This window comes from Scyliorhinus torazame, chromosome 3 (genome assembly GCF_047496885.1).
Source record: "Scyliorhinus torazame isolate Kashiwa2021f chromosome 3, sScyTor2.1, whole genome shotgun sequence".
Lineage (NCBI taxonomy): Eukaryota > Metazoa > Chordata > Chondrichthyes > Carcharhiniformes > Scyliorhinidae > Scyliorhinus > Scyliorhinus torazame.
In genome coordinates this window covers 5,567,724-5,784,991 of record NC_092709.1, presented here as the reverse complement: position 1 = coordinate 5,784,991, position 217,268 = coordinate 5,567,724, and the positions used below count along the sequence as shown (strand labels likewise).

The following is a 217,268-nucleotide window of genomic DNA, read 5'->3' as shown; positions in this document are numbered from 1 at the left end:
CATGCTCCGGAGCAAGGGTTTCCCGGCGACAAAGGGTGCCGTCAAGGGGAAATCTGTTGGGTTGTTCGGTTAATCCCACCCAAAGTGTGGGCTAAACCGGTGCGTCACTCCGCAGGGCCGGGAAAAGTGACTAAGTGGGGTTAGGTAGCGGTGGGGAATCCACCAACAGAGCCACGGGGAATCTCCCAAACAAACCCGCCACAAATTACACTTAGAGGGCGGGATTGTCCCGTCTGCCAGCCGTGTGTCCATCAGCGGAGCTGTGTACGCTCACGGGTGATTCTATCGTCCCGCTGGTTGTCATGGTAACCGCCCCACGCCAACATGATTTCCCATTGTAACCAACAAGTGTTATCATTTCTTGTGATTCCAGGGTTAAAAGGTTAATTGATTCAGCCCCTCATAAGTTTCAATATCTCCTAATTAAATTTTCCCTCCGAATGAGAACAATCCCATTTCTCTCATCCCTCAGCCTTTCAACCTGTACTTTTTGGATTCCACATATCCACAAATACACTCGTTGGGCAGGACTCTCCGGGTTGGTGCCGCAGAATCCACATTGGCGTCGAAATCGGGGACGGCGCTGCTTTTGCGATGCTCCACCCCCTCCACAACGGCGCAGGAGTGCTCCGCACGCCGTATGGGCAGCCACAGGACGTTACCCGAGGCCCCCGACTGGCCGGGTTCCCGACGCCGTGGGTCTTTCACGGCATGGCGGCTGCGGACTGCGTCCAGCGCGTCACAGTCGGGGGAGAGCTGATCCGCTGGGGGGGGGGCTTCGGCGGGGGCTGGGGGCACTGGTGGGGAGTGGTCTGGGGATGGCGAGCCTGGCCAAAGGGGTGGCACTATTTGGCATGCCGGGTCTGTGCGCGGCCACTGCAGGCCGCCGGCGAGCGTATGCGCGGCCACGGACCCGCCAATTCTCCGGCCGTATCGGCGGCTCGAGCCGGGTGCTCGACGCTGCCTGCCTGCTAGCCCCCCACCAGGCGGGGATCGGTGGCCGATTTGCGCCGAATTTTTCCACGTCGGCGTCAGGGCATAGTCTCCAAATCTGAGAATCCAGCCCGTTGTCTGGTCTACAATAGCCACTGCCGTGTGGTAACTCCACTGAATCCAAACCTCAGTGGCAGGGGGCAGCGGGTGATGGTGGAAGGTCGTTTTTTGTGACTGGAAGACTGTGTCCAGTGATGTTCCACAGGGATCGGTGCTGGCTCCCTTTGCTGTTTGGAGTCTACATTAATGACCTGCATGTGAATGGAGGAGGGTGTGATAAGTTAATTTGCAGATGGCACAAAAGTTGGTGGTGTAGTAAGGAGTAAGGCCTTAGATTACAGAACGATAAAGATGGGCTGGTTAGATTTTGCCAAAGAGCGGCAAGTGGAATTTAACCCTGAAAAGTGAGAGGTGATGCATTTTGGGAGGGCTAACAAGGAAAGGGAATAGACACTGAATGGTCGGACCCGAGGAAGTAGAGAGGATCAGAGGAACCTTGGTGTGCAGGTTCACAGATGTCAGAAGACAGCAGGAGAGGTTGATAAGTTGGTTAAGGAGGCCAATGGCGACTTCCGGTGACGGCGGGCGGGAGGCGGCCGCACAATGGAGGGCTCCCGTTCGGGAACGGCATTTTCGGGGCTTTAAGCCCGGTCCCAGGGTCCACGGAGGCGGCAGAAGCAGGGAGAAGGCACGGAGGAGGCACAGTGAAGACACAGGAAGCGAGGGTGAGCAAGAAAACGGCCGGAAAAAAAACAGCTGAAGGTCCGTCGGGGAGTGGAAAGGTCACCGCTGGGTCACCAAGGAAAATGGAGGCTGGAGCACCAGGGAAGGCCGCACTGCTTACGGCTGAAGAAATAACGAAGGTGATGGCTGCGGAATTTGAAAAGCAGTTGGCGCAGATTGCGAAATGCATGGAGACGGTGAGGAAGGAGATGAGGGAGGTTTTGAGTGCGCTGGTGGAGGAGGCGGTTTCCCCGGTGAGGACGGAGGTGGCGAGCGCAGTGGCGGAGGTGCGAGAGCAAGGGGAGGCGCTGAAGGAAGTGGAGGAGACGTTATTGCAGCACGGTGATCAACTTGCCTCGATGGGGAAGGAGATGCGGAAGGTGATGGACACTAACAAGGATCTGCGAGGAAAAATGGAAGACCTGGAAAACAGATCCAGCGACAGAATTTGAGGATTGTGGGGCTGCCCGAAGGAGTTGAAGGACCGAAGCCGACTGAGTATTTTGCCGCGATGCTGACGAAACTATTGGGGGAGGGGGAGGATCCTCCCGATATGAACTGGATCGGGCTCATCGGTCGTGGAGGCCTGTACCAAAGGCGAGTGAGTCGCCAAGGGCAGTGACTCTGTGCTTCCGTAGGTACAGTGTGAAGGAGAAGGTCCTGAGCTGGGCCAAGCAGAAGCGGGTGGTGCAGTGGGCTGGAGCTGGTATACGTGTATACCAGGACTTTACGGTGGAGCTGGCAAGGAGGCGGGCTGCCTTCAACCTGGTGAAGAGGGCACTGTACATTAGCAAGGTGCAGTGCGGCATTGTATATCCAGCAAAGCTGAGGGTGACTTACAAGTTCAGGGACTTTTATTTTGGAACGGTGGAAGCAGCGGAGGAGTTTGCGAAGGCAGAAGGACTGTGGCAGAACTGACAAATTGAGGAATGGCCATGTGCCAATGTAACCTCATGACTGTATTTTCTTCTTTTTTGTTTCACTGCGCGCGGGTGTAGAGACTAAAGGAGCCAAGGTGGTATATATTTGGACAAGGGAAGGGATGGGACTTTCACTCGAAATGAGAGTTCTTTGGGGTGTAGGTGGCTATGCGGGGTTTGTGTGCTAAAAGGGGATCTTTGGGCTTTCCTAGGGCCGGGCAAGTGGGAAAGGGACCCGGGCGGGGGCCTCCACGCTGGCCGGTTTGTGCCGGCCAGTGAACGGGAGTGAGGTGGGGGGAGGGGCTGCGGCCATCGGAGCCTGGCAGAACAGGGTCCGAGTGGTCTAGCCGGGGTGGAAAGTTGGGGGGAAGGAACTGAGGTTGGGAGGAGGAGTTTTACAAGAGGCAGTGGACGGGAGGAGCTGGAGACCGGGGGGAGGGGGGCTGTGTAAGATTAAGGGTGACTACGGGTAATCCCTGATTCCTTTTTGTCATTTGTTTATGTAAACATGCGGGTTTGGGGGTTGGTGGGTAGATGGGATCGTTGTTATGATGGGGGCTGACATATCTTGCTGATTATTGTTTATTGTTGATGGATGTAAATGTGGGAGAAAATGTGAAAAAGGAGGAGAATAAAAAAAAAATTTTTAAAAAGAAGGCCAATGGCATTCTGGGGTGAGATTCTCCGACCCCCCGCCGGGTTGGAGAATCGCCGGGGGCTGCCGTGAATCCCGCCCCCGCCGGTTGCCGAAGTCTCCGGCACCGGAGATTCGGCGGGGGCGGGAATCGCGCCGCGCCGGTTGGCGGGCCCCCCTGCTCGATTCTCCGGCCCGGATGGGCCGAAGTCCCGCCGCTAAAATGCCTGTCCCGCCGGCGTAGATTAAACCACCTACCTTACCGGCGGGACAAGGCGGCGTGGGCGTGCTCCGGGGTCCTGGGGGGGGGCGCGGGGTGATCTGACCCCGGGGGGTGCCCCCACGGTGGCCTGGCCCGCGATCGGGGCCCACCGATCCGCGGCGGACCTGTGCCGTGGGGGCACTCTTTCCCTTCCGCCTCCGCAACGGTCTCCACCATGGCGGAGGTGGAAGAGACTCCCTCCACTGCGCATGCGCGGGAATGCCGTCAGCAGCCGCTGACGCTCCCGTGCATGCGCCGCCCCGAGATGTCATTTCCGCGCCAGCTGGCGGGGCACCAAAGGCCGTTTCCGCCAGCTGGCGGGGCGGAAATCCCTCCGGCGTCGGCCTAGCCCCTCAATGTTGGGGCTCGGCCCCCAAAGATGCGGAGCATTCCGCACCTTTGGGGCGGCACGATGCCCGTCTGATTGGCGCCGATTTGGGAGCCAGTCGGCGGACATCGCGCCGTTTCGGGAGAATTTTGCCCCTTGTTTCACGACACTCAATTCTTTATCTCTCTGAGTCTGGCCGCAGCAGCATGTGTTTTGCCTGATGGTGTTCCTTGTTGGTGATGTGTTGTCAGATGTGTAGCACTTCTGGACAGTGCTCACTTGGTCTTCAAGCTTGCCTGCGTATTGGTCATTGTTGTTGAGCCAATCTTGGTGTTTTCATTCAGTCAATCCTGGGGCCTGAGATTCCGGGCTGGAAGCAACATCCTTTAACTTTTCCCAAGAATCTTTAATGGCAATATTGCCCTCCAGGATATCAGCAATTCCTGTGGCTAGTTTGTGTTCCAACTCTTGTCTCTTGGTCACGGCTTTAAGTATTACGTCAAGATTCCTTTGTGGCTTTACTCTGTGCTGAAGTATCAGAGAATTTATCTTCAAAGTTACTCATTTTAATCAAGGAACATCATCGCAGAAATGCATTGAGTGAAAGTCACCCACAGTCACTGAGATAAGCAACTGAACTCTGGCCCAGTTAGGTTTCCCTCACACGCTAGCTTTTCATTCTGGAGGGAAATCAACACATCTTCACTGCTGGAGTGAAAGTTATGAAAATGAAAATGAAATGAAATAAAAAATGAAAATCGCTTATTGTCACAAGTAGGCTTCAATTAAAGTTACTGTGAAAAGCCCCTAGTGGCCACATTCCGGCGCCTGTTCGGGGAGGCTGGTACGGGAATCGAACCGTGCTGCTGGCCTGCCTTGGTCTGCTTTAAAAGCCAGCGATTTAGCTAAACCAGCCCCTTAAATCACAGTATAAATCACAGTAGAAAAGCCTGCAATGCGTTGGGTGACACAGTGGTTAGCACAGTGGCTTCACAGCTCTAGGGTCCCAGGTTCGATTCCAGCTTGGGTCACTGTCTGTGCGGAGTCTGCACTTTCTCCCCGTGTTTGCGTGGCTTTCCTCCGGGTGCTCCGGTTTCCTCCCACAGTCCAAAGATGTGCGGGTTAGGTGGGGTTAAGGGTGGGGTCCGAGGCGGTGTGCTCTTTCAGAGGGTGGGTGCAGACTCGATGGGCCGAATGGCCAACTTCTGCACTGTAGGGATTCTATACTCCACATTCCTGCCTACCCCTGGTAACCGCTGGCGTCCGTGATATCTAACTGAGTTTTTAAAGTATTCATGATGCAGCCTCCACTGCTCTTTGGGAAGAGAATTTCTCAGATGGAAGACTCCTTAAGCAGGATTCTCTGTTGCACGATGCCGAAATCGGGAACGGCGATTGGGTGGAGACTGGCTCCCGATGCCGAAATCGGGGCAGGCGGCAGTTTGACGCTGGGTCGTGATGCTCCGCCCCTTCCAAATCGGCATCATCAGGACGCGGCCGTGCGCTGTCGCAACCCCTTGCAAAGTCCTTAGCCAGCCCATCTGTGATGCGCCGCCTCCGATGGGTCGAGATCCCGACGGCGCGGGCCACGTGTGGTCCCAGTGGTCGGTGGCCTGGCGTGGCGGCTGCGGGGAGAGAGAGAGAGGGCGTGGGGACAGTGTCCAGCACCGTCATACTCCGCCGAGATCCATGTCACTGGCCGGAGGGGCCTCTGCCAGGGCTGGGGGTGTGGTGGAGGTGGGCTGTGGGGTCGGGATGGGCGCCATCTTTTCCGGTGCGATTGGCACGTGTGTGGGGGTGTAGGCGTACGCGCGGCTGCAGCTTGTCCGCTCTGCGCATGTGCTGCCCGGGACCCGGCCATTCTCCAACCGTTTTCTGCACGGTGCTCGCCTCTCACCCGTACCAGGATCGGTGAGGGTTTCGCGCCGATTTTCCCGTTGTGAAACGCCACGCACCCTCCCTTGGCATCGGCACTTAGCCTCGGGATAGGAGAATGCCTGGTTCCAGTCTCTCCCACCAGGGGGAACATTTCCTCAGCATTCACCCTGTCAAACCCCCTCAGCATCCTGGATGTTTCAATAAAACCAACTCCAGAGGATACAGGCCCGGCCTGCCCAACCTTTCCTCATAAGATTACGTCCGCCCCATCCCCTATCCCAGTAATCAGCTGAGCGAACCTTCTCTGATCTGCTACCATTGCACTGTAGGGATGCAGCACGGTAGCATTGTGGATAGCACAATTGCTTCACAGCTTCAGGGTCCCAGGTTCGATTCCAGCTTGTGTCACTGTCTGTGCGGAGTCTGCACATCCTCCCCGTGTGTGCGTGGGTTTCCTCCGGGTGCTCCGGTTTCCTCCCACAGTCCAAAGATGTGCAGGTTAGGTGGATTGGCCATGATAAATTGCCCTTAGTGTCCAAAATTGCCCTTAGTGTTGGGTGGGGTTACTGGGTTATGGGGATAGGGTGGAGGTGTTGACCTTGGGTAGGGTGCTCTTTCCAAGAGCCAGTGCAGACTCGATGGGCCGAATGGCCTCCTTCTGCACTGTAAATTCTATGAAAACTGTACACAGGACTCTGGATGTGGCCTCACCAACGTGCTACACAATAAAACATCCCTCGGTTTACATTACATTAGCCTCGCAATAACCGACCAGTGAACTCCTTCCCAGCACAAACACTAACTAACGAGATTTTGAGTTGACCCCACAAATTGAATATCCCGCGAACAAAGAAAAATCTAATTTGTTACATGGAAGCTCGATACAAAAAGTAAAACAACTCAACAGAAAATAATCCAATGCAAAACAGTCTTGATCCAGAAATGGTAACGAAACAATGCAGGTCAGGTGATCGATGACCCGCTCACAATGCCCGACGTCACAAAGGCAGTTCCAGACTCTCAGCCAAAGAGAGGTGGGGGTGGGGGTGGGGGGTGAGAGGAGAAGCTCAGATACAAATAATTCATCTCAACTCAACTCCTGGCATCAGGTAAGTGCCTCTGGATTATTGTACCAGCTGGACGGCGGGAAGGCGAGGGTTAATAACCCTGACTCTCCATTCTCAGCTGGACTGAGCGGGGTCAATAGTCCTTCTGCTGCCAATGGGCCAGTACGAAATGTCATACAATCCCGTTTACCTTCAAAGACATTCACCCTCAGTCAGCTCACTAAAGAAACAAATGCTCCAGGCATGGTCAAGCTTTTGTTTCTGGGATCCTGCTTTGCACAACTTGGCTGGCGATTTTCTTTTATCAAATCAGTGACCACACGTCAGAACTATTTCATTGGTTGTTAAACACATTGGGGCCTATCTACTGGCCGCGTCCCACCCAAACGGGGACGCGGCACGGCCGAAAGATGCCGGGAAATGCCTCTTCTGGGATTTACCCGGCTTATCACGTTTCGTGAGATCTAACGGGGATCTCGCGAGATGTCGTGATCTGGATCCCGGCCATTGTGGGCGGGATCAGTATTTGGCAAATCTGCATATTAGAGTGAACAGCTAGCCTCACTCAGCTTACCTGATCTACCCGAGGTGTTGGGATCTAACCCCCCTTCGCCTCAGAGACCTTCGGTAAGTGCTGCCAGTACTGGCCCAACTGCCAAAGTGCCCCGGTGTCATTGCCAGACAGGCATTTTGCCCGTGTTGGGGATCGCGCCCTGGAGTGCCCTGCCCATGTCAGCTGCGGTGCGGGGCGGAGACCCTCTTATAGATGAATTAGGGCTTTGGGGGTAGTCTGGGGGGGTCCTGTGCTCTAGTCACCTCCACTCTATAAACATTTGAGATTTGGTAGCAAAACAGCTCTGTTTTTATGTTTACTTATTAATTCTCATGCAGTGGGAAAAATTATATCCATTCTAATTTTCTTCTTATTTCAAAGGGCTAATTTTCCTAGCTCCATGGATCAAAGGTTCAAATCCAATCCAGGGTGAAGGACGATGATTGGTGTTTCTGGAGCGGTTACAAAGTCCTATTTGAAGTGAGTTTGCACTTTCTCAACCCATTTGATCCAAACTCAGCATTTGGCATCACAATGTTATGATTGATTGAACTTGTTTGCCCACACGAACACGAGAATATATGAAATAGGAGTAGGAGAAGACCATTCGGCCCATCGAGCCTGCTCCACCATTCAATACGATTATGGCCAATCTTTGGTTTCAACTCCATTTCCCCGCCCACTCCCATATCCATTAATATCCTGAGAGACCAGTGAAATATGTCTATCCCAGCCTTAAATATATTTATCCACAACCCTCCCCTTAAATACATTCATACTATTCGCCTCAACGAATCTTTGCAGTAGTGAGTCCCACATTCTCACCACTCTCTTGGTAAAGGAGTTTCTCCTGAGTTCCTGACTGGACACATTAGCGAATGTCTTATATTTAAAGTCTCATGTTTTGAAATCCCAACACCTTCACCACATGTTCCCTTGCAAACCCCTTATAATTCAAAAGATCTCTATCTGCTCACTCCTCAGTCTTCTATTACGAAGAGAAAAGAGACCCGGATAGATACCTTTCTAAAGAATAAAGGGATTCGGGGATATGGTGTATGGGCCGGAGAGTGGAGCTGAGTCCACAAAGATCAGCCATGATCTCAGTGAATGGCGGAGCAGGCTCGAGGGGCCAGATGGCCTACTCCTGCCCCTAGTTCTTATGTAGTAGCAGCTTTGTCTTTAATTCCAGTGTATTGGTCTGTGGGGCAGTGTCCATGGAGCCTTGATGAACATGGAGCTTTGTTGATGGTACACACATTGCTGCCAATGTGTGTCGGTGGTGGAGGAACTTAATGTTCTTTTAAATGTTTTATTATAAAAATTGTCCAATTAAGGGGTAATTTAGCGTGGCCAATCCACCTGCCCTGCACATCTTTGGGTTGTGGGGGTGAGATCCACGCAGACACGGGGAGAAAGTGCAAACTCCACACGGACAGTGACCCGGGACTGGGAGCGAACCCGGGTCCTCGGTGCCGTGAGGCAAGGAATGTTTCAGGTGATGAATGGGGTATCCAATGAGCTTTGTCCTTGATGGTATCAAGTTTCTTGCGTGTTGTTGGAACTGCACTCATCCAGGCAAGTGGAGTTTCCCAGCGCAGCGCTGGTGGAAAGACTTTGCAAAGCTAGGAGGCAACCCACTCATCACAGAGTGCCCAACCTCAGCCTGGCCCGTTCCAGCAGGCAGGGCTTTTATTTGGCTGGTCCAGTTAAGTTTCCTATCAATGCTGACCCCAGGACGTTGATGTCTTTTGCACATTCTTTATACACACAGGTGGCAAATAGAAAGGTAAAGGTTCAATGGACAAGCACGATCTCACTGAAGAGGAAATATCCCAATCTGCCGCTGCAGAGATTGAGGAGAGCGTGAAGGCGGACGTGCCTGGAGAAGTAGATGTTGCAGCTGAACCAGCGGCAAACAAGGGCCGTGATGCAAGTGAGGCCGTGCCTGAGCTGACAGAGCGTGCACCTGTGGTGAATGCAGATGTACTGAGCTCAGCAAGCTCCACAACGGAAAGTTCCGAATCCAGCATAGAGATGCCTCGGGCTGCGGGAAGGCCGGTGGGCCCAGGCGAAGCATTGAGGAAAGAAGAGCCCGTTACCATAGAAACGGACAGTGTTCTGCTCATGTCTGACCCCGTTCAAAAGATAACCTTTGGGAAAGAATTGCGTGACGATTCAGAATTTCAGGCCTTCAGTACCATTGAACTCCTTAAAGAATCAGAACAGGAGCTTGGAATCGTGAAATATCCTCATGGATTGATAGTCAGCTTCTTAAATGTCTCCTACAAAGTGAACTTGAGTCATGGGAATTTCTTCCACCCTATTAAATACACAAAGGAGGTGTTATCTGGCGTCAGGTAACTTATTTTCTTAATTTCATTTATGTTAAAACTTCAGTTGCAAAGGGTGGAATGGCAATGGAGTCCGTGCTGAAGAGAAGAGTGAGAGGGGTTCTGATTGAGGTATTCAAAACCCCGAGAGGTCTGGACAGCGTAGATGGGGGGAAACCGTTCCCAGTGGTGGTAGCATTGAGAAGGAGAGGGAGCAGATCTAAGATGATTGGCAAAAGAACCAATGACGACTTGAGGGCAAACTCTGGGAACAGTGAGTGGTTCGGGTCTGGGATACGCTCCCTGAGGGTGTGCCGGAGGCACACTCCCATCAGGGCCTCAAAAAGGGAATCGGATCGTTAGCCAAAAGGGGGAAACCATTGCAGTCTGCAGGGAAAAGGCGGGAAAGTGGGACTCGCTGAGGGACTGCCGCAAAGAGCGAGTCTCACACAAACAGTGGGCGGAATGGCCTCCTGTGCTGTCAGCAATTCTGTAATTCGATGTTCCATGTGTAAAGGGGAAACACGAGGAGAGTTTGAGGCAAATGGGGAAGTTAGATTTGACAGGAAATTGGATAAATACATGGGAGAAAGGAACGGAAGGAGATGCAGGTTGGGTGAGGTGAAGTAGGGCCGGAGGAGACTCAAACTGACTCCAAATGGATCATTTGGGCCTAATGGCCAGATTCTGACTAATTCAGGGGACATGGTGGTAATGTCACAAGACTCAGAATCCTAAAAGGGAACGATATTCACACCGTTTTACCCTGCCTTATTAAATATGCATCAGCTGGAAACATGTCTTATCATAGGCGGGCGACCTCTGATTCACCCACCCCTCTGATTCACCCACCCCTCTGATTCACCCACCCCTCTGATTCACTCACCCCTCTGATTCACCCACCCCTCTGATTCACCCACCCCTCTGATTCACCCACCCCTCTGATTCACCCACCCCTCTGATTCACCCACCCCTCTGATTCACCCACCCCTCTGATTCACCCACCCCTCTGATTCACCCACCTCTCTGATTCACCCACCCCTCTGTGACCACAGCGGATCATCTCTCCGGGCACCATATTGAAACCGTGAGAGATGACACATGCCCCAAAGCCAAGAAACATCCTGCCCCCCCCCCCCCGGGTTCATGCTGAGCCAACCTCTCGAGACCCTGTCAGCTCCCTGTGAGGTGCTCGACCCCAGTGAAGGCTGGAGGAGGTCCACCAATCTCTGAGCCGTGGCCTGGGAGGCTGTGTCCATGGCGGTGATTGTGAACGCTGGACAGAAGGGGTCAGCCAGCCAATGTAGATGGAGGATGAATGATGTCTCCCACACAGCCAAGGCAACTCGTCCCCCTCAGCCCACACTCTCACAATCCATTCGCCATTCGCAGGGTGACAGTTAGCAAGGATCTTGCGCATTACCAGCTCAAGGGACATCATCACTTACTGTCCTCACACATCCTAACATCTCCACCTGCCATCACACCCTTTGTAGCTCATATTTCCGTCCCATGTATGGCTCCACTCACACATGGCAAACATCTTTATCCTCTACCCTGGCATCTGCCCTGCGCACACTCCCTCCACTTGTCTTTATGCACCACATGTTGACTCACAAATGGAGGGAGATGTCCCAGCCCAGCGGAGTAATGGCAGAGATCAAAACGCTCACTCTTTTTGAGGAGTACAGGTCCACAGGTCATTGAAAGGGGCAACACAGGTGGAGAAGGTAGTCAAGAAGGCATACGGCATGCTTGCCTTCATTGGCCGGGGCATTGAGTATAAGAATTGGCAAGTCATGTTGCAGCTGTATAGAACCTTAGTTAGGCCACACTTGGAGTATAGTGTTCAATTCTGGTCGCCACACTACCAGAAGGATGTGGAGGCTTTAGAGAGGGTGCAGAAGAGATTTACCAGAATGTTGCCTGGTATGGAGGGCATTAGCTATGAGGAGCGGTTGAATAAACTCAGTTTGTTCTCACTGGAACGAAGGAGGTTGAGGGGAGACCTGATAGAGGTATACAAAATTATGAGGGGCATAGACAGAGTGGATAGTCAGAGGCTTTTCCCCAGGGTAGAGGGGTCAATTACTAGGGGGCATAGGTTTAAGGTGAGAGGGGCAAGGTTTAGAGTAGATGTACGAGGCAAGTTTTTTGCACAGAGGGTAGTGGGTGCCTGGAACTCGCTACCAGAGGAGGTGGTGGAAGCAGGGACGATAGTGACATTTAAGGGGCATCTTGACAAATACATGAATAGGATGGGAATAGAGGGATACGGACCCAGGAAGTGTAGAAGGTTGTAGTTTAGTCGGGCAGCATGGTCGGCACGGGCTTGGAGGGCCAAAGGGCCTGTTCCTGTGCTGTACATTTCTTTGTTCTTTGTTGAGCAGATTATTGAGCTGGCCAGGGAGGACTGACCCCCTGGGGATTGCATTTAGCTGCATGTTTCCCAGCACTCACAGTGCAGAGAAACTCATGGCTATTCAAGCGATGCGTTGACCAAGGGGCCTGAATGGGGAACGTGCGGCCAGGCTACACATAGCCCATTTTGTACAGTGGGGAACTCCCCATAATGTTGCAACCACAGCCGGTGCCCACTATGCCGGGCACGGCTGGCAATGGACTAGCATGCACGCCCCCTCCATGGACTAAGTCGAGGACTGTCTTTACAATTGAAACGGAAGCAGTTCCTCATTGCGCAATACTCCCACTCTGGCCCTGACACACCTACGTCCTTCTGCAAGAGATTCTCTCCCCATTGTGGTCGAGAGGGCATTTCCCTCTGAAGCCTCCTTTGCCTGACCATTGGTCTGTTGCATAAAAACTTGTCTCTGTTCTCCCCCCAACCCCGGAAGTGAGGTGGTGCTGACGGTGAAGCAGATTCCGAGGTGCGTCGAGCGCTGCACGATGAGAGGTAGGCGAACAAATGTCAAATTCCCGAATGAGTGCAGGTCGGCAGGTACGCATCGCTTATATGTGGCTGTGAATCACAGCGGCCTAATTAGACATCAGCCTGGTCTTGTTATCCAGTATAGGGGCGTGACTCCAGCAAGCTGCCTTGATAATGAGCATTCAAGATATCCTAAGGTATTGAAATGGTGTCCCGGTCTGGTGCTGAGGACGGATTATAACATTGCTTAACATGAAACTGATTTGATTCCCTCCTGCTCGTCATGGCCCTCATTGCAGGAGAGACTGGAAGGTCCTGCCCCATGAAACTATCATCGATTGTCATAAAAACCCATCACTGAAACCCTTTAGGGAAGGAAATCTGCCGTCTTTACCTGGTCCGGCCTACATATGACTCCAGACCCACAGCGATGTGGTTAAATCTTAATTTTCCCCTGAAATGCTGAGCAAGTCATTCCGTTCAAGAGCAATTAGGGAATGTGTCTTCAATATACCATTGGACCAAAAGCTTTGTTAAAAAGTCTAAGGAGAAACTGATAAGAAACAAGAAAACGCCATTGTTTCTGTGAACCGTCTGGGGACATTGTTTCTGTGCTAAAGGCTGTATAGAAATGTAAATTGATGAATTGGTGCAGCAATGATCTGGCAATAGGTCGACTGACCTGCTCTTTGGTGTGACCAGGAGCTCTGGTTGTGATAAGACCGGGATTGTCCGCCGCACATTACAGCTGGTGTTTCCCGAGATCGGCGGCCGTTCAAGTCTTTGCGTGGAAATGGCCATTTGTGCGATATCGCTCATGTGTTTCTTTGCTTTGCAGCGGCATCATGAAGCCTGGAATGAACGCCATCATGGGCCCCTTGGGCAGTGGTAAAAGAACGTGAGTGCCTCGGGTATCTGTGTTGTCAATTACTTTGCAAATATAAAGACAGAAAGTCATTTTGCTGCTGATGAAGAACAGTCACTTTCTGTTTCTCTCTCCAGGCTGTTGGACATTCTGGCAGCCAGGAAGGATCCCTCAGGTTTAACCGGTGAGGTACTCATAGATGGAACCCAGCAACCACTAAATTTCAATCGCATCGCTGGATATGTCGTACATGTGAGAATTCTCCCCTCTGCACCTCAAACTGCTTTCGTTGCAGATCTCTGGGGTGAGATTCTCCGACCCCCCGCCGGGTCAGAGAATCGCAGGGGGCTGGCGTGAATCCCGCCCCCGCCGGTTACCGAATTCTCCGGCACCGGATATTCGGCGGGGGTGGGAATCGCGCCGCGCCGGTTGGCGGGCCCCCCCCCCGCGCGATTCTCCGGCCCGGATGGGCCGAAGTCCCGCCGCTAAAATACCTGTCCCGCCGGCGTAAATTAAACCACCTACCTTACCGGCGGGACAAGGTGGCGCGGGCGGGCTCCAGGGTCCTGGGGGGGGCGCGGGGCGATCTGGCCCCGGGGGTGCCCCCACGGTGGCCTGGCCCACGATCGGGGCCCACCGATCCGCGGGTGGACCTGTGCCGTGGGGGCACTCTTTTCCTTCCGCCTTCGCCACGGTCTCCACCATGGCGGAGGCGGAAGAGACCCCCTCCACTGCGCATGCGCGGGAATGCCGTCAGCGGCCGCTAACGCTCCCGCGCATGCGCCGCCCGGAGATGTCAGTTTCGCGCCAGCTGGCGGGGCACCAAAGGCCTTTCCCGCCAGCTGGCGGGGCGGAAATAAGTCTGGCTCTGGCCTAGCCCCTCAAGGTTAGGGCTCGACCCCTCAAGATGCGGAGGATTCTGCACCTTTGGGGCGGCGCGATGCCGGACTGATTTGCGCCATTTTTGGCGCCTGACGGCGGACATCGCGCCGATTACGGAGAATTTCACCCCTGGTCTTTAGTAATGACAAAGTTGGATTTTTCTCGTATGTGTAGCCTCTAATTCTTACAAGGATAGAATCATAGAATAGAATCACTACAGTGCAGAAGGAGGCCATTTGGTCCATTGAGTCTGCACCAACCATCTCCAAGAACACCCTACCTAGGCCCACGACCCCCCCCCTGTAACCCAATAATCTCACCTAACCTTTTGAACACTAAGGGGCAATTTAGCACGGTCAATCCACCTAACCTGCACATCTTTGGATGGAATGGGGCAATGGGACTGACTGGATTCCTCTGTAGAGAATGGGCAAGGAGCTTGCAGCCTCTTACTGTCCTGTAATGAATATATGGCTCTAACCCCAACCTACCTGATTTACAGTTCGAAGTCTCACAACACCAGGTTAGAGTCCAACAGGTTTATTTGAAATCCCTCGCCCTCGGAGCTTTAACCTGGTGATGTGAGACTTCTTACTGTGCCCACCCCATCCAGCGCCGGCATCTCCATATCATGGCTACCTGATTTAAAGCATGAATATTAGCTAGGAATCCTACAGTGAGTAACTCACCTCCTGTCACCTCTGGCAGTTCATTCTTTTGTTGAAACGGTTTTTAATCCAGATCATATATGTTAGGAAAGAGTTAATGGTCCCTGTTACTTAAGCTGGAATTGGGGTTTGAATTGTTTGATAGACTGCACCAAATACAAAGGCGATACAAGTGGCACTGTGATGTTGCAGGAGAAGTTATTGCCGAACACAATGAACTTGGAGTCGAAGCCAAGACCTGCTTTCTAGGTCTTAATATAGAGCTACCTTCAGAGCGTAACAATACACAAGAGAGACAAATATTTCATTCTTATCGCAATCTCTCTTTAAACAAATAAACTCTCGATTTAATTGTTCAGTCATTCACTTTACCCAAGGCATGCGATGTGTCAGTTGGTGATTCTGAATACACTGTCCTTTATATTGTAATAAGGACTTTGGTTTTCCAGGATTACATGATGACTGAGACACTAACTGTGAGAGAGAATTTGGAATTCTCAGCTGCACTGAGGTTGCCGAAGAACGTCAGCAAGTTGGAAAGAACCACAAGAGTCAACAGTCTCATTAAAGATCTCCGGCTCACTAAAATAGAAGATGCCAAGGTAGCGCTTTATCCTGAAATTTGGCACAAGTTCATGCCTAAACTCATTTGCCAGTTGCAGTTATTTTACAACTCTCTTTTATAATGCATAATTATTGTCTGTTCCCCTTCTCCACTCAATGTGCTGATTCCACGCTCAATCATTTCCTGCATGTTCCTCTGGCAGATATGCCATCACCATTAGCTCCCTTAGGAATCACATAAGTACCTTCACTAGGGTTATTCTCCAGCTTTGAATAATTATAAAATAATCTTTATTGTCACAAGTAGGCTTACATTAACACTGCAATGAAGTTACTGTGAAAAGCCCCGAGTCACCACACTCTGGCACCTGTTCGGGTACACAGAGGGAGAATTCAGAATGTCCAATTCACCTAACAGCACGTCTTTCGGAACCTGTGGGAGGAAACCGGAGCACCCGGAGGAAACCCACGCAGACACGGGGAGAACGTGCAGACTCCGCACAGACAGCGACCCAAACCGGGAATCGAACCTGGGACCCTGGAGCTGTGAAGCAACAGTGCTAACCACTGTGCTACCATGCCACCCATGGTGAACTCTTGGTGATAGAACTATGGCTGCATACATCGTACATCCAGACATTTTGGGGGGTATTGTGCCCCGATTTCCAACATGTGATGCTGGTGGGTGAGGTCGCCCGCTTTTCTGTCACACTGGTGGGCGTGTCTTCAGCTACCTGAGATCGAAATTCAGAAATGTCCTCCCTAAACCTCTCTCTTTCTCTCCATCCCCTCCACACTCCTTAAAATCTGCCTTGTTGAAGATTTTGGTCACCTGTTCCCATGTGACCTAATGTGAGCCGGTGTCAGATTCTTGTCTGAATAACTTCCCCATGAACCAGCCTGGGTTCCTTCACCAGTTGAAAGGTGCTGTATAAGATGCTGAAGGATGCTGTCTCCACATTCTGCCTTCTGCAGATCCACGAGAAACTCTACTCTCTATTGGGGGGAGCATTCAGGACACTTCCTAATCTTGGACCGTCGCAGCAGGTCTGACAGCAGCTGTGGAGAGAGAAGGGAGCTCGCGTTTCGAGTCTGCATGATTCCTTGTCAGAGCTTTGACAAAGAGTCATCCAGGCTCGAAACGTTAGCTTCCTTCTCTCTCCACAGACGCTGTCAGATCTGCTGCGATTGTCCAGGATTTTCTGCTTTTTGGTTGCAGATTCCAGCATCCGCAGTAATTTAGCTTCTTAATCTGATCTTGGTGGGGCTGGAATCCGGCTCGATGAGGGCTGGCTGAGCAATGGGAACCCCTTCCACCATCCCACACTGCAAATGACGCATTTCAGTTTCAATGATTGATAATGCTAAATTATGGGCTGGTTTAGCACAGTGGGCTAAAGAGCTGGCTTGCAATGCAGAACAAGGCCAGCAGCGCGGGTTCAATTCCCGTACCGGCCTCCCCGAACAGGCGCCGGAATGTGGCGACTAGGGGCTTTTCACAGTAACTTCAGTGAAGCCGACTTGTGACAATAAGCGATTATTATTATTATCCCCCCCCTCCCCCCCCGCCCCCCCCCCCCTCAACCGTCTAACTGTGTTTGAAACGATTTTCAGAGTAACATTTGTGGTCTGCTCTTAACCACAAGAAAACCATCACTTTCACTGCTTCAGCCAAAGAAAGACCTGACTTTTTATAGTGCCAGTCACAGCCTTGGTAAATTCCAAAATACTTTACAACCACTGGAATGCTTTTTGAAGTGTAGAATAGGAAACACAAGAGCCAGTCTGTCACAGCAAATGTCAAGAGCACAGATGATGGCAAATGCTGTTCTGTTCAAATCCCAGAAGAGAAACGCAAAATAATTGTCCTCACGTTTACAATTTGTAGTGTGAGGGGAGAGTTTAAAATCCAGAAATGATGTCCCCGACTACTTGTGATGATTTTACAATAATTTAAATGTTTATTAAGAAAGAGAAAAAGAATAGAATTACACCTATACACAACAATGGCTCCACCAGCACTTTGAAATAGTTCCAAACAATCTTAATTTAGTTCCTGCAGAGCGAACCTTTCCCATCTGTTCAACAACACCTTATATTTTTAAAAATCTATAAACATCCTGTAATTTTGACAACGCAATGCCTTTAATTCCTGCTGGGAGGCGCTCTGAGGTTAACAGCTATTGGCTTTTCAGATCTGGCTTTTCTGACAGTGCCTGCTGGGAGTTTGGCCAGCAATTTCAGCTGAGTTCTAAAACAGCCCCTTTCCTCGTTTTCAGTGTCTCGTTAATTACGTTCTTTTCCTTCGGTCTCTCCAGTCTCCCATCCAATTTCTTTAGAACAGCTCTCTCCCAGAATTGATTGACGTAATCTTTACTTTAGCTTTTAGAATTTACCAGGAAAGTAATCTCCCTCTGTGGTACTTTACTGATGATTCTTTGACCCCCTTGCACAACTTGCTCGGTGAACAACCAAATCAAATCTATTCCTGTTCTCGAATCATCCTTACTAAATGACCTTAGGTAAACATCTGTTTGCGCTCGAGCTACGTTTATTGCCAACAGTTTACATCCACACAGTCACTCTACCCCTTGCTTTAGTTACCATTCACATACTCTTAACAGTTTAAAAAATGACCAGAATGTTACCAACAGAAAAATATTACAATTTCTAGAGTTTTCCTGGCACAAGCTGCAACTAGTGGCACTGTGATAAGTGATCAGCCTGTCTGTCTATGTGATGCTGATTGAGGGTAAATATTGACCAGGACACCAGAGAGAACTCTCACGCTCTTCTTCGAAATAGTGCCATGGGATATTTTATGTCTAACTTAGGAGACATAATGGGGGTTAATTTAATGTTTCATCTGAAAAGGTGGTACCTCCAACACTACTGTACTCCCTCAGTACTGGCCCTCTGACAGTGCAGCACTCCTTCAGTACTGACCCTCTGACAGTGCAGCACTCCCGCAGTACTGACTCTCCGACAGTGCAACACTCCCTCAGTACTGACCCTCTGACAGTGCAGCACTCCCTCAGTACTGACCCTCTGACAGTGCAGCACTCCCTCAGTACTGATCCTCTGACAATGCAACACTCCCTCAGTACTGACCCTCTGACAGTGCAGCACTCCCTCAGTACTGACCCTCTGACAGTGCAGCACTCCCTCAGTACTGATCCTCTGACAATGCAACACTCCCTCAGTACTGACCCTCTGACAGTGCAGCACTCCCTCAGTCCTGACCTTTTAAAATGCAGCACTCCCTCAGTACTGACTCTCTGACAGTGCAGCACTCCCTCAGTACTGACCTTCTGACAGTGCAGCACTCCCTCAGTACTGACCCTGACAGTGCAGCACTCCCTCAGTCCTGACCTTTTAAAATGCAGCACTCCCTCAGTACTGACTCTCTGACAGTGCAGCACTCCCTCAGTACTGACCTTCTGACAGTGCGGCACTCCCTCAGTACTGACTCTCTGACAGTGCAGCACTCCCTCAGTACTGACCCTCTGACAGTGCGGCACTCCCTCAGTACTGACCCTCTGACCATGCAGCACTCCCTCAGTACTGACCCTCTGACCGTGCAGCTCTCCCTCACTGTTGCTCAAGATACTGGAATAGGATTTGCCCCTTCAACGTTCTGACTCTGAGTCAAGGGTGTTATTAACTTGTCATTGCTAATATGGTTGTAAAGCTTTTAAGATGGATAATCAAGGATAATTTAACAGAAACTTAAAGAAGGGAAACTGTTTTGAATTTGTTCAGGGCAAATACTGTGTTTAACTAATTTGAGTTTTTTTGCTGAGATTAAAAAGAGGGTTAATGAGGGTAATGCAGTTGATGTTGTGTACATAGACTTCCAAAAGCTGCTTGATAAAGGGTCACATATCATGCTTGTGAGCAAAGTTGAAATGCATGGAATAAAAGGGACAGTAATAACATGGATACAATATTTACTGAGAGAGGAGAAACAGAGGGATGTGGTGAACAGGGGTGTCTCACATTGGAGGAGAGTACGGTTCCCCAGGGATCAGGATCACTGCTTCTTGATCTACATTAATGACTTCGACTTGGGTGTCCAGCGCACAATTTCAAAATGTAAAAATGACAACAACTTTGAAGTATAATGGACTGTGAGGAGGATAGTGATAGACTTTGAGGAGTCATAGACAGGCTGGTGGAATAGATCAGCATGTGGCAGCTGAAACCTGACATGGAGGAGTGTGAAGTGACACATTTTGGTAGGAAGAATACGGGGAGACAATATAGAAAATAACGAGCACAATTCTGAAGAGGGTTCAGGAGGAGAGGGACCTGGATGTATATGTACACAAATCAATAAATGTGGCAGGAGTGGGTGAGAAAGTGGTTAATCAGGTGTATGGATTGTAGACTTCAAAACTGAGGAGGTTAATTGTTTATAAAACACTGCTCTTGTCTCAATTAGAGGACGGTGCCCCATTCCGGGTACGAAACTTGAGGAAGGATGTGTGAAGGCATTGAAGAAAGTGCCTTCAGAGAATCATTCCAGAGTTGAGGGACTTCAGTTCCATGAATGTATTGGAGAAAATCGAACTGTTTTCCTTGGAGCAGTGAAGGGGGAGAGGAGATTTGATAGTGATGTTCAAAATCATGGGAGGTCTGGATAGAGGAAGTAAGGGAGAAACTGTTCTCATTGATTAAAGGTTCGAGAAGAAGATGATTGACAGTTGAAGAAGCGGAGTCATGAGAAAATATTTTTATGAGTGGTTAGGATCAGGGATGGACGGCCTAGGGTGAGGTGGGAGCTGAATCAATGGTGTCTTTCAAAAGCCAATTGGGTAGCGATCCAAAGAGCAGAAAATTGCAATCGGGAAAAGGTGGGAAAGCGGGAACTGTGCTTTCCCAGCGGATCGGGAAAAGGTGAGAAAGCGGGAACTGTGCTTCCCCAGCGGACCCGCAGCGATACAAAGGACAAAAGAACCTCTTGCTGTGTAATTATTCTCTTGTCGTTAACATCTTGCTAATGATTGTCCTGATTATTACTGTTGCCAGATTGGAACTTATTTTACTCGAGGAATATCCGATGGTGAGAAAAAGAAAACGAGTATTGCCATGGAACTGGTCCGAGATCCGGGAGTTCTCTTTCTAGATGAACCAACGAGCGGTTTAGATACTAGTAATTCGAATGCTGTCCTGCATTTATTGAGACGGTAATGTCCTTTAATAATGGTGCAGATTCATTGAATTATTCTATATAGGATTTAATCTTCATTCCAATCCACCTGTTCTCTGAGAAAAAGGAGCTATAATTAATACTGTGGCTACTAGAGCAGGTCACAGGCTGAATATTCTGCAATGAGTAACTCACCTCCTGACCCCCCCCCCCCAAAGCCTGTCCACCATCTACAGGCACAAGTTAGGAGTGTAATGGAATAGTCTCCACTTGCCTGGATAAGTGTAGCTCCAACAACGCTCAAGAAGCTCGACACCATCCAGGACAAAGCAGCCCACTTGATTCCACAAACATTCAAACCCTCCAACACCGCCACACAGCAGCAGCCATGTGTACCATCTGCAAGATGCACTGCAGGAACTCGCCAAGATTCCTTTGACAGCGCCTTCCAAACCCACAACCACTACCATCTAGCAGGACAAGCGCAACAGATACCTGGGAACACCACCACCTGGAGGTTCCCCTCCAAGTCGCTCACCATCCTGACTTGGAAATATATCGCCGTTCCTTCACTGTTGCTGGGTCAACATCCTGGAACTCCCTTCCTATCAGCACGGTGGGTGTACCTACACCTCGGGGATTGCAGCGGTTCTGGAAGACAGCTCACCACCACCTTCTGAAGGGTGATTAGGGATGGGTAATAAATGCTGGCCTCGCCAGCGAAGTTCAGATCCTGTGAAAGAATTAAAAATGTCATAATGATCTGGAGTTGTTGAACTCAATGTTGTGGTTCGAAATCTGTGAAACCCCGAAATGGTTTGAATGATATTTGATGCAAATGCACATCAATATAATTCACACCCAGGCCTGGTTTTCTGTCCACTCATTAGATCCTCAAATAAGGAAAATACAGTTCTCTAGTGAATATTTTGGAGAAAATTTTCAATAACTTAAAAAGAGCAGAAGGAAAACTCTCGGAAAATGCTGGGAGTACTCCAAGGGTCAGGCATCATCCATGGAGCGGGAAACAGGGTTAAACTTTCAGCTCACTGACCTTCCATTGACCGTGGTGTAATTCATTGCTAATCCCACAAGGCAAAGTGGGATTTTTGTCAGGTAACAAAGTCCTCAGTTACTGAATGAAGCTTTTTTGTTTGGTTCAGTTAACCTTGCTTCACCTCATTATTCATAGCTGGTCACTAACACCCCGGAAAATGACCTGTTTACAGGTTGAAGAAAGGCTCAGGTTGTCCGAGGGAACAGAGACTACCTGACACATTTTGCAATGCTAGATAAATGGTGAACTCGCTAATAAAAGTGTCAGTAAGTTTAAGTATGAAAACAGCATCTGCTAACCTTTCATCAAAAAATAATCCAGCCTATTGAAATCCAACCACAATCTATGTGAGCAAAAGACTTTACAACGGGACAGAGTTGAGGTTTTATTTTAATTTAGAGTATCCAATTCATTTTTTCCACTTAAGGGGCAATTTAGGGTGGCCAATCCACCTACCCTGCACATCTTTGGGTTGTGGGAGTGAGACCCACGCAGACACGGGGAGAATGTGCAAACTCCACGCGGACAGTGACCCGGGGCCGGGATCGAACCCGGGTCCTCAGTGCCGTGAGGCAGCAGTGCCCGAGTGTTGTAATTCATTGTGTCCGAGTGTTGGAGCACATCGTGTCCGAGTGTTGGAGCTCATTGTGTCTGAGTGTTGTAGCTCATTGTGTCCGAGTGTTGTAGCTCATTGTGTCTGAGTGTTGTAGCTCATTGTGTCCGAGTGTTGTAGCTCATTGTGTCCGAGTGTTGGAGCTCATTGTGTCCCGAGTGTTGTAATTCATTGTGTCCGAGTGTTGTACCTCATTGTGTCCGAGTATTGTAGCTCTTTGTGTCTCAGTGTTGTAGCTCATTGTGTCCGAGTGTTGGAGCTCATTGTGTCTGAGTGTTGTAGCTCATTGTATCCGAGTGTTGTAGCTCATTGTGTCCGAGTGTTGGAGCTCATTGTGTCTGAGTGCTGTAGCTCATTGTGTCCGAGTGTTGGTACTCATTGTGTCCGAGTGTTGTAGCTCATTGTGTCTAAGTGTTGTAGCTCATTGTGTCCGGGTGTTGGAGCTCATTGTGTCCGAGTGTTGTAGCTCATTGTGTCTGAGTGTTGTAGCTCATTGTGTCCGGGTGTTGTAGCTCATTGTGTCTGAGTGCTGTAGCTCATTGTGTCTGAGTGCTGTAGCTCATTGTGTCCGAGTGTTGGTACTCATTGTGTCCGAGTGTTGTAGCTCATTGTGTCCGAGTGTTGGTACTCATTGTGTCTGAGTGTTGTAGCTCATTGTGTCCGAGTGTTGTAGCTCATTGTGTCCGAGTGTTGGAGCTCATTGTGTCTGAGTGTTGTAGCTCATTGTGTCCGAGTGTTGTAGCTCATTGTGTCCGAGTGTTGGAGCTCATTGTGTCTGAGTGTTGTAGCTCATTGTGTCCGAGTGTTGTAGCTCATTGTGTCTGAGTGCTGTAGCTCATTGTGTCCGAGTGTTGGTACTCATTGTGTCCGAGTGTTGTAGCTCATTGTGTCTGAGTGCTGTAGCTCATTGAGTCTGAGTGCTGTAGCTCATTGTGTCCGAGTGTTGGTACTCATTGTGTCCGAGTGTTGTAGCTCATTGTGTCTGAGTGTTGTAGCTCATTGTGTCCGGGTGTTGGAGCTCATTGTGTCAGAGTGTTGTAGCTCATTGTGTCTGAGTGTTGTGGCTCATTGTGTCCGGGTGTTGTAGCTCATTGTGTCTGAGTGCTGTAGCTCATTGTGTCTGAGTGCTGTAGCTCATTGAGTCCGAGTGTTGGTACTCATTGTGTCCGAGTGTTGTAGCTCATTGTGTCCGAGTGTTGTAGCTCATTGTGTCCGAGTGGAGGAGCTCATTGTGTTCGAGTGTTGTAGCTTATTGTGTCTGAGTGCTGTAGCTCATTGTGTCCGAGTGTTGGTACTCATTGTGTCCGAGTGTTGTAGCTCATTGTGTCCGGATGTTGTAGCTCATTGTGTCTGAGTGCTGTAGCTCATTGTGTCTGAGTGCTGTAGCACATTGTGTCCGAGTGTTGGTACTCATTGTGTCCTAGTGTTGTAGCTCATTGTGTCCGAGTGTTGTAGCTCATTGTGTCCGAGTGTTGGAGCTCATTGTGTCCGAGTGTTGTAGCTTATTGTGTCTGAGTGCTGTAGCTCATTGTGTCCGAGTGTTGGTACTCATTGTGTCCGAGTGTTGTAGCTCATTGTGTCTGAGTGTTGTAGCTCATTGTGTCCGGGTGTTGGAGCTCATTGTGTCCGAGTGTTGTAGCTCATTGTGTCTGAGTGTTGTAGCTCATTGTGTCCGTGTGTTGGAGCTCATTGTGTCCCGGGTGTTGTAGCTCATTGTGTCCGAGTGTTGTAGCTCATTGTGTCCGCGTGTTGGAGCTCATTGTGTCCGATTGTTGTAGCCCATTGTGTCCGAGTATTGGAGCTCATTGTGTCCGCGTGTTGGAGCACATTGTGTCCGAGTGTTGAAGCTCATTGTGTCCGAGTGTTGGAGCTCATTGTGTCCGAGTGTTGTAGCTCATTGTGTCTGAGTGCTGTAGCTCATTGTGTCCGAGTGTTGTAGTTCATTGTGTCCGAGTGTTGGAGCTCATTGTGTCCGAGTGTTGGAGCTCATTGTGTCCGAGTGTTGTAGCTCATTGTGTCTGAGTGCTGTAGCTCATTGTGTCCGAGTATTGTAGCTCTTTGTGTCTGAGTGTTGTAGCTCATTGTGTCCGAGTGTTGGAGCTCATTGTGTCCGGGTGTTGGAGCTCATTGTGTCCGAGTGTTGTAGCTCATTGTGTCTGAGTGTTGTAGCTCATTGTGTCCGGGTGTTGGAGCTCATTGTGTCCCGGGTGTTGTAGCTCATTGTGTCCGAGTGTTGTAGCTCATTGTGTCCGCGTGTTGGAGCTCATTGTGTCCGATTGTTGTAGCCCATTGTGTCCGAGTATTGGAGCTCATTGTGTCCGCGTGTTGGAGCACATTGTGTCCGAGTGTTGAAGCTCATTGTGTCCGGGTGTTGGAGCTCATTGTGTCCGAGTGTTGTAGCTCATTGTGTCTGAGTGTTGGAGCTCATTGTGTCCGAGTGTTGTAGCTCATTGTGTCCGGGTGTTGGAGCTCATTGTGTCCCGCGTGTTGTAATTCATTGTGTCCGAGTGTTGGTACTCATTGTGTCCGAGTGTTGTAATTCATTGTGTCCGAGTGTTGTAGCTCATTGTGTCCGAGTATTGTAGCTCTTTGTGTCTGAGTGTTGTAGCTCATTGTGTCTGAGTGTTGGAGCTCATTGTGTCTGAGTGTTGTAGCTCATTGTGTCCGAGTGTTGGAGCTCATTGTGTCTGAGTGTTGTAGCTCATTGTGTCCGAGTGTTGTAGCTCATTGTGTCCGAGTGTTGGAGCTCATTGTGTCTGAGTGTTGTAGCTCATTGTGTCCGAGTGTTGTAGCTCATTGTGTCCGAGTGTTGGTACTCATTGTGTCCGAGTGTTGTAGCTCATTGTGTCCGAGTAATGTAGCTCTTTGTGTCTGAGTGTTGTAGCTCATTGTGTCCGAGTGTTGGAGCTCATTGTGTCTGAGTGTTGTAGCTCATTGTGTCCGAGTGTTGTAGCTCATTGTGTCCGAGTGTTGGAGCTCATTGTGTCTGAGTGTTGTAGCTCATTGTGTCCGAATGTTGTAGCTCATTGTGTCTGAGTGCTGTAGCTCATTGTGTCCGAGTGTTGGTACTCATTGTGTCCGAGTGTTGTAGCTCATTGTGTCTGAGTGCTGTAGCTCATTGTGTCCGAGTGTTGTAGCTCATTGTGTCCGAGTGTTGGAGCTCATTGTGTCCGAGTGTTGTAGCTCATTGTGTCCGGGTGTTGGAGCTCATTGTGTCACGAGTGTTGTAATTTATTGTGTCCGAGTGTTGGAGCACATCGTGTCCGAGTGTTGTAATTCATTGTGTCCGAGTGTTGTAGCTCATTGTGTCCGAGTATTGTAGCTCTTTGTGTCTGAGTGTTGTAGCTCATTGTGTCCGAGTGTTGGAGCTCATTGTGTCTGAGTGTTGTAGCTCATTGTGTCCGAGTGTTGTAGCTCATTGTGTCCGAGTGTTGTAGCTCATTGTGTCTGAGTGCTGTAGCTCATTGTGTCCGAGTGTTGTAATTCATTGTGTCCGAGTGGTGTAGCTCATTGTGTCCGAGTATTGTAGCTCTTTGTGTCTGAGTGTTGTAGCTCATTGTGTCCGAGTGTTGGAGCTCATTGTGTCTGAGTGTTGTAGCTCATTGTGTCCGAGTGTTGTAGCTCATTGTGTCCGAGTGTTGGAGCTCATTGTGTCTGAGTGTTGTAGCTCATTGTGTCCGAGTGTTGTAGCTCATTGTGTCTGAGTGCTGTAGCTCATTGTGTCCGAGTGTTGGTACTCATTGTGTCCGAGTGTTGTAGCTCATTGTGTCTGAGTGCTGTAGCTCATTGTGTCTGAGTGCTGTAGCTCATTGTGTCCGAGTGTTGGTACTCATTGTGTCCGAGTGTTGTAGCTCATTGTGTCCGAGTGTTGTAGCTCATTGTGTCCGAGTGTTGGAGCTCATTTTGTGTCCGAGTATTGTAGCTTATTGTGTCCGAGTGTTGGTACTCATTGTGTCCGAGTGTTGTAGCTCATTGTGTCTGAGTGTTGTAGCTCATTGTGTCCGAGTGTTGTAGCTCATTGTGTCCGAGTGTTGTAGCTCATTGTGTCCGAGTGTTGGAGCTCATTTTGTGTCCGAGTGCTGTAGCTCATTGTGTCCGAGTGTTGGTACTCATTGTGTCCGAGTGTTGTAGCTCATTGTGTCTGAGTGTTGTAGCTCATTGTGTCTGGGTGTTGGAGCTCATTGTGTCCGAGTGTTGTAGCTCATTGTGTCTGAGTGTTGTAGCTCATTGTGTCAGGGTGTTGTAGCTCATTGTGTCTGAGTGCTGTAGCTCATTGTGTCTGAGTGCTGTAGCTCATTGTGTCCGAGTGTTGGTACTCATTGTGTCCGAGTGTTGTAGCTCATTGTGTCCGAGTGTTGTAGCTCATTGTGTCCGAGTGTTGGAGCTCATTGTGTCCGAGTGTTGTAGCTTATTGTGTCTGAGTGCTGTAGCTCATTGTGTCCGAGTGTTGGTACTCATTGTGTCCGAGTGTTGTAGCTCATTGTGTCCGAGTGTTGTAGCTCATTGTGTCTGAATGTTGTAGCTCATTGTGTCCGGGTGTTGGAGCTCATTGTGTCCGAGTGTTGTAGCTCATTGTGTCTGAGTGTTGTAGCTCATTGTGTCCGGGTGTTGGAGCTCATTGTGTCCCGAGTGTTGTAGCTCATTGTGTCCGCGTGTTGGAGCACATCGTGTCCGAGTGTTGTAATTCATTGTGTCCAAGTGTTGTAGCTCATTGTGTCCGAGTATTGTAGCTCTTTATGTCTGAGTGTTGTAGCTCATTGTGTCCGGGTTTTGGAGCTCATTGTGTCTGAGTGTTGTAGCTCAATGTGTCCGAGTGTTGTAGCTCATTGTGTCCGAGTGTTGGAGCTCATTGTGTCTGAGTGTTGTAGCTCATTGTGTCCGAGTGTTGTAGCTCATTGTGTCTGAGTGCTGTAGCTGATTTTGTCGAGTGTTGGTACTCATTGTGTCCGAGTGTTGTAGCTCATTGTGTCAGAGTGCTGTAGCTCATTGTGTCTGAGTGCTGTAGCTCATTGTGTCCGAGTGTTGGTACTCATTGTGTCCGAGTGTTGTAGCTCATTGTGTCTGAGTGCTGTAGCTCATTGTGTCCGAGTGTTGTAGCTCATTGTGTCCGAGTGTTGGAGCTCATTGTGTCTGAGTGTTGTAGCTCATTGTGTCCGAGTGTTGGAGCACATCGTGTCCGAGTGTTGTAATTCATTGTGTCCGAGTGTTGTAGCTCATTGTGACCGAGTATTGTAGCTCTTTGTGTCTGAGTGTTGTAGCTCATTGTGTCCGAGTGTTGGAGCTCATTGTGTCTGAGTGTTGTAGCTCATTGTGTCCGAGTGTTGTAGCTCATTGTGTCCGAGTGTTGGAGCTCATTGTGTTTGAGTGTTGTAGCTCATTGTGTCCGAGTGTTGTAGCTCATTGTGTCTGAGTGCTGTAGCTCATTGTGTCCGAGTGTTGGTACTCATTGTGTCCGAGTGTTGTAGCTCATTGTGTCTGAGTGCTGTAGCTCATTGTGTCTGAGTGCTGTAGCTCATTGTGTCCGAGTGTTGGTACTCATTGTGTCCGAGTGTTGTAGCTCATTGTGTCTGAGTGCTGTAGCTCATTGTGTCCGAGTGTTGTAGCTCATTGTGTCCGAGTGTTGGAGCTTATTTTGTCCGAGTGTTGTAGCTCATTGTGTCCGGGTGTTGGAGCTCATTGTGTCCCGAGTGTTGTAATTCATTGTGTCCGAGTGTTGGAGCACATCGTGTCCGAGTGTTGTAATTCATTGTGTCCGAGTGTTGTAGCTCATTGTGTCCGAGTATTGTAGCTCTTTGTGTCTGAGTGTTGTAGCTCATTGTGTCCGAGTGTTGGAGCTCATTGTGTCTGAGTGTTGTAGCTCATTGTGTCCGAGTGTTGTAGCTCATTGTGTCCGAGTGTTGGAGCTCATTGTGTCTGAGTGTTGTAGCTCATTGTGTCCGAGTGTTGTAGCTCATTGTGTCCGAGTGTTGGTACTCATTGTGTCCGAGTGTTGTAGCTCATTGTGTCTGAGTGCTGTAGCTCATTGTGTCTGAGTGCTGTAGCTCATTGTGTCCGATTGTTGTAGCCCATTGTGTCCGAGTGTTGGAGCTCATTGTGTCTGAGTGTTGTAGCTCATTGTGTCCGAGTTTTGTAGCTCATTGTGTCTGAGTGCTGTAGCTCATTGTGTCCGAGTGTTGGAGCTCATTGTGTCCGAGTGTTGTAGCTCATTGTGTCCGAGTGTTGGAGCTCATTGTGTTTGAGTGTTGTAGCTCATTGTGTCCGAGTGTTGTAGCTCATTGTGTCTGAGTGCTGTAGCTCATTGTGCCCGAGTGTTGGTACTCATTGTGTCCGAGTGTTGTAGCTCATTGTGTCTGAGTGCTGTAGCTCATTGTGTCTGAGTGCTGTAGCTCATTGTGTCCGAGTGTTGGTACTCATTGTGTCCGAGTGTTGTAGCTCATAGTGTCTGAGTGCTGTAGCTCATTGTGTCCGAGTGTTGTAGCTCATTGTGTCCGAGTGTTGGAGCTCATTGTGTCCGAGTGTTGTAGCTCATTGTGTCCGGGTGTTGGAGCTCATTGTGTCCCGAGTGTTGTAATTCATTGTGTCCGAGTGTTGGAGCACATCGTGTCCGAGTTTTGTAATTCATTGTGTCCTAGTGTTGTAGCTCATTGTGTCCGAGTATTGTAGCTCTTTGTGTCTGAGTGTTGTAGCTCATTGTGTCCGAGTGTTGGAGCTCATTGTGTCTGAGTGTTGTAGCTCATTGTGTCCGAGTGTTGTAGCTCATTGTGTCCGAGTGTTGGAGCTCATTGTGTCTGAATGTTGTAGCTCATTGTGTCCGAGTGTTGTAGCTCATTGTGTCCGAGTGTTGCTACTCATTGTGTCCGAGTGTTGTAGCTCATTGTGTCTGAGTGCTGTAGCTCATTGTGTCTGAGTGCTGTAGCTCATTGTGTCCGAGTGTTGGTACTCATTGTGTCCGAGTGTTGTAGCTCATTGTGTCCGAGTGTTGTAGCTCATTGTGTCCGAGTGTTGGAGCTCATTGTGTCCGAGTGTTGTAGCTTATTGTGTCTGAGTGCTGTAGCTCATTGTGTCCGAGTGTTGGTACTCATTGTGTCCGAGTGTTGTAGCTCATTGTGTCTGAGTGTTGTAGCTCATTGTGTCTGAGTGTTGTAGCTCATTGTGTCCGGGTTTTGGAGCTCATTGTGTCTGAGTGTTGTAGCTCATTGTGTCCGATTGTTGTAGCCCATTGTGTCCGAGTGTTGGAGCTCATTGTGTCTGAGTGTTGTAGCTCATTGTGTCCGAGTGTTGTAGCTCATTGTGTCTGAGTGCTGTAGCTCATTGTGTCCGAGTGTTGGTACTCATTCTGTCCGAGTGTTGTAGCTCATTGTGTCTGAGTGCTGTAGCTCATTGTGTCTGAGTGCTGTAGCTCATTGTGTCCGAGTGTTGGTACTCATTGTGTCCGAGTGTTGTAGCTCATTGTGTCCGAGTGTTGTAGCTCATTGTGTCCGAGTGTTGGAGCTCATTGTGTCCGAGTGTTGTAGCTTATTGTGTCTGAGTGCTGTAGCTCATTGTGTCCGAGTGTTGGTACTCATTGTGTCCGAGTGTTGTAGCTCATTGTGTCTGAGTGCTGTAGCTCATTGTGTCCGAGTGTTGTAGCTCATTGTGTCCGCGTGTTGTAGCTCATTGTGTCCGATTGTTGTAGCCCATTGTGTCCGAGTATTGGAGCTCATTGTGTCCGAGTGTTGGTACTCATTGTGTCTGAGTGTTGTAGCTCATTGTGTCTGAGTGTTGTAGCTCATTGTGTCTGAGTGTTGTAGCTCATTGTGTCCGGGTGTTGGAGCTCATTGTGTCCGAGTGTTGTAGCTCATTGTGTCTGAGTGTTGTAGCTCATTGTGTCCGGGTGTTGGAGCTCATTGTGTCCCGAGTGTTGTAGCTCTCCCCGTGTTTGCATGGGTTTCGCCCCCATAACCCAAAAGATGTGCAGTGTAGGTGGATTGGCCATGCTAAATTGCCCCTTAATTGGAAAAAAATGATTTGGGTACTCTAACTTTATTTTTAAGAAATAAAAACAAAGTTATGGTTGACAATGGAGTTCTAAGAGATAAGAGTAATTTTACTGCGCCATCTACTGGACAGAGTCTGTAACTCTGTTGTTGGGGCTGACTGTAAATTTGAATTGTGAATACTGAGGGGTGAATTTGCAATGGGAGATATACTAATAATCTTTTATAATCTTTATTAGTGTCACAAGCATGTTTACATTAACACTGCAATTAAGTTACTGTGAAAAGCCCCTAGTCGCCACATTCCGGCGCCTGTTCGGGTACACAGAGGGAGAATTCAGAATATCCAATTCACCTAACAGCACGTCTTTCGGGACTTGTGGGAGGAAACCGGAGCACCCGGAGGAAACTCACGCAGACGCGGGGAGAACGTGCAGACTCCGCACAGACAGAGATCCAAGCCGGGAATCGAACCTGGGACCCTGGCGCTGTGAAGCAACAGTGCTATCCACTGGCTAACGCACCCAAAGATGTGCTCAAATATTGTGCAAAAGGTTTCTCAATAGCAAATGTGTGTCTAATGGTAGGTTTATAATACGTAGAGATGGTTAGGTGTAGAAGGAGGCCATTCAGCCTGTCATGCTGGTGCTATCTCTATGAAAGAGCTGCCCAACATGAATCGTTTTTGGAGATAGATTTATAACCTGATAATTTCGTAATTTAAACCTGACTTCCTTGAGCCAACTTACTTGCACCCTGGAGAGGTTCCAGAAATTTTTGGCATTAATATTTACAAATGTTGGTTGTGTTTCCTCTCAGATTGGCAAGGCACGGAAAGACAATCATCTTCTCGGTTCACCACCCGCGATATTCAATGTTTAAGCAATTTGATTCCTTGACCCTGTTGACCAACGGCAAACTAATGTATCATGGCCCTGCCAAATATTCAATTGATTACTTTAAAGCAATTGGTAAGTGTTTTGAATGAGCAGCTCAGATCTGAATGGATATTTTGTGAGTTTAAGTGTTTCTCTACTTGGACTGCATTGATGACTCCATATAGAGATTAACCAGCCAGCTTAGAGAAAGGAAAATAATTATTTTATTTCATGAACAATTTGATTGTAGTGCATTTCTATAGTGCCTTTCAGAGCAACCCAAAGCACTTTACAACCAATAAGATACCTTTGAAGTGATGTAATGTAGGAACCGTGGCTGTCAATTAGTGCACAGCAAGATCTCACAGACCGCAATGTGATCATGACCAGATCATCAGCTTTATGTTGGTGGAGGAATTCACATTGGCCAGGACACTCGGAGAGACAGCTGGCATGTTCAGTGGGAAGGCAAATGGATTGTTGGCCTTTATTTCAAAGGGAATGGACTATAAAAATAGGGAAGTCGTGCTAAAACTATACAAGGCACTAGTTAGTCCACACTGAAATTCTCTGAACAGTACCGGCATTGGAGGCAGTCCAGAGAAGGTTCACTAGGCCGATCCCGGGTAGGGAGGGATTCTCTATGAGGAGAGGTTGAGTAGGTTGGGCCTGTACTCACTGGAGCTCAGAAGAATGAGAGGTGACCTTATTGAGACATATCGGATTCTCAGGAGGATTGACAGGTTGGATGCTGAGAGGTTGTTTCCCCTTGTGGGAGAGTCTAAGACCAGAGGGCGGAATCTCAGAGTGAGCGGTCGCCCATTAGAGACCGAGGTGAGGAGGAATTTCATCCCTCAGTGGGTAGTGAACCTGTGGAATTCTTTACCACAGAGAGCTGGAGAGGCTGGGTCGTTAAGTATGCTCAAGGCTGAGACAGACAGATTTTTAATCAGTGAGGGAATCAAGGGTTATGGGGATAAGGCGGGAAAGTGAAGTTGAGAATGATCACATCAGATCAGTCAAGATCTCACTGAATGGCGGAGCAGACTCGATGGGCCGAATGGTCTACTTCTGCTCCTGCATCTTACGGTCTTATGGATTCTGCTCTTCTTTAAACTAGGAGCTATGGATATTCATCCTTTATTTCTAATTAAGGGAGAGATGTGGCACACTTTGCCATAACATTACCCAACATTCCTGATTACTTCATCATTGAGCCGAGACTTCTACCCCCTCACTCCCACTTAGCCACTGGTGCAACAGCTCGTCCATCACTCAACAGTTACACTCAGATTTCGCACAGTCGTTAGTGATATTCATTTTGCAGGATGTCTACAAGCACATTTAGCAGTTAGTGAGTTTGTGGCTTATTTAATAATGGATTACAGAATAGTTGATAAGATAGAACGGATTTTTGGAAAGGTAAATATAGAACTATATAGAAATATAGGAAATATAGAAATATAGAACAATATAGAATAGGGACAGCACGGTAGCATTGTGGATAGCACAATTGCTTCACAGCTCCAGGGTCCCAGGTTCGATTCCGGCTTGGGTCACTGTCTGTGCGGAGTCTACACATCCTCCCCGTGTCTGCGTGGGTTTCCTCCGGGTGCTCCGGTTTCCTCCCACAGTCCAAAGATGTGCAGGTTAGGTGGATTGGCCGTGATAAATTGCCCTTAGTGTCCAAAATTGCCCTTAGTGTTGGGTGGGGTTACTGGGTTATGGGGATAGGGTGGAGGTGTTGACCTTGAGTAGGGTGCTCTTTCCAAGAGCCGGTGCAGACTCGATGGGCCAAATGGCCTCCTTCTGCACTGTAAATTCTATGAAACTCGCCGCTGGGAGTGTGCGGAAGTAAAACATATCATCTTGCAGGAACCTGATTGACCCGAATGCACAATGAGTTATGGAGCTTGTGGAGTCGCATTTTCAGCCAAAACGGTTTTTAATTATGCAGTGCTTCAAGTTCCAATCCAGAGTTTGTGCTCCAGGAGAATCCTTTGCTACCTTTGTGGTGAAGCTGAAACAGCTCACCGGGTACTGAGAGTTTGGGAATGACTTGAATGATACGCTGAGGGACAGGCTGGTATGCGGGCTGAATGACAACACCATGCAACACCGTTTGTTTGCTGAATCGAATATTGATTTCAAACCTGTTCTCGCTATGGAGAGTGCCACAAAAGGTTCTCCGGATTCTCAGCTGGAGCACGGCACCACATTATACAGAAGGCTGCCACTGAGCAAAGCATAAAGTGCTACACAGAGGATTTTCAGTGCGATTCCCTGTCTGCCAATGAGTAAGGAAGCTTACCTACCTGCTACAGGTGTGGAGTGAATCATGGAGCCGGCACATGCTGATTTAGAGAGGCAGAGTGCAACTATTGCCACAAGAGCAGACACATGGCCAGGCACTGCAGAGCAAAGAATTAACCAAAAGCCAAAAGCAGAGCAGAGAACAACTCTAATTGAATCAACCAAAACTGCTGGAGCTGCTGCTGCTGCACACTCTCTGTATCAGGCGACTGTGTCCATTGGAGTGACAGTGCAGGAGAGACACATGTCCAGTGGGCCCCGCCTATCATCCCAGTTTTCAAAGGAGACCTGGCCATATGTCTACGTCGTGGCAACAAACAGACAGTTAACAGAGCAGCAAAATTCGGCGAATACCCCATTCCCAAAATTGATAATCTGTACCCCAAGTTAGCAGTCAGTCACCAAGTGAGATAGGAGTCGAGAAGAGCAGCCGTTGGATTTGGATAGTACACCAAGAGAGTATGTGACAATCAATATTCATCGTTTGGTGCAGCGCGGGATGCCATTGTTCCTGCTCCGGAACCTTCCTCCATCGGGCTGCGGCACTCTGACCGTTCTGGCAGAACACCTCAGAGAGTTAATTTGGAAAAGAGAGAATGTCCCATCCTTTATTTACAAGAGAAGTTAGACTGGACAAATGTTTTGTTAGCTTTCAGACATGTTGTTGCTGTAAATATATCAGAAACTTTAAGAGGGAGGGAATTTAGTCATTGGAATGGTTGTCCTCCCTCCTGTCCATCAACCATGGGGTGATGCTTGGGCACGGGTTTCTGGTAGAAAGTTGGCGACAAGTGTGTAAGCATCGCAATGTGTGTTCTCAATAAAAGTTACGTTTATTGTCCGCACACCTGCTCCTCCCTCGTGTTATTGGGCGACGCTGGTAAATCTCGCAAGAGGCCTCTCGCAAGCTTTACCCAGCTCGCTACACCTGATGAGATCTAACGGGATCTTACGAGACGTCACGATCTAGATCCTTCCCATAAAGGGCGGGCCCTTAATCTGCATATTCAAGTGCGCAGTAAGGCACACCCGATTATGCAATCACTGGAGTTACCCAAGGTGCGAGATCTCACCGCCATGCCTCGGACACCCTGAATAAGCGCTGGTTAACATTGGTCTCCACAAACGGGCACTTGGGACGGTCTCCCATGTGATCGCGGGCACCTGGGTGGTTGGGCTCTGGGCAGGGTGGTACCCTGGCACCCCTGATGCAAGCTGGGCATGTGTCACTGTCTGTCTGGCAGGGGCAGTGCCAAGGTATCCGTGTGGCATCTTGCCTACGCTGGGGATCAGGCCTGGAGTGCCCTGCCCTTATGAGATGGGGTGTGGGGGACTCAAGGACCCCCTCAGTGGTAAGTTGGCATTGACAGTGCAGGAAATGGGACTGAGTGCAGCCTAGGCCGGGCGTTCTTCATTGAGGTCCCAGGGTGAAGCAGAGTCTTGTTCGATGGTGGGGCCGTTCTCTGTGCTGGGAAACACCTGGCTAAACGTACTTGACGCGGGACTTTGTTTAATTTCTGCTAAATCGTGCTCATTACAATATGGTAGCAATGTGGGTGACCCAGCATTGACTGAAATGTTCGTCTCACCCAGCTGGCTTTCACCGTGTTGATACTTTCTGTTTGGGGCTTTCTCCTGAAAATAATTTCAGTTTCTGGAGTACTTGACGTTGAACAAAAACCGTTACAGATTTGATAATATCTTGTTATCTGTTACGGAATTTAATCTGATTTCTTTCATAAATATAGGATACAAGTTTCAATCTCATGCCAACCCCGTGGATGTTCTCCTTGATATCTTGTGTAAAGTTGCAGAAAATCAAGTAGATTCTGGTAAGTAGCAGGTCACCATTCTGACATCGAGCAGAGCTCAATCCTGTTTTACTGCTTCACTGCATTACTGTCTATTCAGCAGAAAGATAATTCCCACTGCATCCACAATGCATCCCTGCCGCATTCCCCCACCGCATCCTCCCCACTGGATCCTCATCGCATTCCCCCACCGCATCCCCCCCACTGCATTCCTCCACCGCATCAACTCTACCACATTCTCCCCACTGCATCCCTCGCTGCATCCTCCCCACCGCATCAGCCCCACCGCATCCCTCACCGCACCCTCCCCACCGCATCCTCCCCATTGTATTCCCCCACCACATCAACCCCACCGCATCCCTCACCGCATCCACCCCATCGCATCCCCACTGCAACCCCCACCGCATCCTCCCCACCACACCCCCTACCGCATCCACCCCACCACACCCCCACCACACCCTCCCCACTGCACCTCTGACCGCATCCTCCCCACCACACCCCCACCACATCCTCACCACCACATTCCCCCACCGCATTTCCACCCCCCCTCCTTCCCTGTTGAATTTGTTTGTAAAATCTCTTTGTTCTCCCATGTATTTGCTGGTGATTAATGGGGAGGGAGCTGGAGTTTGTTCAATGGGGTTAGCATGTAACCTTTTACGTTTGAACCCAGGTTCAGATCTATCCAATGAAGTGTGCCCGCTGACCGTATGAGTTCAATTTGGAATGTGCTCTCTTCCGCTCCAAAGGCACCTCCATTTTAAATTTCTCATCGTTTTGAATCCTTCCATGACCTTTAGCCTCCCCATCTCTGTAACCTCCTTCAGCCCAACAAGCTTCTGGGATCCCTGTGTTCCTCCAATTCCAGCTTCGGGAGCATCTCTGACAATAATGGTTCCATCACACTGCACAAGGTGATGTATAAATGCAGGTTCTTCATTTGCAACAATCCCAGGCCTGCAACACAGCACTGCCCTTAGCCTGTACAACCTGGCAATGTTTGCTCCGAGGTTGTAGTATAGTCAATCAGGGTGGCGGATACAGTGCCGTATTGGTGCTGCATGGGGCTGGGGTGGATACAGTGCCGTATTGGTGCTGTATGGGTCTGGGAGGTGGATACAGTGCCGTATTGGTGCTGTATGGGTCTGGGGGTGGATACAGTGCCGTATTGGTGCTGTATGGGTCTGGGAGGTGGATACAGTGCCGTATTGGTGCTGTATGGGTCTGGTGGTGGATACAGTGCCGTATTGGTGCTGTATGGGTCTGGGGGTGGATACAGTGCCGTATTGATGCTGTATGGGTCTGGGTGGTGACAGTGCTATATTGGTGCTGTATGGGTCTGGGGGTGGATACAGTGCCGTATTGGTGCTGTATGGGTCTGGGGGTGGAGACAGTGCTGTATTGGTGCTGAATGGGTCTGCGGGTCGATACAGTGCCGTATTGATGCTGTATGAGTCTGGGTGGTGACAGTGCTGTATTGGTGCTGAATGGGTGTTCGGGTGCATACAGTGCTGTATTGGTGTTTTATGGGTGTTCGGGTGGATACAGTGCCGTATTGGTGCTGTACGGGTCTGGGGGTGGATACAGTGCCGTATTGGTGCTGTATGGGTCTGCGGGTGGATACAGTGCCGTATTGGTGCTGTATGGGTCTGGGGGTGGATACAGTGCTGTATTGGTGCTGTATGGGTCTGGGGGTGGATACAGTGCCGTATTGGTGCTGTATGGGTCTGGGGGTGGATACAGTGCCATATTGGTGCTGTATTGGTCTGCGGGTGGATACAGTGCCGTATTGGTGCTGTATGGGTCTGGGAGGTGGATACAGTGCCGTATTGGTGCTGTATGGGTCTGTGGGTGGATACAGTGCTGTATTGGGGCTGTCTGGGTCTGGGGGTGGATGCAATGCCGTATTGGTGCTGTATGGGTCTGGGGGTGGGTACAGTGCCATACTGGTGCTGTATGGGTCTGGGGGGTTGATACAGTGTGGTATTGGTGCTGTCTGGGTCTGGGGGTGTATACAGTGTCGTACAGGTGCTGTATGGGTCTGGGGGTGGGTACAGTGCCGTATTGGTGCTGTATGGGTCTGCGGGTGGATACAGTGCGGTATTGGTGCTGTATGGGTCTGGGGGTGGAGACAGTGCTGTATTGGTGCTGAATGGGTCTGCGGGTCGATACAGTGCCGTATTGATGCTGTATGAGTCTGGGTGGTGACAGTGCTGTATTGGTGCTGAATGGGTGTTCGGGTGCATACAGTGCTGTATTGGTGTTTTATGGGTGTTCGGGTGGATACAGTGCCGTATTGGTGCTGTACGGGTCTGGGGGTGGATACAGTGCCGTATTGGTGCTGTATGGGTCTGCGGGTGGATACAGTGCCGTATTGGTGCTGTATGGGTCTGGGGGTGGATACAGTGCTGTATTGGTGCTGTATGGGTCTGGGGGTGGATACAGTGCCGTATTGGTGCTGTATGGGTCTGGGGGTGGATACAGTGCCATATTGGTGCTGTATTGGTCTGCGGGTGGATACAGTGCCGTATTGGTGCTGTATGGGTCTGGGAGGTGGATACAGTGCCGTATTGGTGCTGTATGGGTCTGTTGGTGGATACAGTGCTGTATTGGGGCTGTCTGGGTCTGGGGGTGGATGCAATGCCGTATTGGTGCTGTATGGGTCTGGGGGTGGGTACAGTGCCATACTGGTGCTGTATGGGTCTGTGGGGTTGATACAGTGCGGTATTGGTGCTGTCTGGGTCTGGGGGTGTATACAGTGTCGTACAGGTGCTGTATGGGTCTGGGGGTGGGTACAGTGCCGTATTGGTGCTGTATGGGTCTGCGGGTGGATACAGTGCGGTATTGGTGCTGTATGGGTCTGCGGGTGGATACAGTGCTGTATTGGTGCTGAATGGGTGTTCGGGTGGATACAGTGCCGTATTGGTGCTGTACGGGTCTGGGGGTGGATACAGTGCCGTATTGGTGCTGTATGGGTCTGCGGGTGGATACAGTGCCGTATTGGTGCTGTATGGGTCTGGGGGTGGATACAGTGCTGTATTGATGCTGTATGAGTCTGGGGGTGGATACAGTGCCGTATTGGTGCTGTATGGGTCTGGGGGTGGAGACAGTGCTGTATTGGTGCTGAATGGGTCTGCGGGTCGATACAGTGCCGTATTGATGCTGTATGAGTCTGGGTGGTGACAGTGCTGTATTGGTGCTGAATGGGTGTTCGGGTGGATACAGTGCCGTATTGGTGCTGTACGGGTCTGGGGGTGGATACAGTGCCGTATTGGTGCTGTATGGGTCTGGGGGTGGATACAGTGCCGTATTGGTGCTGTCTGGGTCTGGGGGTGGATACAGTGCCGTATTGGTGCTGTATGGGTCTGGGGGTGGATACAGTGCTGTATTGGTGCTGTCTGGGTCTGGGGGTGGATAAGGTGCAGTATTGGTGCTGTATGGGTCTTCGGGTGGATACAGTGCCGTATTGGGGCTGTCTGGGTCTGGGTGGTGACAGTGCTGTATTGGTGCTGAATGGGTGTTCGGGTGGATACAGTGCCGTATTGGTGCTGTACGGGTCTGGGGGTGGATACAGTGCCGTATTGGTGCTGTATTGGTCTGCGGGTGGATACAGTGCCGTATTGGGGCTGTCTGGGTCTGGGGGTGGATGCAATGCCGTATTGGTGCTGTATGGGTCTGGGGGTGGGTACAGTGCCATACTGGTGCTGTATGGGTCTGGGGGGTTGATACAGTGCGGTATTGGTGCTGTCTGGGTCTGGGGGTGGATACAGTGTCGTACAGGTGCTGTATGGGTCTGGGGGTGGGTACAGTGCCGTATTGGTGCTGTATGGGTCTGCGGGTGGATACAGTGCGGTATTGGTGCTGTTTGGGTCTGGGGGTGGATACAGTGCCGTATTGGTGCTGTATGGGTCTGGGGGTGGATACAGTGCTGGATTGGTGCTGTATGGGTCTGGGGGTGGATACAGTGCCGTATTGGTGCTGTCTGGGTCTGGGGGTGGATACAGTGCCGTATTGGTGCTGTATGGGTCTGGGGGTGGATACAGTGCTGTATTGGTGCTGTCTGGGTCTGGGGGTGGATACAGTGCCGTATTGGTGCTGTATGGGTCTGGGGGTGGATACAGTGCCGTATTGGTGCTGTATGGGTCTGGGTGTGGATACAGTGCCGTATTGGTGCTGTATGGGTCTGGGGGTGGGTACAGTGCGGTATTGGTGCTGTCTGGGTCTGGGGGTGGATACAGTGTCGTACAGGTGCTGTATGGGTCTGGGGGTGGGTACAGTGCCGTATTGGTGCTGTATGGGTCTGCGGGTGGATACAGTGCGGTATTGGTGCTGTATGGGTCTGGGGGTGGATACAGTGCCGTATTGGTGCTGTATGGGTCTGGGGGTGGATACAGTGCTGGATTGGTGCTGTATGGGTCTGGGGGTGGATACAGTGCCGTATTGGTGCTGTCTGAGTCTGGGGGTGGATACAGTGCCGTATTGGTGCTGTATGGGTCTGGGGGTGGATACAGTGCTGTATTGGTGCTGTCTGGGTCTGGGGGTGGATACAGTGCCGTATTGGTGCTGTATGGGTCTGGGGGTGGATACAGTGCCGTATTGGTGCTGTATGGGTCTGGGTGTGGATACAGTGCCGTATTGGTGCTGTATGGGTCTGCGGGTGGATTCAGTGCCGTATTCGTGCTGTCTGGGTCTGGGGGTGGATACACTGCTGTATTGGTGCTCTATGGGTCAGCGGGTTGATACAGTGCCGTATTGGTGCTGTATGGGTCTAGGGGTGGATACAGTGCCGTATTCATGCTGTATGGGTCTGGGTGGTGGATACAGTGCTGTATTGGTCTGCGGGTGGATACAGTGCCGTATTGGTGCTGTATGGGTCTGGGGGTTGATACAGTGCGGTATTGGTGCTGTCTGGGTCTGGGGGTGGATACAGTGTCGTACTGGTGCTGTATGGGTCTGCGGCTGGATACAGTGCCGTATTGGTGCTGTATGGGTCTATGGGGTTGATACAGTGCGGTATTGGTGCTGTATGGGTCTGGGGGTGGATACAGTGCCGTATTGGTGCTGTATGGGTCTGGGGGTGGATACAGTGCTGGATTGGTGCTGTATGGGTCTGGGGGTGGATACAGTGCCGTATTGGTGCTGTCTGGGTCTGGGGGTGGATACAGTGCCGTATTGGTGCTGTATGGGTCTGGGGGTGGATACAGTGCTGTATTGGTGCTGTCTGGGTCTGGGGGTGGATAAGGTGCCGTATTGGTGCTGTATGGGTCTGGGGGTGGATACAGTGCCGTATTGGTGCTGTATGGGTCTTCGGGTGGATACAGTGCCGTATTGGGGCTGTCTGGGTCTGGGTGGTGACAGTGCTGTATTGGTGCTGAATGGGTGTTCGGGTGGATACAGTGCCGTATTGGTGCTGTATGAGTCTGGGTGGTGACAGTGCTGTATTGGTGCTGAATGGGTGTTCGGGTGGATACAGTGCCGTATTGGTGCTGTACGGGTCTGGGGGTGGATACAGTGCCGTATTGGGGCTGTCTGGGTCTGGGGGTGCATACAGTGCTTTATTCGTGCTCTATGGGTCTGCGGCTGGATACAATGCTGTATTGGGGCTGTCTGGGTCTGGGGGTGGATGCAATGCCGTATTGGTGCTGTATGGGTCTGGGGGTGGGTACAGTGCCATACTGGTGCTGTATGGGTCTGGGGGGTTGATACAGTGCGGTATTGGTGCTGTCTGGGTCTGGGGGTGGATACAGTGTCGTACAGGTGCTGTATGGGTCTGGGGGTGGGTACAGTGCCGTATTGGTGCTGTATGGGTCTGCGGGTGGATACAGTGCGGTATTGGTGCTGTATGGGTCTGGGGGTGGATACAGTGCCGTATTGGTGCTGTATGGGTCTGGGGGTGGATACAGTGCTGGATTGGTGCTGTATGGGTCTGGGGGTGGATACAGTGCCGTATTGGTGCTGTCTGGGTCTGGGGGTGGATACAGTGCCGTATTGGTGCTGTATGGGTCTGGGGGTGGATACAGTGCTGTATTGGTGCTGTCTGGGTCTGGGGGTGGATACAGTGCCGTATTGGTGCTGTATGGGTCTGGGGGTGGATACAGTGCCGTATTGGTGCTGTATGGGTCTGGGTGTGGATACAGTGCCGTATTGGTGCTGTCTGGGTCTGGGGGTGGATACACTGCTGTATTGGTGCTCTATGGGTCAGCGGGTTAATACAGTGCCGTATTGGTGCTGTATGGGTCTAGGGGTGGATACAGTGCCGTATTCATGCTGTATGGGTCTGGGTGGTGGATACAGTGCTGTATTGGTCTGCGGGTGGATACAGTGCCGTATTGGTGCTGTATGGGTCTGGGGGTTGATTCAGTGCGGTATTGGTGCTGTCTGGGTCTGGGGGTGGATACAGTGTCGTACTGGTGCTGTATGGGTCTGCGGCTGGATACAGTGCCGTATTGGTGCTGTATGGGTCTGGGGGTGGGTACAGTGCCATACTGGTGCTGTATGGGTCTGGGGGGTTGATACAGTGCGGTATTGGTGCTGTCTGGGTCTGGGGGTGGATACAGTGTCGTACAGGTGCTGTATGGGTCTGGGGGTGGGTACAGTGCCGTATTGGTGCTGTATGGGTCTGCGGGTGGATACAGTGCGGTATTGGTGCTGTATGGGTCTGGGGGTGGACACAGTGCTGTATTGGTGCTGTATGGGTCTGGGGGTGGGTACAGTGCCATACTGGTGCTGTATGGGTCTGGGGGGTTGATACAGTGCGGTATTGGTGCTGTGTGGGTCTGGGGGTGGATACAGTGTCGTACAGGTGCTGTATGGGTCTGGGGGTGGGTACAGTGCCGTATTGGTGCTGTCTGGGTCTGGGGGTGGTTACAGTGCCGTCTTGGTGCTGTATGGGTCTGGGGGTGGATACAATGCCGTATTGGTGCTGTATGGGTCTGGGGGTGGATACAGTGCCTTATTGGTGCTGTATGGGTCTGGGGGTGGATACAGTGCCATATTGGTGCTGTATTGGTCTGCGGGTGGATACAGTGCCGTATTGGTGCTGTATGGGTCTGGGAGGTGGATACAGTGCCGTATTGGTGCTGTATGGGTCTGTGGGTGGATACAGTGCTGTATTGGGGCTGTCTGGGTCTGGGGGTGGATGCAATGCCGTATTGGTGCTGTATGGGTCTGGGGGTGGGTACAGTGCCATACTGGTGCTGTATGGGTCTGGGGGGTTGATACAGTGTTTTATTGGTGCTGTATGGGTCTGGGAGGTGGATACAGTGCCTTATTGGTGCTGTATGGGTCTGCGGGTGGATACAGTGCCGTATTGGTGCGGTATGGGTCTGGGGGTGGATACAGTGCCGTATTGCTGCTGGATGGGTCTGGGGGTGGATACAATGCCGTATTGGTGCTGTATGGGTCTGCGGGTGGATACAGTGGCCTATTGGTGCTGTATGGGTCTGCGGGTGGATACAGTGCCGTATTGGTGCTGTATGGGTCTGGGAGGTGGATACAGTGCCTTATTGGTGCTGTATGGGTCTGCGGGTGGATACAGTGCTGTATTGGTGCTGTATGGGTCTGGGAGGTGGATACAGTGTTTTATTGGTGCTGTATGGGTCTGCGGGTGGATACAGTGCTGTATTGGTGCTGTATGGGTCTGCGGGTCGATACAGTGCTGTATTGGTGCTGTATGGGTCTGCGGGTGGATACAGTGCCGTATTGGTGCTGTACGGGTCTGGGGGTGGATACAGTGCCATATTGGTGCTGTATGGGTCTGGGGGTGGATACAGTGCCTATTGGTGCTGTATGGGTGTTCGGGTGGATACAGTGCTGTATTGGTGCTGTATGGGTCTGTGGGTGGATACAGTGCTTTATTCGTGCTCTATGGGTCTGCGGGTGGATACAGTGCTGTATTGGTGCTGTATGGGTGTTCGGGTGGATACAGTGCCGTATTGGTGCTGTATGGGTGTTCGGGTGGATACAGTGCCGTATTGGTGCTGTATGGGTCTGTGGGTGGATACAGTGCCGTATTGGTGCTGTATGGGTCTGTGGGTGGATACAGTGCTTTATTCATGCTCTATGGGTCTGTGGGTGGATACAGTGCTGTATTGGTGCTGTATGGGTCTTCGGGTGGATACAGTGCCGTATTGGTGCTGTATGGGTGTTCGGGTGGACACAGTGCCGTATTGGTGCTGTATGGGTCTGGGAGTGGATACAGTGCCGTATTGGTGCTGTATGGGTGTTCGGGTGGATACAGTGCTGTATTGGTGCTGTATGGGTCTGGGAGGTGGATACAGTGCTGTATTGGTGCTGTATGGGTCTGGGGGTGGATACAGTGCCGTATTGGTGCTGCATGGGTGTTCGGGTGGATACAGTGCCATATTGGTGCTGTATGGGTCTGGGGGTGGATACAGTGCCATATTGGTGCTGTATGGGTCTGGGGGTGGATACAGTGCCGTATTGGTGCTGCATGGGTTTGGGTGTGGATGCCGTGCCGTATTGGTGCTGTATGGGTCTGGGGGTGGATACAGTGCTGTATTGGTGCTGAATGGGTCTTCAGGTGGATACAGTGCTGTATTGGTGCTGTATGGGTTTTCGGGTGGTTAGAGTGCAGTATCGGTGTTATATGGGTCAGGGGGTGGATAAGGTGCAGTATTGGTGCTGTATGGGTCTGTGGGTGGATACAGTGCCGTATTCGTGTTGTATGGGTCGGTGGGTGGATACAGTGCTGTATTGGTGTTGTATGGGTCTGTGGATGGATACAGTGCCGTATTGGTGTTGTATGGGTCTGTGGGAGGATACAGTGCTGTACTGGTGCTGTATGGGTCTGGGGGTGGATACAGTGCTGTATTGGTGCTGTCTGGGTCTGGGGGTGGATACAGTGCTGTATTGGTGCTGTATGGGTCTGTGGGTGGATACAGTGCAGTATTGGTGCTGTATGGGTCTGGGGGTGGATACAGTGCCGTATTCGTGTTGTATGGGTCTGTGGATGGATACAGTGCCGTAAGGGTCTGGGGCTGGATACAGTGCCGTATTGGTGTTGTATGGGTCTGTGGGAGGATACAGTGCTGTACTGGTGCTGTATGGGTCTGGGGGTGGATACAGTGCCGTATTGGTGTTGTATGGGTCTGTGGGAGGATACAGTGCTGTACTGGTGCTGTATGGGTCTGGGGGTGGATACAGTGCCGTATTCGTGTTGTATGGGTCGGTGGGTGGATACAGTGCTGTATTGGTGCTGTATGGATCTGGGAGGTGGATACACTGCCGGATTGGTGCTGTATGGGTCGGCGGTGGATATATTGCAGTATTGGTGATGCATGGGTCTGGGTGTGGATACAGTGCTGTATTGGTGCTGTATGGGTCTGCGGTGGATATATTGCAGTATTGGTGCTGCATGGGTCTGGGTGTGGTTGCCGTGCTGTATTGGTCTGGGGGTGGATCCAATGCCTTATTGGTGCTGTATGGGTGCGGCTGCATACAGTGCCGTATTGGTGCTGTATGGGTCTGGGGGTGGATACAGTGCCGTATTGGTGCTGTATGGGTCTGGGGGGTGGATACAGTGCTGTATTGGTGCTGTCTGGGTCTGGGGGTGGATACAGTGCCGTATTGGTGCTGTCTGGGTCTGGGGGTGGATACAGTGTCGTACTGGTGCTGTATGGGTCTGGGGGTGGATACAGTGCTGTGTTGGTGCTGTCTGGGTCTGGGGGTGGATACAGTGCCGTATTGGTGCTGTATGGGTCTGGGGGTTGATACAGTGCGGTATTGATGCTGTCTGGGTCTGGGGGTGGATACAGTGTCGTACTGGTGCTGTATGGGTCTGGGGGTGGATACAGTTTCGTATTGGTGCTGTATGGGTCTGGGGGTGGATACAATGTCGTATTGGTGCTGTAAGGGTCTGGGGGTGGATACAGTGCTGTGTTGGTGCTGTCTGGGTCTGGGGGTGGATACAGTGCCGTATTGGTGCTGTATGGGTCTGGGGGTTGATACAGTGCGGTATTGGTGCTGTCTGGGTCTGGGGGTGGATACAGTGTCGTACTGGTGCTGTATGGGTCTGGGGGTGGATACAGTGCTGCGTTGGTGCTGTCTGGGTCTGGGGGTGGATACAGTGTCGTACTGGTGCTGTATGGGTCTGGGGGTGGATACAGTGCCTTATTGGTGCTGTATGGGTCTGGGGGTGGATACAGTGCCGTATTGGTGCTCTATGGGTTGATACAGTGCCGTATGGGTGCTGTATGGGTCTGCGGGTGGATTCAGTGCCATATTCGTGCTGTCTGGGTCTGGGAGGTGGATACAGTGCCATGCTGGTGCTGTCTGGGTCTGGGGGTGGATACAGTGCCGTATTGGTGCTGTATGGGTCTAGGGGTGGATACAGTGCCGTATTCGTGCTGTATGGGTCTGGGTGGTGCATACAGTGCCGTATTGGTGCTGTATGGGTTTGGGGGTGGATACAGTGCCGTATTGGTGCTGTATGGTTCTGGTGGTGGACACAGTGCCGTATTGGTGCTGTATGTGTCTGCGGGTGGATACAGTGCCGTATTGGTGCTGCATGGATCTGCGGGTGGATACAGTGCTGTATTGGTGCTGTATGGGTCTTCGGGTGGATACAGTGCTGTATTGGTGCTGTATGGGTGTTCGGGTGGATACAGTGTTGTATTGGTGCTGAATGAGTCTTCGGGTGGATACAGTGCTGTATTGGTGCTGTATGGGTTTTCGGGTGGTTAGAGTGCAGTATCGGTGTTATATGGGTCTGGGGGTTGATAAGGTGCAGTATTGGTGCTGTATGGGTCTGGGGGTAGATACAGGGCCGTATTGGTGTTGTATGGGTCTGTGGGAGGATACAGTGCTGTACTGGTGCTGTATGGGTCTGGGGGTGGATACAGTGCCGTATTCGTGTTGTATGGGTCGGTGGGTGGATACAGTGCTGTATTGGTGCTGTATGGATCTGGGAGGTGGATACACTGCCGGATTGGTGCTGTATGGGTCTGGGGGTGGATACAGTGCTGTATTGGTGCTGCATGGGTCTGGGTGTGGATGCCATGCCGTATTGGTGCTGTATGGGTCTGCGGTGGATATATTGCAGTATTGGTGCTGCATGGGTCTGGGTGTGGTTGCCGTGCTGTATTGGTCTGGGGGTGGATCCAATGCCTTATTGGTGCTGTATGGGTGCGGCTGCATACAGTGCCGTATTGGTGCTGTATGGGTCTGGGGGGTGGATACAGTGCTGTATTGGTGCTGTCTGGGTCTGGGGGTGGATACAGTGCCGTCTTGGTGCTGTATGGGTCTGGGGGTTGATACAGTGCGGTATTGGTGCTGTCTGGGTCTGGGGGTGGATACAGTGTCGTACTGGTGCTGTATGGGTCTGGGGGTGGATACAGTGTCGTATTGGTGCTGTATGTGTCTGGGGGTGGATACAATGTCGTATTGGTGCTGTAAGGGTCTGGGGGTGGATACAGTGCTGTGTTGGTGCTGTCTGGGTCTGGGGGTGGATACAGTGCCGTCTTGGTGCTGTATGGGTCTGGGGGTTGATACAGTGCGGTATTGGTGCTGTCTGGGTCTGGGGGTGGATACAGTGTCGTACTGGTGCTGTATGGGTCTGGGGGTGGATACAGTGCCGTATTGGTGCTGTATGGGTCTGTGGGTGGATACAGTGCTTTATTCGTGCTCTATGGGTCTGTGGGTGGATACAGTGCCGTATTGGTGCTGTATGGGTCTGGGGGTGGATACAGTGGCCTATTGGTGCTGTATGGGTCTGCGGGTGGATACAGTGCTGTATTGGTGCTCTATGGGTCTGCGGGTGGATACAGTGCCGTATTGGTGCTGTATGGGTGTTCGGGTGGATACAGTGCCGTATTGGTGCTGTATGGGTCTGCGGGTGGATACAGTGCCGTATTGGTGCTGTATGTGTCTGGAGGTGGATACAGTGCTGTATTGGTGCTGAATGGGTCTTCGGGTGGATACAGTGCCGTACTGGTGCTATATGGGTCTGGGGGTGGATACAGTGCTGTATTGGTGCTGTACGGGTCTGTGGGTGGATACAGTGCTGTATTGGTGCTATATGGGTGTTCGGGTGGATACAGTGCCGTATTGGTGCTATATGGGTCTGGGGGTGGATACAGTGCTGTATTGGTGCTGTATGGGTCTGGGGGTGGATACAGTGCCGCATTGGTGCTGCATGGGTGTTCGGGTGGATACAGTGCTGTATTGGTGCTGTATGGGTCTGGGAGGTGGATACAGTGCCGTATTGGTGCTGTATGGGTCTGGGGGTGGATACAGTGCCGTATTGGTGCTGTATGGGTCTTCGGGTGGATACAGTGCTGTATTGGTGCTGTATGGGTCTGGGAGGTGGATACAGTGCCGTATTGGTGCTGTATGGGTCTGGGGGTGGATACAGTGCTGTATTAGTGCTGAATGGGTCTTCGGGTGGATACAGTGCTGTATTGGTGCTATATGGGTGTTCGTGTGGATACCGTGCCATATTGGTGCTGTATGGGTCTGGGGGTGGATACAGTGCCGCATTGGTGCTGCATGGGTGTTCGGGTGGATACAGTGCCATATTGGTGCTGTATGGGTCTGGGGGTGGATACAGTGCCGTATTGGTGCTGCATGGGTTTGGGTGTGGATGCCGTGCCGTATTGGTGCTGTATGGGTCTTCGGGTGGATACAGTGCTGTATTGGATACAGTGGATACAGTGCTTTATTGGTGCTGTATGGGTTTTCGGGTGGATACAGTGTTGTATTGGTGCTGAATGAGTCTTCGGGTGGAGACAGTGCTGTATTGGTGCTGCATGGGTGTTCGGGTGGATACAGTGCCGTATTGGTGCTGTACGGGTCTGGGGGTGGATACAGTGCCGTATTGGTGCTGAATGGGTCTTCGGGTGGATACAGTGCTGTATTGGTGCTGTATGGGTTTTCGGGTGGATACAGTGTTGTATTGGTGCTGAATGAGTCTTCGGGTGGATACAGTGCTGAATTGGTGCTGTATGGGTTTTCGGGTGGTTAGAGTGCAGTATCGGTGTTATATGGGTCAGGGGGTGGATAAGGTGCAGTATTGGTGCTGTATGGGTCTGTGGGTGGATACAGTGCCGTATTCGTGTTGTATGGGTCGGTGGGTGGATACAGTGCTGTATTGGTGCTGTATGGATCTGGGAGGTGGATACACTGCCGGATTGGTGCTGTATGGGACTGCGGGTGGATACAGTGCTGTATTGGTGCTGCATGGGTCTGGGTGTGGATGCCATGCCGTATTGGTGCTGTATGGGTCTGCGGTGGATATATTGCAGTATTGGTGCTGCATGGGTCTGGGTGTGGTTGCCGTGCTGTATTGGTCTGGGGGTGGATCCAATGCCTTATTGGTGCTGTATGGGTGCGGCTGCATACAGTGCCGTATTGGTGCTGTATGGGTCTGGGGGGTGGATACAGTGCTGTATTGGTGCTGTCTGGGTCTGGGGGTGGATACAGTGCCGTATTGGTGCTGTCTGGGTCTGGGGGTGGATACAGTGTCGTACTGGTGCTGTATGGGTCTGGGGGTGGATAGGGTGCTGTGTTGGTGCTGTCTGGGTCTGGGGGTGGATACAGTGCCGTCTTGGTGCTGTATGGGTCTGGGGGTTGATACAGTGCGGTATTGGTGCTGTCTGGGTCTGGGGGTGGATACAGTGTCGTACTGGTGCTGTATGGGTCTGGGGGTGGATACAGTGTCGTATTGGTGCTGTATGTGTCTGGGGGTGGATACAATGTCGTATTGGTGCTGTAAGGGTCTGGGGGTGGATACAGTGCTGTGTTGGTGCTGTCTGGGTCTAGGGGTGGATACAGTGCCGTATTGGTGCTGTATGGGTCTGGGGGTGGATACAGTGCCGTATTGGTGCTGTATGGGTCTGGGGGTTGATACAGTGCGGTATTGGTGCTGTCTGGGTCTGGGGGTGGATACAGTGTCGTACTGGTGCTGTATGGGTCTGGGGGTGGATACAGTGCTGCGTTGGTGCTGTCAGGGTCTGGGGGTGGATACAGTGCCGTATTGGTGCTGTATGGGTCTGGGGGTTGATACAGTGCGGTATTGGTGCTGTCTGGGTCTGGGGGTGGATACAGTGTCGTACTGGTGCTGTATGGGTCTGGGGGTGGATACAGTGCCTTATTGGTGCTGTATGGGTCTGGGGGTGGATACAGTGCCGTATTGGTGCTGTATGGGTCTGCGGGTGGATTCAGTGCCATATTCGTGCTGTCTGGGTCTGGGAGGTGGATACAGTGCCATGCTTGTGCTGTCTGGGTCTGGGGGTGGATACAATGCCGTATTGGCGCTCTATGGGTCTGCGGGTTGATACAGTGCCGTATTGGTGCTGTATGGGTCTAGGGGTGGATACAGTGCCGTATTCGTGCTGTATGGGTCTGGTTGGTGCATACAGTGCCGTATTGGTGCTGTATGGGTTGCGGGTGGATACAGTGCCGTATTGGTGCTGTATGGGTTTGGGGGTGGATACAGTGCCGTATTGGTGCTGTATGGTTCTGGTGGTGGACACAGTGCCATATTGGTGCTGTATGTGTCTGCGGGTGGATACAGTGCCGTATTGGTGCTGCATGGGTCTGGGGGTTGTTACAGTGCCGTATTGGTGCTGTATGGGTCTGGGGGTGGATGCAATGCCGTATTGGTGCTGTATGGTTCTGCGGCTGCATACAGTGCCGTATTGGTGCTGTATGGGTCTGGGGGGTGGATACAGTGCCGTATTGGTGCTGTATGGGTCTGCGGGTGGATACAGTGCCGTATTGGTGCTGTATGGGTCTGGGGGTTGATACAGTGCGGTATTGGTGCTGTCTGGGTCTGGGGGTGGATACAGTGCCGTATTGGTGTTGTATGGGTCTGCGGGTGGATACAGTGCCTTATTGGTGCTGTATTGGTCTGCGGGTGGTTACAGCGCTGTATTGATGCTGTATGGGTCTGCGGGTGGATACAGTGCCGTATTGGTGCTGTATGGGTCTGGGGGTTGATACAGTGCGGTATTGGTGCTGTCTGGGTCTGGGGGTGGATACAGTGTCGTACTGGTGCTGTATGGGTCTGCGGGTGGATACAGTGCCGTATTGGTGCTGTCTGGGACTGGGGGTGGATACAGTGCCGTATTGGTGCTGTATGGGTCTGGGGGTGGATACAGTGCTGTATTGGTGCTGTCTGGGTCTGGGGGTGGATACAGTGCCGTATTGGTGCTGTATGGGTCTGGGGGTGGATACAGTGCCGTATTGGTGCTGTATGGGTCTGGGTGTGGATACAGTGCCGTATTGGTGCTGTATGGGTCTGGGGGTGGATACACTGCCGTATTGGTGCTCTATGGGTTGATACAGTGCCGTATTCGTGCTGTCTGGGTCTGCGGGTAGATACAGTTCCGTATTGGTGCTGTATGGGTCTGGGGGTGGATACAGTGCCGTATTGGTGCTGTCTGGGTCTGGGGGTGGATACAGTGCCGTATTGGTGCTGTATGGGTCTGTGGGTGGATACAGTGCTTTATTCGTGCTCTATGGGTCTGCGGGTGGATACAGTGGCCTATTGGTGCTGTATGGGTCTGGGAGGTGGATACAGTGCCTTATTGGTGCTGTATGGCTCTGCGGGTGGATACAGTGCCGTATTGGTGCGGTATGGGTCTGGGGGTGGATACAGTGCTGTATTGGTGCTGTATGGGTCTGGGAGGTGGATACAGTGCCTTATTGGTGCTGTATGGGTCTGCGGGTGGATACAGTGCCGTATTGGTGCGGTATGGGTCTGGGGGTGGATACAGTGGCCTATTGGTGCTGTATGGGTCTGTGGGTGGATACAGTGCTGTATTGGCGCTGTATGGGTCTGCGGGTGGATACAGTGCCGTATTGGCGCTGTATGGGTCTGCGGGTGGATACAGTGCCGTATTGGCGCTGTATGGGTCTGCGGGTGGATACAGTGCCGTATTGGCGCTGTATGGGTCTGCGGGTGGATACAGTGCCGTATTGGCGCTGTATGGGTCTGCGGGTGGATACAGTGCCGAATTGGTGCTGTACGGGTCTGTGGGTGGATACAGTGCCGTATTGGCGCTGTATGGGTCTGCGGGTGGATACAGTGCCGTATTGGTGCTGTACGGGTCTGTGGGTGGATACAGTGGCCTATTGGTGCTGCATGGGTCTGTGTGTGGATACAGTGCTTTATTCGTGCTCTATGGGTCTGCGGGTGGATACAGTGCTGTATTGGTGCTCTATGGGTGTTCGTGTGGATACAGTGCCGTATTGGTGCTGTATGGGTCTGGGGGTGGAGACAGTGCTGTATTGGTGCTCTATGGGTGTTCGTGTGGATACAGTGCCGTATTGGTGCTGTATGGGTCTGGGGTGGATACAGTGCCATATTGGTGCTGTATGGGTCTGTGGGTGGATACAGTGCTTTATTCGTGCTCTATGGGTCTGTGGGTGGATACAGTGCCGTATTGGTGCTGTATGGGTGTTCGGGTGGATACAGTGCCGTATTGGTGCTGTATGGGTCTGTGGGTGGATACAGTGCCGTATTGGTGCTGTATGGGTGTTCGGGTGGATACAGTGCCGTATTGGTGCTGTATGGGTGTTCGGGTGGATACAGTGCCGTATTGGTGCTGTATGGGTGTTCGGGTGGATACAGTGCTGTATTGGTGCTATATGGGTGTTCGTGTGGATACAGTGCCATATTGGTGCTGAATGGGTCTGGGGGTGGATACAGTGCCGTATTGGTGCTGCATGGGTGTTCGGGTGGATACAGTGCCATATTGGTGCTGTATGGGTCTGGGGGTGGATACAGTGGCCTATTGGTGCTGCATGGGTCTGTGTGTGGATACAGTGCTTTATTCGTGCTCTATGGGTCTGCGGGTGGATACAGTGCTGTATTGGTGCTCTATGGGTGTTCGTGTGGATACAGTGCCGTATTGGTGCTGTATGGGTCTGGGGGTGGAGACAGTGCTGTATTGGTGCTCTATGGGTGTTCGTGTGGATACAGTGCCGTATTGGTGCTGTATGGGTCTGGGGTGGATACAGTGCCATATTGGTGCTGTATGGGTCTGTGGGTGGATACAGTGCTTTATTCGTGCTCTATGGGTCTGTGGGTGGATACAGTGCCGTATTGGTGCTGTATGGGTGTTCGGGTGGATACAGTGCCGTATTGGTGCTGTATGGGTCTGTGGGTGGATACAGTGCCGTATTGGTGCTGTATGGGTGTTCGGGTGGATACAGTGCCGTATTGGTGCTGTATGGGTGTTCGGGTGGATACAGTGCCGTATTGGTGCTGTATGGGTGTTCGGGTGGATACAGTGCTGTATTGGTGCTATATGGGTGTTCGTGTGGATACAGTGCCATATTGGTGCTGAATGGGTCTGGGGGTGGATACAGTGCCGTATTGGTGCTGCATGGGTGTTCGGGTGGATACAGTGCCATATTGGTGCTGTATGGGTCTGGGGGTGGATAAAGTGCCGTATTGGTGCTGTCTGGGTCTGGGGGTGGATACAGTGCCGTATTGGTGCTGAAAGGGTCTTCGGGTGGATACAGTGCCGTATTGGTGCTGTATGGGTGTTCGGGTGGATACAGTGCCATATTGGTGCTGTATGGGTCTGGGGGTGGATACAGTGCCGTATTGGTGCTGCATGGGTTTGGGTGTGGATGCCGTGCCGTATTGGTGCAGTATGGGTCTGGGGGTGGATACAGTGCTGTATTGGTGCTGAATGGGTCTTCGGGTGGATACAGTGCTGTATTGGTGCTGCATGGGTCTGGGGGTGGATACAGTGCTGTATTGGTGCTGTATGGGTTTTCGGGTGGATACAGTGCTGTATTGGTGCTGTATGGGTTTTCGGGTGGTTAGAGTGCAGTATCGGTGTTATATGGGTCAGGGGGTGGATAAGGTGCAGTATTGGTGCTGTATGGGTCTGTGGGTGGATACAGTGCCGTATTCGTGTTGTATGGGTCTGGGGGTGGATACAGTGCTGTATTGGTGCTGAATGAGTCTTCGGGTGGATCCAGTGCTGTATTGGTGCTGTATGGGTTTTCGGGTGGTTAGAGTGCAGTATCGGTGTTATATGGGTCAGGGGGTGGATAAGGTGCAGTATTGGTGCTGTATGGGTCTGTGGGTGGATACAGTGCCGTATTCGTGTTGTATGGGTCGGTGGGTGGATACAGTGCTGTATTGGTGTTGTATGGGTCTGTGGATGGATACAGTGCCGTATTGGTGTTGTATGGGTCTGTGGGAGGATACAGTGCTGTACTGGTGCTGTATGGGTCTGGGGGTGGATACAGTGCTGTATTGGTGCTGTCTGGGTCTGGGGGTGGATACAGTGCTGTATTGGTGCTGTATGGGTCTGTGGGTGGATACAGTGCAGTATTGGTGCTGTATGGGTCTGGGGGTGGATACATATAGAACATAGAACATAGAACATAGAAAATACAGCACAGAACAGGCCCTTCAGCCCACGATGTTGTGCCGAACCTTTGTCCTAGATTAATCATAGATTATCATTGAATCTACAGTGCAGAAGGAGGCCATTCGGCCCCCTGAGTCTGCACCAGCTCTTGGAAAGAGCACCCTACCCAAACTCAACACCTCCACCCAACACCAAGGGCAATTTGGACATTAAGGGCAATTTATCATTGGCCAATTCACCTAACCCGCACATCTTTGGACTGTGGGAGGAAACCGGAGCACCCGGAGGAAACCCACGCAGACACGGGGAGGACGTGCAGACTCCGCACAGACAATGACCCAAGCCGGAATCGAACCTGGGACCATGGATCTGTGAAGCAATTGTGCTATCCACAATGCTACCGTGCTGCCCTTAAGAACAAATAAATCTACACTATAACATTTTCCCGTAATCCATGTACCTATCCAACAGCTGCTTGAAGGTCACTAATGTTTCCGACTCAACTACTTCCACAGGCAGTGCATTCCATGCCCCCACTACTCTCTGGGTAAAGAACCTACCTCTGATATCCCTCCTATATCTTCCACCTTTCACCTTAAATTTATGTCCCCTTGTAATGGTGTGTTCCACCTGGGGAAAAAGTCTCTGACTGTCTACTCTATCTATTCCCCTGATCATCTTATAAACCTCTATCAAGTCGCCCCTCATCCTTCTCCGCTCTAATGAGAAAAGGCCTAGCACCCTCAACCTTTCCTCGTAAGACCTACTCTCCATTCCAGGCAACATCCTGGTAAATCTTCTTTGCACCTTTTCCAGAGCTTCCACATCCTTCCTAAAATGAGGCGACCAGAACTGTACACAGTACTCCAAATGTGGCCTTACCAAAGTTTTGTACAGCTGCATCATCACCTCACGGCTCTTAAATTCAATCCCTCTGTTAATGAACGCGAGCACACCATAGGCCTTCTTCACAGCTCTATCCACTTGAGTGGCAACTTTCAAAGATGTATGAACATAGACCCCAAGGTCTCTCTGCTCCTCCACAATGCCAAGAACTCTACCGTTAACCCTGTATTCCGCATTCATATTTGTCCTTCCAAAATGGACAACCTCACACTTTTCAGGGTTAAACTCCATCTGCCACTTCTCAGCCCAGCTCTGCATCCTATCTATGTCTCTTTGCAGCCGACAACAGCCCTCCTTACTATCCACAACTCCACCAATCTTCGTATCATCTGCAAATTTACTGACCCACCCTTCAACTCCTTCATCCAAGTCATTAATGAAAATCACAAACAGCAGAGGACCCAGAACTGATCCCTGCGGTACACCACTGGTAACTGGGATCCAGGCTGAATATTTGCCATCCACCACCACTCTCTGACTTCTATCGGTTAGCCAGTTCGTTATCCAACTGGCCAAATTTCCCACTATCCCATGCCTCCTTACTTTGTGCAGAAGCCTACCATGGGGAACTTTATCAAATGCCTTACTAAAATCCATGTACACTACATCCACTGCTTTACCTTCATCCACATGCTTGGTCACCTCCTCAAAGAATTCAATAAGATTTGTAAGGCAAGATCTACCCCTCACAAATCCGTGCTGACTATCCCTAATCAAGCAGTGTCTTTCCAGATGCTCAGAAATCCTATCCTTCAGTACCCTTTCCATTACTTTGCCTACCACCGAAGTAAGACTAACTGGCCTGTAATTCCCAGGGTTATCCCTAGTTCCTTTTTTGAACAGGGGCACGACATTCGCCACTCTCCAATCCCCTGGTACCACCCCTGTTGACAGTGAGGACGAAAAGATAATTGCCAACGGCTCTGCAATTTCATCTCTTGCTTCCCATAGAATCCTTGGATATATCCCGTCAGGCCCGGGGGACTTGTCTATCCTCAAGTTTTTCAAAATGCCCAACACATCTTCCTTCCTAACAAGTATTTCCTCGAGCTTACCAATCTGTTTCACACTGTCCTCTCCAACAATATTGCCCCTCTCATTTGTAAATACAGAAGAAAAGTACTCATTCAAGACCTCGCCTATCTCTTCAGACTCAATACACAATCTCCCGCTACTGTCCTTGATCGGACCTACCCTCGCTCTAGTCATTCTCATATTTCTCACATATGTGTAAAAGGCCTTGGGGTTTTCCTTGATCCTACCCGCCAAAGATTGTTCATGCCCTCTCTTAGCTCTCCTAATCCCTTTCTTCAGTTCCCTCCTGGCTATCTTGTATCCCTCCAATGCCCTGTCTGAACCTTGTTTCCTCAGCCTTACATAAGTCACCTTTTTCCTCTTAACAAGACATTCAACCTCTCTTGTCAACCATGGTTCCCTCACTCGACCATCTCTTCCCTGCCTGACAGGGACATACATATCAAGGACACGTAGCACCTGTTCCTTGAACAAGTTCCACATTTCACTTGTGTCCTTCCCTGCCAGCCTATGTTCCCAACTTATGCACTTCAATTCTTGTCTGACAACATCGTATTTACCCTTCCCCCAATTGTAAACCTTGCCCTGTTGCACGTACCTATCCCTCTCCATTACTAAAGTGAAAGTCACAGAATTGTGGTCACTATCTCCAAAATGCTCCCCCACTAACAAATCTATTACTTGCCCTGGTTCATTACCCAGTACTAAATCCAATATTGCCCCTCCTCTGGTTGGACAATCTACATACTGTGTTAGAAAAGCTTCCTGGACACACTGCACAAACACCACCCCATCCAAACTATTTGATCTAAAGAGTTTCCACTCAATATTTGGGAAGTTAAAGTCGCCCATGACTACTACCCTATGACTTCTGCACTGATACAGTGCCGTATTCGTGTTGTATGGGTCTGTGGATGGATACAGTGCCGTAAGGGTCTGGGGGTGGATACAGTGCCGTATTGGTGTTGTATGGGTCTGTGGGAGGATACAGTGCTGTACTGGTGCTGTATGGGTCTGGGGGTGGATACAGTGCCGTATTGGTGTTGTATGGGTCTGTGGGAGGATACAGTGCTGTACTGGTGCTGTATGGGTCTGGGGGTGGATACAGTGCCGTATTCGTGTTGTATGGGTCGGTGGGTGGATACAGTGCTGTATTGGTGCTGTATGGATCTGGGAGGTGGATACACTGCCGGATTGGTGCTGTATGGGTCTGCGGTGGATATATTGCAGTATTGGTGCTGCATGGGTCTGGGTGTGGATACAGTGCTGTATTGGTGCTGTATGGGTCTGCGGTGGATATATTGCAGTATTGGTGCTGCATGGGTCTGGGTGTGGTTGCCGTGCTGTATTGGTCTGGGGGTGGATCCAATGCCTTATTGGAGCTGTATGGGTGCGGCTGCATACAGTGCCGTATTGGTGCTGTATGGGTCTGGGGGTGGATACAGTGCCGTATTGGTGCTGTATGGGTCTGGGGGGTGGATACAGTGCTGTATTGGTGCTGTCTGGGTCTGGGGGTGGATACAGTGCCGTATTGGTGCTGTCTGGGTCTGGGGGTGGATACAGTGTCGTACTGGTGCTGTATGGGTCTGGGGGTGGATACAGTGCTGTGTTGGTGCTGTCTGGGTCTGGGGGTGGATACAGTGCCGTATTGGTGCTGTATGGGTCTGGGGGTTGATACAGTGCGGTATTGATGCTGTCTGGGTCTGGGGGTGGATACAGTGTCGTACTGGTGCTGTATGGGTCTGGGGGTGGATACAGTTTCGTATTGGTGCTGTATGGGTCTGGGGGTGGATACAATGTCGTATTGGTGCTGTAAGGGTCTGGGGGTGGATATAGTGCTGTGTTGGTGCTGTTTGGGTCTGGGGGTGGATACAGTGCCGTATTGGTGCTGTATGGGTCTGGGGGTTGATACAGTGCGGTATTGGTGCTGTCTGGGTCTGGGGGTGGATACAGTGTCGTACTGGTGCTGTATGGGTCTGGGGGTGGATACAGTGCTGCGTTGGTGCTGTCAGGGTCTGGGGGTGGATACAGTGCCGTATTGGTGCTGTATGGGTCTGGGGGTTGATACAGTGCGGTATTGGTGCTGTCTGGGTCTGGGGGTGGATACAGTGTCGTACTGGTGCTGTATGGGTCTGGGGGTGGATACAGTGCCTTATTGGTGCTGTATGGGTCTGGGGGTGGATACAGTGCCGTATTGGTGCTCTATGGGTTGATACAGTGCCGTATGGGTGCTGTATGGGTCTGCGGGTGGATTCAGTGCCATATTCGTGCTGTCTGGGTCTGGGAGGTGGATACAGTGCCATGCTGGTGCTGTCTGGGTCTGGGGGTGGATACAATGCCGTATTGGCGCTCTATGGGTCTGCGGGTTGATACAGTGCCGTATTGGTGCTGTATGGGTCTAGGGGTGGATACAGTGCCGTATTCGTGCTGTATGGGTCTGGGTGGTGCATACAGTGCCGTATTGGTGCTGTATGGGTTTGGGGGTGGATACAGTGCCGTATTGGTGCTGTATGGTTCTGGTGGTGGACACAGTGCCGTATTGGTGCTGTATGTGTCTGCGGGTGGATACAGTGCCGTATTGGTGCTGCATGGATCTGCGGGTGGATACAGTGCTGTATTGGTGCTGTATGGGTCTGGGGGTGGATACAGTGCTGTATTGGTGCTGAATGGGTCTTCGGGTGGATACAGTGCTGTATTGGTGCTGTATGGGTTTTCGGGTGGATACAGTGTTGTATTGGTGCTGAATGAGTCTTCGGGTGGATACAGTGCTGAATTGGTGCTGTATGGGTTTTCGGGTGGTTAGAGTGCAGTATCGGTGTTATATGGGTCTGGGGTTGATAAGGTGCAGTATTGGTGCTGTATGGGTCTGGGGGTGGATACAGTGCCGTATTGGTGTTGTATGGGTCTGTGGGAGGATACAGTGCTGTACTGGTGCTGTATGGGTCTGGGGGTGGATACAGTGCCGTATTCGTGTTGTATGGGTCGGTGGGTGGAAACAGTGCTGTATTGGTGCTGTATGGATCTGGGAGGTGGATACACTGCCGGATTGGTGCTGTATGGGTCTGGGGGTGGATACAGTGCTGTATTGGTGCTGCATGGGTCTGGGTGTGGATGCCATGCCGTATTGGTGCTGTATGGGTCTGCGGTGGATATATTGCAGTATTGGTGCTGCATGGGTCTGGGTGTGGTTGCCGTGCTGTATTGGTCTGGGGGTGGATCCAATGCCTTATTGGTGCTGTATGGGTGCGGCTGCATACAGTGCCGTATTGGTGCTGTATGGGTCTGGGGGGTGGATACAGTGCTGTATTGGTGCTGTCTGGGTCTGGGGGTGGATACAGTGCCGTCTTGGTGCTGTATGGGTCTGGGGGTTGATACAGTGCGGTATTGGTGCTGTCTGGGTCTGGGGGTGGATACAGTGTCGTACTGGTGCTGTATGGGTCTGGGGGTGGATACAGTGTCGTATTGGTGCTGTATGTGTCTGGGGGTGGATACAATGTCGTATTGGTGCTGTAAGGGTCTGGGGGTGGATACAGTGCTGTGTTGGTGCTGTCTGGGTCTGGGGTGGATACAGTGCCGTCTTGGTGCTGTATGGGTCTGGGGGTTGATACAGTGCGGTATTGGTGCTGTCTGGGTCTGGGGGTGGATACAGTGTCGTACTGGTGCTGTATGGGTCTGGGGGTGGATACAGTGCCGTATTGGTGCTGTATGGGTCTGTGGGTGGATACAGTGCTTTATTCGTGCTCTATGGGTCTGTGGGTGGATACAGTGCTGTATTGGTGCTGTATGGGTCTGGGGGTGGATACAGTGCCGTATTGGTGCTGTATGGGTCTGGGGGTGGATACAGTGCCGTATTGGTGCTGTATGGGTCTGGGGGTGGATACAGTGCCGTATTGGTGCTGTATGGGTCTGGGGGTGGATACAGTGCCGTATTGGTGCTGTATGGGTCTTCGGGTGGATACAGTGCCGTATTGGTGCTGTATGGGTGTTCGGGTGGATACAGTGCTGTATTGGTGCTGAATGGGTCTTCGGGTGGATACAGTGCTGTATTGGTGCTGTATGGGTCTGGGGGTGGATACAGTGCTGTATTGGTGCTGAATGGGTCTTCGGGTGGATACAGTGCTGTATTGGTGCTGAATGGGTCTGGGGGTGGATACAATGCTGTATTGGTGCTGTATGGGTCTGGGGTTGGATACAATACTGTATTGGTGCTGTATGGGTCTGGGGTTGGATACAGTGCCGTATTGGTGCTGTATGGGTGTTCGGGTGGATACAGTGCTGTATTGGTGCTGAATGGGTCTGGGGGTGGATACAATGCTGTATTGGTGCTGTATGGGTCTGGGGTTGGATACAGTGCCGTATTGGTGCTGTATGGGTCTTCGGGTGGATACAGTGCCGTATTGGTGCTGTATGGGTGTTCGGGTGGATACAGTGCCGTATTGGTGCTGTATGGGTCTTCGGGTGGATACAGTGCCGTATTGGTGCTGTATGGGTCTGGGGGTGGATACAGTGCTGTATTGGTGCTGAATGGGTCTTCGGGTGGATACAGTGCCGTATTGGTGCTGTATGGGTGTTCGGGTGGATACAGTGCCGTATTGGTTCTGTATGGGTCTTCGGGTGGATACAGTGCTGTATTGGTGCTGTATGGGTCTGGGGGTGGATACAGTGCTGTATTGGTGCTGAATGAGTCTTCGGGTGGATACAGTGCTGTATTGGTGCTGTATGGGTTTTCGGGTGGTTAGAGTGCAGTATCGGTGTTATATGGGTCAGGGGGTGGATAAGGTGCAGTATTGGTGCTGTATGGGTCTGTGGGTGGATACAGTGCCGTATTCGTGTTGTATGGGTCGGTGGGTGGATACAGTGCTGTATTGGTGTTGTATGGGTCTGTGGATGGATACAGTGCCGTATTGGTGTTGTATGGGTCTGTGGGAGGATACAGTGCTGTACTGGTGCTGTATGGGTCTGGGGGTGGATACAGTGCTGTATTGGTGCTGTCTGGGTCTGGGGGTGGATACAGTGCTGTATTGGTGCTGTATGGGTCTGTGGGTGGATACAGTGCAGTATTGGTGCTGTATGGGTCTGGGGGTGGATACAGTGCCGTATTCGTGTTGTATGGGTCTGTGGATGGATACAGTGCCGTAAGGGTCTGGGGGTGGATACAGTGCCGTATTGGTGCTGTATGGGTCTTCAGGTGGATACAGTGCTGTATTGGTGCTATATGGGTGTTCGTGTGGATACCGTGCCATATTGGTGCTGTATGGGTCTGGGGGTGGATACAGTGCCGTATTGGTGCTGCATGGGTGTTCGGGTGGATACAGTGCCATATTGGTGCTGTATGGGTCTGGGGGTTGATACAGTGCCGTATTGGTGCTGTATGGGTCTGGGGGTGGATACAGTGCCGTATTGGTGCTGCATGGGTTTGGGTGTGGATGCCGTGCCGTATTGGTGCTGTATGGGTCTGGGGGTGGATACAGTGCCGTATTGGTGCTGTATGGGTCTGGGGGTGGATACAGTGCCGTATTGGTGCTGCATGGGTTTGGGGGTGGATACAGTGCTGTATTGGTGCTGTAAGGGTCTGGGGGTTGATACAGTGCCGTATTGGTGCTGTATGGGTCTGGGGGTGGATACAGTGCCGTATTGGTGCTGCATGGGTTTGGGTGTGGATACAGTGCTGTATTGGTGCTGAATGGGTCTTCGGGTGGATACAGTGCTGTATTGGTGCTGTATTGGTGTTCGGGTGGATACAGTGCTGTATTGGTGCTGTATGGGTTTTCGGGTGGATACAGTGTTGTATTGGTGCTGAATGAGTCTTCGGGTGGATACAGTGCTGTATTGGTGCTGTATGGGTTTTCGGGTGGTTAGAGTGCAGTATCGGTGTTATAGGGGTCAGGGGGTGGATAAGGTGCAGTATTGGTGCTGTATGGGTCTGTGGGTGGATACAGTGCCGTATTCGTGTTGTATGGGTCGGTGGGTGGATACAGTGCTGTATTGGTGTTGTATGGGTCTGTGGATGGATACAGTGCCGTAAGGGTCTGGGGGTGGATACAGTGCCGTATTGGTGCTGTATGGATCTGGGAGGTGGATACACTGCCAGATTGGTGCTGTATGGGACTGCGGGTGGATACAGTGCTGTATTGGTGCTGCATGGGTCTGGGTGTGGATGCCATGCCGTATTGGTGCTGTATGGGTCTGCGGTGGATATATTGCAGTATTGGTGCTGCATGGGTCTGGGTGTGGTTGCCGTGCTGTATTGGTCTGGGGGTGGATCCAATGCCTTATTGGTGCTGTATGGGTGCGGCTGCATACAGTGCCGTATTGGTGCTGTATGGGTCTGGGGGGTGGATACAGTGCTGTATTGGTGCTGTCTGGGTCTGGGGATGGCTACAGTGTCGTACTGGTGCTGTATGGGTCTGGGGGTGGATAGGGTGCTGTGTTGGTGCTGTCTGGGTCTGGGGGTGGATACAGTGCCGTCTTGGTGCTGTATGGGTCTGGGGGTTGATACAGTGCGGTATTGGTGCTGTCTGGGTCTGGGGGTGGATACAGTGTCGTACTGGTGCTGTATGGGTCTGGGGGTGGATACAGTGTCGTATTGGTGCTGTATGTGTCTGGGGGTGGATACAATGTCGTATTGGTGCTGTAAGGGTCTGGGGGTGGATACAGTGCTGTGTTGGTGCTGTCTGGGTCTGGGGGTGGATACAGTGCCGTATTGGTGCTGTATGGGTCTGGGGGTTGATACAGTGCGGTATTGGTGCTGTCTGGGTCTGGGGGTGGATACAGTGCCGTATTGGTGCTGTATGGGTCTGGGGGTGGATACAGTGCCGTATTGGTGCTGTATGGGTCTGCGGGTGGATTCAGTGCCATATTCGTGCTGTCTGGGTCTGGGAGGTGGATACAGTGCCATGCTGGTGCTGTCTGGGTCTGGGGGTGGATACAATGCCGTATTGGCGCTCTATGGGTCTGCGGGTTGATACAGTGCCGTATTGGTGCTGTATGGGTCTAGGGGTGGATACAGTGCCGTATTCGTGCTGTATGGGTCTGGTTGGTGCATACAGTGCCGTATTGGTGCTGTATGGGTCTGCGGGTGGATACAGTGCCGTATTGGTGCTGTATGGGTTTGGGGGTGGATACAGTGCCGTATTGGTGCTGTATGGTTCTGGTGGTGGACACAGTGCCATATTGGTGCTGTATGTGTCTGCGGGTGGATACAGTGCCGTATTGGTGCTGCATGGGTCTGGGGGTTGTTACAGTGCCGTATTCGTGCTGTATGGGTCTGGGGGTGGATGCAATGCCGTATTGGTGCTGTATGGGTCTGCGGCTGCATACAGTGCCGTATTGGTGCTGTATGGGTCTGGGGGGTGGATACAGTGCCGTATTGGTGCTGTATGGGTCTGCGGGTGGATACAGTGCCGTATTGGTGCTGTATTGGTCTGGGGGTTGATACAGTGCGGTATTGGTGCTGTCTGGGTCTGGGGGTGGATACAGTGCCGTATTGGTGTTGTATGGGTCTGCGGGTGGATACAGTGCCTTATTGGTGCTGTATTGGTCTGCGGGTGGTTACAGCGCTGTATTGATGCTGTATGTGTCTGCGGGTGGATACAGTGCCGTATTGGTGCTGTATGGGTCTGGGGGTTGATACAGTGCGGTATTGGTGCTGTCTGGGTCTGGGGGTGGATACAGTGTCGTACTGGTGCTGTATGGGTCTGCGGGTGGATACAGTGCTGTATTGGTGCTGTATGGGTCTGGGGGTGGGTACAGTGCCGTATTGGTGCTGTCTGGGTCAGGGGGTGGATACAATGCCGTATTGGTGCTGTATGGGTCTGGGGGTGGACACAGTGCTTTATTGGTGCTGTATGGTTCTGCGCGTGGATACAGTGGCCTATTGGTGCTGCATGGGTCTGGGGGTGGATACAGTGCCGTATTGGTGCTGCATGGGTCTGGGGGTGGATACAGTGGTGTATTGGTGCTGTCTGGGTCTGGGGGTGGATACAGTGACGTATTGGTGCTGTATGGGTCTGGGGGTGGACACAGTGCTTTATTGGTGCTGTATGGTTCTGCGCGTGGATACAGTGGCCTATTGGTGCTGTATGGGTCTGTGGGTGGATACAGTGCTGTATTGGTGCTGCATGGGTCTGGGGGTGGATACAGTGCCGTATTGGTGCTGCATGGGTCTGGGGGTGGATACAGTGGCCTATTGGTGCTGCATGGGTCTGGGGGTGGATACAGTGCTGTATTGGTGCTCTATGGGTCTGGGGGTGGATACAGTGCCGTATTGGTGCTGTATGTTTCTGCGGGTGGATACAGTGCCGTATTGGTGCTGCATGGGTCTGTGTGTGGGTACAGTGCCGTCTTGGTGCTGCATGGGTCTGGGTGTGGATACAGTGCCGTATTGGTGCTGCATGGGTCTGGGGGTGGATACAGTGCCGTATTGGTGCTGTATGGGTCTGGGGGTGGATACAGTGCTGTATTGGTGCTGTCTGGGTCTGCGTGTGGATACAGTGCCGTATTGGTGCTGCATGGGTCTGGGGGTGGATACAGTGCCATATTGGTGCTGTATGGGTCTGGAGGTGGATACAGTGCCGTATTGGTGCTGTATGGGTCTGGGGGTGGATGCAATGCCGTATTGGTGCTGTCTGGGTCTGGGGGTGGATACAGTGCCGTATTGGTGCTGTATGGGTCTGGGGGTGGATACAGTGCCGTATTGGTGCTGTCTGGGACTGGGGGTGGATACAGTGCCGTATTGGTGCTGTATGGGTCTGGGGGTGGATACAGTGCTGTATTGGTGCTGTCTGGGTCTGGGGGTGGATACAGTGCCGTATTGGTGCTGTATGGGTCTGGGGGTGGATACAGTGCCGTATTGGTGCTGTATGGTTCTGGGTGTGGATACAGTGCCGTATTGGTGCTGTATGGGTCTGGGGGTGGATACACTGCCGTATTGGTGCTCTATGGGTTGATACAGTGCCGTATTCGTGCTGTCTGGGTCTGCGGGTAGATACAGTTCCGTATTGGTGCTGTATGGGTCTGGGGGTGGATACAGTGCCGTATTGGTGCTGTCTGGGTCTGGGGGTGGATACAGTGCCGTATTGGTGCTGTATGGGTCTGTGGGTGGATACAGTGCTTTATTCGTGCTCTATGGGTCTGCGGGTGGATACAGTGCTGTATTGGTGCTGTATGGGTCTGCGGGTGGATACAGTGGCCTATTGCTGCTGTATGGGTCTGGGAGGTGGATACAGTGCCTTATTGGTGCTGTATGGGTCTGCGGGTGGATACAGTGCCGTATTGGTGCGGTATGGGTCTGGGGGTGGATACAGTGCTGTATTGGTGCTGTATGGGTCTGGGAGGTGGATACAGTGCCTTATTGGTGCTGTATGGGTCTGCGGGTGGATACAGTGCCGTATTGGTGCGGTATGGGTCTGGGGGTGGATACAGTGGCCTATTGGTGCTGTATGGGTCTGTGGGTGGATACAGTGCTGTATTGGCGCTGTATGGGTCTGCGGGTGGATACAGTGCCGTATTGGCGCTGTATGGGTCTGCGGGTGGATACAGTGCCGTATTGGCGCTGTATGGGTCTGCGGGTGGATACAGTGCCGTATTGGCGCTGTATGGGTCTGCGGGTGGATACAGTGCCGTATTGGCGCTGTATGGGTCTGCGGGTGGATACAGTGCCGTATTGGTGCTGTACGGGTCTGTGGGTGGATACAGTGCCATATTGGTGCTGTATTTGTCTGGGGGTGGATACAGTGGCCTATTGGTGCTGTATGGGTCTGTGTGTGGATACAGTGCTTTATTCGTGCTCTATGGGTCTGCGGGTGGATACAGTGCCGTATTGGTGCTGTATGGGTCTTCGGATGGATACAGTGCTGTATTGGTGCTGAATGGGTCTTCGGGTGGATACAGTGCCGTATTGGTGCTATATGGGTGTTCGTGTGGATACCGTGCCATATTGGTGCTGTATGGGTCTGGGGGTGGATACAGTGCCATATTGGTGCTGCATGGGTTTGGGTGTGGATGCCGTGCCGTATTGGTGCTGTATGGGTCTGGGGGTGGATACAGTGCTGTATTGGTGCTGAATGAGTCTTCGGGTGGATACAGTGCTGTATTGGTGCTGTATGGGTTTTCGGGTGGATACAGTGCCGTATTGGTGCTGCATGGGTTTGGGTGTGGATGCCGTGCCGTATTGGTGCTGTACGGGTCTGGGGGTGGATACAGTGCTGTATTGGTGCTGAATGAGTCTTCGGGTGGATACAGTGCCGTATTGGTGCTGTACGGGTCTGGGGGTGGATACAGTGCTGTATTGGTGCTGTATGGGTCTGCGGGTGGATACAGTGCTGTATTGGTGCTGTATGGGTTTTCGGGTGGTTAGAGTGCAGTATCGGTGTTATATGGGTCAGGGGGTGGATAAGGTGCAGTATTGGTGCTGTATGGGTCTGTGGGTGGATACAGTGCCGTATTCGTGTTGTATGGGTCTGGGGGTGGATACAGTGCCGTATTCGTGCTGTATGGGTCTGTGGGAGGATACAGTGCTGTACTGGTGCTGTATGGGTCTGGGGGTGGATACAGTGCCGTATTCGTGTTGTATGGGTCGGTGGGTGGATACAGTGCTGTATTGGTGCTGTATGGATCTGGGAGGTGGATACACTGCCGGATTGGTGCTGTATGGGACTGCGGGTGGATACAGTGCTGTATTGGTGCTGCATGGGTCTGGGTGTGGATGCCATGCCGTATTGGTGCTGTATGGGTCTGCGGTGGATATATTGCAGTATTGGTGCTGCATGGGTCTGGGTGTGGTTGCCGTGCTGTATTGGTCTGGGGGTGGATCCAATGCCTTATTGCTGCTGTATGGGTGCGGCTGCATACAGTGCCGTATTGGTGCTGTATGGGTCTGGGGGGTGGATACAGTGCTTTATTGGTGCTGTCTGGGTCTGGGGGTGGATACAGTGCCGTATTGGTGCTGTCTGGGTCTGGGGGTGGATACAGTGTCGTACTGGTGCTGTATGGGTCTGGGGGTTGATACAGTGCGGTATTGGTGCTGTCTGGGTCTGGGGGTGGATACAGTGTCGTACTGGTGCTGTATGGGTCTGGGGGTGGATACAGTGTCGTATTGGTGCTGTATGGGTCTGGGGGTGGATACAATGTCGTATTGGTGCTGTAAGGGTCTGGGGGTGGATACAGTGCTGTGTTGGTGCTGTCTGGGTCTGGGGTTGGATACAGTGCCGTATTGGTGCTGTATGGGTCTGGGGGTTGATACAGTGCGGTATTGGTGCTGTCTGGGTCTGGGGGTGGATACAGTGTCGTACTGGTGCTGTATGGGTCTGGGGGTGGATACAGTGCTGCGTTGGTGCTGTCAGGGTCTGGGGGTGGATACAGTGCCGTATTGGTGCTGTATGGGTCTGGGGGTTGATACAGTGCGGTATTGGTGCTGTCTGGGTCTGGGGGTGGATACAGTGTCGTACTGGTGCTGTATGGGTCTGGGGGTGGATACAGTGCCTTATTGGTGCTGTATGGGTCTGGGGGTGGATACAGTGCCGTATTGGTGCTCTATGGGTTGATACAGTGCCGTATTGGTGCTGTATGGGTCTGCGGGTGGATTCAGTGCCATATTCGTGCTGTCTGGGTCTGGGAGGTGGATACAGTGCCATGCTGGTGCTGTCTGGGTCTGGGGGTGGATACAATGCCGTATTGGCGCTCTATGGGTCTGCGGGTTGATACAGTGCCGTATTGGTGCTGTATGGGTCTAGGGGTGGATACAGTGCCGTATTCGTGCTGTATGGGTCTGGGTGGTGCATACAGTGCCGTATTGGTGCTGTATGGGTTTGGGGGTGGATACAGTGCCGTATTGGTGCTGTATGGTTCTGGTGGTGGACACAGTGCCGTATTGGTGCTGTATGTGTCTGCGGGTGGATACAGTGCCGTATTGGTGCTGCATGGATCTGCGGGTGGATACAGTGCTGTATTGGTGCTGTATGGGTCTGGGAGGTGGATACAGTGCCGTATTGGTGCTGTATGGGTCTGGGAGGTGGATACAGTGCCGTATTGGTGCTGTCTGGGTCTGCGTGTGGATCCAGTGCCGTATTGGTGCTGCATGGGTCTGGGGGTGGATACAGTGCCGTATTGGTGCTGTATGGGTCTGGGGGGTGGATACAGTGCCGTATTGGTGCTCTATGGGTCTGCGGGTGGATACAGTGCCGTATTGGTGCTGTATGGGTCTGGGGGTTGATACAGTGCCGTATTGGTGCTGTATGGGACTGCGGGTGGATACAGTGCCGTATTGGTGCTGTATGGGTCTGCGGCTGCATACTGTGCCGTATTGGTGCTGTATGGGTCTGGGGGGTGGATACAGTGCCGTATTGGGGCTGTATGGGTCTGGGGGTGGATATAGTGCTGTATTGGTGCTGTATTGGTCTGCGGGTGGTTACAGCGCTGTATTGATGCTGTATGGGTCTGCGGGTGGATACAGTGCGGTATTGGTGCTGTCTGGGTCTGGGGGTTGATACAGTGCGGTATTGGTGCTGTCTGGGTCTGGGGGTGGATACAGTGCTGTATGGGTCTGCGGGTGGATACAGTGCTGTATTGGTGCTGTATGGGTCTGGGGGTGGATACAGTGCTGTATTGATGCTGTATGGGTCTGGGGGTGGATACAGTGCTGTATTGGTGCTGTCTGGGTCTGAGGGTGGATACAGTGCGGTATTGGTGCTGTATGGGTCTGCGGGTGGATTCAGTGCCGTATTCGTGCTGTATGGGTCTGCCGGAGGATGCAGTGCCATACTGGTGCTGTATCGGTCTGGGGGTGGATACAGTGCTGTATTGGTGCTCTATGGGTCTGGGGGTGGATACAGTGCCGTATATGTGCTGCGTGGTGGATACAGTGCTGTGTTGGTGCTCTATGGGTCTGGGGGTGGATACAGTGCCGTATTGGTGCTGTATGTTTCTGCGGGTGGATACAGTGCCGTATTGGTGCTGCATGGGTCTGTGTGTGAATACAGTGCCGTCTTGGTGCTGCTTGGGTCTGGGTGTGCATACAGTGCCGTATTGGTGCTGCATGGGTCTGGGGGTGGATACAGTGCCGTATTGGTGCTGTATGGGTCTGGGTGTGCATACAGTGCCGTATTGGTGCTGTCTGGGTCTGCGTGTGGATACAGTGCCGTCTTGGTGCTGTATGGGTCTGGGGGTGGATACAGTGCTGTATTGGTGCTGTCTGGGTCTGGGGGTGGATACAGTGCCGTATTGGTGCTGTATGGGTCTGGGGGTGGATACAGTGCCGTATTGGTGCTGTATGGGTCTGGGTGTGGATACAGTGCCGTATTGGTGCTGTATGGGTCTGGGGGTGGATACACTGCCGTATTGGTGCTCTATGGGTTGATACAGTGCCGTATTCGTGCTGTCTGGGTCTGGGAGGTGGATACAATGCCGTATTGGTGCTGTATAGTTCTGGGGGTGGATACAGTGCTGTATTGGTGCTCTATGGGTCTGCGGGTTGATACAGTGCCGTATTGGTGCTGTATGGTCTGCGGGTGGATACAGTGCCGTTTTGGTGCTGTATGGGTCTGCGGGTGGATACAGTGCCGTATTGGTGCTGTAAGGGTCTGGGGGTGGATACAGTGTCGTACTTGTGCTGTATGGGTCTGTGGGTGGATACAGTGCCGTATTGGTGCTGCATGGGTCTGGGGGTGGATACAGTGGCCTATTGGTGCTCTATGGGTCTGCGGGTGGATACAGTGCCGTCTTGGTGCTGTATGGGTCTGTGGGTGGATACAGTGCTTTATTCGTGCTCTATGGGTCTGCGGGTGGATACAGTGCTGTATTGGTGCTGTATGGGTCTGCGGGTGGATACAGTGGCCTATTGCTGCTGTATGGGTCTGGGAGGTGGATACAGTGCCTTATTGGTGCTGTATGGGTCTGCGGGTGGATACAGTGCCGTATTGGTGCGGTATGGGTCTGGGGGTGGATACAGTGCTGTATTGGTGCTGTATGGGTCTGGGAGGTGGATACAGTGCCTTATTGGTGCTGTATGGGTCTGCGGGTGGATACAGTGCCGTATTGGTGCGGTATGGGTCTGGGGGTGGATACAGTGGCCTATTGGTGCTGTATGGGTCTGTGGGTGGATACAGTGCTGTATTGGCGCTGTATGGGTCTGCGGGTGGATACAGTGCCGTATTGGCGCTGTATGGGTCTGCGGGTGGATACAGTGCCGTATTGGCGCTGTATGGGTCTGCGGGTGGATACAGTGCCGTATTGGCGCTGTATGGGTCTGCGGGTGGATACAGTGCCGTATTGGCGCTGTATGGGTCTGCGGGTGGATACAGTGCCGTATTGGTGCTGTACGGGTCTGTGGGTGGATACAGTGCCATATTGGTGCTGTATGGGTCTGGGGGTGGATACAGTGGCCTATTGGTGCTGTATGGGTCTGTGTGTGGATACAGTGCTTTATTCGTGCTCTATGGGTCTGCGGGTGGATACAGTGCCGTATTGGTGCTGTATGGGTCTTCGGGTGGATACAGTGCTGTATTGGTGCTGAATGGGTCTTCGGGTGGATACAGTGCCGTATTGGTGCTATATGGGTGTTCGTGTGGATACCGTGCCATATTGGTGCTGTATGGGTCTGGGGGTGGATACAGTGCCATATTGGTGCTGCATGGGTTTGGGTGTGGATGCCGTGCCGTATTGGTGCTGTATGGGTCTGGGGGTGGATACAGTGCTGTATTGGTGCTGAATGAGTCTTCGGGTGGATACAGTGCTGTATTGGTGCTGTATGGGTTTTCGGGTGGATACAGTGCCGTATTGGTGCTGCATGGGTTTGGGTGTGGATGCCGTGCCGTATTGGTGCTGTACGGGTCTGGGGGTGGATACAGTGCTGTATTGGTGCTGAATGAGTCTTCGGGTGGATACAGTGCCGTATTGGTGCTGTACGGGTCTGGGGGTGGATACAGTGCTGTATTGGTGCTGTATGGGTCTGCGGGTGGATACAGTGCTGTATTGGTGCTGTATGGGTTTTCGGGTGGTTAGAGTGCAGTATCGGTGTTATATGGGTCAGGGGGTGGATAAGGTGCAGTATTGGTGCTGTATGGGTCTGTGGGTGGATACAGTGCCGTATTCGTGTTGTATGGGTCTGGGGGTGGATACAGTGCCGTATTCGTGCTGTATGGGTCTGTGGGAGGATACAGTGCTGTACTGGTGCTGTATGGGTCTGGGGGTGGATACAGTGCCGTATTTGTGTTGTATGGGTCGGTGGGTGGATACAGTGCTGTATTGGTGCTGTATGGATCTGGGAGGTGGATACACTGCCGGATTGGTGCTGTATGGGACTGCGGGTGGATACAGTGCTGTATTGGTGCTGCATGGGTCTGGGTGTGGATGCCATGCCGTATTGGTGCTGTATGGGTCTGCGGTGGATATATTGCAGTATTGGTGCTGCATGGGTCTGGGTGTGGTTGCCGTGCTGTATTGGTCTGGGGGTGGATCCAATGCCTTATTGCTGCTGTATGGGTGCGGCTGCATACAGTGCCGTATTGGTGCTGTATGGGTCTGGGGGGTGGATACAGTGCCGTATTGGTGCTGTATGGATCTGGGAGGTGGATACACTGCCGGATTGGTGCTGTATGGGACTGCGGGTGGATACAGTGCTGTATTGGTGCTGCATGGGTCTGGGTGTGGATGCCATGCCGTATTGGTGCTGTATGGGTCTGCGGTGGATATATTGCAGTATTGGTGCTGCATGGGTCTGGGTGTGGTTGCCGTGCTGTATTGGTCTGGGGGTGGATCCAATGCCTTATTGCTGCTGTATGGGTGCGGCTGCATACAGTGCCGTATTGGTGCTGTATGGGTCTGGGGGGTGGATACAGTGCCGTATTGGTGCTGTCTGGGTCTGGGGGTGGATACAGTGTCGTACTGGTGCTGTATGGGTCTGGGGGTTGATACAGTGCGGTATTGGTGCTGTCTGGGTCTGGGGGTGGATACAGTGTCGTACTGGTGCTGTATGGGTCTGGGGGTGGATACAGTGTCGTATTGGTGCTGTATGGGTCTGGGGGTGGATACAATGTCGTATTGGTGCTGTAAGGGTCTGGGGGTGGATACAGTGCTGTGTTGGTGCTGTCTGGGTCTGGGGTTGGATACAGTGCCGTATTGGTGCTGTATGGGTCTGGGGGTTGATACAGTGCGGTATTGGTGCTGTCTGGGTCTGGGGGTGGATACAGTGTCGTACTGGTGCTGTATGGGTCTGGGGGTGGATACAGTGCTGCGTTGGTGCTGTCAGGGTCTGGGGGTGGATACAGTGCCGTATTGGTGCTGTATGGGTCTGGGGGTTGATACAGTGCGGTATTGGTGCTGTCTGGGTCTGGGGGTGGATACAGTGTCGTACTGGTGCTGTATGGGTCTGGGGGTGGATACAGTGCCTTATTGGTGCTGTATGGGTCTGGGGGTGGATACAGTGCCGTATTGGTGCTCTATGGGTTGATACAGTGCCGTATTGGTGCTGTATGGGTCTGCGGGTGGATTCAGTGCCATATTCGTGCTGTCTGGGTCTGGGAGGTGGATACAGTGCCATGCTGGTGCTGTCTGGGTCTGGGGGTGGATACAATGCCGTATTGGCGCTCTATGGGTCTGCGGGTTGATACAGTGCCGTATTGGTGCTGTATGGGTCTAGGGGTGGATACAGTGCCGTATTCGTGCTGTATGGGTCTGGGTGGTGCATACAGTGCCGTATTGGTGCTGTATGGGTTTGGGGGTGGATACAGTGCCGTATTGGTGCTGTATGGTTCTGGTGGTGGACACAGTGCCGTATTGGTGCTGTATGTGTCTGCGGGTGGATACAGTGCCGTATTGGTGCTGCATGGATCTGCGGGTGGATACAGTGCTGTATTGGTGCTGTATGGGTCTGGGAGGTGGATACAGTGCCGTATTGGTGCTGTATGGGTCTGGGAGGTGGATACAGTGCCGTATTGGTGCTGTCTGGGTCTGCGTGTGGATCCAGTGCCGTATTGGTGCTGCATGGGTCTGGGGGTGGATACAGTGCCGTATTGGTGCTGTATGGGTCTGGGGGGTGGATACAGTGCCGTATTGGTGCTCTATGGGTCTGCGGGTGGATACAGTGCCGTATTGGTGCTGTATGGGTCTGGGGGTTGATACAGTGCCGTATTGGTGCTGTATGGGACTGCGGGTGGATACAGTGCCGTATTGGTGCTGTATGGGTCTGCGGCTGCATACTGTGCCGTATTGGTGCTGTATGGGTCTGGGGGGTGGATACAGTGCCGTATTGGGGCTGTATGGGTCTGGGGGTGGATATAGTGCTGTATTGGTGCTGTATTGGTCTGCGGGTGGTTACAGCGCTGTATTGATGCTGTATGGGTCTGCGGGTGGATACAGTGCGGTATTGGTGCTGTCTGGGTCTGGGGGTTGATACAGTGCGGTATTGGTGCTGTCTGGGTCTGGGGGTGGATACAGTGCTGTATGGGTCTGCGGGTGGATACAGTGCTGTATTGGTGCTGTATGGGTCTGGGGGTGGATACAGTGCTGTATTGATGCTGTATGGGTCTGGGGGTGGATACAGTGCTGTATTGGTGCTGTCTGGGTCTGAGGGTGGATACAGTGCGGTATTGGTGCTGTATGGGTCTGCGGGTGGATTCAGTGCCGTATTCGTGCTGTATGGGTCTGCCGGAGGATGCAGTGCCATACTGGTGCTGTATCGGTCTGGGGGTGGATACAGTGCTGTATTGGTGCTCTATGGGTCTGGGGGTGGATACAGTGCCGTATATGTGCTGCGTGGTGGATACAGTGCTGTGTTGGTGCTCTATGGGTCTGGGGGTGGATACAGTGCCGTATTGGTGCTGTATGTTTCTGCGGGTGGATACAGTGCCGTATTGGTGCTGCATGGGTCTGTGTGTGAATACAGTGCCGTCTTGGTGCTGCTTGGGTCTGGGTGTGCATACAGTGCCGTATTGGTGCTGCATGGGTCTGGGGGTGGATACAGTGCCGTATTGGTGCTGTATGGGTCTGGGTGTGCATACAGTGCCGTATTGGTGCTGTCTGGGTCTGCGTGTGGATACAGTGCCGTCTTGGTGCTGTATGGGTCTGGGGGTGGATACAGTGCTGTATTGGTGCTGTCTGGGTCTGGGGGTGGATACAGTGCCGTATTGGTGCTGTATGGGTCTGGGGGTGGATACAGTGCCGTATTGGTGCTGTATGGGTCTGGGTGTGGATACAGTGCCGTATTGGTGCTGTATGGGTCTGGGGGTGGATACACTGCCGTATTGGTGCTCTATGGGTTGATACAGTGCCGTATTCGTGCTGTCTGGGTCTGGGAGGTGGATACAATGCCGTATTGGTGCTGTATAGTTCTGGGGGTGGATACAGTGCTGTATTGGTGCTCTATGGGTCTGCGGGTGGATACAGTGCCGTTTTGGTGCTGTATGGGTCTGCGGGTGGATACAGTGCCGTATTGGTGCTGTAAGGGTCTGGGGGTGGATACAGTGTCGTACTTGTGCTGTATGGGTCTGTGGGTGGATACAGTGCCGTATTGGTGCTGCATGGGTCTGGGGGTGGATACAGTGGCCTATTGGTGCTCTATGGGTCTGCGGGTGGATACAGTGCCGTCTTGGTGCTGTATGGGTCTGCGGGTGGATACAGTGCCGTATTGGTGCTGTATGGGTCTGGGGGTGGATACAGTGCCGTATTGGTGCTGTATGTTTCTGCGGGTGGATACAGTGCCGTATTGGTGCTGCATGGGTCTGGGTGTGGATACAGTGCCGTCTTGGTGCTGTATGGGTCTGGATACAGTGCTGTGTTGGTGCTCTATGGGTCTGCGGGTGGATACAGTGCCGTATTGGTGCTGTATGGGTCTGGGGGTGGATACAGTGCTGTATTGGTGCTGCATGGGTCTGGGTGTGGATACAGTGCCGTATTGGTGCTGTCTGGGTCTGGGGGTGGATACAGTGCCGTATTGGTGCTGTATGGGTCTGCCGGTGGATGCAGTGGCCTATTGGTGCTGCATGGGTCTGGGGTGGATACAGTGCTGTATTGGTGCTGTATGGGTCTGGGGGTGGATACAGTGCCGTATTGGTGCTGTATGGGTCTGGGGGTGGATACAGTGCTGTATTGGTGCTGCATGGGTCTGGGTGTGGATACAGTGCCGTATTGGTGCTGTCTGGGTCTGGGGGTGGACACAGTGCCGTATTGGTGCTGTATGGGTCTGCCGGTGGATGCAGTGGCCTATTGGTGCTGCATGGGTCTGGGGTGGATACAGTGCTGTATTGGTGCAGTATCGGTCTGGGGGTGGATACAGTGCCGTCTTGGTGCTGTATGGGTCTGGGGGTGGATACAGTGCCGTATTTGTGCTGCATGGGTCTGTGTGTGGATACAGTGTCGTATTGGTGTGGTATGGGTCTGGGGGTGGATACAGTGCTGTATTGGTCTGCGGGTGGATACAGTGCCGTATTGGTGCTGTATGGGTCTGGGGGTGGATACAGTGCCGTATTGGTGTGGTATGGGTCTGGGGGTGGATACAGTGCTGTATTGGTCTGCGGGTGGATACAGTGCCGTATTGGTGCTGTATGGGTCTGGGGGTGGATACAGTGCCGTATTGGTGTTGTATGGGTCTGGGGGTGGATACAGTGCCGTATGGGTCAGGGGGTGGATACAGTGCTGTATTGGTACTGTGTCGGTCTGGGGTTGGTTACAGTGCCTAATTGGTGCTGTATGGGTCTGGGGGTTGATACAGTGCCGTATTGGTGCTGTATGGGTCTGGGGGTGGATACAGTGCCGTATTGGTGCTGTATGGGTCTGGGGGTAGATACAGTGCCGTATTGGTGCTGTATGGGTCTGGGGGTTGATACAGTGACGTATTGGTGCTGTATGGGTCTGGAGGTGGATACAGTGCCGTACTGGTGCTGTATGGGTCTGGAGGTGGATACAGTGCCGTATTGGTGCTGTATGGGTCTGGAGGTGGATACTGTGCTGTATTGGTGCTGTATGGGTCTGCGGGTGGATACAATGCCGTATTGGTGCTGTATGGGTCTGGGGGTGGATACAGTTCCGTATGGGTGCTGTATGGATCTGGGGGTGGTTACAGTGCCGTATTGGTGCTGTCTGGGTCTGGGTGTGGATACAGTGCCGTTTTGGTGCTGTATGGGTCTGGGGGTGGATACAGTGCCGTATTGGTGCTCTATGGGTTGATACAGTGCCGTGTTGGTGCTGTATGGGTCTGCGGGTGGATTCAGTGCCGTATTCGTGCTGTCTGGTTCTGGGAGGTGGATACAGTGCCATGCTGGTGCTGTCTGGGTCTGGGGGTGGATGCAATGCCGTATTGGTGCTCTATGGGTCTGCGGGTTGATCCAGTGCCGTATTGGTGCTGTATGGGTCTGGGTGGTGGATACAGTGCCGTATTGGTCTGGGAGGTGGATACAGTGTTGTATTGGTGCCGTATGGGTCTAGGGGTGGATACAGTGCCGTATTGGTGCTGAATGGGTCTAGGGGTGGATACAGTGCCGTTTTGGTGCTGTATGGGTCTGCGGTGGATACAGTGCCGTATTGGTGCTGCATGGGTCTGCGGGTGGATACAGTGCCGTATTGGTGCTGTATGGGTCTGTGGGTGGATACAGTGCCGTATTGGTGCTGTATGGATCTGCGGCTGGATACAGTGCCGTGCTGAATGGGTCTAGGGGTGGATACAGTGGCGTATTGGTGCTGAATGGGTCTCGGGGTGGATACAGTGCCGTATTGGTGCTGGAGGATGGTTCTCAAGCTTTACCTGGCCTGAAAGTCTTTAAGCAGGACGGCACATGAAATGCAAAGTGTTCCATTTCCTTGTACTGATCGAGTGAAATGGCACAGAAAGAGGCCATTCAGTCCACCCTGTCTGTGCTGGATTATAAAAGAGTTTTCCCATAGTCCCCTTCCCCTGCTCTTCACCATAACCCCGAATTATTTTTTTCCTTGTTATGTATTAATCCAATAAATCTTTTGAATTATTCTTGAATCTGTGTCCGTCACACTTTCAATGAGCACTTTGCAGATCTTCATAATTTGCTGCATTTCATTTTCTTTTAAATCTCCCCATTTCCCCCCCTGGATTTTTTGCAAGTTGTTTTAAATCTTTGTCTGGTTACCCATCCTCCCGCCAGCGAAAGCACTTTCAAAATCCTTCGTAACTGTGAACACCGCTGTTAAATTTCACCTTGACCTCATCTCCTCGGTCTCTGTAAAAACTGAACCGTTCTCAATCGAGACCCGAGACCAGAGAAGTCTTTCCACGCGAGTGTGAAATACAATCTCACGCAATACAGTCCGTACTGAGTTAATGAGTCTCTCCTGCAAAGAGCTGGTGGAATATTCCAGTGCAAATGGTAAAATGAAGAAAGAAAATTAAATGCCGCATGAAACATGGTTTTACTTTCAGGAGTGGGCACAGTAAGAAGTTTTACAACATCAGGTCAAAGTGCAGCAGGTTTGTTTGGAATCACTAGCTTACGGAGAGCAGCTCCTTCATCAGGTGAATCCTGAACATGTTGTAGGATTGAATTATGTATTCACCTTGAAGGCAGCGGATAACGTTCCTTAGTCTTTCTTGAGAACGTTGAATGGGTGAAATAGACGTTTATTCGGGAGAAGCTCAGACAGAATTCAGAAGACAGGTAAATGAAGAGGCCATTCATCCCCTAAAGCCTGTTCCACCACTCAATCTGATTACAGGTGATCTGTATTCCAACGGCATGTACCCTTCCTGCCTCCACAATCCCTAAAGCCCTCGCCCAGCTTCTTGAGCTTCAGTTTCAAAAGTTTGAATTGAATTCGTCGGGTCAATGGCCATTCCTCGGCCATGTTTTCTTATATTCTGAACCTTTCTTCCAGGTTTTCCCAAGCTACCCGCAACCCCTGAGACCCGTCACTGTTTCAGTTCGGAAACGGAAGGTAAGTTATTGTAAACATGTTTTTTGGGTATCGATAGTGGATCACATCAGCCGAGCTGACTCTGCTCAGAATGGCCCTCCGTTCTGTCCCAATGATACTGCTCTCTGTTCAAAACCCTTCACAAAAACTCCCCCCCGCCCCCGGCCTCCAAATAAAGTCTTTGCCACTGCCTCCTCTGGGAAAATGCAATGGTACTTGCATTTAGATAGCGCCTGGATATACCAAAGTGTTCGTAGACAATGAAGTTCTTTTTGAAGTGTAGTCACTGTCCATCGACAAGATTATGAGGGGCATAGACAGGGTGGATAGTCAGAAACTTTTTCCCAGGGTGGAGGGGTCAATTACTAGGGGACATAGGTTTAAGGTACCAGTACCAGCCTCCCCGAACAGGCGCCGGAATGTGGCGACTAGGGGCTTTTCACAGTAATGTCATTTGAAGCCTACCTGTGACAATCAGCAATTTTCATTCTCAAGGTGCGCGGGGCAAGGTTTAGAGGAGATGTACGAGGTAAGTTTTTTTACAGAGAGGGTAGTGGGTGCCTGGAACTCGCTGCCGGAGGAGGTGGTGGAAGCAGGGACGATAGGTGACATTTAAGGGGCGTCTTGACAAATACATGAATAGGATGGGAATAGAGGGATACGCACCCCAGAAGTATAGGGGGTTTTAGGTTAGACGGGCAGCATGGTTGGCACAGGCTTGGAGGGCCGGAGGGCCTGTTCCTCTGCTGTACTTGGCTGGCAATGTGTGCACAGCAAGATCTCACAAATAACCAGCTAATCTGCTCTTGTGATTTGATTTGAGTGGTAAATCCTGGCCAGGCCACCAAGAGGGGTCCTTTGCTCTTTGTCAGAATTACTCCCAACAGTGCAGCAGTCCCGCCCGCAGTACTGCGCTGGGAGAGTCCATTTCTGGGGGTCTTTTTCCTTACTCAGAGGCTGTGAGTGTTTGGAATTCTCTATCCCAGAGAGTTGTGGGTGTTCAGTTGATGAATATGTTCAAAACTGAGAAAATAAACGTTAACGCAGCAGTTGTTATGATCCAGAGATTTGGATATAGAGGTGAAGAAGGAAAGGTCAGCGGGTTCAGAGAGCAGGCGGGGGTTAGATCGATCTTTCGAGGCTTCCTGTGCTCTCCGAGTCTATGAAGTGCAAATCTCATTGTAACGTCCGTCGTTATTTTCCAACATTTCAATGTAGGTTTTGAAAGTGCTGAGAAGGAGGCCGCTCCCACGGCCTGTTCCAGACTTGTGTGTACCTATCACGCATCATCATATTTCAAGGAGCTGCTGCTGGAATTGGAAAAACTGTCGAGTTATAGCAAGTTGCAGCAGATGATTCTCTCCCAGCAACAAATCCCACGCACATCCTTCTTCCACCAGTTGAACTGGTTATGTAACCGGATATTCAAGAAGTACCGGAGTGACCCCCGGGTCCCAATTTTGACGGTAAGACTCAGCGGAGATTCCTTGTGCCCTTTAGAGGTTTATCTTTGCTAGCTGACTGTAAGTGCCAGCTGATTTGCAGTCACATAAAAGCTGAAAATGTGACTCAGTTGCCTTTGTGTCTGAATTGGGGCTTTGCTCTCACTTCGGAGATTTAAACGCCAAACCCCAGGCTGACTCTCCAGTCCTGTTGACGCTTTCACGAGTACATTTTGGGTGAGGCATTAAATCTAGGGCCTCTGTATCCTCCTGGCCAAAAGTAAAAGAGCCCTTGGTGATATTCGAAGAACGACAGCTCCTCCGGTGTCTTGTCCAGCCAGCGTCCCTCAATCATTACAGGCGGCGTGGCCATTATCACATAGCTGTTTGTGGAATCTTGCTTTGTGAAAACCAGTTGCCATATCTCCCAAGTTCCAACAATAACTAACACTCCAGAACTATTTCATTGGCTGGAAAGGGTTTTGAAAGCATCCTGAAGTTGTGAAAGTTGATATGCAAATGCAAGTCTTTCCTTAAAGTCGACATTCAGAAAATCAATGAAAGCAAAATACTGCGGATGCTGGAAATCTGAAATTAAAACAGAAAATGCTGGATAAACTCAGCAGGTCTGGCAGCGTGTGATGGAGAGTAATTTGGAGTGGGAATGTTGGCTCTGTTTCCCTCTCCACAGACACTGCCAGACCCGTTTAGTTTTCCCAGCTTTTTCTGTTTTAATTGTTGATCTCTCTCTTCGGGGTAGTGATGGCAATGCTGCCTGGAATTGAGGTTATATTGCACCTAATGATGCTGATAAAGCTGTGATACTGCTAGATCGCTTCTGTTTTGTTTCCTGTTCTTTTGTAGCAATTGTAGTTAACTGTGGAAGGAATTTCTAGACAGGAGCACACGGATAGTTAAAAAAAAATTTTTTTTAATGTTTTTTAAAAAGAGTACCCAATTCATTTTTTCCAATTCAAGGACAATTTAAGACCATAAGACATAGGAGTGGAAGTAAGGCCATTCGGCACATCGAGTCCACTCCACCATTCAATCATGGCTGATTTCAACTCCATTTACCCGCTCCCTCTCCATAGCCCTTAATTCCTCGAGAAAGCAAGAATTTATCAACTTCTGTCTTAAAGACACTCAACGTCCCGGCCTCCACCGCCCTCTGTGGCAATGAATTCCACAGACCCACCACTCTCTGGCTGAAGAAATTTCTCCTCATCTCTGTTCTAAAGTGACTCCCTTTTATTCTAAGGCTGTGCCTCCGGGTCCTAGTCTCCCCTGCTAATGGAAACAACCTCCCTACATCCACCCTATCTAAGCCATTCATTATCTTGTAAGTTTCTATTAGATCTCCCCTCAACCTCCTAAACTCCAATGAATATAATCCCAGGATCCTCAGACGTTCATCGTATGTTAGGCCTACCATTCCTGGGATCATCCGTGTGAATCTCCGCTGGACCCGCTCCAGTGCCAGTATGTACTTCCTGAGGTGTGGGGCCCAAAATTGCTCACAGTATTCTAAATGGGGCCTAACTAATGCTTTATAAAGCTTCAGAAGTACATCCCTGCTTTTATATTCCAAGCCTCTTGAGATGAATGACAACATTGCATTTGCTTTCTTAATTACGGACTCAACCTGCAAGTTTACCTTTAGAGAATCCTGGACTAGGACTCCCAAGTCCCTTTGCACTTCAGCATTATGAATTTTGTCACCGTTTAGAAAATAGTCCACGCCTCTATTCTTTTTTCCAAAGTGCAAGACCTCGCACTTGCCCACGTTGAATTTCATCAGCCATTTCTTGGACCACTCTCCTAAACTGTCTAAATCTTTCTGAAGCCTCCCCACCTCCTCCATACTACCTGCCCCTCCACCTATCTTCGTATCATCGGCAAACTTAGCCAGAATGCCCTCAGTCCCGTCATCTAGATCGTTAATATATAAAGAGAACAGCTGTGGCCCCAACACTGAACCCTGCGGGACACCACTCGTCACCGGTTGCCATTCCGAAAAAGAACCTTTTATCCCAACTCTCTGCCTTCTGCCTGACGGCTAATCGTCAATCCATGTTAGTACCTTGCCTCGAATACCATGGGCCCTTATTTTACTCAGCAGTCTCCCGTGAGGCGCCTTATCAAAGGCCTTTTGGAAGTCAAGATAGATAACATCCATTGGCTCTCCTTGGTCTAACCTATTTGTTATCTCTTCAAAGAACTCTAACAGGTTTGTCAGGCACGACCTCCCCTTACTAAATCCATGCTGACTTGTCCTAATCCGACCCTGCACTTCCAAGAATTTAGAAATCTCATCCTTAACAATGGATTCTAGAATCTTGCCAACAACCGAGGTTAGGCTAATTGGCCTATAATTTTCCATCTTTTTCCTTGTTCCCTTCTTGAACAGGGGGCTTACAACATCGATTTTCCAATCCTCTGGTACTTTCCCTGACTCCAGTGACAGTTGAAACATCATCACCAATGCCTCCACTATTTCTTCAGCTATCTCCTTTAGAACTCTAGGATGTAGCCCATCTGGGCCCGGAGATTTGTCAATTTGTAGACCTCTTAGTTTCTCTAGCACGTTCTCCTTTGTGATGGCTACCATATTCAACTCTGTCCCCTGACTCTCCGGAATTGTTGGGATATTACTCATGTCTTCTACTGTGAAGACTGACGCAAAGTACTTATTCAGTTCCTCGGCTATTTCCTTGTCTCCCATCACAAAATTACCAGCGTCATTTTGGAGCGGCCCAATGTCAACTTTTGCCTCCTGTTTGATTTTAATGTATTTAAAGAAACTTTTACTATCATTCCTAATGTTACTGGCTAGCCTACCTTCAAATTTGATCCTCTCTTTCCTTATCTCTCTCTTTGTTATCCTCTGTTTGTTTTTGTAGCCTTCCCAATCTTCTGACTTCCCACTACTCTTTGCCGCATTATAGGCTTTCTCTTTTGCTTTGATGCATTCCCTAACTTCCTTTGTCAGCCATGGCTGCCTAATCCCCCCTCTGATAACCTTTCTTTTCTTTGGGATGAACCTCTGTACTGTGTCCTCAATTACTCCCAGAAACTCCTGCCATTGCTGTTCTACTGTCTTTCCCACTAGGGGCTGCTCCCAGTCGATTTTCATCAGTTCCTCCCTCATGCCCCTGTAGTTACCTTTATTTAACTGTAACACCTTTACATCTGATTCTACCTTCTTTCTTTCAAATTGGAGATTGAATTCGACCATATTATGATCACTGCCTCCTAAGTGCTCCCTTACTTTAAGATCTTTAATCAAGTCTGGCTCATTACATAACACTAAGTCCAGAATGGCCTGTTCCCTCGTGGGCGCCATCACAAGCTGTTCCAAAAGCCCTCCTGTAAACATTCAATGAATTCCCTTTCCTTGGGTCCACTGGCAGTATTATTTACCCAGTCCACCTGCATATTAAAGTCCCCCATGATCACTGTGACCTTGCCTTTCTGACATGCACTTTCTATTTCGTGGTGCATCTTGTGCCCCTGGTCCTGACCACTGTTAGGAGGCCTGTACATAACTCCCATTATGGTTTTTTTGCCTTTGTGGTTCCTCAACTCTTCCCACACAGACTCCACATCATCCGACCCCATGTCGTTTAGTGCTATTGATTTAATTTCATTCCATACACTGTGTCATATTTTGTGGGATGGGGACTATCGTAACCTCTCCTGAGTTTTGTCTTTTCGTGCTTTTTTGTATTCCTAAGCAGCTACGCTGCCCACTGATTACTTCACCTCTTGGTTCCCTGACTTTCCCTCCCCCCCAATCTTTAGTTTAAAGTCCTATTGACCACCCTATTTATTCTTTTCGCCAGAACACTGGTCCCAGCTCGGTTCAGGTGGAGACCATCCCAACGGCATAGGTCCCCCCTGTCCCAAAACTGATGCCAGTGTCCCATGAAAAGGAACCCCTCTTTCCCACACCACTCTTTCAGCCACGTGTTAACTTCCCTTATTCTTGCCTCCCTATGCCAATTTGCACGTGGCTCGGGCAGTAATCCGGAGATTATGACCCTTGAGGACCTGTTTTTTAATTTGAATCCTAGCTCTTTATAATCTCTAAACAGGTCCTCTTTCCTAGACTTGCCTATGTTGTTGGTACCGACATGGACCACAACAACTGGATCCTCCCCCTCCCTCTCCAGTATCCTTTCAAGCCGGTCAGAGACGTCCCGCACCCTAGCACCGGGCTGGCAACATACCATGCGGGACTCTTTATCCTGCTCACAAAGGATACTATCTATCCCCCTGATAATAGAATCCCCTACAACTACAACTTGCCTATTTACTCCCTTCCCTTGAATGGCCTGCTGAACCATGGTGCCTTGGTCAGCTGACTCATCCTTCCTGCAGCCCTGTTCGCCATTCACACAGGGAGCAAGTGCCTCATACCTGTTGGACAGAGTCAAGGGCTGAGGCTCCTGAGTTCCTGACTGCTGGTTCCCTTTACCTGCCTAACTGCTCAATCTCTTTTCAAACGACAAACCCCTCATCGCTGGAATCAATTTAGCGTGGCCAATCCACCTAATTTGCACATTTTTGGGTTGTGGGGGCACGCAAACACGGGGAGAATGTGCAAACTCCACATGGACAGTGACCCAGAGCCGGGATCGAACCTGCGACCTCAGCACCGTGAGGCCGCAGTGCTAACCCACTGAGCCACCGTGCTGCCCCTTGCACACGGATAGTTAGCAAAATGATTCTAATTGACGGTGCTCACTGAGCACTTGACCCATCACCCTTCTCTTGTGTTCTATTGAAACCTGAGACACGATATAAGAGCTAGGAGGAGTAGGCCATTCAGCCCCTCGAGCCCGCTCCGCCATTCAATACGATCATGGCTGATCTCATCTCAGACTCAAGCCCAATTAAAAATCTGTCCGTCTCCTCCTCAAATTTACGCACTGTCCCAGCATCCACCACACTCTGGGGTAGCGAAATCCACAGATTTACAACCCTCTGGGAGTAGTTTCTCCTCATCTCGGTTTTAAATCTGCGACCCCTTACCCTAAAACTCTCGTTCTAGAATTTCCAACAAGGGGATACATCCACTCAACGTCTAACTTTGTCAATCCCCTTTAGCATCTTATCTCCCTCAACTACATCTCTCCTGGGGACTTCCGGGTGCGGCGATGACCAGCTAAGTCGCACGTTTCGGCAGCTCCCGGTGGAAAGGACTTTTGGGCTCTTAATAGGAGCCCCAACGGCAATTTTAACGGCTAAAAACACTGTGCGGTAAACCAGAAGGGAATCCCCCCTGGATACGGATGGAAAAAGGAGAGGAAAGTGGCCGGATTGCGGTGGATCCTCTAGAGCAGCAGCCAGGAAGGCAGGCACAAAGCAAGATGGCGTCGGAAGGAGGCAGTTTAATATGGGGCCCTGACCAGCAAGAGTTCCTGCGGCGTTGCGTGGAAGAACTTAAAAAGATGAAGAAGGAGCTGTTGGCCCCGATATTACAGGCGATTGAAGGGCTAAAGGAGGAGCAAAAGACCCAGGAGCAGGAGCTTCGGGTCGTGAAGGCAAAGGCTGCTGAGAATGAGGCCGACATACAGGGCCTGGTGGTGAAGACAGAGATGCACGAGGCACAACACAAAAGGTGTGTGGAAAGGCTGGAGGTGCTGGAGAATAATGCGAGGAGGAAGAATTTAAGGATTCTTGGTCTTCCCGAAGGTGCAGAAGGGACGGACGTCGGGGCATATGTGAGCACAATGCTGCACTCGTTAATGGGATCGGAGGCCCCGACGGGCCCGCTGGAGGTGGAGGGAGCCTATCGAGTTATGGCGCGAAGACCAAGGGCTGGAGAAATTCCTCGAGCCATATTGGTGAGATTTCTCCAATATAAGGACAGAGAGATGGTCCTCAGATGGGCAAAGAAAACTCGGAGCAGTAGGTGGGAGAACGCGGTGATCCGCGTATATCAAGATTGGAGTGCGGAGGTGGCGAGAAGGAGGGCAAGCTTTAATCGGGCCAAGGCGGTGCTGCACAAAAGGAAGGTTAAATTTGGAATGCTGCAGCCGGCAAGACTGTGGGTCACACATCAAGGGAAACACCACTACTTTGAAACGGCAGAAGAGGCGTGGACATTTATTGTCGAGGAGAAACTGGAATAAGCGGGCTAGAAAAAGAACGTTTGGGACAAAGTAGTGGGGTGAATATGTGGGGTGAAGGGGGGGAAAAGGGGGAAGAGATGATTTCCCAAGTTGTTAATCCTGCGACCCTGTAACTTTTCTCTCTTCCCCATGTCGTGGGGGAGGAGGGGAGGGAGGATGAGGAGCTGGGGGCGCCGGCCATTGGGGGCGGGGCCAAATGGGAAGCGCGGGCTTTGTTCCCACGCTATGGTAATCATGGCGGGAACAGGGAAGCAGGAAGGAGGGGGCCTCGCACAGTGGGAGCCGAGGTCACGGGGGGAAACCGAGGTCGGCCAGAGTTTGCTGACTTCTGGGAGCAACATGGGGGTGCAATTACGCTAGCTTGGGATCTAGTGGGGGGGGGGGGGGCTAACTGGGTTGCTGCTGCTGGGGAGAAGGGGGAGCTGGTATGGGGTGGGGTGGTCGGGGCGGGAGGGCGCCGTTGGGAGGAGATACGGCTACGTGGGAACCGGGTGAGGAGCTGGATTGAAAAAGGGGATGGCTAGTCGACAAGGGGGGGGGGGGTAAAGAGCCCCCCAACCCTGCTGATCACGTGGAATGGGAGAGGGCTGAACGGGCCGATTAAGAGGGCACGGGTACTCGCACACCTAAAGAAACTTAAGGCAGATGTGGTTATGCTCCAGGAGACGCATCTGAAACTGATAGACCAGGTCAGTCTACGCAAAGGATGGGTGGGGCAGGTGTTTCATTCGGGGCTAGACGCAAAAAACAGGGGGGTGGCTATACTAGTGGGGAAGCGGGTAATGTTTGAGGCAAAGACCATAGTGGCGGATAGTGGGGGCAAATAAGTGATGGTGAGTGGCAAATTGCAAGGAGAGGCGGTGGTATTAGTGAACGTATATGCCCCGAACTGGGATGATGCCAACTTTATGAGACGCATGTTAGGACGTATCCCGGACCTAGAGGTGGGGAAGTTGGCAATGGGTGGAGATTTTAATACGGTGCTGGACCCAGGGCTGGACAGATCGAGGTCCAGGACCGGAAGGAGGCCGGCTGCAGCTAGGGTGCTTAAGGACTTTATGGAGCAGATGGGAGGAATAGACCCCTGGAGATTTAGTAGACCTAGGAGTAAGGAGTTTTCGTTTTTCTCCTATGTCCACAAAGTTTATTCACGAATAGATTTTTTTGTTTTGGGAAGGGCACTGATCCCGAAGGTGACGGGGACGGAGTATACAGCTATAGCTATTTCGGATCACGCTCCACATTGGGTGGACCTGGAGATAGGGGAGGAAAAACAACAGCTTCCACCCTGGAGAATGGACATGGGATTATTGGCAGACGGGGGTGTGTGTTTAAGGGTGAGGGGGTGTATTGAAAGGTACTTGGAACTCAATGATAATGGGGAGGTTGAGGTGGGAGTGGTCTGGGAGGCGCTGAAGGCAGTGGTTAGAGGGGAGCTGATATCTATTAGGGCACATAAAGGAAAGCAGGAGGGTAGGGAAAGGGAGCGGTTGTTGAAATAACTTCTGAGGGTGGACAGACAATATGCGGAGGCACCAGAGGAGGGACTGTACAGGGAAAGGCAAAGGCTACATGTAGAATTTGACTTCTGGACTACGGGTAAGGCAGAGGCACAATGGAGGAAGGCACAGGGTGTACAGTACGAATATGGGGAGAAGGCGAGCAGGTTGCTGGCCCACCAACTGAGGAAAAGGGGAGCAGCGAGGGAGATAGGGGGGGTGAGAGACGAGGAGGGAGAGATGGAGCGGGGAGCGGAGAGAGTGAATGGAGTGTTCAAGGCATTTTATGAAAGATTATATGAAGCTCAGCCCCCGGATGGGAAGGAGAGAATGATGTGCTTTCTGGATCAGCTGGAATTTCCTAAGGTGGAGGAGCAGGAGAGGGCGGGACTGGGAGCACAGATTGAGACGGAGGAAGTAGTGAAAGGGATTGGGAGCATGCAGGCGGGAAAGGCCCCGGGACCAGACGGATTCCCAGTTGAATTCTATAGGAAATATATGGACTTGCTGGCCCCGCTACTGATGAGAACCTTCAATGAGGCGAGGGAAAGGGGGCAGCTGCCCCCGACTATGTCAGAGGCAACGATATCGCTCCTCCTAAAGAAGGAAAAAGACCCGCTGCAATGCGGGTCCTATAGGCCCATTTCCCTCCTGAATGTGGACGCTAAGATTCTGCCCAAGGTAATGGCAACATGGATAGAGGATTGTGTCCCGGGGGTGGTTCACGAGGACCAAACTGGGTTTATGAAGGGGAGACAGCTGAATACAAATATACGGAGGCTGCTAGGGGTAATGATGATGCCCCCACCAGAGGGGGAAGCGGAGATAGTGGTGGCGACGGATGCCGAGAAAGCATTTGATAGAGTTGAGTGGGATTATTTGTGGGAGGTGCTGAGGAGATTTGGCTTTGGGGATGGGTATATCAGGTGGGTACAGTTGCTGTATAGGGCCCCGATGGCGAGTGTGGTCACGAATGGACGGGGGTCTGACTATTTTCGGCTCCATAGAGGTACTCCCCTCTGTCCCCGTTATTGTTTGCACTGGCGATTGAGCCCCTGGCCATAGCATTGAGGGGTTCCAGGAAGTGGAGGGGAGTACTCAGGGGGGGAGAAGAACACCGGGTATCTCTGTATGCGGATGATTTGTTGCTATATGTGGCGGACCCGGCGGAGGGGATGCCAGAGATAATGCGGATACTTGGGGAGTTTGGGGATTTTTCAGGGTATGAGTTGTTTGTGGTGCATCCAGGGGAGCAGAGCAGAGAGATAGAGGATTTACCGTTGAGGAAGGTAACAAGGGACTTCCGGTACTTGGGGATCCAGATAGCCAAGAATTGGGGTACATTACACAGCCTCTGGATAGTCAGAGGCTTTTCCCCAGGGTAGAGGGGTCAATTACTAGGGGGCATAGGTTTAAGGTGAGAGGGGCAAAGTTTAGAGTAGATGTACGAGGCAAGTTTTTTACGCAGAGGGTAGTGGGTGCCTGGAACTCACTACCGGAGTAGGTAGTGGAGGCAGGGACGATAGGGACATTTAAGGGGCATCTTGACAAATATATGAATAGGATGGGAATAGAAGGATACGGACCCAGGAAGTGTAGAAGATTGTAGTTTAGTCGGGCAGTATGGTCGGCACGGGCTTGGAGGGCCGAAGGGCCTGTTCCTGTGCTGTACATTTCTTTGTTCTTTGTTCTTGTTCAAACTGGGTTTGTGAAGGGGAGACAGCTGAATACAAATATACGGAGGCTGCTAGGGGTAATGATGATGCCCCCACCAGAGGGGGAAGCGGAGATAGTGGTGGCGATGGATGCCGAGAAAGCATTTGATAGAGTGGAGTGGGATTATTTGTGGGAGGTGCTGAGGAGATTTGGCTTTGGAGATGGGTATATCAGATGGGTACAGTTGCTGTATAGGGCCCCGATGGCGAATGGACGGAGGTCTGATTATTTTCGGCTCCATAGAGGGACGAGGCAGGGATGTCCTCTGTCCCCGTTATTGTTTGCACTGGCGATTGAACCCCTGGCCATAGTATTGAGGGGTTCCAGGAAGTGAAGGAGAGTACTCAGGGAAGGAGAAGAACACCGGGTATCTCTGTATGCGGATGATTTGTTGCTATATGTGGCGGACCCGGCGGAGGGGATGCCAGAGATAATGCGGATACTTGGGGAGTTTGGGGATTTTTCAGGGTATGAGTTGTTTGTGGTGCATCCAGGGGAGCAGAGCAGAGAGATAGAGGATTTACCGTTGAGGAAGGTAACAAGGGACTTCCGGTACTTGGGGATCCAGATAGCCAAGAATTGGGGTACATTACACAGGCTTAATTTAACGCGGTTGGTGGAACAGATGGAGGAGGACTTTAAGAGATGGGACATGGTGTCCCTGTCACTGGCAGGTAGGGTGCAGGCGGTTAAAATGGTGGTCCTCCCGAGATTCCTTTTTGTGTTTCAGTTTAAGATGGACTTCACCTTTGTTCCTTCCTCTGTTAGACTGTTTCCGGTTTAGCTTAGTGTTGAACTCAAGAGCTGAAGGAGGCTCTTTGAGTTTCTCTCTCCCAGACATCCAATTGGAGACTCTGTTTTCTCCTCAGTAAAGCTGGAAGACATTGCAATGAATCTGGAAACTGTCATGTGAGAGTACCTTTAAGAAATGGGTGTTTATAAATGGGTGTGTATATAAATATCTGCAGTGAGAGTACCTTTAAGAAATGGGTGTTCTCCAGCCAGAAGATCTTCATCAATCATTGCAATCATTTTGCTTCCTGGGAGGACAGCCTGCTGCTACAGGGGCTAGTTTAGCACACTGGGCTAAATCGCTGGCTTTTAAAGCAGACCAAGGCAGGCCAGCAGCACGGTTCAATTCCCGTACCAGCCTCCCCGAACAGGTGCCGGAATGTGGCGACTAGGGGCTTTTCACAGTAACTTCATTTGAAGCCTACTTGTGACAATAGCGATTTTCATTTCATTCATTTTTTCAATGACTTCAACATCCAAAGCAAAGACACTCATCTTCCATTTAATCTTCATCCCTCTTATCTTTATCCTTTTCCCTGCCCTTTATGTGTGACTGTCTTGTGTGTGTTTGGGCAGAGGGTGGGACGGTAAAGGGGGGGAGGTAGTAGATTAGCTGGCCATTATTCTATGATAATTATTGCATGTCTTATCTCTATTTTTGTTATAAATAAACTGTTGTTGTGCTTCACTTACAAGTCTGGTGCCTGTAAGTCATTGGAGCAGTAAAGGGCAAAAGGTCACAGAAACTACAAGCAAATTATTGGGTAATTCAAGTGTGTTGGGCCTTCGTGGTCTGTGGGACTGGAATTGACTGCGCGCTTGCCCAGGGTGCCGTAACACCCCCTTAATAATGGATTCTGACAATTTCCCAACGACAGATATTAAACTAATTGGTCTATAGTTTCTTACTTTCTGTCTCCCTCCCTTCTGAACTTCTTATTTTGAACCAGGCTGATTCCACGTCTTGATCTCAGTGCCTGTATCATTTCTCACTACAGTACTGATCCGTTCCTTTACTACCAAAACTACATCACCTCCTTTTCCTTTCTGTCTATCCTTCCAAAATACTGAGTACCCTTAGATATTCAACTTTCAGACCTGGTCTCCTTGTAACCATGTCTCAGTATTCGCCACCAAATCGGACCCCTTAGTTTCCATTTGGGCTGCAAACTCATTAATTTTATTCTGAATGCTTCATGCATTCAGATACAAAGGACGCAATCTACCAGCTGCATTACACCCCTGTTCAGGAGAACAGGGACATGACACAGCCGATAGATGCCAGTGGTGGCCTCTTCCAGGATCTACCCGGCTTGCCATTTCTCGTGAGATCTAACAGGATGTGAGCAGGATCAGTCTTTGGAAAATCTGCCTATTAGAGTGAGTAGTTAGTCTCACTCTAATAGGCAGCTCGCCTGATCTACCCGAGGGATTGGTATCTAACCGCTTCACCTCGGTGACCTTAGGCGACGCCATTCAGTACTGGCGCCCACAAACAGGGACCAGACGGAACGGCACTTGGACAATCTCCCAGGGGATCGGAGGCCCCTAGGTGGTTGCCCTCTAGGCAGATGGCACCCTGCTGGTGCCACCTGGGCACCTTGGCACTGCCATCCCAGCACACTGGCAATGTCCCCTTGTTGGGGGTCAGGCTGGGGAATGCCCGGCCCATATCAGGTGGAGTATGGGGAAGGGGTGGGGGTGTCGGAGGATCCCCTTTATGAAATGAAATGAAAATCGCTTATTGTCACAAATAGGCTTCAAATGAAGTTACTGTGAAAAGCCCCTAGTCGCCACATTCCGGCGCCTGTTCGGGGAGGCTGGTACGGGAACCTTTATAGGTTAGTTGGGGCTTTGGGGAGGGTCGAGAGCAGAATCAAAAATGATTTCCTCCTGCACTGAGGAGTTCTGGTGAGTGAAATGCGACTAAGTGCGGGCTCGGCGGGACAGTCCCCTCTGAAACCCCCATTGCAACAGAGTCCCATTCAATAGCATCGTCTTTCGGTGCTGTGAGTGCTGGGAAACACCCATCTACCCCACACACCCCAACCATTTAGTTTAAACCCTATCTATAGCTCTAGTTATGCGATTCGCCAGGACTCTGGTCCCAGTTTGATTCAGGTGAAGACCATCCCATCGGAACAGCTCCCTCCTGCCCCAGTACTGGTGCCAATATCCCATGGTTTAAAACGCATTTCTCCCACACCAACCTTTCACATTTACCTCTTTAATCTTATTAACCCTGTGCCAATTAGCTTGTGACTTGGACAGTAATCTGGAGATTATTACCTTTTTGGTTCTACTTTATAATTTAGCCTCTGGCTGTTCATATTCCCAGAACTGAACCTTTATTCTGGTTCTATCGATGTCATTGGTAGCGACGTGGACCACAACAATTGGATCTTTCCCACTCCAAGTTCCTCTGCAGTGGAGATCAGATAGGCTGAACCCTGGGCACCAGGCAGGCAAACCAACCTTCAGGACTCTCGATCCTGGCCACAGAGAATAGTGTCAATGCCCCTAACTCTCCCCACGCAATTTCTTCTCTGAAGCTGCTCTCTCTTCCCCTGCTGTTTTAACTTGTTGTTTTAATTGAATCCCTACAGTGCAGTAGGAGGTCATTCAGCCCATCGAGTCTGCACTGGCCCTTGGAAAGAGCATCCCGCCCCCGTAACCCAACCTAACCTTTTTGACAATAAGGGGTCAATCCATCTAACAGCGCATCTTTGGACTGTGGGAGGAAACCGGAGCACCCGGAGGAAACCCACGCAGGCACGGGGAGAATGTGCAGCCTCTGCACAGGCAGTCACCCGAGGCCGGAATTGAACTCGGGTCCCTGGAGCTGTGAGGCAACAGTGCTAACCACTGTGCCACCCTTAGAAGATTCAACCAGAAAGAGAGCATCTTTGTTAGCTATGCCTCTGAGGTATAACCTTCCTGGGAATAGTCGCCAATTTTAAACTTGAGAAACAGTATTGTAAGCCACAAATTAATATTTACAGAAGGCGGGCATAAATGTTTAAGACATTTCCTCCTGTGCTTCCTATTTTAACTGACCCATTAACCAGAATAGTTTTGAACAGATTAACAGACATTAAAATATTTTTGAAATACAGTAATCTTTCCTAAACATGTTAATGCAAATAGTAATTTCTTGACTATATTGGACACACCAATGGAATTCTGCCGGGAGTCAGAGCCCCAGAAACTGGTCATTTTAGAACACTCTTGTTGACCCTCTTTATTTTTGCACAGCCTAACACTTCCCTTGCCTAAATACAAACAAATGACTGCAGATACTGGAATCTGAAATAAAAACAGGAAAATACAGGACAGTCGCTACAGTTCCGACAGTGCCTGTGGAGAGAGAAGGGAGCTAATGTTTTGAGTCTGGGTGATTCTTTGTCAAAGCTGGGGAGAGCTGGAAATAGGGTCAGATTTATACTGTTGTGGGGGGGGGGCATGGGGTGGTAGGGCTGGATAAGGGGGTTAGCGATAGGTGGAGGTTGACAAAGATGTCGTGGACAGAAAGACAAAGAGCATGTAAATGGGGGTGATTAAGGCTGAGATAGTGGCACAAAAAGAGATTAGGATGTGTTAATGGCAGAACAAAGGTGAGCAGTGTGTCAAAGGGCAACTAGGGACAGATAGTTCAAGTGGCATGGGGGAAGTGGGGATAAAGGCGAGGGGAAAACAGATGGATGGAAGAAATGAAAATAAATTGATAGAAATAAAAATGGGGTGAAGGTGGAGGGGAGAGTTCACAGTCTGAAGTTGTTGAACTTGATGTTAAGTCCGGAAGGCTGTAATGTGCCGAATTGGAAGATGAGGTGCTGTTCCTCCAGTTTGCGCCGGGCTTCACTGGAACATTGCAGCAGGCCAAGGACGGACATACAAAGAACAAAGAACAAAGAAATGTACAGCACAGGAACAGGCCCTTCGGCCCTCCAAGCCCGTGCCGACCATACTGCCCGACTAAACTACAATCTTCTACACTTCCTGGGTCCGTATCCTTCTATTCCCATCCTATTCATATATTTGTCAAGATGCCCCTTAAATGTCCCTATCGTCCCTGCTTCCACTACCTCCTCCGGTAGTGAGTTCCAGGCACCCACTACCCTCTGCGTAAAAAACTTGCCTCGTACATCTACTCTAAACCTTGCCCCTCTCACCTTAAACCTATGCCCCCTAGTAATTGACCCCTCTACCCTGGGGAAAAGCCTCTGACTATCCACTCTGTCTATGCCCCTCATAATTTTGTATACCTCTATCAGGTCGCCCCTCAACCTCCTTCGTTCCAGTGAGAACAAACCGAGTTTATTCAATCGCTCCTCATAGCTTATGCCCTCCATACCAGGCAACATTCTGGTAAATCTCTTCTGCACCCTCTCTAAAGCCTCCACATCCTTCTGGTAGTGTGGCGACCAGAATTGAACACTATACTCCAAGTGTGGCCTAACTAAGGTTCTATACAGCTGCAACATGACTTGCCAATTCTTATACTCAATGCCCCGGCCAATGAAGGCAAGCATGCCGTATGCCTTCTTGACTACCTTCTCCACCTGTGTTGCCCCTTTCAATGACCTGTGGACCTGTACTCCTAGATCTCTTTGACTTTCAATACTCTTGAGGGTTCTACCATTCACTGTATATTCCCTACCTGCATTAGCCCTTCCAAAATGCATTACCTCACATTTGTCCGGATTAAACTCCATCTGCCATCTCTCTGCCCAAGTCTCCAGACAATCTAAATCCTGCTGTATCCTCAGACAATCCTCATCGCTATCCGCAATTCCACCAACCTTTGTGTCGTCTGCAAACTTACTAATCAGACCAGTTACATTTTCCTCCAAATCATTTATATATACTACAAACAACGAAGGTCCCAGCACTGATCCCTGTGGAACACCACTGGTCACAGCCCTCCAATTAGAAAAGCATCCCTCCATTGCTACCCTCTGCCTTCTATGGCCTAGCCAGTTCTGTATCCACCTTGCCAGTTCACCCCTGATCCCGTGTGACTTCACCTTTTGTACTAGTCTACCATGAGGGACCTTGTCAAAGGCCTTACTGAAGTCCATATAGACAACATCTACTGCCCTACCTGCATGAATCATCTTAGTGACCTCCTCGAAAAACTCTATCAAGTTAGTGAGACACGACCTCCCCTTCACAAAACCGTGCTGCCTCTCACTAATACGTCCATTTGCTTCCAAATGGGAGTAGATCCTGTCTCGAAGAATTCTCTCCAGTAATTTCCCTACCACTGAAGTAAGGCTCACCGGCCTGTAGTTCCCGGGATTATCCTTGCTACCCTTCTTAAACAGAGGAACAACATTGGCTATTCTCCAGTCCTCCGGGACATCCCCTGAAGACAGCGAGGATCCAAATATTTCTGTCAAGGCCTCAGCAATTTCCTCTCCAGCCTCCTTCAGTATTCTGGGGTAGATCCCATCAGGCCCTGGGGACTTATCTACCTTAATATTTTTTAAGACACCCAACACCTCGTCTTTTTGGATCACAATGTGACCCAGGCTATCTACACCCCCTTCTCCAGACTCAACATCTACCAATTCCTTCTCTTTGGTGAATACTGATGCAAAGTATTCATTTAGTACCTCGCCCATTTCCTCTGGCTCCACACATAGATTCCCTTGCCTATCCTTCAGTGGGCCAACCCTTTCCCTAGCTACCCTCTTGCTTTTTATGTACGTGTAAAAAGCCTTGGGATTTTCCTTAACCCTATTTGCCAATTACTTTTCATGACCCCTTCTAGCCCTCCTGACTCCTTGCTTAAGTTCCTTCCTACTTTCCTTATATGCCACACAGGCTTCGTCTGTTCCCAGCCTTTTAGCCCTGACAAATGCCTCCTTTTTCTTTTTGACGAGGCCTACAATATCACTCGTCATCCAAGGTTCCCGAAAATTGCCGTATTTATCTTTCTTCCTCACAGGAACATGCCTGTCCTGTATTCCTTTCAACTGACACTTGAAAGCCTCCCACATGTCAGATGTTGATTTGGCCTCAAACATCCGCCCCCAATCTATGTTCTTCAGTTCCCGCCTAATATTGTTATAATTAGCCTTCCCCCAATTTAGCACATTCATCCTCGGACCACTCTTATCCTTGTCCACCAGTACTTTAAAACTTACTGAATTGTGGTCACTGTTACCGAAATGCTCCCCTACTGAAACATCTACCACCTGGCCGGGCTCATTCCCCAATACCAGGTCCAGTACCGCCCCTTCCCTCGTTGGACTGTTTACATATTGTTTTAAGAAGCCCTCCTGGATGCTCCTTACAAACTCCGCCCCGTCTAAGCCCCTGGCACTAAGTGAGTCCCAGTCAATATTGGGGAAGTTGAAGTCTCCCATCACCACAACCCTGTTGTTTTTACTCTTTTCCAAAATCTGTCTACCTATCTGCTCCTCTATCTCCCACTGGCTGTTGGGAGGCCTGTAGTATACCCCCAACATTGTGACTGCACCCTTCTTATTCCTGATCTCTACCCATATAGCCTCACTGCCCTCTGAGGTGTCCTCTCGCAGTATAGCTGTGATATTCTCCCGAACAAGTAGCGCAACTCCGCCTCCCCTTTTACATCCCCCTCTATCCCGCCTGAAACATCTAAATCCTGGAACGTTTAGCTGCCAATCCTGCCCTTCCCTCAACCAGGTCTCTGTAATGGCAACAACATCATAGTTCCAAGTAGTAATCCAAGCTCTAAGCTCATCTGCCTTACCCGTAATGCTCCTTGCATTAAAACATATGCACTTCAGGCCACCAGACCCGCTGTGTTCAGCAACTTCTCCCCGTCTGCTCTGCCTCAGAGCCACACTGTCCCTATTCCCTAGTTCTCCCTCAATGCTCTCACCTTCTGACCTATTGCTCCCGTGCCCACCCCCCTGCCATACTAGTTTAAACCCTCCCGTGGACAACATGTGGACAAGAGAGCAGGACGGGGAGTTAAAATGGCAGCGACAGGAAGGTCTGGGTTCTGCTTGCGGACGGACCGAAGGTGTATCACCCATACTGGGGACATCAAGATCCATTTATATTAAATAGAGCACTTTCCGAAGGGATTCTGCCTGGCCCCAAGGAATTATTTAGCTGCCTTTGTAGTGCCCTTTAACATAGTTAAATATCCCAACATACTACAGAGGCATAATCAGACAGAATTTGACACAAAGACGCATAAGGAGACATTAGGACAGGTGACCAAACGCTCGATTAAAGAGGTAAGATTTAAACAACACTTTGGAAAGAAGGGTGGTGAAAAGAGGACTGGATGTGGGGAGGTGGAGAGTTTTAGAGAACTTTGAGCAGGATCTAATACCTCAGCAACTGAAAGTTGCCGATGTCACGGAGAGAATCTGGGGTGTGAAACAGGCTGCATAATGAGACGTCAATCAAGCTGTTTTCAAAGGATTCTTCAGCATTAGTTTAGTGCAAGAATTTATTAGGTCAGGTCAAATTCCAGTTCCTGATTTGTGGTGAATGGTAAAAGTTAATACGCTTTACATAGTTACAAATAATTAGCAAGTTACTATTCAACTTGACTGCTAATTTCAACGAGTTAGTTAATTTGTTCGCTCCCTCACACACACACCCACACACTCACTCACCCACTCACTCACGCACACACACACACATAGTGGGAACCCAGTGAGGGTTCTACTGCTCCACAGGGTCAGAAGTGACTCGAGTATGCAACTGCAAGGAGATTAGTTACAGCTCTTAATGGTACTCCGGCATCAGAATAATCATGCCGTGGTCCTGGTGAACCCATGGGTTTGCATCACCAGATATGGAAAGAATTAACACTGAAAGCATATTGGTGGCATAGGACTTTGGAATGAAGGGCGAGCAGTGCACACCACATTTAAACAAAGACTTGCATTTTTACAGCACCTTTCATGACTTCAGCATGTCCCATAGGACCATAAGACATAGGAGCAGAATTAGGCCACTCGGCCCATCGAGTCTGCTCCGCCATTCAATCATGGCTGATACTTTCTCATCCCCATTCTCCTGCCTTCTCCCCATAACCCCTGATCCCCTTATTAATCAAGACACTGTCTCTGTCTTAAAAGACACTCAGTGATTTTGCCTCCACAGCCTTCTGCGGCAAAGAGTTCCACAGATTCACCACCCTCTGTCTGAAGAAATTCCTCATCTCTGTTTTAAAGGATCGTCCCTTTAGTCTGAGGCTGTGGCCTCTGGTTCTAGTTTTTCCTACAAGTGGAAACATCCTCTCCATATCCACTCCATCCAGGCCTCGCAGTATCCTGCAATAAGATCTTCAATAAGATCCCTTCTCATCCTTCTAAACTCCAACGCGTGACTACCCTTCAAAAGCTGTATGAGGAACGGTTGAGGACTCAGTCAATTGGTGCACATTTCGATCCCACACAAGAATAATCACCAAGTAAATCTGTTTTTAATCTGGGTTGGTTGGTGGGAACTCGGGGAAACCCCCTGTTCTTCTTCAAATAGTGGCCATGGGATCTGTTACATCCATCTAGGAGGGAATACTGGGCCTCAGTATAACATCTCATTGGACAGAGGGATTGCAAATAACGATCGGATATAGATTTGGGGATTGTTATTGATTATTTAGACTATCCTGAAAGATTGACATGAACTGATCCTTGTGTTTGGCTTTAGGTGTCAATTGGGATGGTGCTGTGCGTGATTTTGGGGTGTGTGTTTTTCCGTATGAAAACCAATCGGGTTGGGATTCACAACAGGTCAGTATGATTCAACCATTGAGAACTCGATTGTCAATGGGCATATAAAAAATTAAAAAGAGAGGCTAGCGAATGGAGGAGCGGAATACCAGTGGATAGATGTCACACCACAGCCTCCAGCTCCAGGATTTTGATCCAATGATAAGGATCCAAATCAAGATGGTGTGTGACATGGCTACAGGAGAAGGTTATTCTGTTCCTTAAACCTGTATTTCATAAATTAATTTTTACAGGATGTAGGTATTGCTGGCGAGGCCAGCATTTATTGCCCATCCCTGAGTTGCCTTCTTGAACCTCTACAGTTAATGTGGTGTAGGTACACCCAGAGTGCTGTTAAGGACACGGCTGCCACTGTGTGTCAGTGGTGGAGGGAGTGAATGTTTGTGGAAGGAGCAGCAATCAAGCGGGGCTGCTTTGTCCTGGATGGTGTCGAGCTTCTTGAGTGTTGTTGGAGCTGCGCTCATCCAGGCAAGTGGAGAGTATTCCATCGCACTCCTGACTTGTGCCCTGTAGATGGTAGACAGGCTTTGGGGGTCAGGACGTGAGTTACTCACTGCAGGATTCCTATCCTCTGACCTACTCTTGTAGCCGCAGTATTTATATCAGAATCTGGATCCCTACAGTGCAATAGGAGGCCATTTGGCCCATTGAGTCTGTAATAACTTTGCGAAAGAACACTCCAACTAGACACACACAGCCACACATTGATCAGCGATCCTACATATCTTTGGACTGTGGGAGGAAACCGGAGTCTCTGGGGGTCAGTCTCGGTGGATGGAGCATCGGAGCGGTGAAAAAAAATAAAAAAGTGACATTACAGTAAAGCTGTGATCCGATTGGTTGGTAGGGAATCTGCACTAAATTTGGAAAAAAAAATTGAAAAACGAATTTAAACCAATTAATTAACTAAGTAGAGGGGGTAACTAAACTGGAGGGCGGAGAGTAGTGTATTTAGCATTTAATAGGCAGAGCAGGCTCCAAGGCCGAAGGGCCTCCTCCTGCTCCTACCTTCTATGTTTCTATTTGGGACCAAATAGTTAATTGTAGCTTAATTTGTTTATTTCTATATATTTTTTATAAATTTAGAGTACCCAATTGTCTTTTTCCAATTTAGCGTGGCCAATCCACCTAACCTGCACATCTTTGGGTTGTGGGGGTGAGACCCACGCAGACACGGGAAGAATATGCAAACTCCACACAGACAGCGATCCGGGGCTGGGATCGAACCGGGGTCCTTGGCGCTGTAAGGCAGCAGTGCTAACCACTGCACCATTGTGCCGCCCCAATTGTAGCTTAATTTAATAAGTGTCTATTTTAAATTAATTAGTGCTAGAAATGTCAGTCAGCAGGATAAAGTACTTCACCTCTGAGGTGTGGGAGATCTTTGACACTTCCTGCTTTCTGAACAACTACATCTGCAGGAAATGTACCCAATTGCAGCTCCTCACAGGCAGCAGGGATCAATTGGAGCAGCAGATGAATGCACTTAGGGGCATGCAGGTGGCAGAAAGCATCATAGACAGGAGTTTTAGAGAAGTGTCCACACTCAAGATGCAGGCAGACAGATGGGTGACCGCTAGAAAGGGCAGGCAGTCGGTGCAGGAATCGCCTGTGGCTGTCCCCCTCTCTAACAGGTATATCGTTTTGGGTACTGTTGGGGAGGGGGTGACCTATCAGGAGAAAGCAACAGCAATAGCCAGAGCAGTGGCACCACGGCTGGCTCAGTTGCTCAGCAGGGAGGGACAAAGTGCAGAAGAGCAGTAATTATAGGGGACTCTATAGTCAGGGGCACAGATAGGTGCTTCTGTGGACTCGAAAGACACTCCAGGATGGTATGTTGCCTCCCTGGTGCCAGGTTCAAGGATGTCTCTGAATGGGCACAGGGCACTCTGAAAGGGGAGGGTGAAGGTGACACAGTGGTTAGCTCTGCTGCCTCACAGCACCAGGATCCCGGGTTCAATTCCGGCCTCAAGTGACTGTGTAGAGTTTGCACGTTCTCCCCATGGCTGAGTGGTTTTCCTCCGAGTGCTCCGGTTTCCTTCCACAGTCCAAAGATGTGCTTGTTAGGTGAATTGGACATTCTGAATTGTCCCTCTGTGTACCGAACAGGCGCCAGAGTGTGGCGACTAGGGGATTTTCACAGTAACTTCATTGCAGTGATAACGTAAGCCTACTTGTGACAATAAAGATTATCATTATTAATAATGACATAGGCAGGAAAAGTGACAACGTCCTGCAGCAGGAGTTCAGGGAGTTAGGTAGTAAGTTAAAAACAGGACCTCTAGGGTTGTAATCCTGGGGTTACTCCCTGTACCACATGCCTGTGAGGCTAGAAATAGGAAGGTAGTGCAGCTAAACATGTGGCTAAACAGCTGGTGTAGGAGGGAGGGTTTCAAATATCTAGATCGTTGGGATCTCTTCCAGGACATTTGGGACTTGTACAAGAAGGAAGGGTTGCACCTAAACTGGAGGGGCACCAATATCCTGGCCGGGAGGTTTGTTGCCATCATTCGGGAGGGTTTAAACTGGTGTGGCAGGGGGGTGGGAACCAGTGCAGTAGGTCAGCAGGTGAAATAACTGAGGGGGAACTAGAGAACAGGGCCAATAAGACTCAGAGGAAGAGCAGACAGGGAGAAGTTGCTGAACACAGCGGGTCTGGTGGTGTGAAGTGCATTTCTTTCAATGCGAGAAGTATAACAGGTAAGGCAGATGAACTTAGAGCTTGGATTAGTACTTGGAACTATGATGTTGTTGCCATTACAGAGACTTGGTTGAGGGAGGGACAAGATTGGCAGCTAAACGTTCCAGGATTTAGATGTTTCAGGTGGGATAGAGGGGTATGTAAAGAGGAGTGGGAGAGTTGCGCTACTGGTTAGGGAGAATATCACAGCTGTACTGCGGGAGCACACCTCAGAGGGCAGCGAGGCTATATGGGTAGAGATCAGGAATAGGAAGGTTGTAGTCACAATGTTGGAGGTTTTCTATAAACTTCCCAGCACCCAGCAGGAGATAGAGGAACAGATATGTAGACAGATTTTGGAAAGGTGTAAAAGTAACAGGGTTTTTGTGGTGGGTGATTTTAAGTTCCCTGATATTGACTGGGATTCACTTAGTGCTAGGGGCTTGGATCGGGCAGAATTTGCAAGGAACATCCAGGAGGGTCTCTTGAAAAATATGTAAATAATTCAATAGGGATATGGCCGGACAGGACCTGGTATTGGGAAATGAGCCTGGCCAGGTGGTCGAAGTTTCAGTAGGGGAGCAGTTCGGGGACAGTGACCATAACTCAGTAAGTTTTAAGATACTGTTGGATAAAGATGAGAAGCCCCTACAGAATATAAAGAAAGTAGCAAGGAGTCAGGAGGGCTAAAAGGGGTCATGAACGTCTTTGGCAAACAGGATTAAGAAGAGTCCAAAGGCATTTTATAATTGCAATGTTTCTAAACATCAAGCTTTGATTGGCAGCTCCTGGACCACTACAAACAGAATTCAGTGCTTTCCAATCACCTCCCTTCACAGCTGTGTGATATTGAAGTGGTCAGATCGAAATCGACAACACTTAACTGTGTTTGAAGAATATGGTGCCTGGCCTGTTAAGTAGGTGCAAATGGGTCTTGATGAGCCATTTCCATCCTCCCGCTGGCGTGGGGCATGAACCTCAATCCAGAAACCAGCTGGGGGCCAAGAACATCGGAAATTGGCCGATCCCCTTTTCTTCATGGCCGCAGGATTCCCCGCCTCTTCGGTAACTCCGCTACTGGTGGTGCGAGGCAGAGAATTTAGTGCAATATATTCTGCATAGCATTTTTTTGAATCCCTTTCACCGATTTAAAACTGATTATTCACAGGTGGAGGAGTGAACACTCTTCATTTGGTTCACTGGGCGGCACGGTGGCACAGTGGTTAGCACTGTTGCCTCACGGCACTGAGGACCTGGGTTTGATCCTGGCCCCGGGTCACTGTCAGTGCGGAGTCTGCACGTTCCCCCCCGTGTCTGTGTGGGTTTCCTCCGGGTGCTCCGGTTTCCTCCTACAGTCCAAAGATGCGCAGGTTAGGTGGATTGGCCACGATCAATTGCCCCTTAGTGTCCAAAAGGTTAGGTGGGGTTACTGGGATAGGGTGGAGGCAGAGGCTTAAGTAGGGTGCTCTTTCCTAGGGTCGGTGCAGGCTCGATGGGCCGAATGGCCTCTTGCTGCACTGTAGAGATTCTATGAGTCTATGACTGATGAGCCAGCTGCATTAATAAAACTGCAAGCAGATTCTCAAAATTATCATGAAACATTTCAGTGCAAAGAAAAGACCAAGGAACAATGTTGGCTTGTAGAAGACGTACTGCTTGTGATTTTGCAAAAGCCGACTGCAGGAAATTGTGACTGGAGCTGAAAATCACCCGTTTTCAGAGTCTTTTCCACCCAATTTCTGGATTGTGTAGAAAGCAGAATTTGAACTCAAAGTTCCAATCTTAAGTTGCTGATATTTGATGCTCTGACATAAATATTTAACCACCTGGGTTGATGCTTTGCAACACGCACTCAGGCTGAATCAATGAGTAAAGTATACAAGTGAAATTAGGACTGAGTGGAGTCTGTTTAACAGGCCAGGTTCCCACGCAAAGGGATCAGGTAGATTACAGTGTGATGCTGTTCTTTGGTGAATGTTAAAAAAGAAAATGACTTTATTTTCCTTCCTTCACAGGACTGGGCTTTTGTTTTATATTGTTAATTGTCAGATGTACAGCAGTATCTCCAGCATTGAACTTTTGGTCTCAGAAAAGAAGATTTTCATGTAAGTACTGTGACATTATCATAAATGTAAAGAACTGTAAGGGTTAATGTAATGTCTAAATCAACCACTAGAGGGAGCTAGGTGTCCAACTATATAAGGCATCGATGCTAAGCCTTGTGGGTGAGAGGTTGAGGAGAAAGCTAGAGAACAGATTGAAGGAAAGACAGTGTGAGTGAGAGCAGACCATAGTTAATGTAATAGTCTAGAGATTAGTAGCAGATAAGTGTAGATTATATGTTAATTATCAACGGTGTATTATGTAGGAGTAAGTGTCGAATCCAATTAAGTAGTGTTAATAAATTTATAGCTTTGTTCAATTTAAAGGCAATTTATGGTCTTTGTGAACACTACGCCAACCATCCTGAATTTAGCAACACAAAAAACACCACAGGTACTTTTTGGATTAAAACATTACAGAGTAAGGATCAGAAGGGGAGACCTCGGTCGCTAACCTTTGCCCAAAGGGTTTGGAAAGTGGAGTCCTGCAGCGCTGAAGGAGACCGCTGTCAGCTCTTTGAGAGAGCGCTGTCCAATCAGGTCCACCGCCCTGCTCTGCCCCCCATCTGCAATTTCTTTTTTCCCAAGCATTTATCCAGTTCCCTTCTGAAAGTTCCGATTGAATCTGCTCCCACCGCCCTTTCAGGCAGCACCTTCCAGATTACAGCAACTCGGTTACCATTGACCTCTGGTTACCAGCCCGCCTGTCACTGTAAACATTACTTACCCCATCAAACCTCTTCATTGTTTTGAACACCACGATGAAATCTCCCCGAATCTTCTCTGCTCGGAGGAGAACATAATAAATTAATTCTCTGTCAAACTTTACTGAGCTGTAACAGTTCAAACTGTTTATTGAATCGAAGAGACAAATAATTAGATTACTCCAATTGTTTCAAAACTTACTCACAGGTGAAAAGAAAAATAGTACAAGACCATAAGATATAGGATCAGAATTAGGCCATTCGGCATGTTGAGTCTGCTCCGCTTGACGTTTTAAATTTCATGAGACAAAAGTTGCAAGGGATTATGGAAAATATAACCGTCTGTGCAGCACTTTTAAAATTAATTTACAATTACCGTCTTAGTTTGTGCATCAACAGTAATGGATGTTTACCCTGTGCTTTAATATTCTGTTAAAATCAATGCTTATTTTGGAGGGCACAGTAAGGAGTCTTACAACACCAGGTTAAAGTCCAACAGGTTAATTTGGAATCACTAGCTTTCGGAGCATCGCTCCTTCATCAGGTGAGTGTTATAAAACTTCTTACTGTGCCCACTCCAGTCCAACGCCGACATCTCCACATCATATTTTGGAGGGTTAATGTTTGGTATGAATGGTGTAAAGTGAGGGATTGTGCTATAATAACCCTTGTCCAAATCGGGAGCTGGAAGGATAAGCATGCTTCAGTGAAGAATCTTGGGGCATGTTTGCTATGATAAGGTGTTTTATAAATGCAAGTTATAGTTGTTTAATTACAAAAATGTTATTGAACCTATCGTTTTACACCAGACATCAAGCATTGCGATCACATTTGAAGAGATTCTGCATAGTTACAACCTATGTGTCATTTATTAAAACTTTGTTTTTACGATAGAATTATTGTGATTCAATCTCTGCTCATTTCCGTCAGTAAACTTCTGCATAATAGCTGCACAATTTTAAATGTAATTTCACAATTGCACCTGAAGGGGAAACTTTATTCCACAAATTATTTCACCCTTGAATTAATGTTCACTTTTTTCCCTTTCTCAATAGCCATGAATATATCAGTGGGTATTATTCGTTACCAGCATACTTCATTTCAAAGTTATTATTCGATTTAATGCCTCTAAGGACGATGCCAAGTGTTATTTACAATAGTACAACATACTTCCTTGTTGGTGAGTGAAGAACAACACCTTCTTGTGTCTCCTCTTAATGCAGTTCCTTATTTCAACCGTGGCAGATGACAGGAAACGCACGTAAAACGCGTCAGATAGTTCATCTTCCTGCAGGTCAGGCACTGTGATGAAAGATGAGAAAGGTTATGGGGTCCTAACAGCACCGAATGAGTCTGTGCTCTCTGCACAACAGTCCAGTCAGTCATATTGCACCCTGACCCCGTCGGAGGCAGTGATCTCCAAATCCACGCCGCTCGATGTTTAAAAATGCTCTTCCTCACATCCTCCCAAACATTAGTCAGTGATTTTTAGTCCTTTGTATCATCAGTTAATGGGGGCAACTTTACATAGTCTAGCTGTCAGAATCTTGTACAAATCTATCAGATCTCCCATCAATAAAAGGGAAACATTGTGAGCTAAATATTTTTTAATTTACTTTTTGGAGGAACAGAAGATGCATAACAATATTGATTTCAATTTTTAAGAATCTCCGAAGCAAGCGAAGAAATTCATCCTGATATAAATGATTTTGTCCTCAACACCCACCTCTACTACAAAGCACTCCCTCAGCAAAGTTCCTCTGACAGTGCAGCACTCCCTCAGTACTGACCCACTGACCCTCTGACAGTGTGACACTCCCTCAGTACTGAATCTCTGACAGTGCAGCACTCCCTCAGTACTGAATCTCTGACAGTGCAGCACTCCCTCAGTACTGAATCTCTGACAGTGCAGCACTCCCTCAGTACTGACCCACTGACCCTCTGACAGTGTGACACTCCCTCAGTACTGAATCTCTGACAGTGCAGCACTCTGTTGCTCTTTTTAGCCTTAGTTTATTAGCTCTGATTATGTCACCTTTGCTCACGAGTCGCCAGGTATCTTTCTGATACCGCCACGTGGTTCAAGCTCAAGTTATGATCAATAAGTCAGCACACCGCTTAGTAAGATTGAAATCAACGGTCATTTATCATATACAACAATTAATGTTTACACAATAATCCTACTGTCTATATCGAAATCTACCACTACTGGCCAATACTTAACTTTAGGAAGGGCCCACCAGGTCAGGGAAACTAATGGCTTATCGAATTGGATCTGGCCCGCGGGATTCAAAAGGCTGATACGGGTCGATGGCTAGGAGTCTTTATCGGGTAGCGATCGCTGGACTCAAACTTACGGTTCTTTGCTGAAGGTTCTTGCGGAGGTCTCGAGCAGGTGAAGAAGGGAGAGAGAGATCTGAACTTGGCCCCTCACTTTATAGGGCCCAGGGGCTTCCCGCCTCTCGGGGCGGCCCTTGACCCTGAGTCCCAAGTGATTGGACTTGTTCCCGATCACTGGGTTCGATATGTCCAATAACGAGGCGATTCCCCGATCGGGGGTGGTCGTTCACCTGTCTTTGTTTCGGCCACTGCAGGCGCCGACAGGTCTGGCCCGGTATTCAATTGCTAATATGTTGCAATTGTTCCCGGGGATAGCCGATTAAACTGCAGATGTCTGGGTGGATGGGCTGTTAATGGTCTTGTGTATCGATCTGGGCCGACTTCCCCAGAGCCGAATACGCTATTCTGCCTGCAGCTGTCCGTTTGTGTCCTGTTGGCTGCTTTTCCCATCAGCCTTTTCGGTTAGCCATTTTAAAATCGGGTTTTGGCCAAATTAATAGGGAATCAGCCATTTTAGGTGGCTACAACTCCCTCAGTAGTGACCCTCTGATAGTTCAGCACTCCCCCAGTATTGGCCCTCTGGACAGTGCGACACTGCCTCAGTACTGACCCTGACAGTGCAGCACTCCCTCAGTACTGACCCTCTGACAGTGCAGCACTCCCTCAGTACAGACCCTCTGACATGCAGCACTCCCTCAGTACTGACCCTCTGACATGCAGCACTCCCTCAGTACTGACCCTCTGACAGTGCGGCACTCCCTCAGTACTGACCCTCTGACATGCAGCACTCCCTCAGTACTGACCCTCTGACAGTGCGGCACTCCCTCAGTACTGACCCTCTGATAGTGCAGCACTCCCTCAGTACAGACCCTCTGACAGTGCAGCACTCCCTCAGTACTGACCCTCTGGCAGTGCGGCACTCCCCCAGTACTGACCCTCTGACAGTGCAGCACTCCCTCAGTACAGACCCTCTGACAGTGCAGCACTCCCTCAGTACTGACCCTCTGGCAGTGCGGCACTCCCCCAGTACTGACCCTCTGACAGTGCAGCACTCCCTCAGTACTGACCCTCTGGCAGTGCGGCACTCCCCCAGTACTGACCCTCTGACAGTGCAGCACTCCCTCAGTACTGACCCTCTCAACAGTGCAGCACTCCCTCAGTACTGACCCTCTGACAGTGCAGCACTCCCTCAGTACTGACCCTCTGATAGTGCAGCACTCCCTCAGTACAGACCCTCTGACAGTGCAGCACTCCCTCAGCATTGACCCTCTGGACAGTGCGGCACTCCCTCAGTACTGACCCTCTGACAGATCTTCCAACTGATTTTTCCCCCCAAATTCCTGATTGTGTTCTGGTAGCCTCTGGGCAAAGCAACTGGAGAATCCACACTGGCGTCACTAACATGACTGGTTACTCAAACAATCTGTGTCCATGACTGCCATGTTGGCGAATTCAGATGGTATGACACACCCCTACCAGGCAACAAATCTTTAGAACAACTCCGACGTGGGTGAAAACCTCAAGTAGCCGCTTCCTGAGTAAGACCATGCATTACTAAACTGCGGATGCACCATTTCAGGTGCAAAATTCATTCCTCAATATTTCACTGAGATTAAATATCCTCCAGGAGGACATGGTATTTAACAATTGTTGGGCTGCGAGAGATTGCGGAGTTTGAGTTTACCATTCTGCTTTTTTTAAATTTAGGTTTGAAACGGACAGTACCTGCGATTTCTATATCATTTCTTACCTTAGTGATGGTCTCCTACACGTCTTCAGCCCTGGCCTTGGCTGTTGCTGCTGGAGGGAATGCAGTAACTGTTGGAAATATCGTCCTGTCCCTCATTTTTATCTTGATGACTGTAAGTATATCGCGACCACCTATTGTTTCTTCAAAGAAGCAATCCAGGTAATTTGGACAGAATTAAAAAGGGCAAACATTTACCGGAAAGATTGGGATTTTGGATGTTGGGTAATCCCATACCCTAGAATCATAGAATCATAGAAGTTTACAGCATGGAAACAGGCCCTTCGGCCCAACCAGTCCATGCCGCCCAGTTTTTTACCATTAAGCTAGTCCCAGTTGCCCGCACTTGGCCCATAACCCTCTATACCCATCTTACCCATGTAACCATCTAAATGCTTTTTGAAAGACACAATTGTACCCGCTTCTACTACTACCTCTGGCAGCCCATTCCAGACACTCACTACCCTCTGAGTGAAGAAATTGCCCCTCTGGGCCCCTCTGAATCTCTCCCCTCTCACCTTAAACCTATGCCCTCTAGTTTTAGACTCCCCTACCTTTGGGAAAAGATGTTGACTATCTACCTTATCTATGCCCCTCATTATTTTATAGACCTCTATAAGATCACCCCTAAGCCTCCTACGCTCCAGGGAAAAAAGTCCCAGTCTATCCAGCCTCTCCTTATAACTCAAACCATCAAGTCCCGGCAACATCCTAGTAAATCTTTTCTGCACTCTTTCTAGTTTAATAATATCCTTTCTATAATAGGGTGACCAGAACTGCACACAGTATTCCAAGTGTGGCCGTACCAATGTCTTGTACAACTTCAACAAGACGTCCCAACTCCTATATTCAATGTTCTGACCAATGAAACCAAGCATGCCGAATGCCTTCTTCACCACCCTGTCCACCTGCGACTCCACCTTCAAGGAGCTATGAACCTGTACTCCTAGATCTCTTTGTTCTATAACTCTCCCCAACGCCATACCATTAACTGAGTAGGTCCTGGCCTGATTCGATCTGCCAAAATGCATCACCTCACATTTATCTAAATTAAACTCCATCTGCCATTCGTCGGCCCACTGGCCTAATTGATCAAGATCCCGTTGCAATCCTAGATAACCTTCTTCACTATCCACTGTGCCACCAATCTTGGTGTCATCTGCAAACTTACTAACCATGCCTCCTAAATTCTCATCCAAATCATTAATATAAATCACAAATAACAGTGGACCCAGCACCGATCCCTGAGGCACACCACTGGTCACAGGCCTCCAGTTTGAAAAACAACCCTCTACAACCACCCTCTGCCTTCTGTCGTCCAGCCAATTTTGAATCCAATTGGCAACCTCACCCTGGATCCCGTGAGCTTTAACCTTCTGCAACAACCTACCATGCGGTACCTTGTCAAAGGCTTTGCTAAAGTCCATGTAGACAACGTCTACTGCACTACCCTCATCTACCTTCTTGGTCACTCCCTCAAAAAACTCAATCAAATTTGTGAGACATGATTTACCACGCACAAAGCCATGCTGACTGCCCCGAATCAGTCCTTGCCTCTCTAAATGCTTGTAGATCCTGTCTCTCAGAATACCTTCTAGCAACTTACCTACTACAGACGTTAGGCTCACCGGTCTGTAGTTCCCAGGCTTTTCCCTGCTGCCCTTCTTAAACAAGGGCACAACATTCGCCACTCTCCAATCTTCAGGCACCTCACCTGTGGCTGCCGATGATTCAAATATCTCGGTTAGGGGACCCGCAATTTCCTCCCTAGCCTCCCACAACATCCTGGGATACATTTCATCAGGTCCCGGGGATTTATCTACCTTGATGCGCTTTAAGACTTCCAGCACCTCCTCCTCTGTAATATGCACACTTCTCAAGACATCACTATTTATTTCCCTTAGTTTCCTAACATCCATGCCTTTCTCCACCGTGAATACCGATGAGAAATATTCATTCAGGATCTCACCCAACTCTTGTGGCTCCGCACATAAATGCCCTTGTTGATCCTTAAGAGGCCCTACTCTGTCCCTAGTTACTCTTTTCCCCTTTATGTATCTGTAGAATCTCTTTGGATTCTCCCTTGCATTATTTGCCAAAGCAATTTCATGTCCCCTTTTTGCCCTCCTGATTTCCCTCTTAACTCTATTTCGACAATCTCTATACTCTTCAAGGGATCTACTTGATCCCAGTTGCTTATGTACGTCATATGCCTCCTTCTTCTTTTTGACCAGAGTCTCAATATCTCGAGTCATCCAGGGTTCCCTACTTCTACCAGCCTTGCCCTTCACTCTAAAGGGAATGTGCTTACCCTGCACCCTGGTTAACACATTTTTAAAAGCCTCCCATTTACCAGCCGTCCCTTTGTCTGCCAATAGTCTCCCCCAATCTACCTCTGCAAGTTCCTGTCTGATACCATCAAAATTGGCCTTGCCCCAATTAAGAATTTTAACTCTTGGGCCAGACCTATCATTCTCCATAGCTATCTTAAAACTAATGGAATTATGGTCACTTGTCCCAAAGTGATCCCTCACTAGCACTTCTATCACTTGCCCTTCCTTATTTCCCAAGACGAGGTCAAGTTTTGCCCCCTCTCTAGTCGGTCCATCCACATACTGAATGAGAAATTCCTCCTGAATACACTCAACAAATTTCCCTCCATCCAAGCCCCTAATGCTATGACTGTCCCAGTCAATGTTGGGAAAGTTAAAGTCCCCTACTACTACCACCCTATTATTCTTGCAGCTATCTGTAATCTCCTTACATATTTGCTCCTCAATTTCCCGCTGACTATTTGGGGGCCTGTAGTACAGTCCTACCAAGGTGATCTCTCCCTTCTTATTTTTCAGTTCCACCCATATAGACTCAGTGGGCGAACCCTCGGATATATCCCCTCTAAGTACTGCCGTGATGTTCTCCCTAATCAAAAACGCCACTCCCCCTCCTCTCTTACCTCCTGTTCTATCCTTTCTATAGCATCTGTAGCCCGGAACATTGAGCTGCCAGTCCTGCCCCTCCCTTAGCCATGTTTCAGTCATAGCTATAATATCCCAGTCCCATGTGCCCGTCCATGCCCTGAGTTCATCCGCTTTGCCCGTCAGGCCCCTTGCATTGAAATAAATGCAGTTTAATGTAGACCTTCCTTGCTCTCTGCCCTGTTTTCTCTGGTCATGCTTTACACACTCTCCCTTCCTGCCTTTTGTTTCTGTCCCCACTGACTTCCTACATCGGTTCCCATCCCCCTGGCACATTAGTTTAAACCCTCCCCAACTGCACTAGCAAACACCCCCCCGAGAACATTGGTTCCGGTCCCACCCAGATGCAGACCGTCCGATTTGTACAGGTCCCACCTCCCCCAGAATCGTTCCCAATGTCCCAGGAATTTGAAACCCTCCCTCTTGCACCATCTCTCAAGCCACGTATTCATCCTAGCTATCCTGTCATTCCTACTCTGACTATCACGTGGCACTGGTAGCAATCCTGAGATTACTACCTTTGAGGTCCTACTTTTTAGTTTAACTCCTAACTCCCTAAATTCAGCTTGTAGGACCTCATCCCGTTTTTTACCTATATCGTTGGTGCCTATATGCACCACGACAGCTGGCTGTTCACCCTCCCCCTCCAGAATGCCCTGCAGCCGCTCCGAGACATCCTTGACCCTTGCACCAGGGAGGCAACATACCAACCTGGATTCTCGTTTGCGTCCGCAGAAACGCCTGTCTATTCCCCTTACGATTGAATCCCCTATCACTATAGCTCTGCCACTCTTTTTCCCGCCCTTCTGTGCAGCAGAGCCAGCCACGGTGCCATGAACCTGGCTGCTGCCACCTTCCCCTGGTGAGCCATCTCCCCCAACAGTTTCCAAAACGGTAAATCTGTTTTGGAGGGAGATGACCGCAGGGGATCCCTGCACTGCCTTCCTACTCTTCCTCTGTCTGTTGGTCACCCTTTCCCTATCTGCCTCAGTAATTTTAATCTGCGGTGTGACCAACTCACTGAATGTGCTTTCCACAACTTCCTCAGCATCGCGGATGCTCCAAAGTGAGTCCATCCGCAGCTCCAGAGCCGTCAAGCGGTCTAACAGGAGCTGCAGTTGGACACACTTCTTGCAGATGAAGGAGTCAGGGACACCAGAAGGGTCCCTGACTTGCCACATCTCACAAGAGGAGCATGACACGGGTCTGAGCTCTCCTGCCATGACTTAAACCTGAAGTTAAATTTGAACTACACTACACAGCTAGGAGAAAGTCAAAGAGAGAGAAATCACTTGCCAGTTACAAGCCAAACACTTACCTGCTGGCTGTGATGTAGTTGCTCCAGAGACTCCCTCACAGGTCTGCTTCTCTGCACCTCCTTCAGGTGAGCACCAAATTCCCTTAACTAGTTAATTACTTTACTTAATTAACTTGATTTTTTTTTTTTTTTTTTTTTTTGTCACTCCCCTCTTACCCGAAGTCAGCCTTACCCAAACTCAGATACACTCTGTTTGCCTTCAGCACTCCGTTTCTATAGGCACTTCAGCCACACCCTTTGTATCCTTCCTGATTTACAGTCAGCCAATAGGCCTGCTCCCAAAACTGATCTCTCTCCCGAACAGCTGACCTGCAAGGTAAGTAAGTGGTTATGCAGTACTTACCTCACCCACAGCGCGCCCTCTTAAACTGTCCCCTCTGCCTCGCAGCTCCCGCGCTTTTTGAAACTCCCGCGCTGTTTCCAAGGTCCTGGCTCCCTCTCTCTCCCGAACAGCTGACCTGCAAGGTAAGTAAGTGGTTATGCAGTACTTACCTCACCCACAGCGCGCCCTCTTAAACTGTCCCCTCTGCCTCGCAGCTCCCGCGCTTTTTGAAACTCCCGCGCTGTTTCCAAGGTCCTGGCTCCCTCTCTCTCCCGAACAGCTGACCTGCAAGGTAAGTAAGTGGTTATGCAGTACTTACCTCACCCACAGCGCGCCCTCTTAAACTGTCCCCTCTGCCTCGCAGCTCCCGCGCTTTTTGAAACTCCCGCGCTGTTTCCAAGGTCCTGGCTCCCTCTCTCTCCCGAACAGCTGACCTGCAAGGTAAGTAAGTGGTTATGCAGTACTTACCTCACCCACAGCGCGCCCTCTTAAACTGTCCCCTCTGCCTCGCAGCTCCCGCGCTTTTTGAAACTCCCGCGCTGTTTCCAAGGTCCTGGCTCCCTCTCTCTCCCGAACAGCTGACCTGCAAGGTAAGTAAGTGGTTATGCAGTGTACTGTGAGGAAACTGATTGAAAATCTGGGACTACAGGATTCAAATTCTAACCTGGCCTGTTTTTGCCAGCACAAGTGTTGGATTATACCATTTCTTAGGAGACGCCCAATTTTCACACATCATCCATTGACCTATATTGGTCCCTGCTCCAGCATCCCAACTTCATAGTTCTCACCCTTTCCATTTTCATCATTTTCAGCTTCCTCTGGCTCCGGTGTCCTGTTCACGTCCTGACTGCTTGTCCTATGTCAGCAGCTTTAGAACCATCAAATCCCTCCAGTGCAGAAGGAGGCCATTCAGCCCATCGGGTCTGCACCAAGCCTCTGAGCGTGCACCTACCCAGGCCCACTCCCCCACCCTATCCCAGTAACCCAACCTGCGCACCTTCGGACACTAAGGGGCAATTTAGCATGTCCAATCCAGCCAACCTGCACGTCCCTGGAACATGGGGGGGGGGGGGGGAACCGGAGCACCCGGAGGAAGCCCATGCGGAGAAACTGGCAAACTCCACAGTCACCCAAGGCTGTAATCGAACCTGGGTCCCTGGCGCGGTGAGGCAGCATTGCTAACCACTGTGTCGCCTCGGCTTCCTAAGTCACTGCTTGACAAAACTCCTCCACCATCCTGTACATTGCAAAACATTTCAAAGTGACACTTCCAGAAAGTGCAACAAAATTCACCTGGTCTCCGCAGGGTGCGTTCACTCTTGGGTGTCTCTATTTGTTGTTATTTTGTTCTTTACAATTGGTTTTCCAGCACTGTGAGACAGCCTGGTTATTATCCAAGATTAGGTTGTTGTCAGATGGTGAACTGGTTTTATTCACTGTTGTCTGAGCATGTCCAGACTGTCCCATCACACTCCCGGCTGTTACTGCAGGATCAGTTTTGTAGCTCAGTCTCTCACTGTTGGATCAGGAGGGCAGCATTGCTGCTTTGGAAACCAGTGAACCGCAGGTAAATAGTGTTCCAAAGTTCATTTCTCCCCTTGAGGTTTTTGCTAAAACTCAAGATTTAAAAATATTTTCCAAAAATTTAAAATAAGTCTTACAAAATATTCCTTAAAGTTTAAGATTGGTGCAGTTTGATTCGTACAAGTGAAAATAATTTATCACAGATCCATCTGCTGGTTACTTTGAGGTACTGTAGTCAGTTCTTAGTAAATTTAAAAAAAATTTTGAATATAATTTCAAAGCTCCCACTGCTGAAGCGTTTCCGGAATCTCCAAATCCCTGGAAATAAGTACAAATAAGCAAACACCATTGAGGGTGCATAAGCCAGCATTTCCTATCCATCTCTAATTGCCCTTGAGAAGGTGGCGATGAGCTGCCGCCTTGAACTGCTACAGTCTATGTGGTGTAGGGAGGGGGTGCCAGAATTTTGAGCCTTCTTTTTTCCATTCCATCTATCTTTCTGCGAGGTATTCGACGAACGGTTGCCACCGCCTGGTGAACCCTTGAGCCGACCCCCTTAGAACGAACTTAATCCGCTCTAGCTTTATAAACCCTGCCATGTCATTTATCCAGGTCTCCACCCCCGGGGGCTTGGCTTCTTTCCACATTAACAATATCCTGCGCCGGGCTACTAGGGACGCAAAGGCCAAAACATCGGCCTCTCTCGCCTCCTGCACTCCCGGCTCTTGTGCAACCCCAAATATAGCCAACCCCCAGCTTGGTTCGACCCGGACCCCCACTACTTTTGAAAGCACCTTTGTCACCCCCATCCAAAACCCCTGTAGTGCCGGGCATGACCAAAACATATGGGTATGATTCGCTGGGCTTCTCGAGCACCTCGCACACCTATCCTCCACCCCAAAAAATTTACTGAGCCGTGCTCCAGTCATATGCGCCCTGTGTAATACCTTAAACTGAATCAGGCTTAGCCTGGCACACGAGGACGACGAGTTTACCCTGCTTAGGGCATCTGCCCACAGCCCCTCCTCGATCTCCTCCCCCAGCTCTTCTTCCCATTTCCCTTTTAGTTCATCTACCATAGTCTCCCCTTCGTCCCTCATTTCCCTATATATATCTGACACCTTACCATCCCCCACCCATGTCTTTGAGATCACTCTGTCCTGCACCTCTTGTGTCGGGAGCTGCGGGAATTCCCTCACCTGTTGCCTCGCAAAAGCCCTCAGTTGCATATACCTGAATGCATTCCCTTGGGGCAACCCATATTTCTCGGTCAGCGCTCCCAGACTCGCGAATTTCCCATCCACAAACAGATCTTTCAGTTGTGTTATTCCTGCTCTTTGCCACATTCCATATCTCCCATCCATTCCCCCCGGGGCAAACCTATGGTTGTTTCTTATCGGGGACCCCCCCTAAGGCTCCAGTCTTTCCCCTATGCCGTCTCTACTGTCCCCAAATCTTCAGTTTAGCCACCACCACCGGGCTTGTGGTGTAGTTCCTCGGTGAGAACGGCAATGGGGCTGTCACCATAGCCTGTAGGCTAGTCCCCCTACAGGACGCCCTCTCTAATCTCTTCCACGCCACTCCCTCCTCCTCTCCCATCCACTTACTCACCATTGAAATATTAGCGGCCCAATAATACTCACTTAGGCTCGGTAGTGCCAGCCCCCCCCTAACCCTGCTACGCTGTAAGAATCCCTTCCTCACTCTCGGGGTCTTCCCGGCCCACACAAAACCCATGATGCTCTTTTCAATCCTTTTAAAAAAAGCCTTCGTGATCACCACCGGGAGGCACTGAAACACAAAGAGGAATCTCGGGAGGACCACCATCTTAACCGCCTGCACCCTCCCTGCCAGTGACAGGGATACATATCCCATCTCTTGAAATCCTCCTCCATTTGTTCCACCAACCGCGTTAAATTTAACCTATGCAATGTGCCCCAATTCTTGGCTATCTGGATCCCCAGGTAACGAAAGTCCCTTGTTACCTTCCTCAATGGTAGGTCCTCTATTTCTCTACTCTGCTCCCCTGGATGCACCACAAACAACTCACTTTTCCCCATGTTCAATTTATACCCTGAAAACTCCCCAAACTCCCCAAGTATCCGCATTATTTCTGGCATCCCCTCCGCCGGGTCTGCCACGTATAGTAGCAAATCGTCCGCATACAAAGATACCCGGTGTTCTTCTCCTCCTCTAAGTACTCCCCTCCACTTCTTGGAACCCCTCAACGCTATCGCCAGGGGCTCAATCGCCAGTGCAAACAATAATGGGGACAGAGGGCATCCCTGCCTTGTCCCTCTATGGAGCCGAAAATATGCAGATCCCCGTCCATTCGTGACCACGCTCGCCATCGGGGCCCTATACAACAGCTGCACCCATCTAACATACCCCTCTCCAAAACCAAATCTCCTCAACACCTCCCACAAATAATCCCACTCCACTCTATCAAATGCTTTCTCGGCATCCATCGCCACTACTATCTCCGTTTCTCCCTCTGGTGGGGCCATCATCATTACCCCTAACAGCCTCCGTATATTCGTGTTCAGCTGTCTCCCCTTCACAAACCCAGTTTGGTCCTCGTGGACCACTCCCGGGACACATTCCTCTATTCTCATTGCCATTACCTTGGCCAGGATCTTGGCATCTACATTTAGGAGGGAAATAGGTCTATAGGACCCGCATTGTAGCGGGTCCTTTTCCTTCTTTAAGAGAAGCGATATCGTTGCTTCAGACATAGTCGGGGGCAGTTGTCCCCTTTCCTTTGCCTCATTAAAGGTCCTCATCAATACCGGGGCGAGCAAGTCCACATATTTTCTATAGAATTCGACTGGGAATCCATCCGGTCCCGGGGCCTTTCCCGCCTGCATGCTCCTAATTCCTTTCACCACTTCTTCTACCTCGATCTGTGCTCCCAGTCCCACCCTTTCCTGCTCTTCCACCGTGGGAAATTCCAGCCGATCCAAGAAGCCCATCATTCTCTCCCTCCCATCCGGGGGTTGAGCTTCATATAATTTTTTATAAAATGTCTTGAACACTCCATTCACTCTCTCCGCTCCCCGCTCCATCTCTCCTTCCTCATCCCTCACTCCCCCTATTTCCCTCGCTGCTCCCCTTTTCCTCAATTGGTGTGCCAGCAACCTGCTCGCCTTCTCCCCATATTCGTACTGTACACCCTGTGCCTTCCTCCATTGTGCCTCTGCAGTGCCCGTAGTCAGCAAGTCAAATTCTACATGTAGCCTTTGCCTTTCCCTGTACAGTCCCTCCTCCGGTGCTTCCGCATATTGTCTGTCCACCCTCAAAAGTTCTTGCAGCAACCGCTCCCGTTCCTTACTCTCCTGCTTCCCTTTATGTGCCCTTATTGATATCAGCTCCCCTCTAACCACCGCCTTCAGCGCCTCCCAGACCACTCCCACCTGGACCTCCCCATTATCATTGAGTTCCAAGTACTTTTCAATGCACCCCCTCACCCTTAGACACACCCCCTCATCTGCCATTAGTCCCATGTCCATTCTCCAGGATGGGCGCCCTCCTGTTTCCTCCCCTATCTCCAAGTCTACCCAGTGTAGAGCGTGATCCGAAATGGCTATAGCCGTATACTCCGTTCCCCTCACCTTCGGGATCAACGCCCTTCCCAGCACAAAAAAGTCTATTCGCGAGTAGACTTTATGGACATAGGAGAAAAACGAGAACTCCTTACTCCTAGGTCTGCTAAATCTCCACGGGTCTACACCTCCCATCTGCTCCATAAAATCTTTAAGTACCTTGGCTGCTGCCGGCCTCCTTCCAGTCCTGGACTTCGACCTATCCAGCCCTGGTTCCAACACCGTATTAAAATCTCCCCCCATTATCAGCTTTCCCATCTCTAGGTCCGGAATGCGTCCTAGCATCCGCCTCATAAAATTGGCATCATCCCAGTTCGGGGCATATACGTTTACCAAAACCACCGTCTCCCCCTGTAGTTTGCCACTCACCATCACGTATCTGCCCCCGTTATCCGCCACTATAGTCTTTGCCTCGAACATTACCCGCTTCCCCACTAATATAGCCACCCCCCTGTTTTTCGCATCTAGCCCCGAATGGAACACCTGCCCCACCCATCCTTTGCGTAGCCTAACCTGGTCTATCAGTTTCAGGTGCGTTTCCTGTAACATAACCACATCTGCCTTAAGTTTCTTAAGGTGTGCGAGTACCCGTGCCCTCTTTATCGGCCCGTTCAGCCCTCTCACGTTCCACGTGATCAGCCGGGTTGGGGGGCTTCCTACCGCCCCCCTTGTCGATTAGCCACCCCCTTTTTCCAGCTCCTCACCCGGTTCCCACGCAGCTGTATCTCCCCCAGGCGGTGCCCCCCCCGCCCATCCCCTCCATACCAGCTCCCCCCTCTCCCCAGCAGCAGCAACCCAGTAATTCCCCCCTCCCACCCCCCCCCCCGCTAGATCCCCCGCTGGCGTAATTACTCCCCCCATGTTGCTCCCAGAAGTCAGCAAACTCTGGCCGACCTCGGCTTCCCCCCGTGACCTCGGCTCGCACCGTGCGACGCCCCCTCCTTCCTGCTTCTCTATTCCCGTCATGATTATCATAGCGCGGGAACCAAGCCCGCGCTTCTCCCTTGGCCCCGCCCCCAATGGCCAACGCCCCATCTCCTCCACCTCCCCTCCTCCCCCCATCACCACCTGTGGAAGAGAGAAAAGTTACCACATCGCAGGATTAGTACATAAAACTCCTCTTTCCCCCCTTTTCAACCCCCTCTTCGCCCCCCACATTCGCCCCACCACTTTGTTCAAACGTTCTTTTTAATAACCCGCTCATTCCAGTTTTTCTTCCACAATAAAAGTCCACGCTTCATCCGCCGTCTCAAAGTAGTGGTGCCTCCCTCGATATGTGACCCACAGTCTTGCCGGTTGCAGCATTCCAAATTTTATCTTCTTTTTACGAAGCACCGCCTTGGCCCGATTAAAGCTCGCCCTCCTTCTCGCCACCTCCGCACTCCAGTCTTGATAAACGCGGATCACCGCGTTCTCCCATTTACTGCTCCGAGTTTTCTTTGCCCATCTAAGGACCATTTCTCTATCCTTAAAACGGAGGAATCTCACCACTATGGCTCTGGGAATTTTTCCTGCTCTCGGTCCTCGCGCCATCACTCGGTATGCTCCCTCCACCTCCAACGGACCCGCCGGGGCCTCCGCTCCCATTAACGAGTGCAGCATCGTGCTCACATATGCCCCGACGTCCGCTCCCTCCGCACCTTCAGGAAGACCAAGAATCCTCAGGTTGTTCCTCCTTGCATTGTTCTCCAGCGCCTCCAGCCTTTCCACACATCGTTTCTGATGTGCCTCATGCGTCTCCGTCTTCACCACCAGGCCCTGTATGTCGTCCTCATTCTCGGCTGCCTTTGCCTTCACGACCCGAAGCTCCCGCTCCTGGGTCTTATGTTCCTCCTTTAGCCCTTCGATCGCCTGTAGTATCGGGGCCAACAGCTCTTTCTTCATTTCCTTTTTGAGCTCTTCCACACAGCATTTCAAGAACTCTTGTTGTTCAGGGCCCCATGTTAAACTGCCACCTTCCGACGCCATCTTGGTTTTTGCTTGCCTTCCTTGCCGCTGTTCTAAAGGATCCACTGCAATCCGGCCACTTTCTCCTCCTTTTTTCATCCGTATCCAGGGGGGATTCCCTTCTGGTTTACAGCACAGTGTTTTTAGCCGTCAAAATTGCCGTTGGGGCTCCTATCAAGAGCCCAAAAGTCCGTTTCACCGGGAGCTGCCGAAACGTGCGACTCAGCCTGTCATCGCCGCACCCGGAAGTCGCATTTCATCACACTCCTGACGTGTGCCTTGTAGATGGTTAAAGTCCAACAGGTTTGTTTCAATGTCACTAGCTTTCGGAGCGTTGCTCCTTCCTCAGATACATTCACCTGAGGAAGGAGCAGCGCTCCGAAAGCTAGTGACATCGAAACAAACCTGTTGGACTTTAACCTGGTGTTGTAAGACTTCGTACTGTGCTCACCCCAGTCCAACGCCGGCATCTCCAAATTGTAGATGGTGGACAGGCTTTGGGGGGTCATGAGGTGAGTTACTTGCCACAGAATTCCCAGCTTCTGACCTGCTCTTGTAGTCAGTATTTATATGGCTAGTCCAGTTCCGTTTTAGTCAATGGTATGTTGATAGTGGGGGATTCAGTGATGGTAATGCCATTGAATGTCATGGGGCGATGGTTAGATTCTCTCTTGTTGGAGATGGTCATTGCCTGGCATTTGTGTGGCACGAATGTAACTTGCCATTTGTCAGCCCCGAGCCTGGATATTGTCCAGGTCTTGCTGCATTTGGACAGGGACTGCTTCATTATCTGCGGAGTCGCAAATGGTGCTGAACATTGTGCAGTCATTCGCAAACATCCCCACTTCTGACCTTATGATGGAAGGAAGGTCATTGATGAAGCAGCTGAAGATGGTTGGGCCGAGGACACTACCCTGAGGAACTCCTGCAGTGATGTCCTGGGACTGAGATGATTGACCTCCAACCACCACAACCATCTTCCTTTGTGCCAGGTATGACTCCAACCAGCGGAGAGCATTCCCACAGATTCCCATTGACTCCAGTTTTGCGAGGGCTCCTTGTCAAATACTGCCATGATGTGAAGGGCAGTTAATCCCACCTCACCTTTTAAGTTCAACTCAAGGTTGTAATGAAGTCAGAGCTGATCAGCCCTGGAGGCCCCCAATGGTGCTTAGACTTGGCTGGTGTCATTTCTGGTGGTACCTAGGTTGATGCCAGGTAGTCTGTCCATCTCATTGCCTTTTTGAGGCTATGTGGCGGTTTGGTGACTGAGGTGATTTGCTCGGCCATTGCAGAGGCGACCATATTGCTGCGGGTCTGGGGTCACATGTTGACTAATCAGAGTGAGGATTTCTTTCCCTAAAGGACACTAGTGCACCATAGAATTTACAGTGCAAAAGGCGGCCATTCGGCCCATCGAGTCTGCACCAGATGGGTTTTTACAACAATCAGTGGTGGGTTCATGGTCAACATTCCTGAGACTAGCTTTTATTTACAGATTTATTGAACTTTAAATTCCACCAGAGAATTAGCCTGGGGCTCGGGAGTCCTGGCTTTTGTGGGCAGGGCTGTCTTGGCGTGCAATTTTTAAAAAACTGGCACAGGGGTTTGCAGAAATTCAAGTTGCATCGACAGTAATTTACATGAATTAAGATTTTTCTTATGCTGATCACGCTGATTTTGGGCAAACTGAGTGAAAAACCCCAGTGCCGCCCTGTGGAAGGTCCAGGCCACCTTCCTGAGCCGGTGCCCTGGTCCATTGCCCCAAGGGACATTTCTTAGTGGTTTCACTCTCACTATGAAGGGACTTTAGGTTACTGTAATTTCGAGAGGCTAATAGGGACGTGCCTTTGCTCACGCACTGTCTAATACATTCAATATAAAATTACTTTTAACGCTGTTTCAAACTAAAATAATCAATTATGGGCAAAATAACAGACACGAGTTAAAATATGTGATCAATAGGATTTTTTTTCTGGAGTGCCTTTTGCGATGATTGGCTATCCCTCTGCTCCTTACAGACAATGGAATATGTCTCAACTGTAGACACCGTTGTATTGAGCAAACGCGGACACCAATTTGTCCTCAGCAGGATTCCACACAGCAACGTGACGGTGACAATCTGTTTTAGTGATGTTGATAAATAATGCCAGGACAAAAGGCACAAGACACAGGAGCAGAATTAGGCCACTCGGCCCATCGAGTCTGCTCTGCCATTCAATCATGGCTGATATTTTCTCATCCCCATTCTCCTGCCTTCTCCCCATAACCCCTGATCCCGATCCCCTTATTAATCAAGAACCTATCTATCTCTGTCTTAAAGACACACAGTGAATTGGCCTCCACAGCCTTCTGCAGCAAAGAGTTCCACAGATTCACCACCCTCTGGCTGAAGAAATTCCTCATCTCAGTTTTAAAGGATCGCCCCTTTAGTCTGAGATTGTGTCCTTTGTTTCTAGCGATAGGACCCTCCTGCTCTTCTTTGAAATTGTGTCATGGAATCTTTTACACCCACCCAAGAGGGTAGACAGGGCCTCAATTTACTGTCTTGGCTGAAAGACTGCACCTCCTTGCAGTGTAGTACTCCCTCAGCACTGCCCCTCCAACAGAGCAGCATTCCCTCAGTGGAGTGTCAAGCTTGATTTTTGTCCTGAAGTGGGACAAAAACTCTCGTGTCTCAGGGACAAGAGAAACAGCCATTTATAAGACGGATGTAGGAACAAGGGTAGACGATTCGGCTCCTCGTGCCTGGTCCGGGGTATCTTGGACCAAATTGAATGATTTATATGCAAGAACTGTTATGTATGTATGAAAATGTCTAACAGTGTGTGTAATTACCCTTAGGCCTATTCTGGACTGTTGGTGCATTTACCAGGCATCGTTAAGTGGTTGGGTTGGTTGCAGTACCTCAGTATCACTCGTTATGGCATCACTGTAAGTGTCGAGGAACTTTCATAATTATAAACAACCAGTTACATGTGCGGATTACACCTCAAAACTTTGTAAAATATCCCAAGTGTTGAGACAGAAACGACTATCAAACACAATCTTGTCACCGAGCCACATGGAGCTATCAGGGCAGTGACCGGGTTAAAGAGAGGGGCGGAGAGCACTGTACAGATACAATACTAAAGACAAACACAAGTTCACTGTGGGGGTGAAAGGAGACAGAAGAAGGAGTTGGAGCAACAAAGGACCAATGGATAAAGCAGACTGAAAATAGTTTTGAGAGAATAGGGTCTTCCCAGTATTCAGATCGAGCTGCAGTTGTTAAGGGCGATATTAAGGCTGAGACAAAGGTGGTAGCGAGGGTGTAGGTACAAGAGTAGGATGTAAAATATCAGAGAATTGTAGGAGAGACATTGGTAAATTTGGGGGAAGGGGGCAGCAGTGGTATAGTCACTGGACTAGTAAGGTGGCACAGTGGTTGGCACTGTTCCTTCACAGCGCCAGGGACCCAGGTTCGATTCCAGGCTTGGGTCACTGTCTGTGCGGAGTCTGCATGTTCTGCCCGTGTGTTTTCTCCAGGCGCTCCGGTTTCCTCCCACAAATCCCGAAAGACGTGCTTGTTAGGTGACTGGACCTTCTGAATTCTCCCTCCGTGTACCCAAACAGGTGCCGGAATGTGGCGACTAGGGACTTTTCACAGTAACTTCATTGCATGCAGTGTTAATGTAAGCCTACTTGTGACAATAAAGATTATTATTATTAATCCAGGGGCCCAGGCAACTGATGGAATTTCAATTTTAATTTCCATTAATAGGTCTGGGATTAAAAGTTTGTTGAACGATAACCATCAAACCATTATTGCAAAGACTCTTCTTTGCCTTTCAGGGAAATAAATCCGCCATCCGTACCTGGTCTGGTCCACATTTATCTCATGCCTCACAGCACTGGGGCTAACTCTTAAATGCTCACAGTCATTGATACGACACTTGGTAGATCAGAAAGCTAAATGTTCACATGGCAAATTGCAACATTAATAAATCTTGAAATTGTTTGGCTGGCTGATGCCAAACAAATACAATCAGCTGGTTCAATAAAATGCTTTGTGTAAGGGAATCTACCATTGTTATCTAGTCTGGCTGTGTTAAATTAATAACTATATTGCGTAACTGTAAATTCAAGGGAGCTCCCAGCTTGCAATCTATTCCCTAGATTTTCAGCCCTGTACATCACCCTATAATTTAGATTCTTTTCTCGCTATGCTATTGACACTATTCAGTCGAATATATGAATTAGGAGGAGGAGGCCATTCAGGCCTTCAAGCCTGCTCCACCATTCAATAAGGTCATGGCTGACTGCATTGGGCCTCAACTCCACTCCATCTACCCCTGATAACCTTTGACTCCCTCATCAGTCAGGAATCGAGCTAGCTCTGCCAATGACCCTGCCTCTACCTCGCCAGGGAAGAGTTCCACAGACTCATGACACTCAATAGAAAGAAATGCCCCTCATCTCTATCGTAAACGGAAGAGTCCTGATTAGCAAGCTATGTCTCCTAGTCTGGTCTTTCCCCATCCATTGACTCTATCTACACCTCCCGCTGCCTTGGGAAAGCAAGAAGCATAAGGAAAAATCCCTCTCATCGGGTTATTCTCTCTTCCAACCTCTTCCATCGGGCAGGAGATAAAAGTCTGAGGACATGCACGAACAGATTCACAAACAGCTTCTTCCCCGCTGTTACCAGACTCCTGAATGACCCTCTTATGACTGAGTAGTACTACACCCTGTATGCTTCACCTGATGCCTGTGTCGATGTATGTACATTGTGTATTTATATATGTCCTATGTTTTTTCATGTATGGAACATCTGTCTGGACTATACCCAGAACAATATTGTTCACTGTACCCCGGTACACGTCACAATACAAAAGGAGAATCCTCCTTTCGGCATCCACCCTATCAAGTCCCCTCAGGATCTTGTACGTTTCAATAAAATCTCCTTTCATTTTTCTAAATTCCAATGGATACAGACCTTCCTTACCTCATAAGAAAACTTCCCATTCCACTCAACTTGGTTATCTGTGTGACCAACTTGGAATTTCATCTTATATTGTTTTGTGAATTGATATTCAATCTGCCAGACACCTATGCTATTATGAGTTTCCGCAATAATTTAAGAAAACTGCCAAGTCAATCGACCAGGAGGTTTGGAAACAGAATAAAGTAAACATTTTCTAGGAAGTTAGTGCAAGATTCCATTGACGTTGCTAAAGCAGCCTGCGTCCCAGCATTTATTGCCCATCTCCAGGTGGGCATCTTGATCACAGAGTTGTTTGCTGGGTCACTTTGGAGAACAGTAGAGTTCACAACATGGCTGTGGTTCTGGAGTCACATGTAGGTCAGATTGGGCAAGGACAGCAGACTTCCTTCCTGGGGGCAGCACGGTGGCACCTCACGGCACCAGAGACCCGGGTTTGATTCCAGCCTCGGGTGGATAGTCAGCGGCTTTTCCCCAGGGTGGAGGGGTCAATTACTAGGGGGCATAGGTTTAAGGTGCGAGGGGCAAGGTTTAGAGGAGATGTACGAGGCAAGTTTTTTTACACAGAGGGTAGTGGGTGCCTGGAACTCTCTGCCGGAGGAGGTGGTGGAAGCAGGGACGATAGTGACATTTAAGGGGCATCTTGACAAATACATGACTAGGATGGGAATAGAGGGATACGGACCCAGGAAGTGTAGAAGATTGTAGTTTAGACGGGCAGCATGGTCGGCACGGGCTTGGTGGGCCAAAGGGCCTGTTCCTGTGCTGTACATTTCTTTGTTCTTTGACTGTGTGGAGTTTGCACTTTCTCCCCGTGTCAGCGTCTGACAGTCCAAAGACGTTCAGGTTAGGTGGATTTGACCATGATCTAGGTGGAGTTAGGGGGGGGGGGGGGGGGGGGGGGGGGGTGAGATTAGGGCCGCGATAGAGTATTGTTTCAGAGGGCTACTGCAGACTCGCTGGACTCCTTCTGCACTACAAGGATTCTATGACCTTCTAAAAAATAAATCTAGAGTACCCAATTATATATTTTTTCCAATTAAGGGCCAATGCACCTACCCTGCACATCGTTTTGGGTTGTGGGGGTGAGACCCACGCAGACACGGGGAGAATGTTCAAACTCCACCCAGGCTGCAACCCGGGGTTGGGATTGAACCCGGGTCCTCAGCGCCGTAGGCAGCAGTGCTAACCACTGTGCCGCCCCTGGATTCTATGAATTCTTCATGGAGAATGATGAACCTAACAATCTAATAGTTACATGGTCACCATTACAGAGACGAGTTTTTTATTCCAGATTTAATTAACTGAATTAAAAGTCCACGGTTGGAATTTGAATTCATGTCACCCCTGCAGCCCCTACACCCAGCTCTCTGGATTAACATAACCACTGTGTTACCAGTTCCACTATTTAGTGGCTGTTTGCAAATAATAAAATACTATCTTTTCTGTGCTGCAAATCCTACTGCTGGTTCCTATTGTAACTTGTAATTATTTGTTTATTAGGCACTCATGGTTAACGAATTTGTGGGCCTGGACTTCTCTTACAACGTCTCGGATATGGGGACAGGCTGTCACTGCCCAAATCCTACCCCAATTAAGATCCTGTAAGTTATTATTCATTATAATGGGTCAGTGTTCGCCTGTCAGTGCTGGTCTGTATTTTATGAAAGAGAGAGAAGAAACAGAGAAGGTGCAAAAAAAGGCTTACTCGAAGGGCACTAGAACTGAGAAGATGGAGGTTTTCGGTCCCGAGCACAAATCTGTGGGATTGAAATCCTCACGTAGGCCATGCTCTTGACACCATTTGAGTTGGATGTCTGTGTGACCAGCACAGAATCTAGCATTAATGTAATTAGGAATTAGGGCAATTCAATAAGGCAGACAAATGTCTCAGAACTAGAGGTCATCAATGTGAGATACATATGCTGGGACTGTGGCGCCGAGGTCCCAGGTTCGATCCCGGCCCTGGGTCACTGTCCGTGTGGAGTTTGCACATTCCCCCAGTGTCTGCGTGGATTTCGCCCTCACAACCCAAAGGTGTGCAGGGTGGGTGGACTGGCCATGCTAAATTGCCCCTTAATTGGGAAAAAAATAATTGGGTACTCTAAATTTTTTTTAAAATCAATATGAGATACTAATAAATCAAACAGGGATTTCAGGGGAAACATCTTCACCCAGATATTCCCACAGGGAGTAATGCTGAATGAGTATAGATTTGAAGGGCAAACTGGATAAAAACTAGGTAATAAACAATAGGATATACGGATAGGGTGAGATTAGGAGAGATGGAATGTGGCGCATGAATAGTATAAACAGCACAGGTGCCAGTCAGGAACAAGGGCCTACTTCCGTGCTACAAACACGGTCAGATCTAAAATTCTTTTGTAAATGTCCCATTTGATTCTTTTCTTTTTTTTCATTCCAGCTGCACAGGGGTTCAGCACCTTCAGGACATGGGAATTGGTACAACCTCATGGGACCTGTGGCAGAATCATTTGGGACTGGGCCTACTGACTGTTTTATTCCTAAGCACTGCATACTTGAAACTCGTCTTTATGAAGAAACGTTCATGAGCCATATGCCGGGCTGCCCTGCCTCCTGAGGTTAACCATGTGTCGCACTGTGAAATTTATTGCTGAACCTAGGGGCGGGATACAAAACTGGGCACTTTGCCTCCTCAACATTGCTGAACAGGGGATTTATCAGATATAGTCTAAATGGCAGAAAATTCTGTACGGATTCATTCAAGCTACCAAACATCAGGAGCGACAGAAATAGAAATTTGCTTCATCTTTTTAAAATGATTTACTTGTACATTAATAAATATGTTTATTTTGGCCACAAATTTCGCTGCTTTTTGGGTGAGAGCCTTCTCTATAACAAAGGTGCTAACTTACCCTTACATGAAGATTACGAGGCTAGTAAACAGGCAAAAAACCAGCAGGGCTAAGTGAGTCTCGGACTATGAGCATGTTGGTACTTTCACACACCAAATAGCACTTTCATAGATTTCATAGAAATTACAGTGCAGAAGGAGGCCATTTGTCTGCACCGGCTCTTGGAAAGAGCACCCTACCGAAGCCCACACCTCCACCCTATCCCCATAACCCAGTAACCCCACCCAACACTAAGGGCAATTTTGGACACCAAGGGCAATTTATCATGGCCAATCCACCTAACCTGCACATCTTTGGACTGTGGGAGGAAACCCACAGAGACATGGGGAGGATGTGCAGACTCTGCACAGACAGTGACCCAGCCGGGAATCGAACCTGGGACCCTGGAGCTGTGAAGCAATTGTGCTAACCACTGTGCTACCGTGCTGCCCTACTGGTATGTTAAAGCTGAATGAATGGCAATTCAATAAAAATGAAAACAGCATCTAACGTGTAGTCACATCCCCACCTGGAAACATTCAGCAGGTCCGTCAGCACCTTTGGTGAGGGGAACAGAATTAACGGTTCAGCTCTGATCTTTCCATAAAGGGAAAACTGATTCAGATTAGCTTCACCTCAAAAATGCTAATTCGACAAGGCAGCAGTCAACAGTTTCAAATGGCAGGAAAGACATTTATAAATTTGCAGTCACTTATTGGGGAAAGAGAGTTGCGATTTCCACAGACTGAGAAGCAGCTTCCCGATTTCATTCCCAAATGGCCGGGCTCTTCATTTCAAACGTGCTTCTATACAAACTGTGCAGGGGCTGGTTTAGCACATTGGGCTAAAGAGCTGGCTTGTAATGCAGAACAAGTCCAGCAACGCGGGTTCAATTCCCGTACCGCCCCCCCCGAACAGACGCTGGAATGTGGCAACTAGGGGCTTTTCACAGTAGCTTCATTGACGCCTACTCGTGACAATAAGCGATTATTATTATTATGCCCATAATTAAACCTTTTTGCCCCAGTATCAATCTGCATTCTCTCCAATTCCAATATATTTTTTAAGATTGTCGCCACGCAACCGGTTCTATCAGCAGGCTGTCCATTTTGTAAATGATAACCAGACTGCTTTTCATACAATTGCCAAAACCTCTAGTGCCTGAACAAATCTGGTTAATATAGCAGCCGATCCTGCTAAACCCTATCTCCAACAATGAATCAGAGCCTTCTGTAGAAATTGGAAACATGAAAATAAAATCTTAGTGGCTGGGGTCAGAGGCAAGAACAGATGATGCAGGCCTGAGAGAGAGAGACAGAGAGATGGAACACAACCAGTCATAACCATGGGGTTGAAGACCACCTCACAGCCACTGCCTGCCAAGATTTTAAACAGAAATGAACACAGCCAGTTGAGTCTACATAAAGAAATGAGAGCTGAAATATTTCAGCTGAATTTTACAAGCTCACATGGCCGTAAATCATTAAAACTCAATTACAGGAAGGCGAGGTGACTACGCTAACAGAAACTGGCTCAGCAAAATCAGAAATCACCTGACTGCCCTTAAACGTTTAGAAATTTACCTGCAATACACCTGGAGTTCGGAGCTGACCCAGTCTGCAGCTCAAGAGAAAACCCACATCATGTGCCCTGATTTAACATCAGCTTGTTAAATATCATACGTGCTCGGTCACATCAGCAAAGTATTCATCACATTTATCTGGTTAAACATTGACTCCAATACGAGCATCAATCACAAACCAGCAGATGGTTAGAAACATTTCCAAAGCATCAATTGACATTGAGCTAACTAAGCGAATGGCTGTGATGTTGCCTCAAAAAGAAAAATACAAAATTTAAGGTGTGGGGGGGGGGGGGGAAATTAGCATTTAAAATTTTGCTTTAAAATGATAGCGTCAGGAAACAATTTCTTTTTTTACATAAATTTAGAGTACCCATTTCATTTAGGGGCTTTTCACAGTAACTTCATTTGAAGCCTACTTGTGACAATAAGCGATTTTCATTTCATTTCATTTTTCCCCAAGGGGCAATTTAGCGTGGCCAATCCACCTACCCTGCACATCTTTAGGTTGTGGGGGCGAGACTCACACAAACACGGGGAGAATGGCAAACTCCATACGGACAGTGACCCAGAGCCGGGATCGAACCTGGGACCTCAGCGCCGTGAGGCAGCAGTGCTAACCACTGCAGCATCGTGCTGCCCTAGGAAACAATTTCAGCGGCAGATGACCTTCTTTGGCTCTAATTCTTCAAACACAATTTCTGCTGCACACCCCCTTTACATTGGATATGTGAAAAACACAGGAAGACCATTAAATTCTGCAGAAAATGATACTGTTTATTAAGTGCTTGAATACAACAGGCTGGTGACATATAAAATCCATACTCAATGATGGAGGCCTTGCAGTCTATCAAAAGTTGTACCTCTACCACAAAGTTCTAAAAACTAAATGGGGAGTTACATCACATATGAGTAGATTAAGCTGAATACTTGAGATTATAAAATGCAGAAAACATAAATTCTACACAACTACACACTTTATGCATCGGCACGCACAGCGTCAAGACACAACATGGATATCCCATGAAATTATGCACTTCAAAATGAAGTTTGTTAAAAGGTCCTACACATCACATATTAATCGGCTTTATTTGGTTCATGAAAATTGTGTGATGCATTAATAGGTACAAGTAAATTCTTGTTCAACATTAAGTAATGTCAAACCTAGGCTATTTAGGAAAAGTAGCCAATAGGTAAAAAGATTTTCTTACAAGATGTTTCATTTGGTAAATGCATTTTCCTTCTCTATTCAAAAATGTAACCATTTAATTAAAACTAGTTTTTTTTGTTGAAAAACATCCAATTTTTGTTCTCTGCTTCATCAGATTAAGGGCAGAGTTTCCAAGCCACCTGTGCAAATATTTGTGTCAATGAATATTCAAAAAACATTTCCAAATAATCTTAAACATTCACTTATGTAACATTTACATGTATGCAATCTCTGCCCTCACGGAGGAGCAGCAGCTCATTGTACATCTGAAGTGTGATAAGGCACGAAAAGGAAAGTCACTCCGAGACGCTTGGACTGTAATGGTTTACAACTTCGGCTTGAACAGTTTTAAAACTTTTCCTTGTGACCAATCTTATGTGAAAGCTGGAAGTTCACAAGCTTGTCCAAAATGGATTTAGCCAATTAATCTTTTTAGTTGCAGGCACATTACAGTTCCCAATTTAAGTTTTGCCAGTAAAAGCATGGTTAACAAAATGCTCTGAAATTTTGAATTCCTTGATGAAATGTGCATTAAACAATCAATTCCTGCATTTCATACTTTATAAAAACACATGATTGCATGTTTCGTGATTCATCCCAAAATGTGTGCAATAATTCAAGCTCAGCTGGTTAAAGCTCAACGTGGTGAAAACAATGATTTTAAAAAAGATAAAAATACCGATGAGCTGTCTGTCAAACTGCCTCAGTGATACATGTGAGGAATCGACTGCCCTTGGAATTAATAGACTAAACGTGACTGCCCCCTATCCCCCCGGCTTCCAGGCCATCGGTAGACTGAGACGAGGATGGCCGGGAGCTGCGGGAACGAGATCTACCGTTTATTCCCAGAGGAGTTCCAAGGTGCTGGCTCAGCTGTGACACTGTTTCATCCGACTCCCAGCGCTCCAGCTCCTCACGCACCAAACGCTCCATCTGCTCTCGGTGAATGTCATTGTCACGGCCCAGTCGCTCATCCTGCGAGACAAGTGGATATTTCCTTAATTACATCCTGGAGTGTCAGCACCCCAACAGATAAAGTGATCAACATTGTTATCTCCTTTCCATTTCCCCCCTCCTGCGTTTTTCAGATGCCGATTTTTAGCTTGCGATTCACTTACCAAGGGCAAGGGGGATGTTCAGAGCTGATGCGATCAATTCAACTCCTTTACATCATTATTTTCAGAATATTGGATCAGGAGGTGACCACTCAGCCCCTCAAGTCTGTTCTGCTATTCAATCGATGCAGCTGTCCATTCTAGAAGCCCAAAACTGGTCTGGGCGGCAGCGAGTCCCTGGGTTGCCTGCCCTCCACCCCCAAATCTCCAGAAATTCCCAATTGACCTCCAGCCACAACAGCTTTTTAGGGAAGAGTTCCAGATTTCCTCGAGTGTTTGAGTGAACAAGTCCTTCCCCATATCACTCCTGAACAGCCTTTGTCTATTTTTTAAAGTTATGCCTCCTTCTTCTGGACTCCCTTGGCAGAGGGAATACTTTTTTTCTTTATTTATTGTTTTACTCTATTGAACCATCTCTTGTTGCAGCATCAAACCATTCAGTAAAAAGTCAACCGATGACAATGAGAAACTGTTCTAAAGGTAGTTTCCACTGATCAAATTGAAAATGTTAGAAGTGTTTATTTGGGGCTGGCTGGGTGAGAGGGAATTAAAGTATTCTGTTGCTGAACAAGGTGATAGTGATGGCCTGCACAATTAAACTGTTAGCAGCAGGGAAATCCCCTTTGCCACCCAATAATTAGATAGGTTCACCTCTGTAACACCATCCAGCAATCTGCCCAGCACATCTCTCCTTTTCAGCTTAGCTCTCTCCATGGCCTCCAGTTTAACAATGACTGCATCGATTTTGGACACAATGCTCCCGATGGAATGCTCCATGCGGTCCACACGCCTCACCAGCCTGAGCATCAGGGAATCAAATCATTAGATAGAAATCTGGTTTCAAACTAACTCCTGGGTTATTTATCATAGCAACTGCTTTAAACAGCCTCGGTTAGTAAATAGAATTGTCAGCACAGAAACAGATCATTAAACCCATGCTCCACATGAACCTCCCCCTACACCACTTCACATCCCCATCGGTTCATCCGTCAATTCCGCTCTCCCTCATCTGTTTCCCCTTAAATCCATTTATTATTCCCCAAACTCCTTAAGTAATAATTATAATAATCTTTATTGTCACAAGTAGCCTTACATTAACACTGCAATGACGTTATTGTGAAAAGCCCCGAGTCACCACACTCCGGCGCCTGTTCGGGTACACAGAGGCAGAATTCAGAATGTCCAATTCACCTAACAGCACGTCTTTCGGGACTTGTGGGAGGAAACCGGAGCACCCAGAGGAAACCCACGCAGACATGGGGAGAATGTGCAGACTCCGCACAGACAGTGACCCAAGCCGGGAATCGAACCTGGGACCCTGGCGCTGTGAAGCAGCAGAGCTAACCGCTGTGCTACCATCGATTTAAAAACATTTAATGTAAGAACACATTTAGGATTTAAACAGCAATTTCCTCTGAAATGGAAAGTGGTCTCTCACCAAATGGTCTTCAACAGCCTGGCTGCTCCATTCGAGAACGGAGATGGTTTGAATCCTGGCCCTGCTTGAACCAGCTGATCCCTGCCTCAGTATTTTCAGACAACAGAGATGGACACAAAATGGTGAAGACCCTCACTCCTAATTAGCAACTACTCACCTTGGCAGTGACTCTATGGACAGGACAATGGATGAGAACACCATCATGTTGGGCTCTGCAGCTTCCTCAATTCAGCAGGTTCAGAGCTCCCCCTGTCCATGATCACATTAGGGGAGGCACTGAAGCAAGGTGATAGATGTGAAACTGCATCACTGCTCCCTCCCCACTGTTTCCTCATAGTCCTGTGAAACGTTCCCCTTCGGTGGCACAGTGGTTGGCACTGTTGCCTTACAGCACCAGGTTCAATTCCGGCAGTAGGCGACTGCGTGAGCTATTGCGAGTGAGAGAAGACGGGTGGTTGAATGCCCCGAGCTGAAGATCCTGAAACCGTACGAGAGCGCCATGGAGCTCGCACAGAAGCCGGCCTGCGGGAAGTGAGGGGCCACTGCACCGTCATCCAGATGACCAAATGAGTTGTATGTAGTTCAAACCCTTGTCCATGGCATGTACTAATACCATATCCCCTGTCCTACAGGATCACTGGGGAGCCAGGCCCATCTATCATCAGTATCCCACTGTCCACACTGAACAAAACCTTGGAGGAGATCTCGGGGAAGGATCATAGTGAAGCATCACCACTATCACCCACACCATCCACCATCGCACAGACACACACCTCAGTCAGTGACCTTAGCAGGCAAGGTTCTGAGTCACTATCTGGTGAGCCACACATCTTCAGGTGGAGGCAGGAACATCCCAGGGATCGGACAGCTCCCAGGACTCAGCTATGTTCTGACCATGTTCGCTGCTTGAGATGCAAAAGCAGAGCTGGGACTATCAGGAGGGGCAGCCAGTGACACTCTTGCGACAGCACGGCCGGATGGAGGAGTCCCAAAGCCTTCTGTCACAGGAGATGGTGTGGCAATGCGTGGACACCCAGTCCAAACTACAAGGGTGGTGTCTGCAGTGGGAAGCCTGGGGCATGAGTTCAGAACCATGGCAGGAGAGCTCAGAAGCATGTCTCAGTCCGGAGGATTTAACTATGGTTCAAACAATGGTGGGCCTCCAGGACTGGTAGCTTCAGATGACAATGAAGTTTCTGGATCCTACTGCAGCTGCACCCCACTCCCAAGGGCCCACAAGCACCCGGAAGGAGGAGGAGCTGCTGGAGACCGTCCTGGGGCCTCCAATCCAGGAGACCCCAGGATGTCTCCGAACGGGTAGAGGGCATCCTGAAGGGGGAGGGCAAACAGGCAGAGGTCGTTGTACATATTGGTACTAACGACATAGGCAGGAAGGGGCATGAGGTCCTGCAGCAGGAGTTCAGGGAGCTAGGCAGAAAGTTAAAAGACAGGACCTCGAGGGTTGTAATCTCGGGATTACTCCCTGTGCCACGTGCCAGTGAGGCTAGAAATAGGAAGATAGAGCAGCTAAACAGCTGGTGTAGGAGGGAGGGTTTCTGTTATCTGGACCACTGGGAGCTCTTCCGGGGCAGGTGTGACCTATATAAGAAGGACGGGTTGCATCTAAACCGGAGAGGCATAAATATCCTGGCCGCGAGGTTTGCTAGTGTCACACGGGAGGGTTTAAACTAGTATAGCAGGGGGGTGGGCACGGGAGCAATAGGTCAGAAGGTGAGAGCATTGAGGGAGAACTAGGGAATAGGGACAGTGGGGCTCTGAGGCAGAGCAGACAGGGAGAAGTTGCTGAACACAGCGGGTCTGGTGGCCTGAAGTGCATATGTTTTTAATGCAAGAAGTATTACGGGTAAGGCAGATGAACATAGAGCTTGGATTAGTACTTGGAACTATGATGTTGTTGCCATTACAGAGACCTGGTTGAGGGAAGGGCAGGATTGGCAGCTAAACGTTCCAGGATTTAGATGTTTCAGGCGGGATAGAGGGGGATGTAAAAGGGGAGGCGGAGTTGCGCTACTGGTTAGGGAGAATATCACAGCTGTACTGCGGGAGGACACCTCAGAGGGCAGTGAGGCTATATGGGTAGAGATCAGGAATAAGAAGGGTGCAGTCACAATGTTGGGGGTTTACTACAAGCCTCCCAACAGCCAGCGGGAGATAGAGGAGCAGATAGGTAGACAGATTTTGGAAAAGAGTAAAAACAACAGGGTTGTTGTGATGGGAGACTTCAACTTCCCCAATATTGACTGGGACTCACTTAGTGCCAGGGGCTTAGACGGGGCGGAGTTTGTAAGGAGCATCCAGGAGGGCTTCTTAAAACAATATGTAGACAGTCCAACTAGGGAAGGGGCGGTACTGGACCTGGTATTGGGGAACGAGCCCAGCCAGGTGGTAGATGTTTCAGTAGGGGAGCATTTCGGTAACAGTGACCACAATTCAGTAAGTTTTAAAGTACTGGTGGACAAGGATAAGAGTGGTCCTAGGATGAATGTGCTAAATTGGAGGAAGGCTAATTATAACAATATTAGGCGGGAACTGAAGAACATAGATTGGGGGTGGATGTTTGAGGGCAAATCAACATCTGACATGTGGGAGGCTTTCAAGTGTCAGCTGAAAGGAATTCAGGACCGGCATGTTCCTGTGAGGAAGAAGGATAAATACGGCAATTTTCAGGAACCTTGGATAACGAGAGATATTGTAGGCCTCGTCAAAAAGAAAAAGGAGGCATTTGTCAGGGCTAAAAGGCTGGGAACAGACGAAGCCTGCGTGGAATATAAGGAAAGTAGGAAGGAACTTAAGCAAGGAGTCAGGAGGGCTAGAAGGGGTCACGAAAAGTCATTGGCAAATAGGGTTAAGGAAAATCCCAAGGCTTTTTACACGTACATAAAAAGCAAGAGGGTAGCCAGGGAAAGGGGTGGCCCACTGAAGGATAGGCAAGGGAATCTGTGTGTGGAGCCAGAGGAAATGGGAGAGGTACTAAATGAATACTTTGCATCAGTATTCACCAAAGAGAAGAAATTGGTAGATGTTGAGTCTGGAGAAGGGTGTGTAGATAGCCTGGGTCACATGGAGATCCAAAAAGACGAGGTGTTGGGTGTCTTAAAAAATATTAAGGTAGATAAGTCCCCAGGGCCTGATGGGATCTACCCCAGAATACTGAAGGAGGCTGGAGAGGAAATTGCTGAGGCCTTGACAGAAATCTTTGGATCCTCACTGTCTTCAGGTGATGTCCCGGAGGACTGGAGAATAGCCAATGTTGTTCCTCTGTTTAAGAAGGGTAGCAAGGATAATCCAGGGAACTACAGGCCGGTGAGCCTTACTTCAGTGGTAGGGAAATTACTGGAGAGAATTCTTCGAGACAGGATCTACTCCCATTTGGAAGCAAATGGACGTATTAGTGAGAGGCAGCATGGTTTTGTGAAGGGGAGGTCGTGTCTCACTAACTTGATAGAGTTTTTCGAGGAGGTCACTAAGATGATTGATGCAGGTAGGGCAGTGGATGTTGTCTATATGGACTTCAGTAAGGCCTTTGACAAGGTCCCTCATGGTAGACTAGTACAAAAGGTGAAGTCACACGGGATCAGGGGTAAGCTGGCAAGGTGGATACAGAACTGGCTAGGTCATAGAAGGCAGAGAGTAGCAATGGAAGGATGCTTTTCTAATTGGAGGGCTGTGACCAGTGGTGTTCCACAGGGATCAGTGCTGGGACCTTCGCTGTTTGTAGTATATATAAATGATTTGGAGGAAAATGTAACTGGTCTGATTAGTAAGTTTGCAGACGACATAAAGGTTGGTGGAATTGCGGATAGCGATGAGGGCTGTCAGAGGATACAGCAGGATTTAGATTGTTTGGAGACTTGGGCGGAGAGATGGCAGATGGAATTTAATCCGGACAAATGTGAGGTAATGCATTTTGGAAGGTCTAATGCAGGTAGGGAATATACAGTGAATGGTAGAACCCTCAAGAGTATTGAAAGTCAAAGAGATCTAGGAGTACAGGTCCACAGGTCACTGAAAGGGGCAACACAGGTGGAGAAGGTAGTCAAGAAGGCATACGGCATGCTTGCCTTCATTGGCCGGGGCATTGAGTATAAAAATTGGTAAGTCATGTTGCAGCTGTATAGAACCTTAGTTAGGCTACACTTGGGAGTATAGTGTTCAATTCTGGTCACACTACCAGAAGGATGTGGAGGCTTTAGAGAGGGTGCAAAAGAGATTTACCAGGATGTTGCCTGGTATGGAGGGCATTAGCTATGAGGAGAGGTTGAATAAACTTGGTTTGTTCTCACTGGAACAAAGGAGGTTGAGGGGTGACCTGAGCGAGGTCTACAAAATTATGAGGGGCATAGACAGAGTGGATAGTCAGAGGCTTTTCCCCGGGGTAGAGGGGTCAATTACTAGGGGGCATAGGTTTAAGGTGAGAGGGGCAAGGTTTAGAGTAGATGTACGAGGCAAGTTTTTTACGCAGAGGGTAGTGGGTGCCTGGAACTCGCTACCGGAGGTGGTGGTGGAAGCAGGGACGATAGTGACATTTAAGGGGCATCTTGACAAATACATGAATCGGATGGGAATAGAGGGATACGGACCCAGGAAGTGTAGAAGATTGTAGTTTAGTCGGGCAGCATGGTCGGCACGGGCTTGGAGGGCCGAAGGGCCTGTTCCTGTGCTGTACATTTCTTTTTTCTTTGTTTGTTTGAGTGACGAGCCCTTCTCGAGACCAGCAGAACTCAGGCACAACGGGCAGAACAAGGTGACGTGGCAACATCAGCGCCATGCAAAAGTAGGCCCGGTCCTCCGGAGGGCCCCAGCCAAGGGCAACTCAGGCAACAGGGCGTTCAAGGCAGCAGGCCGCCTCCACCTCCGATGTGCATCCTGGGAACACACCCAGATGTAGTGGGAAGGTACGTAAATCAAAGGAATTTGCCTCACATTCCTTACCCCACCTCTCAGTAGCATGGGCTTCTCCCCATCGGGACACAGTCGTTCTGACTGGCCCTTCCTGCCCGCCAGGCGGTTAGTCCTTCTCAGTGCAAAGGTTTCATTCTCAGTGAAAGCATTTGGGGATGTTTCAGTGAGCCCTCGACCCTAAACCCCCTCTGGAGCAAAGGGAGAGATCAACATAGGGCAGAACCTCCCTCAGACAGGAGCCAGGGAGTCAGCGTGCTGGCAGCAGACAGACAGGAGGCGGGGAGTCAGCGTGCTGGCAGCAGACAGACAGGAGCCGGGGAGTCAGCGTGCTGGCAGCAGACAGACAGGAGGCGGGGAGTCAGCGTGCTGCAGCAGACAGACAGGAGGCGGGGAGTCAGCGTGCTGGCAGCAGACAGACAGGAGCCGGGGGGTCAGCGTGCTGGCAGCAGACAGACAGGAGGCGGGGAGTCAGTGTGCTGGCAGCAGACAGACAGGAGGCGGGGAGTCAGTGTGCTGGCAGCAGACAGACAGGAGCCGGGGGGTCAGCGTGCTGGCAGCAGACAGACAGGAGGCGGGGAGTCAGCGTGCTGGCAGCAGACAGACAGGATCCGGGGAGTCAGCGTGCTGGCAGCAGACAGACAGGAGCCGGGGGGTCAGCGTGCTGGCAGCAGACAGACAGGAGGCGGGGAGTCAGCGTGCTGGCAGCAGACAGAGAGGAGGCGGGGAGTCAGCGTGCTGGCAGCAGACAGACAGGAGGCGGGGAGTCAGCGTGCTGGCAGCAGACAGACAGGAGCCGGGGGGTCAGCGTGCTGGCAGCAGACAGACAGGAGGCGGGGAGTCAGCGTGCTGGCAGCAGACAGACAGGAGCCGGGGAGTCAGCGTGCTGGCAGCAGACAGACAGGAGGCGGGGAGTCAGCGTGCTGGCAGCAGACAGACAGGAGCCGGGGAGTCAGCGTGCTGGCAGCAGACAGACAGGAGGCGGGGAGTCAGCGTGCTGGCAGCAGACAGACAGGAGGCGGGGAGTCAGCGTGCTGGCAGCAGACAGACAGGAGCCGGGGAGTCAGCGTGCTGGCAGCAGACAGACAGGAGCCGGGGAGTCAGCGTGCTGGCAGCAGACAGACAGGAGGCGGGGAGTCAGCGTGCTGGCAGCAGACAGACAGGAGGCGGGGAGTCAGCGTGCTGGCAGCAGACAGACAGGAGGCGGGGAGTCAGCGTGCTGGCAGCAGACAGACAGGAGGCGGGGAGTCAGCGTGCTGGCAGCAGACAGACAGGAGGCGGGGAGTCAGCGTGCTGGCAGCAGACAGACAGGATCCGGGGAGTCAGTGTGCTGGCAGCAGACAGACAGGAGGCGGGGAGTCAGCGTGCTGGCAGCAGACAGACAGGAGGCGGGGAGTCAGCGTGCTGGCAGCAGACAGACAGGAGCCGGGGAGTCAGCGTGCTGGCAGCAGACAGACAGGAGGCGGGGAGTCAGCGTGCTGGCAGCAGACAGACAGGAGGCGGGGAGTCAGCGTGCTGGCAGCAGACAGACAGGAGCCGGGGAGTCAGCGTGCTGGCAGCAGACAGACAGGATCCGGGGAGTCAGCGTGCTGGCAGCAGACAGACAGGATCCGGGGAGTCAGCGTGCTGGCAGCAGACAGACAGGAGCCGGGGGGTCAGCGTGCTGGCAGCAGACAGACAGGAGGCGGGGAGTCAGCGTGCTGGCAGCAGACAGAGAGGAGGCGGGGAGTCAGCGTGCTGGCAGCAGACAGACAGGAGGCGGGGAGTCAGCGTGCTGGCAGCAGACAGACAGGAGCCGGGGGGTCAGCGTGCTGGCAGCAGACAGACAGGAGGCGGGGAGTCAGCGTGCTGGCAGCAGACAGACAGGAGCCGGGGAGTCAGCGTGCTGGCAGCAGACAGACAGGAGGCGGGGAGTCAGCGTGCTGGCAGCAGACAGACAGGAGCCGGGGAGTCAGCGTGCTGGCAGCAGACAGACAGGAGGCGGGGAGTCAGCGTGCTGGCAGCAGACAGACAGGAGGCGGGGAGTCAGCGTGCTGGCAGCAGACAGACAGGAGCCGGGGAGTCAGCGTGCTGGCAGCAGACAGACAGGAGCCGGGGAGTCAGCGTGCTGGCAGCAGACAGACAGGAGGCGGGGAGTCAGCGTGCTGGCAGCAGACAGACAGGAGGCGGGGAGTCAGCGTGCTGGCAGCAGACAGACAGGAGGCGGGGAGTCAGCGTGCTGGCAGCAGACAGACAGGAGGCGGGGAGTCAGCGTGCTGGCAGCAGACAGACAGGAGGCGGGGAGTCAGCGTGCTGGCAGCAGACAGACAGGATCCGGGGAGTCAGCGTGCTGGCAGCAGACAGACAGGAGGCGGGGAGTCAGCGTGCTGGCAGCAGACAGACAGGAGGCGGGGAGTCAGCGTGCTGGCAGCAGACAGACAGGAGGCGGGGAGTCAGCGTGCTGGCAGCAGACAGACAGGAGGCGGGGAGTCAGCGTGCTGGCAGCAGACAGACAGGAGCCGGGGAGTCAGCGTGCTGGCAGCAGACAGACAGGAGGCGGGGAGTCAGCGTGCTGGCAGCAGACAGACAGGAGGCGGGGAGTCAGCGTGCTGGCAGCAGACAGACAGGAGGCGGGGAGTCAGCGTGCTGGCAGCACACAGACAGGAGCCGGGGGGTCAGCGTGCTGGCAGCAGACAGACAGGAGGCGGGGAGTCAGCGTGCTGGCAGCAGACAGACAGGAGGCGGGGAGTCAGCGTGCTGGCAGCAGACAGACAGGAGGCGGGGAGTCAGCGTGCTGGCAGCAGACAGACAGGATCCGGGGAGTCAGCGTGCTGGCAGCAGACAGACAGGAGCCGGGGGGTCAGCGTGCTGGCAGCAGACAGACAGGAGCCGGGGAGTCAGCGTGCTGGCAGCACACAGACAGGAGCCGGGGAGTCAGCGTGCTGGCACCAGACAGACAGGAGGCGGGGAGTCAGCGTGCTGGCAGCAGACAGACAGGAGGCGGGGAGTCAGCGTGCTGGCAGCAGACAGACAGGAGCCGGGGAGTCAGCGTGCTGGCAGCAGACAGACAGGAGGCGGGGAGTCAGCGTGCTGGCAGCAGACAGACAGGAGGCGGGGAGTCAGCGTGCTGGCAGCAGACAGACAGGAGCCGGGGAGTCAGCGTGCTGGCAGCAGACAGACAGGAGCCGGGGAGTCAGAGTGCTGGCAGCAGACAGACAGGAGGCTGGGAGTCAGCGTGCTGGCAGCAGACAGACAGGAGGCGGGGAGTCAGCGTGCTGGCAGCAGACAGAGAGGAGGCGGGGAGTCAGCGTGCTGGCAGCAGACAGAGAGGAGGCGGGGAGTCAGCGTGCTGGCAGCAGACAGACAGGAGGCGGGGAGTCAGCGTGCTGGCAGCAGACAGACAGGAGGCGGGGAGTCAGCGTGCTGGCAGCAGACAGACAGGAGCCGGGGAGTCAGCGTGCTGGCAGCAGACAGACAGGAGCCGGGGAGTCAGCGTGCTGGCAGCAGACAGACAGGAGGCGGGGAGTCAGTGTGCTGGCAGCAGACAGACAGGAGGCGGGGAGTCAGCGTGCTGGCAGCAGACAGAGAGGAGGCGGGGAGTCAGCGTGCTGGCAGCAGACAGACAGGAGGCGGGGAGTCAGCGTGCTGGCAACAGACAGACAGGAGCCGGGGAGTCAGCGTGCTGGCAGCAGACAGACAGGAGCCGGGGAGTCAGCGTGCTGGCAGCACAGACAGACAGGAGGCGGGGAGTCAGCGTGCTGGCAGCAGACAGAGAGGAGGCGGGGAGTCAGCGTGCTGGCAGCAGACAGACAGGAGGCGGGGAGTCAGCGTGCTGGCAGCAGACAGAGAGGAGGCGGGGAGTCAGCGTGCTGGCAGCAGACAGACAGGATCCGGGGAGTCAGCGTGCTGGCAGCAGACAGACAGGAGCCGGGGAGTCAGCGTGCTGGCAGCAGACAGACAGGATCCGGGGAGTCAGCGTGCTGGCAGCAGACAGACAGGAGGCGGGGAGTCAGCGTGCTGGCAGCAGACAGACAGGAGCCGGGGAGTCAGCGTGCTGGCAGCAGACAGACAGGATCCGGGGAGTCAGCGTGCTGGCAGCAGACAGAGAGGAGGCGGGGAGTCAGCGTGCTGGCAGCAGACAGACAGGAGCCGGGGAGTCAGCGTGCTGGCAGCAGACAGACAGGAGGCGGGGAGTCAGCGTGCTGGCAGCAGACAGACAGGAGCCGGGGAGTCAGCGTGCTGGCAGCAGACAGACAGGAGCCGGGGAGTCAGCGTGCTGGCAGCAGACAGACAGGAGGCGGGGAGTCAGCGTGCTGGCAGCAGACAGACAGGATCCGGGGAGTCAGCGTGCTGGCAGCAGACAGACAGGAGCCGGGGAGTCAGCGTGCTGGCAGCAGACAGACAGGAGGCGGGGAGTCAGCGTGCTGGCAGCAGACAGACAGGAGCCGGGGAGTCAGCGTGCTGGCAGCAGACAGACAGGATCCGGGGAGTCAGCGTGCTGGCAGCAGACAGACAGGAGGCGGGGAGTCAGCGTGCTGGCAGCAGACAGACAGGAGGCGGGGAGTCAGCGTGCTGGCAGCACACAGACAGGAGCCGGGGGGTCAGCGTGCTGGCAGCAGACAGACAGGAGGCGGGGAGTCAGCGTGCTGGCAGCAGACAGACAGGAGGCGGGGAGTCAGCGTGCTGGCAGCAGACAGACAGGAGGCGGGGAGTCAGCGTGCTGGCAGCAGACAGACAGGATCCGGGGAGTCAGCGTGCTGGCAGCAGACAGACAGGAGCCGGGGGGTCAGCGTGCTGGCAGCAGACAGACAGGAGCCGGGGAGTCAGCGTGCTGGCAGCACACAGACAGGAGCCGGGGAGTCAGCGTGCTGGCACCAGACAGACAGGAGGCGGGGAGTCAGCGTGCTGGCAGCAGACAGACAGGAGGCGGGGAGTCAGCGTGCTGGCAGCAGACAGACAGGAGCCGGGGAGTCAGCGTGCTGGCAGCAGACAGACAGGAGGCGGGGAGTCAGCGTGCTGGCAGCAGACAGACAGGAGGCGGGGAGTCAGCGTGCTGGCAGCAGACAGACAGGAGCCGGGGAGTCAGCGTGCTGGCAGCAGACAGACAGGAGCCGGGGAGTCAGAGTGCTGGCAGCAGACAGACAGGAGGCTGGGAGTCAGCGTGCTGGCAGCAGACAGACAGGAGCCGGGGAGTCAGCGTGCTGGCAGCAGACAGACAGGAGCCGGGGAGTCAGCGTGCTGGCAGCAGACAGACAGGAGCCGGGGAGTCAGCGTGCTGGCAGCAGACAGAGAGGAGGCGGGGAGTCAGCGTGCTGGCAGCAGACAGAGAGGAGGCGGGGAGTCAGCGTGCTGGCAGCAGACAGACAGGAGGCGGGGAGTCAGCGTGCTGGCAGCAGACAGACAGGAGGCGGGGAGTCAGCGTGCTGGCAGCAGACAGACAGGAGCCGGGGAGTCAGCGTGCTGGCAGCAGACAGACAGGAGCCGGGGAGTCAGCGTGCTGGCAGCAGACAGACAGGAGGCGGGGAGTCAGTGTGCTGGCAGCAGACAGACAGGAGGCGGGGAGTCAGCGTGCTGGCAGCAGACAGAGAGGAGGCGGGGAGTCAGCGTGCTGGCAGCAGACAGACAGGAGGCGGGGAGTCAGCGTGCTGGCAACAGACAGACAGGAGCCGGGGAGTCAGCGTGCTGGCAGCAGACAGACAGGAGCCGGGGAGTCAGCGTGCTGGCAGCACAGACAGACAGGAGGCGGGGAGTCAGCGTGCTGGCAGCAGACAGAGAGGAGGCGGGGAGTCAGCGTGCTGGCAGCAGACAGACAGGAGGCGGGGAGTCAGCGTGCTGGCAGCAGACAGAGAGGAGGCGGGGAGTCAGCGTGCTGGCAGCAGACAGACAGGATCCGGGGAGTCAGCGTGCTGGCAGCAGACAGACAGGAGCCGGGGAGTCAGCGTGCTGGCAGCAGACAGACAGGATCCGGGGAGTCAGCGTGCTGGCAGCAGACAGACAGGAGGCGGGGAGTCAGCGTGCTGGCAGCAGACAGACAGGAGCCGGGGAGTCAGCGTGCTGGCAGCAGACAGACAGGATCCGGGGAGTCAGCGTGCTGGCAGCAGACAGAGAGGAGGCGGGGAGTCAGCGTGCTGGCAGCAGACAGACAGGAGCCGGGGAGTCAGCGTGCTGGCAGCAGACAGACAGGAGGCGGGGAGTCAGCGTGCTGGCAGCAGACAGACAGGAGCCGGGGAGTCAGCGTGCTGGCAGCAGACAGACAGGAGCCGGGGAGTCAGCGTGCTGGCAGCAGACAGACAGGAGGCGGGGAGTCAGCGTGCTGGCAGCAGACAGACAGGAGGCGGGGAGTCAGCGTGCTGGCAGCAGACAGAGAGGAGGCGGGGAGTCAGCGTGCTGGCAGCAGACAGACAGGAGGCGGGGAGTCAGCGTGCTGGCAACAGACAGACAGGAGCCGGGGAGTCAGCGTGCTGGCAGCAGACAGACAGGAGCCGGGGAGTCAGCGTGCTGGCAGCACAGACAGACAGGAGGCGGGGAGTCAGCGTGCTGGCAGCAGACAGAGAGGAGGCGGGGAGTCAGCGTGCTGGCAGCAGACAGACAGGAGGCGGGGAGTCAGCGTGCTGGCAGCAGACAGAGAGGAGGCGGGGAGTCAGCGTGCTGGCAGCAGACAGACAGGATCCGGGGAGTCAGCGTGCTGGCAGCAGACAGACAGGAGCCGGGGAGTCAGCGTGCTGGCAGCAGACAGACAGGATCCGGGGAGTCAGCGTGCTGGCAGCAGACAGACAGGAGGCGGGGAGTCAGCGTGCTGGCAGCAGACAGACAGGAGCCGGGGAGTCAGCGTGCTGGCAGCAGACAGACAGGATCCGGGGAGTCAGCGTGCTGGCAGCAGACAGAGAGGAGGCGGGGAGTCAGCGTGCTGGCAGCAGACAGACAGGAGCCGGGGAGTCAGCGTGCTGGCAGCAGACAGACAGGAGGCGGGGAGTCAGCGTGCTGGCAGCAGACAGACAGGATCCGGGGAGTCAGCGTGCTGGCAGCAGACAGACAGGAGCCGGGGAGTCAGCGTGCTGGCAGCAGACAGACAGGAGGCGGGGAGTCAGCGTGCTGGCAGCAGACAGACAGGATCCGGGGAGTCAGCGTGCTGGCAGCAGACAGACAGGAGCCGGGGAGTCAGCGTGCTGGCAGCAGACAGACAGGAGGCGGGGAGTCAGCGTGCTGGCAGCAGACAGACAGGAGCCGGGGAGTCAGCGTGCTGGCAGCAGACAGACAGGATCCGGGGAGTCAGCGTGCTGGCAGCAGACAGACAGGAGGCGGGGAGTCAGCGTGCTGGCAGCAGACAGACAGGAGGCGGGGAGTCAGCGTGCTGGCAGCAGACAGACAGGAGGCGGGGGGTCAGCGTGCTGGCAGCAGACAGACAGGAGGCGGGGAGTCAGCGTGCTGGCAGCAGACAGAGAGGAGGCGGGGAGTCAGCGTGCTGGCAGCAGACAGACAGGAGGCGGGGAGTCAGCGTGCTGGCAGCAGACAGAGAGGAGGCGGGGAGTCAGCGTGCTGGCAGCAGACAGAGAGGAGGCGGGGAGTCAGCGTGCTGGCAGCAGACAGACAGGAGGCGGGGAGTCAGCGTGCTGGCAGCAGACAGACAGGATCCGGGGAGTCAGCGTGCTGGCAGCAGACAGACAGGAGGCGGGGAGTCAGCGTGCTGGCAGCAGACAGACAGGATCCGGGGAGTCAGCGTGCTGGCAGCAGACAGACAGGAGGCGGGGAGTCAGCGTGCTGGCAGCAGACAGACAGGAGGCGGGGAGTCAGCGTGCTGGCAGCAGACAGACAGGAGGCGGGGAGTCAGCGTGCTGGCAGCAGACAGACAGGAGCCGGGGAGTCAGCGTGCTGGCAGCAGACAGACAGGAGGCGGGGAGTCAGCGTGCTGGCAGCAGACAGACAGGAGGCGGGGAGTCAGCGTGCTGGCAGCAGACAGACAGGAGGCGGGGAGTCAGCGTGCTGGCAGCAGACAGACAGGAGGCGGGGAGTCAGATGGCTGGCAGCAGACAGACAGGAGGCGGGGAGTCAGCGTGCTGGCAGCAGACAGACAGGAGGCGGGGAGTCAGCGTGCTGGCAGCAGACAGACAGGAGGCGGGGAGTCAGCGTGCTGGCAGCAGACAGACAGGAGGCGGGGAGTCAGCGTGCTGGCAGCAGACAGACAGGATCCGGGGAGTCAGCGTGCTGGCAGCAGACAGACAGGAGCCGGGGAGTCAGCGTGCTGGCAGCAGACAGACAGGATCCGGGGAGTCAGCGTGCTGGCAGCAGACAGACAGGAGGCGGGGAGTCAGCGTGCTGGCAGCAGACAGACAGGAGCCGGGGAGTCAGCGTGCTGGCAGCAGACAGACAGGATCCGGGGAGTCAGCGTGCTGGCAGCAGACAGAGAGGAGGCGGGGAGTCAGCGTGCTGGCAGCAGACAGACAGGAGCCGGGGAGTCAGCGTGCTGGCAGCAGACAGACAGGAGGCGGGGAGTCAGCGTGCTGGCAGCAGACAGACAGGATCCGGGGAGTCAGCGTGCTGGCAGCAGACAGACAGGAGCCGGGGAGTCAGCGTGCTGGCAGCAGACAGACAGGAGGCGGGGAGTCAGCGTGCTGGCAGCAGACAGACAGGATCCGGGGAGTCAGCGTGCTGGCAGCAGACAGACAGGAGCCGGGGAGTCAGCGTGCTGGCAGCAGACAGACAGGAGGCGGGGAGTCAGCGTGCTGGCAGCAGACAGACAGGAGCCGGGGAGTCAGCGTGCTGGCAGCAGACAGACAGGATCCGGGGAGTCAGCGTGCTGGCAGCAGACAGACAGGAGGCGGGGAGTCAGCGTGCTGGCAGCAGACAGACAGGAGGCGGGGAGTCAGCGTGCTGGCAGCAGACAGACAGGAGGCGGGGGGTCAGCGTGCTGGCAGCAGACAGACAGGAGGCGGGGAGTCAGCGTGCTGGCAGCAGACAGAGAGGAGGCGGGGAGTCAGCGTGCTGGCAGCAGACAGACAGGAGGCGGGGAGTCAGCGTGCTGGCAGCAGACAGAGAGGAGGCGGGGAGTCAGCGTGCTGGCAGCAGACAGAGAGGAGGCGGGGAGTCAGCGTGCTGGCAGCAGACAGACAGGAGGCGGGGAGTCAGCGTGCTGGCAGCAGACAGACAGGATCCGGGGAGTCAGCGTGCTGGCAGCAGACAGACAGGAGGCGGGGAGTCAGCGTGCTGGCAGCAGACAGACAGGATCCGGGGAGTCAGCGTGCTGGCAGCAGACAGACAGGAGGCGGGGAGTCAGCGTGCTGGCAGCAGACAGACAGGAGGCGGGGAGTCAGCGTGCTGGCAGCAGACAGACAGGAGGCGGGGAGTCAGCGTGCTGGCAGCAGACAGACAGGAGCCGGGGAGTCAGCGTGCTGGCAGCAGACAGACAGGAGGCGGGGAGTCAGCGTGCTGGCAGCAGACAGACAGGAGGCGGGGAGTCAGCGTGCTGGCAGCAGACAGACAGGAGGCGGGGAGTCAGCGTGCTGGCAGCAGACAGACAGGAGGCGGGGAGTCAGATGGCTGGCAGCAGACAGACAGGAGGCGGGGAGTCAGCGTGCTGGCAGCAGACAGACAGGAGGCGGGGAGTCAGCGTGCTGGCAGCAGACAGACAGGAGGCGGGGAGTCAGCGTGCTGGCAGCAGACAGACAGGAGGCGGGGAGTCAGCGTGCTGGCAGCAGACAGACAGGAGGCGGGGAGTCAGCGTGCTGGCAGCAGACAGACAGGATCCGGGGAGTCAGCGTGCTGGCAGCAGACAGACAGGAGCCGGGGAGTCAGCGTGCTGGCAGCAGACAGACAGGAGGCGGGGAGTCAGCGTGCTGGCAGCAGACAGACAGGATCCGGGGAGTCAGCGTGCTGGCAGCAGACAGACAGGAGGCGGGGAGTCAGCGTGCTGGCAGCAGACAGACAGGAGGCGGGGAGTCAGCGTGCTGGCACCAGACAGACAGGAGGCGGGGAGTCAGCGTGCTGGCAGCAGACAGACAGGAGGCGGGGAGTCAGCGTGCTGGCAGCAGACAGACAGGATCCGGGGAGTCAGCGTGCTGGCAGCAGACAGACAGGAGGCGGGGAGTCAGCGTGCTGGCACCAGACAGACAGGAGCCGGGGAGTCAGCGTGCTGGCAGCAGACAGACAGGAGCCGGGGAGTCAGTGTGCTGGCAGCAGACAGACAGGATCCGGGGAGTCAGCGTGCTGGCAGCAGACAGAGAGGAGGCGGGGAGTCAGCGTGCTGGCAGCAGACAGACAGGAGCCGGGGAGTCAGCGTGCTGGCAGCAGACAGACAGGAGGCGGGGAGTCAGCGTGCTGGCAGCAGACAGACAGGAGCCGGGGAGTCAGCGTGCTGGCAGCAGACAGACAGGAGGCGGGGAGTCAGCGTGCTGGCAGCAGACAGACAGGAGGCGGGGAGTCAGCGTGCTGGCAGCAGACAGACAGGAGCCGGGGAGTCAGCGTGCTGGCAGCAGACAGACAGGAGGCGGGGAGTCAGCGTGCTGGCAGCAGACAGACAGGAGGCGGTGAGTCAGCGTGCTGGCAGCAGACAGACAGGAGCCGGGGAGTCAGCGTGCTGGCAGCAGACAGACAGGAGGCGGGGAGTCAGCGTGCTGGCAGCAGACAGACAGGAGGCGGGGAGTCAGCGTGCTGGCAGCAGACAGACAGGAGGCGGGGAGTCAGCGTGCTGGCAGCAGACAGACAGGAGCCGGGGAGTCAGCGTGCTGGCAGCAGACAGACAGGAGGCGGTGAGTCAGCGTGCTGGCAGCAGACAGACAGGAGGCGGTGAGTCAGCGTGCTGGCAGCAGACAGACAGGAGCCGGGGAGTCAGAGTGCTGGCAGCAGACAGACAGGAGCCGGGGAGTCAGCGTGCTGGCAGCAGACAGACAGGAGGCGGGGAGTCAGCGTGCTGGCAGCAGACAGACAGGAGCCGGGGAGTCAGCGTGCTGGCAGCAGACAGACAGGAGGCGGGGAGTCAGCGTGCTGGCAGCAGACAGACAGGAGGCGGGGAGTCAGCGTGCTGGCAGCAGACAGACAGGAGGCGGGGAGTCAGCGTGCTGGCAGCAGACAGACAGGAGGCGGGGAGTCAGCGTGCTGGCAGCAGACAGACAGGATCCGGGGAGTCAGCGTGCTGGCAGCAGACAGACAGGAGGCGGGGAGTCAGCGTGTTGCAGCAGACAGACAGGAGCCGGGGAGTCAGCGTGCTGGCAGCAGACAGACAGGAGCCGGGGAGTCAGCGTGCTGGCAGCAGACAGACAGGAGGCGGGGAGTCAGCGTGCTGGCAGCAGACAGACAGGAGCCGGGGAGTCAGCGTGCTGGCAGCAGACAGACAGGAGCCGGGGAGTCAGCGTGCTGGCAGCAGACAGACAGGAGGCGGGGAGTCAGCGTGCTGGCAGCAGACAGACAGGAGGCGGGGAGTCAGCGTGCTGGCAGCAGACAGACAGGAGGCGGGGAGTCAGCGTGCTGGCAGCAGACAGACAGGAGCCGGGGAGTCAGCGTGCTGGCAGCAGACAGACAGGAGCCGGGGAGTCAGCGTGCTGGCAGCAGACAGACAGGAGGCGGGGAGTCAGCGTGCTGGCAGCAGACAGACAGGAGCCGGGGAGTCAGCGTGCTGGCAGCAGACAGACAGGAGGCGGGGAGTCAGCGTGCTGGCAGCAGACAGACAGGTGTCAGAGACAAGCAGTAGCTGAGGAGCATCACAGGCCATCCATCATTGCGAGTCGTCATCAACCTCCCGCATTGACCAGGCAGCAGGTACTCAAGACCTCCTCAGCTCCAATATCCTGATGGTTAAAATCACTCCTTCATCCCCTGGTCGCAGAGGTGTTATGGCAATTGGAGGGGCCGGGGAGGGGTGACCCACTGTCGCTGGGTCAAAATCCTGAAACTCCCTCCCTAACAGCACGGTGGGTGCACCTACACCTCAGGGACTGCAGTGATTCAAGAAGGCAGCTCATCACCACCTTCTGAAAGGCAACTAAAAATGGGCAATAAATGCTGGCCTAACCAGCGACGCCTGCACCCCGTAAATTAATTTTAAAGTTTCAGGAATGTTTGAGGTCACAGTTGCTCTCTGCTTCAGTGATAGACAAAGTTAAAGGCAGCCTTCTTACTCTGGCTGCACCATTCAGGAGATCTCATCGCTGTCACGCCTCTACACTTAAAGACACTTTGGGCAGCAACTCAAAAGTTTTTCCCATCCGTTATTCAATGAGGGCTGAAGATGCGACATATTCTAACGGATTCAAATGCATGCCAATCAGGTTTGCGCCCTTCCTGGGCATGAACCTGATTGCACCATCAGGGTGGGCCCGGGAAGCTAGAGTGCCCATCATGGATGGGATTTGCATCCACGGCTAACAGGCCCGCTAATCCTGCCCCTGCAGCTAGTCAAGTTCAGCAGAATGTGAAGACCAAAAAATGTCTTTTATACATTGACAAAACTGAGTTGCAAATTGCGCAAAACAGAGCCTGTAGACTACTTAAACACAGATAGATCAAAGAGCCCTGTTGCCTGAACTACATGGTTTATATAAATAGAAAAAAAACAGGACTGCAAAAAGGACCCAGTGGTTAGCACTGCTGCCTCAAAGCGCCAGGGACCCGGGTTCATTTCCAGCCTTGGATCACGGTCTGCACGTTCTCCCAGTGTCTGCGTGGGTTTCCTCCGGGTTCTCCGGTTTCCTCCCACAGTCCAAAGATGTGCAGATCAGATGGATTGGCCATGCTAAATTACCTCTTAGTGTCCAGGGATTTGCAGGTTAGGTGGGATTACAGGGATAGGATGGGGGAGTGGGTCTGGGTGGGGTGCTCTTTCAGAGGGTCAGTGCAGACTCAATGGGCCAGGTGGCCTCGTTCTGCACTGTAGGGATTCTATGGACACCCTTTTTAACTGTAAGAGGGCCAGAAACAAGCCGGTTTGATTTAACAAACTGAATATGGTTATAAAGGTAGTTCATGAACCGTGCATTGCCTCTCCTCATCCTTCCTACTGGATTGCATTGCCTTGCTACATTCACTTCCATCCTCCACCATTCCATCAGTCTGCCCTCCTGAAGTCTGTTTACATTTCAGACTTTCAGATCATCTGTAAACTTGACTCCCCTCCAGAGGATGATTTCTATTATCTTTGAGGGAATGAATTAAATGAAGCACAAATATAAACACTTACACTTGAAACTCTTCATAGGAAACTCCACTGAAGCTGCTGCCTCTCCTCCTCGAACTGTGACCACTGTCTTCTTCATCTTCGTCCTCAGAATCGTCCAGACTCCGCGGGAAGCTTCTGCCACTGGTTGACCGAGGTAACGAGCTCCTGTCCAAGTCCAAATCATCCTTTAATTTAAAATAAAATTCCATTATTTTGGGCATGAATGTATTCACTTCTACGCTGACAGAACACATGCAGGCATATAAACTACCCACACCACCTCGTGTAAAATTCACACTACAAACTGGTGTAAAATTCAGGAAAGTAAGTTGATGTAGCTCACATGTAAACACACCTGCTTTTTTCAAATTGGCAGGAAATGACTAGTGGGGTACCACAGGGATTGGTGCTGGGACTTATCCAAGGAAAGAGATGGTGAAATTGCAGGCAGTTCAGGAAAGGCTCCCAGGTATGGAAGGATAAATGCTAGAGTCCATTATAAAAAATTTAATAACAGCACTTCGAAAACAGTGACAGGATCGGACAGAGTCAAACATGATCTACAAAAGAAAAATCATGCTGGATAATCGGCTGAAATTCTTCGAGGATGTACCTAGTAGAGTTGATGAGGGGAAGCCAGTGGATGTGGTTTATTTGGACTTTCAGAAGGCTTTAGACAAAGTCCCATTTAAGAGATTAATGTGTAAAATTAAAGCACATGGGATTGGGGGTAGTGTGCAGAGGTGGAGAGAAAACGGATTGGGAAACAAGGAGCTGGAATAAATGCGTCTTATTTCAAATGGCAGGAAGTGACTAGTGGGGTACCGCAGGGATTGGTGCTGGGACCCCAGCTATTCACAATATATATTAATGATTTGAATGAAGGAACTAAATGTAATATCTCCAAATTTGAAGATGACACAAAGTTGGGTGGGAGGGTGAGCTGTGAGGAGGATGCAGAGATGCTTCAGTGTGATTTGGACAAGTTCAATGAATGGGCAAACACATCTTTAGACTGTGGGAGGAAACACACGCAGACACAGGGAGAAAGTGCAAACTCCACACAGTCACCCAAGGCCGGAATTGAACCCGGGTCTCTGGCGCTGTGAGGCAGCAGTGCTAGCCACTGTGCCACCGTGCTGCCCTAGGTCATATGTATGTTAAAGGCGGAGATGGACAGATTTTTAAGGGAATCCAGGGTTATGGGGATAAGGTGGGAAAGTGAAGTTGAGGATTATATCAGATCAGCCATGATCTCATTGAATGACAGAGCAGACTAGATGGGCCGAAGATTTAATTGCCTTGATATCTTACTTCATTAATCCATCATTTGAAACAGGTTCAACCAACTCACACGAATTTAGGGGCTCACAGAGGCTGTTTAGCACAGGGCTAAATCGCTGGCTTTGAAAGCAGACCAAGGCAGGCCAGCAGCACGGTTCAATTCCCGTAACCGCCTCCCCGAACAGGCGCCGGAATGTGGCGACTAGGGGCTTTTCACAGTAACTTCATTGAAGCCTACTTCTGACAAGAGGCGATTTTCATTTCATTTACCAATAACTTACATTGACATTACCACCATAGTCTGATTAATAAATGTGGAAAGCATGTCACAACTTAGTGAAACCACTTGAAGACTAACTCACCCGCTCTTTCTCCAAGTCATCCCTCATCTGTTGACGTTCATGTTCAGTCAGTTCCTGATCCCCATCCTGGTCATATTTAGCAAAGATGGCTTCTATCTCCGCATCAGTATGACCCTTCCTACACAGTGAAAAATGCATGTGATTTTTAAAAACTAACTGTGCACCAATTGGAAAATATCCTTCGCTCTAATTTTCACTGTATGCCTTCAGATATCAACTAGAAAACCGCCTTCAGTGTAAGCAATTTTCACTGTACCCCTTCAGATCCTGCCGCAATTCATCAAAATTCCGTTTGCCGCCTGTTTGCCGCAGATTCTCTGTGACGTCATCCACCGTTGTCTTTCTCAGCCGGAGTTTCGCCATGGCCTTGCTGCACCCCTAGTCAAAGAAAAAAGTTTTTTCTAGGATCAATGGTCACCGGTTAACACAAGGTAACTAGTAGGAAAACAATCAGATTAAAGCTCAAAACTTTATAAACAACTGAGACTTTTGGTAACCAGACAATTGGTGTTGTACTCCAAGTTTCCTGTAAAATTCTGTTGTGCGTGGCCTGCCCCCCTTCCCCCCTGTTGTGCGTGGTCTGTCGTCTCACCCCCCCCCTCCCTCCATGTGTTGTCCATTTACAATTTGTATGCACGGGTGATAATTATAACAGAAGCAAGCTGCATGGTGTCTTCCAGGCTCCTGCACAGCCGAGTATGTCTGCAGCTTAGCAAGAACACTCACTGTGCTGTTATGCTGTTCAAGATGGAGCCCTTTGAATTTCTGAACTAAAACACTATTATCACAGGCCCAACACTTGTAATTGGGTCATGCTTGTATAAGTCAATCATCTCATTCAAGGTATGCTTTAGCTGTGGTGGCATGGGCATTCGGAGCTTGCTGTGCCGGAGGAAACATTACTAATTGTGCAGAGGTGGAATGCAAAGCAGGTGTCCATGGGGATAGGAAGGAGTGATGTATATGGATCTTTCCTGTTGATATTAAAAAGCTAAAATTGCAGTTGCCGAGATAACAGAAGGAAGTGGGAATTATTCCGGGACCCCTGGAGCAGAGAGAACCATTAATGAAATTAGGAAAGGTTAGTTCTATTTATGGCTGAGTTAGCCACCGTGTTTGGACCAGACTCAAGACAGGACTATACCATAACACAGCATTATTCCAGGGCTGATAATACATTATAATAAAATAGAAAATATTGGACAAACTCAGTGGGCCTGGCAACATCTGTGGAGAGAGAAACATGGTCAACATTTTGAGTCCATATCAGTCTTCTTCAGAACTGAAGAGAGAGATGTAATTAACAATATAGTTTGTGTGGGGGTGGGAATGAAAATGAAAATCGTTTACTGTCAAGTAGGCTTCAAATGAAGTTACTGTGAAAAGCCCCTAGTCGCCACATTCCGGCACCTGTTCGGGAGGCTGGTACAGGAATTGAACCGTGCTGCTGGCCTGCCTTGGTCTGCTTTAAAAGCCAGCGATTTAGCCCTGTGCTAAACCAGCGCCTAGGGAGACATAATAGGAAGTCAGTGATAGGCTCCCGGAGATAAGGAGAGATGGAGAGATGACAGAAGACAAATTCCATGACATCTTTGTCACTCTCCTTGGCTCCGACCTTCCCTGACTTTCCATTCTACCCCAACCCCCTCCAGCTATAGAATTCATTATAGTTCTATCCTTCTTCCCTTTTGTAGAATGGTCATTTAGACTCAAAACTTTAACTCTGTTTCTTGCTCCACAGATGTTGCCACGCCTGCTGAGTTTATCCAGAATTTTCTATTTTTATTTCAGATTTCCAGCGTCTGCAATATTTTGCGTTTTATTTTCAGATAATATATTCTTGGTCCACACAAAGCTGCAAACAGTTTTGGTCAAGCACCTGTATTTCAGGTGTCCAAAGTCATCACAAATAGTGCAAATCTGAATCCACATGAAATGGCAAAAATAATAACCACACAAATAACAAAACCCCAACAAACAACCTGGAATGTGGAACAGCAACTGTTCTGGGGACTGTCTCAGTGAGTCATGGTACTGAAGATCAGAAACAAAGAATGCAATACGACAACATTCAATGGCACTGATTTAAGAGGAGCCAAATCAAGAATGTAGTCTTGGAACTCTTCATGTCACTGTCCATGTGTAATACTTAACTGAGAAAAACCATCACACATGGCAATCAAAATTTTATCTGAGGCTCTCAGCGCCAAATCAGACCAAGAACCATTAGCCAGAAATGCAAAACTGCGACTGCAGATAACAATTTTATAAATTATTGGTAGGATTAGAAACCTGGACATATCACAAGGCAGCAACATATTAAATGGTCAGGTGACAAAATTAAACGCACCTTAAACCGAACCACAACTGTGCCCGTCAAAAGTCTCTTGCGCACATGCAATGTCTTCTACGTGAGCAAATCCAAATTATGACAAATATCAAATCAATACCTTCTTGATAAAGTCGGTGAGCTCCATCTCACATTTCTGCTGGGCCATGTCAGATTTCACTTCAGAGTAGGTGTCGTTAATGATGGCCAAAAACATGTTCTGGTGAAATAAGCAGAAATCAACTGAGAACCAATCTCAAGTGGGAATTTACAATTAAATAATTGTTTTACAGAATGTTAGCAGATCTCCTGTGGCACTGCACATGAGTTAAAGCATCAGCTACTTTTATAAGATAGGGGCGTTATGGACAAGTGCACCCCCTAAGGGCCTGAATATTTGTTCGCATAAGATGGCTACCCATTCCTTTTCAAACAGTAAAATAGTCTGCATTAGGAAAACTTTAGGATGGGGTGGTTTACAAAATGAGAGGTATTATGATGGGTCTTTGCATTAATCTTCCCTGTTTTGGAGCTCCAAGCTCAAGACCAGGTGCAATTCAATTCCCAATGAAACTGCACTCATATCAACTGGATTTGGAAGAAGTATTGATCCAGATGGAACTATGGTCACTGTGAACTGAACCACAACTGAATTTTGCTGACTGGAACATCACCTGATCAGCTTCCACGAGCCTTGCCCTTGCACTCTTTCAGCCGGCACCAGTGGCTAAACGCTCACTCGTACCCCTAAAATGGTGAGTCTCGTAGCAACAGAAAATAGTGCAAGAAACCGAGAACGGGGTAATCAATTGAATTCGCAAGTGTTGTGCAAATACTTTTTAAAAATTTCTCCTTCAGGGTTGATTGCAGTCGTTACTCACCAGGAGAATGAAAAAGATGAAGAACACAAAAGTGACAAAATACACGGGTCCCAGAATCCGGTCAGCTTCTTCAATCTTGGTGAAGTCAAAATCCCCCAGGATGATGCGGAATTGAGTAAAGCTGTAATTTAAAAAAATATTGTGATTTAAAAAGACATGGCCCCGTCACTTGTGCTTGTTAACAATCTGCCACCTCTATCTTTATTTGATATTAATAAGGAATAGAATACAGAATTTAATCCATAAATAAGAAATATGTTTTTGATAAGGGAGAGAATTTTTCCATTGGTTGTAATTGTACAATGGGTTTGTCCAATAAAAGCGCCCAAGTTAAGAACTGAATAAGGCAGAATTGAAAGTGGACATTTCCTGTGCTAAATATCAGAATCCAGATCCATGTTTGCAGCTTAAGTATGTACAATGGTTCTGTCTAACCCAACAGCTGAGGTGTCAGGGAATGTTACTGCAAGTCACAGCTACCTAACTCATCCAGCCTTCTTTCAAATACTTTAGGAGGAGCAGCCAAGTATCCCATCTTTTATTTCCTGCCTCTCACGGCAGAGATTTATAGACAGAAACAAATGACTAGTTTCAGATGGCTATGGATAAAAACCTGAAGAACCCAAAGACCAAAACAGTGGAACAAAATGTCATCAAGCACCTGCCTCTTACATCTGGGGCGTTTGGTACTCAATGAGTCAAACACTGTTAAGTATATTGCCTAAAGAACTGAGGAGAGTTGCATACCAACTTAAAGAGGAATTAAATTAAACCATATGGAAATCTGGCAATGCCATGACAGTGGTCCGTGCCTGTAGACCAGTGCAGCGGGAGCAAGAGATCCAGTGTGTACATAAGAAAATAACAATATATGTAAACTGATGCTTCCTATATTGTATTTCTGGATGTGCCGACACGTAGGGAAAAAGGTATAACACGATAAAGAGAAATTATATAATAAATAATTATATAATAAATAATAATTGTAGGGAAATATTAAAACCAAGTTTTGAAAATATTGTAACTGCGGGAAAGTCAAATAAAGATTTAGTTGTTTGTAGGTGAAATACAAGTTTGTATTGTTCTGAGTCAAGGTCAGATTATACATTTGAAGTTTGGCAGTGATAAAATGTTACACCAGCCTTTCAGGATCTAGACTGCAAATGCGCAGAGCCAGTAAGTTAGATACCAGCGCGGGTGATGGTATGGAACATCATTCAGAAGTCACAATTCAAAACTTGTAAGCCAATTAGGGGCAGAGAGGGGAACTGTACCAGGTAAAAAGCTCTTGGTGCATGCGGTGCCCCCTCTCTTCTTTGTTCTCTTTCCATTGTTCTTTTAGTTATGCCCTGCTTGGCTTTTGTTTCTTTTTCTTGCACTTGAAAGTGTATTAACGAGGACTTCCGGGTGCGGCGATGACCAGCTAAGTCGCATGTTTCGGCAGCTCCCGGTGGAACGGACTTTTGGGCTCTTGATAGGAGCCCCAACGGCAATTTTAACGACAAAAAACACTGTGCAGTAATCCAGAAGGGAATCCTCCCTGGACACGGATGGAAAAAAAGAGGGGAACGTGGCCGGATTGCGGTGGATCCTCTAGAGCAGCGGCCAGGAAGGCAGGCACAAAGCAAGATGGCGTCGGAAGGAGGCAGTTTAATATGGGGCCCTGACCAACAAGAGTTCCTGCGGCGTTGCGTGGAAGAACTCAAAAAGGAGATGAAGAAGGAGCTGTTGGCCCCGATATTACAAGCGATTGAGGGGCTAAAGGAGGAGCAAAAGACCCAGGAACAGGAGCTTCGGGTCGTGAAGGCAAAGGCTGCTGAGAATGAGGACGACATACAGGGCCTGGTGGTAAAAACGGAGATGCACGAGGCACAACACAAAACGTGTGTGGAAAGGCTGGAGGTACTGGAGAATAATGCGAGGAGGAAGAATTTAAGGATTCTTGGTCTTCCCGAAGGTGTAGAATGGGCGGACGTCGGGGCATGTGAGCACGATGCTGCACTCGTTAATGGGATCGGAGGCCCCGACGTGTCCGCTGGAGGTGGAGGGAGCCTATCGAGTTATGGCGCGAAGACCGAGGGCTGGAGAAATTCCTCGAGCCATAGTGGTGAGATTTCTCCGATATAAGGACAGAAAGATGGTCCTCAGATGGGCAAAGAAAACTCGGAGCAGTAGGTGGGAGAACGTGGTGATCCACGTATATCAAGATTGGAGTGCGGAGGTGGCGAGAAGGAGGGCAAGCTTTAATCGGGCCAAGGCGGTGCTGCACAAACGGAAGATTAAATTTGGAATGCTGCAACCGGCAAGACTGTGGGTCACACATCAAGGGAAACACCACTACTTCGAAACAGCAGATGAGGCGTGGACATTTATTGTCGAGGAGAAACTGGAGTGAGCGGGCCAGAAAAAGAACGTTTGGGACAAAGTGGGGGGGTGAATATGTGGGATGAAGGGGGGGGGAAAGAGGGAAGAGATGACTTCCCAAGTTGTTAATCCTGCGACCCTGTAACTTTTCTCTCTTCCCCATGTCGTGGGGGAGGGGGGGGGGGAGGGAGGATGAGGAGCTGAGGGCGCCGGCCATTGGGGAAGTTCCCGTGCTATGGTAATCACGGCAGGAACAGGGAAGCAGGAAGGAGGGGGCCTCACACACTGTGAGCCGAGGTCACGGGGGGAAGCCGAGGTCGGCCAGAGTTTGCTGACTTCTGGGAGCAACACAGGGGGTGCAATTACGCTAGTTTGGGATCTAGCCGGGGGGGTTAACTGGGTTGCTGCTGCTGGGGAGAAGGGGGAGCTGGTATGGGGGGTCGGGGGGGGGGGGGGGGGACACCGCTTGGGGGAGATACGGCTACGTGGGAACCGGGTGAGGAGCTGGATTGAAAAAGGAGATGGCTAGTCATCAGGTGGGGGGGGGGGGGGGGGGGGGGTAAAGAGCCCCCCAACCCGGCTGATCACGTGGAATGTGAGAGGGCTGAACAGGCCGATTAAGAGGGCACGGGTACTCGCACACCTGAAGAAACTTAAGGCAGATGTGGTTATGCTTCAGGAGACGCATCTGAAGCTGATAGACCAGGTCAGACTACGCAAAGGATGGGTGGGGCAGGTGTTCCATTCGGGGCAAGACGCAAAAAACAGGGGGGTGGCCATACTAGTGGGGAAGCGGGTAATGTTTGAGGCAAAGACTATAGTGGCGGATAGTGGGGGCAGATACGTGATGGTGAGTGGCAAATTGCAAGGGGAGGCGGTGGTATTAGTGAACGTGTATGCCCCGAACTGGGATGATGCCAACTTTATGAGGCATATGTTAGGACGAATCCCGGACCTAGAAGTGGGGAAGTTGGTAATGGGTGGAGATTTTAATACGGTGCTGAACCCAGGGCTGGACAGATTGAGGTCCAGGACCGGAAGGAGGCCGGCTGCAGCTAGGGTGCTTAAGGACTTTATGGAGCAGATGGGAGGAGTAGACCCCTGGAGATTTAGTAGACCTAGGAGTAAGGAGTTTTCGTTTTTCTCCTATGTCGACAAAGTTTATTCACGAATAGATTTTTTTGTTTTGGGAAGGGCACTGATCCCAAAGGTGACGGGGACGGAGTACACGGCTATAGCCATTTCGGATCATGCTCCACATTGGGTGGACCTGGAGATAGGGGAAGAAAAACAACAGCGTCCACCCTGGAGAATGGACATGGGATTATTGGCAGATGAGGGGGTGTGTTTAAGGGTGAGGGGGTGTATTGAAAGGTACTTGGAACTCAATGATAATGGGGAGGTGCAGGTGGGAGTGGTCTGGGAGGCACTGAAGGCAGTGGTTAGAGGGGAGCTGATATCTATTAGGGCACATAAAGGAAAGCAGGAGGGTAGGGAAAGGGAGCGGTTGTTGAAAGAACTTCTGAGGGTGGACAGACAATATGCGGAGGCACCGGAGGAGGGACTGTACAGGGAAAGGCAAAGGCTACATGTAGAATTTGACTTGTTGACTACGGGTAATGCAGAGGCACAATGGAGGAAGGCACAGGGTGTACAGTACGAATGCGGGGAGAAGGCGAGCAGGTTGCTGGCCCACCAACTGAGGAAAAGGGGAGCAGCGAGGGAGATAGGGGGGGTGAGAGATGAGGAGGGAGAGACGGAGCGGGGAGCAGAGAGAGTGAATGGAGTGTTCAAGGCATTTTACAAAAGATTATATGAAGCTCAGCCCCCGGATGGGAAGGAGAGAATGATGTGCTTTCTGGATCAGCTGGCATTTCCCAAGGTGGAGGAGCAGGAGAGGGTGGGACTGGGAGCACAGATTGAGAATTAGGAAGTAGTGAAAGGGATTGGGAGCAAGCAGGCGGGGAAGGTCCCGGGACCAGACGGATTCCCAGTTGAATTCTATAGGAAATATATGGACTTGCTGGCCCCGCTACTGATGAGAACCTTCAATGAGGAGAGGGAAAGGGGGCAGCTGACCCCGACTATGTCAGAGGCAACGATATCGCTCCTCCTAAAGGAAAAAGACCCGCTGCAATGCGGGTCCTACAGGCCCATTTCCCTCCTGAATGTGGACGCTAAGATTCTGGCCAAGGTAATGGCAATGAGGATAGAGGATTGTGTCCCGGGGGTGGTTCATGAGGACCAAACTGGGTTTATGAAGGGGAGACAGCTGAATACAAATATACGGAGGCTGCTAGGGGTAATGATGATGCCCCCACCAGAGGGGGAAGCGGAGATAGTGGTGGCGATGGATGCCGAGAAAGCATTTGATAGAGTGGAGTGGGATTATTTGTGGGAGGTGCTGAGGAGATTTGGCTTTGGGGATGGGTATATCAGGTGGGTACAGTTGCTGTATAGGGCCCCGATGGCGAGCGTGGTCACGAATGGTCGGGGGTCTGACTATTTTCGGCTCCATAGAGGTACTCCCCTCTGTCCCCTTTATTGTTTGCACTGGCGATTGAGCCCCTGGCCATAGCATTGAGGGGTTCCAGGAAGTGGAGGGGAGTACTCAGGGGGGGAGAAGAACACCGGGTATCTCTGTATGCGGATGATTTGTTGCTATATGTGGCGGACCCGGCGGAGGGGATGCCAGAGATAATGCGGATACTTGGGGAGTTTGGGGATTTTTCAGGGTATAAATTGAACATGGGGAAAAGTGAGTTGTTTGTGGTGCATCCAGGGGAACAGAGCAGAGATAGAGGATTTACCGTTGAGGAAGGTAACAAGGGACTTCCGGTACTTGGGGATGCAGATAGCCAAGAATTGGGGTACATTACACAGGCTTAATTTAATGCGGTTGGTGGAACAGATGGAGGAGGACTTTAAGAGATGGGACATGGTGTCCCTGTCATTGGCAGGTAGGGTGCAGGCGGTTAAAATGGTGGTCCTCCCAAGATTCCTTTTTGTGTTTCAGTGCCTCCCGGTGGTGATCACGAAGGCTTTTTTCAAAAGAATCGAGAAGAGTATTATGAGTTGTGTGTGGGCTGGGATGACCCCGAGAGTGAGGAGGGGATTCTTGCAGTGTAGTAGGGACAGGGGGGGGCTGGCACTACCGAGCCTAAGTGAGTACTGCTGGGCCGCCAATGTTTCAATGGTGTGTAAGTGGATGGGAGAAGGGGAGGGAGCGGCATGGAAGAGATTGGAGAGGGCGTCCTGCAGGGGGACTAGCCTACAAGCAATGGTGACAGCACCGTTGCCGTTCTCACCAAAGAAATACACCACAAGCCCGGTGGTGGTGGCTACATTGAAAATTTGGGGGCAGTGGAGACGGCATAGGGGAAGGATGGGAGCTTCGGTGCGGTCCCCGATAAGAAACAATCATAGGTTCATTCCGGGGAGAATGGATGGGGGATTTGGAGCATGGCAAAGAGCTGGGGTAGTACAACTGAGAGATCTGTTTGTAGATGGGACGTTTGCGAGTCTGGGAGCGCTGACGGAAAAATATGGGTTGTCCCAAGGGAATGCATTTCGGTACATGCAATTGAGGGCTTTTGCGAGGCAACAGGTGAGGGAATTCCCGCAGCTCCCGACGCAGGAGGTGCAGGATAGAGTGATCTCAGAGACATGGGTGGGGGATGGTAAGGTGTCGGACATATACAGGGAAATGAGGGACGAGGGGGAGATCATGGTAGATGAGCTGAAAGGGAAATGGGAAGAAGAGCTGGGGGAGGAGATTGTGGAGGGGCTGTGGGCTGATGCCCTACATAGGGTAAACTCATCGTCCTCGTGTGCCAGGCTAAGCCTGATACAATTTAAGGTGTTACACAGGGCGCATATGACTGGAGCACGGCTTAGTAAATTTTTTGGGGTAGAGGATAGGTGTGCGAGATGCTCGAGAAGCCCAGCGAATCACACCCACATGTTCTGGTCATGCCCGGCACTACAGGGGTTCTGGGTGGGGGTGGCAAAGGTGCTTTCGAAGGTGGTGGGGGTCCGGGTCGAACCAAGCGGGGGGTTGGCTATATTTGGGGTTGCAGAAGAGCCGGTAGTGCAGGAGGCGAGAGAGGCTGACGTGTTGGCCTTTGTGTCCCTAGTAGCCCGGCGCAGGATATTGTTAATGTGGAAGGAAGCCAAACCCCCGGGTGTGGAGACCTGGATAAACGACATGGCAGGGTTTATAAAGTTAGAACGGATTAAGTTTGTGTTAAGGGGTTCGGCTCAGGGGTTCACCAGGCGGTGGCAACCGTTCGTCGATTACCTCACAGAAAGATAGAGGGAATGGAGAAGAAGTAGACAACAGCAGCTACCATGGGGGGGGGGGGGGAAAATCGGACGGACTCTCAGGGATGTTATTGTATATGTATAGGTATTTGTTATAGGTAATTGTATATTGGATTGTTGGATTGTATTTTTAGAGAGTATTTATTTTGGACAAGGCAGTTACCATTCAGTTTTGTTTTTGTTTATATATTATTTATTTATTTGTTTAAAACTGGCCACTGTTATTTATATTGCTTTATTGTTGTGTAAAAGAAACACTACGTACTGTTATGTTTGGCCAAAAATCTTGAATAAAATATATTTTTAAAAAAAGAAAGTGTATTAACCAGGTTTTTGGAATAAACTCAATCTTTGCCCGTCTCTTATTAGAAAATAAGAGATCCTTCAATAGTCCAACCAGTTGAGACTCACATTCCTGTCCCCTAAAAAGACACTTACATGCAGGTGTAGAAAGTGCTGAAGTCATCAACTTGAGTGCCAAAGACAAGGTATGCCAGCTGAGCGTAAGCCAACAAAACAATAAAAAACATGATGGCGAAGCCCAAGATGTCTTTGGCGCAGCGAGACACGGTAGAAGACAACTGGGTCATTGTTTTATTGAAGCTAATAAATTTGAAGATCTGTGAAAATAAAAGTTTGTGATAAATCAATTTCACTTTCTAATTTAACTGAAGCAAACCTCAATTATTAAATGGCAGCTCCATTGAGTGAAGTCGTCATTCAATCTCCCCCCCCCCCCCCAGCCTGTTCCATCATTTAAGCAGGCCGCGCCCGATCTGCATCTTGGGCGAAATTCTCCGGTATCGGCGCAATGCCCGCCGACTGGCGCCCAAAACGGCGCAAATCAGTCAGGCATCGCGCCGCCCCAAAGGTGCAGAATGCCCCGCATCTTGGGGGGGGGGGGGCGAGCCCCAACCTTAAGGGGCTAGGCCCGCACCGGACGAATTTCCGCCCCGCCAGCTGGCGGGAAAGGCCTTTGGTGCCCCGCCAGCTGGCGCGGAAATGACATCTCCGGGCGGCACATGCGCGGGAGCGTTAGCGGCCGCTGACGGCATTCCCGCGAATGCGCAGTGGAGGGAGTCTCTTCCGCCTCTGCCATGGTGGAGACCATGGCGAAGGCGGAAGGAAAAGAGTGCCCCCACGACAATGGCCCGCCCGCGGATCGGTGGGCCCCGATCGCGGGCCAGGCCACCGTGGGGGCACCCCCCGGGGCCAGATCGCCCCGCGGCCCCCCCACCCCCCCGGACCCCGCCCGCGCCGCCTTGCCCCGCCAGTGAGGTAGCTGGTTTAATCTACGCTGGCGGGACAGGCATTTTAGCAGCGGGACTTCGGCCCATTCGGGCCGGAGAATCGCGCGGGGGGAGGGGGCGCCAACCGGCGCGGCATGATTCCCGCCCCCGCCGAATATCCGGTGCCGGAGAATTCGGCAACCGGCGGAGGCGGGATTCACGCCAGCCTCCGGCGATTCTCCGACCCAGCGGGGGGTCGGAGAATCTCGCCCCTTATCTCTGTCTAACCACCTTCGTTCTGGATACCCTTGCCCAACAAAAATCTTTCAATCTCAGTTTTGGCATTTTTAATTGAAGCGCAGCCTGAAAACATTTTGGGAGAGTTCCAGATTGCCACTGCTCTTTATGGGTAAAAGTACTACCTGAGGAAATAGTTTTTATCTATTTTATTAAATCATTTAATCATCTGAACACCTCAATTACATCATCCCTTATTATTAGTCTATAAAATATTCCTCATACTCTTGTGGCTAGCACTGCTGCCTCACAGCACTAGGGAGGGACTGGGGTTAACTTCCGTCCTTGGGTGACTGGGTGGAGTATCCCAGTGAGAGAGATTTCCTCCGGGTGTTCTGATTTCCTCCCACAGTCCAAACATGTGCAGGTTAGGTGGATTGGCCATACTAAATTGCCCCTTCGTGTCCAAAGATGTGTAGGTTAGGTGGTTACGGGACAGGGCGGGGAAGTGGGGGTGCTCTTTCAGAGGGTTGGTGCAGACTCGATGGGCCAAATGGCCTCCTTCTGCACTGTAGGGGTTCTACTCTTTCAGTTGCAATAACTCTAGCACTGAGGAAGACAGCCATGTACTGGACTAACGGCCTATTGGCATGGATAGAAGAGTGGGTCCTTTGAAACTGTGCAAGTAGTGTATGTAATGTGTGGGACAGAGTTTATAGCCGTTTTGTGTTTTATGAGCTTATTCACACCCCGTCACGCTGTTCGCGATGCGCCGTTTTGTGGCTTAACCCCCAAAAAAATGGATTGAGGAAAAGTTTGGAGTTGAAAGGCTTGAACAAGGAACTCAATACGGATGCTCAAGCTATATAGTTTAACTATAAATATACCTTTATCCAAGCAAAAAATACCACCACCGCAGCCATGTTGTTAAACTGAATCTGCCAATATGCCAGAGACTCTAGGTTGGGGTAGGAATTCTGGTTCTCAAGTAACTGTCCGAGTGATTTGCTGACTATTGATGTGCGATAGAGATTGATGCAAATTGCTACCAAGGACAGCTGGAAAACAAGAGTGAAGCAATTATTACTTCCATTCAATCAACTCTCAACTTGATTTTGAAGATCATCAGACACTGATGCTATGTGCAGAATATTCTGTCTTTGAATGCTAAAACTAGTCTGTATGTTTGGAGGTTTCTGCAGATAATAATAATAAAACAATTGCATCCCATTTCACTGTTAAATACTCACTGCAATAATCACAACATCCAAACAGTTCCACACACTCTTGAAGTAACCCAGTCTGTTAACATGGATCTCCAGAATCTCCTCAATGATGTAGTAAAATATGAAAATGCAGAAGGCAATTTCGCAGGCTGCCAGGAAATAGTCAAACGAGGATACATAGCGAATCAGTTTCACGGTCTGAAATTGCCAAGATGAAAGAGCACCTCCTGTTGCCGGGAACTCAACGACTAACCTGTCCAATTGGGACAAAAACAAACTATGAATGATCAAAAGATAGGACTAACAGGAGCCAATTGCTGATTCAACAGAGAATACCTTAAAATATATAAAATACATACAACTTGTAACTGGTCAAGTTACATCTTTCCACCCATATAGCTTGCATAAGGGATGAATAATTACATGTGCTTAACTGAAATGATACATTATACCCAACTTTAATATGGTCGCTCACGATTAAGTTCCATTTTGTGTCCTTTTACGATCAGGTTCATTGTGCACATGAAAACCAAAGAATTTCCTGTCAACATTGCTCACGGACTTCAGTTTCTTGGGAGACAGATGCCTGAAGAGCTGTTTTTTGGGGGTGGGAAGGGGGGGGGGGGGGGGGGGAGGAGAAGGGGGTTGTCACATCTGCACTGGACTTTCAATGAGAGATTGCAACAACCCCAATGGCACCAACAGGCATTTCCAGACACTTCTCAGAGGTTGTGCTGAAGCTGTAGAAAATCAGAAGAACTCCTGCTGAAACTCCGTCATGTTGCTTCACGAGAGCCACAGCCTCATTCATCCATCCTCAATAATCTGAAGGAAGCAGAGTCCTTCTATGTATGAAGAAACACGCATCACAGCTTTGTCTACATTTTCAGTGCAGTGAGCTTTGCGCATGAGCAGTGGGAGGCGGCACATCCAGAGTGAGGTATAGAGAGGGAGTTTTAAACTTGGGAATTTGAAACAGTGGGAATTCAGTGCAGGGCAGGAAGAGAAAAGCTCTTTGCTTTTTCTCCTTGCTTTGTAACTTTTAAACATTCAGATAGGGAGCTTGCCTTGCTGCAGCTGAGGCTACAAGGGAGAGAGCTATTGGCAAATAGTGGGTAAGGTCCATAAGTCTTTTAGAGTTTGAAAATACTTCTGTGGTTTATAATCTGTAACGGCAAGACGTGGTGGTAACAAGGACAAGGAAAGAAGGGACTTGGAGAATTGGATATAATCTGATATCTGCCTCAGAGGGCAGCGAGGCTATATGGGTAGAGATCAGGAATAAGGGTGCAGTCACAATGTTGGGATTTTACTACAGGCCCCCAACAGCCAGCGGGAGATAGAGGAGCAGATTGGAAAGGAGTAAAAGCAACAGGGTTGTTGTGATGGGAGACTTTAACTTACCCAATATTGACTGGGACTCACTTAGTCCTAGGGGCTTGGATGGGGCAGAGTTTGTAAGGAGCATCCAAGAGGGCTTCTTAAAACAATATGTAGATAGTCCAACTAGGGTAGGGGCTGTACTGGACCTGGTATTGGGGAATTAGTCCGGTCAGATGGTAGAAGTTTTAGAAGGGGAGCATTTCAGGAACAGTGACCACAATTCAGTAAGTTTTAAAGTGCTGGTGGACAAGGATAAAAGTGGTCCTAGAATGTGCTAAATTGGGAGAAGGCTAATTGTAACAATATTAGGCGGGAACTGAAGAACAGATTGGGTGCGGATGTTTGAGGGTAAATCAACACCTGACATGTGAGAGGCTTTCAAATGTCAGTTGAAAGGAATTCAGGACAGGCATGTTCCTGTGAGGAAGAAGGATAAATAAGTCAAATTTCGGGAACCTTGGATAACGAGGGATATTGTAGGCCTCGTCAAAAAGAAAAAGGAGGCATTTGGCAGGGCAAGAAAGCTGGGAACAGACAAAGCCTGTGTGGAATATAAGGAAAGTAGGAAGGAACTGAAGCAAGGAGTCAGGAGGGCTAAAGGGAGTCACGAAAAGTCATTGGCAAATAGGGTTAAGGAAAATCCCAAGGCTTTTACACGTACATAAAAAGCAAGAGGGTAGCCAGGGAAAGGGTTAGCCCACTGAAGGACAGGGGAGGGAATCTATGTGTGGAGCCAGAGGAAATGGGTGAGGTGCTTTGCATCGGTATTCACCAAAGAGAAGGAATTGGTGGATGTAGAGTCTGGAGAAGGGCGTGTAGATAGCCTGGGTCACATTAAGATCCAAAAAGATGAGGTGTTGGGCGTCTTGAAAAATATTAAGCCTGGTGGGATCTACCCCAGAATACTGAAGGATGCAAGAGAGGAAATTGCTGAGGCCTTGACAGAATTCTTTGGATCCTCACTGTTTTCAGGTGATGTTCCGGAGGACTGGAGAATAGCCAATGTTGTTCCTTTGTTTAAGAAGGGTAGCAAGGATAATCCAGGGAACTACAGGCCAGTGAGCCTTACGTCAGTGGTAGGAAAATTACTGGAGAGAATTCTTTGAGACAGGATCGACTTCCATTTTGGAAGCAAGTAGTCGTATTAGCGAGAGGCAGCACGGTTTTGTGAAGAGGAAGTCGTGTCTCACTAGCTTGATAAGAGTTTTTCGAGGAGGTCACAAAAATGATTGATGCAGGTAGGACAGTGGATAGTGTCTATATGGACTTCAATAAGGCTTTTGACAAGGTTCCTCATGGCAGATTGGTACAAAAGATGAAGTCACACGGGATTAAAGGTGAGTTGGCAAGATGGATACACAACTGGCAAGGTCATAGAAGGCAGAGAGTAGCAATGGAAGGGTACTTTTCTGATTGGAGGGCTGTGACTAGTGGTGTTCCGTAGGGATCAGTACTGAGATCTTTGCTGTTCGTAGTATATTTAAATGATTTGGAGGAAAATTAACTGGTCTGATTAGTACGTTCGCAGACGACACAAAGGTTAGTGGAATTATGGATGGCGATGAGGACTGTCAGAGGATACAGCAGGATTTAGATCTTTTGGAGACTTGGGCGGCGAGATGGCAGATGGAGTTTAATCTGGACAAATGCGAGGTAATGCATTTTGGAAGGTCAATACAGGTAGGGAATATACAGTGAATGGTAGAACTCTCAAGAGTATTGACAGTCAGAGATCTTGGTGTACAGGTCCACAGGTCACTGAAAGGGGCAACACAGGTGGAGAAGGTAGTCAAGAAGGCATACGGCATGCTTGCCTTCATTGGCCGGGGCATTGAGTATAAAAATTGGTAAGTCATGTTGCAGCTGTATAGAACCTTAGTTAGGCTACACTTGGGAGTATAGTGTTCAATTTTGGTCACCACACTACCAGAAGGATGTGGAGGCTTTAGAGAGGGTGCAAAAGAGATTTACCAGGACGTTGCCTGGTATGGAGGGCATTAGCTATGAGGAGAGGTTGAATAAACTTGGTTTGTTCTCACTGGAACAAAGGCGGTTGAGGGGCGACCTGAGCGAGGTCTACAAAATTATGAGGGGCATAGGCAGAGTGGATAGTCAGAGACTTTTTCCCAGGGTAGAGGGGTCAATTACTAGGAGGCATAGGTTTAAGGTGCGAGGGGCAAGATTTAGGGGAGATATACGAGGTAAGTTTTTTTTACAGAGGGTAGTGGGTGCTGGAACTCGCTGCCAGAGGAGGTGGTGGAAGCAGGGACGATAGTGACGTTTAAGGGGCATCTTGACAAATACATGAATAGGATGGGAATAGAGGGATACGGACCCCGGAAGTGTAGAAGATTTAGTTTAGATGGTCAGCATAGGCTTGGAGGGCCGAAGGGCCTGTTCCTGTGCTGTACTTTTCTTTGTTCTTTGATATCAGGCATCTTCCAAAGGCTTAATTTAAAAGGGTAAGTCATGGCAGGAGAGCTCAAAGCCTTGGTTTGCTCCACTTGCACCATGTGGGAGGCCGAGAGCATTTCCAGTGCCCGGAGCCAGCATGTGTGCAGGAAGTGTCTCCAGCTGCAGCTCCTGGAAGCCCGGGTTTCTGAGCTGGAGCGATGGCTGGGGACACTGTGGAGAATCCATGAGGCGAAGAGTGTTGTGGATAGCACGTATAGAGAGGTGGTCACACTGCAGGAGGAAGGGAATGAGGTCACAAAAGCAGAAAGCATAATATATGGAGTTGGGAAGAAAATTGAGATGTCAGACCTCAAAGATAGTGATCTCAGGATTACCAGGTGCCACGTGCTAGTTAGAGTAGAAACCGAAGGATATATTGGATAAATCTGTGGCTGAAGAGATGGTGTGAGAGGGAGGGTTGCAGATTCCTGGGGCATTGGGACTGGTTCTGGGGGAGATGGGACCAGTACAAACTGTGCCAGGACTGATGTCCTAGGGTGAGTATTTGTTAGAGTGGTTGGGGAGGGTTTAAACTAAAATAGCAGGGGGATGGGAACCTATGCAAGGAGTCAGAGGAGGAAGAACAAGGACAAAAACAAAAGACAAGAGAGGGGAATAAGTAAAGTGATAGGCAGAGAAATCAAGGGCCAAATTCAAATAAGGCCACATTGAAAAATATTGAGAGCGAGACATGTTAAAAAGACAAGCTTAAAGGCTGTGTGAAATTAAGCTAATGAACTAATTGTACAAAAAGACTAAACGGGTAAGAAGCAATGAAGATTACGGAGACATGGCTGCAGGGTGACCAGGGATGGGAGCTGAATGTTGATAGGGTATTGTCTGTCTGCCCTGATATACATTCTTTGGGTTGGCTGTTGCAAATTTACTGCACCCTTTGGGTTTTCTGTTTAAATTGTAGTCTTTGGACACTGGAAAAAAACCCTCCCTGTGGATTGGTCCAAAAACATTCCCTTTGGGTTCTGTGGCAGAATCTGTGATGTCGTTTGATAGACTTGGCAAGCGGCCAATCGGTGTAGGAGGCATTTTCAATGTTCTCCCATCGGGGCCTGTGGTTGGTGAAGCCAGTCAGAACCTTTCAGGGAAGAAGGCGGGTCTTCTGGAGAATGACATCATTGTTCAGCTCTGTGAAGCAGCCAGCGAAGTAAGGACCCTGAAGTCTCTCCCTCTCTCGGTGTGTGCCGGACGATTTTAAGAAGCATTGTAGCCCAATCTGTGAAGACTTTCCGGAGTTGAAGGAGCAGACAGCTGATAGGTGTGGGAACGGGATCCTCACTGTGAAAGTACAAGTTTTCACAAAGGTCAGTAACCTTTGAACGGTGTGCGCGAGGGGCTGGGAAGAGCTGAAGAATTGGAGCTTAAAGTGGAAGTGTTTGTGGTAAAGCCGCCAGAGTCTTGTACAGGAATCAGGCCTGTAAAAAACTATTAACTTACAAGGACCAGAGCGGTGTTGTTCTCACAGGAAGGCGAAGGCTCCATCTGGTGGTAGAAATGATGTGGAGATGCCGGCGTGGTGGTCGAAAGGCACTGATGTGAGCACCGTATGGCACCATCTGGTGGCCGGCGACAAGAACTGCACTGCGCTGAACACCTCACTTCATCTGGTGGCCAAAGGGCAGAATCACACCGACCTGGAATTCTTAGATGAAACCCCACCTGGTGGGCGAAGGACGGAACTGTGCCAACCTGAACCTCTCGAGTAAATCTCAGATGCTGCAACCAGTCGTGAAGATTCGTCTCTATAATCCCTATTTTATTTAATTCTTCGCCGTCCCTTACCTTGTGTCTCTCATGTGTGTGTTTGGGTAAAGGGTGGGACAGGGCCTTGGGATTAGGTAGCCCGGTAGACAGTCATCCTGTTATTTCATTATATGTTCATCTTTTCTCCTTTTTATTAATAAACAGTTTGTTAATATTTTACTTACAAATCTGGTGTCTGTAACTCATTGGAGCAGTCAAGGGTTAAAGACCTTCGGAAAACGCAAATTATTGGTGAATTCACTTATATTGGGACTCTGGTTCTTTGGGGCTAGAATTGACTGCGTACTCGCCTCGGGTGTTGAAACAATGTCCAGGGGTATTCAGTATTTAGGAAGGACAGGCAAAAAGGGAAAGGCAGCGGAGTGGCAGTGCTGCTTAAAGAGGAAGTCAATGCAATAATGAGGGTGGATATTGGGTGGGATTCTTCGTTTGGGACTAAGTGCTGATGCCAGCGTGGGAACAGTGGTGTTTTAGGCCCGAAGAACGGTGCAAAATCTGCACCGATCCTCCGTCTGGCGGGGGGCTAGCAGGCACACAGTGGGGAGCCCCCGGCTCTAGCTGCGGATATGGCCAGAGAATTGCCAGGTCCGTGGCGCGCATGCACACGCTGGCGGCCACGCCGTGCACCATGGCGGCTGCCAAGCGCGGACCTGGCCTGCCAAATAGCGTGCCCCTTTGGCCAGGCCCGCCACCCTCGGACCACCCCCCACCAGTGACCCTAGCCCCCGCCAAAACCCCCCCAGCCCGCGGATCATCTCCCCCACCAACTGTGGTGGTGCTGGACTCAGTCCGCAGCCGCCACGCAGGGTTCCTGAAAGAAATTAGCACACGCGCCCCACACCGTCAGGAACTCGGCCCATCGGGGGAGGGTCTCAGGTAATGCACTGAGGCCGTCCCGACAAGTACCCTGTTTTTGAGGGGGCGGAGCATCACAAAAACAGCCCCTCCCCCTACTTCGGCACCAACGGGGATTCTCCGACCGATCGCCGAACGCGATTTTGGCATTGGAGACCGGAGAATCCCGCCCATTAGCTCCGACCATGGAATCTGTGTGGGTAGAACTGAGAAACACCAAGGGGCAAAAAATATTAGTGGGTGTCGTATATAGACACCCAAACTGCAGTGGTGATGTTGGGAATGGCATTAAACAGGCAATTAGAGACACTTGCGGTGAAGGAACATCTGTTATTATGGGTGGTTTTAACCTGCATATAGATTGGGCAAATCAAATTAGTCACAATACCATAAGGAGGAATTCCTGGAGTGTATACGGGATGGTTTTCTGGACCAATACTTTGAGAAACCAATCCTGGTCTGGGTACTGTGTAATGAGAGTGGAAGCATTAATTATCTAGTTGTGTGAGTCCCCTTGAGGATGAGCAACGATAATGTGATAGAATTTTTCATCAAGATGGAGAGTGAAGTAGCTGATTCAGAGACTAGGGTGCTGAATCTTAATAAAGGAAGCTACCATGGTATGAGGCGCACGTTGGCTATGATAGATTGGGAAACAATACTTAAAGGGATGACAGTGGAGGGGCAATGGCGAACATTCAAAGAGCACATGGGAGAATTGCAATTGTTTATTCCTGCCTGGCACAAAAATAAAACGGGAAATGTGGCCAATCCATGGCTTACAAGAGAAATTAGAGATAATATTCAATTCAAGGATGAAGCACACAAATTGGCCAAGAAAAACAACAAGTCTGTGGACAGTTTAGAATTCAGCAAAGAAGGACCAAGGGATTGATTAAGAAGGGGAAAATAGAGACCGAGAGTAAGCTTGCAGGGAACATTAAAAATGACTGTAATAGTTTCTATAGGTACGTGAAGAGAAAAGGATTGAAGAAAAATATAGGTTCCTTACAGTCAGAAACAGGGGCATGTGTAATAGGGGACAAAGACATGACTGAGCAACTAAATACATACTTTGGTTCTGTCTTCACAAATGAGGACACAAATCAGATACCAGAAATACTGGGGAATGCAGGGTTTAGTGAAAGGGAGGAACTGAAGGTGATCAATATTAGTAGAGAAATGGTGTTGGGGACTGTTAAATCCCAGGATGTGGGGATGCTGGCGTTGGACTGGGGTGGGCACAGTAAGAAGTCTTACAACACCAGATTAAAGTCCAACAGGTTTGTTTGGAGTCACCAGCTTTCGGAGCACTGCTCCTTCCTCAGGTGATGGAGCTGCGCTCCGAAAGCTCGTGATTCCAAACAAACCGGTTAAATCCCAGAGTATTTAAAGTAGTGGCTCTAGAAATTGTAGATGGTGGTCATCTCCCAGAATTCTATAGACTCTGGAAAGTTCCTGCACTATTTAAAAAAAGAGAGGTAGGGAGAAAGCAGGGAATTATAGACCAGTCAGCCTGACATCAGTAGTGGGGAAAATACTCAAATCCATTATCAAAGATTTTATAGCAGAGCACTTGGAAAATATTGGCAGAATCGGGGTACTGCAGGGAGCGGTGCTCGGACCCCAGCTATTCACAATATATATTAATGATTTAGATGAGGGAACAAAATGTAATATCTCCAAATTTTCAGATGACACAAAGCTGGGTGGGAGAGTGAGCTGTGAGGAGGATGCAGAGATTTGAAAGAGTTGAGTGAGTGGGCAAATGAATGGCAGATGGAGTATAATTTGGATAAATGCGAGGTTATCCACTTTGGTAGCAAAACCGAGAAGGCAGAGAATTATTTGAATGGCCATAAATTAGGAGAGGGGAATGTGCAACAAGACCTGGGTGTCCTCGTACACCAGTCGCTAAAGGTAAGCATGCAGGTACAGCAGGCGGTAAAGGCAGCAAATCGTACGTTGGCCTTCATTGTGAGAGGATTCGAGTGCAGGAACAGGGATTTCTTGCTGCAATTATACAGGGCCTAGGTGAGACCACACCTGGAGTAGTGTGTGCAGTTTTGGTCTCCTTATCTGAGGAAGGATGTTTGTGTTCTAGAGGGAGTGCAGCAAAGGTTTATCAGACTGATTCCTGGGATGGCAGACCTGATGCACGAGGAGCGGTTGAATCGGTTAGGATTGTGTTCGCTGGAGTTCAGAAGAATGGGGGTTGGCGGGAGTGATCTCAGAAACCTACAAAATTCTAACAGGACGAGATAGGGTAGATGCAGGAAGGATGGTCCCGATGATGGGTGCAGAACTAGGGGTCAAAGTCTGAGGATATGGGGTAGACAATTTAGGACAGAAGAGGAGAAATTCCTTAGCACGCTAAGAGTGGTGAGCCTGTGGAATTCGTTACCACAGGAAGTAGTTGAGGCCAAAACATTGCTCGTTTTCAAGACACAGTTAGATATAGCACTTAGAGTGAAGGGGATTTAAGGATGTGGAGGGAGAAAGGATTAGGCTATTGAGTTGGGTGATCAGCCATCATAATGAATGGCGGTGCAGGCTCGAAGGGCCGAATGGTCCCCTCCTGCTCCTATTTTCATTGCGATTCCAGCTCTTTGGGTGCTTCATACTTTATTTCTTTATGATGTCCCAGGTTCATCAACAATCACCTTTCACAAAGGCAGCTTTACAGCTGTTACTTTTTGATTATTCATACTTACAAATATTAAAAGATTTCGGCGGGAGAACAGCTGGTGATTCAATTTCAGCGGGGGCAGTGCGGAAGTGATTGCTGGGAGGTAAGTCTGTCCTTTAAAAACACTTACCTGGTCCCGTTTTCGGTCCCTCTTTTCTGTTTTTTTAAATATTTTAGTATTTAAGGCGGGAACAGGAAGTTCGACCCGTGGACATCTGGGAAGACCCTCACCAATAAATTCTGGTGGAGAGGAAACCCGAGACACTACACGTGTAGTGTCTCCCACCCGCCCTCCTCCTCTAACCTAATAATAAAACCCATTGGTGTGAGGTAAGTACCATATTTTATTATTAACACTAAGAAGGTAAGTAAGTGATTTTTACTCATTTTTACTTTTGTATCTTTTTCAAATTGCGTGTGTGTCGGGGGGAAACTGAAGTGACATCACAGAAAAGCTGTGGCCTGAGTGCCTGGTTGGGATTCTACACTAAATTTAAAAAAATTGAGCATTGGTAACTAATTAAACATAATTACTTAATTATAATTTAGAGGGACATCTAAGCCAGAGATCGGAGAGTACTATATTTAGCTTTCGCATTTCTATTAGAAATCTAGTGCTAGGAAACAGATAGTTAACAGTAACGTTGAAATTTAAAAAAAAAAAAATATTCAAAATTTTTTTTTTTAATTTTCATTTTAATTAATTGACGCAATGTCAGTTAGAGGGGTGCTGTGCTCTGACTGTGAGATGTGGCAGGTCCGGGAGGCTTCCAGCGTCCCGGATGGTTTCATCTGCAGAAAGTGCACCCAACTGGAGCTCCTCACAGACCGCATGGTTCGGTTGGAGCAGCAATTGGATGCACTTAGGAGCATGCAGGTGGCGGAAAGCGTCATAGATCGCAGTTATGTAAATGTGGTCACACCCAAGGTGCAGGCAGAGAAATGGGTGACCACTAGAAAGGGCAGGCAGTCAGTGCAGGAATCCCCTGTGATTGTCCCCCTCTCGAACAGATATACCCCTTTGGATACTGTCGGGTGGGATAGCCGATCAGGGGAAAACAGCAGCAGCCAGAGCAGTGGCACCACGGCTGGCTCTGATGTTCAGAAGGGAGGGTCAAAGCGCAGAAGAGTAATAGTAATAGGGGACTCTATAGTCAGGGGCACAGATAGGTGCTTCTGTGGACGTGAAAGAGACTCCAGGATGGTATGTTGCCTCCCTGGTGCCAGGGTCCAGGATGTCTCCGAACGGGTAGAGGGCATCCTGAAGGGGGAGGGCAAACAGGCAGAGGTCGTTGTACATATTGGTACTAACGACATAGGCAGGAAGGGGCATGAGGTCCTGCAGCAGGAGTTCAGGGAGCTAGGCAGAAGGTTAAAAGACAGGACCTCGAGGGTTGTAATCTCGGGATTACTCCCTGTGCCATGTGCCAGTGAGACTAGAAATAGGAAGATAGAGCAGCTAAACACGTGGCTAAACAGCTGGTGTAGGAGGGAGGGTTTCCATTATCTGGACCACTGGGAGCTCTTCCGGGACAGGTGTGACCTGTATAAGAAGGACGGGTTGCATCTAAACCGGAGAGGCATAAATATCCTGGCCGCGAGGTTTGCTAGTGTCACACGGGAGGGTTTAAACTAGTATGGCAGGGGGGTGGGCACAGGAGCAATAGGTCAGAAGGTGAGAGCATTGAGGGAGAACTAGGGAAAAGGGACAGTGTGGCTCTGAGGCAGAGCAGACAGGGAGAAGTTGCTGAAAACAGCGGGTCTGGTGGCCTGAAGTGCATATGTTTTAATGCAAGGAGCATTACGGGTAAGGCAGATGAACTTAGAGCTTGGATTAGTACTTGGAACTATGATGTTGTTGCCATTACAGAGACCTGGTTGAGGGAAGGGCAGGATTGGCAGCTAAACGTTCCAGGATTTAGATGTTTCAGGCAGGATAGAGGGGGATGTAAAAGGGGAGGCGGAGTTGCGCTACTGGTTCGGGAGAACATCACAGCTGTACTGCGAGAGGACACCTCAGAGGGCAGTGAGGCTATATGGGTAGAGATCAGGAATAAGCAAGGTGCAGTCACAATGTTGGGGGTTTACTACAGGCCTCCCAACAGCCAGCGGGAGATAGAGGAGCAGATAGGTAGACAGATTTTGGAAAAGAGTAAAAACAACAGGGTTGTGGTGATGGGAGACTTCAACTTCCCCAATATTGACTGGGACTCACTTAGTGCCAGGGACTTAGACGGGGCGGAGTTTGGAAGGAGCATCCAGGAGGGCTTCTTAAAACAATATGTAGACAGTCCAACTAGGGAAGGGGCGGTACTGGACCTGGTATTGGGGAATGAGCCCGGCCAGGTGGTAGATGTTTCAGTAGGGGAGCATTTCGGTAACAGTGACCACAATTCAGTAAGTTTTAAAGTACTGGTGGACAAGGATAAGAGTGGTCCTAGGATGAATGTGCTAAATTGGGGGAAGGCTAATTATGACAATATTAGGCGGGAACTGAAGAACATAGATTGGGGGCGGATGTTTGAGGGCAAATCAACATCTGACATGTGGGAGGCTTTCAAGTGGCAGTTGAAAGGAATTCAGGACCGGCATGTTCCTGTGAGGAAGAAGGATAAATACGGCAATTTTCGGGAACCATGGATGACGAGAGATATTGTAGGCCTCGTCAAAAAGAAAAAGGAGGCATTTGTCAGGGCTAAAAGGCTGGGAACAGACGAAGCCTGCGTGGAATATAAGGAAAGTAGGAAGGAACTTAAGCAAGGAGTCAGGAGGGCTAGAAGGGGTCACGAAAAGTCATTGGCAAATAGGGTTAAGGAAAATCCCAAGGCTTTTTACACGTACATAAAAAGCAAGAGGGTAGCCAGGGAAAGGGTTGGCCCACTGAAGGATAGGGAATCTATGTGTGGAGCCAGAGGAAATGGGCGAGGTACTAAATGAATACTTTGCATCAGTATTCACCAAAGAGAAGAAATTGGTAGATGTTGAGTCTGGAGAAGGGTGTGTAGATAGCCTGGGTCACATTGAGATCCAAAAAGACGAGGTGTTGGGTGTCTTAAAAAATATTAAGGTAGATAAGTCCCCAGGGCCTGATGGAATCTACCCCAGAATACTGAAGGAGGCTGGAGAGGAAATTGCTGAGGCCTTGACAGAAATCTTTGGATCCTCGCTGTCTTCAGGGGATGTCCCGGAGGACTGGAGAATAGCCAATGTTGTTCCTCTGTTTAAGAAGGGTAGCAAGGATAATCCCGGGAACTACAGGCCGGTGAGCCTTACTTCAGTGGTAGGGAAACTACTGGAGAGAATTCTTCGAGACAGGATCTACTCCCATTTGGAAGTAAATGGACGTATTAGTGAGAGGCAGCACGGTTTTGTGAAGGGGAGGTCGTGTCTCACTAACCTGATAGAGTTTTTCGAGGAGGTCACTAAGATGATTGATGCAGGTAGGGCAGTGGATGTTGTCTATATGGACTTCAATAAGGCCTTTGACAAGGTCCCTCATGGTAGACTAGTACAAAAGGTGAAGTCACACGGGATCAGGGGTGAGCTGGCAAGGTGGATACAGAACTGGCTAGACCATAGAAGGCAGAGAGTAGCAATGGAAGGATGCTTTTCTCATTGGAGGGCTGTGACCAGTGGTGTTCCACAGGGATCAGTGCTGGGACCTCTGCTCTTTGTCGTATATATAAATGATTTGGAGGAAAATGTAACTGGTCTGATTAGTAAGTTTGCAGACAACACAAAGGTTGGTGGAATTGCGGATAGCGATGAGGACTGTCGGAGGATACAGCAGGATTTAGATTGCTTGGAGACTTGGGCAGAGAGATGGCAGATGGAGTTTAATCCGGACAAATGTGAGGTAATGCATTTTGGAAGGTCTGATGCAGGCAGGGAATATACAGTGAATGGTAGAACCCTCAAGAGTATTGAAAGTCAAAGAGATCTAGGAGTACAGGTACACAGGTCATTGAAAGGGGCAACACAGGTGAAGGTAGTCAAGAAGGCATACGGCATGCTTGCCTTCATTGGCCGGGGCATTGAGTATAAGAATTGGCAAGTCATGTTGCAGCTGTTAGTTAGGCTACACTTGGAGTATAGTGTTCAATTCTGGTCGCCACACTACCAGAAGGATGTGGAGGCTTTAGAGAGGGTGCAGAAGAGATTTACCAGAATGTTGCCTGGTATGGAGGGCATTAGCTATGAGGAGCGGTTGAATAAACTCGGTTTACTGGAACGAAGGAGGTTGAGGGGAGACCTGATAGAGGTATACAAAATTATGAGGGGCATAGACAGAGTGGATAGTCAGAGGCTTTTCCCCAGGGTAGAGGGGTCAATTACTAGGGGGCATCAGTTTAAGGAGAGAGGGGCAAGGTTTAGAGTAGATGTACGAGGCAAGTTTTTTACGCAGAGGGTAGTGGGTGCCTGGAACTCGCTACCGGAGGAGGTGGTGGAAGCAGGGACGATTGTGACATTTAAGGGGCATCTTGACAAATACATGAATAGGATGGGAATAGAGGGATACGGACCCAGGAAGTGTAGAAGATTGTAGTTTAGTCGGGCAGTATGGTCGGCACGGGCTTGGAGGGCCGAAGGGCCTGTTCCTGTGCTGTACATTTCTTTGTTCTTTGTACTGACACTAGGTCCAAAAATTATTCTGTTATTAAAATTAATTTTAATTCCTTTTAAACAGGTAGCAAATTTAATTATAGGTTTGAACTGTCTGATTTTTTTTTAAAACCCAACTTTAGATGTGTCCCCTCCGCCACCATCAGAAAGTTGCCGCTGATATATATACCCCTTCACTCAAAATTAATTACAATTCAAATTGTGCAGAACTGGTCTTGTGTTGGACTGAAGTTCTGAATAGTGAATAGTCCATTGTTTACCAAGCAAAATAAAAATAAACAGGACTCTAGCGTGATAGCAGGAGAGTTGATTGGCAGTCTGCAGTTCTCTGCTGACAGCTGGTTGATGGCAGTAACGTACCTACAGAGCATTATACAGCTACAAACACACCTTCCTATCCCCAAGCCACTTAGAAGGAAAGCCAGTGGGGTTTTTTTTTTCCAAAAGAAAAACGAATGAGTTTGAGGTTTCTAACACAACCACAAACAAACAAAAATTAAAACTGGTCATACCTGATCACGCAAAACAAGTTAATGTTAGCATTGTAGACAGAGAAATCAATAAAGACAACCCTGGTGCCTCGATCAAGCCACAAGTTCTCCTTCAGCACTTTCAACTTTGTTGCTGTCTCTTCTCTATTCCTTGCCAGGTCCAGGTAATATCCAGCTCCACTGTATGTAGCGACTAATCCCCAGTAGCTGGTCTCTTGTAAATCTTCCTCACTCGTATAAATCCAGCTGGTTTAATTTTTAAAAAGCAAAATAACCATCCCAGAATTTTTTGCACTCAATAGTTGAAGATACAAAACTCATGATTCAGTTAGTGCAGGCAGCCATTCTTTCGAAGTGACAGAGGAGAATGATTGTTCCAGGCTATTTGACTGTGGAAGACATCACAATCAAGCCTGATGCAACTAATTGTCACATATGTTGTTACTTTTAACTGCCTGATGCAAGTCCCCAAATACCAGTCCAGAGCAGTAATACTATTTGATTGTTTTTGCGTCCCAACCACTTTTAGCACTGTCACCATGGCAACTGGTCACTGTCTGTGCATTCTCCCCGTTTGTGCGTGGGTTTCCTCCGGGTGCTCCGGTTTCCTCACACAGTCCAAAGATGTGCAGGTTAGGTGGATTGGCCGTGCTAAATCGCCCTTAGTGTCTAAAATTGCCCTTAGTGTTGGGTGGGGTTACTGGGTTATGGGGATAGGATGGAGGTGTGGGCTTGGGTAGGGTGCTCTTTCGGGGAGCCGGTGCATACTTGATGGGCCGAATGGCCTCCTTCTGCACTGTAAATTCTATGATTCTATGGCACTGCCTGGCGAGGCCAGCTAAACTCAGCACAGAGCAGGAGTCAAATCCATGGCTAAAAAAGTCTATTACTAAATAAAAATACATTTTGTCAAAGCAATGCGCAAGAATGGCAATGTAAAGGAAAACAAAAAAAACTTATACAGTATGATATTTGTGCTGTATATCACGCAAACCCATGATCAAGCCTAATGTTGTCATTTTCGGCTCGGAAAAGTGCCCAATCCACCTCAGGTTATCTTGGAAGGGCAAGGTACCTAATAAATTGGAGCAGCAGGTGAAGCTGTTTCACACTGCTACCATACAGTAGCAACATGAGTGGTGTTTGCCACTAACAAGATGCTGCAATCAAGCCAAAACTACATCTGCCTATCACACAAATGAACACTGCGGTATATGAATTCCGGTGCCAGTGCGATGCTAGGTATGTAGATCCCAAAGACTGGCACAGCGGATCAAACAGCATGACCCCTCCGCTGTTCACAAGCAAGGTATAGACTGCACCCAACAACCCGTGCTTGCAAAACAGTAGATGTGATTCCACGATTGCAAAATAATCAACGTGCTAAGAATGACCTAACAACCAATTTAAGATGGTCAGTCGGGGCGATGCATTTGCATGTCCTAGAAGCTACATATATTAATGCACGGGGCCCTATCCTTTACAGACAGAAAGAACATGCATGCACATTGTGACCGTCATATTCACTGGTTCATTCCTCAGGGCAATGCCTTGAGCAGTATCAAGATGCCTGGTATGAATTTCAAATGATGGTTGGCAAGTAACTGTCCGTCATCATCAACAGGTGCATTCTCCATGGCAATGCCTCCACCAATCAGTCCACTTACCAACCAAACAGCACTCTCTTCTCGTACAGTATTAAGCCGTTTCTCCATTTTGAGTGCAAGACCAAAAGCTTTGACAAAATGTACTTTTTCAGCGATATTCAAGTTCTGGAATCAAAACTGGGTGTCTTGAGTGTGTTTGGAACCAGACTTCACAGTATGGCAACCAACTATGATTATTAAAGGAGTTGCGAATCATTTGATAATGATACAGTGAACTATCCGAAATGATCAGCTGGAATTAAGCAACAACTGGTACCAGTTGATAGGCAGCAAGGGAGTGGAACCAAATTGCTAGTGGAGCCCCGGTTTAACCCATACAGAGGAAGTTGAAACCAGAACGACTGCTCCCACCAGAAACTACAACAGAGTTTGACAGTGTGTCATCCGGACTCGAAACGTTAGCTCCCTTCTCTCTTGACAGATGCTGTCAGACTTGCTGAGATTGTCCAGTATTTTCTGTTTATAGCAGAGAGTTGGGCCAATAGTAGGACTACAACACACCAAACCCAATTATCTGACCCATGAGCATGAATTACAAGATTATCCTGTATTTCCATCTCTGAGCCATTCAGGGTGAAAAGCAAGATCTAACTGGTCAATGGCAGCCCATTTTGTTATAAACGCAGTCAGAACAGAAACTAAATTCATAGCTGTAGTCCGAAATTTCACATGCAGGAGAACGCTGATGGAGAAAACAATGCAAATGAAAATCGTTTATTGTCACAAGTAGGCTTCAAATGAAGTTACTGTGAAAAGCCCCTAGTCGCCACAATCCGGCGCCTGTTCGGGGAGGCTGGTACGCAGTGGAGCGGGCAAATGTTCCATTAAAAGGGGAAAAAACTGGACCGAAATAATTCAATGCATGCTGCATAACACAGACCATCATTTTAAGAAAATATTTTCCATTGTGCAGCACATTATTTCATAGCAATCACTCTTTATAAATCATTTTCCTAGAACCTTAGTAGGAATTAAAAGTAAAATGACATACGCTGTTTTATCCATGAGGCCAAATGATGTCTTATCTTCATTTGCAACTGAATAGACATCATAGCATTCCTTGATTTCATCTTTTAGATCTTCATGTATTTGACAGGATTCATTCTTCACTTTTAACTGCCTGATACGGGGCACTCCCAGAAGCAGATTTTCATAGTAAATGAAACTTTTGTTCTCAGGCAGTGTTTCATTATTGTACCACAGGTCCCAATAAAGCCCATCTAACAAAGGGTCTTCTGTGAACTAGGAGGGAAGACATTTGATGAGCAAATGCACAATGGGTTGTTCCCAATTGTCCATAAAACCAATCAACATCTAAACAACATTATGCAAGTGTTTTCTTTAAACGAACCATCCTGTAATTTTGACTCGAGATTTTCCCAACCCCACAAATTTATCAAGAGGGATATTTTATCAATTCTGTCCCATTGGATTAGACAATGTTCATTGGGCATGTTCTTCTCCCTCGCCCCTTTCAATGAGGCAATAAGCCCAGGAACAGATTAGAGACAAGACCCACTGGCTTTGAGACTTCTCCTTCCACAGGCCACGTACAATGTGATCTGCCATGGACTCTATTCAAGTCATCAATCTATAGTGTAAACCTCACATTCTTTTACACCCTCTCTCAAGCCTGGTGTCTTCCTAATGTCATATTAGTCAAGCATTTGTGCCAACATTTTCCATTATCTATACAAATACCCACGTTGTCTACATGTGGAACAGAAATTTGCCACAAAGCTATGCACTCCCAGCAGTGGTGGTGCTTAAGTGCCTCAGTTTTACCTGTCACAGCTCCTTAGCCCATAGCGCATAGGAACTTTTCCCAAATAGCTATGGGTTTTGCTATTTAAATGCTTTAACTCTGCTCTTCGTGTCTCTCCTCATACATTCCCAACCTGTTCCAAACCCACTTCCTTTTAAGAAAACCTCTCCTGGTTATTTACAACTGCACTTTCAAAAGTTTAATCTTGCAATAAATGATTTTTTTTTATGCATCCAACTTATAGTAACTTTAAAACGAAGGCCACAAGATAAAGTACAAAATAAGTACATATATTAATAACGATATTGATAACTAATTTATGTAGCCAACTGCCCTTTTGTGTTTGCATTTTCACTCATTAATGTTAAAGTAGTTAATTTGCAACAGTACCTTCCAGAAATCATCCATGCTGGACACTCTTCTGAAATTGGTTTTCTCGTTTTCAGAGAAAGGCGTGTCCAGGAAAAGACTGGCCATGACTTTGGTGTAGTAGTACATATTGGAGCTGACCATCCCATACGTTACTGTAACAGAAATTAAAAAGTGGCGAATGGAAATGTTTGTTGTAATACTCATTCTGGAACCTTTAATCTAGGTAAATATTTTCAACCAGCTGGTGAAAGCAAGTTAAAGTGACTGGGTCTGTTGAAATGTAGCATTTTAGAGGCCATGAGCCCCGTCAAGCCAGCTTCACCAGTCAAGCTTATATCTGATCTTATTGATTTGACTCCAGGCAGGAGTTTAGTGGAGGTCTTGGTCTCATTTAAAGATTAAAAATAGTGACACCACAATGCACAGCTAGGACAGCCAACTCTTCAATTTCCTCTCCCAATCACCTTTTCAGCATGTGAAGGAAATGCGATCACCATATAAACTAAAAGCACGCAAAACCGATTTGTCACTGGGTAGAAATATTAACATTTTCAAGGTAGTGTCCCAGGCCCAAGCATCTTCAGCTGCTTCATCAATGACCTCCCTTCCATCATAAGGTCAGAAGTGGGGATGTTGGCGGATGACTGCACAATGTTCAGCATCATTCGCGACTCCTCAGATAATGAAGCAGTCCATGTCCAAATGCAGCAAAACCTGGACAATATCCAGGCTCGGGGCTGACAAGTGGCAAGTTACATTCGTGCCACACAAGTGGCAGGCAATGACCATCTCCTATAAGAGAGGATCTAACCATCACCCCATGACATTCGATGGCATTACCATCGATGAATCCCCCACAATCAACATCCTGGGGGTTACCATTGATCAGAAACTGAACTGGACCCAGCCATATAAATACTGGGCTACCAGGGCAGGTCAAAGGCTAGGAATCCTACGGAGAGTAACTCACCTCCTGACCCCCCAAAGCCTGTCCACCATCTACAAGGCACAAGTCAGGAGTGTAATGGAATACTCTCCACTTGCCTGGATGAGTGCAGCTCCAACAGCACTTAAGTTCGACACCATCCAGGACAAAGAAGACAGTTAGATTGCTTCCCTTCCATAAACATTCATTCCCTCCACCACCAATGAACTGTGGCAGCCGTGTGTACCATCTACAATATGCATGGCAGGAACTCACTAAGGTTCATTCAACAAACCCATGGCTACTACCATCTAGAAGGACAAGAGCAGCAGATACATGGGAACACCACCACCTGGAAGTTCTCCTCCAAGTCATTCACCATCCTGACTTGGAAATATATCGTCATTCCTTCAATGTCGCTGGGTCAAAATCCTGGAATGCCCTCCCTAACAGCACTGTGGGTGTACCTGCAGCACATGGACTGCAGCTGTTCAAGAAGGCAGCTTACCATCACCTTCCCAAGGGCAATTAGGATTTGGCAATAAACACTGGCCTAACCAGAGACACACACATCCCGTAAATGAATTTTAAAAATCTAATCAAAAGCCAGGAGTTTCAATTCCTCTACTGCTGATTTTATTTTCCTCAACATACTAAGATTGCAGCTTTCATACTCTATCTTGTTTGTCTCACTCTCAATAAGACCAGGTTGCAGCTGTTTGTCCACATGATGTCCAAAGATGCACAGATTGGGTGGATTGGCCATGGTAAAATTGTCCTTTAATGTCAAAAAGATATGCGGGTTGGATGGGGTTAGGGGGATGGCAGTGGGTGGTGTCCTAGTTAGGGGGCTCTTTCGGAGAGTCGGTGCAGACTCAATGGGCCAACTAGCCTCCTTCTGCACTGTAGCGATTCTGTGATTCTCTGATGTATCTATATTGTGCAGCCACCACCAAACGTGGAGCACCAGACTCCAGTGTCACTTCAACCAATTGTCCCAAGCCAGACACAGAACCTCAGAACGGTTACAAGGCAGGGGGGCATTCAGCCCGTTCTGTCTGTGATAGCTCTCTAAAGGAGCAATTCACCTAGTGCCATCCCCATCTTTGTCCCACAATCCTGCACATTATTCCTTGACGAATGTAGTAAATTGTCATATATTGTAGTTTATGGTTTTGTTGTAGTGTTATTAAAACATTGGGTTCCAATGCATACAGGCTATTTGTACCTCGACAGTTATATTGGCCATTCTAAGAGCATGTGCAGATTGCAACATGCAATGTGTATCAACAGGAATTATGAGCGTCCTGCGAGAATTCAAGAATTTCTTCGCTCTTTCCAAAAAAAGGTTTTGGAATTAAATGTTATTTCAAGTTAGTGCTAAATATTATTTTCTATAAGCTGTTCAGACGGGGCGCAGTCACCTTGGTTTCTTTGTTGATACGAAGGAAAATAGATCATTTGCTGAGAATTAATTCTTTTTTTTTGGTCATTCACCTCTATGTTGATTTTTATGTCATGTTAAAAACCTCCCCTGAACTCAGGATTGGGGAAATTTCATATATAAACTCAGCAAACTGCACATACAATTACCTTGTGTGTTTTACCACGCAATTTATGGAAATTTATGTTTACTAAAGATTGGATAAATCAGCAAATTCATTAGCAGAGCACAAAGATACATTTACCATGTCTGTGATTCCAAAATCCTGAGACCTCAGGCCTATTGACAGACCCTAGGCCCCTTTCAAGTCCTCGCAGGTCCCAAGACATCTCCCAGTTATGTCAGTGTCCCTGCTAATGTTAACTGGCATGGTTCCCCTATTTCATACAGAAACCTCAGAGTATGTGAGTAATGCCACAGGAAATGTATCCACATTTACAGCCAGCCAACAGTTTTATCCACAGTAAAAGGTTTTGACGATCCAAAAACAATTTCTTAAAAATTCGAAAACACAGTTAAGTTGGTACAATCTGGAATGTGCTGCCTTAAAGGGTGGTAGAAGCAGATCTAAAAAGGATTTGCATGTCTGTGTTAAAAACAGGAATATGGGGAAATAGCAGGGGAGTGGGACTGAATGCACTAGCAGCTGCATGGTGGGCTGAATTCCACCCCGTGCGGTACAATTCCAGAACTCCAAATGCCATGTTTTGCCCCAATTTCACATCGTATCAGATCATTCCACTGATGCCAACCTTGTTCATATAACCGGAGATGAAGGATCTCCGCTCACATGAGCTCATTTTGGATTCCCCATTGCTGAGGCTTTTTACAAACACACCACTCCCTATCAGTCTTCAACAGCACAAACACATTCTGCAAAGGAAAGAACATGCTCACAAGTATCACAATTACCCTTGAATTGTAAAATATTTTAAAATGGCTGCTTGATCTTGTTGCCATTTCATGCATAAACATACGAGTGGTTGCAATCCACACCAAAGTTGGCCAAATAACTAGGGCGTGGCATTGATGGAACAAGGTTTAATACCAGACTTGAGAGAATCAAGTAGATGGTTATCAAAGTTAAGAATGAACTCTCCACTTCTGCAAGTTGATGTATCTGGCACTTGATGCTATTGCAGTGCGGTTTGGCCATTTGTAGGAGGACCCTATCAGCCTTTTGCCTAATTGTGATAAAGACTGTACAGTATTTGAAATATTAATCATCCTGTCTGTTGCACATTAATGGGCATTCTCCTTATTAAAGCAGGTCCAACTTACATGGTTCACAGGATTATACCAAGAGCTTTGATAAATTGTTCAGAACAGCATCCATTCCAAATTTTATTTAATGCTATAAAATTATATTCCTTTTCATCCAGTTAAGAAGCTAGAGGTCACTTACAGATACACAGAATCACCATGAAAATGATGTAGGTCACCAACTCTCTCAGCATGTTCTTCAGGTATCTTTCTCTGCTAATAGTTTGATCCACAGTCTGTCGTGTCCCCCATAAAGCTGAAGAAAGAAAGAAAAACAGGACAATGACATGGATTTTCAAAACAAGACTAAACAATATTTAGCAACATACAGAATTTAAAACATTATAAAAGTTGGCATGGCTTTTTAAAAAAGGTCATTAAAAAGCATATAATTTATCAAGTACAAAAGACGTTTAGAGCAGAAATATACTTAAACGGACCAAATTAGACAAGTCTATAACTTTTACCACTGATTGGCTTACATCACTACATGAGCAATTAAAAGGAAATTCGGCATGTCCTCATTGACTCTTACCAACCTTTACAGACACACCATAGAAAGCATCCTATCTGGCTGCATCACAGACTGGTATGGCAACTGCTAGACCCAAGACCGTAAGAAACTACAGAGAGTTGTGAACACCGCCCAGTCCATCACACAAACCTGCCTCCCATCCATTGACTCTAGTCTACACCTCCCGCTGCCTGGGGAAAGCGGGCAGCATAATCAAAGACCCCTCCCACCCGGATTACTCACTCTTCCAACTTCTTCCATCGGGCAGGAGATATAGAAGTCCGAGAACACGCACTAACAGGTTCAACAACAGCTTCTTCCCCACTGTCACCAGACTCCTAAACGACCCTCTTATGGACTGAACTGATTTCTCCACACATCTTCTCTACTGAGTAGTACTACACTCCTGTATGCTTCACCCGATGTCTGTGTCTGTGTATTTTATGTCATTCTTTTCATGTATCGAATGATCTGTCCGAGCTGCACGCAGAACAATACTTCACACTGTACCTCAGTACACATGACAATAAACAAATCCAATCCAAATCAATGCATGATGCATTTGTCCTTCTAAACGGTTTCCAGACTGGCCAAAGTCTCTGTGCAGCCACCCAACATCAGTGGGGTCACCAAGACCATCCAGGCGGCACCTGCGGTGCAGTCCAAACAATGCCACATATTGTCCAGGTGTGTCCGCTGACGAAATGTGAAGGCAGGCTTAAAGAACTCCATCTAACCACTGACGAGGCTATCGATTGACTCTCTGATTGTGCGCACACACTGATTAAAAATAATGCACGATGCATGGCTTAACATTGTCAAACTTATAACAATCTTTATTGGTATTTTAGCATAAACTGCAAGACCATTCAAAGGTTAGCTATCTATGATCCATCAGCTGCAGTTTATATTGTACTACATCAAACAGCCTACAATCGTATGACAAACCCTTCTACCAGCCTGCTCCTAGTCAGATTGGTCTGACAATGAAAACTTACTATTTCTGCATATCGCAGCAGCAATATTTAGTAATCTGTATATATATATATATATTTTTTATATACACATCATTACAGCTGTATGTGCTGGCAGGTTGTTCATCGGATATTGCAAAGAATGAATTGCAACTTTATCAATGGGTTAATTATTCGGGATAGAATTAGTCACATGGAGAAATGTGGGTGGACTAGAAAGAGTCAGCATAGAATTCCGGAGAAATCATGTTTAACTAACTTGCTGGAGTTTGAGGTGGTAACATCAATGAGGGTAATGCTGATGATGTGATGATATACATGGACTTTCAAAAGACATTTGGTACAGTGCTCGCACAATCGGCTGAACAGGAAGCAGAGAGTGATGGCCAATGGATAGTTTTCGGGCTGGAGGAATGTTTGTACTGATGTTCCCCAGCAGTCAGTATTGGAATCCTTGCTTTTCCCGATATATAAATGATCTAGATCTTGATGTGCAGGGGACAATTTCAAAGTTTGCAAGATGATACAACACTTGGAAGTATTGTAAATTATGAAGAGGACAGTAGAATGTCAAAAAGGACGTAGGCCTAAGTTGGTGGAGTGGGCAGACAGGTGGAAGATTAAGTTTGAGGGTTTAAACTAGATCAGGAGAGGGTTTAAACTAGTTCAGCAGGGGCTTGGGAACGTGAATTGTAGCTCCAGTATACAGGAGTATGAGAGTAGTGAGGTCATGAGTAAGGTTTCAAAGTTGCAGGAGTGTACTGGCAGGCAGGAAGGTGGTTTAAAGTGAGTCTTCTTCAATGCCAGGAGCATCCGGAATAAGGTGGGTGAACTTGGTGGGTTGGTACATGGGACTTCGATGTTGTGGCCATTTCGAAGACATGGATAGAGCAGGGACAGGAATGGTTGTTGCAGGTGCCGGGGTTTCGATATTTCAGTAAGCTCAGGGAAGGTGGTAAAAGAGGGGGAAGGGTGGCATTGTTAGTCAAGGACAGTATTACGGTGACAAAAAGGTTGTTTGATGAGGACTCGTCTACTGAGGTAGTATGGGCTGAGGTTAGAAACAGGAAAGGAGGTCACCCTGTTAGGGGTTTTCTATAGGTCTCCGAAAAGTTCCAGAGATGTAAAGGAAAGGATTGCAAAGATGCTTCCGGATAGGAGCGAAAGCAACAGGGTAGTTGTTATGGGGGACTTTAACTTTCCAAATATTGACTGGAAACGCTATAGTTTGAGTACTTTAGATGGGTCCGTTTTTGTCCAATGTGTGCAGGAGGGTTTCCTGACACAGTATGTAGATAGGCCAACAAGAGGCGAGGCCATTTTGGATTTGGTACTGGGTAATGAACCAGGACAGGTGTTAGATTTGGAGGTAGGTGAGCACTTTGGTGATAGTGACCACAATTCGATTACGTTTACTTTAGTGATGGAAAGGGATAGGTATATACCGCAGGGCAAGAGTTATATCTAGGGGAAAGGCAATTATGATGCGATGAGGCAAGACTTAGGATGCATCGGATGGAGAGGAAAACTGCAGGGGATGGGCACAATGGAAATGTGGAGTTTGTTCGAGGAACAGCTACGGCATGTCCTTGATAAGTATGTACCTGTCAGGCAGGGAGGAAGTGGTCGAGCAAGGGAACCGTGGTTTACTAAAGCAATCGAAACACTTGTCAAGAGGAAGAAGGAGGCTTATATAAAGATGAGACATGAAGGTTCAGTTAGGGTGCTCGAGAGTTACAAGTTAGCTAGGAAGGACCTAAAGAGAGAGCTAAGAAGAGCCAGGAGGGGACATGAGAAGCCTTTGGCAGGTAGGATCAAGGATAACCCTAAAGCTTTCTATAGATATGTCAGGAATAAAAGAATGACTAGGGTAAGAGTTGGGTCAGTCAAGGACAGTAGCGGGAAGTTGTGCGTGGAGTCCAAGGAGGTAGGAGAGGTGCTAAATGAATATTTTTCGTCAGTATTCACACAGGAAAAAGACAATGTTGTCGAGGAGAATACTGAGATTCAGGCTACTAGACTAGAAGGGCTTGAGGTTCATAAGGAGGAGGTGTTAGCAATTCTGGAAAGTGTGAAAATAGATAAGTCCCCTGGGCCGGATGGGATTTATCTTAGGATTCACTGGGAAGCTAGGGAGGAGATTGCTGAGCCTTTGGCTTTGATCTTTAAGTCATCTTTGTCTACAGGAATAGTGCCAGAAGACTGGAGGATAGCAAATGTTGTCCCCTTGTTCAAGAAGGGGAGTAGAGACAACCCCGGTAACTATAGACCAGTGAGCCTTACTTCTGCTGTGGGCAAAATATTGGAAAGGTTTATAAGAGATAGGATGTATAATCATCTGGAAAGGAATAATTTGATTAGAGATAGTCAACACGGTTTTGTGAAGGGTAGGTCGTGCCTCACAAACCTTATTGAGTTCTTTGAGAAGGTGACCAAACAGGTGGATGAGGGTAAAGCAGTTGATGTGGTGTATATGGATTTGAGTAAAGCGTTTGATAAGGTTTCCCATGGTAGGCTACTGCAGAAAATACGGAGGCATGGGATTCAGGGTGATTTAGCAGTTTGAATCAGAAATTGGCTCGCTGGAAGAAGACAAAGGGTGGTGGTTGATGGGAAATGTTCAGACTGGAGTCCAGTTACTAGTGATGTACCACAAGGATGTGTTTTGGGGCCACTGCTGTTTGTCATTTTTATAAATGACCTGGAGGAGGGCGTAGAAGGATGGGTGAGTAAATTTGCAGATGACACTAAAGTCGGTGGAGTTGTGGACAGTGCGGAAGGATGTTACAAGTTACAGAGGGACATAGATAAGCTGCAGCGCTGGGCTGAGAGGTGGCAGATGGAGTTTAATGCAGAAAAGTGTGAGGTGATTCATTTTGGAAGGAATAACAGGAAGACTGAGTACTGGGCTAATGGTAAGATTGTTCGCAGTGTGGATGAGCAGAGATATCTCGGTGTCCATGTACATAGATCCCTGAAAGTTGCCACCCAGGTTGAGAGGGTTGTTAAGAAGGCCAATGGTGTGTTATCTTTTATTGGTAGAGGGATTGAGTTTCAGAGCCATGAGGTCATGTTGCAGCTGTACAAAACTCTGGTGCGGCCGCATTTGGAGTATTGCGTGCAATTCTGGTCGCCGCATTATAGGAAGGATGTGGAAGCATTGGAAAGGGTGTAGAGGAGATTTACCAGAATGTTGCCTGGTATGATGGGAAGATCTTATGAGGAAAGGTTGAGGGACTTGAGGCTGTTTTCGTTAGAGAGAAGAAGGTTAAGAAGTGACTTAATTGAGGCATACAAGATGATCAGAGGATTGGATAGGGTGGACAGTGAGAGCCTTTTTCCTCGGATGGTGATGTCCAGCACGAGGGGACATAGCTTTAAATTGAGGGGAGATAGATATAGGACAGATGTCAGAGGTAGGTTCTTTACTCAGAGAGTAGTAAGGGCGTGGAATGTCCTGCCTGCAACAGTAGTGGACTCGCCAACACTAAGGGCATTCAAATGGTCATTGGATAGACATATGGATGATAAGGGAATAGTGTAGATGGGCTTTAGAGTGGTTTCACAGGTCGGCGCAACATCGAGGGCCGAAGGGCCTGTCCTGCGCTGTAATGTTCTATGATGTGGAGAAGTGTGAGGTGATGCATTTTGGAAAAACATGGAGACAATATAAAATAAAGGGGTGCAGGTATAGAGGGACCTGGGTGTACATGTGCACAGATCATTGAAGGTGGCAGGACAGGTGGAGAGTAGTTAATAAAGCCGATAATATTCTGGGCTTTATTAATAAGGGCACAGATTACAAGAGCAAGGGGGTTATACTGAACTTACACCAGTTATGCCTCAGTTGGAATATTGTGCACAGTTCCAGGCATCACAATACAGGAAGAATGTGAATGCATTGGAGAGTGTAGGAGGTTTGCAGGAATGGTTCCAGGGATGAGAAACTTCAGTTATGAGGATAGATTCGAGAGGTTGGGACTGTTCTCCTTGGAGAGAATACGGGGAAGAGTGAATTTGATGGAGATGTTCAAAATGTTGACAGCAGAACGGGGGAAACTGTTCCTGCTCATAAAAAGATAGAGAACGAGGGGGCACAGATTTAAATGATTTGCAAAAGCAGCAAATATGTTGTGAGGAATAACTTTTTTACACAGCGAGTGGTTTGGGTCTGGAAGGCACTGCCTGGAAGTGTGGTGGAGGCAGGTTCAATTGGGGCATTCAAGAGGGCGTTAAATTATTACTTGAATGGAAACAGTGTGCAGGGTTACGGGGAAAAGGCAGGGGAGTGGCACCAAGTCATGATGTTCGTTTGCAGAGCCAGTGCCGAAATGATGGGCCAAATGATCTCAACACAGTAATGATTCTGATTCATTCCACACTTTGTATTACCAAGGAAGCGATAGAGCAGGGCACAGAAATTCACTGCTAATGTTTAAAACTATAACTATTAACCTTTGGAGTTATGATATTCCTATTAAATTGCGTCCATGGTTGGTAATAAGCCACTTGCATCACTTTGTGGGTGGCAGATAGGAGATTGCAGGATGCTTGGAGTAGAGGCCACATCCTTCCATATGATAAAACAATCAGGGGAATAGAACGGAATGAAAATGCTTTGACCAACTCTTGTAAACCCAACAAACTGTCATTGCTTATCAAGAGGGGTTGTTCTTATTTTAATGACCAAAAATACTTTATAGGGATTTTTTGCAAGTTTCTAATTTTATTTAGGGCAAAGATGAAGATCTAATATAATCCTCTGGTATTAAGTGACCAGTTACACAGCTGTGTTAGGGACTTAGCAATGGAGCGATGACACAAATCTAAGCACAAGTTTACATCAGCAGATCTCAATCCCAGCTAGACAGACTAACCCTCTTTTCTGGAGCCAAATGCATATCTAATACATGCAGCATGGTAGCATAGTGGTTACCACTGCTGCCTCACAGCTCCAGGGACCCGGGTTCAATTCCAACCTCGGGTGACTGTCTGTGTGGACTTTGCACTTTCGCCCCGTGTCTGCGTGGGTTTCCTCCGGGTGCTCCCGTTTCCTCCCACGTCCAAAGGTGCGCAGGTTGGGTGGATTGGCCACGCTAAATTGCCCCTTAATGTCCAAAAAGGTTAGGTGGAGTTACTGGGTTATGGGGATAGGGTGGAGGCATGGGCTTAAGTAGGGGGCTCTTTCCAACTGCCGGTGTAGACTCGATGGGCCGAATGGCCTCATTCTGCCCTGTAAATTCTATGATTCTAATAGCAGATGTGAATTCTATGATGACCTAACAGTTTGACAATGATTGTTAGACGTTTGGGTTCATTAAAACTACAAATTTTAATATATTAGCACTCAAAAGAATCCAACTGCCCGCTAAATTTGTCTCCACATTTTCCTTACATATAAATGCCAGTCTGGTCTTTTGTACACAATCCAGCTTTATCCTACATTTCAGGGCTCTCACTTTCCATCGTATTCATTACGCTGCATTGTATAGATTTGGAACATCTCCCAGCATCTGAAGCTTTTCTCCAGAAGTTCGGCAAAATGTCTAGTTCTCATGAAAACACACTGCAAAAACTTGAAATGCAGATCAAGTGGAAAGTCTGAACTATTCCCACTGTAAACACCAGAGAGAAATCAGCAGAAATCACTGTTGCGCTAATATTTGAAATGTTCAGCTGTAAAGATAAATTCTTGGGTGGGAATTTGAAACCTTAATGCATGATTTTTTGGCACAAAAATTAGATGTAACAATTGTGGCTGTTTCCACGTTTCTGCAGGAGAGACCATGACCGAAAGGTAAAGCTGTACACCGCTGCATCAGAATGCCACATTACATCATGATTTATCAGAAACTGATGTCAGATCATGGCTAGTACATTTATTGCAAAAGTACTTCCCACACAAATATTGCAACAGTGCCCCTTGGATTCATGGAACTGTATGGAATTTAGATGCCTTAGGAACAAAATCATCTCACCAAACAAAGACCAACACAGTCAAATACAAAGTGCTGGAATCAACTTGTATACCAGGTTACAAAAACAGCATCTGCTGCCCTATGTCAAGCAACATTGGAGACTTGAGTGGGAAGAACAATTCTTTTTGCTGTTATGTACGTGAATCTTTGAAACAAATAGCAGCTAGAATTGTGGAAGATTCTTGAACACAGATGGCATTATTGTACATGAACAACCCGAGTACGAGGTGATTAATGGGTTTCTCACATTCATCTCTGCATGCGTGATAGGCGATAGCAAAACACATCATTTTTTTCATTTTCAAGTAGCTGTAGGTATTTGCGACCTCTCTTTTATGCTTCAGCGTCATCAGTGCTTAGACTATGCCCCTAGTCTTGGACATCCCAACAGCAGGATGTTTCTTTCTCGCTATCCTATCTGTTCCCCTTAATATCGCTTTGATCAAATCACCCCATGACCTTTTAAATTCAGGCTCGCCGAGTGGCTAGCTACTGAAAAATCTTGCTCATCGATGGAGCAATCTTTCTTCTCTACGCTGAAGCAGCCTACATTATATAATCAGACCATGGGAGCTCAAAGCTATAACTTTTAATCTAAAGACAACAAATCTCTAATTCAATATCCAGGTTTCTGACGGGTATAGAACCCCATCACTGTGCAGAAGAGTCCCCAAAGCAAGCTACTAACAAATCCACACGTGGGAATTCTGTTTGACCGCTCAGAACACATCATCGTCTCAAACAGATGAGGTGCTGCAGTCCTTTGCATTTAGGAGTTAATCTGGGGTCCAGTCTGTCGATTCAGACTTTCCCAGTGTACTGGCCAACATTCTTTACTCTAACGGTCACCATATAAAACAGATTAACTAGTCATTAATCTTGTTTGTTTATGGCACTGTGCTATGTGCAGAATGGCTGTCGTCTACAACTACAAAACAAGGAGTGATTGCAGTTTAAAGTAGCTTATTGTATTATACAAAGTGCCTTGGGACATTATGAGACACAAGGCACAATAAGAAACCAGGCACAAATGATCATGTTTCTAGATTCATTGCTTGGAACTGAACATACTGAAGAATTTTACCCCATAAACCTACAGCACAGCTTTGATATACAATTCACAATCAGATTGTCAACTATTTCTTGATTTCCTAACTGCAACAATGTTAATGTGCATGTTTGTGACAATCTTCATAGCTAACACTGCGAACAGTGAATTTTGATTCTAGATTAAAACTCTTAAAGCAACACAGCACGATATCAAATTTAATTTTAAATTGTATTAATATATACACTTAAGATCCCACTTAGTGGGCAGCACAGTGGCGCAGTGGTCAGCGCTGCTGCCTCACGGTGCTGAGGTCCCAGGTTCGAGCCTGGCTCTGGGTCACTGTCCGTGTGGAGTTTGCACATTCTCCCCGTGTTTGCGTGGGTTTCGCCCCCACAACCCAAAGATGTGCAGGCTGGTGGATTGGCCACGCTAAATTGCCCCTTAATTGGAAAAATAATAATTGGGTACTCAAGATCACACTTATGTACTGCGTTAATCAACAGGTGTGACCAACTATATTTGAAAAATCAGGTCCAATGGGGAAAGTGCTGTGCAAGTTACAACTTTATCCATGTTTTAAAATTTCTCAGGTGCAAAACTGGGTGGAAAGGCAAACCAGAAGAACGCCGGCTCTATGGGGTATGCTTCACCGTAAACAAATGAGTTCGTCGGACGTCACAAAGAAGCCCCCTGCAGGGTGAGCGAACGATTCATGACGCTATGGCTCACCCAGGACCAGAAACAGTACCATACAGCCGTCGGTGTCTACGGCCCAATCTTAGATGCAACAGACGAGACAAAAGAGGCATTCTGCTCCAGCCTCGATGAAACGCTGCCCTGCATTCCAAAGGGAGGTGAACCGATTCTCCTCGCCGAGTTCAATGCTAGTGTCGGGAAGGACATAAACCTTTGGAAAGGCGTGTTCGGTAGGGAAGGCATTGGGAAAACAATCGCCAACGGAGCCCTCCTCCTAACATATTTGACAAAACATGCCCCAGTCATCATAAACACCCTGTTCCGCCAGAGGGACAAGCAGAAGGCCTCACGGCAACACTCCTGCTCCAAGCACTGCCACCTAATAGACTATATCATCTTCCAGGCAAGGGACAGCAAAAACGTCCGCATCACCCCCGCCACAACGGGAACAGATGACTGCTGGACTGAACAACGACTAATCCGCTCGTCCATCTCCACCACCCTGGCCCCAAACCAACACAGGCAGAAAAAACTGCTGCAGGAGACTCAATGTTGCTGGACTCAAAGACGCCGAGAAGAGCCACTCACCTAGAGCCTGACAGCGAACCTGGCAACAACCTATGATCCAGAGCCGCAGAACGCCTGAAAAGCCACCAGAGGGGTGGCACGGTGGCGCAGTGGCTAGCACTGCTGCCTCAGGGCACCGAGGTCTCAGATTCAATCCCGGCTCTGGGTCACTGTCCGTCTGGAGTTTGCACATTCTCCCCATATTTGGATGGGTCTCACCCCCACAACCCAAAGATGTGCAAGGTAGGTGTCAAAGACAGAGAGAGCAATGAGAGGACCTCCTCAACCAGGACACAGCCTTCGACACAAGCGTCCTTGACACCATCCACAATACGCTACCTGCCATATCAGCGCAACCCCAGCTCACCGCAAGGTCGAAAAAGCCATCCAAAAGCTGAAGAGCAACAAGGCCTGGGGCGCAGATGGAATCCCCGCAGAATTACTAAAATGCGACAGAGATGCACTCTTGACAAGAACCGACAACCTCATCGTCCTCGTCTGGAAGGAAGAGAACATACTAGATGATGCCTTAATTGCGACCATCTTCAAGAAAGCAGACAGGTCCAACTGTGGAAATTTCAGACAGATCTCCCTGCTCTCCGCCCACAGGAATATTCCTCAACCCCCTCCTCCCAGTGGCTGAAGACCTCCAGCCCAAGTCTCAGTGCGGTTTTCATCCATCAAGAGGCTCAACGGACATGATCTTCAGCACGCGACAAATCCAGGAAAAGTGCAGGGAGCAGCATCAACCTCTGTACATGGCCTTATTCGATCTCACAAAGGCCTTCGACTCTGTCAACCTTCAAGGGCACAGAATGTGCTCTGGGTGGGGGGGACTTCAATGTCCATCGCCAAGAGTGGCTCAGTAGTACCACCACAGACCAAGCTGGACAGGTCCTAAAGGACATAGCTGCTAGACTGGGACTGCAGCAGGTGGTGAGGGAACCAACAAGAGGGAAAAACATACTTGACCTCATCCTCACCAACCTGCTGCTGCAGATGCATCTGTCCATGACAGTATAGGTAGAACTGACCACCACACAGTCCTTGAGGAAACAAAGTCCCGTCTTCACATTGAGGATACCCTCCATTGTGTTGTGTGGCACTACCACCGTGCTAAATGGGGTAGACTTTGAACAGATCTAGCAACTCAAGACTGGGCATTCATTTAATTGAGATGTACACAAGTGGTGATGGGTCTGAGTGTGTGAGAAAGGTCTCTTTACTTTAAGGCGAGAGGTCAATGATGAGTGGGGTAGATTTAATGTGATTGGTAGAAAGATTAGTGGGGAGATGAGAAACAATCTTTCACCCAGAGGGTTATGAAGGTCTGGAACTCACTGCCTGAAGGGGCAATGGAGGAAGAAGCCCTCAACACATTTCAAGTGACTGAATGTACACGACAAGAGCTGTAACTGCAGGGCGACGGTTACAATGTTGGAAAGTGGGATGAGGCAAAGTGGCTCCTTTTTCATCCGGTACATAGACGATGGGCTGAGTGGCCTCTTTCGATGCTGTAAACGTTCTATGAGGTGCTATGGGACATCAGCAATAACAGACTTGGCCAACCACAATCTGTAAACTCATGGCGTAGTATATTTCCCACGCTACCATTACCACCAAGCCAGGGATCAACCCTAGTTCAATGAAGAGTGCAGCAGAGCATGCCATCAGGCGTACCGAAAAATGAGTTATCAACCTTGTGATGCTACATCACAGGACTACTTGTGGGCCACACAGAATAGACAAAGCTAAGCGATCCACAGCTAATGGATCTAATCTAAGATCTGCAGTCCTGCCACACACCGTCTTGAATTAACATAGACATAGAACATGCAGTGCACAAGGAGGCCATTTGGCCGATCGAGTCTGCACCGACCCACTTAAGCCCTCACTTCCATCCTATCCCCGTAACCTCTCCTAACCGTTTTTTGCACACTAAGGGCAATTTAGTATGGCCAATCCACCTAACCTGCACGTCTTTGGACTGGGGGAGGAAACCGGAGCACCCGGAGGAAACCCACGCAGACACAGGGAGAAAGTGCAGGCTCCGCACAGTGACCCAGCGGAGAATCGAACCTGGGACCTTGCCGCTGTGAAGCCTCAGTGCTAGCCACTTGTGCTACCATGCAGACAATTGTGGCAGACAATTAAACAACTCACTGGAGGTGGCTCTACAAATATCCCCATCCTCAATGATGAGGGGCCCCTGCATATCTGTGCAAAAGACAAGACTGAAGCATTCGCAACAATCTTCAGCCAGAAGTGCCGAGTGGATGATCCATCTGGGTCTCCTCCAGAGGTCCCCAGCATCAGATGTCAGTCTTCAGCCAATCCGATTCACTCCATCTGATATCAAGGATCATAGAACAGTACAGCACAGGCCCTTCAGCCCACGATGTTGTGCCGACCATTTATCCTAATCGAAGATCAACCTAACCTATACCCCTTCAATTTACTGCTGTCAATGTGCCTGTCAAAGAGTCGCTTAAATGTCCCTAATGACTCTGATTCCACCACCTCTGCTGGCCGTGCATTCCACACACCACTCTCTGTGTAAAGAACACTCTGACATCTCCCCTATACCTGCCTCCAATCACCTTAAAATGATGTCCCCTTGTGACAACCATTTCCACACTGGGGAAAAGTCTCTGCCGATCCACTCTATCCATGACTCTCATCACCTTGTACACCTCTATCGTCACCTCTCTGCCTTCTTCTCTCCAGTGAGAAAAGCCCTCGCTCCCTCAACCTTTCTTCATAAGACCTGCCCTCCAGTCCAGGCAGCATCCTGGTAAATCTCCTTTGTACCCTTTCCAAAGCATCCACAGCCTTCCTATAATGAGGCGACCAGGGATCAACCCTAGTTCAATGAAGAGTGCAGGAGAGCATGCCATCACGCATACCGAAAAATGAGTTATCAACCTAGGGCTTTATAAAGCTGCAGCAAAACCTCGCAGCTCTTAAACTCAATTCCCCTGTTAATGAAAGTCAACACACCATACGCCTTCTTAACAACCCTATCAACCTGGTGGCAACTTTGAGGGATCTATGTACGTGGACCCCAAGATCCCTCCGTTCCTCCACACTTCCAAGAATCCTGCCTTTAACCCTGTATTCAGCATTCAAATTCGACCTTCCAAAATGAATCACTTCACATTTATCAAGGTTGAACTCCACCTGCCATTTCTCAGCCCAGCTCTGCATCCTGTCAATGTCCTATTGTAACCTGCAACAACCCTCAACACTATCTCAACTCCCCCAACCTTTGTGTCATCGGCAAACTTACTAACCCACCCTTCCACTTCCTCATCCAAGTCATTTATAGAAACCACTAAGAGCAGAGGTCCCAGAACAGATCCGGGACACCACTGGTCACTGACCTCCAGGCGGAATACTTTCCATCCACTCCCACTCGCTGTCTTCTTTTGGCCAGCCAATTCTGTATCCAGACAGCCCCATGTATCCCATGGCCCCTAACTTTCTGAATGAGCCTACCATGGGGAACCTTATCAAATGCCTTACTGAAATTCATATACACCACATCCACTGCCCGACCTTCAAACGGCTAAGGCACTGGATACTGCAAAGGCTATGAGCCCTGACAATATTCCAGCAATAATACTGAAGTCTTGTACTTCAGAATTTGCCCCGAGCAAAGCTACAACACTGGAATCTACCCGGCAATGTGGAAAATTGCCCAGTACAAAAGCAGGACAAATCTAACCTGGCCAATTACCGCCCCATCAGTCTACTCTCGATCATCAGCAAAGTGATGGAAGGAGTCGTCAACAGTGCTATCAAGCGACACTTAGTCAGCAATAACCTGCTCATTGACACACAGTTTCGGTTCCACCAGGGTCACTCAGCTCCTGACCTCATTACAGCATTGGTTCAAACAAAGACAAAGGAGCTGAACTCCAAAAGAGAGGTTAGAGTAACTTCCATTTACATCAAGGCAGCATTTGACAGAGTATGGCATCAAGGGCTCTATCAACACTGGAGTTAAGGGAATCAGAAGGAAACTCTCCGCTGGTTGGAGTCATACCTGGCACAAAGGAAGATGGTTGTGGTGGTTGGCGGTCAATCATCTCAACTGCAGGACATCACAGCTAGAGTTCCTCAGGGTAGTGTCCTAGGCCCAACCATCTTCAGTTGCTTCAGCAATGGCCTCCCTTCCATCATAAGGTCAGAAGTGGGGACTTGTTGCTGAGGGTAAATGCCTTGGCTTCATGCGCAATGCTGGGGCCTTTACAGCTGAAGATAGTGTATATGGCGCACCTTACAAAATCTAGGATGAGCTGACTGTTTGAAGAGGTGGAGGATGTCTGTGAGCGATGTGGGAGGTGTCCTGCGGACCATGTGCATATGGTTTGGTCCTGCCCGAAGCTGGAGAGGTTTTGGAGGATGGTGTTCAGCACCATTTAGGGGGTTCTACGTGTGGACATGGAGCCCGGTCCCCTAGAAACCATATTCAGGGTGTCGGACTGGTCGGAGCTGTAGGCGGGTGCTGGGGCAGGAGTTTTGGCCTTCACTCACAGGTGGGGCTTGTTGGGGTGGATGTTAGCTTCTCCAACCTGTGCCTTGGAATGGTGGGGAGACCTGTTGGAGTTTTTGACCCTGAAAAAAGTGAAATTTGCTCTAAAGGGAGTGTTCTACACTTGTTGGGGTTTGTTGAATTAGTAATTTGCGCAGTTGGTTACAGGTGATTGCTGAGGGGGGGATTGGGGAGAGGGGGACAACCTGGGCCTTGGTGGGTTAGGGTGTTTGTGGGGTTGTAGTAAACTGTAAAAATTTTGAAAGTTTGTGGAATAAAATACTTTAAAAAACGATATTGTTCAGTTCCAGTCGGATTACAGTTGTCCATCACTAAGCTGGATGATTTGTTGAAGCCACAGACTCACAGCTGAAGCCTTTACCACAGATACAACAGACAAACATTTCACCTTCCACAAAGGCCAATAATATCCAGGTCCTCTTGAATTGAATGACTCCATCAAATCGTGACTTGATGTTTGGTTTGTGGTTCCTGTCTGCATATGCACCCTATTAAATCATTCTAAGTAAAGGGTAGAAAACTGTCAATTCTAGTTGGCATAAAATATTCATCTCCCTCTCAAACTATAAATCTCTGACCCCACACATTCTCATTGTAACACTAATTCATTCCAATATCCACATCCTGTTTCTCCCCAATTCTGCTCCCCTGAAGGTGCTGACACTCAGGTTCAGTCTCACCCTCATCTATTGTCCTCGCCAATATGTCATCCAGGAGGAGGGCGTAGAAGGATGGGTGAGTAAATTTGCAGATGACACTAAATTGGTGGAGTTGTTGGCAGTGCGGAAGGATGTTACAAGTTACAGAGGGACATAGATAAGCTGCAGCGCTGGGCTGAGAGGTGGCAAATGGAGTTTCATGCAGAAAAGTGTGAGGTGATTCATTTTGGAAGGAATAACAAAAAGACAGAGTACTGGGCTAATGGTAAGATTCTTGGCAGTGTGGATGAGCAGAGAGATCTCGGTGTCCATGTACATAGATCCCTGAAAGTTGCCACCAAGGTTGAGAGGGTTGTTAAGAAGGACTACGGTGTGTTAGCTTTTATTGGTAGAGGGATTGAGTTTCGGAGCCATGAGGTCACGTTGCAGCTGTACAAAACTCTGGTGCGGCCGCATTTGGAGTATTGCGTGCAATTCTGGTCGCCGCATTATAGGAAGGATGTGGAAGGATAGGAAGGATGTGGAAAGGGTGCAGAGGAGATTTACCAGAATGTTGCCTGGTATGGAGGGAAGATCTTATGAGGAAAGGCTGAGGGACTTGAGGCTGTTTTCATTAGAGAGAAGAAGGTTAAGAGGTGACTTAATTGAGGCATACAAGATGATCAGAGGATTGGATAGGGTGTACCGTGAGAGCCTTTTTCCTCAGATGGTGATGTCTAGCACGAGGGGACATAGCTTTAAATTGAGATAGATAGATATAGGACAGATGTCAGAGGTAGGTTCTTTACTCAGAGAGTAGTAAGGGCGTGGAATGCCCTGCCTGCAACAGTAGTGGACTCGCCAACACTAAGGGCATTCAAATGGTCATTGGATAGACACATGGACGATAAGGGAATAGTGTAGATGGGCTTTAGAGTGGTTTCACAGGTCGACGCAACATCGAGGGCCGAAGGGCCTGTACTGCGCTGTAATGTTCTATGTTTGCGGATGACTGCACAATGTTCAGCGCCATTTGTGACTCCTCAGATAATGAAGCAGTCCATGTCCAAATGCAGCAAGACCAGGACAATATCAAGGCTTGGGCTGACAAGTGGCAAGTTACATTCATGTCACACAAGTGCCAGGCAATGACCATCTCCTACGAGAGAGGATCTAACCATCGCCCTAGACATTCAATGGCATTACCATCGCTGAATCCCCCACAATCAGTATTCTGGGGGGTTACCAGTGACCAGAAATTGAACTGCACTAGCCATATAAATACTGTGGCGACAAGAGCAGGTCAAACGCTAGGAATCCTACGGCGAGTAACTCACCCCCTGACCCCACAAAGCCTGTCCAACATCTACAAGACACAAGTCAGGAGTGTGATGAAATACTCTCCACTTGTCTGGATGAGTGCAGCTCCAACAACACTCAAGACGCTCGACACCATCCAGGACAAAGCGGCCCGCTTGATTGCTCCCCCTTCCACAAACATTCAATCCGACGCTATGAGGCAGCAATGATCACCACTGTGCGGTCTCTCTCGTGGGCGTTAACAGATCCCAGGCACTATTTGAAAGAGCTTCACCCTGACCCCCGTCACTTGGTTGACACCCAAGAAGCGAAACAAGAGTGCCTGGGTCACCGGCACGCGGCAGCTCACCGTGGGATCTTCCTGTGTGCAAATTGGCTGCCGCCTTTCCCGTCGCAGCCACACCTCAAAACTCACTCCCATTGGCTGGAAAGCACCGTGGGAGTCGCCCTGGTCTGGCGGTTGCGACAGGCGCTATGTAAATGCAGCTCCCAGTCCTTCCCCAGTTTGGAGGTCATAATCCCACTGAGGAGCCACCTGCGGATGGATAACCCCGGCCCAGCCAAGCGCAGCTCCCCCACCCCCGGCCCAGCCAAGCCCCCCCACCCCGGCCCAACCCCCCAGCCCCCCCACCCCGGCCCAACCCCCCAGCCCCCCCACCCCGGCCCAACCCCCCAGCCCCCCCACCCCGGCCCAACCCCCCAGCCCCCCCACCCCGGCCCAACCCCCCAGCCCCCCCACCCCGGCCCAACCCCCCAGCCCCCCCACCCCGGCCCAACCCCCCCACCCCGGCCCCACCCCGGCCCAACCCCCCCACCCCGGCCCCAACCCCCCAGCCCCCCCACCCCGGCCCAACCCCCCAGCCCCCCCACCCCGGCCCAACCCCCCCACCCCGGCCCAACCCCCCAGCCCCCCCACCCCGGCCCAACCCCCCAGCCCCCCCACCCCGGCCCAACCCCCCAGCCCCCCCACCCCGGCCCAACCCCCCAGCCCCCCCACCCCGGCCCAACCCCCCACCCCGGCCCCAACCCCCCAGCCCCCCCACCCCGGCCCAACCCCCCACCCCGGCCCAACCCCCCAGCCCCCCCACCCCGGCCCAACCCCCCAGCCCCCCCACCCCGGCCCAGCCCCCCCACCCCGGCCCAACCCCCCAGCCCCCCCACCCCGGCCCAACCCCCCAGCCCCCCCACCCCGGCCCAACCCCCCAGCCCCCCCACCCCGGCCCAACCCCCCAGCCCCCCCACCCCGGCCCAACCCCCCAGCCCCCCCACCCCGGCCCAACCCCCCCACCCCGGCCCAACCCCCCAGCCCCCCCACCCCGGCCCAACCCCCCAGCCCCCCCACCCCGGCCCAACCCCCCAGCCCCCCCACCCCGGCCCAACCCCCCAGCCCCCCCACCCCGGCCCAACCCCCCAGCCCCCCCACCCCGGCCCAACCCCCCACCCCGGCCCAACCCCCCACCCCGGCCCAACCCCCCAGCCCCCCCACCCCGGCCCAGCCCCCCCACCCCGGCCCAACCCCCCAGCCCCCCCACCCCGGCCCAGCCCCCCCACCCCGGCCCAACCCCCCAGCCCCCCCACCCCGGCCCAACCCCCCAGCCCCCCCACCCCGGCCCAACCCCCCAGCCCAGGCCCCAGCCCCGCTCCCCCACCCCGGCCCAGCCAAGCCCCCCCACCCCGGCCCAACCCCCCAGCCCAACCCCCCAGCCCCGCTCCCCCACCCCGGCCCCGGGGGACACTCACCTCTGATTCTGTGCAGGAGGCTGTGGGGAAGGGCCGCTCTGAGCTGCGGGCTGCCGGGCCGGGGAGTGGGGCTGAGGCCGGGCTCCCCGCCGCCCCCGGCCCCGCCGCCGCGGGCCGCCCACTCCAGCTCCATGTCCAGCTCCTCGTCGCCGGCCTCGTAGCCCGGGTTCTCCCGGCTCCAGGCCTGGCGGGAGGAGGCCGGGGAGGAGCCGCCGCCCGGGCCCGGCATCCGCCGCATCTCCAGCTGCTCGGCTCCCTGCGCGCGGGGCCCGGCGGCCGGGGTGAGGCGGCCTGGCGGCTGCTGCTGAGGCTGCACCCGGGAGCTCATCGTCCGGCTGCCCGCCCGGCGCAGGCGGCGCGTCGCCCTGGCAACGGCGCAGGCCGCGGCCCCGCCCCCCATCAGCCTGACTGACAGGCGCGGCGGCCAATCCGCGACCCAGGTCAGGCAGGGGGCGGGATCATCGCCACAATCCAGCCAATCAGCGCCTGACTGACAGGCGCGGCGGCCAATCTGTGTCTGACTGACAGGCGCGGCGGCCAATCAGCGACCCAGTCTGGGGCGGGGTGAAATCCAGTATCCAGCCAATCAGCGCAGGGGCGGGCATATTTAAATAAACCGGATGCCTAGTTTGAATATGCTAATCCTGACCTGGCCCATGGATTTAACAAAAACAGAACCCCCTTTTTGCTGAGTTATTAAACTTGTAAAGTGTTATAACCTGTGTTGCTCTTTTTAGCCTTAGTTTATTAGCTCTGATTACGTCACCTTTGCTCACGAGTCGCCAGGTATCTTTCTGATACCGCCACGTGGTTCAAGTTCAGGTTATGATTAATAAGTCAGCACACCGCTTAGTAAGATTGAAATCAACGGTCATTTATCATATACAACAAGTAATGTTTACACAATAATCCTACTTTCTATATAATAAACCTATCACTACTGGCCAATACTTAACTTTAGGAAGAGCCCACCAGATCAGGGAAACGAATGGCTTATCCAATCGGATCTGGCCCGCGGGATTCAAAAGGCTGCTACAGGTCGATGGCTAGGAGTCTTTATCAGATAGCGATCGCTGGACTCAAACTTACGGTTGCCGGTTGCTGTTCTTGCGGAGGTCTCGAGCAGGCGAAGAAGGGAGAGAGAGAGAGATCTGAACTTGGCCCCTCACTTTTATAGGGCCCAGGGGCTTCCCGCCTCCCGGGGCGGCCCTTGACCCGGAGTCCCAAGTGATTGGATTTGTCCCCAATCCCTGGGGTCGATGTGTCCAATTGCGAGGCGATTCCTCGATCGGGGGGTGGTCGCTCACCTGCCTTTGTTTCGGCCACTGCAGGCGCCGACAGGTCTGGCCCGGTATTCAATTGCTAATATGTTGCAATTGTTCCCGGGGATAGCCGATTAAACTGCAGATGTCTGGGTGGATGGGCTGTTAAGAGTCCTGAGTATCGATCTGGGCCAACTTCCCCAGAGCCGAATACGCTATTCTGTCTGCAGCTGTCCATTTGTGTCTTGTTACCTGCTTTTCCCAGCAGCCTTTCCGGTTAGCCATTTTAAATCGGGTTTTGGCCAATTTAATTGGGAAGCAGCCATTTTACGTGGCTACACCTGCCTACTTACAATTGGCTGGGGACTAATGACTATCCCACAATCCTGTGGGAGTATGAGCTTCCCCAATGAGGGGGGGCGGAGAAACCACTAGTAAACTCCTAGTATAAATAAAGCTGGTCAGTTTAGGAACCAGCAGGAAAGAGTATGTAGCAAGGGAAGTTGCTGCTACTGTTATGTATATATGTTATTGTAAATAAATGTTATTATTTTGTATCCTTAAAACTCGTGCTGGATTCTTCGTGGCCCTCACAAAACTGGCGACGAAGGTTAAAGTGACTAGCCGTCTAAACTGCTGAAGCCACCTCCCTGGATTTTTGTTGGATACAGGTTGGAAGTTGTTTTCTGTTATACCATGCCTCTGTACGGACGTTTGGATGTTTTTGATGCTGCGCTGGAAAGCTGGAACCAGTACACACAACGGATGCGTTACTATTTCCGGGCAAACAATATCACTGAAAACGAGCGCCAGGTGGTCATATTGCTCACCGCCTGCGGCCCGCATACGTTTGGGGTGATTAGGAGCCTTACGTACCCAGCTGCGCCGGACACCAAAACGTTTGATGAGCTTGTGAATATAGTGGGACAACATTTTAACCCAACCCCGTCCACGATAGTCCAGCGTTACCGGTTTAATACCGCTGAGAGGACCCCCGGAGAATCCCTTGCCGATTTTCTATCCAGGCTACGCAGGATTGCGGAATACTGTGACTATGGTGAGACCTTGTCAGAAATGTTACGCGACCGTTTGGTTTGCGGTATTAACAATGCGGCCACCCAGAGAAAGTTGTTAGCGGAGCCAACATTGACTTTTCAACAGGCCATTCAAATAGTATTGTCCCGAGAGAGCGCAGAGCGAGGAGTACAGGAGCTACAGGGAATGGAAGTGCATGCCTTGGGGCGCAACCCCTTCCGTCCGAAAACGTCCCCCCGCACTCCTGCGGTACCTTGGGCGAGGCAACGTCTGGACCGACGCCAGTGGCCGTCGGACATTCCTCCCCGAAGGGAGCCTTCTCCAGAGTCAATGGATGAGGAGCCATGTCCGTGTCAGACTTGTAGGCGCCGACCCCGTCGCGGGCGGCGGTCCTGGGGGCGCCAGAGGCACCGTCATTCCGACCGAAACTGGGACCAGCCCAGGGGCCGTAACTGGGACCAGCCCAGAGGCCGTACCTTCCATGTGGATGAACCTGCGGCGACTACTCCTGAGGACGTGGAGACGGAGGACGATTGCCTGCAGCTGCATTGTGTGGCAGCTCCCCGTGTGGCCCCCATTAAGGTGACAGTACGGGTCAATGGCCACCCGCTTGAGATGGAGTTGGATACTGGCGCAGCGGTCTCCGTGATCGCCCAGAGGACATTCGACCGCATCAAGCAGGGTATACAGACCCTTACATTAACTGACTCACAGGCCAGGTTGGCCACCTACACGGGGGAACCACTGGACATTGCAGGAACTACAATGACCCCTGTTGTCTATGGACGCCAGGAGGGGCGTTTCCCACTTATCGTGGTGCGCGGCCATGGGCCCAGATGTTGGGTCGGGACTGGTTGCGCCATTTGCGGTTGCAATGACAGCACATCCTCCAAACAGTTTCTGAAGGGTTGACTGAGGTGCTAGGACGATACCCAGATGTATTCCAGCCTGGTTTGGGGAAAATAAAAGGGGCCGTAGCCCGTATCCAAGTTGAACCAGGAGCCACGCCGCGCTATTTCCGGGCGCGCCCAGTGCCTTACGCCTTGCTCGAGAAGGTAGAATGGGAGCTCACTCATTTGGAGAGTTTGGGTATTATCAGGCCCGTCCGTTTTGCTGACTGGGCAGCACCAATTGTACCTGTAATGAAGCCAGATGCCACAGTTCGCTTGTGTGGCGACTATAAACTTACAGTGAATACGGTTTCCCAACTCGACCGATATCCAATGCCTCGCACAGAGGATCTCTACGCGAAACTTGCAGGTATACTCTCGTTCACAAAATTAGATATGAGTCACGCCTACCTGCAGTTGGAGCTGGACCCTGCCTCCCAACCATATGTAACGATTAACACACACCGGGGCCTGTATGAATATACACGGTTGCCCTTTGGAGTATCCTCTGCCTGCGCAATTTTTCAACGTGTTATGGTGGACATTTTGAGAGGTTTACCACGTGTGGCTGTCTACCTAGATGACGTTTTGATTACAGGGACGTCGGAGCAGGAACATTTGGAAAATCTGGAGGCTGTCCTTAGACGCCTTTCGGAGGCTGGAGTCCGTTTACGTCGCACAAAGTGCGTATTTCAGGCAAAGGAAGTAGCCTACCTAGGTTATCGGGTGGACCGCGAAGGTCTGCACCCCGTCGCAGAGAAGGTGCGTGCAATTCAACATGCCCCCGCCCCGACTGACACTTCGCATCTTCGTTCTTTTCTCGGTCTCGTAAGCTATTACGGGAAGTTCCTCCCCAATCTGGCAACTACGCTGGCCCCCTTACACCTGCTGCTAAAGAAAAATCACACCTGGGTTTGGGGTCAGCCGCAAGAAACCGCTTTCCAGCGGGTAAAGCAACAATTGTCGTTGTCTGGGTTACTAACCCACTATGATCCTGGAAAGCCTTTGCTCGTCACATGTGATGCATCCCCGTATGTTATTGGTGCCGTCCTGTCCCACAAGATGGAGAACGGGGCCGAATGACCGATAGCTTTCGCCTCCCGCACATTGACTGCAGCGGAGAAAAAGTACGCGCAGATCGAGAAGGAGGGCCTGGCGGTGGTTTTTGCGGTGAAACGCTTCCACCAGTACGTGTACGGCCGCCATTTCACTATCGTGACTGATCATAAGCCCCTGCTGGGACTTTTCAGAGAGGATAAGCCAATACCGCCCATTGCTTCTGCACGGATCCAGCGCTGGGCTTTGTTGCTTGCTGCATACGAGTATTCTCTGGAGCACAAACCAGGTACGCAGATAGCAAATGCCGACACACTGAGCCGATTGCCTTTATCGACCGGCCCCATGTCGACCCCACGACCGGTGAGTTGGTTGCAACCCTAAATTTTATGGACACCTTGCCTGTCACAGCATCACAGATCCGTAAGTGGACCCAGACGGAGCCAGTCCTGTCAAAGGTTCGGCACATAGTCCTGTATGGTGGGCAGCATAGACAGCTCCCAGGCGAGTTGCGGGCATTTTCCTCCAAGCTGTCAGAGTTCAGCGTGGAAGACGGCATCCTCTTGTGGGGGACGCGTGTGATTGTCCTGGAAAAAGGCCAGGAGCTGATACTATCAGACTTGCACAATGGGCATCCAGGCGTGACCAAAATGAAAATGTTAGCCCGGAGTTATGTCTGGTGGCCAGGCCTCGACACCGACATTGAGAAGATGGCCCAAAACTGCTCCATTTGCCAGGAGCATCAGAAGCTTCCGCCGGCCGCGCCCCTACATCACTGGGAATGGCCAGGGCGGCCTTGGGCACGCTTGCATGCAGATTTCGCAGGCCCTTTTCAAGGATCCATGTTCCGTCTACTAATTGACGCCCAGTCCAAATGGCTAGAGGTGCATAAGATGCAGGGGACAACGTCCTGCGCAACAATTGAAAAGATGCGTTTATCGTTTAGTACGCATGGCCTCCCCGAGTGAGGAGTTTGCTAGGTTTACAAAGATGAACGGCATCCGCCATATCCGCACTGCCCCTTACCACCCGGCTTCAAATGGGTTGGCAGAGCGCGCAGTGCAGACATTCAAAAGAGGCCTAAAGAAGCAGTCTTCCGGATCAATGGACACGAGACTGGCTTGCTTTTTGTTTGCGTACAGGACCACCCCCCCATGCAGTGACTGGGGTAGGTCCCGCAGAACTCCTAATGGGCCGGAGACTTCGCACCCGCCTTAGTATGGTTTTCCCGGACATTGGCGCAAAAGTACGCCGCACACCAGAACGGCAGGGACAGGGATTTTCTCAGCATCGGCCAATTCGGCAGTTTGCGCCCGGTGACCCAGTGTTCGTTCGGAATTTTGCTGGTGGTGCCCAGTGGGTTCCTGGTGTAATCTTTCACCAAACGGGCCCTATATCTTACCAAGTGCAAGCCCAGGGTCGTCTCCAGCGAAAACATGTAGTCCACATTCGGTCCAGAGACCATCCCCTCAAAAAATTCCCCGCCCCCGGAGCTCATTTCAACAGCCGCAGAGACCAGAGACCAGGGAAGGTAGTCCTCACAATCTTCCACTGGTGCCTCACTCGAAGCCTGCGCAGGTCGTTACGGGACCGAATGGAGATAGAGACGCTGACATGACGGAGGCAGCAGACTCTGACTCTGAGATGGAGACACAGGATGCTTCAGAGGGGGAATCCTCGGGTCCACGGGCCGTGGATGTACAACCGTTGCGCCGTTCATCACGGAAGCGCCGGTCTCCGTCTCGTTACACGCCGCCTGATCCAGCGCCGCGTGCAAATGGTGTCCGGCCTGCGGCCAAACGAGTCCGACGTCCTCCTTCGCCAGGGTCTTCGATGGATTCCTTGGACTTTGGGGGGGAGGGATGTTATAACCTGCCTACTTACCATTGGCTGGGGACTAATGACAATCCCACAATCCTGTGGGAGTATGAGCTTCCCCAATGAGGGGGGCGGAGAAACCATTAGTAAACTCCTAGTATAAATAAAGCTGGCCAGTTCAGGAACCAGCAGGAAGGAGTATGTTGCAAGGGAAGTTGCTGCGACTGTTATGTATATATGTTATAGTAAATAAATGTTATTATTTTGTATCCTTAAAACTCGTGCTGGATTCTTCGTGGCCCTTACAAAATAAAGTTTGGATTATTAAACAATGCGCCATTAGCTTAACAATTACACACAAATTTAAAGATCAACACGGTTTGCGAGGTCCCTCTGAAGCTGCAATGGTCTCAATAACACACAAAGTCCCTTTTAAGCGCACAGTATGATTGTGGTCAAATACATTCCCCGCTCTGAACCTGAGTCCGTGGACTTCTCAATGGATTGCCACATGACAATTTCCAAACTCTATCCCAGAATCACGCTTTAAAATCTTCTCTTCATAGAATCACAGAATTTCCAGTTGCTATGGGCCAGGGTGTACAGGATCCCAAAGTGTACCATGGAGTTCACCTGACCCACAACTTTTACTAGATTGTGGTATGGGGAGCACACGGCCCACTCTACAGGTGTGGTACAGCAGAAATGGAAAAGTATTTTTTAAAGCAAAACAATGTTTATTCTATGAACTCAAGTTAACCTTTTGAAAACATACAGTGAACATCTTAGTAACCAGTAAATCAAATACACCCCCCAAAGAATACAACACTAAGTAATCCTTTAAGCTTTCCTTTTAACATTCATAAGACTTAAAACACCTTTTACCAGGAGCACATCAGGTTAAAGTCACTACTGTTATTAGTTTTAAATCACCAGAATCGATTTACAGTCTTTAGATTACAGAGAGAGATTCATACACCTTCTGGCTGTGACTGCAGCTATCCAGCTCTGAAAACGAAACTAAAACAACCCTGCAGCAAACAGCCTAAAACAAAAGTAAAAAGCGGACAGACAGCCCAGCTCCACCCACACTCTGACATCACCGCAGTAGTAAACACCCGTTTCTTAAAGGTACTCTCACTACAGATATTTATATGCACACCCATTTATAAACACCCATTTCTTAAAGGTACTCTCACATGACACACTGCAGAAGGAGGCCATTCAGCCCATCATGTCTGCACTGGCCCTTGGAAAGAGCACCCCCACTTAAGTCCCATGCCTCCGCCCTATCCTCGTAACCCAACCTTTTTGGGCACTAAGGGGCAATTTAGCACGGACAATCCACCTAACCTCCACATCTTTTGACTGTGGGAGGAAACAGGAGCACCTGTAGGAAATCCACGCAGACACGGGGAGAATGTGCAGGCTCCGCACAGACAGTGAGCCAAGCCGGGAATCGAACCTGGGACCCTGGAGCTGTGAAGCAACAGTGCTAACCAATGTGCTCCCGTGCTGCTCTCATAATAATGCTTTCCTATTGCAGTTTGCATTCCAAAATCCAGTCCGGGTTTTCCAAATGACTCTCTCAGTCAAAGTTTCTACTCAAGTTTTAACAGTCAATCTAGGCCAAGTTTTACACCACTCCATTTAAGATTTCTTAAGCTTAGGACGGCACGGTGGCACCGTGGTTAGCACTGCTGCCTACGACACAGGACCCGTGTTCGATCCCAGCCCCGGGTCACTGTCTGTGTGGAGTTTGCGTATTTTCCCCGTGTCTGCATTGGTTTCACCCCCACAACCCAAAGATGCGCAGGTTATGTGGATTGGCCACGCTAATTTACCCCTTAATTGGAAAAAAATAATTGGGTACTCTATATGTATTTTTAAAAAATTCTTAGTCTTGACTGCTGTGTAAACTGTTTGCAATAGCTTTAATTCTCAATTCCCAGACTGCATTAAAACGGCATCCAAACTTTGATTTATCTCTGAAGTCTGCTTTCCCGCCCTAAATCTAGTTACTGTAATTGTTCCGAATGCAGAACACTTTGTTTACTGTTCCTTAAATTCTTCTTTTTTTAAAATAATAATTTTTATTAAAGGTTTTCATAAAATATCAATAACAAAATGAGAAAGAAAAAAGAACCCAACAGGGTTAAGTACAAAACACAATCTAAAAAAGCAACCCCCCAAACCCCTCCCCCCCCTGTTCCCGACTTAACACAACAGGTGTATACACCCCCTCAGACCCTTCCAGTGTAAATAACATAAACAAAAATAACGTAAACCCCCCCGCCCCCCGAGCTGCTGCTGCCATTGACCAATGTCTAGCGTTCTGCCAGAAAGTCTAAGAACGGTTGCCACCGCCTAAAGAACCCTTGTACCGACCCTCTCAAGGCGAATTTCACCCTCTCCAATTTAATGAACCCTGCCATATCGCTGATCCAGGATTCCACGCTTGGGAATCTTTCCACTGAAGGAGAATCCTTCGCCGGGCTACCAGGGACGCAAAGGCCAGAATTCCGGCCTCTTTCGCCTCCTGCACTCCCGGCTCCTCTGCCACCCCAAATATTGCGAGCCCCCAGCCCGGTTTGACCCTGGATCCTACCACCCTCGACACCGTCCTCGCTACGCCCTTCCAAAATTCCTCCAGCGCTGGGCATGCCCAGAACATACGGGTGTGATTTGCTGGGCTGCCTGAGCACCTAACACACCTGTCCTCACCCCCAAAGAACCTGCTCATCCTTGTCCCGGTCATGTGTGCCCTGTGCAGCACCTTAAACTGTATGAAGCTGAGCCTCGCGCATGAAGAGGAAGAGTTCACCATCCCTAGGGCATCTGCCCACGTCCCCTCTTCGATCTCCTCTCCCAATTCCTTCTCCCACTTACCTTTCAACTCCACCACCGAGGCCTCCTCCTCCTCCTGCATCACCTGGTAAGTTTCCGAGATCTTCCTCACTCCCACCCAACCCCCCGAGAGCACCCTGTCCTGTACTGTGTGTGGCAGTAGCCGTGGGAATTCCACCACCTGCCGTCTGGCAAACGCCCTTACCTGTAAGTACCTGAAGGTGTTCCCCGGGGGGGAGCCCGTACTTCTCCTCCAGCTCACCCAAGCTTGCGAACTTCCCGTCCACAAACAGGTCCCCCAACTTTCGTATCCCTGCCCTGTGCCACCCCGAAAACCCTCCACCTGTTCTTCCTGGGGCGAACCGGTGGTTCCCCCGTAATGGGGTCCACGCCGAGGCCCTAACTTCCCCCCTATGCCGCCTCCACTGCCCCCAAATTTTGAGGGCCGCCACCACTTAAATTCTTCTTAACAATACCTTGGTTTCTGTTCTCTTAGCTTCAGTCATCTGAAGACAGTCTTTCTTTCCCAATTCCCTGGTTATCTGGATTGTAACTGGTTCTTTTGGAAGCCTGCCTCTCTGCATCCCATCCTGTTCAGTCTTTCTTCTGGCAGCGTTGAGAGATGCTCACGATCCACCCCCGCCCCCTCCCCGCCCCGTGTCCTGTCTCCAACTGTAACATACCCTGCAAAAACTAAAACCTAAAAGCTTTCCTACCTTACAAGGGCCCCTAGTTGGCAAGTAACCACTGCTACTACTATTTATTCTTCATGCTGTAACCCTCTCTAAGCCCTGTGAATCTATGTACTGGTTTTATCCTCCCAGGCACAAAAATATTAAAATTAAATACACTTAAAATAACACCTTATTTTTAATGTTTGCCAATATAAATTTTCTTTGGTGATCACTCGCTAATGAGTATGATTGTCCATCCAAGAAACTCCGTATTACAGGTCATGGGTTCCGTGGGTTCTTGCATGACTGATGAGCCCGATTCCAGATCACACACTTGACAGATATTACTGGGAGGTGGAATTGTTCCTTACACTGAGACTTCTGGCATTCCTTTCTCAGGCTTCTTTTCCAGACTTCCTCTTGCCATTGGGTGTTATCGAAGAACTGTGTCCCAGGTAAGTTTCTTCAGAGCAAGGGTCATGCAGGCATTGATGTCTATGTTGCATTTCCTGAGGTAATTTCTTGGAGTTGCCGAGCAGTGAAAATCATGTCCATTGTTCCGTGGTTTGATCAGAAGGATTTCTTCAGAGACTGGGAGAAGTCTGCTAGCGAGGATTTGGGCGAAGAGTAGGGAAATCTAGCTTTCTCAGTCCACCATTGGCTCTTGATTTCCCTAGTTCTACTTTGTAACTCTGCATTTGCTGACTGATGAGCTCTTTGCCTTGTTGGTGATATTGTTCTATCGGACGCGGAAAGCTTTTCTTTCCTTGTCGATGAGGTCGTGGATGGTGTGGCCATTCTCGTCGAATCAGACTTGGTGTTTGCTGGCCTTGTAGCCGATGGTTCCTTCACAGCTCAAGATGATGACTGTCTTCAGCTGTTTCCAGTTTTCCCCCATTCCATTTGAATGGACATTTTGGAGAAGTCATTGTTGAAGGTTTGCTTGCATGCTTGGCTCTCGAAGCCGCTCAACGTTGATCTTTTTTCTGAGATGTTTCTTCACCTCCCACTGCCTCCGGTGGAGTTTGATAGACGTAGAGCAGTGGATTAGCTGGTAGTCTGTCCAGCAGTCATCTCCACTGGCCATCATAGAATTGCAGAGAATTTACAGTGCAGAAGGAGGCCATTCGGCCCATCGAGTCTGCACCGGCTCTTGGAAAGAGCACCCTACCCAAGGTCAACACATCCACCCTATCCCCATAACCCAGTAACCCCACCCAACACTAAGGGCAATTTTGGACACTAAGGGCAATTTATCATGGCCAATCCACCTAACCTGCACATCTTTGGACTGTGGGAGGAAACCGGAGCACCCGGAGGAAACCCACGCACACACGGGGAGGATGTGCAAACTCCGCACAGACAGTGGCCCAAGCCGGAATCGAACCTGGGACCCTGGAGCTGTGAAGCAATTGTGCTATCCACAATGCTACCGTGCTGTCCTTTGGTGTTGGGGGCATCATCGAATAATGATGAAGTTGATCATGTGCCAAGTCTCCAGGAATACAAATATAAATCCTTTCAAATTACCTTCGTTTTCCTAACACTCTGAACACCCAATATTTGATCCTCCACAGCCTTCTGTGTGTGAGTTCATAGGATCCCTACAGTGCAGTAGGAGGCCATTCAGCCTATCGAGTCTGCATCGACAATCTGAAAGAGCACTCCACCCAGGCCTATTCACCCACCCTATCCCCGTAACCCCACCTAACCTGCACATCTTTGGACCCTAAGGGGCAATTTATCATGGCCAATTCTTTGGACTGTGGGAAGAAATCGGTTAGGACTTTAACCTAAATAGTGGGGCTCAGTTGTATGGAAAATTGGAAAATCAACGTTAAAGGAGAAGGTAAGAGTGCAGGTTACTGATGAGGACTTTAAACAAGTTAAAGGAGCCGGGGCTCAGGAGATGTTAGTAATGTTTCTAGAACAAGTAATAGAACTGAGAGTATAGAGAGCGGCGGGAATCTAACTTCAGGCACAGCAGAAAAGGGAACAATTATGAGAAGAGGGGCGGTCAACGCAGGACTGAGGGTCTTGTATCTAAATACGCACAGTATATGGAACAAGGTAAATGGCTTGTTGAGCACATTGCAATTTGTGGGTACGATGTGGGCATCACAGAGACATGATTCGGGAACTCAAGGCGAAGGAACCCTTAGGGGGCAGTGACCACAATATGATAGAATTTTCCCTACAGTTTGAGAGGGAGAAATTGGAATCAGATGTAACGTTATTACAATTAGATAAGGGTAACTACAAAGACATGAGGGAGGAGCTGGCCAGAGTTGATTGGAGAAGGAGCCTAGCAGGGAAGACAGTGGAACAGCAATGGCAGGAATTTTGGGGAGTTATTCGGGAGGCACAACAGAAATTCACCCCAAGGAGGAGGAAACATGCTATGGGGAGGACAAGGCATCCATGGCTGACGAGGGAAGTCAAAGACAGCACAAAAACAAAAGAAAAAGCATACAAAGTGGCGAGGATTAGTGGGAAGCCAGAGGATTGGGAAGCCTTTAAAAGTGAGCAGAAGACAACTAAAATAGCATAAAGGGGGGAGAAGATGAAATATGAATGTAAGCTAGCTGGTAATATAAAAGAAGATTGTCGATTTTTTTTCAATATATAAAAGGTAAGAGAGATGCAAGAATGGACATTGGATCACTGGAAAATGAGACTGGAGAAGTAGTAATGGGGAACAAAGAAATGGCAGAGGAAATGAATAGTTACTTTACATCAGACTTCACGGTGGAAGGCACCAGTGGGATACCAGAACTTCAAGGGAGTCAGGGGGCAGAGGTGAGTGCAGTGGCCATTGCTAAGGAGAAGGTTTGGGGAAACTGAAAGGTCTGAAGGTGGATAAGCCACCTGGACCGGATGGACTACACCCCAGGATTCTGAAGGAGGTAGCTGATTGGCAATGATCTTTTAGGAATCACTGGATGCAGGGAGGTGCCCAGAGGACTGGAAAATGGCTAATAAACAGCCCTGTTTAAGAAGGGAGGGAGGCAGAAGACGGGAAATTATAGGCCATATACCCTACCTAACTTTGATTGCTGGTAAGATTTTAGAGTCCAATATGAAAGATGAGATTGCGGAGTACTTAGAAGTGCATGATAAAATAGGACTGAGTCAGCACAGATTCTTCAAGGCAAGGTCATGCCTGACAAATTTGTTGGAGTTGTTTGAGGAGGTAATGAGGAAGTTAGACAAAGGAGAACCAGTGGATGTGATTTATTTGGATTTCCAGAAGGCCTTTAACAAGGTGCCATATCGGACGCTGCTAAATAGGTTAAGAGCCCATGGTGTTAAGGGCAAGATACTGGCATG

At 50.1% G+C, this 217,268-nt stretch overlaps 2 protein-coding genes across 4 annotated transcripts; one reads left to right on the top strand and one right to left on the bottom strand.

Annotated features, from left to right (window-relative positions):
* The first annotated feature begins 7,769 nt into the window (after window positions 1-7,769).
* Window positions 7,770-126,945, top strand: LOC140408226 (broad substrate specificity ATP-binding cassette transporter ABCG2-like). The gene is made up of 17 exons (XM_072495159.1): window positions 7,770-7,838; window positions 9,133-9,718; window positions 13,420-13,479; window positions 13,584-13,698; window positions 15,446-15,598; window positions 20,592-20,749; window positions 31,178-31,329; window positions 35,298-35,381; window positions 77,489-77,548; window positions 78,746-78,993; window positions 97,784-97,866; window positions 102,562-102,651; window positions 104,408-104,532; window positions 107,400-107,554; window positions 121,972-122,061; window positions 125,615-125,715; window positions 126,537-126,945. The coding sequence occupies exons 2-17, from the start codon at window positions 9,159-9,161 to the stop codon at window positions 126,682-126,684; spliced, it is 2,382 nt and encodes a 793-aa protein (XP_072351260.1). The 5' UTR covers window positions 7,770-7,838; window positions 9,133-9,158; the 3' UTR covers window positions 126,685-126,945.
* Window positions 126,946-129,325: 2,380 nt separating this feature from the next.
* pkd2 (polycystic kidney disease 2) lies at window positions 129,326-204,729 on the bottom strand. 3 transcript variants are annotated; one of them, XM_072495223.1, is made up of 15 exons: window positions 204,357-204,728; window positions 186,463-186,576; window positions 182,707-182,840; window positions 181,543-181,793; window positions 178,906-179,130; window positions 164,635-164,863; window positions 164,272-164,442; window positions 162,357-162,538; window positions 155,232-155,352; window positions 154,472-154,570; window positions 152,278-152,399; window positions 152,022-152,139; window positions 150,397-150,560; window positions 131,546-131,693; window positions 129,326-130,754 (listed from the first exon to the last, which is right to left on the bottom strand). In XM_072495223.1, exons 1-15 carry the CDS (start codon window positions 204,682-204,684, stop codon window positions 130,527-130,529), a joined length of 2,634 nt encoding a protein of 877 aa, XP_072351324.1. In that variant the 5' UTR covers window positions 204,685-204,728; the 3' UTR covers window positions 129,326-130,526. The 3 variants fall into 3 exon arrangements, with proteins under 3 accessions (XP_072351324.1, XP_072351326.1, XP_072351325.1); XM_072495225.1 differs by lacking the exon at window positions 131,546-131,693 and having other exon boundaries at window positions 204,357-204,729; XM_072495224.1 differs by lacking the exon at window positions 178,906-179,130 and having other exon boundaries at window positions 204,357-204,729.
* Window positions 204,730-217,268: the final 12,539 nt, after the last annotated feature.

Excerpts from the sequence above, each read along its gene's own strand:
- LOC140408226 (XM_072495159.1), top strand. The coding sequence starts at position 9,159 with ATGGACAAGCACGATCTCACTGAAGAGGAAATATCCCAATCTGCCGCT. Across the intron at positions 97,867-102,561 it reads CGGGTTGGGATTCACAACAG|GACTGGGCTTTTGTTTTATA; the intron begins GTCAGTATGATT and ends CTTCCTTCACAG. Across the intron at positions 104,533-107,399 it reads TACAACATACTTCCTTGTTG|GTTTGAAACGGACAGTACCT; the intron begins GTGAGTGAAGAA and ends TTTTAAATTTAG.
- pkd2 (XM_072495223.1), bottom strand. The coding sequence starts at position 204,684 with ATGAGCTCCCGGGTGCAGCCTCAGCAGCAGCCGCCAGGCCGCCTCACC. Across the intron at positions 179,131-181,542 it reads GGCCTCATGGATAAAACAGC|CTGGATTTATACGAGTGAGG; the intron begins GTATGTCATTTT and ends AAATTAAACCAG. Across the intron at positions 164,864-178,905 it reads AACTTGTTTTGCGTGATCAG|GTTAGTCGTTGAGTTCCCGG; the intron begins GTATGACCAGTT and ends CCAATTGGACAG.